At 43.0% G+C, this 234,459-nt stretch overlaps 4 protein-coding genes and 1 long non-coding RNA gene across 15 annotated transcripts; 1 reads left to right on the top strand and 4 right to left on the bottom strand.

The window, feature by feature from the left end:
* Window positions 1-7,457: 7,457 nt before the first annotated feature.
* Window positions 7,458-150,874, top strand: CYFIP1 (cytoplasmic FMR1 interacting protein 1). Of its 6 annotated transcripts, XM_030571182.1 has the most exons (32): window positions 7,460-7,683; window positions 42,234-42,324; window positions 44,562-44,685; window positions 45,915-46,004; window positions 47,115-47,192; window positions 54,562-54,663; window positions 57,072-57,253; window positions 58,684-58,780; window positions 59,487-59,615; window positions 61,580-61,684; window positions 62,004-62,095; window positions 62,746-62,863; window positions 63,463-63,585; window positions 67,507-67,632; window positions 67,749-67,915; window positions 69,288-69,435; window positions 71,474-71,627; window positions 72,791-72,947; window positions 77,833-77,929; window positions 78,326-78,402; window positions 80,567-80,675; window positions 81,608-81,727; window positions 85,751-85,950; window positions 97,829-97,916; window positions 115,065-115,208; window positions 123,821-123,911; window positions 130,736-130,866; window positions 137,734-137,806; window positions 139,100-139,194; window positions 140,833-141,071; window positions 141,941-142,088; window positions 150,468-150,874. In XM_030571182.1, the coding sequence occupies exons 3-32, from the start codon at window positions 44,569-44,571 to the stop codon at window positions 150,630-150,632; spliced, it is 3,762 nt and encodes a 1,253-aa protein (XP_030427042.1). In that variant the 5' UTR covers window positions 7,460-7,683; window positions 42,234-42,324; window positions 44,562-44,568; the 3' UTR covers window positions 150,633-150,874. The 6 variants fall into 6 exon arrangements, with proteins under 6 accessions (XP_030427069.1, XP_030427051.1, XP_030427042.1 ...); XM_030571191.1 differs by lacking the exons at window positions 42,234-42,324; window positions 71,474-71,627 and adding an exon at window positions 70,994-71,141 and having other exon boundaries at window positions 7,459-7,683; XM_030571175.1 differs by lacking the exon at window positions 42,234-42,324 and having other exon boundaries at window positions 7,460-7,679.
* LOC115655616 (fibronectin type III domain-containing protein 9-like) lies at window positions 104,379-110,238 on the bottom strand. Its single transcript, XM_030571279.1, has 2 exons — window positions 109,806-110,238; window positions 104,379-106,855 (listed from the first exon to the last, which is right to left on the bottom strand). The coding sequence occupies exon 2, from the start codon at window positions 106,718-106,720 to the stop codon at window positions 106,061-106,063; it is 660 nt and encodes a 219-aa protein (XP_030427139.1). The 5' UTR covers window positions 106,721-106,855; window positions 109,806-110,238; the 3' UTR covers window positions 104,379-106,060.
* Window positions 150,875-151,090: 216 nt separating the features above from the next.
* Window positions 151,091-155,559, bottom strand: LOC115655619. Its single transcript, XR_004001435.1, has 2 exons — window positions 155,433-155,559; window positions 151,091-154,428 (listed from the first exon to the last, which is right to left on the bottom strand). It is a non-coding gene; the product is annotated as an uncharacterized LOC115655619 (long non-coding RNA).
* Window positions 155,560-160,493: 4,934 nt separating this feature from the next.
* NIPA2 (NIPA magnesium transporter 2) lies at window positions 160,494-179,321 on the bottom strand. 6 transcript variants are annotated; one of them, XM_030571225.1, is made up of 6 exons: window positions 179,179-179,321; window positions 165,674-165,875; window positions 165,032-165,088; window positions 163,488-163,578; window positions 162,481-162,641; window positions 160,494-161,458 (listed from the first exon to the last, which is right to left on the bottom strand). In XM_030571225.1, exons 2-6 carry the CDS (start codon window positions 165,852-165,854, stop codon window positions 160,821-160,823), a joined length of 1,128 nt encoding a protein of 375 aa, XP_030427085.1. In that variant the 5' UTR covers window positions 165,855-165,875; window positions 179,179-179,321; the 3' UTR covers window positions 160,494-160,820. The 6 variants fall into 6 exon arrangements, with proteins under 6 accessions (XP_030427085.1, XP_030427092.1, XP_030427124.1 ...); XM_030571232.1 differs by having other exon boundaries at window positions 165,674-165,876; window positions 179,183-179,321; XM_030571264.1 differs by having other exon boundaries at window positions 165,674-165,876; window positions 179,186-179,321.
* Window positions 179,322-191,047: 11,726 nt separating this feature from the next.
* NIPA1 (NIPA magnesium transporter 1) lies at window positions 191,048-215,251 on the bottom strand. The gene is made up of 5 exons (XM_030571155.1): window positions 215,055-215,251; window positions 206,768-206,815; window positions 199,448-199,538; window positions 196,189-196,349; window positions 191,048-194,257 (listed from the first exon to the last, which is right to left on the bottom strand). Exons 1-5 carry the CDS (start codon window positions 215,215-215,217, stop codon window positions 193,746-193,748), a joined length of 975 nt encoding a protein of 324 aa, XP_030427015.1. The 5' UTR covers window positions 215,218-215,251; the 3' UTR covers window positions 191,048-193,745.
* Window positions 215,252-234,459: the final 19,208 nt, after the last annotated feature.

The raw sequence follows: 234,459 nt of genomic DNA, 5'->3' as shown, positions 1-234,459 counted from the left end.
CACAGCTTCCCTTTTACTACTATGTCTCAGATTCCTGGGGGGACCTCTTTTGAAAATGGGGTGTCATCAAAGGTCATTTGTACCTTCATTCCACCGTGGTCTCTTCCCATCACGATATACCATGCTCTATAGTGTACCTATATTTGATGTACTGTATCTATGAATACTTTGTTGCTTGTCCAGTTTAACAGCACTAGCCTTAGCATGCTGTACTTGGGAGCTAAGGTCCAGGAGTTGCTTGGACTGGTTTAGGTATATTTATATGCTGTTTGGCCACATACCAAGTAGTTGTATACTTTGCTTTCTGTACTTTAAAAATTTGACTGATAAGATTGGAGGTGGTTTTTTTATATACATTGGTTACTTCTAGCTCCACCAAACTTTCTTTTCTCTCAACGGGCTTTCAGTATCACATTTAGCTAAGTGGCTGAACAAAACCAAAATATCTGCCACATTTGATGCAGCATTAACTTCTTGTGAGTCCCCTCCACAGCTGCTACTGTCAGCACTAACTTCACTTGGAAATTCTGTGGGAGCAGCCTAGGAGCACATGGTGGAGAGGCTGCTTTGTGGAACCCTACCCCTGCCAAAATCTCCACTTCTTTGCAGAGTGGTGGGTGTTGTGCAGGGTCTTCTGCTCGTTATCCCTATCGGATTTACACTTGTAAGCCCCACTGTCATCATTTGTTGCCCCCTGGTTTAGTTGATTCATTGTCTCTGTGGCCTTTCTCCCTTTCGGGATGAGGACCTTTTGTTATGCTGGGTTCCTCGATGTCCCCTTCGAATAGGATTTCAGGCAGGACAGCTCTAGTCATGGAAAAACTAGAGCTGATTATTTTTTAAGGGGGAGAGTAGTTGAGCATGCGTATGTGTGTTCGCTTTCTCTCTGATAATGAAAAGGGATCTGTCTCAGGCTGGCTTCTGTTGTATTAATGTAGTTGGAATATATGGGCCCAGAGTCAACTATTTACATAGCCCTTTTATTGTCCAACGCTAAAGTTTTAAAAAAGGTTCAGGTTTGGTGTGTGACCTCAGTGTAGTACCAGGGCCCAAACACTATTAAAAATCTCTGTAACCTGTTGTTGAAGATACAGAAAAGAGGGGAAAAAAGTTAAAGCATTTGAAATGCAAGATATTAAGTAAGGCTTTCATTGTAACCATAACTCTTTTCCCCTTCCCCTTTGCTTTAGAGTTTTTAGAATGAAACCCTGCTGTCTGATGGTCTCTTAGAAGGTGTTAACTGTCCTTTCTCTTTTTCCCAAAGAAGTTAGACGAGATAGGCTGGAGCACTGGTGATTGCTGCTGTTAAAGTCCAGTCCAGTTTCCAAGAAGACAAAAAAAGATAAACAGGTATAAGAGGGGAGAGGAAAAAAAATCAGTAAAGATAGAAAATGCTGCTTCAATCTCTGCTGTTGACTCTGACTTGCAGCCTCATGCTGGAGAAACAAAGGCACAATGCACCATTTTATCGGCCACTCTGAGACCTGGCAAATTTGTACCAGCATTGGTGTGTTTAGAACATTGCTATTAACTTCCTCTTTACTTACAGGCTCGTGGCACTGTTCCAAAATATATAGTCTTTTGCCTTCTATTATTAGACAGAAGGCAAAAGGAGAGGGACAGGAAAAGGATACACAAGCGGAGGAAGATTTGTCAAAGTCTCACATCCCAGGTCGTTGGGTTTCAGCCAGAGTCAATGGAGATGGTGATGTCATGTAGGTCCCCTTTTTTTTTGGACTAATCTGCTCAGGACACCTTTTGCCATCCAGCTGATGAAGGCCCATTGGTGTCTCAGACAGCTTCTTTTAATTCTCCACCAAAAGTTGTCTTTTTAAAAACCCCAATAATGAGCTCATTATTTTGTTCACAAATAAGTCTAGTTAGTGACACACCAGTTTTGGTTCACTGGTTTCTCTCGCCCTACTCTTGTTTACCAGGCATGAGATTAATGCAGTTCTTGAGTTACATCAATAGGTCGTCTTATTTAAATTAGTCTCTCTTTTGCACCTTTTCCCACCAACAATTATTGTTTTAATAGGTTATTGAAACACTTCGTAAACTTCTTTTTAGTTTATCACCGTTAAACACAGAAATGGGATAAATGCAGAGGCCTAATTATTATGACACACCCCATCTGATAAAAGGTCTGGTTTAGAGAAGGGAAAGTTCTGCAGAACACTCCAAACTTTCACAAGGCGATGTCTGACTTGAAACTCTGTTCCAGGAAATTCCACTAGATGGAAGGATTTCAGATTTCCTGAACTTGCTATTACTGATCTGTTAATCCTCTCAGGAGTAGTCCAAGGCTATTGTTTTAATAATGCCTTGGTTATTGTTTTAAAAACACGAGAAAAGACATCTCCCTTCTGAAAAGCTTCCACTCTAAAAAGATAAACTACATACAGTTTACAGTGAAAAGATCAGTGTGTAAATGACTGAGGAAATGTAAATTGAGAAGGAGAAGAAGATTTATAGGTCCAGAGAGGTTGTTCTGAGAATTGGGAGGGGAAAGGATTATAGAGGAGAGGGAACTGGCTGAGTATAGAGTCAAAATAGTAGAATGACAGGCACCCAGAAATAAGATGTATGCACAAGTAGGACTATCTGGGGCCTGGAAAATGAGGACAAAGTATTGGACACAGGTTTAAAGAAGCATGAAGCAGTAAAGGGTCTTGTAAAGGAGGACTGCTATAGTTGGGGTGGCAGACAGATTTTGGATAGACAAGGGTTTAAGCTTGAGTTTAAGTAATTTAAATGTGAGATTGAACAGAGGGGAAGAGGTCAGCACAGAGATAACTGAAGACAGAAAAGTGGATGAGGCTACTTAGATAAGATGTAGAAAGAAAGGAGGGCCCCAAGATGGAACCCGGTGGGACACTGACCAAAGTAAAAGGAGCAAGAAGTGGAAGTAGGAAGTAAGACATTGAAGAAGCAATTCGAGAGATTAAAGAAAGGATGGTCAATTGGTGAAACGATAGAAAAGTTGAGAAAAATAGAGGCTGATGTATAGAATTTTCAGAGATGCCTGTAATTCCCCCCTGCCATTGTTACATTCCCAATATTTTAATGTCCAGAAAAAAACAGCTATTATCTAGATCTTACATCCAAATCAGATTCAGGTGGAGCAGAGAGCTCTGTGGTAGTAGATCATAAAATAAAAATATATTTGCATTTCAGTGTAAATGAAGTCAGGATGTCTAAGATCCATAATAAACCTAAATTGAGAGAATAATTGGTTGTTACCTATAAAATAAATTTAAAATGAAATAACATCAGTGTGGTGATAGTAGCTATAAAAACTTTCCAGTGCTCCTGTTTTCCTTTAAGTCTACATAGAGATTGTGCAAAAGCCCTCATGAAAAACAAGATCTAGGTCTTCTTTACCTCAGCAACTGCCTTATAAAGACTTCCATATTGGTAGCTTCTTAGGAAAAAAGCTCTTCTGAGGCAGTCCCTGACAGATTGTGGACCTGTAAATCTTATTTCAGCACCAGAAAAACAGTTTAGAAGCATATAGATATGCCTGTAATATGAGAAACAAGCATTGTTTCTGAAAGGAGATGTCTCTTTAAGCTGTTGGACATCTTTGACCCCATTAATGAAATATTTGAGAATGAGGAGAACTGGTTAATATATAGATAATTTAGACTTTCCAAAGTCTTTCACAGAAGAGTTGTTTAAGGAAACTTAGAAGAGCGGAAATCTGGTTTGGGGGGGAACAACAAACCTTGGTCAAGAATATGAATAAATGGTCAGTTCTCAGCAAAAGAGGTTAGTAGATGGTGCCTTAGGAACAGAGATACTAAAAATTGCTTGCTACAAAATATTATGCTGGCTCATAAAACCAAAGGACTAGAGCTGAGGAATTCCAGGAGGATGAGTAGAAGCAGATAAAATCTCAGATTATGCTTTACGTAGACCAATACATAACAATAGGCACTGGAAGGAATAATTAAAAATTGTGTGTACACTGATGGATTTTGAATTAAGTGTATCCTCTGAGGAAAAATGTGTAGATATGGTACATGGATCAATTAAAGCATCTGATCAATGGTGGATAAAAATAAATTAAAATAGGTTTATTTATGAAGAAACAGTAATTTCTGTTAATGTTACAATATTGCATAACTTAGTTCATTAGGTGACTTTTGAGTAGGGTGACCAGACAGCAAGTGTGAAAAATTGGGATGGGGGTGGGCGATAATAGGAGGATATATAAGAAAAAGACCCATATATCAGGACTGTCCCTGTAAAATTGGGACATCTGGTCACCCTAGTTATCAGCTTCATTATAAACACTCAAAGTATGAAAAAGTGTTGTCAGAAAAGGTTAATTATCAGAGCATTTTAAAAAGAACAGATGAATGTATTTGTGTATATTGGATTTTTAGAAAAATAAAATATTTAATATCAGTGGTTCCCAACATACATTGAATAAAGAACTTACTTTTATACCTTCCAAAGAATCAGTGATAGTTCAGAAGTAAAAAAGACACATATTAGCACTATCTAGAGGCAATGCATATTAAATGGTTTTATTTAAAGTATGATTCTTTAAAGATATTAGGCCACATCCTTGATTCTAGTCTAGCTGTACATGTGTAGAGAGGGAACAAAGATCAAGGTGGAGGATGGAGGTGCCCATTTTTTTACATTTCTGGTCTTGGTGCCAATAGGATCTGCTTGCAATTGCCCAGATTGCTGGTGCATTAACCACACCCTTTTCTCACCTTCAAATCATGAGATTCCTCTGTGCAAGGGGAATGTCCAGCTATTTAAGGCAAGTGCCCCTTTGTGCCTTTCCCTAAGTTTTTCAAGATTCTTGTCCTGCCTTTCAATAGTGACCACCAGTTTGTAGTCCTCAAAGAGGTATATCCAGACTAAGTCTGTTTGGGGGGGATCACTTTCTACTTGGACTAGAAATGTCAGGACATATTATTAGAATTTATACACAATTCAGAAAAATAGAATGGGATTGTGTGCTATTTTAGGTCCTGATCCAGCAAAGCCCTTAAGTACAGTGGAACCCTGTTTATCCAGTCTAACTGGGACCAGGGCCAGATCAGCTAATCAAAAATTTGGATAATCAAGAGAACGGGTTGACAGCCTGAGTCCTGCTGCTTGGGTCTGAAGCGTCAATTTCTCATATGCCCAATTCTGTTGATCTTTCCTCTTAGGTCATGTTTTTTAGACTGCTGGACATTTTTGTTGCTTTCTTCTGGACTCTCTCCTGCTCATTCACATCTTTTTTTAAAGTGTGGCACCCAGAACTGGACACAGGACTCCAGCTGAGTCCTCACCAGTGCCCAGTAGAGTGGAACAATTATATCTTACATCTGCCACTCCTGTTAATACACCCCCAGAATGACATTTACCTGTTTTACAACATCATTATGATCCCAGAGTGAGCAGGATGAGTTAGTTAGAAATGCAGATAATATCTAAACCGTAACAGAGAAATGGAAGTGGAAATAGAGAAATGGCTATGTTTACACTCACAAGTATGTTGCTCAGGGGTTTGAAAAAACACCCCTCTGAACAACATCACCGACAGCTTCCTGAACAAGCCAGTGTTCTGAAAGATGCGTGCATCATGCACCTTTCCGGACCAGCCTGCGTTAATGTCTGTGAAACGCTCATGGTGATTCACAAGCACCTGGAGAACCATTCAGAAATACCCCTTGCGATTAATGTACTTGGTGGCTAGGTGGTCTGTGCCAGAATTGGAATATGCATGCCATCTATCGCCCCTCCGCAGTTAAGGAAGTCCATTTGTGCAAAGCCATTCACAATACCTCACCCGTTGCCAGAGTCACGGTCTTTTGGAGCAGGATGCGATTAATGGCCCTGCACACTTACATCAACATGAGTTCAGCGGTCAACTTTTCCACTCTGAACTGGTTAGTGACTGATCAGTAGCAGTCTGGAGTAGCTAGCTTCCACAGTGCAATTGCCACACACTTCTCCAATGACAGGACAGCTCTCATTCTCATGTCCTTGGGCTGCAGGGCTGGGGCGAGCTCATCACAGTCCCATGAATATGGCTTTCCTCATCCGAAAGTTCTGCAGCCACTGCTAATCATCCCAGACGTGCATCACTATGTGATACCACCACTCACTGCTTGTTTCCTGAGCCCAAAAGCGGTGTTCCACTATGGTCAGCACCTCCCTGAATGCCACAAGCAATCTCATGTCGTAGTACGTGTGGCGAGATCAATGTTGCACTCGTCTTGTCTTTGTAGTTTAAGGAATAACTCCATTGCCACTCATGACATGTTGGTCAGAGCAAGCAGCATACTGGTCAGGAGTTTGGGATCCATTCCTGCAGCCCAAAGAGGCAGGGCATGCAGTACACAAACCATTGAAAGACGGTGCCAAATGCAGATGGAAGCACAGAGATTGCTGAGATGTGAAGCAATGCATCACGGCTCATTGGGACAGGACTCAGGATGCCCTGCAACCCCCTCTGCCTTCCCACAAGTCTTAGTGCCAGAAGAAGAAGAGATGCTCTGTGGGATAGATACCCAGAGTGCACCACTCCAAATACCACTGCATGTGTGACGTATTGCGCAGGCAGCTGACAGTATGAACACACAACAGCAGTTTCCCTTCAGCACTATCTGAGTGGTGCTGTAATTGCCAGTGGGGTAACTCTGTCAGTGTAGACATGCCCTCAGGCTATGTCTACACTCAAAATTATATTGCTCAGGGGTGTGGAAAAACACCCTTCCGTATGAAATCACCAACAGAAGCCCTGGTGTGGACAGCGCTATGTCGGTGGGAAAGACATAGGTACTGCTCCTCCTTGGGAGTGGTTAAATCATGTCAGTGGGAAAGCTATCTCCTGCGGGCATAGAGCGGCTCACACCAGAGAGCTCACAGTGGCACAACTGCATCAGTGTAGCTATGGCCCGAGATTCCGTTCCTCTATTAGGGTTTAGATACTGATTATCTGCATTTCTAACAGCAGAGGGGTAGCTGAGTTAGTGTACAGCCACAAAAACAATGAGGAGTCCGGTCGCACTTAAAGACTAACAGATTTATTTGGGCATAAGCTTTCGTGAGTTAAAAACCACACTTCTGCAGACGCAGGGAGTGGTTTTTTTTATTTTTTATTTTTTTTAACCCAGGAAAGCTTACGCCCGAATAAATCTATTAGTCTTTAAGGTGCCACCAGACTCCTCGTGTTTTTTTTTGCATTTCTAGTAAGTCCCTCTGAAGGTACTGCCAACAGCCCAGCTCAGTGGGAGAGTAAGAGCTCCATTTTTCGTATCGCCTCCTGCTCCCCCCCGTGCGGGACTTTGGCTGTAGCAAAGCAGCGAGGGCCCGTGCCCCCTCTCCCGGGAATCCAGCCCCGGGCCGGGCACATCAGTGCCATTGCCCCGCAGCAGGGGCAGCCAGTAGGAGGAGCCCTGCAGGGCGCGGGGAGGCAGGGCCGGGGGCAGCGGGAGGAGGAGGAGCCGCTGGAGCGGCAGGAAGGGTGTTTCCTTGCGCGGTTCCCTGCTGGGCGAGTGACTCAGGCAGGAAACTCCAAGCCCAGCGCGGCCCAGGGGGAGAAGGCGGCCCGGCAACAATAAACCGCGGAGCCGAGCCCCGGAGGGCGCCGAGCCCCCGGCCACACCCCGCCCGAGCAGCTGGGGAGGGAGAGAAGCGGCGACCCCGAGAGTCTCCTGCTGCAAGTGGGTGAGAGAAACTTCCCTTGTTCCTGCCCCTTCCCCGGGCTGGGGCTGTGCCTGTGCCGAGCCCGCTCCTGGCCCGCTGGGGCGCGCAGCAGGTCCTGGGGGGCTTCTCCACTTCTCCCTCCCGCCCAGCCGCGCTGGCCTCCCGCGGAGCCCGGCTTCTCCCGAGCTCACGCTTGGTTGGCCTCTGAGGGGTTGTTCTGGGGTTGGGCCCAGGTCTGGCCGCAGCCTTGGCCTGCTTCCCACCCCGCCCAGCGGCTACCCAAGCGCTGCGAGGATCTCCGTGCCGGGACTCGCTTGATTCAGCGTCTTGTGCAGCGCCCAGCACAATGTGAGGGCTAAACAAGGAACTCCGAACTAGACGTATGTGTGTGTGTGGGGGGTGCTTTGCCCAGTCGGCTGGCAAGTGGGATGGGGGGGGGGCGCATTGCTGGGTGGGATGCAGAATTGAAGCCTCTAGCACAATTTTTTTATATTATGACAGCATCTAAGGCAGTGGTTTTCAAACTTTTTTGTCTGCGGACCCAGTTGAAGAAAATTGTTGATACTCATGACCCAACGGAGCTGGGAATGAGGGGTTCAGGGGGTGGGAGGGAGGCTCTGGGATGGGGCAGGGGGTTGGGTGTAGGAGGAGGGGGGCTGGGGTGGGGGTTGAGGGATTTGGGGTATAGGAAGGGGTTCCAGGTTTGGGGGGGGCTCAGGGCTGGTGTTGGGGAACGGACTTACCTCTGGCAGCTCCTGGTCAGCAGTGTGCAGAGGCAGGCTTCCTGCCTGTCCTTGCACCATGGACTGCGCTGCGCCCTGGAAGCGGCCAGTGACAGGTCCAGCTCCTAGGTGGAGGCACGCGACTCTCGCCCACAGGCCCTTTCCCCCCAAGTGCGGAGCTGGTGCTTGGGGTGGGGGCAGTGCCCGGAGCCCCATCAATCCACTATCAAGAAGCCGGACCCGCTGCTGGCTGCTTCTGGGGTGCAGGGTGGTGTCAAGACAGGTAGGCACTAGCCTGCCTTACCTGGGCAGTAACGCCAACGGGACCTGAAGTTTGAAAAACGCTGATCTAAGGGCCTGAGTCAGAATTGGGCTCTTTTGTACTAAATGTATATTCCTGTGTCCCAGCACTGGGGAAGTGAAGGAAACAGGGATTTCCAGTGACTTCTCTGCATGCACTGCTAACCTCAACAAATTGAGAGTTGTGGTTATCACTCAATCTTGTTATCCTGAATTATTGAACATTTTAGTAGGTACCATATTGTGCTTTATTAATTATATTGCAGTAATGCCCAAAGTGCTTTAATCAAGTGCTTATGTACTGTGTAATCACGGTCCTTGCTTATAAACTGTAGTGTGAAGATAGGATAGAGGAAAAATAACAGAAGTGTTTGTTGTAGACTTGAGAGGAGATGATGAGCAATTTTAGGCACCTATCCTGCAGTTGGTAGCATACAGGCCATTACAGGATCAGGGCCTGAATATATATGAAAATACTTCTATTTTACTGCTTGAAATCGAGTCTATTCTCACGTGTGCGTGTATATTTTGTATTTAACGCTTGTCCCCATATTTCAGGGGTGGCAACCTATGGCCTGGGGGCCACGCCTGACCCTCCAGCCTGTTTAAACCGGCCCTCAAGCTCCTGCTTGTCCTGCTCCCACGTTGAACCCAGGGAGCAAGGTCTGAGGTCACTGCACATGCATGCCGAGGCTTGAAGAAGCAGCAGCTTGTTCCCACTCCGGCTCCTATGCTTAGGGGTAGCCAGGGGGCTGCCTCCACCCCAGCCGCCACCCCTGCAGTTTCCGTTGGTTGGGAACTGCGGCTAATGGGAGCTGCAGGGGCAGTACCTGCGGACAGGGCAGTACACAGAGCTGCCTGGCTGCACCTCCACATAGGAACCAGAGGGGGGACATGCTGCTGCTTCCAGGAGCTGCTTGAGGTAAGCACCGCCCACAGCCTGACCCCCTGCCCCAGGCTGGAACCCCTTTCTGCACCCTGAACTCCTCATTTCTGGCCCCACCCCAGAGCCCATGCTCTAGCCAGAGCCCTCACCACCCCTGTGCCCCAACCCCCTGCCCCAACCCTGATCCCCCTTTTGCTCTCTGAATCCCTCGGTCCCAGGCTGGAGCACTCTCCTACACCCCAAATCCCTCATCCCCAGCCTCACTCCAGAGCCCACACCTCCAGCCAGAGCCCTCACCACCCCTGTGCCCCAACCCCCTGCTCCAGCCCAGAGCCCCGTCCTGCACCTGAACTCATTTCTGGCCCCACACCAGAGCCTGCACCCCAACCCCAATTACATGAGCATTCATGGCCCACCATACAATTTTCATATCAAGATGTGGCCCTCGGGCCAAAAAGTTTGCCAACCCCTGCCATATCTAGTGCACATGCTGGTTTGTCATTGAAGCGTTGTTAGGACTGTGCTGCTTGTGTTATAGTACAATAGAAAATTAGATTAAAAATAAAAGACCCATGAAGAATTACATGGCTTTTCAGATGAAAGGGGGTAAAGGCCAGTGTGTGTTTAAATAAAAATATTATCCAGAGCTAGACCTTTGAGGAAGTTGATTCTTCTCCAATTAAAATAATGTTGCCTCTCTGTTGTAATGGAGAATATAAATAAATACATCACCCACCAGTGGACATTGTGGTGACCCGACAGCATTTAATCTATTTGTTCAGAATGACTTTCTGAAAATTTAAATGGATTTAAATATTGGAAAGTCTTTCTAGTGCTGCAACAAGTCTGTCAACAGCTGGTATGTTCTAGTAAGACACAGTGGATTTCATTGCCTTTGTTTTTAGCCCTGCAATATTTGCTCATGGGTTTAAAATGCATTCAGATATGTTTAGGGTGACCAGACAGAAAATGTGAAGAATCTGGACTGGGGATGAGGGGTAATAGGCACCTATATAAGACAAAGCCCCAAATATTGGGACTGTCCCTATAAAATCGGGACATCTGGTCACCCTACATATGTTGCACTTTATATCATAGAAGTATACTACAAGCAGTTCATGCTTTATGACAAACAGTGAACCTGTCTTAAGAGACCACCTAAAGGGCCACAAAAAAAAAAAAAGATTGCTTTGGCATTTAAATATAAAGCCAAACAAATTTTTACTAGAAGCCTTGGAAATACTCACAGTAATCTCATATAAGAAATGGAGTTGCTACTGGAGGGTCTAGTCCTTATTGCCTGTCTTGCTTTATACTAATATTTATTTGCCATAATGTATAATTGTAATGAACTATACAGGTCTGTTGTATCTTACGCTGGGGTTACGTTCCGCAGTCAGCACGTAAAGCGAAAATCGCTTATAGTCAAAATTACATTGAGTGTAATGATGGGCGGAATCGCAGTGCTACAGGTGCAGTATTAACATTATTTTTCTCTGTTTTTGGTTTTGTTTTTGCCGACAGCGTAAAGCTCAAATCGCGCATGTTAAATGCACGTAAGATGCGACAGACCGTATATTTGAAAGAGTTTATCCATGTGCCATTGTTAATTTATGTACTTCTGAAATTGGAATTTGTAATAATACTTTGTTGAAACTTCTTTATGCTTTCTGTGCCATATTATTACATATGTTTAAAAATGGTCGTGCTCAGATCGAATAGCTATGATTTATACAGTTGTTTACGCCTTACATCAGCATTCCAACTCATGGACTAGTCTAACTCAAATTTTGTCACTTTTCAAAAACTGTTTTGGCATCTAAACATGGCGTTACAGCTTGTCTCTTTTAAACAGATTCTTTAAAAAGTGTTACCCTGACTAATTTGTCTGTGAAGTTTAGCTGATGTAAAAAGACTCATATTGATACAGTTCACAGAGAGTGGGATTTGTTAAAAAAAAAAATGCAAATTGTAAAATGCTGGAGTAGGGCAGAAGGATTTTGTGTTAATCTGATCAGGTTTTTTTTCTTAGTAAGAGAGAATTCTGATATGAATACTGCAAATTAAAGTTAAAAAAAATCTGTAATGAACAATGTAGCAGGAAAGTGGTTTTAAAAAAATAAAAATAAACAGAAGTTAAAGAAGTTGCTGTAATGGGTAATATGATTTGACTTGTGGAGTCTTCTCTATTGTAGTCTAAAAATACAAAGGTTCACAAATATAGAAACACTAAATAAAAATAAATTGAAATGCAATTCAAGATAAAAACAGATATGTAAACAAACAAGTACCGAGAACTATACTGAGGGTAACTAAGACCACGGTCCTACTAGCTGTGTGGATTAACCCCTGTGCCCGTGGAGAGCCCTGCTAACTTAATTATGATTTTCCGGTATTTCCCCCATATAATTGTCTAAAGCTTCTTTGAACATTTCTATTGACCTTATTGAAATATGAGGATTTTATCTAAATATTATCTGACAGTACCTGTTAAGTTGGGCTAAACCATAACACTCTTTGAGTTGATTTTTTTTAAAGGTTGCATGGGTAATCTTAATTCTTGCATTTTCTGACTTTTGAGCGGTTGACCTTGCAACCTTAATGCCCTTCAATGTAGGTATTTGTATGTAAGTTCCTAGGTTTTATTAAAGCAAACTGAAAAAACCAAAAGTTTCTTTATGTGGAACCATGCTGACCCTGTGCATGGGTCATCATCAGGGTTTGAACCTGGGACCATGAGATCCATGGCACAACCCTTCACCACTGCATTTTTTATGTGGACCATCCACTGAAGGTCTGTGTGACAGACACATTACCTTGGGGTTATATTGTTATTTACAAAACAGCTAGGGAGTTGTGGGAATCAAGAGTCATGGGTTTTGTTCCTCATTCTGGAGGGGAGTCTAGCGGTGACAGACAGCACGGCCAAGCACATAAATTTGGAACATTCTTTCAGAAAGACAGAGTGGTTGATTGGACTTGGGTCTGCCGTAAGAGAGACTGCGTTCTATTTCCATCTCTGACTAGAACTCATAGTTTCTTCCTGGCTTCCATTCCAGCATGACAGCCTCTATGCCAAAATGGGTGCAGGTGGGAATGCTGCTGCTAGGCCTGTGTCTATATCTGATCTAAAGTTCAAATATGGTGGTGACTGGGAGCATTCCCAGTGCAGGTAGTGGGCCAGTGAGCATGGGAACGTGCTCTGTGCAGATGGAATGTTCAGAGATTTTAGCATCAAGTCTGTGACAACCTTTACAGGGCAAGTGCAAGTTGTCATTTTCAGAGGCTTATAAATGGCCAATATCTGGGTGAATTTTCACAGCAACAACCAAAGGCACCTCTCTGAATCCAGGACTTAATACATTTCAAGCCCTTGCTCCATATAACACAGAAGAATGGGCACATACTATAACTTTTTATCAATGAGCAAATTTGGGTATTGTCTGTGTATCGCCTCTGTCATTTAACTGTAGTCAAAGGTATCCTCTACATTTTAAAAAATTAACCAAATCACTCATTTTTTCCATATTCATACTACAGCTTAATTTCTACATGATGATAAATTAGGTTTCTGCCATCCTCCAATCTTTGTGTTAACCTGGATTGAATATCTAGTTTCACTCAGACTGAGGAACTGCTTTTACAACTTCCTGTAGAGTAGGGCGCAGAACATGAAACACTAGTTCTTATCATGTTTAGGCATGGCAAAGTATTGCAGTTAATTTTTGATAGTCATATCTTACATTGTTTTACTAAGCAAAAGTATTTGCTAACACAAATCTAAAAGTTTTCTCAATATCTATGGCTTTTCTGTATGCTGTTTGCTCTTTACCACTGATTTTATGTCTGTCTGTCTGTCTGTAAAAATTGAGTTTACAGAAATATTTGTAAATGGCAGAAAAGATCATGTCTCCAGATAGCTCAGTGTTTTAAAGGGAAGTCTGAACTGTCTAAAACTCAGCTTACTGGAAAAAGTGGGATGTTGGAAACTGTTGTACGCAGCGAACAAGTATGACTAATTTATGTCATTTCAGTAAAAAATGGACTAGTATTCCCCACCCCCCACTCTTGACCAGCCAGTGAGTTGAGTAACAAGTGAAGTTAATGCTGTGTGTGCAAAAGAAAAGACCATCCCAGAGAGAATGTTTAAAGATATCTGCAAAAAGATCAAGCAGATTAAATTCTTCATAGTTTTGTTTCCTCTTTCTGGACGTCCTTGGTGGTCCAGCTTATTTGGAGGAGGGTTGCTTCTGCTTGGAAGCCCCCACCACCCATAAAAAAGGATAGAGTTCATGTATCACCATCCATCATTTATCAAATTGCCACTGTTGCTTGTGTTTTCATCATGGAGTATCTTTGGGGCGAGGTTGCTTGTCTTAATTTTCCGCTGTAAATGAATGGTTTTGGGGGTGGAAAAGCTTCTTTACTCTTCCACATTCCTCAACTGCAGGCAGCCCAAGAGCAGCAGCTTCTTTTCCACTGCTCCTGGATTTGAGTTGCTTCATTCTTTCTGTCCGCTGCTGTCACCATGAGGGATCCCAGCTGGCTTCTTCTCTTATGGGATAATAGGGTTTGGGGCTGGAGAGATTTCCCCTCTCCCTGTGACATACTGAAACAGTTGAGATGAGGAAAGATGCTCAAGCTGGAGACCCCTCAGTATAGGAGTGGGCTGCTGTCCTGGGCATGGTCTGTGAGAGATCCTCTGTTTTGGAAAGTATCAGAGGGGTAGCCGTGTTAGTCTGGATCTGTAAAAGCAGCAGAGTCCTGTGGCACCTTACAGACTAACAGACGTATTGGAGCATGAGCTTTCATGGGTGAATACACACTTCGTCGGATGCATGTCTGTTTTGGAAAGTTGCTCACCCAACTTACGTGCCAGATATGGATTTGTTAATCTTCTGGGCATGCCCATAAAGCCCAGATTTTCTCTTTTCTGCAGTCCAGGAGTGACTGGACTGAGGGTTGGTATGATTATATTCATGGCTGAGGCAGTCCTTCTATATCATTGTGTGCATTTTAACTTATGGGATAAATGCCCAGGCCATAGGATGGACATCTATAGATATATTTCTGTAAATTCAGATAATGCAATTTCTGTTTGGAGGAGAGAAGGGTTTCCCTCTACAGGAAGAAGGTAATAGAAAAATGTTAGCATTTTTAATTACTTAAAAGAGGGAGTTAACAGTACATTAATAAAATTATCAGATGCTACTAAGTTGTGAGGAATTTTAAAGGAGGATGGGCCAATAATATATAGCAACCTTAAGGATACAAGTGTCCTAGTGGTTACCTGCACCTTTGACTCCTCCTGATTTCTGAGTGTTCTTCTTCAAGTGCTTGAAGAAGTCTGTTCCACTCTAGGTGGGTGCGCGCCTCGGGCACAAGTGACAGAACTTTTTCCCTCAGCGATGCCCATCACGGTGGCTCAGGCGCCCACTGTTGTCACAAGGCAGTGCACACTGTCTCTGACACACCTCAGTTCCTTCTTACCTCCAGTGATGCTTGTCAGAGCCACTTCAGGCTTATGATAAGTACTTCCCTCAATCCTTGTGTATTAGCATGACCACATTTCCCAAAGGCAAAATGGGACACTGTGTGGAGCTAGCCTGAGGGCTTCCCCCGCACCCCGGGCTGGCCCGGGCTACTTGTCTGAGTCCTGCTTCCCCTTGACACCCTGCAGGGCTGGCGGTCTCTGCTCTCCTGAACCCTGACCCCCTCCCCGCGCACGGCTGGCATCGCTGCTCGCCCGACCCCGACCTGCCCCCTGCCCGAGCCCTCCCTCTCTGCAGGGGGTGGCATCACTGCTCACCCCCCTGCATGTTCTTCCACACCCCACTTCTTTGGCAAAAGTGCTAAAAAAGCACTTTTGCTAAAAAAAATAAATAAATAAATTGGGACAGCCAGAACAGGGATTAAAAAAAGGACTGTCCTAGCCAAAATGGGATGTATGGTCACTCTATTGCTTATATATCCTGTTACTCTAAACAGTTAGTTGTAGCCATTTTAGCTAGTTTTAGTGATTGTTTTTGTTTTAGGCTGTCTTTCCCCATTTTTGTACTGGAGATCAGTACCAAAATGATGGCTTGCTTGCCAGGATTTGAGTCCTACCAGGCTTGCACTAAGCATATGCTTGACCCACGCCTAACCTGCTTAAAATGTCTAGGACAGTGGTTCTCAATCTTTAACGACCTATGAACCCCTTTCACTAAAATGTCAAGTTTCATGAACCCCCCCCTCCTAAAAATGAATATTTCCAGGGATTTTCTCCTTTACCTGAGTATAAATTATAAAAGCAGTGATCTTGGAAATATAAAATTTGTTTTTATGATATGCTTATTACACACTTTATTATTAATAAAAAGAACAGGAGTACTTGTGGCACCTTAGAGACTAACAAATTTATTTGAGCATAAGCTTTTGTGGGCTACAGCCCACTTCTTCGGATTCTGTAGCCCACGAAAGCTTATGCACAAATAAATTTGTAAGTCTCTAAGATGCCACAAGTACTTCTATTCTTTTTGCGGATACAGACTAACACGGCTGCTATTCTTAAACCTTTATTATTAATATTTATCATTACAGTATTTTTATTACATTATGAAAACGGCAACACTCTTCTAAGATCTCATTTTCATAGCTTGTATGACTTTGAATAAGCCTGTTATAAGAGAAGGCTCCTATGTTTCATCAAGGAGTATCAGATGTGAAACAGCATAAAGGTATTTAAGAAGCCAACTTAAAGAGTTCCTCCTACACAAGCATTCAGGTCTTGAGCAGTCCAGGCAAACAATGCACGTTACAACAAAGCTTAAGCTTGTTCTTCATAATAATTTAAAAAACAATACTAACTGCCTATTTAATTTTAAAAACAGCAAAAAAATATCCACCTCCCTTTCCATTTCTTATAAGGAGTCTTGAAGTTTAAATGACTCAGTGTGATAGATATGCTTGCTTTGATCTGCTTAGCTCTTGGAAGACCAGAGGCTTTGTGCTGCTGGCCCCATGCTGCCTGTGGTCCCTAGGGACAGCTCTGTCCACCATTAGGGAATTTTTTCCCATGAACCCCCTGCAACATTTTGCAACCCCCCTGTGGTTCACAAACCCCAGTTTGGGAGCCTCTGGTCTAGGAGAATCTCACATTAGTGAGAAATGTCACATATGTAACGGATTCAAGCCCTGCTTAAAAAAAGAGTGGTGAGTCTCAAGTTCTTGCTTGTGGAGGCAGCCTTTTGTCTTCCACTAGAGTTAGCACATAGGGAAAACACCCTGAGCACATGAGCTTAGGTGTGGAGTGCCCCACCAGAGATGTTTGTGGCTTCTCAGTCCCATTTGCTGGTATCAAAGAGAAGACTTAGGTCTGCCTCGTGTTTGGTACCTCAATCAAGTATATTGGTACTACTGTGTAGTAGAGGCGGAGACTCTATGAAATGTTCGAAGGGACACTCTCCCTAGAGCACGCACTCCCCAGAAGGGATCGCTGCCTCTGGAACTGTGCCAAGTCCATCGAGGCCATCCCCTGAAAGACCTTTACTGAGTCTTCAGTTGCTGCCGCTCCCAACCACTCTGGAGGCTTATGCAGCCAAAAAAGGCTTGCTTAGCCTCTTGTTACTGGTATTGCCAGTAGTATGGGAAAGTATACAGCTGGTACCGATGCCTACGGTGTCTATCTCACTGCATCAAGAGCTTGCGGGATCTTTACCCCCTAGACGGCCACAAAAACTGGTGTAATCGAGAGGCTGATGATGTCCCTGGTTCTGCCATCTCCGAGATCTGGCTAGCTCTCTTCAGTCTCAGCTGGTTCTGCCCTTCCATTTTCAGAGGCATTGGACTTCATCAGATTCGTAGGTGAGGTTGTATCCTGTCAAGGATGGGGAACATACATGCCTCAGAGTCTTGGGGACTATGGGCCATGCAGCAGCCTAAGTGCTGGCTTTCGTATAAGAGACGATGGTCCAGGCAAGGATGGATTGTAGTGGCCCATACCAGTGGCTGTTCTGGGCTCCGTGGGGTGTTCGCTGTCTGGCTAGGACCTTTCCTTACCCCTCTTGCTCGCTGTTCTGGAGAACATACCACTGCTGTCATCACCAAGAGCATCACTCACAGATCACAGTACTGGACTCCGTACTGGGTAAGTCAGAAGCCACTCAGGCACCATCTCTGCTGCAAGATATAAACGAGCCGCCACCTCAGATGCCTACTGCATCTCCTCCTTGTAACCAGACGAGGCTGTTGAGCAATCAAAAGATTCACCGCCACCAGAGGTCTACAAAACTCATCAAGATCTTTCAAAAAAAGTGGCCTCTATACTTGACATTAAGGCAGAGGAGGTGTGAGAGTTCTCGCAAGTTGGTAGACATCCTGGTATTGGCCACTCTGGCCAGGGTAGCTCTGTCAATTCATGGAGCCAGTCAAGGCCCTGGGGCTGACACTGTCCTCCTTGCCATGCACAGTGAAATGAGTTAAAAGGAGGTACTTTGCCCCTTTAAGAGGTATCAACATTTTTACTCCCCTCCCCCTCTTCTCTGGTGGTGGCAGCTGCCAGTGAGTATGAGAGGCAGGGACAACAAGTGTATATGCCAAAAGGCAGACTCAGAGGGTAGATCTGTTTGGTGGCAAGCTTTATTCTTCAAGAAGCCTGCAGTTTAGGATTGCAAACCAACAGGCACTCTTGAGTCAATATGACTTTACCCTCTGGGAGACATTATACAATTTAAAGACAAGTTACCAGAGGACTGCAGACAAACGTTTGTGGTGGTGGCTGAAGAGAGTAAGCTGGTTGTCAGGACAGCTTGTATAGTGTAGACTTGGCTGCTTGAATGATGGTGTCAGGTATTTCTATGAAGAGGTGTTCATGTTTGCAGTTGTCTGGGCTGCCCTTAGAGGTCCAACGGACTATCCAGGATCTCTCTTTTGAAGTTCCCACTCTGTTTTTACACAAGACCGTTGACAGTTCACAATCTTAAGGATTCCAGGGTGACACTCAAAAGCCTGAGTATCTATACCCCAGCAATGAAAAGAAAACAGTTTCATCTTTAGCAGCCATACAGGCACCAAGAATTACCTCCCTGATCCCAAGATCCAGCAAGGAAAAAGGGCAGGGAGGCAATTGCCACCATCTTCCTCTTCAGCATCAGTGGGCTTATCCTGTCCAGCCACTGTGTCCAAACAGACATTTTGGTGGGTTTATTGAGGACAGTGTACAGTTACTGTAGTTCCATGGGTTCCCCAGCATTTGTTTACTATTCTCTCATGCCACTTCCTAAGTGCTTGGGGCAATGTAACATCAGACTACTGGGCCTTAAGCACTGTGAAACTGGGATATGCTCTCCAGTTCAGTTCTCACCCTCCCCCCCGTCATGGTATAACCCCCCACTCTGAACATTAGCGTCCAAAAGATGGGGTACCAGCATGAATCCCCCTAAGCTTAATTACCAGTTTAGATCTCGTAGTGCTGCCACCAACCAGGGCTTGCAGTGCCTGGTACACTCTGGTCCCCCCCAAAACCTTCCCAGAGGACCCCAAGACTCAGACCCCCTGGATCTTACACAAGGACAGTAAACCCTTTCCACCACCGTTGCCTCTCCCAGGCTTTCGCTCCCTGGGTTACCCTGGAAGATCACTGTGATTCAAACTCCTTGAATCTTAAAACAGAGAGGAATGCACCTTCCCCCCTCCTCTTTTCCCCTCCCCAAGAGGTAATACAGATTCTTCTTTGAGTGATTGCTCACATCCATTCCAGGTAGGTGTGCGCGCCGCGCGTGCACGTTCGTCGGAAACTTTTTTACCCTAGCAACTCCAGTGGGCCGGCAGGTCGCCCCCTAGAGTGGCGCCGCCATGGCGCTCTATATATACCCCTGCCGGCCCGCCCGCTCCTCAGTTCCTTCTTACCGCCGTGTCGGTCGTTGGAACTGTGGAGCGCGGCTTAGCTGTCCTCCACGTCCCTAGCTCTCCTAGTTCTCTATCGTTTATCTATCGTTCATCTCTAGTTCAACATTATAGTTGTTAATTAGTTTGCTAAGTAGATAGTTTAGTTAAATAGTTGTTAAGTAGTTCTTCGCCGGGGGCTTAGCCCTTCCCGGCACCCGGCGCCAGGCTCATGCCTGTTTCGCCGGGCTTCAAGCAGTGTGCGGCCTGCAAGAAGCCCATGCCTACCAGCGATCCCCACGAAGCGTGCCTGAAGTGCCTCGGGGAATCGCACAGATCCGACAAGTGCCGCATCTGTAAGGCTTTTAAGCCGAGGACAAAGAAGGAGAGGGATCAGAGGCTCCGAACTCTCCTAATGGAGGCGGCACTTGACCCGTCGGCTTCGCAGGCCGTGGTATCGGCACCGGCACCGGATCGCTCCGGCACCGAGAAGACTCCTCGGCACCGACCCTCTCCGGCACTGGAATCAGAGCCAAGGCCGTCGAAGTCTGATACTCCGGCCAGGCAGACCCGGCTTGAGCGCCCGGCCTCGACATCGGCCACGGCGCCGCCGGCACCGTCAGCACCGTTGACTCCGGGCCCGGCGGGTCCGTTGAGTCCGGTGCCGCCGAGCTCCCCCATGAGATCTGGGGTTGAGGTAGTGGTCCCATCCACACCGGAGACCTTCGCCTCGGCTCGGGACCTTATTGCCCTGACTGAGCCCACTCAGCTGCCACCCCCGGTACCTCCGGTGCGGGTTGTGTCCAGAGGCAAGCCCATGATGTCGGCGCCGCCCAGAGACAGTCGTTCGCCATCCAGGTCCCGACGTCTTGGGCGCTCCAGATCCCGACGCCGCTCGCAGTCCCGGCACCGCTCCCCTCAGCGGTACCGGTCGCACTCGCGGCAACGGTCGGCATCGAGGCGGTCGCGGTCAGGCTCCAGTTGGCGACACCGGCACCGCGACTCCAGGAGCAGGTCCCGACGCTACTCGCCGCACCGGTCGACCTCCCGGCACCGAGCTGGTGGCAGGTCCCGGTCCCGGTCGACCTCCCGGCGCCGAGCTGGTGGTAGGTCCCGGTCGACCTCCCAGCACCGAGCTGGTGGCAGGTCCCGGTACCGAAGCGGCACCCGGTACCGATCAGGATCCCGGCACCGTGACAGATCCCGGTCCCGATCCCGGTCCCGGCACCGATATGACTCCCGGCACCGGTCCCCGGCACCGAGACGATCCTCCGTGCCGGCCCGCGCAGACCCTTACCATCCGGGGTCGGCCCCACCGTGGCCCTCGAGACAGCCGTCCGTATCCTCCCAGACGGACAGCGGGTATGCGCTGAGCACCGACCGGCAGGCGGCGCTGTTCGGGGATCCGCCGCTGCAAGACCAAGGCCCACAACAGTGGGGATTCTGGACACCCTGGGCATACCATCAGGCCCAGGGCCCCCAGCAGCTCCCTGCTAGACCGGCGACTGCGGAACGTAGGGCCCCTGAAGCCTCCTTGTCTCGCCCCCCTCCCTCCCCGGAAGGGGAGGAAGGGTCCAAACAGCAGGACTCCGCTGTGGCTCCGGAGGCAGAGGCGAGGGCTGAGGAAGACCCTCAGTTGGACACTCTCGTGCCTGGGGTCTCATCATCCTCCTCCCCGGATGAGGCGGTGGCGGGTACCTCCTCCAACAGTCCCCCCCCCGCTGGATCTCAGGGCGCACCAGGACCTCCTCAGGCGATTGGCTCAAAATCTGAGTCTGCAGGCAGAGGAGGTCTCGGAGATAGAGGATCCAATTGTCACCATCCTCTCTTCTGATGCTCCCACCAGGGTCGCCCTGCCTTTCATACGGACCATCCAGGCCAACGCCAATACTATCTGGCAGTCCCCGGCCTCCATCCCTCCGACAGCGAAAGGAGTCGAGAGAAAGTACATGGCCCCTTCTAGGGGATACGAATATCTACATGTTCACCCGACTCCCGGTTCACTGGTGGTGCAATCGGTGAACGATAGGGAGCGTCACGGCCAGGAGGCTCCGGCCCCCAAGTCCAGAGAGGCCAGGCGGATGGACCTCCTTGGCCGTAAGGTGTATTCGGCTGGGGCGCTGCAGCTCAGGGTCTCTAACCAGCAGGCCCTGCTGAGCAGATACGCCTTTAACTCCTGGGTGGCAGTGGACAAATTTAAGGAGCTGCTGCCACAGGATGCTCGCCAAGAGTTTACGGCCATCTTGGACGAAGGCAAGAAGGTCGCACGCACGGCCTTACAAGCCTCCTTGGACGCTGCGGACTCGGCTGCGCGTACCCTCGCGTCAGGAGTTACGATGCGTCGCATCTCCTGGCTGCAGGTTTCCGGCCTTCCGCCGGAGCTCCAGCACACTATACAGGACCTTCCTTTCGAAGGCCAGGGCCTGTTTTCCGATAAGACAGACCCCAGACTCAAGAGTCTAAAAGACAACAGGGTCATCATGCGGTCCCTCGGGATGCACACCCCCGTGACGCAGCGTAGACCCTTTAGGTCGCAACAACAGCAACAACGTAGGCCGTTTTCCCAGTTCCGCCAGCGGCAGGACCTTTACAGGCGCCGCGGCAGGAACGGCAGGCGCAGGCAGTCTGGGAACCAAGGGGGGCAGAACCAAGGCTCCTCAAAACCCCCGCCTGGTCCTAAGCCTTCATTTTGAAGGTGCGCCCGAGGGCGCGGTAACAGTTTCCCCTATGGATCCTCCCCCCCCGTTTTCAAACCGCCTTTCGTTTTTCCTCCCGGCGTGGTCCCAAATAACATCGGACCGCTGGGTCTTAAGCATGGTGCAGACGGGATACCGCCTGCAGTTTGTTTCGTTTCCTCCTTCCCGCCCTCCTTCCTCGTCCCTCTTCAGGGACCCCTCTCACGAATAATTCCTTCGGCAGGAGGTGCAGACGCTCCTCAGCAAAGGAGCTATAGAGGCGGTTCCGGAAAACGAGAAAGGCAAGGGGTTTTATTCCCGCTACTTTCTGATCCCCAAGGCCAAGGGGGGCCTCAGGCCTATCCTCGACCTGCGAGAACTCAACAAATACCTCGTGAAGTTGAAGTTCCGCATGGTATCCCTGGGGACCATTATTCCATCCCTGGATCCGGGAGGCTGGTACGCCGCCCTCGACATGCAGGACGCGTATTTCCACGTTGCCATTTGGCCGCGCCACAGACGCTTTCTCCGCTTCGTTGTGGGGGCTCTTCATTATCAGTTTGCAGTCCTCCCATTCGGCCTGTCCACGGCCCCAAGGGTGTTTACAAAATGCATGGCAGTTGTCGTGGCGCATCTTCGGCGCAACCGTGTCCACGTGTTCCCTTATCTGGACGACTGGTTGATTCGGGGCACGTCGGAACAGCAGGTCAACAGCCATGTCCGCATGATCACCGCCATATTTGCAAGTCTGGGCCTCTTGATAAACACAGACAAGTCCACTCTGAGGCCCACGCAGAAGGTGGAATTTATCGGGGCCGTCCTGGATGCCACTGTGGGCAGGGCCTCGCTGCCTCTGCAACGGTTCCAGACCATGGCGGCGATCGTTCAACGTTTGCGGTCAGCCCCATTGACGTCAGTGAGGACATGTCTAGCCCTGTTAGGCCACATGGCGGCGTGCACTTTTGTGACCGACTACGCTCGGCTCCACATGAGGCCTCTCCAGCTGTGGCTTATCAGTCATTACAGGCCGTCAAGGCAACCTTTAGACATGTTAGTCACAATCCCCCAGAAGGTCTTAGATTCTCTCGGCTGGTGGTTAGACCAGTCCGTATTATGTGCGGGTCTTCCCTTTCACCCCTCTCAGCTCTCGGTATCCCTGACAACGGATGCCTCAGATCTAGGCTGGGGGGCCCACCTAGGGACCCTGCGGACACAGGGCCTGTGGTCCCAGGAGGAGGTGGGGCTCCACATCAACATGCGGGAGTTGAGAGCGGTCCGCCTTGCTTGTCAAGCGTTTTGTCATCAGCTTCAGGGTCGTTGTGTCGCCGTGTTCACGGACAACACGACGACCATGTACTATATCAACAAGCAGGGAGGCACCAGGTCCTCCTCCCTCTGCCACGAGGCGATACGACTCTGGGACTTTTGCGTAGCCCACTCCATTCACCTCAGGGCTTCCTTCCTCCCTGGAGTACGGAACACTCTGGCAGATCGATTGAGCAGATCCTTCCTGTCACACGAGTGGTCCCTTCGCCCGGACGTCGCTCTCTCCATTTTCCGGAGGTGGGGTTATCCCCGGGTGGACCTCTTCGCGTCCAAAGGGAACAGGAAGTGCCAAGCGTTCTGCTCCTTTCAGGGCAGGGAGACGGGGTCGATAGCAGATGCCTTCCTCATCCAGTGGTCGACCCACCTGTACTATGCATTTCCCCCGTTCCCTCTGGTCCACAAGGTCCTCCTGAAGGTGCGCAGGGACAGGGCTCTCGTGATCATGGTGGCCCCGGCATGGCCCAGGCAGCACTGGTACACCATGCTGCTGGACTTGGCCATAGCCGACCCAGTTCCCCTGCCCCTTCATCCGGACCTGATTACCCAGGACCACGGGACCCTCTGTCACCCAGACCTGCAGTCGCTGCACCTAGCGGCGTGGCTCCTGCGTGGCTGACTGGTTCCGAGCTGCGCTGCTCCACGCCTGTAAGAGAGGTGCTCTTGAGCAGCAGGAAACCGTCCACAAGAGCCACATATTCGGCGAAATGGAAGCGCTTCTCCTGTTGGTGCGTAGAGAGAAATCTCCGCCCTATGGAAGTTTCGGTAACCGAAATCTTAGACTACGTTTGGTCCCTCAAAGGGCAAGGTCTGGCCTTATCGTCGTTGCGAGTCCACCTAGCAGCTATCTCCACCTTTCACCCGGGTGCGGACGGTCGCTCCGTTTTTTCTCACCCGACGGTGTCGAGATTCCTTAAAGGGCTGGAACGTTTATTCCCTAACGTCCGTCCCCCTGCTCCAACCTGGGATCTTAACCTGGTGTTGTCTCGGCTCATGGGGCCCCCCTTTGAGCCGTTAGCTACTTGCTCCCTGCTCTACCTCTCTTGGAAAACTGCCTTTCTAGTGGCTATCACCTCAGCTAGACGGGTGTCGGAGCTCCGAGCTCTTGTGGTAGACCCCCCATATATGGTCTTCCACAAGGACAAGGTGCAGCTGAGACCACACCCTGCTTTTCTGCCCAAGGTGGTCTCAGCCTTCCACGTCAACCAAGAGATTTTCCTTCCGGTTTTTTTCCCAAAACCTCACTCCTCAGGCAGGGAGCAGCAGCTCCACTCGCTGGATGTCCGTAGGGCTCTCGCGTTCTACATAGAGAGGACTAAGCCCTTCCGAAAATCCCCCCAGCTTTTCGTGGCGGTAGCAGATCGTATGAAAGGGCTCCCTATCTCCTCCCAGAGGGTATCCTCTTGGGTTACGTCCTGTATCAGGACCTGTTATGACTTGGCCCATGTCCCTACGGGCCGTGTGACTGCGCATTCTACCAGGGCGCAGGCGTCGTCGCTAGCTTTCCTCGCCCATGTGCCCATCCAGGAAATCTGTCAGGCAGCGACCTGGTCATCGGTCCACACCTTTGCTTCCCACTACGCCCTGGTCCAGCAGTCGAGGGAGGATGCGGCCTTCGGAACTGCAGTGCTCCGTGCCGCGACTTCTCACTCCGACCCCACCGCCTAGGTATGGCTTGGGAGTCACCTACCTGGAATGGATGTGAGCAATCACTCGAAGAAGAAAAGACGGTTACTCACCTTTGTAACTGTTGTTCTTCGAGATGTGTTGCTCACATCCATTCCACACCCGCCCTCCTTCCCCACTGTCGGAGTAGCCGGCAAGAAGGAACTGAGGAGCGGGCGGGCCGGCAGGGGTATATATAGAGCGCCATGGCGGCGCCACTCTAGGGGGCGACCTGCCGGCCCACTGGAGTTGCTAGGGTAAAAAAGTTTCCGACGAACGTGCACGCGCGGCGCGCACACCTACCTGGAATGGATGTGAGCAACACATCTCGAAGAACAACAGTTACAAAGGTGAGTAACCGTCTTTTCAAGCTCCTTGAATCTAAAACAGAGGAATTCCACCTTCCCCCCTCCCTTCTCTTTCCCTTTCTCCCACCAATTCCCTGGTGAGTAGAGACTCAATTCCCTTGAGTCTCAACAAGGGGAAAAAATCAATCAGGTCTTAAAAAAGAAAAGCTTTTAATAAAAAAAAAAGAAAAAAGTAAAAGTTGTCTCTGTAATCAAGATGGTAAATGTTACAGGGCCTTTCAGCTTATAGACACTAGAGAGAAGCCTTCCCTCCAGCACAAATACAAATTAAAATCCTTCCAACAAAATACACATTTGCAAATAAAGAAAACAATAAAAAAGACTAAACCGCCTTTCTACTTGTAGTTGCTACTTGAACAGAAAATTAGAGAGCCTGTAGGTACGTCTGGTCACTCTCAGAACCCAGAGAGAACAACAGACAAACAAACACCACAAAACAAAGACTTCCCTCCACCGAGATTTGAAAGTATCTTGTCTTCTGATTGGTCCTCTGGTCAGGTGTTCCAGGTTCACTGCTTGTAACCCTTTACAGGTAAAAGAGACATTAACCCTTAACTATCTGTTTATGACACCCCTCCCCCTGCCTTTCTCGCTCATCACTGTTCAGCGACCATTCTTGTGAGATTTTCCTCGAACAGGAAGTCCAGTCTCTTCTTCAGTTTGCCACTGTAGAGGAAATCTCATTGTGCCTTGGAGGGAATGGCTTCTATTCCATTATTTTCTCATTTCCAAAGCATAATGGAGTCTCAGGCCTATTTTAGATGTAAGAGGTTTGAACAAATTCCTGAAGAAAATAAAATTCCTCATGGTTACCTTATCTGTCCTTGGAACATGGGACTGTTATGCTGTCCTCAACATAAAGGATGCTCACGTCCATGTTGTGATTCACCACAACCATTGGAAGGTTCTCCGATTTGTGGTGAATGGGTGACATTACCCACCAGTTTGTGGTGCTTTGACTCAGTCTTTCAGCCGCTCCTTGGTGTTCACAAAATGCATGACTGTGTTGGCAGTGCATCTACAAAAATTAAGAGTCCATGTGTTCCCGTACCTGGATGACTGTTTGATCAGAGATCAGTCTGAGGCCCAAGCATTAGCCAGTGTATCGACAGTCTGGTCCACGTTTGGCAGTAGAACTTCTAGTAAATCAAGACAAATCAATCCTAAAAACAGTATAGAGAGTAGAATTCGTTAGGGCAGTCTTAGACTCTTCGAAAGCCAAGGCCTTACTATCTCAATCCAGATTCGAAACATTATGGGACATAGTGCTGCAGTTTGAAAGCAAACCCTCTCACCATGGCACGCAGCTGCCTCAGGCTTCTTGGTCACATGGCAGTGTGTTCCTGTGTAGTCTATTATGCCAAGTTGCAGCTCAGAAGGCTGCAGGCATGGCTAGCTTTGGTGTATGTCCTAAGTTGTCTTTATATGGACAGGACAGTGTGAGTGCCAGTGTTGGTTTTGTCATCTCTGGATTGGTGGATGAATCCTCTGAAAGTTTGCATGGGGGGGTCCTCTTTGTTCCTCCACTACCACCCCTCACACTCGTCACAGATGTATCATCGGCTGGATTGGGGAGCTCATTTGGGATCTCTGCAGACTCAAGATATCACGTCATCTCAAGAGCTGAAGAGCCATACAGATGTCAGGGAGTTAGCAGTGGTGCATTTCACCTGCTTGACCTCTCCCCCAAATAGTAGGAAAGAATTTATTAATTCTAACATGCAGCTCTGTGACTACGTTGTACATAGACAGGGAAGAGTGCAGTCGACTATGCCAGGTGGCAATTTGCCTCTCAGACTTTTGTATAAACAATTCATCTCAGATCTGCTTACCTTCCAGGGAAACAGAACATGTTAGCAGATCAACTGAGCAGGTTGTTCTGCTATCACCACCAGTGGTCGTTTTATGCCCAGAGCTGGCCAAATCTATCTTTCAGCTCTGGCGGACTCCCCAGGTGGATCTGTTTGCAACAAAAGCCAACTGATTTTCTGTTTTGTTCCTGGAGAGCTCTCCGCCCAGGCTTACTGACAGATGCCTTTCTCTTCTCTTGGAAGAATTCCCTTCTGTACGCCTTGACTCCAGTCCCATTGCTACTCAGGGTTTTGTTCAAGGTCAATGCTCACCTCATCCTTATAGCAGCTGCATTGCCTCGTCAACACGGTACTCGACCCCTACTAGCCTTGTCAATCAAGACCCCACTGTCTCTCCTGTTGGATCCAGATAACATCTCCCAGGGCTATGGTCGGCTGCTCCATCCCAACCTCTGAGCCCCCCTTCTGACAGCATGAATGCTTCATGGTTGTCACTATTTGAGAGATCTTGTTAGAAGGACATTAAAAAGTGCTTCCGAAGAACAGAAACCCCTCAGCTAGGAGTAGTTACTTGGATAAGTGGAAGCACTTCTCCATTTGGTCCCATTGAAAAGGGGTATCTCCGCCGTGTGCACCCCTGAGCCTTGTACTGAACTATCTCCTTTACCTAAAACAGATTTTGTTCATTAGCTCTATTAGAGTGCATCGGGCAGTTGTTTCAGCCTTTCACATTTCAGTAGATCCCTTTTTTCCCATCCCCATCGTGACCAGATTCATGAAGGGTTAGGTCAGATTATATCTTCATGTGCTTGATCTCATCCCTCCCTGGGATCTGAACTTGGTCCTAGCTAAATTGATGGGTCCACCCTTTGAACCTCTTACATCTTGTTCTCTGCTGCACCTCCCCATGAAAGGAGCATTTTTAGTGGCCATTACCTTTGCTAGAAGGGTGGGAGAGTTAAAAGCCCTACTATCAGACCCTCCCTGTACAGTTTTCCATAGGGATAAGGTTTATCTCCACCTTCACCCAAATTTCTCTCTAAGGTAGTTGCAAATTTTCACCTTGACCAGGCACTCTATTTGCTAACTTTCTTTTCAAAGCCTCATACTCATAGGGATGAGGAGAGGCTACATTCGCTGGATTTCAGAAGGGTCTCACTTTCTGTCTGGACCATTTCAAATCCTTCAGAGCTTCAACTCAGTTGTTTGTTGTGATTGTGGACAGAGGTAAAGGCAAATCAGTATCCATGCAGAGGATTTCATCACAGATCTCTCTGTGCATTCCTTTATACTACCATTTGGCTAATATAACCTCAGCAGCTGGAGGATTGGTGCATTCTACTACTGCACAGGCAATATGGGCACCATTTCTTGGTGCAAGTACCTATCATAGACATTTGTAAAGTGGCGATGGATAATACTGAGGGAAAAGGTTCTCTGCATGAGACGCACACACACACTCACAGTGGAATGGATGGATGCAGCACATCTCGAAGAACAGCAGATACAGAAAGATAGGTAACTGTTCTTCCCCCTCTCCCACCCCCCCTTTCAGATCTCAAGCTGTCACCTCTCTCAACTTAGAATCAGGTAACTCTGCCTTGGGCTGCCGTCCCCTGGTACTAACCATGATGTACCTCAGCAGGTCAGCCTTAGGTTCAGTACCTGCAGTTCTGTTTCCTCCGGATGTTAAAACAGTAAACAAGCTATACACATGTCTAGCTTCCCAGGTGTCTGTTCATCTTCTTCTATATCAGGACCTTTGGTCTAACCTTCCTGTTGAAGCTCAAACCAACTGCCCACTGTTGAAAATTAATTCAGATTAAGGTAGGGTGTGAATTCAAAGTGCAATAGCTATTCCTGTATATTCCTGAAAGTCCAAGGAGGTTTCTCTGTGCAAAGGGTAAGTTATGTAGAACAGCACCACTACAGGTGCACTGGATATTTATGTACTATTTTCTCTGTACAGAAGCAATAGCTGATAGGGAAAAAGGGGAGTAATGAAGTGCTACAATAGTCTGACTAGGGCTCAGAAAGTCCTGAAACTCCTTGAACCAGGCTCTCTGCTCATGTGTGTCTCAGACGTATCCTAGCAAGGGTTTTTTTTTTGATGTATTGCTTGGGTTTTTTGTTTTTATTTTATTAGGATTGGTTAGTTGTTTGTTCAATAAACTGGTAATTTAATTACTGAGACTTGACTGCTCAAGCATTTATCCCCAAAGATCAACACAGAAATGTCAGAGGACCATCATCTGCTCTGATGAGGCCTTGATCTGATAGGTCTTTTTCCATTTCTAACTTTTATGATTCTGTTAAATATGTGGTGGTGGGGGGTGTTATTCAGATACCATCTGTTGGGTGCTTCAATAAGGGATGGAAACTTAAAATGCGTGAACTGCATTAGAACTTTGCTCTGATTAGTCAACTGCCTTCTGCAGCAGCAAAAGATTCTCTTCCTGTCTTAATAAACTGTAAACTAGATGTTGTTGTGCTATTGTGAAGTCTTCATGAGCTAAAGCCTTTCACAGTGACTTTAGGAAGGGACCTACTTACCTGAGTTTTTCAGATATATCATCTTGTCCCTGACATGGTATTGATGATACTAAAAAAAATAAAAAGACTAAACACATTACCAATTAAAGGGATACTATCAACTTAAAACATCATTTTTCTGAATTTTTTTACTTGCTTTTGTTGATAATGACACTTATGGGACTATATTAGAAAGAGACTAGCAAAAATAATTCTTTGTTTTATACTTTGACTTGTGCATTTGACAGCACCTTTGAACGTTTCCCTATTAGTCACTTTCCTCTATTTGTTTGGCTCTTCCACACAGCAACAGGGAGAGAGGCGCTTAAAAATAGGAAAATGCATTTATTAAAACAACAAAAATTGTTCAGGGAACAATTGTAGGGAGCTAGTGTAAGACTTGGAACTACTTTTGTCTTTTGTGATTAACTGGGTTTCATGTTGCTGGGTCTCTTCGATTAAACTGCCAAGGTTTTCATAGTCAAATCAAAGAGAGCAAAACTGTCAATCGTGCATCATCATCATCATGTTCCCATTATGTCTCTGGCATTTAGGGCAGCGACAAAGCTCCTCTGCTCCTATCTGTCTCTGGCAAGTCTTTCAGTGGTTCCCCAGCTGTGCCCCAGGTTTTTCAGCTCAGTTTCCACAGCTCTTCACCATGTTTTCGCTTGCCTTCAGTGTCCATCTTATTGCTATTCTGGTGATGGAATCAGTTTCCATCCAAAGCACATGGCCAACCCATCTCCAATGCCTCCTGGCAGTGATGGCGCTCCTATCTTCTTGGCTTCACTGTGTGAATAGACAGTCTTGCAGGGTACCAAAAATATTGTAGAAAGGATGAGGAAATGTTGCATTAAATGCATTCCAACTAAGCTCTCCAATATCAAGGGGAAAAATCCTATTTGATTTAACTGAACACCTTTCTAGGACCAATTGCAATATCACCACCCTGAATATTCTTGTGAATAAAAATAATATTCAAATGATGCTGTCAGTTTTTAGTAAAAATATTTTGTGTTTTCCTGTGGTTTGCAAACCCAGTATTGCAGCATTATGCTAGTACACAGATTCAGTAACTGAATGTCACTAAATATAGATGTGTCCAAGTTAAATAAAGTGCAAAAGTTAAACTACATAAATGTTACACGGTGAGGCCCCAGTCCTTCAAATAAGTCAGTGGGATTACTCACAGTACATAAAGTTAAGCATGTGTGAGTCTTTCCAGGCTCTAGTCCTAAATATTTAATAACCTAAGACTGTGCTTATAACACCATGAAAATATTTCTTCAAAACATTTTTGTCTTGATAGTGATACTTCATGCAGTTTTTTGCATTATTGACAGTGGTATTCCCTGCTGTAAACCTACAATTGATCTATGTTTTTCCTATAATCTCTTCAAAATTTAAGGCTCTGTCTACTCTACAGACCTTACAGTGGCACAGCTGTATCGCTGCAGCTGCGCTGCTGTAAGGTCTCCCGTGTAGCTACTCTATACCGACGGGAGAGAGCTCTCCTGTCTGCATAATTAAATCGTCCCCAATGAGCGGTGGTAGCTACGTCTCCCGCTGACATAGCACTTCCATACTGGTGCTTCTGTTGGTGAAACAACATATGTTGGTCGGGTTGAGCATGAGGTTTTTTTTTACACCCCTGACTGACAGAAATTTTACAGACAAAAGTACTAGCGTAGACATAGCCTTAGTTACAATGTCTAAAAGGGTAGTAAGGGGTTTTAGCTAGACTTTTGCATGCATTAAATAATAATAAGGTAAGTATGATGAACCCAGTTTTTTAAAAACGTTATGTAAAATGCAGCCAAATTGCAGTAATGTTATGCAGCTGTACTGGGCACTATGCCTATCAGATATTACCATAAATAGAGCCACTGACTAGGAATGTTCTCTGAGTCTGTACCATTTTTTTTTTTTGGATAAAGGTAAAAGGACAAAAGATGACTACTTTCCCATTAGCTTTCTCTGCTAAGGGCCTAGCTGTGCTGCTAATATAATGCTGGCTGTATTGCTCATTTACTGGAGTCCATGTTTTAAAATATTCTCCCATATAAACTAATCATAAAAATATATGGTTAAGGGACATTGTAATAACCTAACACTGCTGCTTTATAACATATTATTAGAAGCTACACTAAAATGTTGGAAGTTAGATATTGCCCTAACCATGGCCAACAACTGTGCTAGCAGCCCCCAGTTATACCTGTTTTGATGAGCCCCAAGTGCTACTAGCATGTTGAGGTTAACTCTCCCAACTGGAGAATGTGTCAAGCTGCTTCTGGGAATTTTAATGACTTTGCTGCTGGCCTAATGCTGCATGGCCATGGCATAATTTTATAGTTTGAAATTAATGCTGACTGACTGCTCACGCTGGAGAGAAAAATGCAGCAGATTGATTGATTGATTGATTGATTGTAAAACCAAGGGGACCAGTTGGTATCCAGTAGGAGTCTTAATTTTAAATATGGCATTTTTATTTTAAAATAGAAAACAAATTTATTTCCCCTCCCTCCCTCCCCTGTGAATAAAAAACCATCTGAGTGAAATGCTGGGATCTGAACTCAGAAAAGACTGAGTGGGTCCCAAGAAATCACATGCACATGACTGAGGAAGGATAAGCCCTGTCGCTACAGCTTGGTTTTCAGAAACACAGCTCCCTTTGTGCTGGTGTTGGTGTTTTTTGTTTCAAGGTTTTATAGAGTAGCACTGATGTTCCTTATGGCTGAGACAGATTCCCTTGTGTGCATCTAAGGCTGATAGCTCAAGTGAAGTCTCATTTTTCTGATTTCGAAAAAAGGGCTGAGTAGGCTTGAGTTGGTGCCCTAGCTGTTTTTAATTCTTGGAGACCTGGGTTCATATTCTGAGATGGATCCCTAAGAGAAAACTAACATTCATTTTCCCTTGTCCTCATTGATGCACATGACAAAAGCACTACAATATTTGGCCCGTCTACAATAAAATGCACATGGTGTTAAAATGGGAGAGAGAAAAGGCCAGAACAAAGTTAATTGATACAGCTACACAGAGACTTAGCCATAAATTGTGTCATTCTAGTTTAGTTGTTCCCACATCTTATTGAGAGCCCTTTCACCTTACTACCAATACCGGCTTTTGTCGTATCCTGACACATGTTGCATCTCTCTTCTTTTTTTTCCCTATTTTCTCCCATTAGTCTCATCCTTTCTCTCTTCTTCATCCTCTTAATCTCTCTTTCTCTTTTCTCCTGCTGTGTGTCTCCCACAACTGTCCTCACAATCTGCTGGGTCTGTTTCTTCCCTACTACTTCTGTTTGAGACTGTTCTTCTTTCTGTTTGCTTTGCTCCCAGCCTGTTGCTATAGACTGGTGGTTTTCAGAGAACATAAGGATGAAGCTAGATAAGTAACGTCCCAAGGGACAAAAATGTGATCCTGTAGAGGTGGTCTGGTATCCCCTATGGGACTGCTCCCCTTAAGTTTGGAACCTTTCTTGTAGCTAATGTAGTACAGAAATTGCTGTGCAATTGTACTTAGGACAGCTTTGGCTACAGAGTATTATAAATAGTAATCCTCACAGCAGCACTTTCTGGTAGAAAAGCATTGGTATTCCCATTTCATATACTGGAAAACTGAGGCACAGAGGTCATGATTTGTCCAGGGGTTGCAGTGAAGAGTTAGTGTGAGACTGAGATTGCCTTTCTGTGAAAATTTCTTAACTGGGTAGTAAGGAAGCTTAGGATCACTGGGATTAAGACTTCTCCTAGGAGTTCTCTGAATAATATAGAATTATTTGTATAAGAATTGACTTCTGACTATATTGATTCTGGAGACAGCTGCTGATTTCAGAGTGGGTTGTGTAAAACAGCTGAGAATTTCACTATTACTGTGATTTATATTTTGGCTCATAAAGCTATATAAAGAATTTACAGGTTACACCTTTGGATTATGCAAGATAAATCTTAATCTTTGTCCCTTTATATTTTCTGCAGTGTAAGTCTGTGGTGCATACCTTCATTTTTAATTGTTAAATAGACATTTTAATTTTTTTACTCAACTTATAATGACAACTATTCTAAATAAAACCAAACCTCTTATTCTCTACCTACCAGAAAGTGTTTCCAACATGGACAAATTTACATTTTTTAGAGGACTTTACATCCTGAAGGATCCCAGAGTGTTTTATAGCGCTCACTCATCCTTTACTGAAATGCTGCCATCTGTGGGGTGGAAAATAGCTGTTCAGCAGTTGGTCACAGTTCTGGATAGGAAGTGAAGAAGAATATTATATGCAGTTGGAACTGCAAGGAGAATGATAGACAGAGTTTAATACCATTACTGTTGCAACAAGTGTTGATTGGCTCTTTGGACCACACAAGTGGTCAGTTCCATAAATTTGCCCCCTCAGCTAAGTGACATCATTTCTAGCAGCTCAGTGGCCACCTAATACCATGCTGGGTTATTGGCTCAATACTGACTGGAGAGAAAAGAGCAGTGTTGAATCGCTAACACCACTTCTGGGTCACTTAAATGGTCCTTTAGGCTCCCACCAAAATAACTGACATTGCCTTGCCCTTAGAACCAAGGCAGTATGGCTGTTCCATGTGTTGCTAATAATAAAAATGTCAACAGATGTGTGTGGTTAGTCTTGTGCAGATTTTTCTGACCCAATACGAGTTTGAAAACAAATGGGGGTTTATTGGTGGTGGTAACCACATTGTTTTCAATAGTGTAACACACACTCGTAAGAGGATATGTGGTTTTACCCACAATATATAGAAAGCTGATTGACAGCCAGGTGAAGCATTTTTTATTAAAAACAAAATCAAGTGTGATTAGGCACTCAGCACTTTCTTTTGCATGTCATTCTGGAGCGGCCACTCCTCCGGGCCCCTTCCCCCCGCCCGCCCAGTATTTTTCACAGGTGCTTCACTCTCCCCCCAGATTTGTACCTACTTGTTACATCACTTACCCAAGTTTCCTCCAGCGCTATGTCATTCTGCTCCAACCAGCAACCAGAGAGGTTGAACAGGGCACCCTCCCTAGCCTGATACCATGCTAATTATTTCCATCATGTGACAGTTCTTTTGGCTGTTGCCATGCAACCAGGCTGGCGTAATCAGTCTTTTTTTGTCTTTTTTGTTTTGATCTATGATTGTAAACGTATCTTTTTAAAAGGCTTGACAGTGTATCAAGTCTGCTGCATAAAGGCCCTGTCAGCTGCTGCTTGCTCTCCAGTTTTTTGTTTTTAATCAGCTAAACTGGTGAATGACATGAAAGCATTTTTTCCTTGCTGCTTCAATTTATGCACATCTGTTGCTCAGAAACAAAGAAGGGCTCAAATCACAAAAAGAACTCAGAAGGTTTTATTGAAAGAGGAATATTTGATGTCATCCAAGGTAGTGTGTGAGAGAGAGAATTGTATATGAAAACATAATGGCTGCAGGATTTGGCCTACAATGTCTGAACAACCAGAAAAATATTTTACTGTTCTGTGACACACTTTGGAAACCAATGAGAGAGAGGTTTTTTTTTTTTTTTATTAAATCGTATTCTTTTTAATCTCAGTTGATATGTAAGATGTTTGTTCATATTAAACTGGCTTCTTTTAAATTGAAATACAGCTATAGTAACCTCTCTCATTGGGGAAAAATTGAGAGAAATCCTAGAACAGTGGTCGGCAACCTTTCAGAAGTGGTGTGCCGAGTCTTCATTTATTCACTCTTATTTAAGGTTTTGCATGCCAGTAACACATTTTCACGTTCTTAGAAGGGCTCTTTCTCTAAGTCTATAATATATAACTAAACTATTGTTCTATGTAAAGTAAATAAGGTTTTTAAAATGTTTAAGAAGCTTAATTTAAAATTAAATAAAATGCAGAGCCCCCCAGACCATTGGCCAGGACACAGGCAGTGTGAGTGCCACTGAAAATCAGCTCATGTGCCACCTTCGGCACCCGTGCATATGTTGCCTATCCCTGTCCTAGAATCCACTGCATGGAAGAACCTTCGATGTTAATATTAGCTCCCTACTACACTTCTGCTGGAAGAAAAATTAACTTTTGGTAGCTGTTCTCTTACGAGGACCTATGTGATCAGTCAAAGCCTTATGGTTTTTAACCATTTTCTCTGATAAAGAACATCGTGTGGGATGGTGCAAAGTTCCTTTAATTCTTCATAGAAAGTACTTTAACTGGTTTGTTTCTTACAAGCCAGTAAAAAAAAAAATTGTTTTTATATATATATAACTTGTGCTGGCAGAAAATTAAAATGTATTCTTTCCTATAAACTCAAATGTCTCTGCTACCTTGACTGAGCCTGCTCCTGGGGAGTTAATGGCAACATTCCCAATGACTTCAATGAGAGCAGGGTTGGGCCCTTGGGCTTTTAGGCCCCAGAATTCAGCAGAGCATTTAAACATTGGCTTCAGTGCATATCTACTTAGCAAAAGCATAAGGAGTAAGCATCTCCTCTGTTCTGATTAAGAGCTGTATAGAGGCTATTGCCTTTTCCCTCCCAGTCTCATCAGCACCTCCCTTATTTTACATCCTACCCCGGAACTTGGTGAGCTTTGATATTACTGTTTTAAAAAATACCTTGCGGATTTACATTTGAATTAATTGAATGTTACGTCATTATAATTTTGGTATATACATTCAGTCTGAAGTTACTCTGATTCAGGTGAGATTGAGACTCTTTTCTTCAATGTCAGGAGAGAGGAAAACTGACCCTAGAGGAAACACTCTCCAAAAAGCAGAGTGACTTCCTCTTTAAATTATTTTGAACAAAAGAACACGAATAAATGCTTGCAGGCTGGTTTTAAAAATGTTGTCCAATTTGTAGCAGAATGGTGAAAGAAATGTTTCTGGACATTTAAAATTTTGATGTTATGACATTTAAACTCTCTAACACTCATTTTCCTCTTCCACAAAATAGAAAGTAATATTGTAAAGAAATTTTTTAATATATATTATTAGTTCATATTCAGGCACAGTATGTTGGATGAATATTTTGGAACTCATGTTGAAAATTTGCAGGTGACCTAATACAATAAAACTTTTGTTTGGGTTACAAAATTAATTTTTATTTTCAGATCAAAATTGTTGAGGCTCTTCTGGGTTGATGTAAAGTGTAATATGTATAAGTGGTGTTCAAGGAACTCAAAATATTTAAGTTTACTGAGACAGAGTTCACACGCATCCTTGTGCATTATCAATCCATATTTCTTCGTTCTGGGTCTCTGTCAGTTTTAAAGCCTTGTTTATAAAGAACCAGCTCATGCCCTGTCCTGTGTGGCTATGCAAAGTAGTAGATGGGTATGCTGCTATTCTTATACCATGCCACCACTTCCTGCACGTGGTAGGAAGCAAGCTTTGCAGTACTACTGTTCCCTCTTGTGCATTTTGGCAGACTGGACTCTCCCTGCCTACCCCTGCAATATGCCTAGCAATTATATTGGCATGTGGGGGAGCATACAATACATGTTGTAGTTTACGCCTTCCTCAGAACAGGAGGGGAGAGAAAGTGAGAGAGAGAGTGTGTGCAACTCAGTAAGGGTACGTCTACACTACGGGATTATTCTGATTTTAGATAAACTGGTTTTATAAAACAAATTGTATAAAGTCGAGTGCACGCGGCCACACTAAGCACATTAATTCGGCGGTGTGCGTCCATGGTCCGAGGCTAGCGTCGATTTCCGGAGCGTTGCACCGTGGGTAGCTATTCCGTAGCTATCCCATAGTTCCCGCAGTCTCCCCCGCCCCTTAGAATTCTGGGTTGAGAGCCCAGTGGCTGATGGGGCAAAAATCATTGTCGCGGGTGGTTCTGGGTAAATGTCGTCATTCCTTCCTTCCTCCGGGAAAACAACGGCAGACAATCATTTCGCGCCCTTTTTCCCTGGGTTGCCCTGGCAGACGCCATAGCACGGCAACCATGGAGCCCGTTCAGCTTTTATTTTTACGGTCACCGTATGTGTACTGGATGCCTCGGACAGAGGCAATACTCCAGCGCTACTCAGCAGCATTCATTTGCTTTTGCATGATAGCAGAGACGGTTACCAGTCATTCTGTACCGTCGGCTGCCAGTGTAATTTGGCAATGAGATGACGGTTATCTGTCCTTCTGTACCGTCTGCTGCTATCATGGGTGCCCCTGGCTGAGGTCGGCCGGGGGCGCAAAGGCAAAACTAGGAATGACTCCCCGAGTCAATCCTGGGAGCAAGAAGGCAAGGAGCTGAGAGTGAGAGAGTGTACTGCTGGAGGATTGAGGAGGACAAGGGTTATCAGACACCAGGAGGAAGGTCCTGTGGTGAGGATAAAGAAGGTGTTTGGAGGAGGCCATAGGGAAGTAGCCCAGGGAATTGTAGCTGTCATGCAGCTGTTACAGGAGGCACTATAGACAGCTGCGATCCACAGGGCTGTGGGCTGGAACCCGGAGTAGAGGGTTGGCCTGGGTTCCCCCCAAACCTCCGAACTCCTGATCAGACACAGGAGGAGCTGACCCAGGCTGTGGGTTCCACAAGAGGGGAAGATCACTGAGGTGAACAAATCCGCCAATAAGCGCAGGACCCACTAAGGTAGAGGAGGAACTTTGTCACAGATCGTGTAGTCTGACCTTCTGCACAACGCAGGCTGCAGAATCTCACCCACCCGCTCCTGGATCAAACTCCTAACCTATGCCTGAGCTACTGAAGTCCTCAAATCGTGGTTTAAAGACTTCAAGGTGCAGAGAATCCTCCATCAAGTGACCCATGCCCCATGCTGCAGAGGAAGGTGAAAAACCTCCAAGGCCTCTGCCAATCTGCCCTGGAGGAAAATTCCTTCCTGACGCCATATATGGCGATCAACCAAACCCTGAGCATGTGGGCAAGACTCACCAGCCAGACACCCAGGAAAGAATTCTCTATAGTAACTCCAATCCCACCCCATTTAACATCCCATCACAGGCCACTGGACATATTTACTGCTAATAGTCAAAGATCAATTAATTGCCAAAATTAGGCTATCCCATCATACCATCCCCTCCATAAACTTATCATGCTTTGTCTTAAAGCCAGATATGTCTTTTGCCTCCACTGCTTCCCTTGGAAGACTGTTCCAGAACTTCACTCCTCTGATGGTTAGAAACCTTTGTCTAATTTCAAGTCTAAACTTCCTGATGGCCAGTTTATATCCATTTGTTCTTGTGTCCACATTGGTACTAAGCTTAAATAATTCCTCTCCCTCCCTGGTATTTATCCCTCTGATATATTTATAGAGAGCAATCATATCTTCCTTCAGCCTTCTTTTGGTTAGGCTAAACAAGCCAATCTCTTTGAGTCTCCTTTCATAAGACAGGTTTTCCATTTCTCAGATCATCCCAGTAGCCCTTCTCTGTACCTGTTCCAGTTTGAATTCATCCTTCTTAAACATGGGAGACCAGAACTGCACACAATATTCCAGATGAGGTCTCACCAGAGCCTTATATAACGGTACTAACACCTCCTTATCTCTACTGGAAATACCTTGCCTGATGCATCCTAAGACAACATTAGCTTTTTTCACAGCCATATCACATTGGCGGCTCATAGTCATCGTATGATCAACCAATACTCCAAGGTCCTTCTCCTCCTCTGTTACTTCCAACTGATGAGTCCCCAGTTTATAACAAAAATTCTTGTTATTAATCCCTAAATGCATGACCTTGCACTTTTCACTATTAAATTTCATCCTATTACTATTACTCCAGACTATTACAAGGTCATCCAGATCTTCCTGTATGATACCCTGGTCCTTCTCTGTATTGGCAATACCTCCCAGCTTTGTGTCATCTGTAAACTTCATTAGCACATTCCCACTTTTTGTGCCAAGGTCAGTAATAAAAAGATTAAATAGGATTGGTCCCAAAACCAATCCCTGAGGAACTCCACTAGTAACCTCCCTTTAGCCTGACAGTTCGCCTTTCAGTATGACCCATTGTAGTCTCCCATTTAATCAATTCCTTATCCATCTTTCAATTTTCATATTGATCCCCATCTTTTCCAATTTAGCTAGTAATTCCCCATGTGGAACTGGATCAATGCCTTACTGAAATTGAGGTAAATTAGATCCACTATGTTTCTTTTGTCTCAGAAATCTGTTACCTTCTCAAAGAAGGAGATCAGGTTGTTTTGGCATGATCTACCTTTTGGAAAACCAACGTGTTTTAACATGATTGGGGACTTACTTTATAGAAAACAGTCTACTGATCGGGTAAGATTATTTGTGTAGATGAGCCCTGTGTCAGCTGTTTTACATGTCATACCCAGATACTGATGCTCAGTTTGCTTGTTAATTGTTGATGGGAAGGAAGTGAGAATCTTCCTTCACAAAATCTGCAGACTTGTCAGAACTAAACAGGAAGATGCCTGTTCCTCTTCCACATCTTATTCTCTTAATGAGAGTTAAAGCCTGAGACAGAATGGTGAACAAAAGTATTTAATTCATGGTAGCATTACAATCTATTAGGTATCTAGATCAGCAGAACAAAGCATTCCGATACCATTTTGCACTCTTATTTTGTCACCTCCAAAGCAGTTGAATGTTTGAAATTGCAGCAGTATGCGACAGACAGGAGAACTGAAGTCACCAGGCACAGGCTGTTGTAGAATCAGGCAATGCAGGTCTTGAAAAACATGCTTTCCTGTGTTTCTCTAGCAAAACTCTGAATGGGCAACAGGAAGCTTTTCTTTTACCTAGCATATCCCCCAAGCAGAGTTTTCTCTGTAATGCACTATTTAAGTGAATGGAAAGATGAGTGGGGGGTGGGGGGGGGGAGGAAGGGATTTTCCTTTGCTTGTGCTTTGGTGAACTTTTTTAAATGAAAGTTTGAGAACATTTCATTAAAGCAAACAGTCTAAAATATTTACTTTGAAGATTGAAGTAAAGAGGAGAGCTTCTTATAGAATTTAATCCATTAGAGCTGGAAAGAATGTGACTGTTCTATTTGAAACAGAACATCTGGGGATCAAGGGGACTTATGTGGGTTTTTTTGAGGGTTTTTTTAGAGTGCTTGGGCCACAAGTGTCAAAAGCCTGCCCTTTCTTGGTTCAGAGCTATCTGATTGTGGTTTGTACTAGGAAACTGAACTGTTACTCTCAACACTTTCCTTATTTTATTTTTCCCAGCAATGGCTTCCCCTTAAACAGATATCAAAAACAGTTTTGTTTCCTGTATAGACCTGACAAAACTGTTTTTCGTGCAGTTTCAGGAAGTATATTTTGAGACTTCATTATATTTTGATCTCCTTATGCGGCACATCTTCATTCTCACTTGCTTGAGTAATTGGCATTTTATGACTGTTCAGCTACATTAGTATACTCAGTGATAGTGTTGCTAAATGAACTGTAAGACTCTAGCCTTACCTTAGATTTTAATTCTGTGGATGAACCTAGTGCTGGTGAAATAGCTTGAGTTAAGTATAGGCAGGTGTTGTGCAAGTTTCTCAGCACAGCTCTGCCAACTGGAACACTCACCTGTTGTTCCAGTCCTACACCTTTTTTTGGGCAGGGCTCTGCAAATTGTGCAGTAAGTTTCATGTGAATAAATAAATTTGTTTTGGGGCCTAAGTTAGGGTTTGAATGTGATTCCTAAGCGGTGAAAGACCCATGTTCTCCATGCTGTAGCTTCCTAATAGTAGTAGGTATTCATGAGTTCACTGCTAAGTTCTATGCACACATGTATTCCTGGGGGAATTCTATGCCACTGCACAATGAAGAGTTTGTGCAGAATTAATGTTTCCCGCAGAATTTGTGATTTCCACCAAAACATTTCCTTTTGGCGGAAGTAACAGATTTCAGCCCTGCTCAGGGCTGAGGCTCTTTCTGACTGCAGACAACGCGGGGCTGTCAGTTGGAGCACAGCTGTGTAACATTTCCTGAATCTTTTTTTGTTGTCTGTATTGTTACAGACCTACTTGCTGACAAGTATTTTGAAATCTATTACCAAAATAATTGAAACTGATGTGATTATACTGTGTTGTTTCGACAAATAAAATATGCAAAATTTTGCAGAATTTAAAAATATTATGTGCAGAATATTTTAATTTTTTGGTACAGGAGTAACACACACTTGTTTCATTTTTCAGTCTCTCATCTGATCCTCATTCTTCCACTTCCAGACTAAAGCGGTATTTACATGTTGATTGCCAGCCAACTCTTTTTGTTTTACCTTTTCTATTTGTTTCACATCCTTTAAGCTTTCACCACAAAATTCTCACTATATTACTCTCTTTCCTGGCTTCATGTAAAGTAGAGAAAGTGGGTGGAGAGGGGAAAGAAACCTGATCCAGTCATATGAGGAATCTTTCACCAGGTGATCAGGGATCTACTGGATCAAAAGTGTAGAGCCAGGGCAATTTTTACCTGGGACAGCCCAAGGAGGAGTTTTGTTCAAGATCACTTTTGATGTTTTTCTTCTCCTGACAGAACAGTCTAAAGGTGGCTGGTGGGGGAGAGCCAGTTGCATGGTAGCTTCAGAATGCACTATTATTTTACTGCATATTTTCTTGATTAATTGGTAAGTATCTACATGGGGAACAAATATTTGATGCTGAGCTCTTCAGTCTAGCAGAGAAAGGTATAACACAATCCAGTGGCTGGAAGTTGACACTAGACAAATTCAGACTAGAAATAAGGCATAGTTTTTTTTAACAGTGAAGTTAATTAACCATTGGAACAATTTACTAAGACTTGTGGTGGCTTCTGGATCACTGACAATTTTTTAAATCAAGAATGGGCGTTTTTCTAAAAGACATGCTCTAGGAATTATTCTGGGGAAGTTCTTTGGCCTGTGTTATACATAGGGGTGCCAACTGTCCAATGGCACAAACATTCTTCCCCTACCCCCCCTTCCTTTTCCAAGGCCCCACCCCTGCTCACTCCAGCCCCCCGCCCTCTGTTGCTCGCTCTCACTCACTTTCACTGGGCTGGGCCAGGGGCTTGAGGTGCAGGCTTTGGGCTGGGGAGTGAGGCCGAGGGGTTCAGAGTATAGGCAGTGGCTCCGGGCTGAGCCTGGGGCAGAAGGTTGGGGTGCAGGAGGGGTGTGGGCTCTGGGAGGGAGTTTGGGTGTGGGAGGGGCTCTGGGCTGAGCCTGGGTCAGGGGGTTGGGGTGCAGGAGAAGGTGCAGAGTGTGGGCTTTGGGAGAGAATTTGGATGCGGGCTCTGGGAGAGGATTGGAGTGCGGGAAGGGGTGAGGGGGACGGTGCTTACCTCTGCCAACTCCCAAAAGCAATTGGCACATCCCTCTGGCAGCAGCTTCTGGCTGGAGGGAGCCAGGGAGCTCCGCACACAGACCTTGCCCACAGGCACTACCCCCTGGAGCTCCCATTGGCCGCAGTTCCCAGCCAATGGGAGCTGTGGAGTCGGCGCTTTGGGCAGGGGCAGCATGTAGAGACTCTCTGTCCCCCAAGCCCCACAGAGGCCTCAGGGACGGTGCAGGCCATTTTTGGGAGTGGCATGGAGTGAGGGCAGACACAAAGCCTGCCTTAGCCCACTGTGCGGCTGAACTGTGAGCACCCAAAATCTCCCTGTTTGGCTGCAGTAGACTCTGGGAGATAGGGCCCGATTCTAGGAGACTCCTAGAGAAACTGAGAGGGTTGACAACCCTAGTTATACAGGAAGTCAGATTAGGTGATCACAGTGGTCTTTTCTGGCCTTAGAATTTGTGAATCCATCCCCGGCTCACTGTACAGCAGCAATGGGGTGTGCACTGGTATTCTAAGGAATCACAGTGGAACAAAACCCTGGTTGCAAGATTGTTGTTCAGGACACCAGATCACTCTCAGAAAACAGAAAGCTGGTTACTCTGTAGATTAATTGTGTCACCTGAGCTAGTTATTTTCTTTTCAGGGAAGTGCTTGCTGTGATGAAAATCTCCCCATAGCTGCTGGGGGAATGTACAGTTTTATGCAAAGGAAAGTAGGGAAGCAGTTTTGTTTAGTGGTTAAAGAATTCATGAGATCTGGAAGTTATATACAGAAACGCCCAGTTAAACCAATATACTACAGTGCTGTAATGATGGAATTGTGCTACAGTTGCTCTGTCATTTTTCACCATAAAATTTCCTATTATAGCTATCGACAATTCAGATTCATTTGCAGTAGCAACTGTGGGAGGGCTAGTGTGCACGTGGCTCTATGTGGTCCTCAGGTTTTTAAATCCAACATCATTAATCCTAATCAGAGCAGCTCTAGATACCATTGTGTTTAAAATGCTAGTGGCTGCTGACACCACGTCTACGTTTAATTCTCCCACAATTGTTGAGCTGGTAGTAGCAACTGTGGAAAATCATGGAAAAGACCATAAGAGGGCTTCGTCAACTAAAAAATTTTATACCTACTCTAGTTACAAGACTCTGCCCGAATTACTATAACTGAAAGAGACTACAGGAAAAAGGATTTCCCTATTTTTCTAGTTTGCGTGCCTTGACAACGCTCTGTTCAATTAGTTTCTATTTTTCTGTTGTATTGTCAGTTAGTTTTACCTGTTGTTTGTGTGAGTCTGTCACACTGTGATGGGGAGAAAGAAATGTTTTAAAAACACAGAAATTGGCAGGAGTATGCAGGGCAGGTGTGAAACCTGAAACTCCTCTTAAGTCGTATTGAAACTAACGAGGTTTCAGTTTGATACTGTCTCTTCTAGGGTGGTCTCTAGCTAAGTGGGCCTGTGCCAGGGATGTTGTGCATTTCCCACACCAGAAATAAATTGTTCCCTTGCTCTTCATATTAGCCTTTTTTCATAATTTCCCCCCCACAGAGACAAAATGACCGCTCAGGTTACTTTAGAGGATGCCTTGTCCAATGTGGATCTCTTGGAAGAATTACCATTGCCGGATCAACAACCATGTATTGAACCCCCTCCATCATCTCTACTTTACCAGGTAAGGAGTATCTATTATGAGTCTGTAATGCTCCTCAGAGGTACTCAGGATTGTGCGGCCCCTCAGTACCATCTACCCTTCGTGTGAAAGCCTTGTCTGAACCTGCCAGAGATCAGCTCCCTGACTCCACCAATCATGGCCAACGCAAGCACTCCCCTCTCAACCTATGCAGGCTTTGCTGTTCCTCTGCAGGTTAGCGATGGGCACACGCCAACCCCCAAACTTTTTGAGCATTCCCCTGGAATATGCAGCCTCTGGACATTCACAGAATTTCTGGGTCTGCTGTTCCCAAAGGAACAGTACCTCCAGCTTACCAACTTCACCTTAGGCTACTGCTTTGCTTAACTCACAGCACTGAAATTTGTTTATAGTGAAAACAAATATGTTTATTTAACAAAGAACAGAGGTTCAAGTAATAACAAGTCGGTAGAAGTATTGCAAGCAACTATATACAAATAAATTAAAAGCATAACACACATTCTAGAGCCTCCATTTAATTAATAAGATACTTTCCTGTCTAATAAAATTTAGCACAACCCAAGTCTTTGTCACAGGGCTAAACAGCCCTGGTTAGCTGTGATTCTTCTTTCATAAAACATGCATGCTGGTATCTTGTCCCCTAGATGAAGGATCCAAGGTGAACTAGTACCCCCTACGTATATCCCAAAAATCCATGGTCTACATTCACAAACAGGATACCTTTCCTGGCTGTTTTGGTTTTGTTTTGTTTTGTTTCCCCAGCAGCTTTTTCTTTTTAGCAATTTTGATTAGCTTGGTGGATCATTATGCAAATATATTTACATTGTGAGGGACACAATACATGACCAGACAGGGAGATAACTGTTTACTAGGTCCTTTTTGGGAGGAACTTGTTTATCACCTTCTGGTGACCAGCCCCAACTCACATATTTTAAGACATAATTATCAACATGCATGCATGACTCCTGAAATATTATCCGTACATACATTTTTTAAATGGCTACTTACTTTTGGTAGAGACCTTACATGCCACCTTTTGGTGTGTATATGCATGTACTTGATCTAGGGGATCCCTGTAACCCCTTTAAACCCTTTTTGTGCCCTCTTCCTCCTGGCACCAAGAGGTCCCTGGTCACAGATTCCCATTAATTTCTGGAAAAGCATATGTCCTTTTTGTTGTTGTTGTGATAAATACCACATTTGAAATTTTTCCCCAAGGGTTACATGTTTGTTTATTTTTTTTCATGCAGCCAAACTTCAACACTAATTTTGAAGACAGGAATGCATTTGTCACAGGCATTGCAAGATACATTGAGCAAGCTACTGTTCATTCGAATATGGTAAGTAAACATTTTCAACATATACTCTTTTTATTTTTTTAATAAACTGTGAGAGAAGAGGCATATATCTTTGACAAAACTTTCTTATGGAGGGATGAACATACACGGAGAAAATAGGAAATCAAGTTAGCAACCAGATTTCAAACGGCCATAGCTGTCAGGAAAGATCTCTCATAGAAAACATATAGCTAGCTCACTTTTTTTGTGCATCTCAAATAACCTCTTGGCTGGGTTAGCCAATATTGCCTGAAGTTTCTGTCCCCAAGCCTTCCTTAAGGTATTCTATATTTTTAAGTTTTCCAAGTTAGGCTAGTACTGTATTATCAACAGCCAGGCTCTGACTGTCAGAGAATACATTTATCTTCTGTGCCAGAAATTTCTACTACTCCTCTAGCATTTTGGTCAATACCTGAGGGGTTGCTGTATGCTATTCTTTTCTTCCCTGTCCCTGAAAGTAATATTTCTCTCTTGTATTCCATATAAAACCCAATGGATCCTAATTTATTCCCAGTGTAGCATTTCTGTTGTCTGTGGTTTTTAATGTCTTAAATTTGTAAAATATTACGTACTTCATAGATTAAAAGATTACATACTTCAGGATTAATAGTTGTTTAGTTTTGTCAGTAGTGAAGTTTGACCTCTTGGACTTCATATTTTAGTGGATGTAAAGTGTTATTTAGTAATCTGATACATATTAATTGCATTAAATAGTGTTGTAAATAGTCCATATTGATTCATGGTAGAATATTATTGAAATGAATGATTAAGGACTGCTCGATTTTTAGCTTTAGGATTAATTTTTCATGTTCAGTAGCTGAACTAATTGTTTCAATAATTGATGAATCAGGTTGAGTTGTGCTTAGCCATAGAGAACTTGCTTTACTGAAAAAAACAATATGACCTGACAATTTGAACATACTATTTAAGATGATATATCAGTTAACATTCAGTGTTGTGACTGATTATGTGTACATCCTAGTAAGACAAAAAAGTTTGTTTGGCTCAGGGTGTGTGTGTAGGTGTCATATAGAGAGAGTGAAATGGCAGTTTAAATTTTTTTTTCTGTATTTACCACTCCTTCTCATATTGATACTATTTTATTTATTTTAGAATGAAATGTTGGAAGACGGTCAAGAGTATGCTGTCATGCTGTATACATGGAGGAGCTGCTCAAGAGCCATTCCTCAGGTAAAGGAGGAAAATTCAGTTGTCAGACAGTGCCTGAACTCTCATCTCACGTTCTTTCCTGATTGTGTGGATACATAGCTTTATGGATAAACCTTAAAGTTCTTCTTCGAGTGATTGCTCACATCCATTCCAGTTAGGTGTGCGCGCCGCGCGTGCACGTTCGTCGGAAACTTTTTTACCCTAGCAACTCCAGTGGGCCGGCAGGTCGCCCCCTGGAGTGGCGCCGCCATGGCGCCCAATATATATCCCTGCCGGCCCGCCCGCTCCTCAGTTCCTTCTTACCGCCGTGTCGGTCGTTGGAACTGTGGAGCGCGGCATAGCTGTCCTCCACGTCCCTAGCTCTCCTAGTTCTCTATCGTTTATCGTTCATCTCTAGTCCATTATAGTTGTTAATTAGTTGGTTAAGTAGATAGTTAAGTTAAATAGTTGTTAAGTAGTTCTTCGCCGGGGGCTTAGCCCTTCCCGGCACCCGGCGCCAGGCTCATGCCTGTTTCGCCGGGCTTCAAGCAGTGTGCGGCCTGCAAGAAGCCCATGCCTACCAGCGATCCCCACGAAGCGTGCCTGAAGTGCCTCGGGGAATCGCACAGATCCGACAAGTGCCGCATCTGTAAGGCCTTTAAGCCGAGGACAAAGAAGGAGAGGGATCAAAGGCTCCGAACTCTCCTAATGGAGGCGGCACTTGACCCGACGGCTTCGCAGGCCGTGGTATCGGCACCGGCACCGGATCGCTCCGGCACCGAGAAGACTCCTCGGCACCGACCCTCTCCGGCACTGGAGTCAGAGCCAAGGCCGTCGAAGTCTGATACTCCGGCCAGGAAGACCCGGCTAGAGCGCCCGGCCTCGACATCGGCCGTGGCGCCGCCGGCACCGTCAGCACCGTTGACTCCGGGCCCGGCGGGTCCGTTGAGTCCGGTACCGCCGAGCTCCCCCATGAGATCTGGGGTTGAGATAGTGGTCCCGTCCACACCGGAGACCTTCGCCTCGGCTCGGGACCTTATTGCCCTGACTGAGCCCACTCGGCTGCCACCCCCGGTACCTCCGGTGCGGGTCGTGTCCAGAGGCAAGCCCATGATATCGGCACCGCCCAGAGACAGTCGTTCACGATCCAGGTCCCGACGTCTTGGGCGTTCCAGATCCCGACGCCGCTCGCAGTCCCGGCACCGCTCCCCTCAGCGGTACCGGTCGCACTCGCGGCACCGGTCGGCATCGAGACAGTCGCGGTCAGGCTCCAGTCGTCCACACCGGCACCGCGATTCCAGGAGCGGGTCCCGACGCTACTCGCCGCACCGGTCGACCTCCCGGCACCGAGCTGGTGGCAGGTCCCGGTCTCGGTCGACCTCCCGGCACCGAGCTGGTGGCAGGTCCCGGTCTCGGTCGACCTCCCGGCACCGAGCTGGTGGCAGGTCCCGGCACCGAAGCGGCGCCCGGTACCGATCAGGATCCCGGCACCGTGACAGATCCCGGTCCCGATCCCGATCCCGGCACCGATATGACTCCCGGCACCGGTCCCCGGCACCGAGACGATCCCCCGTGCCGGCCCGCGCAGACCCTTACCATCCAGGGTCGGCCCCACCATGGCCCTCGAGACAGCCGTCCGTATCTTCCCAGACGGACAGCGGGTATGCGCTGGGCACCGACAGGCAGGCGGCGCTGTTCGGTGATCCGCCGCTGCAGGACCAAGGCCCACAACAGTGGGGATTCTGGACACCCTGGGCATACCATCAGGCCCAGGGCCCCCAGCAGCTCCCTGCTAGACCGGCGACTGCGGAGCGTAGGGCCCCTGAAGCCTCGTTGTCTCGCCCCCCTCCCTCCCCGGAAGGGGAGGAAGGGTCCAAGCAGCAGGACTCAGCTGCGGCTCCGGAGGCAGAGGCGAGGGCTGAGGAAGACCCTCAGTTAGACACTCTCGTGCCTGGGGTCTCATCTTCCTCCTCCCCGGATGAGGCGGTGGCGGGTACCTCCTCCAACAGTCCCCCCCCGCTGGATCTCAGGGCGCACCAAGACCTCCTCAGGCGCTTGGCTCAAAATCTGAGTCTGCAGGCAGAGGAGGTCTCGGAGATAGAGGATCCAATTGTCACCATCCTCTCTTCTGATGCTCCCACCAGGGTCGCCCTGCCCTTCATACGGACCATCCAGGCCAACGCCAATACCATCTGGCAGTCCCCGGCCTCCATCTCTCCGACAGCGAAAGGAGTCGAGAGGAAGTACATGGCCCCTTCTAGGGGATACGAATATCTCCATGTACACCCGACTCCGGGTTCACTGGTGGTGCAATCAGTGAACGATAGGGAGCGTCACGGCCAGGAGGCTCCAGCCCCCAAATCCAGAGAAGCCAGGCGGATGGACCTCCTTGGCCGTAAGGTGTATTCGGCTGGGGCGCTGCAGCTCAGGGTCTCCAACCAGCAGGCCCTGCTGAGCAGATATGCCTTTAATTCCTGGGTGGCAGTGGACAAATTTAAGGAGCTGCTGCCACAGGATGCTCGCCAAGAGTTTACGGCCATCTTGGACGAAGGCAAGAAGGTCGCACGCACGGCCTTACAAGCCTCCTTGGACGCTGCGGACTCGGCTGCGCGTACCCTCGCGTCAGGAGTTACGATGCGTCGCATCTCCTGGCTGCAGGTTTCCGGACTTCCGCCGGAGCTCCAGCATACCATACAGGACCTTCCTTTCGAAGGCCAGGGCCTGTTTTCTGATAAGACAGACCCCAGACTCAAGAGTCTAAAAGACAACCGGGTTATTATGCGGTCCCTCGGGATGCACACCCCCGTGACGCAGCGTAGACCCTTTAGGTCGCAACAACAGCAGCAACGTAGGCCGTTTTCCCAGGTCCGCCAGCGGCAGGACCTTTACAGGCGCCGCGGCAGGAACGGAAGGCGCAGACAGTCGGGGAACCAAGGGGGGCAGAACCAAGGCTCCTCAAAACCCCCGCCTGGTCCTAAGCCTTCATTTTGAAGGTGCGCCCGAGGGCGCGGTAACAGTTTCCCCTATGGATCCTTCCCCCCCGTTTTCCAACCGCCTTTCGTTTTTCCTCCCGGCGTGGTCCCAAATAACATCGGACCGCTGGGTCTTGAGCATGGTGCAGACGGGATACCGCCTGCAGTTTGTTTCATTTCCTCCTTCCCGCCCTCCTTCCTCGTCCCTCTTCAGGGACCCCTCTCACGAGCAATTCCTTCGGCAGGAGGTGCAGACGCTCCTCAGCAAAGGAGCTATAGAGGCGGTTCCGGAAAACGAGAAAGGCAAGGGGTTTTATTCCCGCTACTTTCTGATCCCCAAGGCCAAGGGGGGCCTCAGGCCTATCCTCGACCTGCGAGAACTCAACAAATACCTCGTGAAGTTGAAGTTCCGCATGGTATCCCTGGGGACCATTATTCCATCCCTGGATCCGGGAGACTGGTACGCCGCCCTCGACATGCAGGACGCGTATTTCCACATTGCCATTTGGCCACGCCACAGACGCTTTCTCCGCTTCGTTGTGGGGGCTCTTCATTATCAGTTTGCAGTCCTCCCATTCGGCCTGTCCACGGCCCCGAGGGTGTTTACAAAATGCATGGCAGTTGTCGTGGCGCATCTTCGGCGCAACCGTGTCCACGTGTTCCCTTATCTGGACGACTGGTTGATTCGGGGCACGTCGGAACAGCAAGTCAACAGCCATGTCCGCGTGATCACCGGCATGTTTGCAAGTCTGGGCCTCTTGATAAACACAGACAAGTCCACCCTGAGGCCCACGCAGAAGGTGGATTTTATCGGGGCCGTCCTGGACGCCACTGTGGGCAGGGCCTCCCTGCCTCTGCAACGGTTTCAGACCATGGCGGCGATCGTTCAACGTTTGCGGTCAGCCCCATTGACGTCAGTGAGGACATGTCTAACCCTGTTAGGCCACATGGCGGCGTGCACCTTTGTGACCGACTACGCTCGGCTCCACATGAGGCCTCTCCAGCTGTGGCTTATCAGTCATTACAGGCCGGCAAGGCAACCGTTAGACATGTTAGTCACAATCCCCCAGAAGGTCTTAGGTTCTCTCGGCTGGTGGCTAGACCAGTCCGTATTATGTGCGGGTCTTCCCTTCCACCCCTCTCAGCCCTCGGTATCCCTGACAACGGATGCCTCAGATCTAGGCTGGGGGGCCCACCTAGGGGCCCTGCGGACACAGGGCCTGTGGTCCCAGGAGGAGGTGGGGCTCCACATCAACATGCGGGAGTTGAGAGCGGTCCGCCTTGCTTGTCAAGCGTTCTGTCATCAGCTTCAGGGTTGTTGTGTCGCCGTGTTCACGGACAACACGACGACCATGTACTATATCAACAAGCAGGGCGGCACCAGGTCCTCCTCCCTGTGCCACGAGGCGTTACGACTCTGGGACTTTTGCGTAGCCCACTCCATTCACCTCAGGGCTTCCTTCCTCCCTGGAGTACGGAACACACTGGCGGATCGATTGAGCAGATCCTTCCTGTCACACGAGTGGTCCCTTCGCCCGGACGTCTCTCTCTCCATTTTCCGGAGGTGGGGTTATCCCCGGGTGGACCTCTTCGCGTCCAAGGGGAACAGGAAGTGCCAAGCGTTCTGCTCCTTTCAGGGCAGGGAGCCGGGGTCGATAGCGGATGCCTTCCTCATCCAGTGGTCGACCCACCTGTACTATGCGTTTCCCCCGTTCCCTCTGGTCCACAAGGTCCTCCTGAAGGTGCGCAGAGACAGGGCTCTCGTGATCATGGTGGCCCCGGCATGGCCCAGGCAGCACTGGTACACCATGCTGCTGGACTTGGCCATAGCCGACCCAGTTCCCCTGCCCCTTCATCCGGACCTGATTACCCAGGACCACGGGACCCTCTGTCACCCAGACCTGCAGTCGCTGCACCTAGCGGCGTGGCTCCTGCGTGGCTGACTGGTTCCGAGCTGCGCTGCTCCACGCCTGTGAGAGAGGTGCTCTTGAGCAGCAGGAAACCGTCCACAAGAGCCACATATTCGGCGAAATGGAAGCGCTTCTCCTGTTGGTGCGTAGAGAGAAATCTCCGCCCTATGGAAGTTTCGATAACCGAAATCTTAGACTACGTTTGGTCCCTCAAAGGGCAAGGTCTGGCCTTATCGTCGTTGCGAGTCCACCTAGCAGCTATCTCCACCTTTCACCCGGGTGCGGACGGTCGCTCCGTTTTTTCTCACCCGACGGTGTCGAGATTCCTTAAAGGGCTGGAACGTTTATTCCCTAACGTCCGTCCCCCTGCTCCAACCTGGGATCTTAACCTGGTGTTGTCCCGGCTCATGGGGCCCCCCTTTGAGCCGTTAGCTACTTGCTCCCTGCTCTACCTCTCTTGGAAAACTGCCTTTCTAGTGGCTATCACCTCAGCTAGACGGGTGTCGGAGCTCCGAGCTCTTGTGGTAGACCCCCCATATACGGTCTTCCACAAGGACAAGGTGCAGCTGAGACCACACCCTGCTTTTCTGCCCAAGGTGGTCTCAGCCTTCCACGTCAACCAAGAGATTTTCCTTCCGATTTTTTTCCCAAAACCTCACTCCTCAGGCAGGGAGCAGCAGCTCCACTCGCTGGATGTCCGTAGGGCTCTCGCGTTCTACATAGAGAGGACTAAGCCCTTCCGAAAATCCCCCCAGCTTTTCGTGGCGGTAGCAGAGCGTATGAAAGGGCTTCCTATCTCCTCCCAGAGGGTATCCTCTTGGGTTACGTCCTGTATCAAGACCTGTTATGACTTGGCCCATGTCCCTACGGGCCGTGTGACTGCGCATTCTACCAGGGCGCAGGCGTCGTCGCTGGCTTTCCTCGCCCGCGAGCCCATCCAGGAAATCTGTCGGGCAGCGACCTGGTCATCGGTCCACACCTTTGCTTCCCACTACGCCCTGGTCCAGCAGTCGAGGGAGGATGCGGCCTTCGGAACTGCAGTGCTCCGTGCCGCGACTTCTCACTCCGACCCCACCGCCTAGGTATGGCTTGGGAGTCACCTAACTGGAATGGATGTGAGCAATCACTCGAAGAAGAAAAGACGGTTACTCACCTTTGTAACTGTTGTTCTTCGAGATGTGTTGCTCACATCCGTTCCACACCCGCCCTCCTTCCCCACTGTCGGAGTAGCCGGCAAGAAGGAACTGAGGAGCGGGCGGGCCGGCAGGGATATATATTGGGCGCCATGGCGGCGCCACTCCAGGGGGCGACCTGCCGGCCCACTGGAGTTGCTAGGGTAAAAAAGTTTCCGACGAACGTGCACGCGCGGCGCGCACACCTAACTGGAATGGATGTGAGCAACACATCTCGAAGAACAACAGTTACAAAGGTGAGTAACCGTCTTCTCTAGAATGAGCATTTACTCCTGAATCAGCAAGACTGGGAATGTTGTTGAAGCAAAACTTTCAGCTCCTGAGGACTGGATGTTTTTTATGGTGAGGGAATTAAGGAAGCATTTCATGTCACTCTGTATGAAGCTTCCTGGCTGATTTGCAAATAGAGTAGCAATAATGTGCACTGAATGGGCAGTTTTGATAGTAGTGTTAATTTGACACCAAAATTTCCCATGTCATTTAACAGAAAACAAATGGAGATGGTGGTGCCAGCAAGCATTTAAAGCTTAAATTCAAAGTGATTGTGATCAGCAACTTAACATATTGTTACTTGATGATGTAAACTAGACATTAAACACTGCTCTGGAGATCGTCAAATAGGATATTGGGTCTGGTCACTTTTTAAAAATGTTTGAGGCAGTCCAGATTTTCTCTGTGTGCTCATGCATGCGGGTACACGTGCTTATTTATGTAATGCGCACAGGTGATGGGAATCAAAAGTTAGGACTTAAGTGCCTGAAAAACTGAAGTTTTTGAAAATAGAGTTAAGATGAGCTGGAAAAGCAAATGAAATCACAGTCCTCTTTTGACAGCTCTCTGATTTTAGGGACTTTCCAATAAATAAATAAAATAAATAAATAAAATCTGTGCTGCCATGGAAGGAAGAGGATAATCTTTTGGTTAAATTACTGGACCTCAGAAGATCTGGGTTCAGTTCTCCACTCAGTCACAGTCTTTGTGACCCTGGGAAAGTAACTTAATGTCACTGTGCCTTGATTCCCTAACTATAAAATGGGGAAGATGCTGCCCTACCTCACAGTGATGTTTATAGGCTAAATTCATTATTATCTGATGGACACAGATACTACAGTAAGGGATGCCATATAAGAACCCAGGTAGCTCTGAGAATTTTTTTTTTTTTTAGTCCCTGAAAACTGTGTTTGAGATGTTAAAAACAACAATTTAGCCGTAACTTTGGATAAACAGCACTATAATACATTTTCTTGGTTCAATGTGCCATTCTGGAGCTGTGTCTCTGCTGAAGTTGTATTTGGGAGTGACTTTCCAGTTTCACTATTTCTTTGATTCTCTTCAGGTTAAATGTAATGAACAGCCTAACCGAGTAGAAATTTATGAAAAAACTGTGGAAGTTCTGGAGCCCGAGGTTACAAAACTGATGAATTTTATGTACTTTCAGGTAAAAAGAGTTAAACCAATAGCTGTTTAATAGAGGTTTTGTTTTGTTTTCTTATGTGCTGTGGTGTTGTACGCTCTTCTTTAGCTGTCTTTATTCAAAGACTATATTACTGTAACCAAACATTGTAAAGATTTTACCTGGCCCACAGAGACAGACCATGGTCCTGACGTGACTTAAACTTAGCGTGTCTTCTAAGTGCAGTCATATTTGTGCATGTAGCTTATCGCCTGTGCTCAGCTTCTTGTTCCACACGCTGTTATTGCACAGTTTTAAATTCCTTTCTTTTTTATTTCCCATATCTATGCTCACTTTTACTTGCCCATTTGTTTTTCATGGAAGTGACTGCAACATCTCTTCTAAGCTGTAGAGTGAATCAGTTTTCTTCTTGCCCAAAGACCTTTGATTCTGTTCTGTAAACACTTGAGTAACCTTACATGTGTGAACATTCCTGTTGAAATCAATGGGACTATTTGCATGAATAAAGTTAGGTATGTATATATTACAGGACTGGGCCTATGATTGCTGCTCCATTGGACACTATGCATGCTTAATATGTTTTTATCTGGCTAGTCGCATATGGTTGCACAAGATATTTCCTTTATATCAGTTAATGATATATAAGTGAAGGGTAGCTGGGATATTTTTGTAAATTTCTATTATTTATATGAAGCTTGCAGACATGGAGAAGACCTATCAAGTCATCTAGTTCATACCCTTCTGTAAGGACCATTGCAGGATTGCTCCCTATAGTATTTTTGTGTTTTATTGCAGTGATTTTCAACTTGTGGCCTGTAGACATGGAATTGGAATTAGGATTAGATTTCCAAAGGGGTCCGCATCTCCATTGAAAAGGTTTTTTAAGGGTCTGCAAATGAAAAATTGAAAAACACTGTCTTATTGCGTTTTGTCTAGCTAGTTGTGTGAATACGCTAGTATTCAGACAACTAATTCACAGTCTTAATAGACCTATTTTACTGTTAGATACCAGAAATGTTTCCAGATAATTCCTTTGTGCAATTTTAACGCTTTCTGCTAGTTACATCTCCTTGAGTTGTCCTCACTGATTCCTCGCTTTCCTTGGTCTTTAAGGTACTCAAAACTATGTATACTGTAAACTTGCATCATCAGTCAAATCAGTGGAAGGGAAGGGGGAACCTATTTGTTCAGCATGGTTCTCTTTACTTTCCTCCCAGGACTTGGACTTGTATGGTCGTTTCTGAGGAGATATACGAACCTGTGAAAGCAGCTCCACTTATGAGACTCTGGTAGAGCTTAATGGAGTGCTTCCTGGGCTTCCTCTCTTGAATCCCTGAATCTCTCACTGCCTGGCAGAGGAACGCTTAGTGACAATCTGCTACTCTCTTTCCTTCCACCCTAGCCTGATATCTCATATGGTGGGCTGGGCTCAGAGAGGAGGCAGCTACTGGGGGAGAAGGTGAAGAGTGAGTAGAAAGGCAGCATTCCCACAACCGCCCAGTACAAATGGGCCTGATTTAAATCCAGACCAGGCTGTTCCATTCAAGGAACTTAACATGCTCTACAAATCGTGGAGAACATCCTTTTTACAGCATCCATTAGACTTCCTTGCAAAAGAATTTGAAAACTGCAAACTAGAGCAACAAAGAAAGGAAAACCAACAAAACATTTTGATCCCAGCCACTGTGCTTCATGCTCCAGCAAAATTCTATGGTAGTTGCAATGTCACCTAAGCGTACTGATTAGTAACATATGGCTGTACATGTGGGGAGCTGGAGAGGCTGTGCTAAATGCTCATCTTACCCATACATATTCTGAAGTTTTAATGGAATTGTCTCACTCCTACTTGCAGATGTCTTTTAAGTGAACTTTGGAATTTGATGATGAGTTACTTTAGTGGCATTTTACTGTTAAAGAACTTTATAGGAAGAGAGAGGGGATAACCTACATCGAGGTGTCTCAACCTTTCCAGACTACTGTACCCCTTTCTGATTTGTCTTGCATACCCCCAAGTTTCACCTCACCTAAAAACGACTTGCTTACAAAATCAGACATAAAAATACATTAGTGTCACAGCACACTAGTACTGAAAAATTGCTTACTTTCTCATTTTTACCATATCATTATAAAATAAATCAATTGGGATATAAATATTGTACTTATATTTCAGTGTATAGTATATAGGGCAGTATAAACAAGTCATTGTATAAAATTTTAGTTTGTACTATCTTTGCTAGTGCTTTTTATGTAGCCTGTTGTAAAACTAGGCAAATGTCTAGGTGAGTTGATGTACCCCCTGGAAGACCTCTGCATACCCCCAGGGGTACACATATCCCTGATTGAGAGCCATTGGCTTAGATATTGCAGTGAAAGTAAAACATTGAAACTGTTTCTTTACTAAACTATGGATTTCTGCTCCTTCCCTTCACTAGAGAAATGCAATTGAACGATTCTGTGGGGAGGTGAAGCGCTTATGCCATGCAGAGAGGAGGAAGGATTTTGTGTCTGAAGCATATCTGATCACTTTGGGCAAGTTCATCAACATGTTTGCAGTATTAGATGAGCTGAAAAATATGAAGTGCAGTGTGAAGAATGACCACTCTGCCTACAAGCGGTAAGATGTTGTTATAAGAAAGTATATGTCAAGCTTACTGTTATTGAAATACAGGAACCTGCACAAGATGGCACTAGCAGCTCTTTTTACAACACCGGTAATATTTAAATGTAATTCCATCTACATTAAAAAAAAATACCGTGAAACTAAAGGTGAACTGACAGAAAAAACTATCTGAGCAAATCTGTTTTCCTTCTGCTCTTCTACAGTAACAAAACAGATTTCCAGGTGTAGACTCTGTCAGCCTATCTTTCATTATGTTTTAAATTTAATGAGAATACATTGTTTGATAAATCTTTTAACTTAGAAATTCTTTCTTTCTAGTTACAGAATTCCCATTTTTAGCATTCATGGTTGAGCTTTTGTCAATGGCCTTTGATCTTGTTGCCCTTAAGGCCTTCTGGCTTTGCTCTGACAGGCCCCTGTGATTTACAGATGAAATGAGAGGGGGAGAAGGTTAGAATATCAGGAATGAAACCCCATTCTCATCCTGACACTGCAGCATGTAACATTGATAAAGTCTTATGCTGTGGCAGATGTAGGAAGCAAAGAGAGTGTGTGCTTCCACAACAGCATTTGCAAAGCCTTGTACAGAACAATACCAATAGATCAAGATCTATCACTCACTCAACAAAGGTCTTTGCTTTACTCATGTTTAACTGTAAAGCCTCCATTCAGGGCTGAGGTTTTCTTCCTATGAGGAATTCTTTTTTGTTCTGTGGGTGAAATCCCTTGGATTTTGATAGATCTTCTCTTCCAGAGCAGTGTCCTGAGGGGACAGACACTATTCTCTAAAGGCTCGATGTTCAGCTGGTGTAAGTCGGCACTGAATTCCGTGGAGCTATGTCAACCCATACCAGTTGAGAATCTTGTCCTAACTCTCCTTGAGTCACTCACTGGTACGTGAGATGCTGAGGGTGCTTTGATTCATAAACTGTGAATTTTATCTATGGCCATCCCAGCTAGTTAAGACCCATGGGAGCCAGTGAACCTACTGTTAGTGAAGTTTGTCACCACCTTTGTAAGAATGGGGTGCCAGTGTTCTCAAGGAGGGTCTGATGAGGCCTCTTAAGAAACCAACTTTTAACATGGACAGTTTTACAAAATTTAAACCTGTGTTTGAATCTCACGTTCTCAGAAGAGTGTAACAAACCAAGTCTAGTAGTGTCTGGTGTCCTCTCTTTTGCCTGATTGCAAGTAATTGCGATCGGATCAACATCACCGATGCAGTTACTATGATCTTGTCTGAGTAATGAATAAAGCATCTGTACTGATTCTTTAAGAGCTGTCATCTACCTTTGACCAAGAGGTAGCGTTGATGTATATGTAGTTTTGATCAGAAGTGGATGGATTTGCTCGTGAGCTGCTCTGCTATAGAGAAATGTTGTTGATTTTTTTCCTTTGACTGGGTTCTTTTTCTCTTTCCAAAGAGCTGCTCAATTTCTGCGTAAAATGGCTGATCCTCAGTCCATCCAGGAATCCCAGAACCTCTCCATGTTCCTTGCTAATCATAACAAGATTACACAAGTAAGTTTTCATAATCTTACACTAAATGGCAAATATTTTATAAGCTATTAAAAATGCACTCTGTTCTGTAGCGAGACAAGGTAGATGAGGTAATATCTTTCATTGGACCACTTCTGTTAGTGAGAGACAAGCTTCTGAGTTTACACAGAGCTCTTCTTCAGGTCTGGGAAACTTACTCAGTGTTACAGCTCAATACATGATGGAACAGATTGTTTAGTGTAAGTAGTTAACACACATTTCAAGGGACCATTCAAGGTGAAGTGGTGCGTAAACACCCCTCCAGTCATAGGGAGGAAAGAAAGTGGGAGGAAATACAACCTGGGGAGGGGGAGTTGTTAGTGAGTTATAGATTATTGTAATAAGCCATAAATCCAGTGTCTCTATCCAGTCCATGATTTTTAGTGTCTAGCAAAATTAAGATCCAAGGCTTGTCTTTTGAAAGTGTTCTGTAGGTTTCCTTTGAGGATGAGAACTGATACGTTAGATATAGAGGGATGGGTTTGTGAAAAGTGTTCACCTTCACTCACAGGAGATGTGGTGTTTTTATCTTTTTCCTGTTTCAGTTCATTTGAGAGCATAGTAATTGTCTGGTTTCACACACACAGTTGCTATTGGGGTATTTAATGCAGTTCTGTAGTAACTGCTGACATCTTGTGTGTATAAGCAGTAGACTTAATGTTTTTATTTTGTTTATTTTGTCTTCTAGTCTTTACAGCAACAGCTTGAGGTGATTTCTGGCTATGAAGAACTGCTGGCTGATATTGTGAATTTGTGCGTGGACTACTATGAAAATAAAATGTATCTAACACCCAGTGAGAAACACATGCTCTTAAAAGTAAGGTGTTTTTTTAAAGTGTTGCAAAGTTTAACCATAATGGGGAAAGACACAAATACTTGTGAATTTCACTTCAGCCAGTCCTCTGTTTGCCAGAAACAGACAGCCAAATAACTCATAATGATTAATGTGTTTATATAAAGTTTTGCCCCTTCCTTTTTCCTATATCTCCTCCTTTTCTTCTACATATATCACATACTGCAAATCTTTGATTTTAGGAAGTGTCTAGTTCTATTTTGCAGGGGTGAAAGTAGAAATAGGGACTTACTGGTACGGGGCTGGGTTGGGGCTGGCTCTGGCCCCTGGAAGGAGTGGGGCCTTGGGCGGAAGGGGCGGGGATGCGGGGTTCAGAGCCAGCCCCAGTCCATCCTGTACCAGTAAGTGCTCTCCCCCGCTAGAGTAGCAGCGGCAGTCGGGGGCTCTGGCAGCAGTTTAAAGAGTCCAAGGGTCGGCCGCCGCTATCGCCCCGGGCCCTTTAAACCACTGCCAGAGTCCCCGGCTGCCACTGCTACCCCCTGCCTCTACTGTCCTGGGCCCTTTAAATAGCCCCCGGAGCCCTGGGGTAGCAGTGGCAGGGCTCCGGCGGCTATTTAAAGGCCCAGGGCAGCGGGAGCCCCGGCACTTTAAATAACCTCCAGAGCCCCGCCACCGCTGCCCCAGGGCTCCAGCAGTGGGGCTCTGGCAGCAATTTAAAAGGCCTGGGGCTCCAGCTGCTGCTGGGAGCCCCAGGCCCTTTAAATTGCTGCCTGGGGAAGCCATGGTGTACTGGCTTACTTTCACCTCTGCTATTTTGTACATATTGGAGATGATCTAATTGAACTGAAGCCAGGTGTGGAAAAATGTTTCTATAGAGTTTTAGGGAAGGTAAAATTGAACTAATACATTTTATTTTTAGATATGTAGCATGTTTGGGCAAAAAGAGTGTTTGAAGGTGGCTCTGCATATTGAAACTTCATTTGCCAGTTGTATTACTTCCAGGGACCAGATGGCTTTAGTTATGATTAAACTGAACAGTTGGTAGATAAATGTAGTAGTTTGGAACTTGCATGTATAATACTGTGGTGGATGAGAGGAAATGTAAAATGTACTTCATTTAAGTATGGTATTTTCAGCTGAATGTCTCAATAGATGAAATTATATAAAAAAAATATGGAATAGCACTTAAAATGCTTTCAAGTAGGACAAGCTCTTCTGAGGGAATTGGGGTATTTAATCCCCAAAGAACTAGGTACAGTATTTGTCATGTAGATGAGATATGCTGGCACCCTGAAAGAACCATAGAATGTACTGGATATATTATACTTGTAAGGATCTCTAAAGAGCCCATCTGTGCTGCTGAGTAGTTAAACATGCACATATATTATGGACTGTAGTTCTGGATTTCTAGTACTAAGTAAGTCCTATTGCCTGTGTAGAATTATAACACTTTGTTATTAATTCCAGAATTTAATCACTTTTTTCTTTTGATGCACCGGAGTTCTCCCATTTATAATCTAAACAGAGGGCTATAAAAAAGAAGGAGCTTGACAATGGTTGACCTAAACTTCTGTTATATAACCAACTCTGCATCCGTCATTTTAATAAGAAATAGGAGTTTAAATTTAATATCTAAAAAGAGCCACATTCTAATTTAAATGGGATAACATTTTCGTATGTCTAATCTTTATGCATCTAAGCTGCTTTCAGTAAGTCTTGTTTATCAGGCTAATATTAATTTTAAATGCTACACACTGACATCACTGTAAATTTAAAGTACTATAGAAGAATTAAATACATACTCATGAGTCTCATATTTTGTCACTAGGAGTTTTGAAAAGTGCCTAGTATGCTTTATATGTGTGTGGTTGTGGGTGTGTTAACCAGTTGTGTATTATTATGATAAAGGAACATGGTCTTATCTTCAGCTGAATCACTACCTATGAGCTTGTCTTATGGAAAAGTTATATAGTTTATATTATTTCCAGGTAATGGGCTTTGGATTGTACCTGATGGATGGAAGTGTCAGTAATATCTATAAACTGGATGCAAAGAAAAGAATAAACTTGACCAAGATAGACAAGTTCTTTAAGGTTGGTTAAGAGAGTAATGTTTTAATTAGAATTTTTCAAGTATTATTTTAATGGTGATTTTTCTCCCATTTAAAATACATAGTATTATACTTCAACCAAATAACGTGATATTTTTTCATGAGTAGATACTCTCAGTTGTTCAAATTTGTACATAGTTTAGTTGGATGACAAAAATAATCTTTAACAAAATAACACTGTTAACTAAGCCAGATAATTTTGAACTTGAAGAGGGTGATTTGTTAGGATGACCAAATAAAATTTAAAAACACTTAAAAAATTTGCATTTAATGACTTCATCTGCTTTTTTCCTTGAGTACAGCAGCTGCAAGTGGTCCCGCTGTTTGGCGATATGCAGATTGAACTGGCAAGATACATTAAAACTAGCGCCCACTACGAGGAAAACAAATCCAGGTAGGAATGCAGCACAGAACTGGGGAGAGGGGCAGATCCTCATGGTGCAAATTGTCATTGTCCTGGTAAAATCAATGGGCCTATGGCAGTTCCCAGTTGAGGAACTGTCCCTGGATCACTGTCTTGGGCTATGGTGGGTATATGCTTGTGATAATATGGGTAATACATTTGGTGGGGAGCATTCTGAAATGCTAAAAGCATAAGGCTAGTGTTTTTTCATGGCTGTTGTTTAATTTGGCATGTTTGGTAATAGTAGCATGCCCTTTGTCCTTTTCTGAAGTTATACCATTATGAAATTTTGTAGTCAGGAACACACAGTAACTAACAGGCTTTATAGTTAAACATGAGTAAACAGAAGACCTTTTTTTAAGGTAGTTGAGTGAGGGATAGATCTTGACCTATTGGTATTGTTCTCCATTGCAACAGCAACCCTTTCATCTTATTAAAAAGGAACATTGTTTGGGCTCAGAAAAACAGCCCATCTCTAAAACGTCTAGGCCGGAGAGAGGGAAGCCATGAACACAAGGCCTACAAAAAAAGAGAAGGAAGATGTAAAAGCTGAAAACAGTGGCTCGGTTGTATCACCTATGTGATACCAATTTGTGATGTCTGTAAGGTCAGGATTTATTTTTTCTCGTGTTCTGAAATAGATGGACGTGCACCTCTTCCAGCAGCAGTCCCCAGTACAACATCTGTGAGCAAATGATCCAGATCAGAGAAGATCATATGCGCTTCATTTCAGAACTGGCTCGTTACAGCAACAGTGAGGTAGGTTAATGCTGTCTGTGTCAATTGCACTTGAGTAATGAACATTGCTATAATTAGAAGTGTGAGATGTAAGTAAACCTCAGACTATGTTAAAATGACCTTACTTAAACACATGGATCTCCTAATGATGTTTTTGCACAAGCTTATAAGAGTGAACTACGTTTGTGTTAGCGTTAATTCTGTATTTGCAGATTTCATCACACTTCTTGCATGCCAGTACATTCCAGAACAGGTGGGGTATTTTCTTGGGAATTGCATGTCAAACTCATAGTCTAAGAGCATATACATAGCTTTATGAATAAAAACAAGTTAGGAGTGCATTCTTCAAAAAAGGCACATCTTCCTCATACCGTATGAGGGCTGTCTGCTTCACTTAGTCCGCTGTAATGTTCTGATGATAAAGGATACAAGTACTTTATCTCTAGAATTTGTGAATTTTTAAGTAAGTAAATATGTGGGCTGAAAAGGCAGTAATTGGTGTACTGAATGCAAGATCTAGTGCATATTAACCAGCACCAATCTTTTATTTCCAATAAAAAATGTTTTTTAGTGCCACACACAACGCATTTAATACTTGTGTTTACTTTATTTTGTTCTAGGTAGTGACTGGGTCTGGCCGTCAAGAAGCTCAGAAAACAGACGCAGAGTATCGAAAACTCTTTGATCTCTCTCTCCAGGGACTACAGCTCCTATCTCAGTGGAGTGCACATGTTATGGAAGTGGTATGTTACCTGGGGAGCAAAACCAGAAAAGGAGGAAGTTTAGGGAGACGAGACAGCTAGATAGTGAGGCTGGGTGGTTTTTGCTTTGATGAAAAATATTTACATGTTCTATTGCCATTTGTTTAGTGGTACTTCTATTTTCAACCAGTGAAGAAAACAAAATGTTTTTTTTCTTGAGATAGTAGCAGTACAATTGTATTAATCAGCTGTCCACGATGCAATATCTCTCACATCTTCTTTCAGTAGGCTGAACTTATTAAATTTAAGATATAGTGGTCCCCTTTAAGCCAGAGCTAGCTATTTTTATTCCGCTTTTGAACATATGTTTTGTGGTTTTAAAGCTTCCTTTATTTTGCTACAATACAACTTTAAATTATCTTTCATAGACTGGATCCCAACACACTTCCCAAAGCGAAAAAGACACCAGATGATATGTGGTATAAATAACAGAAAGCAGTTGTATTTTGACATTTTCTAGTGAATAAATTAAAACATTTAGGGCCTCATCCAAAGGCGACGAAAGTAAATGGAAAGATTCCTATTGGCTTCAGATCAGGCCTTTAGTCATAAGGCTGGTGAACACAGAGAAAAAGGAGGAAAAACATTACAGAGAGCAAGAGAGGGAAATATGAGAGAGGAGGTATAGGAAAGCTCTAATGATCTGTTTTTATTTAAACAACTAATCTTGCTGAAAGTAGATGCCAGTGGGGAAAGTAATTAAAAATCTGCAAATTTGACTTAAATGTAAACAAAGTATTTGTAATGGTAACAATTAAAAAGAGGATTCTAAAGTACTCCTTTTATTTATTTATTTTTTTTAAATGTCCCTGGCTCTCTTACATTAACACTGCGTGTCCTATCTGTACCATGGTCTAAGCAAGACAACCTAACCCAAGAGCCTAGACAGTCTGCAGGTGGTGGTAGGTGGAACATGTGCTTATGCCTACTTCTATCCTGTAGTGGCAGTCAAGCTGGGTGAAATTTTTCAGTCAAATAGTTTATTAGCTGAAAAATGCAGATTCAGGGAGACTAAAACTGTTCATGAATTATGGTTGAATTTGGCCAATCGTTTCGACCGAATAAAAAAAACAAAATTTCAAAAAAGTTGAAATGAAAGGTTTCAATTTTTGTTTCAAAATGGCATGTTGTTTTAAAATTTACCTAGATTTGTCAAAAGGTAAAGAACGCCCCAAAAAAACCCTAAAAAAATTCATTTTGCGTTGAATGAAATATTTTGTTCCATCCTAAATAATTTGTTTTTCAGTTTTTCATTTTTGATCACCAAACCAAAGAATCAACTGTTAGCTCAGCTTTAATTGGCGGTGCAAGGCCAGTGGCCTGCCGTATGTAGTGCTTCCATGAATGGTACTATGATAAACACATCCTTGGTTCCTAACCACCTTTTGAGAATTAGGACAGATAAATCGTGTCATTTCTTCCTATGTAATGTATACAAAATCTATCCACCACTTTCTGTTGTGAAAACCTTTAGTTCATGCCTTGATGATCTCCCACTTAGACTACAGCAACCCCTTTTTCTCTGTCCTCCAAAATCCCTCTTGCCTCCCTGGCTTCTGTCTTTACAAATTGCTGCTTCCAAATCATCTCTTTCTCCTGCACGACATCTATGTGATATCTCTGCGATGGGACTCTTTTCTGGCTCTGCATTGTCTTCTGGATCAAATTCACACTTTCTATTCGGGTTCTGTGCAGCTCTGCTCCTGCCCATATCTTGTCACTGGTTGCTCACTGCTCTTCTGTCTGGTTATGTCCCGTGCTGTGCTTTTCTGATTTTTCAACCCCTTATTTCTTTCTTGTGCAAGCACTTCACTATTTCCTCCCATGCCTCACCCTCACCCTCTCCAATGCCGAGAATTTCTTTCTGAGCCTGTATACTATCTATCCTGCTACGCCCTTTTCAAATCCCTCCTCAGAATCTTTACCCACATTCTCAACCCCGAACCCTTATTATGTAAATAGAGTACAAATAAGTAAAAAAGTCCCAAACAGGCATATTGTGCCATCTTAACACCACAAACTAGTTTACGCGTGTTCCATCCTCTTGCCTACTATTTTCTGCTGGGATCCTCTTTGTTGTACCCAACTTAAATTGCACGACAAGAATTGTTTCTCTTAACTTGCTGTGAAAAATGTAACGTGACTCCATGGCACTTAATATGGGGCTGGAATGAGCCCACGGGGCTGGGAGTGATTCAAAACAAATTTCTTGGAAAGATTTTTTTTGTCTCCCAAATAATACCCCAGCTGTTCTGAGACAAGTATAAACTCTATTCTGTCCAAAGTGCAAAATAGCAATATTTATATTCAGCTTTGTAGTCCCAGTATGCCCGTACAGTGTTTGCCAAAGTTATGCCTAGAGGAACAGCTCACTAGGTCTTTTTCATTTCGTTGATTAGAGTTTATTCAAAACTCACTGCATTCTCTAGGCTTCTCAGAATCAGAAGTGATTAGATTTAAGTTTAAAAATGTGAAACCCACAATCAAGTTGAGAATAGAGGGTGTTAATAAGCAAATGGATATAGAAATTGTTTCTCTTTCAAATATCACCTTGATTACCCCCCTGTTAAAAAGACTTATGGGTTTGCCAGATATTTAGATAATTTATGTAAATAGCATGCTAAGGAGGGCCTTTACAGCTTTCCATTTTAAATCCAAGCAAATGGCTTACTTAGACAGCCAATATACTGGCACTGAGAAATGTAACCATCGCTGTCCCTGCAGTTTAGGGTAGCTGGAAGACCTACTCCGTGATCAGTTACATTGTAATCTGTATTGTCACTTGAGGTCAAAATGATTTTCAGTGTTTTGTCCTGGATGTCTTTTTCTATGACCTCTCAGGAAATAGAATGTTTCTTAGGAACTGACAGTGTACCTGTGATCCAAGTATTTGTTCTGTTTGCGTGGGCAGCCACTCAGATAAGGAGAAGGCAAGTGGCATGTCGATTATGTATGGTTTGATGGTATCTGGCTTTTAAAAAAAATCTTTAAGTATTTTAACATTTTATAATTTTAGGTTTAGTTTTAAGTTTTATTGTAATACTTTTTGGTGTTTGTGCGTTGGCCTACGGCTAAGTTACTATTAATAAACTTTGCTTTGGCACTTGGTATTTTAACCCATAATAATGTCTTATACAGCACTATAATCTGTCTACCACTCAAGTTGTAGTAGGTGTCGCAACTCAATTCTTGTTGCTAAAATTAAAGTTGTGGAAAACTGGATAAGTAAGTAAATGGAATTTTCCAGTTAACATAATTAATTGATATGATCAATTCCTGCTAAAACTCAGTATTGGAACATCTTGCACTATGTTAGTATGCTATTTTGATCCTGGTACCTGAACAGGACACGTTTCTCTTGAAATATTGCATTTTCAGAGTCACAGACAAAATCAATCTGTCTTTTTTTTCTCTCTTTTCTAAGTGCTAATAGAAATCAGCAAGTCTTTTTGGCTTCAAACTGACTTTAAAATCTAAACAGTCAGTCATTTCAAAATCTTCTCTTTACACTTGTTTTTGCATTTGAGGCGTTTTTCTCGGTTCTGTGTAGGTGAAATGAAGACAGGTTTTTACTTAAGTTAATCTTCGTTAAAAAGTTAGACCACATCACAAGCTGAGAATTTCTTGTATTCTTTGAATTAATGTAGTGTAGAGATATATGTCCGAAAGAGCTTTTAGAAAGTAGTGAATATGGCAAGTGATTTCTGTCAGGAGTTTTAGAAGTTACAGTACTGTTCTAAAACCATGCGGTATCATATCATCAACTATTACTAAGAATGATGGAATGTCTTATTAGAATAAAACCTGCATTACAGGTAGGATGTCCTGAAGTCTTTTTGTGTTATTTCTCAATCTTTTCTTTTCTTCCATATATCTTTCTTCACCTACCTGTGTGAATTGCAGTATTCATGGAAACTGGTACATCCAACTGACAAATACTCCAATAAAGATTGCCCTGACAATGCAGAAGAGTATGAAAGAGCAACACGATACAATTATACTAGTGAAGAGAAGTTTGCCTTGGTTGAGGTAAAAAAACTTTTCCCCTTTATAGAGATTTGACCTTTTTCATTCTTCCCCCTTCCCTTTATTTATATATTTTTTTTAAAATCTATCTATCTAATCTATCTATCTTCTCCCTACAGGTTATTGCCATGATCAAAGGTCTTCAGGTGCTGATGGGGAGAATGGAAAGTGTCTTTAACCATGCCATACGTCATACCATTTATGCTGCTCTTCAGGACTTCTCCCAGGTCACACTGAGAGAACCATTAAGACAGGCCATAAAAAAGAAGAAAAACGTAATTCAGAGGTAGTGTTAACATTTTCACACAATGTCCTATATTCCTTCTCCCGTATTTTACTAGTTAAATATTGTCTAATGCTAACATTCATATTTCAAAGGCAACCACCACCATTGCTCATAGTTTGAATGTCAAAAATTAGCTTTGCTGACTACATATTAGTCTAAAACAACCTGCTCGGTGCTGATTACTTTAAGATAAGAGAACTAGAATGGTTAACAACATGTCACCTTTAAACCTTTTAATTCTACCATTACCATTAATGGTATGTGTTGTCTTGCTTTTTATTTTAAAGAGAAACTGGGGGCAACTTTCTGATGATTCCAGTACTACTACTACTTGCTCTTCTATATTGCTCGTCCTTCTTCTCTGTCTCTTCATCCTAACCCCCACCACCACAAAAAAAGAAAAGAAAAAGAAAAAAAAGCCGTCTGTCTTTCCCCTCAACTTTTCCTGCTCTCTTCATCTCCCCCTGCTCAATCTTCTATACTGTGGTCAGAGCCATCCTTAACCTTGTTTTTGTCTCTCCAGCTGTTGCCTTTCCTCATGACATGTTGTACCTTTTTGATTTACTCCCATCCATTGCTGGGTGCCTTGCAAGATTCTTGCGGGTGAAGACCCTTAACTGGTCATGCTACTGCTAAACTCCACCTCCACAAAAATACCATCCCAAACAAATGAATGAAATGTTCAGATTATTCCAGATTTTAAGATTGCAAGTAGATTCTTACACTGTTTTTTTCTGGTGACTTTCATATTCCTTATGTAAATCTGTTGTAGTCTGAGGTTTTCTCGGTGTGGAAACAGAAGAGTGTTTCTTGAGCCATTAAAATAACATTTTTCAGAAATGTTTGAATGTGGGAGGTGAAGTTCACTTGATCACTCAGTACACTATGAGCAATGCTTAGATGGTTTTTGAGAAGTACTCATATTCCAATTCAGTACTTAGAATTGTAACTGAAGAGCATCATAATATTGGATGACCACTGCCACACCTATGCAAACCTTTAAGAGATAATTTTTTCAGAATTTTTCTTAGAATTTTAAAAAGTATTGTGCATTGCCAAAATTATTTTATAAGCAGAAGCTTTCTTCTTTGTTATCGGTGTTCTTCAGATCTGATTCGTTTGATGGTAAATTCTAATGTTATATTGAATTTGCATCTGTGCTATACATCCCAAAGTCAATAATATACATGTATATCTTGCTAAAGGTATCTATCAATGATGGAAAAAACAAATGCTGTCAGAGTATGACTCGAAAATATAAGCTTGACTGATAAAATGTCACCCCTCTAGAAAGTTTGCTTCAGCGTGCTTGTGGCTCTGAAATAAGCATTTATATTTGTTTGTGTGCTAAAGCATTTTGGATTGTGTCTAGTGTTCTTCAGGCCATCAGAAAGACAGTTTGTGACTGGGAAGCAGGACATGAACCATTTAATGACCCGGCACTAAGAGGAGAGAAAGACCCCAAAAGTGGTTTTGACATCAAAGTTCCAAGGCGAGCAGTGGGACCCTCCAGTACCCAGGTATTTTCTGTTCTTCTTGTATGATAGCCATAGTATTAGCATCACTGATTAACATAGAAATCTCTTCACTACTGAGCCCTGTTAAAAGCTGGAGTGGATTTAGGTTACTCCCAAGTTATACTTAAAAATTATATACATTTTAAAGTATAAATCCACTATAAATCTGAATTAGTTAAAATTCTCTATCTGGGATGCTTTCACTTTCATTTTGTACCCTAATGTATTCTTTTCCCAAAGGCTCCACTTCCATACTTTTCATCTTGTTCCAAGGGAATGCCACATTTTAAAGCTGTGCCTTTTTAAATGTTCAAACTTCTTCTATTTTTGAAATGACTGGACCCTTTCCTGGCTGGCTCCTCCTTCCAGACTAAATTGTTCTTGTTGTTTTTTAAACTCCTTAACTGTGTAGGTCCTTGCTATATTTTAGACTTGCATTCTTGAACTTGGTCCTGGTGGATATTTGTGCTGACCCCACCTCTCTTTCCACCACTATGTCTTAAGTCCGTAATGTCTTGTGCTTTTGCCATGGTGGTCCATAGAGTGCAGAATTCCACCTTGAAATCCATCTAATCTTTCTCTCTCTGTTGTTAAACAGCATAATTTTTTCCAAGATCTTCTTTATAATAACCACTGTTATCCCATATTTAGAAGCTTGCCCCTTCTCTGTTTTCTAGATGGGATCCCTCTTTATCTTTTCTGTTTGCTGTTTTGAGGGAAGTTTGTATAGTAGCGCGTTTATGATTGATACATTACTGCACAGTGCTCTGAGCAAACTGGGACATGAAAATGAATGGAATTATGGTATATCAGTGAAATACTGTGATTCCTAAAATCTTGGGGTGAAGTTGGGGAAGAGCCTGTCTAGGCACTGCTTTTATATTAATCATGGGTGCAGTGCTTTTATATTAATCATGGGTGACTGAGTTAGGTTTAAAAAATTGTCTGGAAAAATGTTTAAATATCTAATGAAAATTTTGTTTCAGTAAATGGAATCAGTACAATGCTTTATTCTAATAATAATTCTCTTTTTTTTAAATCACCACCAATGTTTTTTCTTACTCTTGATATGTTTAGGGGGCTTTGTTTCACTGGTTGTGGCAAACTCATTAAAATACACTGTTCTGTCTGCTGTCTGTTGTGACCTGTTTATCTTTGCTGAGGAGGGGAAACAAATTACAGCAATTCCTTGGATTGCAGTTCTGTCAGTTTTATGTAATTTCAAAATAATTCACTGGATTTACTACTTAGAAATTTTTGTGAAAAAACTGAGAAGCAGCTAGTCTCTTATGACCAGATTCAGCTCTCATTTAAATCAGTGAGAGCCTTTCCATTGACTTAAATGAGCATTGTATTGGACCCTCACAGAATAATGAGTCCAAATGAAGAAACTTGCCTACTTTAGAAGTGGATGTTTCCCTCTGCATGCTTACTGTATTGTTTTTCATCCCTTAACACACTAACACACACTTTTTCTGCTTCTGTTTCCCCTTCCTTATTTACCCACATGTTGTATTAACTGTTTCTCTCCCCCCGCTTCTCCTTGTCTGTTGGTTTTTAGCTCTACATGGTTCGCACTATGACAGAGTCCTTAAACTCTGCTGAGCTGTTGAAGCAGCTCAAGTCTCTTGGAATGGAAAAGCTATTGCATGTGATAAACAAGTTTCTGAGGCAGTCCTACATCTATCCGCCTCTTTTAAACTTTGGTGGTAAGATATTACGTATTATTTTTATTTGTGGCAAGTGAACTGTTCCACTGCAAATTATCTATTGCTTTATATTAATGCAGACTCCCTTTACGTGGAAAGCTTTCTGGCTAGGCATTTATATTGGCATTAACTTTTGGTTGGAGCATTTACCTTTTTCCCAAAGGAGAAAGGCATGGCTCTTGCTGAAATTTTACTATTTTACAATTTTACAATTTCAGTTTGAAGTGGAGCAGTCACTTTCTTGATAGTATTTTTCAGTGTTGCTCAACTAATGTACCATGTGTATTTTCCTTTTTTCCTTTCCACCACAAATGTTTCCTTTAATGATACAGCTTTACATGGTGAGAACTATGTTAGAGTCTCTCATTGCTGACAAAAGTGGTTCCAAGAAAACCTTGAGAAGTAGCCTTGAGGGGCCCACCATATTGGACATAGAAAAATTTCATCGCGAGTCTTTCTTCTACACTCATTTGATAAATTTCAGTGGTAAGATACGTAGATGATCAGTGTTCAGCTTAGCATGTCCTAACACCTTTAGCGTGCCCTGGAAAATGTTTCCGATTACCTAAGCCAGTTAGATCTGGTTTGTTTATCTAAAACATTGGCCTGTCAGAACTTTTTGAGATACAAAAGAAAGATTCACCTAAATGCTTTTCGTTTTTTTCCCTTTTATGCATTTGTTTTAATGGGCTGTATTTTTTTTATTGTTACTTTATATTTTTATATAATAAAGACACAACATCAAACCTGTTTAAATAGCAAAAATTTAAGAACTTCATTTTTTTTAGAAGACACACCAAGTCCCTAGTAGTGGTAAATCTGGTATTGATTAGCTACCCCTCTGTATTCTGTCAGTTGTAATCGGAAACATGTTATCCTAATGGATTCACCTACTGACATTAACTGTATCTAGTCTTTGTCATCACCATGTTGTGTTGTCTTTCATCTTTTTATTTTTCTGGAACCCTTAGCTCTCAAAGGAGAGGTGCCTGTTAGTTCCCGTTCTAACGCTTTCCATAAACAGCACCGTGTTTATTAGAAAATGTTGAAGTAAAAAGTTAATTCTTGTTTTGGTTCTCTAGCATTCTGAAAACATTGCCTGTGGTGTGTCTGTTACTTGGAGAGACTAAGGAATCTCTCAGCATCTCAAAATTATCTTCCCTTATTCCTGACTCTCCCTCAAGAGTTCAGATAATTCCCTGCCCTTCTAATCTGCAAGGATCATATGGGGCCAGTCAATTTTACTGCTTAATCAGATGGATGGAATAAAAATGATGGCCACAAGATGCTCCAACCTTCCTTCTCCCCAAGCTGAGGAGCTGAGAGCATTGATTTTACAGCACTTTGAGCCCCTGCTGGAGAATTAAACTTAGCTCTCCTCCAGGGTGGTATAATATACTTTTGCCACTAAACCAGTGGGCTGGCCCACTTTGGCAATATTTTCTGTAATAAAACACTTGAGCTTTTGTGTGTGTTCACAACTATTTTAAAAACCTCACAGGTTTTACATTTGAATTTGATTTACCTGTAGCTCTAGTGACTCACCTGCTTCGTAGTTTCACATTTACCATCATAATCACATTTTTTTGTTTTGTTCCTAACTTGCTTCTCATATGAGAAGAATAATGGCTTGTCATTTATTCTGAAAGAAACCTTGCAGCAATGCTGTGACCTGTCCCAGTTGTGGTTCAGAGAGTTCTTCTTAGAACTCACAATGGGAAGAAGAATCCAGTTCCCCATTGAGATGTCTATGCCTTGGATTTTGACCGACCATATTCTGGAGACAAAAGAGGCATCAATGATGGAGTAAGGTCTATGTGTGCTCTTCTTTTGCGTCATTTTAAATACCATTGTATTATAAAGTTAGTGCCTATATATATCAGACCACTGATGTTAACAAGTTGTTGCTAAGATAGTATTGCAAATGTAATTCTTTAATGATACTGTTTCCTGGATTCCTACTTTCATCTCTGCACGCTAGTGTGAGTTCCCCTGACTCTCAACGATTTTGGTTCTTTGAGGCACAGGCAGGCCAGCCTTATTCTGAGAGCCACACTCAGTGCTTCTCTGCCCCCTCTAGAACATAAAGTTTCCAGGTGAAATCCTAACCCTATCAAAGTTAATGGCAACACTTGTATTGCCTTCAGAGCAGCCAGGATTTAACTCTGTTCCTTAATGAATGGAAAGCAAATAGCTCTCCGCACTAGAAACGTAACAAGCATCAAAGAATGTTAGGACAACATCTTCGGAAAAAAATGTAATTGAAAATGTACCCTGTTCTGAGGTGGATCAGTAGGAGTCAGCCAATACAGTGTCTTCAGAGAAATAGAATGGCAGATGAACAATTATTTATTCTCAGTATTCTGAGTGTATGTGCAAGGAAAAAGAAAATGAATCTAAATTATCCTATTTGTTTCCATCTCTTTTTGAGACAAAGCTGATAGCAGTATTTTAATGCTTTTCATTTCTGTGGCTTCCTATTTGCTCCTATTCCCTGTGGGGGCCAATCGTGCAATGGCCAGAAAAGTTGATCTTATGTGGTCTGAAAGGTCTTCCTCTCCACACATTTAAATTGTCATGCTTAGTAAAAACAAAAGCTTGGGAAATGTTTTGGAGATGTGGGATACCAAGTGTTAAATTCTGAGGTTTGTATGGTAGTGGTCTCTGCTGTCTCCTGCTGCTATCTGCTTGACTGTTCAAGAGGGCCAGAGTTCTCTGGAGTCTGTCATGCAGGTCACATAAATGCCTGGATCAGGCCTCTGGACCGGATGTTTGGCACTGTTGCCCTGACTGGTCATTCCTTTCTAGAGAATTTAGTAGTCAGATTTTTTTGTGGCATGGTACATTGCAGATAATAGATCTGCTTGCCTTCTGTATTTTTAATCTTCTCAGTCTAAACTACAAATAATTTTTTCAATGATCAAGTATTTTTGTTATTATATTTACAAAGAAGCATTTCATAAACTATGAATATTTGTTCTTCGAGTACGTGTCAGTGCAGATCCCACGGTAGGCGTGCATGGGCCCAAGATCAGAATTTTCTGAGCAGCTGTGCCCCTCAAGGCAGCGTCTGCACCCTGTGCCTCCCGGGACCCCATTCAAGGGTATAAAAGAATAAAGAGGGGAGTGTCTTCAGTTCTCTCTTACTGTCCACGGAAGTGAGATGGAACCTGAGGAGTGTCCGATCTCCTACTCACTTCAAGCTCTGTTTCTAACCTAGTTTTATGAAAAAAAAATCCTTCTTCAACTCTTACCTTGTTAACTTTTTCTTTGGCCATCTCCTCCGAAAGAGAGGACACTCCCGCATAGTCCCTTATACAGCATGGCAGGTATTTGGCACTAACCACCGTGGCAGGTGCCAAAACCTTATGGTTTAATCCCTATTTGTCCAACAAAGAACTTGTCCTGCTGGTTGACTGGCATCACCAATGCCTTTTCTGTTTTGGGGAAAACCACAAATGAGTGGTGTGTAAATCCTTTTGACTGAGTGCTCCCAAGTCGAGGGATGTGCAGGTAAAACTCCACCTGCTTGAGTAATCAGTGTGCATCACCTCAGACCCAGAGGAGACATCCAACTCCAAACAACCCAAGGGGGTCATCCCTCAGTAAAAACTCCTCTGAGTAGACTTTTGAGTTTACAGACCTGAAGAAGAGCTCTCTGTAAGCTCAAAAGCTTGTCTCTCTCATCAACAGAAATTGGTCCAATCAAAGATATTACCTCATCCACCTTATCTCTCTAATATCCTAGGACCAACATGGCTCCAACTACACTTCATAGAATTTTGAATAAGGGATTGTTTGTGAGGTGGCAGCTTTTAGCGTGTTTTCAGGAGACAGACCAAAAAAACCCCAAAACTAAAATCGCTAGAGTTGGCAGTACGGCTATCTGTCCACCCACAGGAAGTACCCAAGATTCATGGTGGGATCAAATCATTACCAGTATGAAGTCTTCCATTTTGACTCTTCATGATACCAAGGGTCTTCACAGAACGTGTTGTGAATGTCTAAGGTGATGTGGCATCTACACGTAATTGGACAACTGGCTGATCAGAAGCAGGTGAGAGTAGAAGATGTCATCAGGCTGGAACAGTGCTCTATCTGTATTCACCTGGCTGGGTCTCCTAGTGACCTGTAAAAAACCTGACATTTACCTCGCTTCAGATGATAAAGTTCAAAGAAGTCCTGGTTGCCTACAGATCAGGAAAAGCCTCTACAGAGACTCAAACTCCAGCTGACATCAGAACCAGCACAGTATGAACATGCCTCACAGTGCTAGGTCACACGTTGGCTTGCATGTACAAGACGCCACTTGCCAGACTTCACCTATGCCCTCTTCAGCTCTGCTTTAGGACAGTTTTTTCTCTGGGGAAACACCCGATAGACGAGGAGGTCATAGTACCTCATGAGGTCATAGTACCTCATCATGTCACTGCTGAACTTCCTTGGTGGTTAAAATCCACAAATGTGAAAAGGGGTGTGTGTCTCCTTTTCAGTTTCCTCTCTAACAAAGACACTAATTAAACGTGTATCAGGGACAGCTAGGGGAGTTCACTTGAACCATCTATAGATCCAAGCAACTTGGACCCTAAGTGACACGTGGCTACCTGTGGAGATCCTAATGCTCAGAGCCATCAGACTAGCCCGCATGGCTTTCCTGTCGGTCCTCCAAAACTCAATAATGTTGAGCTTCAGACAGCAAGACAGCTATGCACTACATAGACAAGCAAGCAGGTGTCTGCTCCTTGCCCTTTGCCCTTGAAGCCATCAACTTCTGCAATTGGTGCCATCAGAACAGGGTAAATCTGAGAGGCCCTTAGCCTCCTGGTAGGCGGCAACAGCTCTAGCAGAATTCCTGAGGCAGTCAATGACCACCCACAAATGCTCATTGCACAGATCCACCATGGAGGTAATAATCGATCAGTGGGGATTCCCCATGGTACACATGCGCACTGCCAAGAACAGTGCAAAACTTTTGTTCTAGAGGATGCCTGAGTCCAGGTTCACTGCTGGATACCTTCCTCCTACTGAAGAACAAAGAGTTGCTGTACAATTTCCCACCCGTTCCCCAGATTTCCAGGGGGATTTCTAAGATCAAAAGAGACAAAGCCATGATTATCCTGGTGGCTATGTACTGGCCAAGGCAGTTCTGGCTGACAGATCTTCTGCAGATGTCCATTCAGCCTTCTGATATGGCTCCTAGATCATCTGGATCAGATCTTGCAGTATTACAGCCAGATACTCCACACAGATCTGAAGTCACTGAACGTGACGGTGCTGGCTGAATGCTATGGATAGGTATTGCTCCTTTCCAGTCTAGGAATTCCTGATACAAAGCAGGAAGAATTTACTGGAAAAACTTTTCAAAATGGAAGGGGTTCTTAATATGGGCAGCCCAAAAAGGCCTGGGCCCAGTACGGGCCTCTGTACTGAAGATACTTGACGACCTACTACTCTTCAGGCAAGCGGTCTTTGGCTCAGCTCTGTTGGAGTCCACCTTGGAGTGATTTCAGCTTGTCAATTATCTATACAGTCGTGCTTGGTCTTCTCTCACCCCATGTATAGAAGAGCTTTAAAGGTCTATTACACAGTTATCCAGCAGTCAGAGAACCCCCTCCTGCTTGTGACCTTGATATAGTCCTTCTGAGATGCATGGAGCCTTTCACTGAGCCTCCCTCAGAATGCTCCTTACACCTCTTTACTCTGAAGATGGTCTTCCTAGTTGTTATCACTTTGAGTGAGCTTCAGACACTATAGCTAACCCTCATCCCACAACATTTCAAAGGGAAAAGATGTTGCTAAGACCTCACCTGAAAGTCATTCTCAGAATGACATCAGAATCTCATCTGAACCAATCCATCAACTTACCTGTCGTCTTTGTCACTGGGAGAAGAGAAGTTAAACAGACTAGGTGTATCTAGAGGTCTCCTTTTATTATGTTGACAGGACCAAACAATTCAAATTGTTGCCCCATCTGTTTCTGGCTGAAACAGGATATTCAAAGGCCAACTTATCTGATCTTAAAGAATATTGGAACAGATAACGCAAGGAGATACATTGTGTTACCAGCTGGTGGTTACCTCTCCCACTCGACATCGAGGCTCAGTTCATGAGAGCTCAGGTGACTTCTGCCTGCTTTAGAAATGTACCAATATGAGAAACCTGTAAGGCACCAACATGGAGTAACCCTTTGTCAAACACTATGTCTTGGACTTGGCAGGTAGAACAGATGCCAAGTTTGGGTGACCAGTATTACAATCACTGTTTGACTTGTGCAACTGAAACACCTTATTCCCACTATCTCGAGAGGATACTGCTTGCCAGTCACGTACGTGCTGACACATACTCAGCGCAAGAACAGTTACTTCCTCTATCGTAACTGTGGTTCTTCAAGGTGTTATAGTTAGTGTAGATGTTATGACCTACGCTCTCTTTTAGAAGTCCCTACCTACCATGGGCTTTGAATTTCAAGGGGACTGAGGGAGCACCATGTCAATGCTGCCCTTTATGCCTTCGCACTGGAGCACAAGGAGGCCCAGGGTATGTACACCGCCCCAACTCTGCTATTCAAAAAAATCTGATTTCATGCCCATGTGCCATATGTGCACCTTCAGTGGGATCCAAAGTGACCACATCTCAAAGAATCAAATTTGCTGTAGGGTAAGTAACTGTTCTTTTTTTCTTTTTCATTTAGGTATGTTCTCTATTCTTTGGATCTTTACAATGATAGCGCTCATTATGCGCTTACTAAATTTAAGAAGCAGTTCCTCTACGATGAAATTGAGGCAGAGGTAAAGTAAACTCATCTATTGGAGAAAACAGTTATGTATCCTAGTAGGGAGATGGAGTCTGTTAAAGGTGAAGGAACATTATGCAGCAATATGTATATCTTCAAAGCAGATGGTGATGATATAGAATGAAAGTGGTGAGAATGCCAAAAGAAGAAACAAAGGGAGGAGGATGCAATCTTCCACAGTGATAAGCTTTGAATAAACACATATCTGCATATGTCTGGTTTCGGCATTGTTTAGATTGAAGTAACTGCTCTTCATGGGGAAGTAGAGGAGTTTGGTGCTGACTAGCACTTTTTGATTTGTTTTTGTAGGTAATGACAAGGGAGACTAGGATATGTGCCCCTTTTTATACCTGTGCAAATACTAATCAATAATGTCCCTACCATTTTCCAGGTAAACTTGTGTTTTGACCAATTCGTCTACAAGTTGGCAGACCAGATATTTGCATACTACAAGATTATGGCGGGAAGGTAACTATTCTGATAGTAACATCTTTTATACATGTATTTTTGTTTGTTTGTTTGTTCCAGTTTTCACCAAAAAGGTTAGTAGCGATTGGACAGCTAACATAGTGAATGCCACTGAAAATGAGGTAAGATCAGAGGCTAAAAGAGGGAAAGAACAAGCTAAAAATTATTTAGACAAGTTAGATGTCTTCAAGTCACCAAGGCCTGATGAAATACATCCTAGAATATTAAGGGAGCTGACTGAGGAGATATCTGAGCCATTAGTGATTATCTTCGAAAAGTCTTGGAAGACGGGAGAGATTCCAGAGGACTGGCAAAGGTCAAATTATAGTGCCAATCTTTAAAAAGGGAAATAAGGACAACCTGGGGAATTACAGACCAGTCATCTTAACTTCAGAACCCGGGAAGATAATGGAGCAAATAATTAATCAATCAGTTTGCAAACACCTAGAAGATAATAAGATAAGTAACCACATGGATTTGTCAAGAACAAATCATGTCAAATCAACCTGATAGCTTTCTTTTGAAAGGGTAACACCCTTGTGGATGGGATAAAGCTGTAGATGTGGTATATCTTGAGTTTAATAAGGCTCTTGATACTGTTTCACATGACCTCATAAACAAACTAGGGAAATAAAATCTAGATGAGCTACTACAAGGTGAGTACATAACTGGTTGGAAAACCATTCCCAGAGAGTAGTTATCAGTGGTTCACAGTCAAGTTGGAAGGGCATATCAAGTGGGGTCCCACAGGGATAAGTTCTGGGTCCAGCTCTCCTCAATATCTTCACCAATGATGTAGACAATGGCATAGAGAATGCACTTATAAAGTTTGTGGATGATACCAAGCTGGGAGGGATTGCAAGTGCTTTGGAGAATAGGATTAAAATTCAAAATGATCTGGACAAACTGGAGAAATGGCCTGAAGTAAATAGGGTGAAATTCAGTAAGAACAAATGCAAAGTACTCCACTTAGGAAGGAACAATCAGTTGCACACATACAAAATGGGAAATGACTGCCTAGGAAGGAGTACTGAAGAAAGGGATTTGGGTGTCATAGTGAATCACACAGTGTTGACTCATATTTAGTTTAACACTGTTGCAAAAAAAAGCAAACATAATTCTGGGATGTACACCTCTACCCCGATATAACGCGACCCGATATAACGTGAATTTGGATATAACACAATAAAGCAGCACTCGCGGGGGGGGGAGGGGGAGGCTGCGCGTTCTGGTGGATCATAGCAAGTTCGATATAATGCGGTTTCACCTATAACGCAGTAAGATTTTTTTGGTTCCCGAGGACAGCGTTATATCAGGGTAGAGGTATATTAGCAGGAGTGTTGTAAGCAACACACGAGAAGTAATTCTTCTGCTCTATTCCGCACTGATTAAGCCTCAAATGGAGTACTGTGTCCAGTTCTGGGCACCATATTTCAGGAAAGATGTGGACAAATTGGAAGAAAATCCAGAGAAGAGCAATAAAAATTATTAAAGGTCTAGAAAACATGACCTATGAGGGAAGACTGGAAAAAAAACCTGGGTTTGTTTAGTCTGGAGAAGAGAAGACTGAATGGGGGCATAACTGTTTTTAAGTACATAAGAGATTGTTACAAAGAAGAGGGAGAAAAATTATTCCCTTTAACCTTTGAGGATAGGATAAGAAGCAATGGGCTTAAATTGCAGCAAAGATGGGTTATATTGGACATTAGGAAAACCTTCCTAATTGTCAGGGTAGGTAAGCACTGGAATACATTGCCTACGGAATCTCTATCATTGGAGATTTTAAAGAGCAGGTTAGACAAACACCTTCCAGGGACAGTCTAGATCAGGGGTTCCCAAACTTGCTTCTCAGCTTGTTCAAAGTAATTCCCTGGCACGCCGCGAGATACTTTGTTTATCTGAGTGTCTGCAGGTACAGCTGCTTACCTGCAGACGCTCAGGTAAACAAAGCGTCTCACAGCCTGCCAGGGGCTTATCCTGAACAAGCTGTGAACCAAGTTTGGGAACCCCTGGTCTAGATAAAACTTAGTCCTGCCATGAGTGCAGGAGACTGGACTAGCTGACCTCTCAAGGTCCCTTTCAGTCCTACGATTCTATGATTCCTTGATTTCTGCAGTAGTTTGCTGTGTAATGTACAGTAGTAACCACTTTTTTTCCTCATAAGTCTGCTTCTGGATAAACGGTTGCGCTCCGAATGCAAGAATCAGGGGGCAACAATTCACTTACCACCATCCAACCGGTATGAGACACTGCTTAAACAGAGACATGTACAAGTGAGTAAAACTGATGCTACTGTATTGTATTTGAATTGCTTGCTTTTTTCCCCTCTTGTTCCACCACTTTTTTTTTTTAATAATATTGATGTACCTAGTGCTTATTCCACACCTGAGGGCATAGTATTCTGTTTCTGTTGTCATCCTATCCACAACAGCTTGACTCTGACCATCAGAGACAGAACATTATCATTTCAAGCAACAGTGGTAGATGACCTCTAAAGCTGCAAAGATCATGTTTTAATGCAAATATTTATAGTTTTTAAAAGTACAGAAATATGGCGCATGATGGAATTGTCTCTCTAAACCAGGGGTAGGCAACCTATGGCACATGTGCCGAAGGCGGCACACGAGCTGATTTTCAGTGGCACTCACACTGCGCAGGTCCTGGCCACCTGTCTGGAGGCCCTGTATTTTAATTTAATTTTAAATAAAGCTGCTTAAACATTTTAGAACCTTATTTACTTTACGTACAACAATAGTTTAGTTATATATTATAGACTTATAGAAAGAGACCTTCTAAGAACGTGAAAATGTGTTACTGGCATGCGAAACCTTAAATTAGAGTGAATAAATGAAGACTCGGCACACCACTTCTGAAAGGTTGCCGACCCCTGCTCTAAACTGAATAATTTTTCAGTCTTCTACAAGTTTATCATCGTCTTCTTTGTAAACATATTCATAATTAGCTCAGTGTTTGATTAGATTTTGATGCACCATCTATAGTATTTTTTGTGTGAGAATGTGGGATGGGGTAACGTGTACACAACATACGTGTTCATATGTATTATCTGTATATTATGTCTGAATATAATATACACATGCAGTTCTTCATTTTATCTGTTAATTAAGAAAAATTGGTTTTCTTACCTTAATCAAGATTAGTCTCATACCATTTTGTCTGATACATTTTGGGGGGTTGTTTTTTTTAGCTTCTTGGTAGGTCAATAGATCTGAACCGCTTAATCACTCAGAGGATTTCAGCAGCCATGTATAAGTCAATGGAACTGGCAATTGGTCGATTTGAAAGTGAAGACTTGACCTCCATTGTTGTAAGTATTGTTACTGAAGCTGACCAACAGGGTTTTCACTGGAAGTGTGGTAAACTAGTGACGTATCTCAGGCCTTGTCTACATTCAGAGCTGCACTCTTGTTTTTCAGCCTTATGATGTACTACAGGGGAGGGCAAACTACAGCCCGCGGGCTGGATCTGGCCCATCTGGCCCATGGGATTCCCAGCCCCATGGCGCAGCAGGGCTAAGGCAGGCTCCCTCCCTGCCCTGGCCCCGCGCCACTCCTGGAAGCGGTGGCACCATGTCCCTATGAACCCTGGGGAGGGGATGGGGCAGAGTGCTCAGTGTGCTGTTCTTGGCTGCAGGTACCATCCCCCGCAGCTCCCATTGGCTGGGAATGGGGCACCGCGGCCAATGGGGGCTTCAGAGGTGGTACCCGCAAGTGAGGACAGCGTGTGGCAGAGCTGCTTCCCACCCCCCCACCCCCCGGAGCCACTGCTGGACATGCTGGCCACTTCTGGGAGCAGCGTGGGGCCAGAGTGGGCAGGGACACACTGCTGCACACTGCTGCCATCCTGGAGTTGCTCGAGGTAAGCGGTGCCAGGCTGGAGCCCACACTCTGAACCTCTCTTTTACCCTGCACCCCAATCCCCTGCCCTGAGCCCCCTAACTCCGTGCCTTGAGCCCCCTGATGCACCCCTCCTCCACCCCAACTCCTGACCTGAGCCCCCTCCTACACTCCAACCTCCTTTCCTGAGTTCCCGCTACACCTGGCACCCCTCCTGTACCACAGCCTCCTGCCCTAGTCCCCTCCTACACCCCGCATCCCTCCTGTACCACAGCCCTTTGCCCTGAGCCCCTTCCTGCACACCGCACCCCCTCCCATACCCTGCACTCCCTCCCACACTCCTACCCCAGCCCTACATTCATGGCCATGCAGACAACTTTCCCACCCAAATGTGGCCCTTGGGCCAAAACGTTTGCCCACCCTTGATGTACAAAGAGAGCCTGAAAGATTTCTACAAAATACAAAATAAAACTCTTTTCTTTTTTACCTTAGAAATAGAAGATTTTCTTTGGTTTTGTTGGAGTATTTCTTGAGTTTCTCCTGATATGCCAGGAACTCTCACATATGTTACCGAAGGGGCGGGAGTGTTGTCGGACTAACAAAGATATCTGCTTTGTCCCAAAGATGAGTTAAATAAGTGTAAACAGAAAAGAAGTTAAGCAGACCAGCTGAAAACCTCTTCTTTCCTCCGTTGTTCAGCTTTCATTCTCTCCTCTCTCATGCTGCTTCACTAGTATTCCTGTCAAATGAGATCATGAAAGGCCTGGGCAGTCTAACATGGTGCACTGGCTTGTGTTACAGTGGTGTTTGAGACTGTCTAGTTCATTTTCCTGTGCTTGGGGGCTGGGAGCACTGAACAGGCAGCAAGCTTGGGAAGAGTGAGGGGGAGATCCCACCTTTTCCCTTCTCGAAGTTGTCCTGGTCAGCTCATGAGCAGCATTAATTGGTGTTGGAAGAAGCTGTGTTTTGCTTTGCTGGGCCAGAAGAAAATTTCTCACAGTGCAGGGCCTTGAGAGCAATGGAAGGAAAAGGCAGGCTGCATGATGTGCTTGGAAATTGAACTGGGGCAGCAGGGGGAGATAAGGTTTTCTAATTATTTAAGTTTGAAATAGCAACTTTTATATGATCAGCTGTTCTGTACTCTATACATAATTGCAGACCAAAAACAAATAATCCAGGGACTGAGTCTAGCATACAGTCTCATTAGATGCATGAAGTGGAATAGCTATCTCTTTCTCTAGACAGCCTGGTTCTGTAGAGTTGCCAATAGGAAAAACTTGTTTTCATCAGTAAAGTAATCAGATCTGACGAATGGCCATGGAGGGAACCCATATATACAATACCAAGGTGTCAGTTTAGTTAGTTTCCTGATTAAAATGTTAATGAGCAAACTTTATTTCCAAAGCTCCGCTGGTAGGCAAGAAGGCTTATGCCAGATCTCGCCATAATCTTACGCCCTTAGTTTAACCTGGGAGAGAAGGAGAAAAATACTCTGGTCATTTCAGCTCTTGCTTTGCAAGTTTAATATGCAACATCCTCACCTGGAATACTATGTTCGGTTCTGTTCACCCTATATCGAAAAAGATACAGTAGGCAGACGGGTTTCAGAGCTACACAACAATGAAAATTATGAAACATGGTGAGACTTCCATACAAAAAAAGACTAAGTTTGTTCAGTTTAAAGAAGAGGCATAAAAAGGGGGGGCAGCACAGAGACATACAGAATAACTGAATAGAGGCGCCTTGTGTATATGCATTATTAATACAGCGCCTGTCTTCATAAACAATTATTTCGTGGTAAGCTGGGAAGTAAATCTGCTCTGCACTAGCCTGCTGCCTGCTAAGTTTTCGTGTGGACCCTGCTGCTGCGCACCAAAAGTTCAAAGCAGTGTAGATTTAAGCGCACTTGGGAACTTCTAGTGCATGGGAGCAAGGTCCACACAAACGCTTAGTGGGTGGCTGGCTAGTGTAGGATAGATTTACACCCCAGCTTGCTGCGCATTAAGTATTTGTAAAAAGAGGAGTACTTGTGGCACCTTAGAGACTAACAAATTTATATCAGCGTAAGCTTTTGTGGGCTACAGCTCACTTCTTCGGATGCATGGAATGGAACACACAGACAGGAGATATTTATACATACAGAGAACATGAAAAGGTGGAAGTACGCATACCAACTGGAAGTGTCCAATCAACTGAGATGAGCTATCATCAGCTGGAGGAAAAAAAACCTTTGAAGTGATAATCGAGATGACCCATAGAAGGTGTGAGGAGAACTTAACATGGGGAAATAGATTCAGTTAGTGTCATGACCAACCATTCCCAGTCTCTGTTAAACCTAAGGCCACGTCCACACTACAGAGTAAAATCGAAATTAATAAAATCGATTTTATAAAACAGGTTTTATAAAATTGATTTTACGCGTCCACACTAGGGCACATTACTTTGGTGGTGTGCGTCCATGGTCCCAGGCTACCATCGATTTCCGGAGCAGTGCACTATGGGTAGCTCAGTAAAAGAATGGGACCAATAACTTCGATTTCCTTCCACAATAACCCTAAATCGATATAGTAATATCGATTTTAGGGTTACTCCTCTCGTTGAGCAGGAGTACAGAAATCGATTTTAAGACCCCTTAAAATTGATTTAAAGTGCCTTGTAGTGTGGACGGGTACAGCATTAAATCAATTTAACGCTGTTTAAATTGATTTAACGCTGTAGTGTGGACCAGGTCTAAGTTAATTGTATCTAATTTGCATATTAATTTGAGTTCAGCAGTCTTTCTTTGTGTAGACATGCCCACGGTCTTCAATTATATGATCACTTCCTTTCTCCTGACCCCTTTCTTCCCACTTACCTCTTTCAGTGCAGAGGATGGACCAGCTCTGGGGATGAATCAGGGTCGCAGCCTCATTTGCTGTAGGAGTCGAAAGGTGTGCAGTGAATGAGGCAGGGAATTGGAAGACAGTCCAAGGACAGTCTCATGGTTAAGGCAGTTGAATGCTGCCCTGGCAACCTGGATTCTATCCCTGTCTCTGCCACAGCATTTCCTATGTGGTGCTGGCAAGTCACTTTAATCAGACTTTTTACTGGTGGTCATTAGTGGTGTGTTCCGAAATTCAAGCCCCCTCCCCGGCTTCAGGTTGGGCACACAGAAATTGAGGAAGTGTGACTGAAGTCATTGGGTGCCTTGTCTGAATATATAAAGCATTGTGCATAGTGCTAAGTGCTCTGAAAAAACAGGTCCTGGGTGCCTGAAGTCAGGCACCCAAAATTAATATAAACTTATTACCTTAATCTCTCTGTTCCTCAGATCCCTGTTTTACTGATTGGAAAAATACGCCCCCTTCTCCTCACCGGGGTTTCTGAAGCTGGATTAATCTTTGTGAATCTCTCAGATGCCGTAATGATGAGCGCCATAGTATAGCTCATAAGGAAATTTGATAATTCTCCTCACGTTTCTCCCCCCCCCCCTTTCTTGTTTTAAATGTTCTCAGGAGCTAGATGGCTTGGTAGAGATAAATAAAATGACACACAAGCTACTGAGCAGATACATGACCTTAGACAGCTTTGATGCCATGTTCAGAGAAGCCAATCACAACGTGTCGGCTCCCTATGGAAGAATCACTCTTCATGTCTTCTGGGAGCTCAACTATGATTTCCTTCCAAACTATTGCTACAATGGGTCCACTAACAGGTTAGCATGAAGGCCTTTTAAATCATTGTCTTTGCATGTGTAGTTTGTTGTATCAGCAGGGTGAAATGTATAGTAGATTCTGTTTACCTGGTATAAGCGAGGGCTGACAACTGTCTATATTTTGGTGGTATTTTTAAAAATACAATTTCTCATTTAAAAAAAAATCAATTAATTGAGTCCCAATGGGTACATTGGTTTCCTTTTTTTAAAATTAGTTTGTACAAAACTTGAACTTTTATCATTATTTATAGTCAGAGGAAGAACTGATTACAAGTGAAGGTTGTAACAGCTTGTCTCTGCCATAACCTCTTTCATAACAAATGTTGGTGAATCCTGTCTTTGTTCGCCTCATGTTTTGCCTCTATCTCCTTTTTAAATGTTTGGAATAGTTCATGTGGCATACAAATGTACATGTGTAAGAAAGCAAAGTGATTCAGACTACTTATCCATTCATACATTTGACAGTGCTAGTATATGTCCACAATAGGAGAAAAGCCAAACTTAACCTGAGTTGCCAAATTCGGTGAAATTTTAATGTTCTATCTACAATATGCTGTAAAATAAAGAATATCTAAAAATAGTTAAAGGTACATGTTAGGAGGAAATTTTCATAAAAAAAGCATGTAGTAAAACATTTTACAACAATAAGTAATAGAAGCAAAATTATATCCCTTGATTTTGTGATAATGCAAAGAAAAGAGGATGAATTACTGGTTTGAGACAGAGTTGAGTGGTTGTGTGTAGCCACGTATCTTTGTACATGTGTCCTCACTCTCTTCTGCACTCTGGCAGTTTTGGATACACTGTTTCTATTGATTGCATTACTGACCCCCTCTTTTGTCATTGAGGGCAAGTGCCTTTTGAAGTTGACCACAGTGCAATGGATTCAAGTGTAAATGCACTTTTTTTAATCACAAAGGTTATTAATATAGCAATGTAGAATTCCCAGCCATCAAAACTGAGCGGATTTTGCAAGTAAGCCAAATTCATATAATTCAGTCTTTTTGTTTTCCCCCCACGGGAGGTTAGTGGCATTTTTGCCTACCTATGTATTCTGATCCGGGGCTTCTATTGCTTTATATAGCTGACACGTTCACAAATATATACTGTGATTTCCTGCTGCCATGGCAGATTTATTCCATGTCTTGCATTCCTGCTTTTAAGGATACAGAATGGTAGAGATGTGGGGGCGGAATTTAAAATACAGAATGCTTGAGTCAGTTGAGGACACTAACAGGACAAGAGGATTTGAGGTTTTTTTGGACTTGTGTTGCTTTACTTTCTTTTCAGTTTGTGGTTAAAGCACATTTACCTTCAGGAGCGAAATACAATGAGAGACCTGCTGGCTATGAAATGAGGTTGAGTTATTCAGGGGTGGGGAGAGGTAGATCAGCATCATTTCACCTCCCATTCTCCCCAGAGAGCTTCCTCTGTCTTCCCTTTCAATAATACTTGTATTTTGGGTCAAAGTTTCTGGCTATGCAGAAAGGCACAGTGTCCTTTTTGTTCTGGAGGCATTACTAAACAGCTTTTATTGCTTGAGTCCTCCTGTGGAGAACAGCTGGATGTATTTCTTACGAGTAACTACAAATGTTTAATTCTTGTCAAAATTCTCAAATTCAGCCCCAGACTCATTCAATATGATGAGGTTTTTTAGGAATAACTGGAATACAGTTACCTGGAATAACACTGCATAGTTAAACTTTGACTTTCCTATATTCTGAAAGCTTCACCAATCAAAGAAATTTAAACATCTACTGAATATATTTAGTCTGTGTTCAGTCATCAGATCAGAGGCTGCATTTGGTATATGCCTCTAAAAATGTTTAGGAAGTGAATGTGGAATCATTGAGGAAATCAAATTGGGTTCTGTGGTACGGCTGCTTATTTATATAAAAGTGTGTACACAAATTGGGTTAGGCTGAGCTCCAGCCTAGCAGGATAATTAATTTGAAAGATGATAAAATGAGGGAGGTCTTAGATAACATCTTTGCTAGTCATCCAGCTTGATTGATTTCATTATTGTGCACAGAATTGCTCTGATATATACAGAAAGTTTTAAGCATGTATGATCACATAGCTATGTGCTTTTTTGAATTGTGTGCACATACACACAATTGAGCCAGTTAATTTTTTCCTCCTAGGACTCTGTGGTATCTTGCAGTTTTTAACATGTCTGTATGTGTACAAACATGACTGCCATTAAAGTGCAAAGTACAGACTGAAATACATTATCAGTTTGTCACACTTTAGTCACACAAATTATTACAAGTAAGCCCAATGATTAAGTTTTCAATATATTATGTGTATTTGACGGCTCTGTGTGCGTCGGCAGTTTCATTCTTCCCCTTCCATAGACTATTCCTTGTGTGAAGGCTACACACAAACGTCAGAGGAAAGAAAAACATTGATTTTAAAAAAAAAAAGGAATTGTAAAATTACAAAAATTAGCGGGGGTACGAGGGCAGGTGTAGAACATGTAATTTTTTTCAAATTAACTTGTCACTCTCTTTTTAATCTTTAGTTATTATTTAATATAAATGCTTAAGAGTAGAACTAATTTGTGCATAGCATTTTGTGGAACTCTTCAGGCATTTACAAAGACTTCAGTCTTGGGGGCACAAACATTGAAGTTGTTTCTGCAGAAGTATTACAGCAAACTGCGCGTTGAACTACCTGATCATCTGTAATTATTTTACATTTGATAGTGCACTGAGATTAAACAATAGGATGGACTGCTATTAAAAGATTTAGAGATTTACTAATTGCAGCTGCTGGTTTTCAGAATTTTAGTCACATGAGTTTGTTAACCTCCTGTACGTTCAAGTCCAAGAAGAGGCTGCAGTCTTGGTTATTTGTGGAAACGTAGGCTGTCAAATGTGTGGCAACAGCTCAACTCCACTAGCCCTGGGTTCAAGTTAGTCATGAGATCCAGGGGATTTTTAATTCACCTCTATTAGAGTGCAAAAGAAACAGAACTGACTGTGATTAAGGCTACATTATAGTTAAAGGTATTTTTAATAAAAATCACGGACAAGTCATGGACAGTAATAAAAAATTGACAGCCTGTTACTTGTCAATGACTTTTACTATATACCCCTGACTAAAACTTGGGTGCTGGGCGAGGTAGAGGGGAAGAGGGCTGCCCGGGAGTGGTGCGGGGGCTGGGTGGCAGCGCAAGGCCTGGGACCCCCGCTGGTGCCAGGGGTGGAGGGCTGGCGGGCCAGCAGGCTTCCTAGCTGGCTCTGCATCTCCCCCCCTTCACCCCACAGTAGCAGCAGAGTTTGGATGTGGGAAGGGGCAGGGGGTTGGGGCATGGGACGGGGTGAGCTGGGCTCTGGGCAGCTCTTCCCTGGGGGGCTCCCTGGGAGTGGGCGACATCCCCCTCGCTCAGCTGCTAGGCAGAGATGTGGCCAGGCATCTCTGTGTGCTGCCTCTGCCCAGAGCACCAGGTATCATGGCCAATGGGAACTGCGGGGGTGGTGCCTGCTGAACCGTTGGGCGACAGGTGTGATCCAATGAAAAATTGCAGCTTGTACAAAATAGTTTGTCACTATTTTGTACAAGCTGCATGTAGAATTTGGCTTCCAAATTCTTTCACACGATCTGCTGCAGTAATAGTTTTTGAGGTTTTTGATTTACTTTGGATGCTCATTTTACAGTAATTGCATGTGTCTTCTGGTAGGTGGTCAATTGAGATCAGTACAGTACGTAACTTCCCTAATGTCCATATCTACCAATCGGTGAGTTCAGCCCTGAGTATGATTTGCTGCTGTAAAGTGTCAGTCAAAAAATTCTGTCAAGTACCTCACCTTTCTTTTTGTTTTTGTTGAAATAAGCTAATAATTGCACCTGGAAGTGCGGGCAGTTCCCTGTACAATGTCCCCTCCCCAGGCAGCTGCAAAGGGAGGGGGACAGGAAGCGAATGGGGAGGAGGGGTGCAGAGCTATGTGCAGCCGGAATAGATACCCAAGAGCAACCCTGCAAGGAAAGAACAGCTCCTGTCCCTCCCGAACCCAGCTGGGCGCTTCCAGCAGCACAGGGAATATTGGATCCAACTCCACAAGTCTCCTCCAGCTGCGGGAACCTCTGGGGCTGCTGCCCAGTCCCAGAGCATCCTGCAGCAGAGGGAGGCACCCGGAGGTGGGTCTGGTCTTCTCCCCCGACTTCCACCCCCACCACCAGAGAGGTTGTGCAGGGAAGGGACAGGACTTGTCCATCCCCAGCCCAGCTGGAGCTAGGAGTCTCCTTTGCTGGAGGGCTCCTAGGAACAAGTGGACATCGGTTTTCACTGGGAAATTGGTAGGGCCCTACCAATCCATGAGGTGTGTCGTATTGGCTACTTAATCTCCTTTCTTTCATGCTGGCCCACCGTCAGAAGAGGAGAGGAAGGCCACTTCTTCTCTCCTAATGTTAGTCCCTTCCACTGCTGTTCTTTTCCTGCCCTCATTCCTGGCATCAGACTTCTGCAGTTCAGTGGAAGGAGGAATTCTCTAGAAGGTTTAACATATGCCCTTATCTCCAAGGAGGCTATCTGTCATTTTGCCATGTATACTTTGAAACTACTTTGTGCCAATGTCAATAAACCTTGTTTATGTGTTATTTGTATCTTTCCCTTTACTATCTTAATCAGCTAAGTTAGCAGTGTAAATGAAAGACATGTTGAGGAAGTTCTTTGTCCTTTCTGGAGTTTATATTTTTTTAAAAATTAAACGTTTAATAAAACCCAAATATTTTCAGAACAAACTAAATTGCTAAAATGTTTTTACTATGAAAAGATTGATTAGAAGTTCAATATGGAAATACCACTGCATCTGTTTAGTCAAAAGTTGGCATGCTGTCTGCTGTGCTCCCCACACTGTGTACAGTGGCACAAGTTAACACAATTTAATAAAAAAGCTCATATTTAATTGACAGGTTTGATGAGATTTGAGGTAAGCTATTGCAGGGTTCAGTTACTAATATATCCTGCAATGATTAAATAACCAATCATGCTACTTGTGCCTATCGTTTATTGTTTCATCAACTCTCCAGCTTTGTATTTGACTTCAGAGGGGTCCTATTTTGAGTTACTCTGTATTCAGCCAAATTCTAAATATATAGTAGTAACAACACCTATTTTTATGTGGCACTTTTCATCAGTAGATCTCAAAGTGCTTCGTAGTCTTTAATGAGTGTATCCTTGTAATCCCACTGGGAGGCAGAGAAGTGCTGTTATCCCCACTTTATAGTTGGGGAAGTGAAGCACAGAGGCTTAGTGACTTGCCCAAGGTCACACGGATGTTTGTGGTGGAGCAGAGAAATTAACCCAGGTCTTCCAAGCCCTAAGTAATGCCCTAACCACTTGATCTCACACCGTAAGCATACCCCTACAGGGAACAAAATATAAGTTTCATGTAGGTCTAAAAATAAAATACACATAACTTTTGTCACTTTAAATATTTCATTCAAGGCATGATTCTTTAGCTTTCATATGCTAATTTACAGGAACAGACTAAGGCCGTGATCCTTATGTTCAGGCAATCTCACTTGTCCGAGTGGGACCTGACATAGATTTTTGCAGTGACTGTAGACTTGACTATCTTAAGGGCTTGGTCTACAACAGGGGTAGGCAACTTATGTCACGCGCGCCAAAGGCGGCACACAAGCTGATTTTCAATGGCACTCACACTGCCTGGGTCTGGCCACTGGTCCGGGGGGCTCTGCATTTTAATTTAATTTTAAGTGAAGCTTCTTAAACATTTTGAAAACCTTATTTACTTTACATACAACAATAGTTTAGTTATATATTATAGACTTATAGAAAGAGGCCTTCTAAAAACCTTAAATTAGAGTGAATAAATGAAGACTTGGCACAGCACTTCTGAAAGGTTGCCAACCCCTGCTCTACAATTAAAAGTTACATTGGTATAGCTGCAGTGGTCAGTGGCATGAAAAAAACATGGACATAGCTGAATCTATGCCAGGATTTTATTAACATAGCTATGTCGACATGAGAGGGCTTCTGTCCACATAGCTACCATTGTTCGGGGAGATGGTGTTCCCATACCGACAAAGCTTCTTCTGTCAGCTTAAACTGCATCTACACTAGAGGGCTATGTCAATATATCTATGCTAGCATAGGCTCCATAGGGTAGACATAACCTTAGTGTATAGCCTTCAGTTCAGTAAAACCCGCAAAGAGCTGGAATTGACCACTGGTTGATAGAGACTTTTTTTCTATAGAGTGTTTTTAGTTAAATTAGTATCAGTTTAGGTGGTGCCTGTTGTCCTGTGAGTTGACTGTTGCAGACTCCCTCACATTGGTCTCTTATTGGTATGAGATTATTTGAAAGTGATATGATTATTTCCAGACCAGTGTTGTATTTATCAGTCATTATTTCAAAAGCACTGGTAAACCAACCAACAGATTTTTTATCTCTGTGATCAACTTTGTTGTGATTGCTTAGAACTGTAGTGATGAAAATGGATAAATTTCTGGACAGTCATCAACACAGAATAAATCTAACAAGAACTTGTTATCTTGGAGCATGCCAAACCATACACAGAGTAGTGCAGCTCAGTTATTCACCAAAGCAACTTTTCCTCTTTATCAGAGAAAGTGAGGGGAAGAGAATCTGTCCAAGTAATTGCCAGTCTTAAAGGCCTCATTCTTCCACCTCTTTTATTCAAACTATTCAGATTTCAACATTTCTATTTGAAAAGGAAACTGAGAGCATAACACTTACAAGGAATTTTTTAAAGAAGATTTTTCTTTATATTTAAGAATTACAGATGATGTTGGTAGGTTCTAAAGAATTCAGTGCAGTCCTTGGGATTGAAGGATGGAAGTTGTAATGCATAGTCTCAAAATGGATAATATGAATCAGTCAAGGATACTGAAGATCTGTTCATCTTTGTTACCTTCTGGCTTCTTCAAATCTTCCTTTGCCAGAAGGTAACAAAGATTAACAAGGATGATCCAGTAGAATCCCCCGCACCCCACCTTCTTCCCACCCATCTCTTGGGACCATATACAACACAAGTCTCTGGCTCCAGACTTTTCACCGCAGCACCTTGCTAACGTTTCTGAAAGGGAGAAATTGAACAAGTGGGCTCAATGTCAGAGAACTTTAGGACAGTATCTAATGAACAGCTTGAACAAAGATGCATGTTAGCTCATTTCAACAACTGTGATTCATGTGAACTTCTGCTCTGACTGAATTCTAAGGCAAGTGCTGCCCTACCTGCTCTGTGCTCTGCTCCAAGTACAGTGGAAGTCTGAATGAGTCTCTTCTTTCCTCAGTCACCTGAAGACATTGTAATTACTTCTATCCCTAACACTTAAAATTAACAATAGAGATGGGTCTGAGTAAAAACCATGGATCAACATGTGAATGGGTACAACTCTGCAGCTCTGGGCCATCTCTAATTATTCACTATGACTTCTGAAGTCCATTTACAGCTGAATAGACCTTGACTGAGCATTGACTGTTTTGTGAAAAGTAATTTAAGATTCTCAAGGAAATTGTTGATAGCCCAGTAAATCTTGCACAGTATGTCCATGCACTGCAAATCCATTTTATCTTTAGTGACCGGGTATAAGTGTTACTCCTCTTCTTTCTTTCACTTGTAAAAGTTTTCACTGAGCATGAAAATGAGTGTCAGTTTAAAGGTAACAGGGGTAGGGTGAGGGGAGAAAAGAGCAATCTCAAGCACTGTCATATGTCTAGGATTACTTTGAGTGATGTCATCAAATGTTTACAACATCCCTGATGAACTCCATTAATGAAAAATCTCTGTAAAGAACAAATAATCTCAAGAGGAAGTTTCTAAATAAGTGCATTACAGTTATACAAGAGAATGGAAAAACTGATAAATCTGGGAAATCCAAATGAAAGGCTATTTTATATAAGATAATAGATATATTGTATCAAAAGCCATATACCTGAGTGATCTTTTCTTCCTCGGAAGCAGCTAAAGGCAAGCAGTTTCTGAATTTTAACAAGTGCAGATAGCTTGGAAAGATGTTAAAATCTTAACAAACAACTGAAACTTTTAGTATACTTATTTTTGTGCAGTTTTATAAAATACAAAAAAACTAAGATGTTATAAGATACACTAAGAGAGTTCAAGTTATAAAAAAATTAACCTGCTAAAGAATATACTCATTCAAAAGCCCGATTTTTTTTAGTAAAAGGAAGGACCAGAGAAGGGGGTCGGCTTATGAACAGGTATAGAGAGGGAGAGCTGGGACACAACCTCTACCCCCAACAGAGGGAGCAAGGAGAGGCAGCAGAGCCGGAAGGGAAGTCTCTCTGCTTCTGGCCATGCTGCTCTCCCTCCCAGACTCCGAAGCAGCTGCAGCTCTGGGGCTGCAGCCGTGCCTCTCGGACCCACCCCCCCAGAGCAGGCTGTAGCCACACCACCGGAGCACACTGCGGCTGTGCCACTTGGCCCAGCCTGCTGGAACATGCTGCGGCCGCGCCACCCGGTCTGGCTCACAGGACCAGGCTGCAGCCACGCTGCCGAGCCTGCCGAGCAGCTCCAGCCAGGCCAGAGACATCCTCCCCAGATAAGGTGAGAAGGGATGGATGGGGAGAGTGTGAGGGTCCCTGGGCTAGGGGTGGGGTCGTGGAGGGTGGTCACAGGGGTTACTCCCCTGACCCCCAGCTTCTCCCCCCCAAAACATTTCCCCACCAGTTGCTGTCCCGGCCTGTCAGGGCAAGCAGCCGGCGCGCCGGGACACTTTGTTTACGTAGGTTTACCTCTGTGCCTGCGAATGCTCAAGTTAAACAAACCATCTCGGCCCCCCAGTGGCTTATCTTGATGGCCTGGGAGCCAAAGTTTGCTGACCCCTGGGTTATAAAAATTTTCCATTTTTACTTATCCATCTTGGCGAGGGGTGAGGTTGGCTTATAAACGAACCGGCTTATGATCAAGTATATACGGTAATTGCAAACTGAGGTTCGTTTTCTGTATTCTACAGTTTTCATGCACATTGTTGTTGTTCTATCAGCATGGATGTTTTTATCTTTAGCTGGATAATAAATATCTTTAATGTATGCCTCATTTGTGGCTAGAAACAAATTTTGGCTAAAAGTTATTTCTTTTGCACATTCAATTTCTAACTGTATTTGTAACATCGTTCATTTTGGTTTACAATGTGTATTTTAAGGACATTCTCTTCTGAATATTTTCCTAGTTAATTTTTGTTTTAAAAAATGTTATGGGATGGAATATGCCAACTATCCAACCAGTGAATTGTTAGTATGGCCAGTATTTCTTTCCTCACATATTTAAAGGTTTGTGTGCCATTTGCCTAGTTTCTTCAAAATCCCCTTTGGTAACTTCAGAAATTTAAGCCACTTTGCTTCAAACACACACAATTGTCTCTGTACTCGTACTACGTGTTACATATATGCATTTCTATTTGCAGGATTGTTATTGCAGAGTAGTAGAAATTAATAAAATTGCAGTAGCTGCTAAAATTAAAATCTTGCAAAAGTTAAATAAAAGGTAAACTTGCAGCAAATATCAAAAGTCAAATTCTGCAAACCGTTGGTCATGAAAACAAGTCCTCTTATGCAAAATTCTATTGAGGGCTCCACCATAGATTTCTTACCAGAGTAAGGATTGCTTTTAAGCAAGTATGTACAGATTCTGGGCCTTACTCCCTCTAAATTCAACAGACTACTGTGACAAATAGCTGCTTGTGGACACTACTTCCACTGGTTTTCCTTTTGCCCATAATATATTTAAATATTTCTTTGTTCCTCTTGATTTCCTCTGCTTATTGCATTTTTCTTCTTTTTTTTTTTCTTTTAACTTTGGCCTCACAAGTTTTGATTGTGTACTGTTAATTGCTCGGTGGCTTCCCTGTTCTTCGCATAGGATTGCCACCTCTGAGGTACAGAAAACCCTGGGACATCTGGGATGATCCTGAGCCTACAAAACTGAACAGTTGGCAGTGTGTACAGAGTGCTCTTCAGATTTTCTAGGATAGCTACCTCAAAAGAGGGACCATTTTGGAAAACCTGGACAACTGACAACTCTGTCTTCACATGTGGAAACACTTTTTTCTGGTCTATATATACCTGGACCACTGTATCAGGTTCATTGAAGGAAATAGCTTCCTTTGTGTACCATTACAATTGTATATGCCTGGGAAACAAGTGGCCTGAGCACATATCAGATTCTATATCCGTCTAAAAAGCATGACTAAATGGATGTCTGCAAATCTGAATTTTCTGCCAATACTATTTTTCTGAATTCAGTACCAGCATTATATTCAGGAAAAAAATAGCATTGTAGAGAATTCAGATTTGCAGACATCCATTTAGTTATACTTTTTAGCTATGTGTAGAATTTGAGGCATGTTCAGATCATTTGTTTCCCACGCATATGCATTTTTAATGGTGTACAAAGCAAGACTTACTTCAGTGAATACTGGAATTAAAATTATGATGTTACTTGCCGTACACTGATCTTGACAGAATTAGTATTCTAATCTGTTTTAAACTCTCTGATAGCAACATACGCTGCATCTGATTGTTGCAGGCACAGAGGGTGCCGGAGGCAAGCAACAGTGGTTCGTGCCCAGAGTGCTTAGCGTCAATAAACACACCAGGGTGGAGAAGCAAGCAAAGTTTATTTGAGATCTCAAAGCAGTGCTGGGAGACTTAGCATGCCTCAGATCCAGCACCCCTACACAAGCGGCTTTTCCCTTTTTATAAGTTTTTTTTTTCTCTCCCCCCCCACCTTCCTCCCCCTGTAGCAATTACGTAAGCGCAGGTGCATTAAGTAATCTTGGCTGCGGCAGCTCATTAGTAAGCTTTCCTTCTGCAAGCTATCTTGTCCTTCTGCTAAAGGTGCACAGGCCTCATTATTTCTGCTTTAGACCAGTTAGAACTGTTGCAACTGATAATGGCTGTTACACCTGGCTTTTTAGGTCGATTATAGTTCAGACATGGAGGGACTCTTGTCTGCTGAGGCCTAAAACCAGGAAGGCTCCATACCCTGGTGGACTTCCACCCTCCTGAGTTACTTAGGGTTATGTTTAGTGACACCAACATGATGGTGAAGGTCTTAAAAAAACATTAAACAGGAGTGGCAGTATTTTAAAGAAGCAAGGTGGGTGATTTGAATATGGAGAACAAGAGTTATTTATGCACTGACACAGAATTGGTATGGCAAACATACCAAATGTGTCACTGCACTTTCTGACAGGAGTGCATCTATTATGGATACATTTTTCTTGTGCAATGAAATTGTCCACCACCAGGGTAAAGCTTGTTTGTACAGAAGGCAGCTTTCTTGGGGCTGGTCCAAGATTGTGAAATCTTCTCCTGCAGGATTTATAAAGCACCAAAAAAACTTTGCCACTTTCCATTCCAAGTGGAAGGAGCACTTTTCTATTTGGCCTTCACTAATAAAAACACAGTACCTCAGCACACTGTGCATACATTTGAAAAAAAAAGATTTTATTCCACACACAGATTTTCCCTGTGGATAAAGGAAGGTGGGTAGGAGGAAATCCCTTTCTCTCCTTTGTGGGCTACCTGTATCATTAGCACCTACGTGGAGAAAGAGGGAGAGCAGCTAACATTGGGCTGCTAATTCTTCTCCAATGCAGGTGCGAGAGAAATGTCCTTCAGTGTGCTGATGGGCACCTTGGAGCCGCACAAAATGGGAAGTAAGATGCAGCAGCAAAAAGATGTGGATTGTAATCTGGTTTCTGCCCTGTTCCTGCGGCAGTGCAACTGTGTGCTGCCCCCTGCTTGACTTGGACTGTAGGATTAGAATGGCGATTTGATTTTGTGTGTGGACAGAAGCAGCATGATTTAGTTATATTAGATGTGCCAGTGTAACTAACTATGTCTATATTTTGCTTTTGTAGATTTGTTCGTACTGTGTTACCCTTTTCTCAGGAGTTTCAAAGAGATAAGCAACCTAATGCACAGCCGCAATATCTCCATGGATCAAAGGTTAGATTTTATTACCCTATATTCATGGTTTTTATACACTTGATGACAGAACTTTTTTGAAAAATGTTACAGTACAGAAATGATTGGTTATGAAATTTACCATTAATGTGCTTAAGTATTTAGCGTATATGCTTCTTGAGAATATTTTAAATCTAATTTGCTCTTGGATTTTGACTGGAAGGTGCAGTAATATATGCAAGACAGTGTAAACTTTGTGGTTTGGTGTTTGGCCGTATCTAATGTTGTTCAAAATTAGTTCTCGTGTCAAACTTAGATTGCACAGTTCTCCACAGCAGCAGAGGAGAACTGAACAGAAAATGAGCTGTGGAATTTTTGTCAACCACAGAGAGAGGGAACATGAGCCCACACTGAGAGCAGCTGCTCCTTCATTGCAATTCCTGTGGTGGTGGTTACAGAATGAGATGAAACAAGTAGGAAAAGCTGCCCTTTGACTGTAATCAGACTTTAAAATAAACATAAGGACTCTCTCTCAAAATCTCAGATATTAAACTGTTTAAAAAAACCAGCTAATAGAAACAGGTAGATGATGATGGCTTTAAGCAAGGTTACAACAGTGAGTGTGTAGCACTCCTGACTCCTCATCCTGTGCCTTATGTGTGAGACAGCATCTGATACCCAAAATGCCCCATTCTGCAAATGCTTATGTGTATGCACATAACTTTTAAGTGAGTAGTTTTATTGACTTTAATAGAACTACGCACATGCTGATCTTTGTAATAGTGTATATTAGGGGTATAACATCCTTTCTCATCCTTGCAAGTGTGGGACTTGATTACCTGTTCTTAGCAATAAACATTTTATTACTGGTCACAAAGTTATCTTTCTTCTTTAATATCCAGCCAGAATAATTTAACCTGTCACAAGAGCAGTAAATTCCTAGGTTGACACTTCCATTATAACTCCATGAAGTCACTTTTCCTTTTGTTTTTTTGATTTTTAGGCTGACACTCCTTTTGTGTTTTGCTTATGGAATGTGTGTATAGGAATTAATAAGAGGCTTTTATTAAATGGATAGTAAGAAAGAAGTAATTCCTAAATTTAGCAGTATAAATAAATAACGGAGTCTATATTCTTATTGCAGCAGAAGCACTAGCTTTTTAAAAAACACTTTACAAAATAAACTACACTTCCTAGATCCTGACTGTGACAGATTTTCTTCTCCCCGCCCCTGCCCCCCTTTGAGATGCCGCCTGGAACTGGGGTACCATTGAGCCCACCTGACTCACCAGCCTTTTAACTGTATTGCTGTGCAGTCTGCCAAGCCTTCTCCCAGGCTTCAGACTGCACTTTACCAGCATATATACAGGTAGGGACACACCCAGCTGCAGCTGTACACACAAATGCTGAGATAAGCTCTGCATGGGAAGGCTCAGCTAAGGAACTGTCCAGTGCTCAAGTGCACACCCCGCCCTCTGGAGTGTGAACCCAAAATTTTACTGTCTTGTGCTGCACAGAGAATGGTACAGCATAAGCTCATGAAATTCTCCCCTTCCTTCATTGTGGAGGGGAATATACACAGCTTTCCATCCCAAGTTATGATTTCCACACCACTGATTTTAGACAAAGCAAACACAAGTTTACTAACTACAAAAAATAAATTTTAAGCGATTATAAGGGATAGCAAACAGATCAAAGCAGATTATCTAGCAAATAAAATAAACATACAACCTAAGCTTGATATACTAAAGAAATTGGTTATAAATAGCAAATTCTCATCCTAAATGTTTTAGGCAGCTTGCAGAGATTCTTGAAGGCAAGCTGCATTTGCTTGCAGCTTAAAACTCCAGATATTTCTTTCACAGGCTAGACAACCCTCTCACCTGGGCTCAGCCCTTTTCCCCTAGTCCAGTCTTTTTGTTCTCAAGTATTTCCAGCACTCCTTGATGATGTCACTTCCCTGCCTTAAATAGTTTTTGCATATGGTGGGAATCCTTTGTCTCCCAGTGTGATTGCCATTCCCACATCCAGTCAGTGGAAAAACACTAGTATCATCATGGAGTCCAGTACCAGGTATCTTGGACATGTGTCCCTGCAGCCATAACTCTGAGGCTTTTTGCAGTATCCCCAAGAAGGCTCCCTGGTGCGAGTTTAGCATCTTCAAAGACCTATTGTTCCCCCTAATGGCCCTTCCCACCTGGCCACGTAGACTGATTGCATTCTGTCTAGTGGGCATTTCCCAGGTGTAAACACGTGTAAAAGATGCATAGATGATATTCCTAACTTCAGATACAAAAATGATACATGCATACAAATAGGATCATCATATTCAGTAAATCATAACATTTCCAATGATATCGCAAATGACCCATCTTGCATAAAACACATCTTAGTTATATCATAATCCTATCATAACCATATCTCTGTGAAGAATATGGGGCATAGTGTCACACTGATATCCTAAAAAGTTCATGGGAAGGAATAGGTGGTAATTTTTCTGAACACCCTGTCCCAGCCCATAGCTTTGTAATAACAGTGCTTTAACAAGTCACTAGAAAGTATTTTAAATAGAGGAGATGAATTATCACTCTAATTTTGCAGCATTTTTCAAGTAAGAAGAGAGACAAAGTGCCAGCTTTATGTGAAGAATATTTCTCATTTCATGGTACAATTAGATGGGTATTAATCTAGAAGAGGTTGCAAATCTTATGTATTGTATTTAGAATTATAACTGATTCAGTGAACCACCTAGGTATGTTTCATTCTTGTATGGTTACTGTTCATTATCTAATTATACTTAGCACATCTCATTTTCAAAGTACTGTATACACATGAATTAATTATCACACCACCACTGTTAGGTGCTGTAAGTATTGTTATATCAGTTTTTACAGATTGATTTAAGTGATTTGTCCAGGCTTATATAGCTAATTATAGACAAAGAAAATACAGCTCAGAAGTGCTACACGTTCGGTCCCAAGGTAATGATTGCATTTGTAAAATGTGTGCTTCTAAAACATAAAGGAAAAATGAGAATTAGTCTTTCTTTATATGGAAAATTTAAAAGTTAAAGTGTTGCCACAAATAGTGATTTTAATTAGAATATTCACTTCCAAGCAGTTATTGAATAGTGTGTGGGGGAAAGCAGAACTGTACATCACCCTGGATTTATTCTATTCTTTACTACTACTTTGAATGATGGTCCCTATGTGTATGCCTGTGGTGTGTGTTTCCTGCAGCATTGAACTTAAAATATTTGATGTATGATGGTGGAAGGGCATTTGGGGTCCAGCAAAACAATATCTGCCATCTTTGGATTATTAGGCAAGATTCTGAATGCTCTGCTGGAGATGAACTTTCATAGATTTATAGATTCCAAGGCTAAATTTGTTTACCTGGAAGATTGACCTGTTGCAGAACCCTTTAAAAATAAAATGCTCTCTGTTTGCAAGTAATGGAGCCAACTGAGAAGTGAGGACAGATCATGCCATTGAGTTCCCCTTTTCATCATCCAGCACGCCCAACCACATTCTCTTCTTTAGCTTCTCACAGCTCTGCAATAAAACAGGTATTAACTCCCACTGTGACTTCTATTAAGATTACCAACCCATCCTTAAATCAGCAAAGTATTTTTTAAATCCATAACAAAACTCTCCACTTTTTTTGATTTGGTAGATTTTCTGATAAGTAATGAAACACACACACTCTTCAGGTTGTGTATGGTCTCCTGTCGTGCTCTTCCAGTTAACTGGTCAGTTCCTAAAGCAGGATCAGGAACATCTGATTTTATGTACCCTCAGACCTCTGTTTTCATATCAGTAATGAGATATACGTCAGTGGATATTGTAAACGGCTCCTCCTGGCTGGCACGGGGAATAGAATAGTCAGCTGGAAAAATACCTAACTGCAAAAAATGACTGACTTTATGTCAGCCAGAATGTTTGAGAGCATGCAGAATGATGTCTCTTGACTTCATTCAAGAGTCAAATAGCCATATAGGACATACTGCCATCAGGTTATGGAGAAATGGCTCTGGAGGAGGAGGAAATATTGGATGGCCATATAATATTGCATAACTCCCAAATGGGAGAATATTACCTTAAGAATCATGATTAGCTTTATCTGATTATGAAGCATAGAATTCTTATGGAGGATATGTAGATCAGCCACTACAGAGGCTACTTTTGGCTTAAAGAGCATTTACTAATACTTAAACAGTTAATATACAGTTAGGTCTTCAGAGCTCTGTGTGTATATCATCTAATTTATTCTGTAGAGGAAAAATATTCCATCATCCAAATTAAAGACATAGGCTGAAGTCTTGGCCACGTTAAAGTCAATGGCAAAACTCCCACTGACTTAATAGAGGCAGGATTTCACTCATGATGTATGCTTGTCTTTGATGAGAAACTATTAATTGACAAGTAGAGCATTCTGAGTGTCTTTTCTTCCATCTGTAACCTCGCCTCTTTGTTTTTGTTTTTTGTTAATGTCAGTTATGTGTTAAGAACATGAAGCATATTTTGGTAACAGTTTGATAGGAGGATTTGATGTCTTAGGGGAGTGGAGATAGTACACTGAGCTTTTCACCTTGAAACCACTTAACAGGGGAAAAAAAAAAAGGATTTGCTGTCTGGCAGTTCAGTGGTTTATGTTAAATCAATAGTAGTTTCAGGTCAGTTCCTAGGTCAATATTAATTTGCACTGGTTGGTTCTTATTAACAGTCTCAGTCGTCACTCTAAATGTATACCTTCTCATTTAATCAAAGAGCAAGCTGCCAAAACACAAGACCACCACAGTGAACCTGAGATTGTAGAGAGATTATCTGACTGCAGATTCTCACAGGTTAGAAAGCCAAATCAATCAATATGGCTCAAAGCAGGAGATTATTAATGTTCTAATTCTATATAGGGTGACCTAGGGTGAAACTTTCAAAAGCTCCTATGTCGCACTTTCAAAACTGACTTAAGCATTTAGGCTTAACAGTCTGTTCCATGTCATATTTAGCTGTGACACTGAGTACTTTTCCCAAATCAGAAGAGCTCTGTGTAGCTCAAAAACTTGTCTCTTTTACCAACAGAAGTTCATCCAATACCTCATCCATCTTGTCTCTTGAAGCACTTAATTGCTGTTGAAAGTTGTTGGGACTTAGGCTCTTAAGTGCCTACATTTTTGTCATTGTTGTGTACACAGGGCTGTAATAAGTAAAAGCCTGAAGTAATACAAAGATTTTATCACAGCTGAAAATTGTAAATAATATAATAGTGCTATAGCAGTTTCCATCAGGGATCTCAGTGTGGCATACTAACATCAATTAATTGACCCTCTCTAAATCTTCGGGAATTTTGTTGAGTCCCTGTCATGGGGAAGCTGCCTTTTATGGGGAATTAGGGCCTAGTCTGCTTGAGACTGTCTTATGTGAAGTCCCTACTTGGGGTCATTAACTGCCTCAGGTGGCTAATTAGCAACCCAGCAGCTGGACCTAATAAAGGTTATCCAAGCTCAGTTAGAGGGAAACTCTGAAGGGCGACAGGACGCTCCTGTGGAGAGGAACTCCCAGAAGAGGCCTGAGCCAGAGGGCTGGGCAGGGAGCCTAGAGGGTGAGCTCTCTGGGGAACCCACCAGCGTGGAGAGTCTGGGAGAGGTGTTCCTGGAGAGGAGGGCTGCAGTCAGCAGGCATATAAGAGGGTCTGGTCTCAGCCAGGGATCTCCCAAATGCTGCCCTGGCAAGGATCAGCGGCTGTCCTAGAGAAGATTGCAGTGGTTGGGCCTCCCCGCACCTCTGAATCCAGAGAAGGGTCTTACTCCAGTAGGGGCAGTAGGCCTAACAGCAGGGGCAGAGACAATCTTGGGGGAAGAGTATGGGTGGAAACAAGCCCTAGACTTAGGTGAGGAGACAGAAGGGCTCGAAATGACTTAGTCACCCAAATGAGATGCCGGAGTGAAGTTTTGTTTATATTCTGTTTTGGCTTTTCTGTTAAGAAACGAGACCCTCCCCAGGGAGGTGCTCTTTAGCATCTAATGATCTGTTTCATCTTGTTGATACCCTAGGGGATGGGAAAATCTAGTAAGGGCTCACCTGTATCCCTATGCCTACCTGCAAGGGGGCACACCAGGTCAGCCTGGAATGATGACAGTCCCCATGTCACAAATTAGGAAACTGAAATACAGAGAAGTTAGTAACTTTACAAAGTCACGCTGTAAGCCATTGGCAGAGCTGGGAACAAAGCCAGGTTTCTGGTCTCATGGACTTATGTCATAACCACAGGATAATCTTTCCTCCTTATATGAGTCTCTTTTCTTTGAATTAATTTAGCTAGGACAAATATTTCATCATAGTTGATAAAAAGAGGTATGCAGTAGTTTATTTCTCTGCATTTGTTTTGGAGGTAAAACTGCAAGGAGAACTTCAGTTTCTGAGCAGACTTTATTTCAGTTGTTCGTGTCTGTTTTGGGTAATTATCTCCATTTGAAACAACGGTAAATTTTCAACATTAGACACAGTTTATTTAAGAGACAACAGGAAAACGCAATCAACTGAAAAAAAATATGTACGTGATATTATTTAACATTTACAGACCAGGTAGAAAGGTTAATTTAGTACAGATATATAATTTTGAACATATTCCTATGAAAGGAGAGTCATCATCCATTTGGCACACAATTATGTTGTGGATCTCCCAACGGCATGCGAGTGGAGTAAATTTTGTTTTCGGGTTGTGCCAGCTGTGATTTCCGTGTGTATGACTACCTTAGCATTAAAAAAACTGAAGTATCAGTCACAGAATGGTTGAAACACTGCAGGAGTGGAGTAGCGGGAAAAGCCACACTGCCTGCTGTGAAGTGTTTAGGTGAGTGCTACATTATCAGACTTGTCTGTAATAGACCACTTTGGCTTCCAGAAAGCCATTAGAATTGATGGCAATGGCTGTGCTAACAGTTGCCCTTCTTTGGCTGCTGGAATAGATCGAGCTGGCTAAGTGAATGTTGAGTTTAAATATACATTCTTTTAATATCTGTTTAAAATAAATGCTTAAAATCACAGTATATCGTACAGCCACACACACAGCGTATTATACAATAACACTAAAATATATCAACATAAAAGGAAGAAATATGTGCTTAATAGATTTAAAACTATGGAATATGAATGTGTGAAAACAGACTGGACATATCATTCTTCCAGAGTACCTAAGTTGCCAGTTCAAGGACAGTGTTGGCAACTTGCCAAGATCTTCAGGACAGCTAAAGTTGCATGTACATTTCCATAATCTCAAAAATACATGTACTCAGTCATAGTCTAGTTGCTTTTACTCTTGGTACCTTAACAGAAATTGGTGACTGGATAAAAACCTGCCCATTGTATTTTGTTCTCCCTCTTCAGTTTAGGGACAGAGCAATCATGAGTCATAGTTTTGGGTCTCATGATCTCCCCTTTCCATGCTGTGCAATGAGCACTTCCCTCTTATAACTGCAGCATTAGGCATTAAATACCTTAACCTCTCATGGTGGTGTAGCTAGAGTGCCTCTTGCCGGTGTCACCATCCTGAGTGCATTTTTAAGTGGGGTGAAATAGGAATCCCTTTTTTCGAATATCAGTGAATTTAGCTGGTGTCCTATAACTGGAACTTGTTTTGAATGGAACTGTCAAGTACAGTGTACAGCAATGAGCTGTGCAGTTTCAGAAATAACCTGATTCTGAATGATGTGGACAAAAAATGTTACAGACCATTATAGATGTAGTCATTTAATACAGGGCATTCGAGCTGCCTGCAGCATGAGAATACCAGGTCTCAATATGCAATTTTCAGTTTGTTTTATTATTGAATAATAATTCTCCCTTTGTCCTTTTCATTCGTGTGTTTATTTTGGTTTACTGTTTTGGAATAAACCTTATTCTCTCCCTCCAAAACAAAAACCAAGAATACGCTTTGATTTCTATGCTGTATGCTTGATAATATTTTCTTAATCAAATCAAGAGACTATTTAGTTCTAAACCTTAATACTGAGAACCTTCCAGCTGTACGTGTGATGGTGGGAGGGACAATTGTGCATAAGAATGCTGATGAGAGTGCATCAGCAAGAATTAAACACTGCAAATACAAACCGTAAAAGGTATAGAATTTGGTGGGTTAAAATATTTCACACATGGTGCACTGTTAATCTGTGCAGTGGCGTTTACCAATTAAAATAGCCCATTTGTCATCGGCACTAATTCCTGGCTTTTGGAAGTTTGCGTGGTAGGCTCCTTAGAAGTTAAGGGATTTTCTATTATGGTAGCCAGTTGGATACCTTCTGCATTCTTACCCTCAACACTTTGGACTAATCTGCCTTGCCTGTTAAACAGCTCTGGGGTGTGTGACTTTATTGTCCAAGCCTCCCCCTTGTCCGGGTCTGAGGTCATGTTTTGTCCTTCTACACGTTCTCGTCTCTTGCGGTACCATATATGCAGGCAGCCATAAAGGAGGATCCCAGCAATGATGAGAAGCAGAATACTGCTAGTTAGCCAGATACCCAGGGCCACGTCTTTTATTTTGTTGCTTGCAGATGCTGGATCTTCTTCTAATGTGTGAAAAATTCTGCACTGGTCACTGGAGGGGTTTGCAGATTGGCAGGTTACGCACAATATGTAGGTGGTTAGTGGAGTTAGGTTTTCGACGACAAATGAAGATCGACTAGCAGGCACTCGCTCTTCTTTCTGAAAATTTTTTCTTGAATAACCTGACAGCATGTTGTTCCGGTTGGGATGATACATAATACTGTAAAAGCTGTCAGCACAAATGGCCATGGTTGGCCAAATTACCATTGCTGTGCTTCCTGTTACATTTTGTATTGTTACTCCCATTGTGATGCCACTCAATATTTTTTCACAACTGTCTCCTTTCAAGAAAGGGAGATTATAGTTCCAGTTCCAGAAAAATAAGGAGATGTCCCAGAAACTTCACCACAGAGGAGAATGTGGCTCTTAAATATTAGTGTTCTGTAATTTAGAAAAGTAATTTATTAGGAAACAGTGCTTTTTATTTTTCTATAGGCATTTTTAAATGAAATAATCTGAATCTATAAGCAAAGAGAATCTTTGGCACTTGCATTTGCTTGAAAAATAAATCATAGCATATTTTCAAACCTTTCCAGTTACAGAAATGTTTGGTACTATTATGTAAGTCACTGAATATTGCAATCCTAAGGAATCTGCAGTCAGACAATATACCAGTGGGAGTGAAATTACCCATCATTTAAAAACTTCTGTTTATTAAGAGGGAAACTTTCAAAAGAGGCATAATGAGCATAAAGCACTAAACTCCCATAGACTTCCAGTGGGAATTGGGTGCCTAGCTCCCCTTTGTGCCTTTTGAAAATCTTCTCCTAATTCGGTTGTAGTGTAAAAACTAAACAGCCAGAATTTTTAATGGACACATGAGGTAGTACATGTCTGTTGACATGAGATCATGGAACAATTTTTTTAACTGCATAAATTTTAAATATCTTTAACAGAAAAGGGAGCACGATATACAACATTGCTTATCACTTTGATAGTATAGAGTCACAGAGGCTTAAATATTGAGCACTATTGAAGAACTAGCGAAAACCTCATGCTTCTCTTGAATCATAGATGCTTATGTTAAGAGAATATCAGGTTTCACTTTGAAGAACCATATAGCTATAGATATCTGCATCACACAATTCCAAAAAATACATGCACAAGCAATCTATTGGCAGTTCAGTGAGCCTTTGTTTTGTTTTGGGTTTTTAAATCTGTTTTTATGTTTTTCCTCTAGGCTTATCTATTAACTGTCTAGTATTTTCCTGCATTCTAACCAATCTTAAGAAATACCAGTTTTTGAGAATGGGGGCTACTTTTATTAATTAGATGGAGGCAGGCAAAACTATCCAAATGTTTCCTCCTTTGTTCACCCATAGATTTTGATTTTAACTAGTCATCAAATTATTAAAAACCAGAACAGAGCATGAGCCTGTCAGTAGGTAATCCGTTCTCCTGATCCCCTTTTTCTAAAAATTCCCTGTCTGTTGCACTTCCCTACTCCCTGTAGTCTCTCCCCTTCCTGCTGACATGGGCTCACATTTGTGTCCATTCCTTAAGAAACGACGGTACATAAGTAACATTTGAAACACAATTAGTGGTCTTGGTTCTATACAGCCCTGCTAACTCGTTCCTAGTACTCTATTCTAAGCTTGATAGAACTATCATGACAAGCAACATTTAGGTTGCCTTTATAGTCATGCTAGAATAGCCAAACTGCCAGCCCAGAGATGGAAGCTAGCATCAAAAGGTGAAGCACAGGTTACATCATGCGTACTTGCTGGGGGCAATTAATCTTTGTATAGTAAAAATGATTAATCCTGGTAACGCTGTAAATGAAGAAGTTGTAACTAATGGAAATGTCTGTCCTGAACTGTATTTACATTATCATCTGTCAGGCTTGTTCTTTACATACTAAAAAAAAAAAAAAAATTCTAACTGTTCCATTAATAATTTAACATGACCACAGTAAAATACTGTGCAGTATAAGCACCGGCAAATACTTTTTAATAAGATATGTTAAAAAGTGTTGAGAAAATTGTGATGTTACTTTTCAAAGTTAGCTAGTTCATCCCATCTTAGCAGACCATCAGAATTTTACGTTTGTGTAAAGAAATTTAACTTTGTTTTTTTTCAGACATATATTTTCTGAGGGTAAAATTTTCAAAAGCATCTCGGCAATTTGGGAATTATTCCCATTGACTTAAGTACTTGAGTAAACTGCTCTTTCTAGCGCACTAGCTCAATTGAGCTAGCATAGGTTTGTCTACCTGGACTGAGAATCACATCTCCTGGCTGCAGTGTCGACATATACTAAGCACTTAAGTGTTTTTGAAATGTTTGTGCTAAATTACTAGCATAAATGACTATAGCGATGATTATGAAATAAATGATTAATGATTTCATTACAGTGTGAACATGTTATTTCATATTGTGGATATAATGTATTTTGTCTCCTGACTATATAACAATTTAGTATTGGAAAATTTCTGAGAATGGAAGCTTATAAAATTCTGACATAGTACATATTCTGAAGTTTATATGACTTCTTTCTTTCTTTTTCTTTTTTTATGTTGGAAAAACCACTGGAGAAATTACACATCTGAGAATCGCATTAAAATAACTGTACCTTATGCACTATTTTCAATGAAGCACTAGTCCTTTTAAAAAAAACAAAACAAAAAAACTGCCACTCATACGTGGGAGCATATTTCTCAGAATTCTCTGTTGCAGTTCGTGTATTTTGCTTATTTGGGAAGAATATAAGGCATATGCTCATCTACAATACAACAATAAACATATTTTTAAAATATAAATGCCAACACACCCATCTAAATTATACAGGCAGTTCTAAAAAATAAACAAAAACAAAACAACCCATCCCTCAAGAATGTAGGTGCTCTTCTTTCTAACCACCATAAAATATAGGCAATGAAACAGCTGCATCAATTTCAAAGAAATGAGTTTGCCATTGAATAAACTCATTGGATAAACAGACTAACGTGGTTTTCATAATACTAAACTTGACCATCCATCTAAGTCTCTTAGGTATCTATACAGTGGTCTACCTTATAATATCAGAGCATCTATTTGCTCTTGAGAGTCCCATATCAAGTTTTAGTTAAATAGATTCTAGTTAATTACATTTTAAGTAAAAAGATTTTTTTTTAAATATTGCCTGATCATATTTAGAATCCATCATCTCATCCTGAGAGCAATTTAGTAGAATTTTGGGGTTTTATTTTTTTTAATGTAATCACAATGTTTTGTTTTGTTACCAAGCATTAATTAACTTTTACTATCTAGAGGTAACATGCATAACATTGCTGGCATCTTAATGTTTGAAAAATTAAGTTGGACTTTTATTCATTATAAAATCCTTACTGACCTTCACTTCCTGAGATAAATCCTTAGAATAAGATTTTCAGATGGAGAGATTGCAAAAATGAAAAATTAGATTTTCTGTGTTCTTTTGTGTAGGTGATTTCCTTCATGAGCTGTACTTTCCAGTTTTCTCTCTGATTCTCTGGACTAAATTCTCGTTGCTTGACACTTGCAATTCTATTCTCCAGAGATGCTGGTGACACTGTTTCTTTCTCTTCTACTTAAATTCGTACATGAGAATATCTTGACTAAGTAGCCTGTTGCCTAGGTTTTCAAAGAACGTGCAGGAAAAAAGGCATTCATTCTCTCACTTGCTTCCTCTTGGACAGTATTCTGCATGAGCACTTCAGTTACATGCTGCTCGTATGTACCTACATTTGTTTCAGTGATGCTGTGAGTGAATAAGGCTAGCACTTCTGTGACATCAGCAGAGCAGGAGGTTTGTTTAGTTTTTTGATTTTTTGTTGTGGCTTTTTTTTTCCCCAGTGGAAGGAGGGGGAGGAAGCAATAGCTTTAAAAAAAAAAAAAAAAAAAAAGGCAAGCTTCTTCCAGTGATTAATGAGAACTTTGCTGTCTCAGGTTTCTGCTTTAGTCTTTTTGTATTCCTCTGCAATACTTTTTATTATTATTTTTTTAATAATCCCTTGTCACAGTTTTATAATGCGCCACTAATCCAGCATTTACCGGTGGATTATTCCAAGCTGCTTTACATGTCTGATGTAAAATGTCTAAATATTCATGGGGAAATATGGTATTTTTGTAGCCTGGCTATTTCTGATTCTTTTGCCTGGTGTTTTAGAGCCTGCTTTTCCATAACTGTTCTCTTTCTTGAAGTATGCAGCTGTACCCTTTCTCCTCACTCTAAACATTTTGTAGAGTAATAAAATACTCTATAATTGGATAAAGTAAAATAGTCTCTACACTGGGATATTCTGTAGTGCAGATATTTTTGTTCCTCAAAGTCTATGAAGTTGTAAACCCCAAGAACAAATGAATGCAACAATTAAAATCAGAGGGGTAGCTGTGTTAGTCTGGATCTGTAAAAGCCGCAAAGACATGCATCTGAGGAAGTGGGTATTCACCCACGAAAGCTCATGCTCCAAAACGTCTGTTAGTCTGTAAGGTGCCACAGGATTCTTTGTGGCTTTTACAATTAAAATCATTACTGTGAAATATAAAGCTTCTGCTTTTAGGGATAATTTTGTATAGTATCCAGTATACTGAAGCATTCAGCTGTGTTTGGTTTTTAAAGTCTGTTGTTTAATGTTTTATGAAACATTTGGGAAAATTAACTCTGTACGTCATCAGTATCAATAGGCAACAAACTTGTAGACCAAGGTTGCTCCATTACAGACCTGTCTATTATCAGTTAAAGACTGAAATAGAAAAGAGATAAAGGATATTTCATCAGCTACTCTCTTACTTCAAAGTTTGTTGAGTCATCTTCTGTCATGCATTATTTTAGCATTCATAAATAGGGTACCTATTCTTGCAAGGATGCAGCAAATTAAGAAAATAGCCCAGGAACCAAGCTGCTGCTGCAAGCCAGATACACTTGAAATAAGAGCATAAATCAGGAGTAGCACAGTTTTTTAAATTAAATATTTTTGTAAGTATTCATCCAGCTTTACCAGTACCACTCCCATTTGATTTCCCAGTCCCTACTTCTGCCTGTGTTTGTACAGTTTTGCATTTAATACTCAGTTGTAGTTTTGGGCGCTCTGCCGGTCAGTGTTAATTTAGAATTTCAATCAGCTGTGATCTAATAACAGGATTTTTAGCTTCTTCCAGAGCAATGTCCTGTATGGATTCTGATAATCTGCCAAACATCTGTTGCAGTTTGAGTTCACAAAAAGAATGGCTAAATAATTTGAGAAAATATGCCCCCCAAATCGTTATAAATATGCAATCTGTAACAGGTGTCAATAGTTGTAATTTAAAATATGATAGGAGGACATATTTCACTGTGTAGTCTGTTCACTGTAGTGGAGACGGCTCCCTGAGCAGAAGAAATGTAATAACCTTAAAAATAAGGTGAAGTGAAACTTCTGTATCTCCAGAGTACAAATATACTTAGCTGTTTGTAACTCCTTTTCTGTAATAGTTAGCTGAAATAACGTTAATTTGTTGGATATTTTCTGTGCATATTTCATACTATTAAATACAAAGCAGCTCAGTTAAAATCAGAGTCTGAAAATGGGAGGTTAAGTTAAGGTTCCAACACTGGCATTTAAATTGGCCATGTTATGTCTTGTATGTTTTATAGTGTATACATTTACAACAGCTGCAAGTTTTTAAATGCTTACAAGTAACTCCTTTTCTTTAGTAGACAGTTGTTCAAAAGTTGGTGAAATGCAGCTGCCTGCTTATTAATTTAGTTCCCAAGTGACCTCACTGTATAGCCACGGAGAGCATATTACAAAAATCTAGTTTTGACAGTCAAAGGCATGAATAACTGTGGTGGGATCCATATCGAAGAGAGGTGACGCTCTTCTCCCTAGGAGCACTGTTGGAACATGTCTGCATTATGAGGACTATATCTGCACAGCTATGGCGTTGTAGCTATGCCAACATAACCCCATAGTGTAGATGCAGCCTAGCCCAAAAGAAGGGGTTGTCTGTTGTTATAGCAAAACTACATCCCTAGGTGATAAGAGCGTCTATACTCGAGGTGGGGTCCACATAGCTACAGTGCTCATGGGCGTGTATTTTTCACACCCCGGAGCGACATAGCTATTCCAACCTAAATTATAAATGTATACCAGGCCTTGGTCACAGCTGCTTTCTGAGCAGCCCAGGATTTAATAATACAACTAGCTTGTACTCATGTCTTATCCCTGGTCTACACTGGCGGGGGGGTGTGTGTGACCTAAGATACGCGTAGCTGAAGTCGGCATATCTTAGGTCGACTTAACTGGCCGTGAGGATGGCAGCGAGTCGACTGCTGCCGCTTCCCCGTCGACTCTGCTTCCGCCTCTTGCGAGCTGGCGTTCTGGAGTTGATGGGGAGTGTGTTTAGGGATCAATTTATCTGCATCTAGACGAGATGCGATAAATCGATCCCCGATAGATCGATCCCTACCCACCGATCTGGTGGGTAATGAAGACCTGCCCTTACAAACAGTGAATACTGAGAAGAAGCAAAGGGGATCCAACAGAACCTGCAGAAACAAAAGATGGGCAAGCTCTTGTGAAAGAAGGAATCAAGATAATCTCTGCCACTTCCAGTGATTGCTTTTCCCTATGCTACAAATATTACCCCTCTCATATAGGTGGAGTTTGACAGCTAGTTCTCATCCGAACCCCAATGTGAGTTAGAAATCATCTTCCAGATTCTCAGAGGGTATAAGTCTACATAGTTCTGTTGACTGAGGTGAAAAATACACTGATAGAGAACAGCTAAGGATCTTGCCTTGTATATTAATTGACAAAATAATTTCTGTCAGCCTGTGTCACAATATCAGATTATTTTTGTCCATTTATAGATATTATGAGCTCAAATGAGAATCTTTATCAATTAGTTGTAATGATCACTAAGTTTAGAAATCTGATTTTACTTACTCGAGCCTTCAGAACATTACATAAGACACCATAAAATGGATATCGTAACAGTTTCTATTGATTTTTTCCCCAAATGTTCTGTAAGTGAAACTACAATACCTGGATATGCTCCAGTTATGTTTGGTAATCTTGATCAGTGGCTCTCAGCCTTTAGAGATTACTGTACCCCTTTCGGGAGTCTGATTTGTCTTGTTTACCCCAAGTTTCATCTCACTTAAAAACTACTTGCTTACAAAATCAAAAGTAAAATTACAGAACTTTCACAGCCACACTATTACTGAAAAATTGCTTATGTTCTCATTTTGACTAGATAATTATAAAATAAATAAATTGGAATATAAATATTGTACTTACATTTCAATGTATAGTATATGGAGCAGTGTATGTTTCAATTTGTACTGTCTTCGCTAATGCTTTTTATGTAGCCTGTTGTAAAACTGGGCAAATATCTAGATGAATTGATGTACCCCCTGGAAGATCTCCACATACCCTCACGGTTATGTGTACCCCTGGTTGAGAACCACTGAAATATTGGCTTGGGCTACTTTTGTGCCCTTTTAACATGGTGTAGTCATAAAATTGAAGGAGGAATTATTGTGGTAGTATAAATAGTAACTGGAAGATGTCCAGCCATCAACAATTAGCGTTTAATACATTCAGCATATTAAGGAACATTTTAGTTAGTCGTGTCTTCTGTTTTAAAAGGAAGCTTTGCAATTCATCTTATATATAGGCGCCAAAGAGGCAAACGTCTGTTTTAATCCTGTATAATTTAATATGCTTAAAAATAGCGCTTTAAATTGATTAAAAAATAGTTGTGATTATTTACAGTTTTAATCACACTATTAAATAATAATAGACTACCAATTTAAATTCAGCATGGAAGCACCTCCCCTGGAATGGTAACTGAAACATGATGGGGCATACGAATGTTGTTGAGAATATCTGGCATGTAAATACCTTGCAACCCCGGCTACAACTAGGGTGACCAAATGTCCCGATTTTATAGGGACAGTGCCGATCTTTGGGTGTTCCCCCATCCCGATTTTTCACATTTGCTGTCTCGTCACGCTAGCTACAATAGTGCCATGCAAACACTCACTTTTAGGTGACATTGTAAATAAGAAGCAGGCAGCATTATCTTCCGTAAATGTAAACAAGTTTGTTTGCCTTAGTGATTGACTGAACAGGATGTAGGACTGAGTAGACTTGTAGGCTCTAACGTTTTACATTGTTTTGTTTTTGAGTGCAGTTATGTAAAACAAAATAATTCTACATTTGGAGGTTGCACTTCAGTACTTGTCTGAGGTGAATTGAAAAATACTATTTTTTTTATCTTTTTTAAAGTGCAAATATTAGTATTAAAAATAACATAAAATGAGCACGGTACACTTTGTATTCTGTGTTGTAATTGAAATCCTTATATTTGAAAATATAGAAAAACATTCACAAATATTTATAATAAATATACATTGGTATTCTGTTGTTGTTGAACTGCGATTAAAACTGTGATTCATCTTGACTGTTTTTTTTAGTCTAGTTTATTTGTTTTGTGTTAGTCGCATGAATTAACTGTGATTAATTGACAGCCCTACTTAAAAATATTGCATAAAAAGTAATGTACATTGTATCCAATGAGAGATTGCTATGAAAGTGCAGTGAATTGAATTATTTTTGTTAATACTTTTTTTTTTTTTCATCAGGCTTTGAATTTGACATATTCCAGCATTTATAGCAACTACAGGAACTTTGTTGGTCCCCCTCACTTTAAAGTCATTTGCAGGCTCCTTGGGTACCAGGGCATTGCTGTAGTAATGGAGGAATTACTGAAGGTGGTCAAAAGCCTGGTATGTTAACAAACTTTCTCTCTCTCTCTCGTTCTTTCTCTCCCAGATTGCTTCTAATGGAGGGAAAATGTTTTATGTGCAATGGAAAGTACATCTAAATATACGTATGATGCATTTAGCCTATTAAAAATGTTCAGACAACTGTAAAATGTGTGAGGAAGAAATGGAAACCTTTTTAAGAAGCTGCATTAGCTAAGTTCTCCATAGACTCTAGGACTGGAAGGGACCTCGAGAGGTCATCGAGTCCAGTCCCCTGCCCTCATGGCAGGACCAAATACTATCTAGACCATCCCTAATAGACATTTATCTAACCTACTCTTAAATATCTCCAGAGATGGAGATTCCACAACTTCCCTAGGCAATCTATTCCAGTGTTTAACTACCCTGACAGTTAGGAACTTTTTCCTAATGTCCAACCTAAATCTCCCTTGCTGCAGTTTAAGCCCATTGCTTCTTGTTCTATCATTGGAGGCTAAGGTGGACAAGTTTTCTCCCTCCTCCTGATGACACCCTTTTAGATACCTGAAAACTGCTAACATGTCCCCTCTCAGTCTTCTCTTTTCCAAACTAAACAAACCCAATTCCCTTCAGCCTTCCTTCATAGGTCATGTTCTCAATACCTTGAATCATTCTCGTTGCTCTTCTCTGGACCCTCTCCAATTTGTCCGCATCTTTCTTGAAATGCGGTGCCCAGAACTGGACACACTACTCCAGTTGAGGCCTAACCAGCGCAGAGTAAAGCGGAAGAATTACTTCTCATGTCTTGTTCACAACACACCTGTTAATGCATCCCAGAATCACGTTTGCTTTTTTTGCAACAGTATCACGCTGTTGACTCATATTAAGCTTGTGGTCCACTATGACCCCTAGATCTCTTTCTGCCATACTCCTTCCTAGACAGTCTCTTCCCATTCTGTATGTGTGAAACTGATTGTTCCTTCCTAAGTGGAGCACTTCGCATTTATCTTTATTGAACTTCATCCTGTTTACCTCAGACCATTTCTCCAATTTGTGTTGGAGATCAGATGTCCAGATCATTTTGAATTTTGACCCTGTCCTCCAAAGCAGTTGCAATCCCTCTCAGTTTGGTATCGTCCGCAAACTTAGTAAGCGTAATTTCTGTGCCAACATCTAAATCGTTGATGAAGATATTGAACAGAGCCGGTCCCAAAACAGACCCCTGTGGAACCCCACTTGTTATACCTTTCCAGCAGGATTGGGAGCCATAAATAACTACTCTCGGAGTACGGTTATCCAGCCAGTTATGCACCCACCTTATAGTAGCCCCATCTAAATTGTACTTTCCTAATTTATCTATAAGAATATCATGCGAGACCGTATCAAATGCCTTACTAAAGTCTAGGTATATCACATCCACCGCTTTTTCCTTATCCACAAGGCTCGTTATCCTATCAAAGAATGCTATCAGATTAGTTTGACACGATTTGTTCTTTACAAAACCATGCTGGCTATTCCCTATCACCTTACCACGTTCCAAGTGTTTGCAGATGATTTCTTTAATTACTTGTTCCATTATCTTCCCTGGCACAGAAGTTAAACTAACTGGTCTGTAGTTTCCTGGGTTGCTTTTATTTCCCTTTTTATAGATGGGCACTATATTTGCCCTTTTCCAGTCTTCTGGAATCTCCCCCATCTCCCATGATTTCCCAAAGATAATAGCTAGAGGCTCAGATACCTCCTCTATTAACTCCTTGAGTATTCTAGGATGCATTTCATCAGGCTCTGGTGACTTTGGGGAGGCATCTAACTTTTCTAAGTGATTTTTTACTTGCTCTTTTTTTATTTTATCTTCTAAACCTACCCTCTTCCCGTAAGCATTCACTATATTGGACATTCCTTCATACTTCTCAGTGAAGACCAAAACAAAGAAGTCATTAAGCATCTCTGCCATTTCCAAGTCTCCCGTTACTGTTTCCCCCTCCTCACTGAGCAGTGTGCCTACCCTGTCCTTGGTCTTCCTCTTGCTTCTAATGTATTGATAAAAAGTCTTCTTGTTTCCCTTTATTCCCATAGCTAGCATGGAAGCATAAGCCTAAACTATTAACTTTTCCCTGACTTTCATGAGCTTCCCATTAGTTCACTAAACTAAAAATTGCTGTTAACTTTCAATTACAGTTAAGGACCTCAAAAAAAGATACTCCTGAGGGAATTTGGTGCAAAAAAAAAAATCTGTGCGCAATATTTTAAAATTCCATAAAATTCTTCATATTTTATTTGTCAATAAATAAACTTGGAGGCTCCACTATCACAGGTGGAACCCAGTTCACTGGCTGCATGGAGATGTGAGATCACCCTGCAGTACCCCCATCCCACCCATGGGACACGGACTTGATGATGAGGCTGCATCCGACCCTGACACAGTGCAAGGGCCGGGCCTGCCCCAAAAATACCCAGGGACCCTGCCCCTCCATGCCAGGCACATGAAGATAGCAAGCAAGAGGGACAGAGTCTTGCATGCATGCCCAGCTCTGGCCTCTGATCCAGGAGTGGGGCAGGCAGGCTTAGCCCAGCAGGATACTTGTGTGGGGTGAGGTGTGGGGCAATCTGAGTGTGGGGGGTCCAGATGCAGGGGAGATCTGGGTGCACAGGGGCTCATTTGAGGGTTCCAGAGGCAGGGGGAATGAGACTCTGCAGGGGGGTCCTAGCGGAGATGGTTGGGGCTCAGCAGTGAGGGGCTGGGTGTGGGGGGATGGGCTTCTGGGTGTGTGGGGGCCTAGTGGGTGGGTCTGGGTGCTGGGGGAGTGGGGCTTGGTGAGGTGGGGATCCAGGGGCAGCTGGTTGGGGCTCAGTGGTGTGAGGGTCTGGATACAGGGTGATCCAAGTGCAGGGAAGTTGGGCTTGTCATGGTGGAGGGTCAAGTGGGGGGGCTCAGCAGAAGGTGGTCTGAGTGCCGGGGTGGGGGTCCGGATGCAGGCAGGCTCCTGATGCAGAGGAATGAGGCTCAGCGGGTGAGGGGGCTCGGTGCGGGGGGGTGGGTATGGGTGGGTTTGGATATACAGGGGTTGGGTGGACAGGTGAGCAGTTCCCCATACAGTGACTCTTTCCCCTGCTGCTGAGGAACAATGGGGACAAGACACGGGTGGGAGATGTGGAGATTTCTGCAGCTAGGGGAGGTTTCTGGGGTTGGGTCTGACCCAGCCCCAGCCACTCCTTGCAGGGGAAGAGGAAGACCTGTCCTCCCCAGCCCAGCCAGGACTAACAGCTGATTTACCTCGCCGCTGGGTGCCCATAATGACTCGCCCATGCTGCTGGGGAGGGCTGCATTACCGCTCTTGCAGCTTCCCTTTGCTTCCCCGTTAGAAAATAATTTTTCTGTGAGGCACGTGAATTTTGCACACGTGCAGTGGTGCAGAATTCCCCAGGAATAAAAAAGAGGAAGGCATAGGATTTGGGATGACTAGGTTCCCAGTCCGTGTTCTGTTAGACTTCCTTTGTGAACTTGGGCAAGTCACTTCATCTCTCTGTGCCCATGTGCCTATTTCCCATCTGTAAAAGGTGGGTAATAGCACACACATTAAAGATTATGTGGCACTCTATTACTAGGATGATTAGGGCCATCTGAGTACCTCCGAAAGAATAATTCCCCAATAGAAGAAAATCACTTTTAAAGTTACTTCCAAACTGCTGTAATTGTTCATGAATAACTCTTAGAAGAGGATAGATTAGACTTCTTGTTGGTTATTGCTGCCAGCATACAAATAAACAAACGTAGATATTTAACATGTCTCTGCTTCAGTCACATGAGAGAGATTTGGGAGTAAATTTTGAAGTTAATTCTTTAGATATTTCAAACAATACAGGTTGCAGAAAGAGGCCTACCACATAGCTTTTTAGACATGCCCTGCTGATTGAGCTGGGATCACCCTCTAATGACAGTAGGGATGGAGAAGTAACAACTTTTGGAAGATAGGAGCTTCCTAAAACATCAGTGGAGATATCCATATTTCATTTTTCTGCAGTGGACCTATTTACTGTTGGTTTTTTTTAGAATACCAAGGCAATAATCTTCATTGTATGCTACATATAATTTTTACCTCATAACTTATAAAGATTTTTGTCCTTTTTTGCTTATTGGTTTGTTTTATGATGATATAGTGGAATTCTGTTTTCTTCAAATATTAAGACTTGTTATTAGTGTTCAGTTTAAAAAAATATATATATATTGTTCTACCGCTACAGAAGTGTGCCTGAGTATTGGTGATAAAACCAGGGAAGAAAAAATACAGCTCTTTAAAACTGAAGTGAAAAATTAGCCGCCCTACCCCCCCCCCCCAAAAAAAACAACATAATACAGAAATATGAGAGACAGTTCCTGTTATAAGGCCTTTGATTCAAAAGATGAAGTAAAATTGCTTTAACGTCAGCTGTATGCATACTGTAACATTTTGTTTTGGGGAAATTAGAAATTCTTGTGGAAAGATAACTCTGGTTGAGATTATCCATGTAGTCTAGGGAATTTAGACTCACATCTTGCATTAGTTTCAATGGAAGGTGTGTGTCTAAATCCCTTAGATCTTCCATTGAAATCAGTGGAAAGTATGTTTCTAAAATGCTCTAGACTGCTTCAAATATCCCAACTTCTCTCTTTAGGAGGAGTGTTTTTAGATAGTCATATGTGGAGAGAGAGTGTTAATAGGGCCTGGACAATCATGTATGAAAAATGAAGTACAGCTGTTCCAGCTAAATTCACTCAAAATTAGTTGTGTTCTGATTACTAAATTTCTTTGCATATTTGAGCAGCAGCTGAAATGTTTTTTCTGCCTTCCCTTTTTTCAGGGTTTTCAGTAATATTGTTATTGCCAGCTGACCAAGTACAGAATTAGAAAACAAGGAAGGTTTAATCTTTAAGACTGATCTAGCAGTGCCCAGTATCAGGCTTGTTTAGACTAGTCAGAACATATGTCAGAGAAGTTATCCACACAACCTTCTTTTTTATCTTTGTAGATAGCCCTTTCTGTAACTGGGAGGGGATTGCCTTCTGTTGGGCATGTAGAAGTATTTCTGTCTCTTCCTCCTGCCTCATCAAGCTTACAACCTAAAATAACCCAATGACTTTATTGCTGTCATTGGAATCAAGCAAGGTGATCGATGTAGGATGTCAAACCAAGGGAAAAGGAGGAAATGCTTTTAGGAGAAGAACTCTTATTTAGTTTATGGTTGCATTTATTTGACTAATTCTTTATTAGGATTTTTGTTCTAAAATTTTTCCCATGATGCTTGAGTGCAGTAGAAGTGATAGTAGGGGGCCACTCAAGTAGAAATGTAATGGCATTTTAAATAACAAATATTGTGGCATTTTTTTTACAGAAGTTTGTGAATGTGTGGGGGATTTTTAACCTTTTTTTTTTTTAAAAAAGTCTTGATCTCTCTCAACCTTTCTGCTCCACTGATAAATGTCAAGTCTGACCAGTCTAGTGATATTTACATGGATAACTGTATTATTAAGAATCTGTCCTCATAATCAACATTTTGTTACTATTATTTGTTGTTTATAAGATTTCCCCAAAATGTGAGACGCTTACTGGTATTTAAGCAGGGATGGCTCCTGCTTAGAGGACCTGGCAGTCAAAGGATAGACAGAAGTTAGGGCAAAGGAAGAAACCATTTTTTGACAAGTCAACTTTATTCATTGAAGGCAGCATGCTAGTGATGGATCTCTAAGAGGGACCTAAATGTGAAAAGGAGCAGGTTGGCGTGGTTGAGCTCAGACAGGTCACGCCAGTATGTAGAGGACCACATGGAAGAAGGCATGGAGGGAATGTATGAGAAGTTCACAAGCAGGCAGACAAGACTGGAAACAGGTAGAATAAAGGATGTTGGGACAATGCCAGTTTTCACCACAGGAGAAATAGAGTCAAAGTTCCCCTGAGCCACTGGCTTATTGGGCTGATGCAATTAAGGCGTGTCAGTTTCATAGCCAATGGTGATGTGGCCAGCATCATGTTGACTGCCTTTGACTATTCTAATCCAGTGTTTTTCAAGGTGTGGGTCATGACCCAGTAATGAGTCGTGGTATGTATGGCACTGGGTCGCCTTGCTCAGCACCCAGGGACCCTAACGGATCTGGTCAGCACCGCCGATCGGGCCGTTAAAAGTCCCATCAGCGGTGCCGCCCAGCTAAGGCAGGCTAGTGCCTATCTGTTCTGACAACGTGCTGCAGCTAGCAGCAGGTTTAGTTTTTAGGCCGGGGGGCCATGGGGCTCTGCGTGCTGCCCCAACCCCGAGCACTGGCTGGGGGGTGGTGCCTGCATGCGAGAGCCATGTGGAGCTGTGTGCATGCCTCTGCCTAGGAGCCAGACCTGCTTCTGGCCAGTTCTGGGGTGCAGTGCGGTCTGCGGTGCCAGGACAGGTGGGAAGCCTGCCTCTGCACCCCAGCTGCACTGCAGACCGGGAGCAGCTGGAGGTAAGTCCGTGCCCCAACCCTGTGCTCCAAGCCCCTACCCCAGCTCTAAGCCCCCCCAAACCCCTCATCCCTGACCCCACCCCAGAGCCTGAGTCCAGCTGAGAGCCCTGACCCCCCTCCCACACCCCAACTTCTGCCCCAGCCCAGAGTCCTTTCCCACACCCTGAACCCCTCATTCCTGACCCCATCCCACAGCCCTCACACCCTTACCCCTGGGCCCCTTCCACACACCAAGCCCCTCATCCCCAGCTCCGTTGGGTCACGGGTATCAACAATTTTCTTCAGCTATGTCCCCAGAAAACAAGTTTGAAAACCACTGTACTAATCCAGTGGATCAGTTACCCATTTTTCAGCTGGGTGAACCGGAGGTGGCCTTTCTGTATGAGAGTGGGTGAGACTCAAGCCCATGACTTTCACGGTGTAGGTGAGTGCCTTAACCACACAGGCACTGCACCTCTAAGTAGGGTGGGATAGGCTTTTGAAGGTGATAACAAGAAGCTTAAACTTGATGCGCTAGCAGATGGAAAGATTTGACGAGGGGAGTGACGTAATCTAGTAAGTTAAGGAAGATGATGATAGTGGCTGCATTTTGTTTGGATGACAAGGGACAAAGCTGAAAATGCTGCACTAAGCAAGGTGGGATGTAATACTTCTACACTCCTATATAGTGCTTTTCATCTCTATATCGCAAAGCATTTCACGATCTTTAATATATTTATTCTCACAAAAGCCCTCTGTGAGGTAGGGAAGCATTGTTATCCCCACTTTGTAGATGGGGGAACTGAAGCACAGAGAGGCTAAGTGACTGCTGAAGCTCACAGGGGAATTCTGTGGTGGAGCAGGGAAACGTACCCAAGTCTCCCAAGTCCTTGGCTGGTGCTGTAACTACTGGACCATCCTTCCTTTTGCTGAGATCCTGAATGAAGGATTTGGCTACAGGGATGGAAAGGAAAGAATAGATCTTGGAGATGTTGAGGACGAAGAAACAGTGGGATTTGGTTATGGCCTTGGAGGTGTTGGGCAAGGGAAAGGGAGAGGAAACTCCAGTACAACCACCAAATCAGTGATGGTGTTGACAACAATGGAGAGTGGGTAAGTGGAGAAGCTTTGGGAGGGAAGATGAGAGAATTTGGTTTTGGCCAAATTAGAAGATATCCAAGAGGAGATATTAAGAGACTGGCTGGGATATGAGATTGGATGGGAGGAGAGAGCTGTGTACTGAATGATATGTGATAATGTAATTAAAGACAGCACCACAGTACCTATGCACAAGAGAGACCTGAATTCATGTTGGGCATCCTTAATTCTGGCATTTCCTAACTCGGAAGTGCTTGATTTGCAACCTTAATAAACGAATGAATGAATAATGTATCTTTTTATGTATGTTTTGGACCCTTGTTTCCTAGATAAGATTTTTCTGTTGGCCTTGGCTATTGTGCTGTTGCCACCGTGACACACACTGAGAAGGGTTAATAATATGTAAATAATGCACATTTGTTTATAATGTGTTCAGATATGAAGTCTTCTGATCATTTGATGATAGAATCCTTAAACCAGCAACATTTTTTTTTAACTGAAGCCTTCCTAAGTAAAAAATTAGCCATACAGTGAAGGAAAAAAGTGTGTTGGGGAAGTGATATGTTTGTCTTTGATACCTGTGACCAATTCAGTTTTAACACATTTGTACAGCCCTGGACATTTAGACCCCGAACCTGCAACCCTTCACACACATGAGTAATTTAACATACCCGAGTAGTCACGTTGAAGTTAGTGGGATTACTTGCATGCGTAAAGTTATTTATGTACATAAGGATCAGGATCACTGGCAGGGTCAGGGCTCTGTACTGTCACCCAGTTCATTTGCTCTTCACGGTTTGGGCTTTTGGGTCAAAACCTGTGAAATGGTAATAGTGTTAGTCACATGAAGAGTTCATGAGATCTGCTGTGCTTCCTCACAAGCTTTTATTTATTTATTTATTTATTTTTAAGAAGATGCAACTACAATAATTGCTTTTAAAAAGCTGTTTCTTCAAGAATGCAAAAATTATAGGAAGAACTGTAGGACATAACAGAGTTAAGGAACACAAGATTTTAGAGCATATTCAGTTCGTATGTAGAATGAACTGCATAAATGTCATTTTTGTTAGTTCAACAATAATAATGGTTATGCCTGTCTGTCTTCTCTTAGTTGCAGGGCACGATTCTTCAGTATGTGAAGACCTTGATGGAAGTGATGCCTAAAATCTGTAGGTTACCTAGACACGAATATGGCTCTCCAGGTTGGTTTACCTTTGTTGTTACCACCATTGCATTAATAAGAGGATATTAATTCCTGGCTTCCAGTTTATATTTTTATAAACAATTAATGTATGTACATCTCACTGTAAATTATTTGCTCTTGAATACCCATTGGGCAATGAGTGTTGAGGCAGAATAGGAATTGTTTCCAAATTTTCTATTGCTATCTTTCATACTTACATAGGGTTCCCTGCCTGGCAATCTCAGATAGCAGTTCTGTTTAAATCTCTGTAATCTAGTTCCCAGTTCTGTGGAATAGTTTCCTGTTCATTTCTTGTTCTTGTCAGATGTAAGATACAGTGTATTAGACAATCTTTGAAGGAGTACTCAGTGCAAATTGGGGTATGGTTCTGCAGAATAATTACGCTTAAGGTTTGCTGGGGGCGTCCTTCCCATTTAATGAGTCACAGTGGTTGGAGGAGAAGACGCTACTGTGGAAGCTGGATGCCACAAAAGAGAGAATTAATTGCTAATTAGTATTTGTCATACTGTTGATTCCAATTTTGAAATGGCTTTCCTACCCCCAAACACCCCTTTTCCACAACTTCTAACAACACAAATCAATCCTTTTGTTTGCTACCCATCTTTAGAGCATTCTTTTATTTTTCCAGTGTTACTTAGGTTTCTTAAACTGGAATGAGGTTGATATTGCTCCCCATAGCATATTTGACTCTCATTGCAAAGGCTGAACCAAATCAAAGATTTGCTAAGTGTTCCTTCCTGTTTTTCTCTCTGGAGCATAGAAATGGATGAGTCATATCAATTCACCATTATAAAAAAATGAAGCTTTTAGATGTCCTTTGTGCCTGGATTTAGGAATAAGCAATAGGTGCTACCATACATAGAGCTACATAGGCCCCTATGTGGGGAAAGCCTGAATAAGGATTAGGAAACTGAATTTCACATTGGTGAGGTTCCTTCAGCAGATTCTTTTGGGGGATGGGGTCCCTCCTGCCCTGAGGAATGAGCAGCAAGGAAGAAGTTGCGTTGGCTCCTTAGAGCTGTTTCCCAAACTTGAGATGCTACTTGTGTAGGGAAAGCCCCTGGCGGGCCGGGCCGGTTTGTCCTCAGGTCCGGCAGATCGTGACTCCTACTGGCCACCACTTCCAGCAGCTTCTATTGGCCTGGAGCAGCGAACTGTGGCCAATGGGAGCCGCGATCGGCTGAACCTGCAGACGGGGCAGGTAAACAAACCGGCCAGGCCTGCCAGGGGCTTCCCTACACAAGCGGCATCCCAAGTTTGGAAACACTGCCTTAGAGAAATCTGCTCAAGACTCCTCAGAGGACTCTTTCTCCAGGAAGGATAAAACTTCAGGAAGGTTAAAACTCATTTGTGTAGGAGACAGAGATGCCTTGTTTTGGAGCTAAACTTTCTCAGACCTCGGCATTTTCCTTTCCAAGTGCCATCTGCATTTCTTCGACCTGGTGTTCACTAATAAAAAAAAAAGCATAGCATAGCATAGCATACATTTAGAAAAAATAACATGTCATCTTCCCTTTTGTGGGGAGAGAAGGCAAAACCTCACATAGCAGATGCTAGTCATGTTTCTCAGTGCACTACAGGATGGTGCTCGAAACCACAGGTGATGGATGTGGTATAAGAAACTGAATAGAAAACCTGTTTGGAGACTCAGGGTATCCACATTATTCTGTGTGACCTTCTCCTTAATAGGAGCATTGTTCCCTCTGGAACCATACTATATTTTCATGATCTCTCTTGGCTGCTTACTCCAACCCTCCCTGCTGTGAGGGCGGGGGGGAGGGAAGGGGAAAGCTTAGTGTGACAAGGGGGAACCAGTGTCATTGTCAGTGGGGAGAAAATGTTGCAGACAGTAGCCATCCCCCTCCAGCCTGTGAAACTTCACTTCTTCCTCCCTCTGGCCTACACAGCCCTAATCCGGCAGACTGAGAGGGGAGGGATGTGTGCCATACAGTCACTACTATGTCCTCGCCCTTCTGTCCCACCCTTCCCTGCACCAGTTTCTTCCATGTTTTGCTCCTCTTGGCTCATGTTAGTGGAGGGAAGCGTATAGGTCATAACTTCTATGCGCTGTCCACTCCTCCATCTCCTACAGCTCTCAGCACAAGTACCTTAAACAAATGGGTAACTATACTAGCAATACGCATGGGCATCACTGAAGATACTCAGCTGCTATTTTAGTTCTCTGGTACAAACTCATTCACACATCACTCTCATTGTCTCAGCTGCCTAGCCACTGCTCTGATCCAATGCTTTAATGCCTAAGGCTCTGGGCTGGCTTAACGTACTGCACATTTATCAGTTCAGAATCTTTTTCCCAGTTCACATCTACATATGAATAGCCATCATTCTCTGTCTAAGTATACTTAGTTAGCCCCTAATTACATTGCACAGCTCAGGGTTTTCATTTGGAATGGTTTATTGGACGCCATCAATTATATAGATCTTGAGCAATTCCAATCATGTCTGTCCTTGTGGATTTTTAATGACTGTTTATCCATGCTAAAAGGAACAGAGGATGGAGATACGGGCAGCTGAGTTCAAGAGGCCTCCTTGCCAAAGATTTTGTTTCCATAGAAACGGTCTTTAAGTGGTGTGCAACTTACTCATCCGGTATTTTAGATCAATATTTTTATGGCTACATTAAACTGAAGGGTTTTGGAGGTGAGAGGGCGACATTGCAGTAGCTCTCAAGTTCTTAAAGGAACACTGTCCTGCATATTTTATTTAATGTTTAAGTCATCTTAGAAATATAATTGTTCCATATTTATCTTTTTCTTTTCTATTACTAATCTCTTGTAGTGTTTGAATATGACTACAGTTGTTTTTGATCATCTAGCCATACTAAAATGTCCTTGGGAATCAGAAAAAACGTGCTTATGTCAGCGCTGCTGCAGTGATAAGGTTAGATTTGTGCTACTGCTGGAAAACCTGCAGAGGGAAAGATTTAAAAAGGGAGCGGGGGTGGGCGGGAGGGCCTGTTAAAGATGGAGCTTTCCAAAATATAAACTGAGAGAGGGGATAGACTTTTTAAAAATTATTATTAAATAAATTAAATTACCGCCTGAAGATTGCATTGGAGTAAACTCTTTTTTTAAAGGTGTATGTCAAATTTTGTGACTAAATTTGAAAATACATATAAAAATGGAGTCAGGGAGGCAAAAACTGGCTTAGGACAAAGTATAACCCAAAAGAATCCCTGAACCAGGCTGAAACTGTTTTTTCTATCCTTCAAAATATTTGGGAATGTTTCACTCCAGGTGAAATCTCTCCCACAGCAGTTTGGGTAGTTGCCTCTTCTGAGTGCACAAAAACTGGAGTTCCAGGACACAGCTTTGACAGTAACTGATTCTTTGGGCTTTTTTAACAAACTGGGGGCTATGAGAACAGAAGCTCATCTGTCGGGAGGTGGATGGGAGGAGGAGGTTCACTGGAAGCCTGCTGGGGTGAGACTGGAAGCAAGTATGTTGTAGGTTACTCTGAAGACTCTCCTTTGGGGAGGGAATTTGGAGGGAGGCAGGGCTCACAGAAGTGTATTGGGGAGGGGATGTATGTCAGAGGTAGGCAGGAGAAGGCAGGGACTATTGAAGAGGTAAGGAGGAGGACGAGAAGGCCCCTTTGAAAGGTCTGATAGTAGTTTACTTACCAAAATGAAACTTTACTTTCAAGTGTTTAGTATTCTGAATTTGAGATTTCATTACAGAAGGGAAAATGAAAGAATTTCACTGAGGTCATTTGAAAGCTGATTGCCTTGGAGATGGCCTTCAAATCTCTATTATGTACTGGATGGGGGAAAAAATATTTTAGCTAATTGTCAGAAAACAAGGCAGAAATTGAAAAATGCATTTTCATCAGATGAAAACAAAATGGCCTTGGCTAGACAATAAGTAATCTACTAACTATGAAAAACAGAATAACATAATTTTTGTTAAGTGAATACAATAACAAATGGGTGTAATGTGTGCAGGTCCTGATCATTCAAAAACAAATGCATGTGCGCAGAGCAGAATCCAACTGAAGTCAGTGGGACACAAAGCACTTAAAGTTAAGTGTGTGTGTATTTCTGTGCATGGTCAGGGCCAGAGTTTGTATTAAAAGTTCTATGAGAGAATGTAAAATTAAAGGTTATGCCATAGCACACTGCTTGTTAGGAGGCATTTTATAATGAACAATAGCAGAGGTTTCATTTAATAATAATAAACCCAACAGTCACTGTGCAGAAAATTATAGAGCCCAGCTCAGTTCTTTGAAAGAACAAATGTCATTAGTCCATACTTTACACATACTATAGGTAGCAAATTTTGTGTTTTTAGACCTTTGGGACATGGTTAATCAGAGCTTTTAGCTATAGTTTTATAGAAAAGGTAACCTTAAATGGAGAAACCTAACCCATTTTAAATTGCCTATGTCGACTTAATCTGTGTGCTAATTAATTTAGAAAGCCAGACCACATCACTGAAATGTGACATCTGCCATGTGGGCTCTTTTGAGGTAGGATTTAGGAAGCAGAGATGGTGCCTAATCCTTTGTTAATCCTCTGCATTTACGAAATACATTTTATATCAAACAACCTTTGTTTCTGATGAGAGTGATGTAAGAGAGCTGCAGATGTTATATGTATGAATAACATTAAATACTTCCTAGTTATACCTACCCTCCCCAGCCTTGTACAAATGAAGGGCTTTAATTAAAATTACTGTTTAGCCTGGAAAAAAACCTAAATGTATTTATCTTGGGGATATTGTGTATATTCAGATGATTCAATAACTTACAAATTTGCCTATTGCATTTATGTTCACAACTTAGTGGGGAGAAGGAATGCTGCAGACAAAGAAATAAGACTGTCGTTGCCAGGACTCTTTGGTGATTTGAGTTTTTTAAAGGCTCCTAGAAAGGTTTCCTCCTTTTTTGTTGTATATTAATTGCTTAATCTTTTCCAAAAGTGACATATGTATTTATGATGTGGTCAGATATAGATAAAGGTTGGTGTCACTGAAGCAGCAGCCAAAGCACTGGCCAAAACTTGAAGATATTTTCTGCTCTGATCTCAAGTGGATACTGCTGTTTGTACAACTGTTGTTTAGGGTTCCATAGCATCTGACTTGTATAGTTAGACCTGTAGGGGGAATTTGTTCACCTTCTGGGTAAGGTGGTGATTGCATGTGGGGAATACCAGTAGTGTCATCCCATGCTCATTCTGGCATTTATAACTTATTTCGTAAATAACTCTAATTTAAAATTGCCTCAGCCTAATTTGAATCAATCAAGGACTTGAATTTCTCCACCTCACGAGGCAGGGTGAGTCTCTGACTCAGGGCTGGGGAGGGCTGCCTCAGATATGTGTGTGGTACTTCTCTGAGAAGTCCCATGGCAGGGACTATGATGAGAGAGCAGAGTGGAAGTGTGTGACAGGAGAGTTGGAGGTAGTCCTTGCCCTCAGCCATTCTGCTGACAGTTTGACTGTCTCAGGTTGCAGGAATTTATAAAAAGAAAAAATCTGGGGCAAAACCTTTTTTGTAAAACCAGCTGGGCCAGACCCTGAAAAGCAGGACATTCCTGATGGTTGGAGACATGTTGTCACTCTAAATTGTAGATTCAGAGCATGGATTAAAACAAGCTCACTGTTTGGCAAAACATCATCATAAGCTTTCAGGGATTTCATAGAATACTAGGGTTGGAAGGGACCTCAGGAGATCATCTAGTCCAATCTGCTGTTCAAGGCAGGACCAATCCCCAGACAGATTTTTGCCCCAGATCCCTAACCCCCTCACGGATTGAGCTCACAACCCTGGGTATAGCAGACCAATGCTCAAACCACTGAGCTATCCCTCCCTCTGATATATTATTAGTTATCATGTAAAACTGAACACTAGGAATATTTTCAGCAAAACCTTTTTAGTGTCTTGTAGATTGTTTATTGGAATAAACCAAAATAGGTAATATGCAGCTCTTAAGCCATAATTTCAAGTGCAGGTGAAAGATAGCAGTATGTGAAATGGGACCCAGCTAAATTTTTGTTTATAAAGGAAGGCCTTGTTATAACCCATACTCCTTTAACAGCTTATCCTTTATGGAGACTGGGGCTATGCAAAGGAAGCAATTTTTTTTCTTTCAGGGTGACTGCAAGGAGCTCTATTACTTGGTGTGGAAATATAATACCTAGTATTTTATTTTATTTTGTTATACAAAACATAAACCTTATCAAAAGAAGATCAAAGTAACTTGATAATAGTGTGTAAGTACCTTGGTGAGGAGAAAATACCAAGTACTAAAGGGCTCTTTAACCTAGCGGAAAAAGGCATAACAAGAACCAGTAGCTGGAAGTTAAAGTCAGATAAATTCAAATTAGATATAAGGTGCATTGCACTGGGAGCTTATCTTCAGTTGTTTGACCACTGTGATCCCAAATCTTTTTCAGGGTCTCTGCCTTCCCGGATACAGTTCCATGTGTTGTCCAACCCCCATGCCCCCACCTTCTGTAGACATAGCTTGCATGAAAGATGCTACGAAAAAAAAACTTGTACAAAGCTCTACAATTATATTCATCCTCAGTGAGCCAGTGAGGGACTTGATATTTTCATCAACTTTTCCCTCTTGTTCCACTCCCCATCTCACCCCACTATCTGCTGTTTTGGTAAAGGGGAAACTGTTTCTGGTCTGTATGATTTTATCCACTTAACTAGATTTTTTTATCAGCCAATTTCAGTAAGCTAATAGATGTGTATGTGATAACTATTGAAATAATTAGCCTTGACTCCTCAAAGGTTTTCACCTTTTTTTCTTTTTTTTAAAATAAATATATATATATGTACACACACATCTCAGGTATCCTGGAATTTTTCCACCATCAGCTGAAGGACATTGTCGAATATGCAGAACTGAAGACTGTGTGTTTCCAGAATTTGCGGGAAGTGGGAAATGCTGTGCTCTTCTGTCTACTCATCGAGCAGAGTCTGGTAGGTGCTCGGGAAGTTACTCTAACACCACGTGTATCCAAAAACGTTCTTCAAAAATCGCTGTAATTGATGCCTTAACCTAAAACTACAGACATGACATTGGAAAGTTTTCTGCAATTGTAAAACAGTCTCCCTTTAGAAAAAATATCTTTTGGGTGCAGAAACATTTTTGAGTGCTCTCTTACAGCCTTGCAAAGCTCAGACTTGCTACTAATGTGTGGATGTGGTTGAAAGCTGAGGACAACCATGCCAGCTCCACTTCTTTCTCAGCTCCCCTCACTGTCCAGTTTGAGTGGTTGGGGTCAGGCTGTGCACCTGAACGTTGAGGTGGGTCGGTGCATCTTATCTTCACAAGGAAAGGTAAATTGCCACTGTGGTAGCAGATGGACACAGAGAAGGTAGGGAAAATCAGTCCTAGAATAAAAGTGTGAAATAATCAGGAGAGAGCTTTGGCTCACAGACAGGGAGTACCCTCTCTTGGTCTACACAGTATAAGCCCTCTACTTAAAATTAAAATAGAATCATGACTGTATGGTTTTTATTATCTTCTGCTAGCACTAATCACACAGGCTACTGAAGCCCAAGAGCCTAAAAGAACACACTTGGTAAAACTCTTTGCCTCATGCTTTGTTGTTAGAGCTAGTACGTCATTTTTGCTGTGAATCATGGCATAGTTTGCCTAAGAGAGTATGTAGTTCCCATAGCTTGGGACATTTACCACTTGACTGAAAAAAAAATGTAGAAAACCTACTGCGGTGCACAGTCCTTCATTAGCAGTGGGAGTGGGAGTGGACTAGGCCTGAAAGGTTTTTCCCATCTCTAACATCTGCAATTCTAGTGGACATTTTGAAATAAATTCATTTAGGGAAAGTAGAAAATTAAATCCTTGTTTCTTCATATACTGTCAATCATAGCTCAGGTGATACTGCCTTTGCTGTTCCTATGTAGGTTATTGAATATCAGTGAGATGGCACTGCACCAACCATGAATTTGTGCGTGCCCTCTTGCAACTCCATTTGATGGAACTGTGCATCTGAAAATATTTTACCAGTGAAAACAGATACAACTTCCAAATCCCATATGTGCTAAATTGGCTATTTGTAGTTGCAATATTTTCAACACGCTGTTCTCTATACCGTGGAGTAATCTTCTTATCCTGTGCTCCAGCTTTTGTTTGGTATTTTTTGGAGGAAGGTGGTAGGTAGTTCTCTCTGTGTGTGAGTACTTCTGGTCTTCTATTGTCATAAAATCTGAGTGCCTCTCAGGTAGCTAAAAAGAGGAATTACAATGCGTTGGGTTTGTATTCCGTGATTCACATATAGAAACTAATGTGGCACATAAGGTGGTCTTCAGGTTGTTGACAGCCTGAAATAGATACATCCTACTTTTTTGGGATTGTTTTAAAATTCTTGAATTTCTGTTAAATTCCTATACCCCTTGTGGACAGGTCAGATTGGTAGGGGAAAGGGGGGATCACATATGGAATATTCCATTTGTTTTTTAAACTCAGAGTTTGTGTAACAAATGACTAGATGACAAATAAAATGAGAGAGCTGTTTTTTGCTCTTTAGAAACACAAACGTTCGCATATCAAGAATTTATGTGGCTCTATATTTAACTCAGGAACAGAGTGAACTGGCACAACAGACTTCATCATTGAGCTCCTAGATGTTTTTAAGTATGCAATGTAATACAACGTCACTATTAAGTACTAGCTGAGGGCCAGGCAGTATATCTGCCAAGGCTGCAATGCAACTCAAACACTTTTTTATTTTTATACTTTAAATTGGAAGCGGATGTTGTGAACGCCATAACTATATAATAGGATTCAAAAAAGAACTAAATAAGTTCAAGGACGATAGATCCATCAATAGCTATTACTGGGATGGGCACGGATGCAACCCCATGCTCTGAGTATCCCTAGCCACTGTTTGCCAGAAGCTGGCAATGGGCGACAGGGGATGGATCACTTGATTGCCTGTTCTCTTCATTCCCTCTAAACTACCTGGCATTGGCCACAGTCGGAAGACAGGATACTGGGCTGGATGGACCAGTGGTTTGACCCAGTATGGCCTCCTTATGTTCTTAGATAATGTACAGTGGGATGTACAGAGTGGGGGCTAAGGCGATCTGGGCCAAAGACTTGTTGTGTGACGAAGTCTCTCTTTATCTATTTGCTTCAGTTTTCCCTGTCTGTAAAATAAGGATACACAGGGATGTTGTGAGGTTAAATTATGTGCTACTTTGTGACCTTCACGTGGATACAAGGCAGTATAAAGGGGAAAGTGTTTTAGGTGGCACTGGTGGCGACCCTTTTAGTTAAATTTGTCTGACACTTTCAATTATAAGATATTGTTCTTTGAGTGCTTGCTCAAGTCCATTCCACGTTAGGTGCGCGCACGCAGTGTGCACAGTCGCCATAGATTTTTCACTCAATGGGATCCGTCAGGCTTGCTCTAGCACCCTCTGGTGCCACATGCTTATGCGGCAGTAATAGGGGCCCAGCCGGCCCCGTGCCCTCTTACCGCCTGTAATGGTCACTGGAACAACTTCTCTTGCCTTGGCAAGGCATTCGTCAGTGGTTCTGTTATTCCGTCCTTTCACAAGTTTACTTACCTTCAGTTTATCTCTTTTAGTAAGAGTGTTATATACTTAAATCCCTACTTGTTTAGAAGGACATCCTCTGCCATTGGGGCCGGGCATGCCCCGATAGCTGGGCTTCAAACCCTGCGCCTCCTGTGGCACACCCATGCCAGTGAGCAACCCGCACTTCAGGTGTCTGAAGTGTCTCGGGGAGGTTCACATATGAGAGCGTTACCAGATCTCCTGCCAGTTCAAGCCTCATACGAAAAAGGACAAGGAGGCTAAGCTGAGGTCCATCCTAATGGAAGCTGCACTCAGACCTCTATGTCTGCAAGCAGCACCATTGACTCCCCTCTGCTCACAAGTGCCGTTGAGTCCAGTGAAGCACCATCCTCCGACACTAAGTGGACATTGTGGCACCAGCGGGATCGCGGTGCTGTCTGCCCCAGAGACATTTGCAATAGTCAGGGACCTGACTGATGGCTCTCCTGGTTCCGCCACCTCTGGCTGGGCAAGTTCTGGCACCGGTGAGGTCATCAAGCAGAAGGAGGCATGTTGCCCCGAGCTCCTATCCAGCACTGGTACTGACCAGAGGGAAACCGACCTGCTGATGTTAGTGAAGATTCCCTTTCTCCAGCACCATTCCCTCGGCACTGACTGACGGAAGGGAGGGGTACCATCCCTCCATGGTCCCCTCAAGCCACCTTGTCCTCAGAGTCAGAGGTGGAGTCCTGCACTCAACCAAGCGGCCAATACCAGTACACTACCTACAGTCCATCGTATCCCAGTGTGGGTGCTCCTCCAGGTGCCTGGCCCAGTGGGCAGTGGCCTTTTAGGAATCTGTTGGATTTCCCCCCGGTATTGGGACTGCCTTCCAGTCATTTGTACTCAGTGGCATCTGAGAGAAGGGCCCCTCTGTCCCACCATCTGGCACCCAACCTGGGCTCCAGTACCAAGCCTAGTACCAATACTCGGGACTTGGGGCTGCATGATGTGGTCGGTGCAGAAGAAGAGGAAGAAGGCCACTGCCAATGCAGGCCGCTCCTCCCCAGACAAAGCTGTGTTGGGGCCAAGTGGCTCAGCATTGCAGGATGATTTTAGAGCTTACCAGGAGCTATTGGAAAGGGTGGCTTCTAAGCTGCAAGTGGAGGTGCTTAAAGAGTCCTCGCACAGCCTGATCAACATCTTGGCTGCAGCGGCCCCGTCAAAGGTGGCCCTACCCCTCAATGAGGTTGTTATGGGTCCAATCAGGTCCCTATGGCAGACCCCATCCTCTCTGCTCCCCCACTTCAAAAAGAGTAGAGAAAAGTACTATGTTCCCGTCAAGTAGTATGGATACCTATATTCCTACCCCCCTCCCGGATCCCTTGTGGTTGCAGCGGCCAATGAAAGAGAAAGGAAAGGGCTGCAAGGCGTGACCCCTCCCACCCCCCAAAAAAACCTAAAGGCCTCAAAGAAACTGGACCTGTTTGGTAAAAAGATATATGCTACTGGTGGGTTACAACTCCACATCTCCAACCAGAAAGGCCGTACAACTATAACGTCTGGGACTCCATGTCAAAATTCAAGGACTTGCTGCTGCAGGAGTCCAGATAGGAATTCTCTGCTCTGGTGGAGAAAGGGAAGGTGCAGCTGACATGGCTGCTAGCACGCAAAGGTGCTCTTGGCTCCAGTCCTCAGGACTACCACCGGAGGTTCTGCAGTCCATTGAGGACCTTCTGTTTGAGGGAACTTCCCTCTTCGAGCAGACAGATGCAAATTTCTGTGGCCTGAAAGATTCTAGAGCCACCATCAGGTCCCTGGGCTTCTATGCCCCAGCACCTTAGGGAAAGCACTTAAGACCTCTGCACCTGGTCTGCTTCTTGGCTCTACCGCCTCGCCAAGGCCTGTTTAAGAAATGGGCAGAGGTTACGAGCACATGCAACTGCCATCTTCCACCTCAGCCTCGTTACCAGGCTCACACAGATATCCAGGAGGCCCCAAGCAGAATTTTTTTTGAAGGGGCACTTGAGGGTGTTCTATCAGTTCCCATACCAGATCCTGCCCTCCCCCGCCACCCCCCACCTTGTTTTCAGATGACTCTCCTATTTCAGCCTAGTGTGGTCCCTCATCAGATCAGACCATTGGGGGCTGAGAACAGTGGAAGAAGATTGCAGGTCCCCTCCACAATCTTCCTGAACGGGCCCTACACAGTTGCCTCTCAGGCAGCCCGAGTCATCAAAGCACTCATTTTGACTAGACACTCGAGATCAATATCGCAATCCCCCCTGCACTAGATGCAGCTACCCTCATTTTCCAACCACCTTTCTTATTTCCTGGATACCTGGACCCAGATCACCTAAGACTGCTGGGTTTTCAGCACAATAGAACTGGGTTACACCATCCAGTTCCTGTCCACCCCATCTTTCCATCCTCCCTCCCCGTCCCTCCTCAGAGACCCTTCTCATGAGCGCCTGTTGGAGTAAAAAGACCAATCCCTTCTTCAGGTGGGAGCTGGGAAGGAGGTTCCCTTCCATTTGAGAGGAAAGTGGTTCTGTTCCTGTTACTTCCTAATTCCAAAAGCCAAAGCAGGTCTAAAGACTCATTTGGCCTTGACTACTGCAACATTCAGATAGTCCATTTAAAATGCTACTGCTAAGATCTTCCTGGCTCTTTGTTCTGACCACAGCACCCCTCTCTTGAATCCCTCCTCTGGCTCCTTTTTCTCCTCTCCAACTCACATAAGCTTCTTGTCTACCTTTGCAATGTAGTCTCATCCTACGTAGCTGATTGACCATCCCCCTCCATTGCTCTGGCCGCGTTCCCAGCCTTTACCACCCACCAGTCAACCTTCCCCGTAAGCACCTTTATGCTACCCACATTGCCCTTTATGCATGCGGGAACAGCTCCCTGACACTATCCATACAGCCCTCCTTAGGCTAACCTTTGCCATGATGACTGTGTTATTGTCTGCCCGTCAGCAGGCAAAGATGTTACGACTGTCCCTCTCCTCCTTCTTTTTCCTGCTCCATTACTCTAATTTCCCCACTATTGCCATTCTTCTCTGCCCATTAAAAATGCAAAAACCTGTCACTAACAAAGCTGTGCCAGTTCTTCATCGAATGTCTTTGCTTGTAGGTTTTTGTGAGGGAAGGAGGGCAAGGAGAGATCCAAGGCACCCCTGGTTTGTGCAATGTACTTGACCTACGGAAGCAACAACTGTGTGTGTGACACCCTTTAGTGTCCCAGAGCCCTACCCTTCATCTGCTTGTGTCTTTCTCAGATTGTAAGACCTCTTGTCAGGAATTGCCTCTTATCTATGTGTGTACAGTGCCCAGTAGTACCATGGGGCTCCAGTCCCAATTAGGCCTTTGGGTGCTACCACAGTGTAAATGTGTACTACTGCCACCGGCATCTGATTAGATGGATTGTTAGAGAATTTTACTCACTGTGGATAAATTATTTAATTTCCTTGGAAAAGGGCCAGATCCTTGTGTTTGACTGAAATAAGTCATGGAACATGAAGTCATCTCTCCTCTCTGGGGATTGTTAAAACCATTAAAGTCAATGAAATATAAAAATGAGAACATGCTGTATCTCAAATTTTGTTCTGAAGAGGCCTCAGGTGAGTCTAGCTCTTATCTTAGCTTCTGCTCTTGTCTGTTTCATACACTGAGTACATACAGGGATTTCCAGAAGCAAACACATCCAACTTCATGAATATTTCTTAACGTTTGTGAAACAATATTTTTTTTATTCTTTATATTTTAAAGATTTGAAATGTTCCATGCTGGAGGACACACACCCCAGCCCAGCCCACCTCACCTCCTTGCCATTAGTCTTCTGCATCTGCGACTTTCTTTCTGGGAGACATGTTTCTGGGTGATAATGGGTTATGGGAACAGTGTTGGTAAAAACAAAAACATGACTTGCTGCTTTGTTCACATTTGTGTGTGTCTGCACAGGATCTGTCTGCCACTTTAACACAGAACTTCGTCATTCTGCATTCATCTTTTCAATAAATAGCCTGTCTTTTAAGAACTGCCAACTCTGGGTGTGAGTAGTGTTGCTGTGGCTCTTTGTGAATCCAAGGTAACCTGCAGAAGCCAAATTGCTGCCAAGTACTTCTATGAAGAGGGAGCCAAAAGCACCATGCGTTTGTTCTAACTGTAGGTGCTTGGTGCCCTCTGGTGTCAGCCACTATCTGTTATAGAATGTCCACATGGTTTTAGAAGCAGATTTTGGTGCCCTTGACATGCTGTTGTTTTTTAACTCCTAAACACTTCTTGTTCCTTTTTGTTCTAGTCACTAGAAGAAGTGTGTGACCTGTTGCATGCTGCACCATTCCAGAATATATTGCCAAGGGTTCATGTCAAAGGTATGGGCTGGACAAGCGTTTTTCCTCTAGCAGTATTACCCCCGATGTTGCTTCCTTGTTGGTGAATTCATCATTGTGACATTTCTTTACACAAGCGCTATTCATTTGCAACGACCGCAAATTCCTGAGTATCTGCAAGCCTGAAAATGTTACAGTACACAGAATAGCAGGAGGCCTACACCTGTTAACCAGGGCTCCCTCGGGTGAGGTGATCAAGAACGCCCTGTGCAGCACACTGGTGATATGCCCACCGCTCCCTCATCCCCACTTGGTCATGAGGTTGGAGAATGCTGGACTTGTTATGAGGTCCCATCCTTCATATCAGCCTTGGCTTGTAGGTGTTCACAATAAACTTGGGGATGGGGAGGTTTAGGGCTGGATCCTGCAAGGTGCTGAGTACTCTCTCTCTGATCCAGCAAAGCGCAACCACACGTATGGTTGCCACAGACTTTTCACATGCTTAAATGCTTTGCTGAATTGCCTTGCAGGATTTGTTCCTTCCAGTCTAACTTCTCTCCTCCCCTTCCTGACTGCTAGAAGGTGAGCTGCTTCTGTTCCCCCATTTTATCCTTCTACCACCTTTTTTTTGGTCTTCCTCTTTTCCTAATTCTGCCCCACTACTAGCAGCAGCAGATCTATCTGTGCCTCTGCTCATAGGATTCACATAAATAACAAAGTGAAAGAGCCTTATCAGATTTATTGCAGTTACTCAGATCCATGTAGACAGCCATCAGACTAACCAGATCATTGCAAATTTTATTCACTCACTCACCAGAGAACATTTCCTACTCACCAGTGGTGAGGGTTTGGAAGTTGTGTTTTTTAACCTTTCCATACCTGAAATACCTTCATTATAACCCTATCCTCTGGAGGCAAGTATTTTGCATATGATAAGGGTGATTTTAATAGTCTTAGTATGTGTGGGAGTCAAAGTATGTTAGAGACAGCGTAAGAGCCTTATTTTGAGGGCAGAAACTAGTTAATAACAAACTGAGTTTCACTACTAGTTTTTGCCTGTATAGTTAGTTTCTTTAAACTCAAATGCATAGTGTAACATTGTTAAAGGAATAAACCTGTCAATGGATACTGTGCATCAAATAAAATGCATACTGAAGAAAAAGCAAGCCATTTTGGATGAAATTACCTATCAAAGGAATAATTTACACACACAACTCCTACTGTGACAAAAATAAACTGTAATAAAAACACAAATTTCTTTACTGCAATTTTCATTGTTTATAAAGTGAAGTCACCTAACTTTAAAGGAAAATGTGGGTTTTTTTTTTCTTTCAGAGGGTGAAAGACTTGATGCTAAAATGAAAAGACTAGAATCAAAATATGCTCCACTCCATCTTGTTCCTCTGATTGAAAGATTAGGAACACCCCAGGTAATGTCTTACATTTTTTGCCCCAGACATTTTATGCAGAAATATAAGTGCATAAGAAACTTGAGACCCTGACAATATTAGTAGCCATGTCAGAATTACAAATGTCACACACACATTGTTCACACAACAGGGCCTGTAGTAAATCCATGGATTCAGTAAAGTTGGTCAGCAGCTTGTGTGCACAGGTGGCTTATTGTCTGAATGTTTGGGACAGTGCAGAAGTGACATTTTAGGTTTTGGGAGAGGATTAAAGTGTTAATTTCCATGTACACTATTGTGATATAATGTGTAAAGCAAAGGATTTGCACCCAAGGGGCTCCCAGTTCAAATTCCACCAAAAGCAACTGATTTGCTCTGTGACCTTTTAAAAAAGTCATTTGTTCTCTTGTGATTCAGTGAACAAATTGGATAAAATCAGAACCTTTTTGGAAACCAACTGTTCTATTTGCTCTGAGCTTTCCTGGAAAATGAATTACGAACAGAGAACATTCTTCCTCCTTCATGCCTTGTCAGTGAGCTGCTCTTACTGTCCAGAGGCTGTTCTCCTCTGTGTCCTTGAAGAGTGTGTTTCATTCCCCATTTGCTTCAACAGCTGATAAACTGTGCTTGAGAGAGAGGAATTTGGGGGGCCAAAAGGGAATGTTGTCAAGTATAGAGTTCAGACTACTTTTAGCACCATGGTAGAGTTAGCTGAGCTGTGCTGAGCAAGCAACCTGGTTCCTACCGCGGAGAGCTTACAGTGGGAGGGCACAAGCTGGTACAATAGAGCAAGTATTGATTATAAATCTCAGTTTACTACAGGTGTACAGATCACTTCATGCTCTCTTTGAAGCACATCAGCCTCTGATAGCAGCAGGCCAGGGAGCCAGTAGTAAGTGAGGGAGGGGCCATTATCTGGGGCTGCCAGCAGACAACTGAACACGCCAATTTTTGTCTTTTGACTCATTTCAGTTAAAAACAACCTTGCAAACCATGGCGCAGTACAGCAGCAGCTGACCTTTCCACTCAGCTAGCCTTTAAAAGCTTCTCTTCCGTTGAGTGGGTGAAAAAATCTACCCAGATATTTCATGGTGGTTATTTTCTGGCTTCTGTCTTTCACTTGACACCAAGAGAATTCATGAACGTAGTAAAACCTTAAAAGCACTGGTTCAAAAAGAAAAGTCAAAACTAGTGACCCAGCTAGTAATACTACTTTTGTTTAAACAACCCATTCTGAGTTCACTTGAATGCATCTGCTCCAAGGCGAAGTGCAGAACTGGAATCGGGGCACGCAGGTAAACTATGTCCACACAGCAAATTAAAATCCACGGCTGGCGTGTGCCAGCCGAATCGGGCTCACAGGGCTTGGGCTGCAGGGCTGTTTCACTGCTGTGTAGACTTCTGAGTGGGAGAGTCTCAGAGCTTGGGCTCCACCCTGAGCCCAGAAGTCTACACAGCTATTAAACTGCCCTACAGCCTGAGCCCCGCAAGCTGACTGGCACAGGCAAGCCACGGGTTTTTCTTTGCTATGTTTTTAGATCACCCTAATACATCTTTGTCCTGCACTAATATAAGGCTTTCAGACAGAAACCACACCTCCCCCATAACTAATCTGAAATGCTGTTTCATTCACCTTTTATTTCCTCCTCTCAATCTTAGCAAATTGCAATAGCAAGGGAAGGAGATTTGCTGACCAAGGAACGCCTCTGCTGTGGCCTATCCATGTTTGAGGTCATCTTGACCAGGATTCGGACCTTCCTAGATGACCCAATCTGGCGTGGACCCCTTCCCAGCAATGGTGTGATGCATGTGGATGAATGTGTGGAGTTTCACCGTCTCTGGAGTGCGATGCAGTTTGTGTACTGCATTCCTGTGGGAACACATGAGTTTACTGTGGAGTATGTATCGTAGGCTGCCAATTATGCACTTGTTTGCAACAGTACTTCATTGTATTTCCCAGCTAGAAGTGGGGATACAAAACATAATGCTGGTGTTCCTATTTCTGAGATAGTTCAGTGAGACAAGCATAGAACAAAGAACAAGGGACTGAGAGTGCCTGTTAGCACAGGAACACATATTAATTGTATCTTTTAAAAATCATGTCTTTTAAATACGTTGGTACATAATAAAAGGTCCCATAAGGAAGAGATCCTAGCATACACCTCTCAACACCTGTGATGCTTACCCCACTACAGTTGCTGAATTTAAGTAAAATAACTTTTATAAGTAATTTATCAGGTACTTGCTTATTTTCTGTGGGTTAGCAGCAGGAATGAGCATTCAGAAGTTAGTGTCCTGCAATCTTCAGTTCTTTAGTTTTTAGCATTATGTTTGTCAGTTTTCAGAAGGAAAGATTGAGCTATAATTTGCCTATCACTGGCCAGGTGTTGATGGGAAGTCATAGGACATTGCTTCCCTTAATCCACAAAGACCAAATAAATGTGATGGTGTGGCACTGTCAGTTTGTTCTATTGATTAATGTGACAGTAGCACTGCTGCAGAGTAATATTTTTTGGAAGAACTCAAAATTGGATAAAGATTTTTAGCATTTCTAGTGCTTGCAGTTTCTAAACATTGTTAATTAAATACAAAATGATCCTAAAAGACAGGGTTTTAAACCTCAGCCTAGAAAACACCTTACGCATAGTTTTTTAGACTCCTGTTTTTTGAAGAGAAAATGTCTAATGACTCAGTATTTCATGCTAACTGGTTCTTAGGAGTTTTAGGTGAAATACACAATTTTCATAGACTTCGTGCTCTATTTCAGACAGTGCTTTGGAGATGGGCTGCACTGGGCTGGCTGTATGATCATTGTGCTTTTGGGACAGCAGCGTCGCTTTGATGTGTTGGATTTCTGCTACCATTTACTGAAAGTACAAAAGCATGATGGCAAAGATGAGGTCATCAAGAATGTGGTATGTTGAAAACATTGGGTTTGTACACATTGCAATGACTTGTATGAAAAAACTGGAATTATTTGCCTGCGGCTGCATGGTATCTGTAACCATCACTGTTTAAAGTGGAGTCAAAGCCCAAGATTATGCCGTACAGCATTTGCTAGTAGCACCCGATGTTAGGGTTAGGATTTTAATTGAACCAACCTTTACCTTTCATTGTGACATGGGATTTTCTTACATTTAATGAAACAGATGGTGCCATCTAGATGCACATACGTAACTTTAGAACAGGCTAGTCCTACTGAAGTTCTAATCCCTATGTCCAAGGCCTATTTCTGGAATTCTGATAGGCAAAGTAGATCTTTAAAAACAAAATTTTAAGTGGACTTTTGCATCTACCACTGGTTGGGAAACATTCATAACTTATCCAGACCAGACCCCACCATTGGGGCGGACTTAAGAGAGTTGGCACTGTTTCCTCCTTCCATTACATAAGGTGGCCATACTGGGTCAGAGCACTGGTCCATCCAGCCCTATAGCGAGGCGGTGGGATATTCCACAGCCCAGCTGCAGGACAAACCTTTCCCAATCCCGCTGTGGGCGGGGCCACTGGGGCCTGCGCCTGCGCCTCAGAGGTCACGGCGCAGACCTGGAAGTAAAAAAGCTGACCCGCATAACTCAGTGGACCCCCCAGCTCCCGCAATGGCCAGAGACCTTTGGCCCCTGCTCGCTGACATTTACGCCCGGCCAGCTGAGCCTGCCCCGCGCTCGCTACCCTGAGGAGGAGTGGCCGAGCCTGCCCAGCGCCAGTTACCCCAAGGTGGCCTGGCCGGGACCACCCCGCTCCAGCTACCTGGAAGAAGAGCCGAGTCTGGCCCGTGCCAGCTACCCCGAGGACCCGCTGAGCCCACCCATGAACACTTACCCCGAGGAGCCGATGGTGGCTGACCTCTCTGCTGATACCACGATGACTCAGGTACTTGATAAGGGGGAGAGTGGAAGTGGCCCAGGGGTAGCCGACCCCAGTCTGGCTGCAGCACTGCCAGAACCAGTGTCAGCGTGTTGAGGCTTGGATCCCCACTGACAGCAGCGACTCCATGCCACTGCTAGGGCCCTGGGCCGGGACGCAGTGGAGTGAGAGGGCCTGCGTTCCTCCCCTGCCACCCAACTCTTGGGTGGTAGGCTCCCCATTTTCCCCTGCTCTGAGGAGGCCGAAAGCCACCTATTGACTTGCTGTGTTTGCTGCCCCGCCCTGACCTAAGGGCCGGGCCTAGAACTGTTACTGCTCAGCCCTGTCTAAGGGCCAGAGCCTATTGACTTACTGTGCTTGCTGCTCAGCCCTGCCTAAGGACCCGAGCGTAATGGCTCACGTTGGTTGTTGCCCTGCCCTGACCAGGGCCCAGGCTTAAGGCTACTGACAGCGAGGCAGTGGGATATCCCACAGCCCTGCTGCGGGACAAACCGTGGCCATGCCGCGTCACATGTGGTACCAGAAGTGGGGACTTCTGCCCAGAATGTGGGCACGAGCCCTCGACCCCTGTGAGAAAGGGGCTGGGGGGAAGCGAACGCCTCCTCCCCCCCCGAGACTTGGATCTGTCCCAGCTCTTCGCCTTTTTGACAGAGAGCCAGGAGCGACAGCAGGCGGCCAAGCTGCAGCAGCAGCAGGAGCAGCAGGCCGCCCAGCTCCGGCAGCAACAACAGCTGGTCGAACAGCTAGAAGCCCAGCAGCAACAGCTGGTTCAGGATTTGACCACCCAGCACCAGGACTTCCAGTGAAAATGCTTACAGCAGTTCGCGATGGCGCTGTCCCGACCCGCAGACCCCCAGCCAGGAGGCCCGGAGGAGACCCATCAGCTAAACCTGCCTGTAAGGCTAACCAAGATGGGCCCACTAGACGACTCTGAGGCCTTCCTCGTGAAATTCGAAAGGGTGGCCCAGGTCACCAGGTGGGCCCCTGACCAGTGGGCCACCCTCCTGGCCTCTTACTTGACCGGAACGGCACAATCCGCATATCAGGGTTTATCGATAGAGGAGGCCAGGAACTATACCCGGGTGAAGGTGGCAATTTTGGACGCTCTGGACGTCAGCCCCAAAACCTTTCACCAGCTGTTCCGGAGTCTCACCTACAACGCTGGCACCTGGCCCCGGCTGGTGGCGCAGCAGCTGAGAGACCTATGCAAGAGATGGCTACAGCTGGACTGGCGGAGCCCCGAAGAGCTCCTGAACCAGGTTATTTTGGAGCAGTTCCTCCACATCCTCCCGCTGCGGGGAAGGGCCTGTGTCCTCCGACACCAGCCCCCCAACAGTGGCCACTGCCGTCGCCCTCATGGAAAACTTCCTTGCGAGGGAAAACCCACCCGGACCGGGGACCCGAGACCATCCTCCAGGGCTCGAGCGCCCCAACTCCGAGCGACGGGCGAACACCAGCACCGACCCGCGGACACCCCCGTGGAGTCAGGAACCCCGGGCTCGGCGGCCCGATGGGCCCCCCTCGGCAAACTCCTGCAGGCACCGGACCCGGGACTGGCCGCACCCCGCGGAGCCCTGCTGCGAGCCCGAAAAGTGGTGCGAACTGACCGGGACGACCCGAAATTGGGCCCTGTTTCTCCTGCGGGAGGCAGGGGCACCTTCAGCGGGACTGTCCAGAGATGGATTGCAGCTTTGGGCATGTCTGCACTGGCAAGAACCGCGCCCGAGGGCCGCAGGCCACTAAAATCACCGTGCCCGTAACCGTTGGGGACTGCCAGACGCGAGCCCTGATTGACTCGGGCTGCAGACAGACACTTGTCCGCCAGAACCTTGGCGTCCCTGAAGAACCCCGCCTGCGAACTGTACGTTTGCAGTGTATTCATGGCGACGTCTGAGTGTACGCGAGCGCCCGGGTTCCCCTTACGGTGGGGGGACTCACATGAACCCTCATGGTCGGTCTGGCCCCACGGCTCGCTTACCCCGTGATCCTCAGGCGGGACTGGCCGGAATTTGTGGGCATCCTGCGGGCCCACACCCGGAAGAACCCTGAGGTCATCCCCGTCTTCGAAGGGGACCGCCCCGAGGATCCGGCTGAGGAGGCAAGGCCAGAGCGCCAGGACATCTCGTCAGGGGATCCCCTGCCAAAGCCCATTGATAACCCTGCGATTGACACAGATTTTTGCCAGGACCAGTGGGAGGATCCCACCCTGGGCCGGGTATATGAGCAGCTCGCAGCAGTCGACGGCACCCTACTTGATCCCGCCCAGGCCAGAAGCTGGCCGCACTTCGAGCTGCGGCACGACCATCTCTATCGGGTGGATCAGGACTCCTGCACTGGGGAACTACAAACTCAACTGTTGGTGCCCTGGTGCCACCAACGGGTGGTAATGAGGCTTGCCCACAACGTCCCAGCAGCCGGGCACCTAGGCCAGGAAAAGACCCTTGCCCAGATCTTGTCCCGGTTTTTCTGAGCCGGGGTGCATCAGGAGGTGCAGAACTATTGCAACTCCTGTCCGGCGTGCCAGCTGGCGGCCCGCTCCCGGACGGCCCGAGCCCCCCTTCATACCCATGCCCATTGTGGAGACGCCATTTGAGCGGGTGGCGATAGATGGACTTGGTAGGACCCCTCCCGAGAAGCCGGGCTGGGTTTCTCTACATCTTAGTCATCGCGGACTATGCCACCCGCTTCCCCGAAGCTGTCCCGCTCCGGAGCATCACAGCGAGGGCCATTGCCGACAAACTGGTAAAGGTCTTTGCCCGTATTGGCCTACCCCGGGAAATCCTTACCGACCAGGGTACCAACTTTACTTCCCAGCTGCTGCGGCAGATCTGTGGACTCCTCGGGATCAATCAGCTACGCACCTCAGTGTACCACCCACCAACCGACGGCCTGGTGGAGCAGTTTAACCGCACCCTGAAAGACATGCTGCGCAAGTTCTCACCCGAGGACCTGCGCCAGTGGGACCAGTTAATCCCACTGCTGCTCCTGGCTGTCCGGGAGGTTCCCCAAGTCTCCACCAAATTCTTCCCCTTTGAGTTTTTGTATGTTCGGCGACCGAGGGGGCTCCTGGACCTCATGAGGGAGACCTGGGAGCAGACCCCATCACCCACGCAAGGCCTTCTCCAATATGTCCTTCAGCTTCAGGGCCACCTGGACCGAGCCGTAACCCTCGCTCAGGAAAACTTGGAGGCGGCGCAGGAAGCCCAGGCCTTGGCCTATAACCGAGGGGCCCAGGCTCGCGAGTTTCAACCGGGGGACCGGGTGTTGCTCCTCCTGCCCTCCAACGAGTACAAGCTACTGGCCCAGTGGCAGGGGCTGTACGAGGTAGTTCGGGCTACCTATGAACATAATCACCTATGAGATTAACCAGCCCGACCCTCGGATGAAGACCCAGAGGTATCATATTAACCTCTTGAAACCCTGGCCTCCTGATCGACCCCTGCCCACCCGAGCCGGAATTAGGACCCCAGGCTGCCCTGCCCGAGGACCCCACAACATCGCAGCTCGGGGAGTCACTCACGGACGAGCAACGAAAACAGACCGGATGCCTCCTACACGCCTTCCGTAAAACATTTACCGCCTAGCCGGACTACACGAACCTGGAACATCATACCATCTAGACTGAACCGGGAGTCGTAATCTGAGGGGCGGCTAGACCCTTACCTTATCGGATGCGCCAGGTCATCGAGGAGGAAGTTCGGGTGATGCTAGAGCTGGGCGTTATTGAGCCATCACAGAGTGAGTGGCGCAGCCCCGTAGTCCTAGTTCCTAAACCAGACAGCATCCAGTGCTTCTGCATCAACTTCCGCCGCATCAACTCTATCTCGAAGTTGGACACGTAGACGAGCTGCTAGATCGCTTAGGCAAGGCCCGCTTCCTTACGACCCTCGGCCTAAGCAAGGGATACTGGCAAATCCCCCTTGAGCCCACGTCGTGGGAGAAGACTGCCTTTGCCACAGCCTCAGGCCTCTATCAGTTCACTCGGATGCCCTTCGCCCTCCATGGGGCCCTGGCCACGTTTCAGCGACTCATGGATTGCCTCCTTCGCCCCCATCACAAGTACGCAGCCGCGTATCTGGACGATGTTGTCATCTACAGCAACCGCTCGGAGAACCACCTGGAGCGAGTGGCGGCAGTCCTGCGGGGTTGACTGCCAACCCGAAGAAGTGCCGTATCGAGTGGCAGGAGACGACCTACCTAGGATATACTATTGGGAACGGACAGGTGAGGCTGCTTGTGGGGAAGGTCCAAGCCTTAGCCGCTGCCCACCCCCCACTATGAAGCGTCAGGTGTGCCAATTACTAGGACTGGCGGGCTACTACTGGAGGTTTATCCCCGCCTTTGCCTCCATCACGGCCCCATTAACAGGACTCCTGACTAAGAACAGCCCCCAACGGGTGGAGTGGACCCTGGAGTGTGACCAAGTCTTCCGGGCCATCAAGGATTGCCTTTGCCGTGAACCCATCTTATACAGCCCGGACTTTTCCCGAGGGTTCGTCCTCCAAATGGAGGCCTCAGAAGTAGGCCTGGGAGCGGTCCTGTCCCAGGAGGTGGATGGGGAGGAGCACCCTGTTTTATACCTTAGCTGCAAATTGTTTCCGCCTGAATGACACTACGCCGTGATCAAGGAAGCCCTGGCAGTAAAGTGGGCCTGCGACGCTGGGTTATTACTTACTAGGGGCCCCCTTCGTACTTGTCTCACACCACGCCACACCACGCTTCGATGGTTGGCTCAAATGAAGAACAATTATATGCGGGTCACATGATGGACCTACAGCTGTATGTGTTTACCGTCCACCACAGGGCTGGAAAGGACCATGCTAACACGGACTTCCTGTCCTGCCTGGGGGACATGGATGGGGCTGGCCCCGACGACCAGGAGCCAGTCTTGAGGAGGAGGGTGTGTAGCAAGGTGGTGGGATATCCCACAGCCCCACTGCAGGACAAACCTTTCCCAACCCCACTGTGGGCGGGGCCACCGGGGCCTGCGCCCGCCCCTCAGAGGTCACGGTGCAGACCCAGAAGTACAAAAGCTGACCTGCAGAACTCAGTGGACCCCCAGCTCCTGCAGCGGCCAGAAGCCTGCGGCCCCTGCTCACTGATGCTCACGCCCAGCCAGCTGAGCCTGCCCCACGCTCACTACTCTGAGAAGGAGTGGCCGAGCCTGCTCTGCACCAGTTACCCCAAGGCGGCCTGGCCGGGACCACCCCGCTCCAGCTACCCGGAGGAAGAGCTGAGTCTGGCCCGTGCCAGCTACCCCGAGGACCCGCTGAGCCCACCCATGAACACTTACCCCGAGGAGCCGATGGTGGCTGACCTCTCTGCTGATACCACGATGACTCAGGTACTCGATAAGGGGGAGAGTGGAAGTGGCCCAGGGGTAGCCGACCCCAGTCTGGCTGCAACACTGCCAGAACCAGTGTCAGCGTGTTGAGGCTTGGATCCCCACTGACAGCAGCGACTCCATGCCACTGCTAGGGCCCCGGGCCGGGACGCAGTGGAGTGGGAGGGCCTGCATTCCTCCCCTGCCACCCAACTCTTGGGTGGCAGGCTCCCCATTTTCCCCTGCTCTGAGGAGGCCGAAAGCCACCTATTGACTTGCTGTGTTTGCTGCCCCGGCCTGACCTAAGGGCCGGGCCTAGAACTGTTACTGCTCAGCCCTGCCTAAGGGCCTGAGCCTATTGACTTACTGTGCTTGCTGCTCAGCCCTAACCAGGGCCTGGGCTTAAGGCTACTGACAGCAAGGCAGTAGGATATCCCACAGCCCCGCTGCAGGACAAACCGCAGCCGCATCGTGTCACAAGCCCCCAGTATCCTTCTTTTGGCAGTGGCGAATGCCAGGTGTCCCAGAGGGGATGAACAGAACAGGTAATCATTGAGTGATACATCCCATCACCCATTTCAAGCTTCTGGCAAACAGAGACTAGGGCCACTATCCCTGCCCATCCTGGCTAATAACCATTGATGGACCTATTCTCCAGGAACTTTAGTTCTTTTTTGAACCCTGTTATAATCTTGGTCTTCACAACATCCTCTGGCAAAGAGTTTCAGATGTTGACTGTACATTGTGTGAAGAAATACTTCTGTTTGTTTGTTTGAAATCTGCTGCCTATTAGTTTAGTGATCCCTAGTTTTTATTATGAGTAAATAACACTTTATTCACTTTCTCCACATCAGTCATGGTTTCATGGACCTCTATCATATCCACCCCCCACCCCAGTCGTCTCTTTTCCAAGCTGTAAAGTCCCAGTCTTATTAATCTCTCCTTATATGGAAGCTGTCTCTTTTCTGTGCGTTTTCCAGTTCCAATACATCATTTTTGACACAGGGCAACCCAATCTGCATGCAGTATAGAAGATGTGGGCATACCATGGATTTATATAGAGGCAATATGATAGTTTCTGTCTTATTATCTATCCCTTTCTTAATGATTCCCAACATTCTGCTTGCTTTTTTGCTGCCGCTGCACATTGCTTGGATGTTTTCGGAGAACTATCCACAATGACTCCAAGATCTCTTTCTTGTGTGGTAACAGCTAATTTAGACCCCATTGTTTTTAGAGAGAGAGAGTTGGGATTATGTTTTCCAATGTGCATTACTTTGCATTTATCAACATAGAATTTCATTTGCCATTTTGTTGCCCAGTCACCTAGTTTTGTGAGATCCCTTTGTAATTCTTCGCAGTCTACAGTGGACTTACCTATCTTGAATAGTTTTGAATCATCAATGAATTTCGCCACCTCACTGTTTGCCCCTTTTTCCAGATCATTTATGACTTTGTTGAATAGCACTGGTCCCAGTACAGACCCCTGGGAGACACCACTATTTACCTCTCCCCATTCTGAAACTGACCATTTATTCCTACCCTTTGTTTTCTACCTTTTAACCAGTTACTGATCCAGGAGAGGACCTTCCCTCTTATCCCATGACAGCTTACTTTGCTTAGGAGCCTTTGGTGACGGACCTTATCAAAGGCTTCCTGAAAATCTAAGTACATTATGTCCACTGGATTCCCCCTTGTCCACCTGCTTGTTGATCCCCTCAAAGAATTCTAGTAGATTGGTGAGACCTGATTTCCCTTTACAAAAACCATGTTGACTCTTTCTCAACAACTTGTATTCATCTCTGTGTGACAATTCTGTTCTTTACTCTAGTTTCAACCAATTTGCCCGGTACTGAAGTTAGGGTGATTGGCCTGTAAATGTCAGGCTCGCCTGTGGAGCCTTTAATTAAAATTGGCATTCATTTAAGGTGTCAAGAAACTTTGTCTCATACTTATAGCCAGAGTCAACCTGACTGGTTCATGAGGTGCTGAATTGGCAGAAGACTACTGGGTTGAGGCAGTTGCTCTCATTGATTTTATCAAAGGCTGGTTCTGATTTTAATCTCAAAACTTCTTTTCTGAATGTATGTTTTTGACATTGCAGCCTTTGAAGAAAATGGTTGAGAGAATTCGCAAATTCCAGTTCCTGAACAATGAGATAATTACTATTTTGGACAAGTACATGAAGTCTGGTGATGGAGAAGGTACACCAGTGGAACATGTGCGCTGCTTCCAGCCTCCTATCCATCAGTCTCTGGCCAGCAACTGAGTGTGGAGATAGACCCTTGCTTTTTACTTTAGTGGCAGTACTTTTGCACCTAAACTATAAACTTAAGAGGAGAAAAACCCTTGTAAGGAATATACCTAATCTGTATTTCCTGTGCCTTTTGAATGGTGGTGCTTTGACATTTTCAGTCTCCAAGCACAATAACTGTATACAGTCCATACTTATTTTTCTAGACTAAACTTTTATATACTTTGATAAAAAGCTTGCAATGTAAAAAAAAAAAAGCTTGTCGTCTTACAAACCCCTCTGCATCCCTTGCCTGATGTGATCATTTTAGACTGGATTGATTCAAACTGTTTTTCCCTCATCTGTCAAAATATTAGGGTGGTTAAAAAAACATTTTTTTTTGTAGAAACATTTTTAAAAATGATTATGTATTAGAAAAGCATTAATTGCTTGCTTACTCTTTATAAAAAGAAGGTTCCTGCTGGTGCTTTGTGAATGATTTTTTTTCCTAGCAAAATTAATTGCATTGTGTGATTAGTGATTATGAAAATAAAGGCTAATTAATTAAAATTCTCACTTTTTAAGCAGTGATTCTTTGGAGGTGGTTGATACTCAGAACTCTTACAAGAATCAGTTTAATGCAGTAGCACGGTGGGGGGGGGGGTCTGTTCACTCTTCCTTTTGAACACTTGTATCATACAGAACTCACTTTCTTGTGTGAGGTTACTAAAAATCAAAAAGTCGTCTTTCCAAATTGATAAGCAATCCCTGTTTAAAATGATCTTTTGAAAGGGATCCTTGCATACAGTGAACTGTTGTAGCCTATATCACCACGCTTAGATTTAAAGATGATAATCAGTACTGTCGGGGAGAAAAATTATATTGTGACCCCTGCCTTAGTAAACGTTTGTAAAACTTCTTTGGCAATTGTACAATCTGAATTAAAGCAACATGATTAGGCACACCTGGAAAGTGGTTAAGACCTGTTGCCATCTGACTGGTGAACAATACAAGACTTAAGGGTGTTATGTCTTTGTCACATTTTATGGTCTCCACAAATACTCTTCCAACAACTGTAACAGCATGTAAGATGTTCCTAGAGTGGCATGAATGGCTAATGATCTATGTCTTGGACAGAGGTTACATCTGCAGTACGTACCCAGCATGCTATAAGAACATCTTCTGAGGATACAACCCTTTACACCAATGATGGAGGAGAGCAAAACAAAGGGACAAAGTCAAATGCTAGTGCATCCTCTCCCTGGACTGCCTGCACAGCATGACCTATGCCCCTGCTTTCAAGTCCTGACTTCTTTGAAAAGCTGGGAGCCAGCAGGAATGAGTCCAGAAATGGTGTGGAAGCGATAGTGAGCTAGGCAGGGGGATAAGGCTAGTGGTTAAGAAGACATTGAGACACTCTTAAGTAGCTGTAGGAGAAATTTTTTCTTGGGGGAACAGAAACTGGAAAGAGAGAAGAATATGCTAGTTTTTAGTAATTCTGTGTAGGAAAGAGGAGGGGAGCAGTTTAAGAGCTGGTTACTCACAAACGTGCATCAGAATAACTAAATTGGATTTAATCAGCCCCTTTTTTTCAGTGCATCTATTCACATGAGATGTTGCTTTAACTTTTCTGAGGAAACAGGGGAGGGTAATTCACCTGCAGTAGTACTCTTATTTTGCATACCTTCTCTATGCAATAACACTCTACCTTGGTACTATGGCAACAAAAATCCTTATCTAGAGACTAACTCTCTCTCTGTGCTGTGCTTTGCACCTCAAAATTCTACTGGACTTTCTACCCGTTCTTTAGCTCTTCAAAGTACTGTACCAACCCCATTCCTGATCGCTCAAAGATGGAGAGGAGGCAATGTTCCATTTCACCAATACTTAAACTGGCAAGTTAAGTGACTTGCCTGAAATGCACTATAGTTCAAGCAGCCCCCTACTCAGAGAACAGTTTTAATCCTGGTTCTGGCTCTGACTTGCTCTGTGACACCTTAAGTAGGCTTAGACACACACAAAAATTCTTAGGAAAGTCAGTTAAAATCTTTGTGTGGACAAGACAAAATGCAATTCCTACATGTTAACTGGCAATGGTAAGTCCTAGGAGGGACCCTCTAGTTTCCTTCAACCAACTACTGTTAAAACTGCATCTTGCCTTGTCCACACTAAGATTTGAATAGGTTTTAAAAACACACACGGTGTAGGCACAAGTAAAACGTCAAGAGCACCTTAAGCTCAATCTTCAAAATTGACAAACTTTTAAGGGTCTAAGTCCCAGTGAAACTAGCGTTTGCACACACAATAGCACTGTAACTATACTGGTACAGCTAAAACAGTACAACCCACTTATGGGCTGACTAGGGCTAATAGGTGCTACAAATAATAAAAAAGTGCTTAAAGCTTACTCCCCTTCCTATACAGGAATAAGCTATACCAATATAAGGCATCTTTTTAACTGGTAAAACTGCATCTACACTAGGGTTTGTACCAATTTAACTATCCCAAACCAAAACCGTTGTGTTCATGGACCAGGTCTTTTGACAATAGAATTTAAGCTCTTAAGTCACGTGTGCTTTTGGGACTTCTACCTTCAACCTCTAAATGTCTGTCTTTCTCCATCTGCAAAATGAGAGTAAGTGGGAAAGTTCAAGTGGATCTGCATATTCCCACATCTGGGTATTGTGGTGCCTCATGGTAGAACCTTGTGCAACCAGTTCTTACCATTAGAGCACTCCTTCCCTCTCCTGCAGCTCCCCTCAGCACCCCTAAACATTGAGTGTGAGGTTCTAGGTGAGTCTCACCCCCGCTACTACTACAGTTTATTCCCAACTGCTGTGACACAATAAAATGAACCGCTCTGGTCCATTCAGATCTAGGCTTTTCTTCATTCTTAGTATCTTGATAGCTGTAGTTTATAGTTCACTGACAGAGTTCTATAGCTGGTACCTCAGTTCTGGGTTATGGTGGAACTGAAGGAGCTGGTATTCAAGAGGTGCGCTTCATGTCTCGCTGTCTTTCTGGCATTGGATGACCACATTACCTGAATAAGGAACACTCTCCTGCATGTTCTATCTGTTGGATTTTCATGTCCAGACCTCACCAGGAGAGGCAGAAGAGATTGTAAGTGCTTCTTCCTAAAGAGGTATGAGGCTCCAGGCACTCATCTGATCCAAGGCCTGAGACCCCTGCTTTGGCTCCTGTGACTTCTTCCAGCAAGTCAAAAGCACCTCAAAGTTTCCAGAAAACTGAAACTTTCTTGGGTACTACTCCAGATCCTGTGGCTCAGGCAGTCAGTTTTGAAGGCACAGTTGGTGGAGAAAGGCCAAACTACCTGCCTTTGAACTTGAGTCATGTTTACTCCAGCTGTGTCAGTTCCAAAAAAGGCAACAAGATGACCGACATTGTTAGATGTGACAAGGTGAGGGATATGATATCTTTTGTTGGACCATCTTCTATTGGTGAGAGAGAGAGAGAGAGAGAGAGACAAGCTTTCAAGCTATACAGAGCTCTTTTTCAGGGTTATGCTACTAGAATCCTAGATCACACGTCAGATTTGTTGGATCTGTCTAACTCTGTCATGGGCCCTCTGGCTCAGCTCCAAAACCCGAGCCCGTTTCAGCTTCAACTTTGAGAACCAGTGGTATTTCATTGGATTTTGCACTATCCTGCTCTTCAGCTCCAACCTCTTCTCTGGTTCTGGGTCCCTCTTCAGATCTTATGTAGACCTTTACGTTAGTGGCAGATGTTCACTGTTTGGTTTCTAAGCAGTCTTCTGATCTGAGTAAGAAATCGAGGATCTTGAGGAAAAGAGGCTAATGTTTGTCTTCACCTGAAAAAAAGAAGAGCAAGAGATTATTAGTCTCTCCTCTGATCTGTCTAGACTTTGTCCTCCAAAGTCTCCATGAAAAGTTTTCTATTTATTTCTCTCCACCCTCCAGGACCATTGCTCTCATCTGTGTGGTCCAGCGCAGAGCTGAGACTGGATCCATGTTTAGAGGAGGATAAAAGAAGAAGAGAACTATTTTCTCCTGGTTTATGCCTCCTTTTGCTCCTCCTCCTCCTCCTGTGGATTTGTTCCCAGATCCAAGTTGCTGGGGAGTATCAGTCCTGAGCTCTATGATGGGGTGCTGCTACAGGAATTTTTAAGTTGTCATCCTTGTAGATGGAGAGGGGATGTTTCAGCTGTACTGACTCTGGCAGCTGAGAAATCCTTGGACCCAGTTCCACTAGATCCATTTGCATCTCAGGCAGTGGCACTTGATACTCTATCGGAAGAGGAAGATGAGGAGATTGTATGGTATTGTTCAAAAACACCTGAGAGACTACAAACCTGATTTAATCACCAGATGAGCGTCTGCCACTTCCCATTCTGAGGACACTCTACAGTTCCATGATCTGATGGGTGTCACAGCATCCATATTGAATTTACCTTCAGGAGCTGTGGAGGAGACTTCCCATCCTGTGTTTGACATTCTTGGGGATACCTTTAAGAGCAGGATATCCTTACCAATTCTCGATGGCCTGCTGCAGCCTGCTAGGCTGTTAAAAGGAAGGGGTTGACCAACTTTCAACACAGACAAATTCTATCAGACACAAACCTGAGTGTTTTTTATATTTTCACACATCCTGAGCCTCACGCTCAATCTATTCAGAGATGCTGAGGGAAGGAATCAAAGGGGACATCAAGTGCAATACTAATACCCATAATATGCAGTCTCATCTTGAAGTCCTGTTACAAGTAATCCACCGTCATTTACTCATCTATAATTCCTCTTGTAGTTTTTCCATGCCTTACAGCCAAAAACATTTGAGGCCTTTCATGGTTTCACCTACCCAGAGAAAAAGCAAGGCTCTGTCACCCATAGCTTAAGTATAAGGCCCTTCAGCTGTTGCTCTCCTTTTATCTTGGCTTTATCCTATGATTTCCCACCTTTTACTTCATTTTTAGTTGTGCTTTAGATCTGGAAAGAGAAGAAAAAAATCATTAAAAGACATATGATACAAGAAGTGAGGCACAGGTTAAGCACTTCCAGAAAAAAGGAGCCAATGAATTAGAGGAAAGGACTAGTGTCTTTAATTCAGCACTTGACTGACATGGAGCCATCAGATCTATAAAGGGAGCCTACTGTGTAGCCTTCCATTTGTCAAGCAGAAGAAGAATGTACAATGTTTACATTTCACAGAGACTGGGGTAAGTTACTAACTGCACGCTCTATGTGCAAATTACAAGAATAGAATTTGGTTCATTCCTCTGTGCCCCAATGAGAATTCAGCCCTGCTCTAAACTACAAAATTACTTTGGTGTAACTAATCCACGCTGCCTGAGCGACACAGCATTGTCTACAGCAGTGCTTAGGTCAGTACAACTATATTAGCAAGACAGCTTCTCCTGCTGACAGCTACTGCCTCTCTCAGAGGTGGAGTTATTACGCCAACAGGAGAGTGCTCTCCTGTTGGCTTAAAGCATCTTCATCAGAAGTGCTACAGTGGCAAAGCTTCGCTGCTGTAAATTTGTATGGTAGACATGCCTTGAGACTTACAAACAAGGCACTTAATATCTGTAAAGTGTAGTACACATTCTTGAGTTATAGCAAGTGAGGGTTGTAAGGCTTCAAACTGCACATTAAACTGTAAGTAGGAAACAAAGGGATACAGTCAATAACTAAAACCCTACCCAGCCACGGTGCTGTCAAAGTGCATTTTGGTGGGTATTTTAATTAACTGAATGTACCCCATTTATTAATACTTCTTATGTAAATAAATATTTCAAACATTTCAATTCAGCTACAATTGGTGAAAATATTATCTTGGTTAATTGCTTGTCCAGTAATGCTCAAACTTTAAAGGGGCTACTACAGGCATTTGATTATCTTACTTTTTTTCCATGAATGTAATAGGCTCCAAACAAACAACCTACTTTTCAACTGTCATACTTGTAGACCCAGTTTGGTCTGTAAAGTAAGTTTCCATTTAAGCTACTTTGAATAAGAGTTATTCAGCAGTACTTGATCTTGTTTTCCTCCTAATCAGGAGTGTCCCACTTGATAGCAGTTTGAGCATTGGCCTGCTAAAGCCAGGGTTGTGAGTTCAATCCTTGAGGAGGTCATTTAGGGATCTGGGACAAATCTGTCTGGGGATTGGTCCTGCTTGGAGCAGGGGGTTGGACTAGATGATGACCTGAGGTCCCTTCCAATCCTGATATTCTATAGCACTATTAATATTTAAGTGATTGGCAAGTTATTTCCAAGGGAACAAGAGCTCCAATAGGGAAAATAGGGACAGGCTGCATTCCAGAGTTAAAGATATGGAATAACTTTATATAAAAAAATTCCATAACAAAATATACACAGAATCAAATATTGATATTGCCTATGATGGGAAATGTGTTCCTTGTAGCAAGCAGCTTTGTGTCTTATCAGAAGACAACTTTTTATTTCAGAAAGTTGAAAAAGCTACTACGGGGGAAGCTGTTCTAGACTTGATTTTAACCAATAGGGAGGAACTTGTTGAGAATTTAAAAGTAGAAGGAAGCTTGGGTGAAAGTGATCATGAAATCATAGAATTTGCAATTCTAAGGAAGGGTAGAAAGGAGTACAGCAGAATAGAGACAATGGATTTCAGGAAGGCGGATTTTGGTAAGCTCAGAGAGCTGATAGGCAAGGTCCCATGGGAATTAAGACTGAGGGGAAAAACAACTGAGGAAAGTTGGCAGTTTTTCAAAGGGACGCTATTAAGGGCCCAAAAGCAAGTTATTCCGATGGTTAGGAAAGATAGAAAATGTGGCAAAAGACCACCTTGGCTTACCCTTGAGATCTTGCGTGACCTACAAAATAAAAAGGCGTCATATAAAAAATGGAAACTAGGTCAGATCACAAAGGATGAATATAGGCAAATAACACAGGAATGCAGAGGCAAGATTAGAAAAGCAAAGGCACAAAATGAACTCAAACTAGCTACGGGAATAAAGGGAAACAAGAAGACTTTTTATCAATACATTAGAAGCAAGAGGAAGACTAAGGACAGGGTAGGCCCACTGCTCAGTGAGGAGGGGGTAACAGTAATGGGAGACTTGGAAATGGCAGAGATGCTTAATGACTTCTTTGTCTCAGTCTTCACTGAGAAGTCTGAAGGAATGTCTAATATAGTGAATGCTTATGGGAAGAGGGTAGGTTTAGAAGAGAAAATAAGGAAAGAGCAAGTAAAAAATCACTTAGAAAAGTTAGATGCCTGCAAGTCACCAGGGCCTGATGAAATGCATCCTAGAATACTCAAGGAGTTAATAGAGGAGGTATCTGAGCCTCTAGCTATTATCTTTGGGAAATCATGGGAGACGGGGAGATTCCAGAAGACTGGAAGGGGGCAAATATAGTGCCCATCTATAAAAAGGGAAATAAAAACAACCCGGGAAATAAAAACAACCCAGGAAACTACAGACCAGTTAGTTTAACTTCTGTGCCAGGGAAGATAATGGAGCAGGTAATCAAAGAAATCATCTGCAAACACTTGGAAGGTGGTAAGGTGATAGGGAATAGCCAGCATGGATTTGTAAAGAACAAATCATGTCAAACTAATCTGATAGCATTCTTTGATAGGATAACGAGCCTTGTGGATAAGGGAGAAGCGGTGGATGTGATATACCTAGACTTTAGTAAGGCATTTGATACAGTTTCGCATGATATTCTTATAGATAAGTACAATTTAGATGGGGCTACTATAAGGTGGGTGCATAACTGGCTGGATAACCGTACTCAGAGAGTAGTTGTTAATGGCTCCCAATCCTGCTGGAAAGGTATAACAAGTGGGGTTCCGCAGGGGTCTGTTTTGGGACCGGTTCTGTTCAATATCTTCATCAACGATTTAGATGTTGGCATAGAAAGTACGCTTATTAAGTTTGCGGACGATACCAAACTGGGAGGGATTGCAACTGCTCTGGAGGACAGGGTCAAAATTCAAAATGATCTGGACAAATTGGAGAAATGGTCTGAGGTAAACAGGATGAAGTTCAATAAAGATAAATGCAAAGTGCTCCACTTAGGAAGGAACAATCAGTTTCACACATACAGAATAGGAAGAGACTGTCTAGGAAGGAGTATGGCAGAAAGATATCTAGGGGTCATAGTGGACCACAAGCTTAATATGAGTGAACAGTGTGATACTGTTGCAAAAAAAGCAAACATGATTCTGGGATGCATTAACAGGTGTGTTGTAAACAAGACACGAGAAGTCATTCTTCCGCTTTACTCTGCGCTGGTTAGGCCTCAACTGGAGTATTGTGTCCAATTCTGGGCACCGCATTTCAAGAAAGATGTGGAGAAATTGGAGAGGGTCCAGAGAAGAGCAACAAGAATGATTAAAGGTCTTGAGAACATGACCTATGAAGGAAGGCTGAAGGAATTGGGTTTGTTTAGTTTGGAAAAGAGAAGACTGAGAGGGGACCTGATAGCAGTTTTCAGGTATCTAAAAAGGTGTCATCAGGAGGAGGGAGAAAACTTGTTCACCTTGGCCTCCAATGGTAGAACAAGAAGCAATGGACTTAAACTGCAGCAAGGGAGATTTAGGTTGAACATTAGGAAAAAGTTCCTAACTGTCAGGGTAGTTAAACACTGGAATAGATTGCCTAGGGAAGTTGTGGAATCTCCATCGCTGGAGATATTTAAGAGTAGGTTAGATAAATGTCTATCAGGGATGGTCTAGACAGTATTTGGTCCTGCCATGAGGGCAGGGGACTGGACTCGATGACCTCTCGAGGTCCCTTCCAGTCCTAGAGTCTATGAGTCTATGAGAACCATCCCTGAATTCTCAGGAAGTCCATGGTGTTTCCCCAAGAGGTTGGCACTATTTTTTAACAAAGTTTGTTCATCTTTATTACCTGCCCACTAAAACTACAGTAATGCACTCTCCTTGGAGAAGGTCTCGAAAGTGGCTATCACTAAAATCAGTGAATGATCTGGGCACCAGTTACCTGAGAGAGGACCACATCTTAACTAGTGCAGTGACTTACAGGTAAGATTATCTGATATCCTTGCTCATTGTTGGCAATGACCTTTCCAAGGTTGCAGCAGGACTTTTGAATTGGATGGTTCTCACTTTTGGGAACTGATTCCGAAATGATATCAAGTGCATTCAAACACTAATTAACCCTTTATAAATTCGTCCCCCCTACACTACATCCATTTAACCTAATACTACTAGTGCTAGCTTTCATTTCCACAAATAAAATACACTTCTGTGTAGAATTGCAGCTATGGTAAGCTTTAACATAGCAGTAGTTCAAGCCTGCAAATGGTCTTGGCAGGACAACTCCTAACTGTCTAGGGTTTTATTTGTTTCTCAAGAAAATGACATCCAGCAAGTGTTCAGTTGTTGCTGACAGAGTAAAAACCCACTACAAGACAGAGAGTTTGATTTGTCTGGGGGGAGAGAATACACATCTGACAAATAAGAAAAATTAGATTATCAGTGTATAAGTGATGGATATCCTTTTTCGTTAGTACTTACCTTTTACATTCTACTTAACTTTTGATATTCAATTGATCTTGAAGATTTGCTAGGTTATACAATTTCCTTTCCCTCTGAAGTATAATCAAAATTTAAAAACTCTTTAAAAAAATCAGTTTAAATAAAAACAAACCATTCTGAATGTATACTTCCTGAGTCTTTACTGTTTCAAGTTTACTAATGCCTCAGTAGTAGTCATCAGTGTAACTAGTTTAGTTATATGCTTTCCCGAAGTGCTGTAATTAGCCAGTTTAGTGACATCCACTGTAAATTGCTCCCTACACCTTTCAGTGCATTCCAGATTAATAGTCTTACTCTTCCATATGCTGAAACAGACATGGTGAATATTCATTATGCAAAAGATTCAGGTTCATGTCAATGTGCTTACCACCAATGCAAAATTAAAGCAATTTATTTTTGATATAGTTAAAATTGTTATTAGTGCAATAAGTTTTTAAAATGGAAAATTCAAATTAAAAATATTTACAAGTTTACACAGATAACTTAAGAGCAACAAAACCAAACCATGTACTGAGGTCACTGCAGTGTGTCTTTTTAAAGTAAAAATAAGGCAAATTAAAACTCCATCACTATTCTTGGTCCAAACTAATCAAACCTAAAAATTTACGATTGTCTTTACATATTGTTCAAGTACATCATCTGCTTCCAAATTCAAACATTTTACAGCAAAACAAAAGTTACAGAATTGTTCTTAACACATTTTCAGAATGCTGCCAGACTTCCATTTCTCCTAGACGGGACATTCTCACTGGATTGTATTTCACCTACGCAGGTTGAGCTTTCTTCATCATGATTAAAGCATTCATATGTGGTTGGCAGAGTGCCATTGACTGCTCTGTCATCTTTCCGCAAGGAGACAGGCAGATTTGCTAGAGTGAAATTTACATCTTTAAAGGCATGCAATAAAAAGATCCCCACAATGATTGTGAGAAAACCACTGAAGGTGCCAATAATGTCAGCGGCAGACATATGTTGCCACTCCTTGAAAAGAATAGCAGAACAAGTTAAAACAGATGTTGTAAAGAATACATAATATATTGGAGTCACTATGGAAGTGTTGAATATATCCAGAGCTCTGTTTAAATAGTTGATCTGTGTGCTCACACAAACGATAAGACTTAGCAGCAGAATCCAGGACAAAGGATGTTTTAGCACAGGTTTTCCTGCAATAAGTTCTTTGATAGTGATGCCCAAGCCTTTCACACAGGAGACTGACAATGCTCCAATGACAGAGCAGATTGTTATGTACACAAGAATGTTGCTCTGTCCATGGCGAGGTCCTACCACAAATATCAGTATTAAGGACACAATGAAGACAAGTGTTGCAAAAACCACAAAACCTGCAGTAGGGGGAAAAAAAAAAATCACTTATTTATATACAGTACACAAGAGCATCCAGTTAGGTACCAAGAAACACTGTGCATATTTTAAGGGCCACAAGTCAAGGTTGAGAGGCTTTTTTGCTCCCCTTCATTTTATTATTTACGTTCAAATGATTTTTCTTCTACCAGTCATTCAAAATGGAGGCTACAACAACTCTTATGACCCCAGACCCCTCCCTTTTTACTGCAATCCTTGGCTTATTACAAAAGCACAGAACCAGGGGTACAACGAGACCATCAGGTGTATGCATGTATCTAAATGCTGTCTGTGATTTGTTTTGATTTGGGTGCTTCACTCAGCAACAGGAATTTTAAGTCACCAATCGGACATGCTCATAATGCCCTCGAATAAGTCATTTCACTCCTCAGTTTCATCTGTAAAATGGAGCTTTACCTTCCTTGTAAAGTGCTTTGAGATCTACAGATATCAACTGCTATATAAGAAGCAGGTCTTATTTTTATTATAATATAATGTGAAACAAAGATGACACTCTGACCTAAATTTTAGCTACTAGTCCTAATGGAAATCTTTGATATTGTACATTTTCCCCACAGTCTATGCTTCATTATTTAATATCGGCTCAAAATTGACTTACAGATGACATTTCTTTGCAGAAAATGTAACAAGGGGAAAATAGCTGTCTGCTTCTTAGGTTAACATATTAAACTGCTAATTTATTATTCTTTCAGAACATGCTTTTACTTGGACAAAAATTGACCTCAGTTTAATCCTGGCATTCTGTACAAAATAAATTCACTGGTATCCTTCAAAGCTTCCGCTAAGTCTATTGTAGAATTCAAACTCATTTTATTTACAGATGTAGAAAAAAGAGAGGTGGTCTAACTTTTTGGTACTAGAAATTTGCAACAGTTGCAACTATAAATGAACCACAGTCCTTCTAGCAAAGTAGGATAAACATACTTATCTTCCTTCATTAGCTACCCTGCTACTTACAGATGAACTTGACATTTTCTCTCACCTGGATCTCCTAGCTTGTGGGACATTTCATTCAAAGTTTCTACCTCCTCTTCTTGTGGAGCATGAATGACCATCACAGTTGACCCCAATATACTTAACAAACATCCAATTTTTCCATGCAGATTAAGTTTTTCATTTAAAAAATAAGATGAAAGAATGGCACTGAAAGGAAAAAATACATTGACAGATTAGGAATCAGGAGATTAATTTGCCCATAGCAGACATCAAAAAATATTAGTGTCTTAAACTTCAGAAAACACTTTTCTCTAAGTAATTAAGAGCTGTTAATTGTTATTCTAAGTTAAGGCTCCAAATAAACAAAGAGGGAAAACAATCTGAATACAGAATCAAGTACATACTGCCTCACTATGCAGATAAAAGCTCTACTGCTCCCTTGTTTCAATATCTAATATAGTGCACCACCTCTAGTCATCTGCAACGTTACTCATGTCCATACATTTCTGTTAGACTAAATCCACTAAGCATAATTACAATTGTCTATATTAACATGTCTGCTATGCACTAGACTATCTGTAAATGTCTGGAGGCCCAGAAGTTGTTCTAAATTATGCTGCCTCCTCAAAATTGTGAGGGAGAATGTTATCCATCATCCTCTCTATGAAATCCCTCTCCAAGACAATGTGGAGTACTGGTGCAAAATCCTTGACTCTCTAAAGACGAATAAGATCCTGACTTTGGTCAGGAATAAAAATTAATTTATTAGTCTTTTCTTCCTTTTGTTTGTGCACATCATAACTGGCTTCCACCCTCAAGAGATGCAGAAGACAGGAATAGCAGGATGTTGCAAGTCAAGGTAAAGGTACACTGCTAGAGCTGTGCAAGGAAGCTTGTAAAGCGCCAACTCATCTTATGCCTGGGTTAAGTCAGTGCTACTCCTTCCATTTTTATGAGTACAAAGTTTAGTCACAGTTAAGCAGAAAGACATTTCTAAATACATACTTTGCTTCTACTTCTCTGAAATAGTGCTTCTTTCTAAACAGTTCTTACCTTACAAGAACACTGAGAGCTCCCAATGGAGTCACTAATGTAGCTGGTGCAAATGCATAAGCAGCAAAGTTAGCTACTTCACCAGCTCCCACTGCAGAATAAAAAAAGAATGAGGAAGTCTTAACACATGTAAGAGAAACCTCTGAAACTGAACAAGTGTTCCCACAGAGAAGAAATTCAACTAATATGTTCAGCTGACATGGCAGTTTAATATCAGCAGAACTCAAAGCTAGCAGATAGATATTCCATAAAACAAAACTACATCTCACCTCTAATTTAGGCTAACCTATTTTTATGCAACAGCCTCTGCATTTCCCCGTCCTACTAACTCAGGTCATTTAATTCTCACATAAGCAAAATCATCTGCAATTGTATCTTCTATGAAGCAGTACATAAACTACAATGAGTCAAGCTAAATGCGCATAGTTACACTATTTAAGTCCAAAGTTTAGGAGACATGTAAAAAGATAAAACAAAACCAAAGAGAAGGAGAGAGAGAAGGTTTCAAAATATTTTAAAAGTAACTTTTTTCAATGAATAGTTTTGTATTTTGTATTGGCTGGGGCTCCTGCAGAAGGGCCACGTACACCCAGGAGGCAGGGATAAAGGAGACAGCCAAAACTCCACCACCTAGGGTTTGGGGCTGTTCCCCCCCCGTAGTCCCTCACAGGGAAGCAGCCCAGGCTCATGCCCCTCCACCCCCATGGGCGCGCACACAATCCCTCACCTGGAGGCAGCAGGGCTCCAGCTGTCAGCCCTGAGTTGCTGCAATGCAGAAGTAAGGGTAACAATGGAGTGCTAGGTCTGCTGTGAAAAGTGATATTGACAAATATCACTTTTCACATCGCCACCCTTACTTCTGTCTGTGCTGCTGGTGGTGCAATGTTGCGTTCAGAGCTGGGCACCTGGCCAGCAGCTGCTACTCTCCACTCTGCATTCAGAGCTGGGTGGTGGTATATGTCCCAGGGAAGACACATAGAAAGGGGAGCCAGATCAAACAAGTTTAAGAACCACTGGTCTAGTTTAAACTGCCCAAGCTTAGTGAAGTGAAAAAGTAAAATAAATAAATGGCAAAAATTAAAAAGGGGTGAAATTCTCTGCTGATCAAGAAAAACTATTGAAAACATCCACTGGAGATATATCCTTTTACACTCAAGAATGTTCTTTTTAATTTGATTTTAATTACAAAGATATTACTACTAATACAATTTATTTTTTAAATACGGATTTTTATCTCAGTGTACAGAGGTATGCACCATTTCTAGCTTTGGTTATTGTGTATTCAACAATTTTTTTTGAATATTTTGATATTTAAAATCTTAACACTGGTTATTCTTTTTGATACACCTCTACCTCGACATAACGCACGCTGTCCTCAGGAGCCGAAAAATCTTACCATGTTATAAATGCAACCACATTATATCAAACTTGCTTTGATCCATCTGAGTGCTCAGCCCCCCCTCCTCCCGAGCACTGCTTTACCAAGTTATACCCGAATTCGTGTTATATCAGGTTGCATTATAGTGAGGTAGAGGTGCACTTACTTGACAGAAGTCCAGCCCACCACAGCCACTCTTTAAGATATGCATGACCACCTTGACCTGGAATTGGAAGAACGAGCAATTAATCAGCAACACATAGGGGCGAGCATCAATCACTATGATTGAGTTATAGTCCAAAAAAAAGAATTATTTTCAACCCATGTTATAATCATATATGCAACCACTCATTAAAGTGAGAATTTGATGCATAATCAGAGGCCAAAGTCAAAATATTTTCAACTTTTAAAATGTGCGGATATTCCTGTGCAATTTGCTTTAAAGATTAGCAGCGTATATATATTTCTTTGGGACAAGAAATGGCATTACAGACTGCATGATATTTGCCTATTCTGAGGTAATGTTCTAGACTCATAACAATGTTAAAAAAAATTAAATAAAAAGGGGATTTAACAGAGTCCCTATTCTTACAGTTGACCTAAATAGTTCCACAGTTTGTAACCCCAGTTGACTACACACGTTCTTCCTTTTATACAGTAAATTAGGAGGATATCCATAGTTTCATCTCTCAACAAGGAAACAAAGTAAATCAATACTCAAAAAAATCAGAGTGAAAATTCAGTAGCCATTCACTAAGCATTCAAATAAAATTAAAATCAGGCAAAAGTTCTCAAGTGCATAGCATACCTGCTCTCATGGAGCCCTTCCTGGCCAGTCGGAGGAGACCCTTCTTTTTTAGGATGAAACTCCCTCCAATGAAAATGCTGGAGCTCATAGCCAACACGAGACCAATATAGAAATCATATTTTCCTCCACTCTGGGTCATTTCGTAAACTACTGAAGTGTTCAAAACCACCACATCGATCATGGAACAGAAGAGCTGCGGTTACTGGAAACAGGACAGATAACGGATTAAAGATTTTGAAGAAGTGCAGAAGAGCATCTAGCACTCCAGATGAGAGTTCACAGTACAAGCAGCAACAAGAAATGACGCTTGAAGACAAACATAAGCAGAGCCACGTATTTTCAAACATATAGTGTGTGTGTTTTTTCTTCATATTCACATACACACCTCTACCCCAATATAACGCTGTCCTCGAGCCAAAAAAATCTTACTGCGTTATTGGTGAAACCACGTTATATTGAACTTGCTTTGATCCGCTGGAGTGCGCAGCCCCACCCCCCTGGAGCACTGCTTTACCGCGTTATATCCGAACATGTGTTATATTGGGTCACGTTATATCGAGGTAGAGGTTTAGTTCCACTCCATAAAACACACACAAAGTATTGCTATTTATGTTAAAATTAATTTACAATCCAGGTTTGAGTTAAAACAGCCACACCATCCCAACAGCCACATAAGATTATGGGAACAATGGAAGAAAAAAGGTTACAAAGGACTGTTCAAATCATTGTAGTTCAGTTAGCACAGACCCTTTTTCAGGATGCATAAAAATAGTGCCTTTAAGGAACTGCATTAACAACAAGCAATCCTCTGTTTACCAATAGATTTTGCACGGTTGTTTTTCTCAGTACAAGTTTAACAAAGCATCCCTGATGCTTATCTATAATGGCGATGGAAGAATTTACTATGGAAAAGCCTTTACTCAGACTATTGGAGTCTCAAGCCTAGTCATGGGGAGAACTGCAGCAAGGGCCTGGGGAAAGTGTTAAAAAAGAACTTTTAGAACAGGAGTCAAAATCTTCACTAATGATCTCCTGTTTCTGGCATGATATGACAACTGTCTATTTGCTCTAAATTATACTATTTTTCTGATACATGGTGCAATAAAGATTTACAGTTTCTTTCTGAGACATCAGATTTTGGATTTTTAAGATATGCACATAAGCTGTCTTAAAACACTGAAATGTTCTGCTTAATTATATTTCAAGGTGGTTTACTAATTTCTGTCAAATATGAAAAGGAATGAGCATTTCTCTCATTTCCACTTTTAAGTTGCATAGAATTTTTTTTAAACAGCTGACCAGTAGAGAACACTACCCTGATATATTGCCACAAAAAAACCCAACTCTGGATAAAAACAGCATCAAGTTTCTATATACTGGAACTGCAGAGGGAAGAGGTCAACAAAAATGTGTTGAAACTTACAGGAATATATGAAATTTTCATAATATTCCTGGTTCACCTATGTAATACATGTTCCAGGTATAAAAGAAACTAGCATATAGTGCAAGTCAATTTAGCATATATATATATGATCTAAAGGACAGTAATAAAATATTTCTACTTCAATGTTTATTGCCAAGATGAATTCAGAGTCTGTGCAAACACTGTAAACCCATACCACTACCTACTGCTATTTCCCAAATATTGCAGGCAGTCTGAGGGGGCTAAGGCATTGGTGCATCGAGGCCCCAACACTGTTTCCTTGGCTGAGGACACCATGCTGTGAGGAGCCCCTGATCCACTAGTGTCTTGGCACTCACACCAAGCTCTTATCCACAGCAGGTTATATGGACAGCCCTAGACCCCCCATTAAAATAGTATCACCCCACACTCCTGACTGCCCCCATGATTCACCTGACACACCTTAAAGGATATAAGGAGGGATATGAATGAGTAAGCAAGACTATGGTTCTCCCTCCCCTGCTATGCTCCCTTGACTCCTCTATTGTATTAGGTTTTTAAACATTGATATATATCAGTGTTTCAAGGTTGAATATGGTAGGGCAGTAGGTGGGCATGGTCAGAGAATGTTCTGAGATGGAAAAATGAGTGGGGAAGGGGCTGACAGAAGCAGAGCTGTGTAGGATAGTGAAACATGGGGGCAATGCAGTTTGTGCATGGAAAAGTGGAATGAAGGGAAAATAGGACTCAGTCAGGGAGTATGATGAAGTGCAGCTCTGTGGTAGGCCAGGATGGGAAGTCAGTCACTCACAAGAGACATTCAATCTCTGCAGGGAAAGCATGCAAGAAAATACACAGTAATGATTGATTTTCAGTGTTTCTACTCATTAAAAAAGAATGGGAAAATCCCACACAAGACCTCTCTGACTTTGCTAGACTGTCTAGCCCATTAATGCAAAACTGTAAAAGAAATCAGCAGTTTAGCCTGGCATAGCACCCCAATCCTCCATCCCTACCCTAATCCCCTCCCCCCACAAAAAATATCACCCCCACTGAGCTAATATTCCTATCCTTGTCTACCTACTGGCAACTTTTGAGAGGAGGTTGGGGTAATACTTCTGAAAGCAGGGTCCCTTCCATTTCCTGTTGGGAGAATTATGTTTGGTCAATGTTTTCCATTTTAGAAATCTGACATATTCATACTGAGCAGCAGGTGGTTTCCAATTCAGCAATCTCTACAAAGTGGATGTGACAAACTGACAGAGCTCATGTTATCCTACTATACCCAAAATAAACTTAATTTCATACAGTTAAACCTTACTGAATTAGTGTAAATACCTTTTGGGGCACATTGTATAAAAAGTGCAATTGTGTGTGTGTTATTTGGGCACCGTATGTACCTTTTCAGTAGGGAGGAGGATGCTCATATACTTCCTCCTTTATAAGCCCTTTGAAACGACTCCCCCAAGAAGTTCACATACCCCTTCAAACTGGATTTTCCAGGAAACAACAAAGAAAGAGGTTTTGGATAAATAGCCCGTTCTTAAACTGGCTTGGGGCCTTCTTCCTGATCCAACAAACAGATAGGACCCAGGGTTCACGGAGGGCCTCAAACGTTAGTGAAAGATTAGAAGGAGTGGCCCCATAGGACTGTGTGTTTGTTCTGAGCTGAAACTATGATAAACTTGTCACCACAAAGGAAACCCTGTGGATGGGGTACTGAAGGGCTGCTCTTGCCAGAGCTTATGCTAGTGTTGGGGGATTCTTTGGTAAGCTTATTTGCACACGTAGGTTCTTTTATTGTTTTAGTATGTTTTCTCTGTAATGCCTTTTACCTTAAGAATAAAATAGGGTTGCATAGGAAGTGCTGGGTGGTATCTTATAACTGTAGTAATTATACCTGGTAACCATCTCTGAAGAGAAAGCAAGCAGGTGTCACTGTGCAATCTGTCTATGGTGGGAACAGCACAGTGAAGGCAGGGAACTGTACCTAAAATACTCTGATTAGAAGAGAGAAATAGGGTCTCCACCAGAAATGCAACAGCAGGGGAGCTGCAAGGTGAGAGTGGGTGCCCTGCTGGACCACTAAAGGGGGAAATACAGATGCAGTCACTCTGAACTGTGACAGTGAGTATGAGTAATGACTACGCTCCCTAAAACTTGATTATGTCATTCATCTCATGTGTCTCTGGTAAAACAATTCACAAATTATAGATTTTAAATAAAGCTATAGCCCCAACCCTCCAAACATAATCAGAACACAAATATTTTTGACTCCTCAATCAAGTGCTTAGTTGTGGAAGGCTTAATTTTTGATAGAACAGACCAAGGAAAGATAAAAGTTATTCAAATAATTTTAACTAGAGTAGGTTCTCTTATATGATTCAATCTAAAAATTGATTAACAGAGCAACTGAAAAGTGAGTTTATTTGCTTCAAGTCTATTCTGATGCAAAAAAATTTTTTTTATTGGAAATAACCTAATGCACTGTCTAATCTTCATGGATGCACCTGCATAGTTCAAGCGCCACTCTGTTTTCTTAACATGCAATAGTGCTTCAGCAAATACCAGCATACAAGAATTTTCAACACAGCTCTTTCCTGATCAAATAGCTGCTGGATTGGGAAAACGGCAGGAATAACTGTTCCATTCACAAAACACACACATGGTACTGGCATTGCTCAGAATAATGTCAGGTGAGCAGTTTACAAAATACAAAAGAAATAAACACTTTCCTTGGAAAAAAATAGTTTTACTGCATACAAAAATAGATTTTATAATGAGAAACCCAATCCCAGTGACTTGTACTAGGGGTATTGCTTGTTTATTGAGTTGTTGACTTACCTGTTTATAGCATAACAGAGCCTTTGTCATACTCTTGACAGAGCTCAGAATCGGTTTTGACTTTCTTCTAAATGAATATGCGTTCTTCCATCTTTTATAAATAAATATCAAAATGAATAACTTTAAAGACTAGCATTTATGCAAATCCTTGATGCTGTAAACAAAGGACAGTACAAGTCTTTAATAGCAAAATGAGACTCAGTCCCTTGCAGAAGAAAGGCTCATTTCATGTAGTGAAGCAAGATAATCCTAAATGGCTGTCTCCCACTCCTCAATATCAGCTGAGTGAGGAATAAGGTCAGAACAATCCATATCATATACCCCTTAAAAGCAAAGGTCAGGACTACATTAGAAACTTGCCAGCATAGCAACATCAGGTAGGAGTGTTATTTTTTATGGTATTTTATGCCAGGAAAACCCTCCTAGCACAGATTAAGTTATACTGGCGTAAAAGAGCTTTTGCTAGCTTAGCTATTGGTCAAATGGTATATAAACTATATCAGCAAAGGCACTTTTTTGCCAGTATAAGCTTAATTGATACTAGGGGCAAGTTTACACTTTAAACACTGTGCCGCTGTAGTGCTTTAATGAAGATGCTCTAAGCCAATAGGAGAGCGCTTTCCCTTTGGCACAGTTAATCCACCTCCTCGAGAAGTGGCAGCTATGTTGGCAGGAGAAACTCTCCTCCTCATAGCACTGTCTTCACACGGGATTAGGTGGGTATAACTACGTTGCTCATGGATGTGGATTTTTCACACCCGAGTGACAGAGTTATGCCGATATAGGTCTGTAGTGTAGACCTGACCTAGTAGGGTTTTGCTAGTACAGCTACAGCAGCAAAGCTTTTAAATACAGACTATGCCGAACTCTCATTTTCTCCACCCCTTCTTTTTTAGGAGACAAGGAGATGAGGAGATAGGAGAAGTCAGGCTCTAAGATTTCTCTGCTCTGGGAGAGGGAAAAAAAGATATCTTATCATGATACTGCATCATGTACCGCTTGAAAACTGATGTTATGACTCACTGCCGCTGAGTTGCATATAGTAGGCAATTCTCTGAATTTAGACTAGCAATACCCATGGGCAAGTTCAGCTTGAGTCCACGGTTTCTTTCAAATTCCATCAATAAGAATAATGATCCACTTTAGATTTTCTCTCTCAATTCAAGATTGCATAAATGGTTAGCAAACAACGCTCAGTTCCTGTTTTCTTTTGAACATTTTCACGACCCATTTCTAGCTCTTACTATGAAACCTTCACAGTTTGTCTAAGGCTAATTCCAATTTTAAAGTGGTATCTGTAATTTCTGGTCAAACTCTAATTGCTAGCAGATTTGAAGAAAAGCTTAGTTTGGAAAGGAAACAAGGCAAAATCCCTTTAGATTTTTCATCACCATGTAGGTGATGGCCAGTACTTTCTGTGAATGGGATAGTAATATTTTGTGACAGTTCTGTGGAGCTGAGATACAAATTGCAGATTACAATTACAGAATTTTCAAGGTAGTGACTGTCTTTTACTGTATATCTGTACAGTGCCCTGAACAATGGGGACCCTGACCATGATAAGCGTATTGAGAACTGTAATACAAATAATAATTTGTGACAAATATTTATTCCTAGAGTAACCTTCCTTTTAGTTTGTCTATTAACTGATGTGACCTATATGACTAAATTACATTGTGCAATACATTTTAAATGTTATTTCATAATACTAAGGCTGTTTTTAAAACACTGGCATGGCAGTCCTCTGTCCATGGTTTATAGTTTATGGAAAAGGGGGAAAAAACACTTAGAGGTTTAAGCAAGAGGCCTGGTATGTTGGCTTGTCTTCACTGCAAAGTTAACTTGAGTTACAACTTAAGTCCTGTGCACCACCTTAACCTCAAGTATGACGGTCCTTTTCTCTCAAGTTTTCTGGCCCATCATGTTTTAAAGGTTAAAACTTGAGTTAGCAGCTGCTGAGTTTTGCTAAAGACCACTCCGTACTGTGGATGCAAGTGAACGCCACTTGAGTGCCAACAGTCCTCCAGTGCCTTCCCCAATTGTCCACCACCACATGCCGAGAAAGGACAGACAGGTTTTCCCACAGTCCACTGGGAAAATATTCATAGAGCAGTTCAGCTTATTCCAGTGCAAAGAATTATGGTATATACCCCAACAGTGTTAGCTGCATACGAGTGAGTGCAGTATCACTGTGGACACAGAAGCTGGAGTGTTATTTCACACTGTGACTGGTTCTCACTTGAGCTAGGCTAACTTGTGAGAAGTACCTGACTGTAGGTAACTTTAATTAACTCTGCAGTGAAGACATAAGATATGAAAGGCAATATCTGAGCTAGGCAGTTAAATTTCTGAAAAACTCTGACCATCATGAAGGGTTTTTCTTTTCCAATGGACCATCTCCCAGAAGTTGCCAACTCCTCTTTGTATATTTGTCTTAAAAAAAAAAAACTTGGAAAGTTGGGGAGGGGATTTAATAAATATGTCTAGGTGGACAAAGAAGAAGTTGCCCTGTAGACTGCAATACGATGCTGGCAGGTTGAGCAGTCAGAAAGAGGGGACTGCTTTCAAGGGATGTAAGCTATTCAATTTTCCTTTTTCCTCTATAACTACGAATAGTTTAGCTTATTCAAAATGAGAGTCTAGATACATTAAGCAAACCAATATTTTTGTTTCAACTTCATTTTCATTCTGTTTTTAATAAATCTTGGTTTTACTAAGATTACTGTTTATGGGTAATTTCATGCAGCATCCCCAGAAAAAACAGATCCCCATAACCTCAAAGGAGAAGAGTAAAGAGCTTCTGGAAACTACACCTCTCTCAGCCTTGGTTAAAGGGGCATGGACAAAGCTGTCTTCTCCCAGTGACTTGTACTGTCATTATGCTAAACACAAGGGGAAAAGCCTGAAGACCATGGAGAAGATACTGTTTTGGTCACAAATCCTGTAAATTTGCTAAGTGTTCTCTTACTAAGTGTATGGCCCAATTCAACATGAAATTAACTCACTCTCACAAAGTTGGCCGTTGCTCAACTGTGGAAAATCAGCTTGCCACTGAACTCAAAGTTGTGACTCAGGGATCAGTTTACTTTTGTAGAATAAAGAGCTTGGAACCACAGCCACCCACACATAACAGTATACTGCCCTTTAGGAGGCATCTACTCATAGTCTGTCCTAGTCAACTGATGTCAAAGAAACAGCTTTCAGAAGGCAACTAATCACATCAATTTAAAGAATGGAGCTATGCTCTCCCTCATAAAAATAAGAGCCTTGACAGGCAAGACAATAAGATATTGCTTTTGGGTGCAAGGGGACAGAGGGAAAACAATGTTGTGGAAAACTTCTGTGAAGTAGGAAAGAGCACCAATCAGCCACTTGACAGGAAACTCATTTGTCTTCAAAATCTAATACAGGAATAGGCCACACCTGACAACATGCACCGTGAGGAAGCTCTCTGCCTTACAAGTTGTTCTCAACATGCCTACAGAGTAGCAAAGTAATATTTCCAAATTCCAATTTCACTTTCCTGTTTCAACATGAGCAAAGTGACTAAGTAACATTTACAGTAATGGTTCAATTTCACATTCCCACTCCATTAGGCCATAGCAGCAAGCATCCAAATAGCAAAAAAAAAAAAAAAAAAAAAAGTTATTTTCAAACTAAACAATATTGATTAAAATACATAAGTTTGTGAGAACGATACTGATTGTTAAGTGGAGACAATATTGATTAAAATACATAAGTTCGTGAGAACGATGTGCACAGCGTAGCACTTGAAATATATGCAAAGAAGGTGGAAACAATAAAAAACAATGTAACCTTTCACCTTGTGCACGTTTACCTACAGATATCACCATAAAAGTTTCCTTTGTTAAGCAATGAGAAGAGGAAGTGGCCTTACCTGGTAAAAGCTTACCTGTTCAGAAAGAGATGAAGGGGCTGGTCTACACTGAAAAGTTACATCAGCCTAGCTTTAGTTCTCAGGGGTGTAAAAAATCCACACTCCTGAGAGATGTAGTTAAGCCGACGTTAAGTGCAGGCAGTCCTAGACTGACAGAAGAATTCTTCCGTCGACCTAGCTACCACCTGTTGGGGAGGTGGATTACTTATGCCAACGGCAGAAGTCCTCCCATCATCAGAGGCAATGCCTAAGCTGAAGCACCGCAGCAGCAATGCTGTACTGTTTTAAATATAGAAATACCAGCTAAAAATCAATTGTGACTAAAACTTTCTACACATTCAACACTAAATGAAGGTGGTATTTCATGAAGCACATTAGAGAGCTAGTCTTTTTTACATTTAAAATTAGGCAGTTGTAAGTCAATACCAAGAGGATCCTTACTTAGCCAAAATGAAAAGTTTTATATCCTGTTTGCAAATGGAACATTGCTCATGGAGATGACTGTACTCTTTTCATTTGTGAGCAGAATGAATTGTTCCAACTTACCCAGTTTTGCCACTGAATGTAAACAAAGCCACATTAATTATTAGACAGGGTCTCCTTTATTCTAAAATAATCTATGCTGAAAATACTAAATGTTATAAGAGTTGTGATATAGCTCTAGCATACAAAGAAGCTATTAAACTGTCAAATATTACTACTTTTGAAGCCACATCTACACCGGAGAACTTTACAGTATAGGAATACCGGTATACTATAGATTAATAGATTCTAGGGTCAGAAGGGACCAATGTGATCATCTAGTCCGACCCCCTGCACAAAGCAGGCCACAGAACCCTACCCATCCACTTCTATAACAAACCCCTAACCTATGTCTGAGTTATTGAAATCTTCAAATTGTGGTTTGAAGACCTCAAGCTGCAGAGAATCCACCAGCAAGTGACCCATGCCCCACGCTGCAGGGGAAGGCGAAAAACCTCCAGGGCCTCTGCCAATCTGACCTGGAGGAAAATTCCTTCCCGACCCCAAATATGGCGATCAGCTAAACCCTGAGCATGTGGGCAACACTCACCAGCCAGCACTCAGAAAAGAATTTTCTGCAGTAACTCAGATCCTATCCCATCCAACATCCCATCACCAACCACTGGGCATACTTATCTGCCGATAATCAAAGATCAATTGCCAAAATTAGGCACTCCCATCATACCATCCCTTCCATAAACTTACTATACCGACAAAGCCAAAGCACTCTTAGTATATATGCAGCTATGCTGGCAACGCTGTGCTTTGCACCGATATAGTAAAACCACCCCCCATAAGTGAAACAAGCCACACACCTGCAAAAGCAGAGTTTTGCCCATATAACTAGGTCTACACTGGGGCTTCTGCTGGCATAGCTATGTCTGTCAAGGATTCCATCTCACTGACCCAGCTATGCCAGCATAAGTCTATAGTGTAGACTTGGCCTGAGCTACGCCGCTGTAGCGTAGATACTTACTACAACAATGGAAAGAGTTTTTCTGTTGCTGTAGTAAATCCACGCCCTGAAGAAGTTGTAGCGAAGTTGATGGAAAAATTCTTCCGGCAACCTAGCAGCATTTACATTGTGGGGTGGGATGACCTAACTACATTGCACAGGACATGAAATTTTTCACAGCCCTGACCAACATAGGCAGGTGGACCAAACTTTTAGGTATAGATCAGTCCTGAAAATGAACAGAATTAAGTCCTCATAATATTAAATGAGCATGTGGCTGTTACCATTCTGATTCATTTGAAAAAGATATACTGACTTTTGTTTTCACAAATTTAGCAGAAATAAAACAAAACTTAAAAAATGCAAAGATATTTGATTCTTAAAAGATTTCAATTTTAAGTTTCTGAAGTATTAATATATTTAAAATTATTTTAAATGTATTTTAGGTGGCTCTACTTAAGAAAATAGTCATAAAAATTGTGACATTGCATGAACCCCACTCAATAAATGAGTGGCCAGTACAAGACTTATGGACCCACATGTCCCACTTTAGCCTTTGAAAGAGACTGAGATTTAAGCAGTGAATATGCTTAACTCTCTGCACAAAAACAAATTTCATTCTTTCTACCTATTGCATCATATTCAATTTTTAATTTCAAAATTGGATTGTTTTCTTACAGATCTCTTATCTTTCTGGCATCCTATAGATACTTCTTCACATGCCATATACTCTCCATTTTGCTAATCAAATAGACCACACTGAAAGAAAAAGGAAGCTAACCCAAGATCTACGCTGACACTATTCTTTAAAAAAAAGTACCACGCTGAAATGTCATTTTATTGAACAATAAAATGTCTTGAATTTTTCTTCTAGTGCTGAACTCCTTATATAAAAACTCTTAACTTAATCATATTAACATATTGCTAAAATAACTATTATGGTTAAGGAGGCCAAGATTTAAGCAGTGTGTGTAAATGGATCCTCCACAACTCCAAAATCAAGGAATGCCTTCAGAATCAAGACCCTTTTAAAATGAATTAAGAAAGTTCACACACACCTGTTTCAGCCTGACTACAGATTTCAGGAAGAACCAAAGCACCAGCTTTAAAACAACAGGAGTACTTGTGGCACCTTAGAGACTAACACATTTATTTCAGCATAAGCTTTTGTGGGCTACAGCTCACTTCTTCGGATGCATAGAATAGAACACACAGACAGGAGATATTTATACATACAGAGAACATGAAAAGGCCGAAGTACGCATACCTACTGGAAGAGTCCAATCAATTGAGATGAGCTATCATTGGAATGAAGCAAACCTACCACACTGCAACATCTGGGGAGTAAAGGAGTAACAGGCCAAAAAGGCCAACTATACTATACTCTGTGTGTGTTATATCACACACACACACACACACACACACACACACAAAATAGGTACTACTTCATCCTATTTAGCAAGTCTGTCAGTCTACATATTTGCATTTTTTAAATACTTTGCAGTAGTAATAAGAAATATACTCCTCTTTACTATGTCATGTTACATGGTAAATTAAGCGTTTCAGTGATAATATAGTTTTGATACTGGAAGCCTTTACTTGAATTTATACAATAAACATTTATACAACATATAAATGAAATCTCTATGAAAATAACCAAAAAAACCACCATAAACAAATATTCTCAATACATTGTATATTAGGCTGTTAACAGTAAAAGTACTATAAAGTTAAAGCCTCCCCTTAGCTCAAGCATCTTTTGTCTTCTTTAGTGTGAGGTACAGATGCCTCTAAAGGAGGACAGCTGCAGTATAGCATGAAACCAACAAAAACTACAAACAGCAGTTGATACAAGAGTGAATGAACTTAAAAATCAAGTGCTGTTTTCAAGGTGGCGAGATGTATACAGAATGGTATGTATAAAGAGAATATGTAAAAACTATTCTGGAAAAAAGTAATGCCACCTTAAATTTTCTGGTTAAAATACAATTCTTCACATTTATCAAAGCAATTATATAGTCACAAGAGATCTATAAAAAAGATGTTAGACATAAAATTCAATAGTGCACATAATATCCACCTATTATGTCCGGAAACTAAACTAAAAACTATTAAACTATAACAATGATGTAATGAAGCACTAGTAGAGAGACACTGAAAGCAACAGCTGTGTTAAAGTTGGATTTTAAAATCTACCTGTTAGTGTAAACACCTTTAAGTAGATTTTTTTCACTTCTTAAAATAATTGACTAGCAGTTTAAGTTTTTATTAACAAAAACTTGAGGCTGCAACTGACATGCTTTTGAAAGCCCCCATGTCCCAAATGGAGCAGGAAACCAGGTTTTTACAGCAGCAGTCTATCACAGCTGCACACTCTACTCCTGAGGGAACTGTGCAAAAATAAATAAATACTACAGTAGCTTTAAAAATATTCAACATCACAGGAAGTTATGAAAAAATCAGAGAACACTACATTTTACATGGTAACTATTTAAAAAAAAACTAAGAATATGTTATAGCAGTATTTTAATGAGAAAAAGTATAAGTTCAAGTGACTAGTTTAAGGATGTCCTTTTTTCTACCTATAAAATTAAGTTAGTCAGGGCAGGTCTCATCAGCCTATATATTTGTGTAGTGCCTAGCACACTGGCTGCACTGTCTCTAGGAAAAAAAGGTGTGTTCTTAACTTGGGCGAGTTAACACGCACAATGTAAGGCCTTTATGCACAGCTAAGACATTTGGATAAATGGTTTTAGATAAAGAGGAAAAATGACGAAGTATAAACCAAGGGTTCTCAAACTGGGGATCTGCACCCCTCAGAGAGTAGTGAAGTTATTACATTGGGGGGGGGTCACGAGTTGTCAGCCTCCATCCACCACAAGCCCCATTTTGCATCCAGCATTTATAATGGTGTTAAATACATTAAAAAGTGTTTTTAATTTATAAGGGAGGGTTGCACTCAGAGGCTTGCTACGTGAAAGGGGTCCCCAGTACAAAAATTTGAGACCCACAGGTATAAACGGGCCTGGAAAAGGTTTTAGGATAATGTCTGGGGAGCAATGGGGTCACACGGACAGGGAGAAGAGTAAATGGAGGCAGAAGTTGCAGCACTAAAAAGCGCAATCCGGCAGTAAATAGTGAGGATTCAGCGCACACTGAAGTTTAGGAAACTGCTTCCCGAAGTGGTGAGAAAAGGGCTCGGGCAGAACGACCGGCCCGGAACGTGCTAATTCGGCTGCTGCCACCACCAGCAGCCGGACAGAGCAGCAAGGGCCGCTGCCGGCGCTCCCCGAGAACGACCTCCAGCGCCACAACTTCGGACCGACGGGAACCAGCGCGGACGGCGGCGGCACAGACGCGCCCCCCCCCCGTGGCCCCCCCTGCGCTGGCGGCTTGTCGCCTACAAGAGTCCCACAGCTGCCGCCCTGGGCTCCGCGGCACCAGCGCCGCTGCGGGCGGGTTGCGGTGACCACGGGCGCTCTCGCCAAGGCCCGGCCGGAGAAGGGGCTCTCGGCTGGGCCGGTTACGCGCCAGCAGCCCGACTGCATTAGCGCGCTCGCGGGGGGGGCGGGGGGGGGGGCGGGCGGCCCAGCAAGGGGGCGGGGGAGACGCGCGGAGCGGCACCTCCCCCGCGTGTCACCTGAACAGCGGCTCCGGGTCGCTCGTACCAGCCGTGAGCGCGCGCGCGAGGGGAGGTTGGTCTGGGAGGCCCCAGGCCGGGGCTCCCTACGCCACTCGGCGCGTGCCCCCGCCCCGCCTCCTCCGATAATAACCGATGTGCGGGGCGGGTTCGGGGACCAGGCGAGGACATTAACTACCCGCGGCCCCGCCCAGGGGCTGAGAGAAGAGCGCGGCCCCCACCCCGGTCGCGAGTGCCCCCTCACCGGCGGCGGCGGCGGCGGCTCCTCACATCCCCGCCGAGGGGCGGCCCTGGCCCGGCGCGGGAGAAGGGACGGTGGGGCTGGTCCCTGCCCGCTCCGCCGCCATGGAGAACCCGCCGCCCAATCGCTACTTGCTCTTCCAGCCCTCGCCACAGGCGGCGGAAGGGGTGGGGCCAGCACGGGGACGAGGCAGCAGCGGCCCCTCCCTAGGAGCCCCGCCACGTGACCACTCCGTGAACGCGGGGGGCGGGGGCTGTGGCCGCGCGCCCCCTGCAGCAGCCCCCCGGCCTCGTCTCGGGCCAGTGGGGGGAAATTTTCCAAAATCTGGGAATTTTTGAGTAAAATGTTTCAAATTGGGAATTTTCATTCAAACCCTAAATAATCCCGGGAAAATTTCATAAAAAGTAAAAGACTTTCCAAATCTCACACATCCTGGGAACTGTTCATAACAAGTAAAATATTTGCCCTCTTTTAAATTGCTATCAAAATGCTTCTTCAATTGGTGAGTATTTGTCACATGGTTTTGGGCGGTGCTGCTCTCTTATTGATAGAGCTTCAACATAGGGATAGCTCAGTGGTTTGAGCATTGGCCTGCTAAACTCAGGGTTGTGAGGTTGAGGGGGCCACTGAGAGAACGGGGGTAAAAAAGTCTGTCTAGGAATTGGTCCCACTTTGAGCAGGGGGTTGGACTAGGTGACCTCCTGAGGTCTCTTCCAACTGTAATGGTCTGTGAAAAGAAAAAAAGAAAAAAGAGACAATAGTGCCAAGTACGCACATGCACTCACAACAAACCAATCTGAGCAACAGCTGGCTGGCAGGTAGTGAGGAGATGGTTATCAAATTTATCTTCTAGGTAAGGTTTCTTCCAATAATTAAATATATTTCAATACTTACTGATTATGATTAGTTTCTTGATCTGTCATTCAGTCTCTAAAATTTTGTATTTTGTGCTTGCAAATGCACAGGGAATGTGGATCAGAGGATTTGGCTGTTTATCAACTTGTAACAGCACCTTCCTTCAGGCAAATATTGAATATCTTCACCTACTGTGTTAGGTAATATATAATATGTTCCCTTCTTTGATTTAAATATAAACTGAAATATACATTATACTAATTATCACATTCCATTATTTCAGAAATCTCTTCACATTTTTTATCTAACATAAAAAATGAATAAAGAGACTGCTAAGGCTGGTGAGAAGAGGACTGCAGGAGTAGATAGAGATCCATCCACACTGAAAGGAAAACAATGGGATAGACCCCCAACAGTATTGAAGATTCAGGGTGTATTTCTGTCATAGTATAATTCCCAACTCTGGACTTTACCATCCAGGTTATGGGTACTAGCCTAAAGTCCTCTAAACTTAATTACCAGCTTAGATTCTGTAGCGCTGCCACCAATCAGGAATTCCAGGGCCTGCTTACCCTCTGGTCCCCCCAAACCCTTCCCTGGGGACCCCCCCAAGACCCAAATTCCTTGAGTCTCACCACAAAGGGGAATAAACCATTTCCCTTCCCCCTCCTTTCTTCCTCCCAGCTCTTTCCCGCCCTGGGTACACTAGGAGACCCTCCCCCGCCGAGAGGAATGTTACCTTCCCCCTCCCTTCTTCCCCGGAGAGAGATACAGAGATAAACGCAGAGAGCAGGTTTTTCTTCCTTTCTCCCACCAATTCCCTGGTGAGTGCAGACTCCCTTCCCTGGAGTCTTATAAAAGATAACCAAAAAATCAATTAGATTCTTAAAAAAAAAAAAAAAAAAAAAAAAAGGAAAACTTTAATAAAGAAGGAAAAACATAAAAATTGTCTCTAATCAAGATGGTAAATATACAGGGTTTTTAGCTTATAGACAACAGAAAGAAGCTTTCTCCAGCAGAAAGACAATTTAAGCTGCTTCCAGCAAGTACACATCTGCAAATAAAGAAAAACAAGTTAAAAGACTATAACTGCCTTAGTACTTACTCACTATTCTGAATAGATAAGAGACTGTAGCAGGGAGATTGGCAGAAACCTGGTTGCACCTCTAGTCCCGTCCAGGACCCAGAGAGAACAACGCACAAACCCAAAACCCACAAACAAAGGCTTCCCTCCACCTAGATTTGAAAGTACCTTGTTTCTTGATTGGTCCTCTGGTCAGGTGTTTGGGTCCCTGTTTGTTAACCCTTTACAGGTAAAAGAGACATTAACCCTTAACTATCTGTTTATGACAACTTCCACCAAAAGAGAAGCCATCTACTTTCAAAAAAGCCTTTCAAGACTCATGGCTTCAAGAAGGTAAATACAAAGACTAGCTGCAGAAAGTAGAAAACAATTGTTTAGCTTATTGCAAATGTTGTGATGTAAAAATCCAGGAAGGTACTAGTGAGTTAGATAAGCACGCAAATGGTAAAAAAACAAACAAAAGTTTGAGACAGTATCTAATACAAAGAAAATTGATATGTTTAATAAAGATTGTAAAATTATAAAAGCACAAACATTTGAAGAGCAAGTTAAAAATGCAGAGATTAGAATGGTTTGTCACTTTGCTGAACATGTCAGTATTCAATCTGTAGAACACTTAACTGAAGTAGTTAAAAAATGTTTCCCTGATTCCAAAATTGCTGAGGCTGTAACATTAAAGAAGGATAAATGTACTGCTATAATTAGCAATGTTTTGGTGCAAACTGAGACTGAGGAACTTGTAGAAAAATTCAAAGTTAATGAATTTAGATTATACAGGTCAATTCATGTTTGCAAATATATCTGAACTGGCTAAAAATGTTTTCACATTACCACATTCAAATGCAGCTTGTGAAAGAATTTTCTCCATGGTAACTGACATAAAAACCATAAAAAGAAACTGTATGACAACCAAAACACTCAATTCTAGTGTAGTTATAAGGTCAACTTTGAAAGCAAAGCAAGAGAAATGTTACAAATTTGTAGTTACTATTAAGCACTTGTATGTACATTGTAAAAATATGCACAGTAAAAATGAGTGATAAAACTAGTAAAAATATTGATGGTAACGATGTTTCTAGTGACGACTCAGACCATGAGTTAGAAAATGGATAAAACTCAGAGATTAAGGAAAATTATATGAAAAGTGTTATTTGTTCTTTGTTTGCTTTTTTACCTTTTTTTATTTTTTCAAAGTAACTTTGTATAGTACACTGCAGGGCACATGCTGTATTTATTAATACTTATGTTTTTAAAATAGTGAAATTTGTGTAAAACACTGTCCTGTCATTTCAGTCCAACTCCTCATGTGTTAAATATTTTATTTACTGTATAAGTAACAAGTTTAAAATTGAAAAACGTCTATACGTATAAAAAATAAATGTGAAATATCTTGAATGAATAAGAATAATTTTGATATAATATATAGTTTTTACAAACACAGTACCTTCCTCTGAGATTCTGAAATAAAAAAAAAAAAACTATCTGGGAATTTTTCACCAGATTTGGGAAATTTTTTGCGCTAGGCTGGGAAAAGTTGGCATCACGATATAGAAGCACTGTCTGAGGCCAAGCCCGTCTGCAGGCTGGGAGACCAGGGTTAACCCTGTGTGGGGCCCAGGCTGCGAGGCGGGAGAGACGAGGTTGGGAAGGGAATAGCGCTTAGGGGACCCACTGCGGCAGGTGAGAGCCAGACGCACTTTCCAGCCACACCAGGGATGGAAGATAGGGTGACCAGGGTGACCAGACAGCTAGTGTGAAAAATCAGGATGGGGGTAGGGTGTAATAGGAGCCTATATAAGAAAAAGACCCAAAAATCAGGACTGTCCCTATAAAATCAGGACATCTGGTCACCCTAGTGGAAGAATTGCTCTGTGCAACCTTGTCTCTGTTCCCGATTGCGGTGGGGATGATAAACAATACTACCTGCCTCTAGGGTGACTGGATGTCCTGATTTTATAGGCACAGTCCTGATTTTTGGGTCTTTCTTATATAGGCTCCTATTACCTCCCACCTCCTCCCGATTTTTTCCACAACTTGCTGTCTGGTCACCCTTCCTGACTCCCTCACCTTGTCGCCCCCAGCTGCAAGGGAGGGCCTGGTCCTGATCTCCTGCCACCAGCTGAGCTAGATCGCCAGTCTGTGCCAGGAACCAGAGCTGGGGCATGACCTCGCCTCCTCCAAGAACCAGTTAGTGCTATCATGAACTGGAAAGAAAGGAGCACAAGGTGGGGAGGCCAGTTATTGTATTGAAGCTACCTGTTCCTTTCCTGACCAGCTCACACCCACTTTCCCGAGCCAACCTTCGTTTTTGTTTGTTTAAAACAGGCAGACAGGCAAACTATTTATCCCAAAACCCCCTCCAGTCCAGGCACAGTCCCAAGTAGTTATTCATGTCAGCCCCAGCCTCCCTTTTCTTAAATTTAACATAAAAATCTGACAAACAACAAAGAAAGATTTTCAAACTTCAAGGGAAAAAATGTGTTGGACAATGCAATTTATCCCATAGTATTTTACTTTTCAAATAATAGATAGGAGGTTAAATATTTTCTGTAACTTATCTTCCCTTTTCCCACTTCTTTCCTTATTACTTTATACTTTCCTGTGGTCAAAATATATTTTCCCGTACACACTACAAGTACTATTTTTGACTAAAGTCTCGAGTATATTTTATACTCTGACTAGTTAAGCTGATTTCTCAACCTGACACAAGAGTGATATACCCAACTTTAAACAGCTCAGTCTTAGGACCCAGGGGTGCTTTTGTTTTTTTTTTTGGACAAGACTACAATATTCCTCCTGAGATGCTCTAAAACTTGCACATTCAGAGGCTGTCCTGCAATTTAAGGGGACAGTGTGCATATTGGAGAAAACAGGGTGCATGATTGTTACCTTTTCAGATGGGGGTAGATTCTTTTTAGCCTCTGCCTTGCTGCCAGTCTTGTCTTTCCAACCTCTCTCATAGGTCAACTTGGCTCCTTGTTGCTCTTCTTCAAGAATGGTTGCATCTGGCTTGCTTTTTTATTTTTCAAACAACAGAGAATCTCTCTTAGGCAGCTCACTGTATTTCCTCACCAAGTGACTGCTCATTTAATTCGATCTTAACATTACTAGACAAAAATGGCCCCTCCCTGTACCAGATAGTCTCTATAGCATACTGAGGATCAAAGGGTGTTTTTAAATTCTAGGCCTATTTTACTCCCGATTGCATTTTATCTTGTGGATACAAGATTAAAACTGATGTAAAAATCATAACATTAAAATGTACGTGCTTGTAAGAACTATCGCCCAAGTAAGTAAATATGTAGAGGCCTGAATTTTGTGCAACTTTGTTTTAAAGGGGTACTTTCATGCCTCAATAGTCTTGCATCCAATGCTAAAATAGATTAAACAAAAATATACTGTGCAAAATGGTGCAATATGAATGATGTGTATAAATGCATAACATCTGAGAAAGCTCAGAGTTTTAAGTGTTAAAGAAAGAAATTTGGAGCATGCTGGAGCCTAAAACTGATTGAGCTAGTCTAATCTTGGGCACATCTTTCTTTGACCCTCAAACAGTTCAGCAGAGAAACTAGATAGACATGGGGAAATAAGTACAAAACCAGAAGTTGCATCCCCAGCCTCAAAAATGTATGATTTAAAACTTACTATTATTTGAACAAAGGTTTGTGATTCCTGTTCATTATCATGCCCTTTGGAAATACTGAATATATTATATATTTTAAAAATTAAATATAGTTTAATACGATAGTAAAATCGGTATAATTTAAGACTGATTGATTAAATGCATATAGTGTACTTAGCACTAGATTTCAGCTCTAGAGGTGCCCATTATAGCAACCTTTTCCCCACACTCCACAAAAATACAAGCCCCCCCTGCCAAAAAAAGCCTTTTAAGAAACCTCTACGAACATTATTAAAGGGAACAATGAGTAAATACATGTAAAATATTAAATAGATTACTTCAAGTATTGTAATTTCTTCAAGGAACTTTGAGTTTTTAGCTGCTCCTTTTGTTCATGTAATCTTGATTGCTGCCTCTGTCCAAAAAAAATTTAACCTTTTTTCAGACAAAAACATGAAAGTTTAGCCTAGCCCACGTTTCATCATGAATCATTATCTCAAAGCCCAATACTTTGCTCTGTTACATGAAGTGTTCAAAGTATCTCTGAATAATTCATAACCGATTTAGTTACATAACGTTTCAACCACGTTTCAGAAATACTAGCTGCCACAGGGAGTGAATCCCAAATGTTAGGATGATGGTGACCCATCTAATCTAATCCATTTTTGCAGTGTAACTTCTCATTTAGACCCAGTCAGCAAAGTGATTCAAGTCTCTCATTGAATTTCACATTGAAGGTCTGCAGGGGCCAACTCCTTTACAGGACTGGGGCCAAAATCCTTACGAATTCTGAGGTTCGATTCTCTGGCCTATTTTGGTCCCTTTGCACAGTTCAGGCAGTGCAAAAGAGGTAGAAGCAGTTCACATCTGTGCAGCTGGGTACTCTCCTTAAGCTGAAAGTCCCATTCACACAGTTGTATAAGCTGTTTCATTAAGTCATACTTCCCACTCAGAGAGAACCTGGGAAAGGGATTGTACTGTGGTGAGGAGAGGGCAGATATCCTCAGGTGGTGCATAATCTCTTGGGTGACTTACCAGCTGAAACAGTTTTAAAACAATCTAAAATATTCTAAATTCAGTAAGGGCTCTAGCTGGCAAAAAAAAATGGAACCTGGAATCAGGGAGCCTCCCTCTACAGCACTTAGTAAACGGAGCACAGCAAAGAATCTGGATTTCTGAGTTCACTAAGACAATAATAACCTGTCTTACCCAGGTTATTTGACGTTACCAAATTCCTGATTCTGTTCTGTTGATATTAGTGAAGATAAAGTAAATTATCTTGCTGTCTCTATATTCTTTCAATTTCTTGCTAACACTCACATCCTACTTTATTCATGTAAATATGGACATTTTATCATAATGTTGCCATTCAGCTAAGAGTTAAAGGGACATTGTTAAGGTTGACAGCCTTAAAATTCTCAAGCAGAAAGTGAAAGAGATATTAGCACCGACAAATACCATTCTCTCGCCCAGAGCAGGAATTTCACTTTAAAATTGTTGTAGCTCTCATTTTGGAATGTTTTTGGTAAGAGGAGTTGACTGTCAATTTTTTGGGCTTGTTAACTCTGTCCCCCTCTAAACCTTGTAGATAGAAGTCCTAGGAACTTGTCTAAAAGCTGAGGTAATTTGCCTCCAGTGCAACTCAGCTAGTCTTAGCAATCATGAAAGCAAAGCTGTAATGTAGACAGGACACAGCTGGTTTTAACACAGTGCTACATAAAATACGTGTTCTCCTTTCTATATTAAAGCTTCCACTACTGGTGCACTGGTGGAGCTGCTTCAGGTCTAAATTTTCCTAATATCAACATCCCTAAAGTACATATCCTGCATCTTACTTCCTATTCAAAAGGTTCAGTGACCTTGCATGTGGGAAGAGAAGTGTCAGCCTGTATAATTTTTTAGACTTTACATCTGATCACATTTGAATTATCACTGCTACCTTTGAATATAAAATAGAGCCTGGGTGTATTGACGCTAATTGTAATTCACAACCCACAAAATATCTTTGACAGACACCTTTTTCCTTTTTAAAATTAATCCAACTCCAATTTGCAGAAGCAATGGCATTACCCCTTCAACACAGGTAAAGAAGCTAACACAACATTAATCATTCCTGCTCATAAATCCTGCAGTCAGAAAGACATTCTTAATATTCACACTGTTAGCCTACACTGTTAGACATGATAGCATAATGGCTTCTCTCAAAATGTTGCCAATTTCACTATAGCACTGGGTCCAACTGAAGGCAGAATTTGATGGGCAACCTGCATAATTTTCCAAGTGGTTTCTACTCTCACTTGTTGAGACTCATTTAGCGATGGGGTTAGAGGTGTACTCTGTGTGACAAAGTTCCTCCTCTACCTTGGTGGGTCCTGCACTTATTGGCAGATTTGCTCACCTCAGTGTTCTTCCCCTCTGGTGGAACCCACAGTCTGGGTCACCTCCTATGTCAGATCAGGAGTTGCGAGGTTTGGGGGGAACCCGGGCCCGCCCCCTACTCCGGGTTCTAGTCCAGGGCCCTGTGGATTGCAGCTGTCTATAGTGCCTCCTGTAACAGCTGCATGACAGCTACAACTCCCTGGGCTACTTCCCCATGGCCTCCTCCAAACACCTTCTTTATCCTCACCACAGGACCTTCCTCCTGGTGTCTGATAATGCTTGATTGTCTGATAATTCCTCAATCCTCCAGTAGCTCTCAGTCTCAGCTCCTTGTGCCTCTTGCTCCCAGCTCCTCACACATGCTTCCTCTCCTCTGGCTCCTCCCTGCCTGACTGGAGTGAGCTCCTTTTTAAACCCAGGTGCCCTGATTAGCCTGCCTTGATTTGCTGCAGGTGTTCCAATCAATGTAGCTATCTCCACTGCCTTCTAGAAAGATCTTAATTGGCCCCAGGTGCCTTGATTAACCTGGAGCAACTGCCATTTGGCTACCATGGTCCTAGGGATTTGTTTAGCCTGGAGCTAACATACCTGTTCCTCAATACTTTACTGGCCTTGCCCCATCACATCTGCTAAACAACTACCCAAAATATAGAAATGTATGGACAGAGTAAGTAATGACATTTGAGATACAGAGTTTGCAAAGGACTTCAAGCTCTGACAGGTATTTATAGCTTAAGAAAAATGCTCAGTTCATCTGTAAACAAACTGCAGTGGTATTAACATATAAAGCTTTGACCCCTTGTTGTCACTGTGTGCTTAATTCAGTCATCATTCGCATGACTCTTCTTCTATATATGTACATGGGAACAGCACATCTACCACTATTCAAGGAAGGACTCCACGTTCTGTGGATGAGCAAACGAAATAATTTTGGTTCATGCATCAGGACTAGGTCCTGTGGTGGCTAAACCTGTGTGAAACACAGAATATTTTCTTTATGATAAAAAGCAGAGCAGGAAAAAGTCACAAACAAGCACTGAGCTAGAAATAAGTCATTTATTTTAAAATATTACAGATTAATAAATAGGTTAGTTATCAGAAACCTTAATAAATAGCCTTTTATAATTTACACAAGGTAAATACAACATGCCTATATCTATTTTTAAAAAGCAAAGATAATAAGCTAAACTTGTAAGCCATTAACAAATCTATATACATGTTATTTGGAAGCTAAAATAGTCCATTTTCATTTCACCTGTAGTAACTATATTGCAGTAGTATTTAAGTAACCAAACCTCTGACAATGTATATTTGTTCCCATCCCTATTTTCCACATTCCACTAAAATGAAACACACACAAAGAAAAACAAAAAACAAAAAAAAAGTTTCCCTTATTTAAAAAATAGCTCAAGATTATCCCTTCTGTATAACATTTTTTCCCCTGCAAAGTGCAAACCATCTGAACAGAAAAAAAAACAAAACCTTAATTCTTTAAAAACATTTCCCCAACTTTGAAAAGTATTCTGGACTTTCCATTTCCTAATTTTCACTCTTTGCAATCTTTCAATATCAACACTGCTGTATGAAATACTTTGGCACTAAGAGTTCTGGAGCTCCTAACATTATTAGTGCAAATGCTACATGCACTAACATGTTCTGTAGCACTTAAACCCCATATTCCCTGGCCCCAAAGAGTTAATTACAAAGACTAATCTCCTAGAAGGCAAGAAGTTAAGTATAACTAGATATAAATTTGTTTCAATAATAAACTTCAGCAGTTCTGTAGATTACACTCTCTCAGGACAGTATAGGAAGTATTACAATGTCCTATGTTTAAGTAAGAAGGTGAGAGTGGTACATTTCTACTTTCAGTGCATTGCAGTTTGAGGTCCCTGTATTTATTTTCTTTAAATCATTCTTGTAATAAAAAAGCCTCTTTATTTTAAAATAAAAAGGAAAAGTAAAGCTTACAGCTTCCATTATTTTAACAAACAAAATCCAGTGCTTTCACTGTCAGTGCTAGTTACTTCAGAAAAATACCTATACAGTCAGTATAAACCCAAATTATTATTAGGAAGCATCACTTGTCAAGATGTATATGACATTCTTATTCATATTAGTTTCAGGTGACTAATTAATAGGCTTTATTTACACATACAGTATCCTGGATAATTAGTAGAACAGCTATCTTCTTTAGACATTTTGCTTTTTATACAGATATTTGGGATTTAAGAAAAAACATTTTTTGGTTGTATCAAAAACGGTTCTATTCTTCTGTTGGATGTTTGGGGGATTTATGGATAACACCTACTAATGATAATGGTGCCTACACATGTCAATCCTCCATATTTTGAATGGCTAATAGTTCTCAAAATCTATCTACTTCAACAGATTAAGAGCATTGTATATGTACATATGTCTGATAAATTTAACAGAAGCCACAGAAACTATTAAACTCCTTTCAGCGTGGGAATAAATATATTTTAATGCATCCCATCAATATAATCAGTCCACTTTACGACACTTTTTATGTATAGCCTCTGTCATTTCTGCTTTGGAATCAGAATTTAAGTAAGCTGGCTTTTGGCTATTGATATAAATAATTTATGAAGCAATGTGAAAAGGGTGGACCCGGTGGGCAGAAGACCAAAGCTCAGGAGACAATTATTTTCTCCCTGAGACGATGGAACTCAGAAGTATTATTCAAAGGTGCTCCCCTGCCTGCGGGAGGAAGAGAGAAGAATAGACAGTTCACTTCAACAGTGCAATTTTTTTTAAACCAGAGAAGCAACATGAAAAGACCTACAAAAGATAAGAGGTCTGGGATGAGGGGAAGGGGAGAAAGAATCCCATCAACAGTGACAATACACACAATGTCAATACACTTTTAAAGTTAGAATTGAGCCAGATCCAGTTAGAGACAGGAAATAAAAAAACACTGCTATTTTCTGAACAAAGAGTAACAAATATTTTTTTTCATTATTTATCATTCATGATGTAAACGGCTGTAGGTATACATGACGTGCAAGGCCACTTGAAAAGCTTTTCTCCATATGTGCTGGCTTTTGGCATCTCTGTTTCAAGAGGTTCAGAAGATGGATGAGGAGGAGCTGGAGAGAAGAGGAGAATTCCTGCAGAAATGTATCAGCTCCAAGGATGATAGGAAGACCAAAGAATACATCTGCTATTTCAGTCTTCCCCTGCATAAAGACTGCATATCATAACTTGGTTTTGAGATGTGGAAAGAGATTGCTTCGGGACAGGGTAATCTTGTTGGTTTGGGATTGCATAATTTTAAAATTTGCATATGCACCTAACATACAAGGATAGGGACTTTTTAATCAATAAAAACTTAAATAAGCAAACATACTTGGTCAAATAAGGACTAGGATGAGATATGACAGTCATGTTCACTTTGAACTGAGAAAGAATTTGGAGGAGTCTGCAGAGATTAATGGCTAATATAACAAACCAATGTGCAACCCTTAAACCCTGAATTTATACTTTGAAAAGATGGCTTGGCTACTTCAGAGAACAGCTATCATTTTAAGAAGTGAATTACAAGCTTACTTGTTTATTTTTATTTACTTAGGATTCAGTTTTCAAACAGACAAAAGGACACTACTACCGTTTACAAAGTCACCCTTTAGAGCAGTGTTTCTCAAATTGGGGTCGCTGCTTGTGTAGGGAAATGGGCCAGCCCAGTTTGTTTACCTGCCCCGTCCGCAGGTCCGGCCGATCGCGGCTCCCGCTTGCTGCAGTTTGCTGCTCCAGGCGAATGGGAACTGCTGGAAGTGGTGCAGGCCAAGGGACTTACTAGCTGCTGCTTCTAGCAGCCCCCATTGGCCTGCAGCGGTGAACTGTAACCAGTGGGAGCCGTGATCGACCAGACCTGTGACGGGGCAGGTAAACAAACTGGCCCAGCCTGCCAGGGCTTTCTCTACACAAGCGGCGACCTCAGTTTGAGAAACACTGCTTTAGAGTAATCAAGATACCTTCTTCAAATCAATACAATATAAAAAAGAGAACTCAGTCAAATCTTATTTAAAATTCAACATCTGATTCCCTCATCTAGAAAAATCCTACCTAGAAAAAGTGACATAACCCCATAAAGTGTTTTTAAAATGCACAAAAATTTCCTGTTTGCTAGTTCTTTTTTCTCTTTTCCTGGCCTAATATCATAAGATATCTTTCCATCATTTATCAGGTCTAAATCACAACAGCTGAGATTTTTGGATGTAAAATTCTGTCTGTTCTTTCCTCCATATATCAAATAAAATACTTTGATTTGATAACCCCAATGTTGTCAATAGGGTGACCGGACAGCAAATGTGAAAAACTGGGAGAGGGGGTGCGGGTAATAGGAGTCTATATAAGAAAAAGACCCAAAAATCAGGACTGTCCCTATAAAATTGGGACATCTGGCCACCCTAGTTGTCAACCCTGTATGTTCAAAAGTCATGTCAGGCCTCCAAAAAACATGACACTGGCTTAAAAATAATATATTTGAGGTTCTTTTTATTTGTCTTCCGGTTATTGAGCCTTTAGTGTTCCCTGAGGTTGCATTTTCACGATTTTCTCTGTAACTATGAGGGGTAGCAACTTACTTTCCTTTTAAATCAAAAGCTGAGAGTCTCAAGTAGTCACATGACTTCAGTGAGCTGGGGTTTTAAAACACAACACCAATTACTGAGAGTTAGCAACATCTCTAAATAACCAAGGTTTGCATTACCTACAGCTAGCCCACAAACTTAACTACATGATACTGTTCTTGACCTCTTGTTATAGACTGACATTTGTAACCTTCTCAAATGGTGTCTGATGATCCCCCGTTTTGCCTCATGAGACATTCTGGACTGCCAGGTGTTCCGTAGTCATATGCTATGCAAATCTACTTTTATCTCCAAACTTAAAACAAAAGAATTTCTCTCACTTATTTTCAAGCCTTTGGTACACTCTTCCAATGACGTTCTGTTTATAATGATCACTGATTACATTATACCATGAAAATTATTTTCACTCCAAAGACAAGATCAAGCCAGCCTTCTAAATATTAGTGAATACCAGTAATTTTTCATATTCTTTGACACATTAATATACTGTAATCCGGGTAATCGAAACCAATCAGTTCAGAATCATTCGTACCATGGCTTGAGCCACTTGCACAAGCCTTTAAAATACTGCTGCTGAACTACAACACACTGTTAAATACTGGATCTGAATGCATGTATACTGGGTTACTCAACTCCACTTTTCTAAAGACCATAATCTTACCCATCCTCCTTCTGAGTTAATCAAGAAATCTCACACCCTGTGCATCTCACAACCTTTTTGCTCATACCAGTGCCAGTTCATAGCCTGATTTCATAATCGGCAATCTCGTGACATTAAGTCCATTTACTCATTATCCTGTTCTGAAGAACAATTTTGTCAATTAGCTACTTTATTAAATAAATTCCTATATTCTGTTGCATAATTGGATTCTACATATACTGGATTGTTTTAAGTAGACCTCTTACCAGTTACTTCTCATTATGATTATAGATGTTCGCAGAAGCCACCAAAGCATCTCAGCATTGACTTCAGGCTTGTAAAACTTTCCAAAAAATTTTGACCGTTCAGTCTCCTTTACATGCTTATAATTTGAGTACAGTCAAATATTACAGACAACAAAACTGGATTTTTCTAACCTGTTACAAGCTCTCAGAAACAAACATTCAAATTAAATGATATTTTTAGATTACAAAGGCACTGGATAACCCACCATATATACAGCAAGACTGTGCATCACTTCCACGTCCTTCACGCTCTTCCTGTCCATTAACCGTGAAAAGCTCTTGGATTAATGCTGTATGTCTTAATGCACTTAAAAGAGTTATGAATAAAATGTATACCTGTAATCTGGATGCTAGTTCCAGCTGGATCTGTGAGCTAGTTTCAGTTGGTAAGTAAGTAGTGAAAGATTTTAAGGGTTAGATGCACTACTCTATACCAATGACTTAATTTAGAACCCCCCAGTACATTCACCTGTGTCAGTCCAAATTGCGGAGGCAGTTACTGTACAAAGGACAAATCTGTAGACCACAATTCAAATCAACATTTGTTTCACAATTCACAGCCTGGACTGTGAACATATTGCTGTTTTAAGGAAATGAATAGAATTGTTCCATTTGCTTACAATTTTTTTTTTTAGGGCATAAACTATTCATGAAAGGTGCCAGACTGAGTGCATTGGAAACCGATGTTCTCTGTCCACAGAACAAGTACATCATAAGCAGTCTAATGTAAAGATTTCCTACATTGGCCTGCCAGAATGTCATCAAACCTTTTCTGGATGGACCACCTTTTAGGGGCAAGGAGATACATCAGTTTCTATGCTGATTCATTCCTTAGCCTTCCTGTTGAGACAGTCAGCAATGATACCAATTAATGTCAACTTATTATGGTGATTTTGGGTATGTGGGCAACTGTCCATTAAAACTGGATGAAGGCCACCAAATCATTTCACGCAAGCAAGCACTCTCTGAGGGTACCGTCTACCACTCTCAGTCATATTGGAATCAGTGACCTAGAAATGGAAGGCTCTGTATCATTCCCTGAGCCATCCAGTTCCCCTCAAATATGTTTTTAATCTATTTTCACATTAGGTTTATTCAAATCCCCAATATTGAAGTTGAACTCCTTGAAGACTTGTATAAGAACAATTCCAATAGATACAGTGATGAATCCACAAGCCATCCCCAAGAAATCTACCACTCCCACATTACTCCACTCCCTAAAAAGGATGGCTGAGGCCAGCAGGACTAAAGTGGTGAACACGACGTAGTAGATGGCACCAAACACAGATGAGTCAAAACATTCCAGTGCCTTATTGATATACTTGAACTGAATGATGATGCTACATCCTAACACTGCTAGAAGAACCAAACAGAGGTACAAGGCTCTTTGACTTGATGGATTATTGTGGAAGATATCTTGAGCAGCCAGCCCAATGCCTTTTGTGCTGGGCACAGTGAAACTGCCCAACAGTGAGCAAATACTGATGTAAACCATAATATTAGTGGGTCCATGAGCTGGTGCTATCCAGAAGATAAGCAGGAGAAGCATGAGAAGTACTATGCAGAGGTAGCCCACAAACACTGAAAAAAACAAAGAAAACAAGGCAATGGCTTGTTAATGGCAAGGTAGAAACTTTTGCCCCAGGTAATTTATTAGAGATATTTAAAGGCTCAGTCATGAACCCCTAAACATAGTAACATATAAGGATATGTACACAAAGCTGAGGATTTCCTATCAACTAAAGAACAAAAGCTTTTGAAATTGGTTAAATCAATGTACAACAATGACAGTTGCTGTTTTTACCCTCTTTGTGCAAATCAAATAATAATGTGTGAATACCAACTGTTTCACACTGTAACTCGATTTAAAGGTTTTTTTAAAAGCTGACATTATATTCCTATTAAAGTCCCCTATGAAGAATGGTTGCGATATAACCACATTCATAACTCTGACCTGAATTTTGCGAAGTACCTAAGCACATACTTAAGTCCCATTAAAGTCAATGGGACGAATAGGACACACTTAATTAGTTAATTCTGGTCTGGTAGGACTATTAAAGGCACAAAAATATTTCCTTTACTAACAATTTTAGGTACACTTTAGGTTTGAGTTTTAGTGAAACTGAAAATGTTAAATAATTCCCAGTTTAGCATCTATGAAGCACAGAGAATATGCCAAACAACTAGCAGGTAAGGAAGGGTTTACAAGCAAGTCAGTCCAGTGAATAGCAGTAAAGAAAAGGAACTTCACAACGTATTTTATTTGCGCATTCATATATGCCTCCAGTGTGCAAAAGCAAACATCCACTTGATACAAAAGTAATGTATATGCGCACCATCAAACAGATCCTATTAGATCTTAAAGCTATTGGGCAAGAAGAAGTGCAAGGATTTTACCCACAAAGATTCAATTTTTGTTTAGAACCCCTTAAAGTGAGCTCCTGGAATTACAGTTTTGATTCTTTCCTTAAGAGGAAACTACATAAAAACACCTCATCATCTTTTTAGGAAACAGGTTACAAGTCTAACTTACAGCCAAGTTGGTTTCTTCACTTTAAAAAAAAAAAAAAAAAAGTATTTGCAGTTCTTGATTTACCATGCAAAAATGCAATGATTTTCATTGTAAGGAAAAACTGAAATGGAGAATTATTTCAAAGCACTAAAAAAAAAGAAAAAAAAAGAAAAAAACCCACACTTTTGCAAAGTTGCAAACTTGAAAACTGAGGCTTTATTTCTTCTTTAGATCAGATCCTAGTCCTTGTTACGGCTACTCTGCACCTCCTTGGTGACACTAAGCAACTGCAACATCACTTTAACCAGTTAATAGAGGATTCCGCCTGCATGGGAGAATCCTTAGGTGGTGCAGAAACTACTGTAGCTCCTATACCACCGCTCCCTGTGTTCTCAACCCCTTGGCATAGGGGGGCATAACTAGCATGTCTCTATACTCCATTTAGTCCCAGTTTATAGAATGGTCCTTTGTGGCCAAAGGTAGTTGAATACATTAGAGCAGACTAACTTATGCCAATAACTGGCTGGCTCCTGGACAGCACGAGAAGCAGGAAACTACAAGCTCAGACAACCCAGGATCAGAGCCTTTGAATTTGTCTGCTGGCCAGTTTCTAACTCAGGACAGTTTACCACTTAATCCATGTCTATTTAGTTTTTTTTAATAAACAGCTTCATGACAGAGGCTGTCAAAAGGTAATTTTCAGAAGTGCCTAAATCAAAGGGAGTTAGGAGCCTAATTCACTCAGGCCCTTTTTGAAAAAATCATATCTATAATTTCTCCTTTATCCATTATGTTGTTGGCACACTCAGGGAATTCTAGTACAATGAAGAGATGGTTTTCATGTAAGGAAACCATGGTGGTTTGTCTCCTTTATACCATATTTGCCTAGGAATGCAGAAGCCTTAATACCACTAATATTGCTGCTTTGAGGAAACAACTGTTCCCTTCAAATAGGTGTTCCTGGACAGTGCTATCATAATTTTGTAAGAGAATGAAGTACCTGGATTTGTGAGCTTCTCTTCAAGCTCAGCCTGAGTCGTTACACTCTCAGATTTTGGGGAATGGATTATGAGAACAACAGACCCAGCACAGCTCAGCAGACATCCCAACTTGCCGAGAATGTTGAGTTTTTCTTTCAGTAAGTAAGAAGCTAAAATGGACCTTTCATAAAGTGGAAGAAAATTAAAATTAATTTAAATTATTCATTCTCTTAATACATATCTCTCAGCTAGGGTATTACTTGCCAGCCCTTCGTTTATTCCAAAAATAGTCTTCATGTAGCCCATTTATACGCTTCAGACCTGTCCCAAGAAAGGGGAGGAAAGTAGAAAATAAATTCAGTCTTTATGTCCACTGAACCCTCCCCCTCTTAGCTGAGGGTACAAAGGGGCCAGGCCAACTGTGAGGCAGACGCCTATCCAGTGCAATCTGGTGGGAGATTACCAATCCATTTCACATGGGCCACAAGCAGTAAAGAGGTAGCAATGATTTTTGGTCACTAACACCACAGGCTGGATTCAAACACTCCTCCCCCATCAAGCATCCAAGCCATGCACACCTGTGCCCCCGTGCAGTACCCGCAGCTACATCTCCAGGCTGTACATGTCTCTTCTCCCCCACCCAGCTACTACGGCAGCACACCCCCAAGTAAATGGCCCAAACATACAAAATATACTGCTTGTTTAACTCCGTGTGATCATAACTGTTCAAGGCAAAGGAAGACATGATACCAACCCCAAACATTTTGCAGCTTGAAGTAGATGATCAATGCAGTTCAGATGCATAATTAAGGCTAGGTTTTAGTCACAGGTATTTTTAGTAAAACTCATGGACACGTCATGGGCAGTAAACAAAAATTCACATCCCGTGACCTATCCATGACTTTTACTATATACCCCTGACTAAATGACTAAAACTTGGGGGCAGGCAGGGCTGAGTGGGGTGGCCCAAGGAATGCCGTGGGTGTTCAGGGGGACAGGATGTGTGGGGCCCGGGAGGGCGGGGGGGAGGAGTGTGGTGCCGTGGTAGCTGCGGGGGGCGGGGGAGAAGAGATGTGTGCAGCCTGGAGGTATAACTACAAGTACTGCGGGGGGGGGGACAGAGCTATGCATGGCTTGGATGCTTGGAGGGGGAAAGGGTGTTGCGCACCATCGGCGCTTGGGTGGGGCGGGGGGCAGCTTCCCTACCTGGTTCCTGGGAAGCAGCAACCTCCAGCTCCTAGCTTCACATGCTGCCTCTGCTCTGCCTCAAGGCCCAGTTCTGCAGCTCCCATTGGCTGGGAACTGCAGCCAATAGGAGCTGCGAGGGCAGTGCATGCGGGTGGAGGCATCATGTGAAGCTAGGAGCTGAGGGAGGGGAGTGCCTGTCACCGTTCCGGGGAGCCACCTCCCCCCCCCCCAGGTAAGCACCACCCCAGACCCCAATCCCCAGCTCTGAGCCCCCACCCAAACTCAAACTCCTGCTGCTGGGGAGCAGCAGGGTCTGAGACAGCTCCAGCAGCAGCTGATGTGACTGCTCCCAGGCTGCTGCAGAAGTCACAGAGGTCCTGGAAAGTCACAGAATCTGTGACTTCTGTGACAAACACAGTGCCTTTTGAATAATACACCAATTAACACCACCTGGTGGGAAAAACTCCAGGGAGTGCACAATTTTGTTTATTTTTAAATACTATTATTCTTTTATGGTGGTTTAACAGTTACACATTGGATACTCTCAAAATATTTAGCTGCATATATTATATTATTTTTATGAATCTTTCTCCACACACACATGCACTGATGCTAATGAAAGGTGTGGCAAGGGAAAAATCTTTGTTTAGAAAATTGGATCAAATTCAACAGGATGCAATACAATGTGTATTTGAGGTGGGGGCAGTAAAGGAGAGAAAGAATATGAAATAAACAAAAATAGAGGAAATCCAAGCAGCAGCAAAAAGGAAAGGGATCTATGAATGATAAGAGATTAAGCGTGTAGAAACATAAGAACTGCCATACTGGGTCAGACCAAAGGTCCATCTAGCCCAGTATCCTGTCTTCCAACAGTGGCCAATGCCAGGTGCCCCAGAGGGAATGAACAGAACAGGTAATCAAGTGATCCATCCCCAGCTCCTGGCAAACAGAGGCTAGGGATACCATCCCTGCCCACCCTGGCTAATAGCCCTTGATGGACCTATCCTCCATCAATTTATCTAGTTCTTTTTTGAACTTGTTATAGTCTTGGCGTTTACAACATCCTCTGGCAAAGAGTTCCACAGGTTGATTGTGCATTGTGTGAAAAAATACTACCTTTTGTTTGTTTTAAACCTACTGCCTATTCATTTTATTTGTTCTTGTTATGAGAAGGAGTAAATAACACTTCCTTATTTACTTTCTCCACAGGAGTCATGATTTTGTAGACCGCAATCATATCTCCCGTAGTCATCTCTTTTCCAAGCTGAAAAGTCCCAGTCTTATTAATCTCTCCTCCTATGGCAGTCATTCCATACCCTAATCATTTTTTTTGCCCTTTTCTGAACCTTTTCCAAGTCCAATATATTTTTTGTGAGATGGGGCGACCACATCTGCATGCAGTTTTCAAGATGTGGGAGCACCATGGGTTTATATAGAGGCAACATGATATTTTCTGCCTTATTATCTATCCCTTTCTTGATAATTCCCAACATTCTGTTCACTTTTTTGACATCCACTGCATATTGAGTTGATGTTTTCAGAGAACTATACACAATGGCTCCAAGATCTCTTTCTTGAGTGATTATAGCTAATTTAGACCCCATCATTTTATATGTATAGTTGGGATTATGTTTTCCAATGTCCATTACTGTGCATTTATCAACATAGAATTTCATCTGCCATTTTGTTGCCCAGTCACCCAGTTCTGAGAGATCCTTTTGTAGCTCTTCGCAATCTGCCTGGGAGTTAACTCTCTTGAATAGCTTTGTATCATCTGCAAATTTTGCCACCTCACTGTTTACCCCTTTTTCTAGATCATTTATGAATATGTTGAATGGGACATGTGGTGCAATTTTGATAATCTGTTTAAGTTGTTGATAATAGCTGACATTTAAACACTATTAATCTTTCTGGGCAAAGAATCAATCAACTATGTTTATTACGCTTCATTAAAATGTGAGAAGGGAAACTAATGTCCACAAGCATTATGTTTTCCTGATGGAACACAAATGGTCACTGATTTTATTTAGAATCTACATTTTGCTAGTAAGTAATGCAGCATTCAAATAAATAAATAAATACAATTCTTACCCAAATGGAACGCCAAGAGCTCCTAGAGGAGTCACTAACACAGTTGGAACTGCAGTGTAGGCCAAGAAATTCCCAATTTGACCAAGTGCCACTGTTAAGAGAACCACAGAAGAGTTTTTTAAACCCCTTAGTAAATAGGAATAAAGAAAAGCTACTCAATGCTGGCTCATAACTACTGACCTGACTGGAAGATGAACATTACTGAACTGTTTAGTTCTGCCCATAACTTTTCAGTTATACAAAAACTAAATTTTCCAGCTGATTTTTTATTTTTTTTTAAATAAAGGCTTTCTGTTTGCAAAAGACAAGGCACCAAGAGAGCATCATCAATAATTCTGCTTATTAATGTTCTCTTCAAAAAAATTTCATAATTAAATAGGGGAGAGAGTCAAGAGACTGAGAATTTGAAACCCTGTCATGGGTTGCACTCAAATTTCCTGATGTAGGGAGGTCTGAATTTAGGCATTCCATGTTCTATATTAGGAGCCAGCAACCTTTGGCACACGGCCGATCAGGGTAATCCACTGGCGGGTCAAGAGACTCATAGACTCAGACTCATAGACTCTAGGACTGGAAGGGACCTCGAGAGGTCATCAAGTCCAGTCCCCTGCCCTCATGGCAGGACCAAATACTGTCTAGACCATCCCTGATAGACATTTATCTAACCTACTCTTAAATATCTCCAGAGACGGAGATTCCACAACCTCCCTAGGCAATTTATTCTAGTGTTTAACTACCTTGACAGTTAGGAACTTTTTCCTAATGTCCAACCTAAATCTCCCTTGCTGCAGTTTAAGCCCATTGCTTCTTGTTCTATCATTAGAGGCTAAGGTGAACAAGTTTTCTCCCTCCTCCTGATGACACCCTTTTAGATACCTGAAAACTGCTATCATGTCCCCTCTCAGTCTTCTCTTTTCCAAACTAAATAAACCCAATTCTTTCAGCCTTCCTTCATAGGTCATGTTCTCAAGACCTTTAATCATTCTTGTTGCTCTTCTCTGGACCCTCTCCAATTTCTCCACATCTTTCTTGAAATGCGGTGCCCAGAACTGGACACAATACTCCAGTTGAGGCCTAACCAGCACAGAGTGGAGCGGAAGAATGACTTCTCGTGTCTTGTTTACAACACACCTGTTAATGCATCCCAGAATCATGTTTGCTTTTTTTGCAACAGTATCACACTGTTCACTCATATTTAGCTTGTAGTCCACTATGACCTCTAGATCTCTTTCTGCCATACCCCTTCCTAGACAGTCTCTTCCCATTCTGTATGTGTGAAACTGATTGTTCCTTCCTAAATGGAGCACTTTGCATTTGTCTTTATTGAACTTCATCCAGTTTACCTCAGATCATTTCTCCAATTTGTCCAGATCATTTTGAATTTTGACCCTGTCCTCCAAAGCAGTTGCAATCCTTTCCAGTTTGGTATCGTCCGCAAACTTAATAAGCGTACTTTCTACGCCAACATCTAAGTCGTTGATGAAGATATTGAACAGAGCCAGTCCCCAAACAGACCCCTGCGGAACCCAACTTGTTTACCTTTCCAGCAGGATTGGGAGCCATTAACAACTGCTTTCTCTGAGTATGGTTATCCAGCCAGTTATGCACCTACCTTATAGTAGCCCCATCTAAATTGTATTTGCCTAGTTTATCAATAAGGATATCATGCAAGATCGTATCAAATGCTTTACTAAAGTCTAGGTATACCGCATCCACCGCTTCTCCCTTATCCACATGACTCGTTAGCCTATCAAAAAGCTATCAGATTGGTTTGACACAATTTGTTCTTTACAAATCCATGCTGGCTATTCCCTATCACCTTCCAAGTGTTTGCAGATGATTTCTTTAATTACTTGCTCCATTATCTTCCCTGGCACAGAAGTTAAACTAACTGGTCTGTAGTTTCCTGGGTTGTTTTTATTTCCCTTTTTATAGATGGGCACTATATTTGCCCTTTTCCAGTCTTCTGGAATCTCTCCCGTCTCCCATGACTTTCCAAAGATAATAGCAGGAGGCTCAGATACCTCTTTAACTCCTTGACTATTCTAGGTTGCATTTCATCAGGCCCTGGTGACTTGCAGGCATCTAACTTTTCTAAGTGATTTTTAACTTGCTCTTTTTTTATTTTATCTTCTAAACCTACCCCCTTCCCATAAGCATTCACTATGTCAGACATTCCTTCAGACTTCTCAGTGAAGACCGAAAAAAAGAAGTCATTAAGCATCTCTGCCATTTCCAAGTTTCCTGTTACTGTTTCTCCCTCCTCACAAAGCAGTGGGCCTACCCTGTCCTTAGTCTTCCTCTTGCTTATAATGTATGATAAAAAGTCTTCTTGTTTCCCTTTATTCCCATAGCTAGTTTCCAAATTGACCACATAACTACATAAAATAACTGTGCTGCGTTCTAAAAATATTGGCTAGTTTTAGAAATGCCAGCCCACCTTACAATAAGCCAGCTTTCATATTAGTTATTATCAATAATAATAAACAAAAGACATTTGGTTTATGTTGACCATCTGCAGGCACAGTTGCCTACAGCTCCCAGTGGCCACAGTTTGCTGTTCCCAGCCAATGGAAGCTGTGGGAAGTGGCTACCAGCACATCCCTGCGACCTGCTGCTTCCCACAGCTCTCATTGGCCGGGAACAGTGAACCACAACTACTAGGAGCTGGGGGGGGGGGGCCATGCCTGCGGACTGTCAACGTAAACAAAATGTCTCGTGGCCCCACCAGATGATTATCCTGATGGGTCACGTGCTGAAGGTTGATGACCCCTGATCTAGATTCTAGAACAGGGGTGGGCAAACTTTTTGGGCTGAGGGCCACATCTAGATGGGGAAATTGTATGCAAGGCCAGGGCAGGGGGTTGGAGTGCGTGAGGGAGTGCTGGGTGTGGGAGGGGGTGCGGTGTGCAGGAAGGGCTCAGGGCAAGGGATTAGGGCAGAGTGAGGTACAGGGTGTATGAGGGGGCTCAGGGCAGGGAGTTGGGATGCAGGAGGGCTGCAAGGTGCAGCCAGGGGGCTCAGGGCAGGGAGTTGAGGCAGGGTGCAGGAGGGTTTCGGGCTCTGGCCCAGCAACGCTTACCTAAAGAAGCTCCAGGGTGGCAGCAGTGCGCACCATGGCCAGTGCAGGCTTCCTGCACACCTGCCCTGTCCCCGGCCCCACTCCGCTCCTGGAAGTGCTGTGGCTCCTGAGGAAAGGGGGAGGCAGAGGGTTCTGCACGTGCTGCCCTTGCCGCACCTTCAGGTACCTCCCCCGAAGCTCCCATTGGCTGCGGTTCCCTGTTCCCGGCCAATGGGAGCACAGAGCCCTCTGCCCCCCTGCCTGGAGGCCGCAGGGACATGGTCCCAGCGGCACCATTGGACAGATCCAAAGCCCTGAGGGGTCGGATCCAGCCCACAGGCCATAGTTTGCCCATCCCTGTTCTAAAGCAGGAGATATTTGGAATCCCATATAGGTAGCTATAGTGCCCCACAACAGCCCTCACCCTCACCGAGGGATGTGAGGAAACCACTGAGTGGGTACAGAGAGAGAAGAATATTCAAATATTAAATACTTTGTTAAAAGCTGTTGGGTACTAAATTAACACACAGATAACAGGACACGTGACAATCTGTGCACTATACAATATTCAGGGGGCAGATCCTCAACTAGCGTAACACACCATGGAGCTATGAAGCTAGCTGAGAATCTGCACCTGACAGTCTGATACTAAAAAATGGAATTCAAAATTGACCACATAACTACATAAAATAACTGTGCTGCGTTCTAAAAATATTGGCTAATTTAGAAATGCCAGCCCACCTTACAATAAGCCAACTTTCATATTAGTTATTATCAATAATAATAAACAAAATCTTTGAGACTGAATGTGCAGTACAATATAGTAGAAAAAAATGGAATTTCAAGTTGTGGCCATTACTAGCACTTAAAATCAAATCATTTCAAGAAACCAAGCCTTTCTGCACTATACTGTCAAATACCATCCTCATTATACTACTTCTTTATACTTAACTAATGTTTTACATCTGCAAAGCACTATACAAACATTTATTCATTCACCAAATAAGTTCACAGCTCAGTAAAGCAGAGGTACCTCATAAGGAACACTGAAGAAAGAAAACAAGTTTACAAGATATGGAGTATGGTGGCATTATGCTGACTCAGTTCACTGGTGTTTCCTGTGCATGTAATACTGAATCTAGTGAGGTAGCCAGCAGTCAGTCAGCCACATCTGTAAAACCCAAGAGTCTGTCATGATTTTTGCATGCTGTCTTTACCTAGGACTGGATTATAGTCCCTCTAAGATCTGCTCTTTATTGAGCTCTCTCGTTTGTGTGCATGTTTTTTAAGCAAGCACATATGGCAGCTCTGGCTTGGAGATATTCAGAGTTGAAGGGTAAGACCTTGAACTGAAGAGAGAGTATGCTGGGTACACAATATTCTCCTTTGGACTCCCCACTGCTCAGTTGCTCAAATTAAAATTTGCTTTTTCATGTCTCAGATCCCCTGACTTCATGGTTGAGGTGGACTGCCAGAGCCATACTAGCTGTACAAAGACAAATACCTAAGTATCTCTGAAATGCTACTCAAGTTAGTATTCTTCTGTATTGTAGTGAGTCCTAGTCATGGAGTTGGAAACCACTGTTAGTCACTGTACAAATACAGAACAAAGAGATGGTCTCTGCCCCGAAGAGTTTATAATCTATGTTGAATTAACTCCTCAAACAGCCCAAGAAAATCAGTAATAATCTTGGCCATGTTTCAGTATGCCTGAGCCAACGCCTTTGCTTCCTCTGAGCAGAAAATGATGAGTCAGCTAATTTTCTACATATGATTCAAGGAGCAGCACTTTGTGACTGTGGGCTGGGCTTCACTACAGTGCTGCAATCAATGCAGAAGGGGTCAATTTAGCAGGACTAGTGAAGGCCCATTAAATCAACTGCAGAGTCATCTCCAGTCGACCCCAGTACTCCACTTCTCCAAGAAGAGTAAAGTAAGTCAACTGGAGAGCATCTCCCATCGACGCAGCGCAGCGAAGACACTGCAGTAAGACAACCTAAGCTATGTCAACTCCAACTATGTTATTCACGTAGCTGGAATAGCGTAACATAGGTTGACATACCCCCATCCTGAAGACAAGCCCTATGTCCCACTACAGCCAATCTGCTTGTAGTATGCTTCTTACTTTGGAAACAGCAGCATCATGTTTAGAATAGTGGACCATCTTCTGGCAGAACACATACAGAAGTCTCATCAAGGCTATTTTTAATAAGGTTTCTTTTACTGGGGAAAGCACTCTGAAACATTCACATTGCAAACACTGGGAATGTGTGCAACGCTTTCAGTGTTATCTTGGAAAACCACGTTTTCTTGGAAAACTCTCAGTGGCAGGTGCCATTTATTGAACACACTCAAAGGCATCTTTTTATAGCTGTTACTACTTGCCTGCTGTTAAGAGCCTTGCACTGCAGAACTATCCGTTCTTCTATTTATATGGATCCATCTCAGTAGTATTTGAGCTCTTCTTCTTTGAAGTCTGCAGTAATCCTGTAGGTTCCACCACCAAAAAACTCACCAGTGGTGTTTTTCTGGGTTTAGATATTTGCACTGAAATAGCAGCTGTAGTTTCCACAAGGCACTGTGGATATTTACTAGATTCCAAAGAATCCACCCTTCCTTGCGTTCCACAATTCTCTACCTGGCTCTTGCTGTTTGTGACTGGATTGAAATTCTGAATCCACAGCATTCTAGTTCAGTGATTCTCAGCCAGGGGTACACATACCCCTGGGAGTACTTAGAGGTTTTCCAGGGTGTACATAAACTCAGACATATTTGCCTAGTTTTACAACAGGCTACATAAAAAGCACTAGCAAAAGATGTACAAACTAAAATTTCATACAGATAATGACTTGTTTATACTGTTCTATATACTATACATTGAAACGCAAGCACAATATTTAGATTCCAATTGGTTTATTTTATAATTATCTGGTGAAAATGAGAACATAAGCAATTTTTCAGTAATAGTGTGCTGTGACACTTTTGTATTTTTATGTCTGATTCTGTAAGCAAGTCGTTTAAGTGAGGTGAAACTTTGGGGTACACAAGAAAAATCAGACTGCTGAAAGGTGAACAGTAGTCTGGAAAGGCTGAGAGCCACCATTCTAGTTAACTCTTTCCATGGTGCTTTTATAAGCTGCTAGATGCTTAGTTTTGACATGTTAGCTAATGGATAGTAGCCAACACACCATTCTCTTGAGCAATTTTGGCTTCACAAAACTCAGTCAGTTGGCTTACTCAGGGTTATGCTGGCTCATTGAAAAAAACCCTCTCTCTTTTTCTCACTCCTTCTGTCCAGATATTCAAAACAGAGGTCTCAAAACAAATGAGGAGATAGGCTCATTTTGAACACTATAGAACAGAACTGCTACTGCACCCAGCTTCCAGTGGTCTGAGCAGAGTAGCAGGGCTGTCAGGGAGCAGATTACAGACTCCCAAATTCCATCCCAACCCAGGTTCAAGAAGTATGGGTGGTACTCTGGAGACAGAGGAGCACTCTGCTGGCTTTATACTTGCTGCAGAAGACTTTCCCACATGAAGAGAATTCTCATCGAGGAACCTGGTGGTTTCCATTTCCTTTGCACCACTTGAATTGTGCAAGGAACACTACTGCGAAAGTCTAATGACTATTTGCGATTTACATACACCGAAGGAACCAGTATCATAGCAATACTAATTATCCAACAGATTAGATTAGAGTACAAAGGTAGGACGCCATCTTTCCCACTAACAGAACTGAGAATTGAAAATGCTAGCTACTCTGTATCTTTTCTTGGACTCCACATCAGCAATCCATTCAGTGTAATCAATGAGACTATTTGTGCGAGTAAGATCTGTATCCATCTCATACCCAGCACTGCCCAAGGATTCAGCAGCCTACTTTTTGCAGTAGAGTGACAAAAATTTACTATAGCTAGAAATGACAAAATACTAAAGGTGAAAGTTGGCTAAGTGTTTTCTGATCTAAAAATTAACATATAATAAGCAAGCCTCATGGTATGGAATTACAATTTCTTATTAAACTGCCTTTAAAAAAAATTGACCTTACTATCACAATTCACAAATGCATCACAGGCAGAGTTATTGTGTGAGTGCTAATAATTTCCATATCAAAGGTTTCTTACATTTTGGTAGAAAGACAACTCTGAAGGCTAATGAGATGTGCTAAAATCAACACTACAATACATGATAGGCTATTTAAAATCCAATCATCTATGCTATTCCATTCTTTACATTATCTTACAACATTAGATACTTACTTGCAATAGTACCAGACCACCATACTATATCTGTTAAATATGAAGTACCTAGAAGAGGCAACATGGGAAGAGAGTGGATGAGTGCTACTGGAAAAAATATAAAAGAGCAACATTAAAGCTACGCTAATAAATTATTTCCACACACACTTGCACACAGTTGTAAGGACATTAGACAAAAACTATGATGGTAGCTCAATGGTTTTAGCATTGACCTGATAAACCCAGGGTTGTGAATTTAATCCTTGAGAGGGCCATTTAGGGATCTGGGGCACAAATCTGTCTGGGGATTGGTCCTGCTTTGAGCAGGGGGTTGGACTGGATGACCTCCTGAGGTCCCGTCCAACCCTGATAGTCTATGAATCTGGCCTAACTAATCCTGGTATGCATTCTTGAACATCTGATCATTAGAAATTCAGTTTCAGGTGCTTATGAAATATCTTCATCTTATATTAAAGGAAGCCTTGAAATATCCACAAATGTTTCTGAAGATTCTATTCACCATACATGCCATTACCAGGAAACAGGGTTATCTTTCAGAAAATCTGGCCTAAGAGGCAAAGAATAATTTCTACAAGCCAATTTCACTGGGACAAATTTAAGATACTTACAGAGAAATCTGTGAGAGAAGATGTTTGGGTGTGGACATTTGGCAAGCTCTTAGTCTCCTGTGGCTACGTGATCTAGGCCTTCTCTGGGATTTGAACATGTTACATTTCAAAAGACATGGATGAAAACTCCAGACTGTTCCTTAACTGCCTGCCTACCAATCTTGAAACTGTATATTTTCATTATATCATCAGACAATTGTTATGGATTTTTCATCTACTATTTTACCTTAGACTTTTAACGTGGAATTTACTAGGGAGCTGTGATATTCTTAAAACTTGACTAAAAGAAAGGTATGATTTTTCAGGACACACTTTACAAATCATGAGTTTTATTCTCCTACTGGAGAATCCTAAAGAAAATCAATATTAAAAAAAAAGTTACAAGAGTCCAAGGTCCATTATGAGTTACAATAAGTCCTGGACCAGAGCAAAAAAATAGAAAACCATGTTAAAATAAATTAATGCCTGTCCAAATACTACTAAATATTTTAAGGTCTAATATCTTGCAGACCATCAAGGCTAGACCACCAGGAAAACTCTCAAGGAGCATAACATTTGTGTTTATCTGGGGTAGTCTGCAAGGTGTCAGACATTAACATCACATTATTCTGGTTATTATTTCCTGCCCATATGCCCACACTTTAGTTCTGCTCTTACTTTAGCAGATGCTCTCTTACAAATTGGTTCGATTTCTAGCAATGTTGTACTCATCAGCTGAAAGTTCAGAATCCCAAATGGCATAAAGCAATAACCTTTAACTCTAGGGGCTCCTAAAATGATGGCTGCTAAAACCACATCAGAATTGAAATGGGAGAAAAAAATATGACAGGAAGCACTAGGATCAGCTTTTGAGTGGGTGTCTAATTTATCAAATGTTTTACATTTCTGTTACTATATAAAATAAAAATGTCTCAGTAGTTGTACAAATTACACAAAATATCAACACTAGTAAATTAACTTCTCAAAACGTGTCCCCCTACTGCTGTTCCTCTCCAAGCACAGTTTGATAGTATCTCACTGATTCAGTTCACTAGTGAAGCAAAAACTCAAAGAGGCAAGTACCATGCTGTCAATTATGGACTTAGTGCAAAGCCTACTGAAATCAGTGGAAAGACACCTTCTGACTTCAATGAGCTTTGAATCATGCCCTACGTTAGTTCTGAGGTCCACATTCAAGCTATACTGGCCCAATATATTAAAATGGAGAAAACACTGGCCTCCAATCTTTTAGGATTCCACACTTCATACTTCACACTTTTGCTACTTAATTTTGCTGGGCTTTTGTAGCTCCCTCTTGTATACAGAAATTAGGAAATGCTGTCCTCAGTAGGTTGGCACTCAAATTTTGCCAAGAAAAAAAAACAGTGGAGATACAAGTAACTTTTCAATATATGTTGTGACAATGTTATTTTATATATTTGACATTCAACTACCAATACTGAAAAAAAGTTAAATTATGTGAATTTGAGAGTTCACGACTTTAGCATAATTCTTTAAATATGGTTAGGTTCCAGCTACACAGCAAAATGGAAATTTGATTTACTTATGTGGAGAACGACAATGTTGTAACCAGATTACTCCCAAAATGTGATTGTTGTGTAAATATCACTTGTGAATGAAAAAACACAAAAATAAAACACAAACAATCAAACAAAAAATAAAACTTGTGTCTACAAAGCATATTCCTGGGGGAATTCTGCACCACTGCACATGTGTAGAATTCATGTCCCCCACAGATTTCTTTACTTCCCCACAGAAAAATGACTTTCTGACAGAGAAGCAAAGGAAAGCTGCAAGAGCAGTAACACATCACTCCCTAGCAGTGCAGGTACATTTTTTCAGGCACCAAGAACACCTGGCAGAAAGGTGAATCACCGCAGGGCTGGGGACACACCAGCCAATGGCTCCTACCCTGAGCCGGGATCAGCTGCTAGCCCCAGCTGGGCTAGAAGCAGGAGAGGATAGGACTTCCACTTCCCCTGTAAGGAGCGGCTGGGACTGTGTCAGACCCAGCCCCAGAAACCTACCCCAGCTGCAGGAAGTTCAGCATCCTCCCCTGCTACCTGCCCTCATTGCTCCTCAGCTACAGTGGGAGGGGTCACTGTACAGGGAGCTGCTCCCCCATCTGCCCAACCCCCATTCATCCGGACCTCCCATACCCAGACATCCCTGCCAAGCCTCACCCTGTACGCCCAGAACCCCACTAGCCCTCCATACCTGAACCCCACCCCACTGAATCTCATCCCTTGCATCTGGAGCCCCCTGCACTCAGACCCCCACCTCTGCATCCAGACCACCCCACCAGAGCTCCCTGCACTCCCTGACAAGCCTGAGCCCCCACATCCAGACTCCCACACCACTGACCCAATTAGCTGCACCCAGACCCCCACCCCACCATGTCCTACTCCTCCAGCACTGAGATGCCCCTGCTGAGACCCACACCCAGGCCTCTCCACTGAGCCCCAATCACTTTCACCTGGAAGCCCCTGCAGAATCCAATTGCCCCTGCACCTGGAACCCCCCAATGAGCCTCTGTGCATCCAGATTCCCCCACACCTAGACCCCCACTGAGTTGCCTGCACTCAAACTGTCCCACACAGAATCCTCTCCCCCTCACTGAGCCACTCCACACTTGGATCCTGCCTGGTTGAGCCTGCCAGCCCCACACCTGGTGTGCCTACCACAGAGGGGCAGGACCCCAGGGTGTTTCTGTGGCACGCCCAGGCCTTGTGCTATGTCAGGGTTGGGTGTAGCCTCACCACTGAATCCATGTCAGGGTTGGGGAAGCTGTAGTGTGATCTACACCTTCATATAGCCAGTGGCCTGTGCTCCCAACTGCCATGCTGGAGCCTCTGCATTTATTTATTGACAAATAAAACTTGCAGAATTGTAAAATATTAGGTGCAGAATTTTTCATTTTTTGGCACAGAATGTCCTCAGGAGTAAAAGCAGCAGTGTGTTCAGGGCCTTAAAATGTCACACAATGCTGCAGTTGTGGAAAATGCAAAATAAACTTGTTAGAGCGTGCTGTCGGCTAGTAGTAATGCAGTTGCAAGTTGCTTGTTACGCTTGAATGAGTCCATCACAAATATATCAGACACAGCCTGATCTTGAAATGTGAGCTGGTCCTAGACCAGTAATATAAAAAAAAATTCTGGAGGTCATATCTAACATGTTCTGGTAATTTGAATAGATATTCCATAAGAGTTCCCTATATTTATTTATTTATTTATATACACACATATATATATATAAATACAAACAGAATGACTGCTACAAGCAACATGTAATTGATTACAGTGCAACACACAGTCTATGAGTTTCCTCTTATAATCATTCCAAAGCAAGGATCTGGGGGCATGGACAGACGAATGTTGCTATTTCTTACAGACACATTCAAAGCATAAAAATTCTGTTAGGAAATAATTTCATGCTTTAGAAAACTGTGACTTCAGAACAAACAAAAAACTGACAAATTGTGAATTTGTAATAATCATGTTGATTTTTCAGAAACATTTAACTGGGCAGCACAATGAGCTATTGCTCTACATTTTTCCCTTAGGAGCCCAACTTCACATTAAGGCTTACAGTTATATAATAAAGAAAAAAAAGTCTGGTGGTTTTATAATACTTGGTGGGCATTTCTCCACAAGACAAGATAATCACATAATTCAGCATAACTGGCAGTGTGCGCTTATGAGAGAACCAGAACAAAGAGGGGGTGCAAATAAGAAAGTTAGCTGGAAGTTGAAGCTAGACAAATTAAGACTGAAAATATAACAAATTTTTAATGGTGAGAGTTATTAACCATCTAGGGTCCTGGTGGATTCTCCCTCCCTGACAATTTTTAGAAAACATCCCATCTTGATTTAAGAGATCTGCTGTAGGAATTATTTTAGGGACATTCTATGGCCTGTGTTACACAGAAGGTGAGACTAGATGATCACATGGTCCCTTCTGGTCCTGGAATCTATGAAAGAACAAAATGGAGATTCATTGGTACAACTCTTTGGAAAGAGTTTTTACATCTTTCTCTAGCCAGCAACAAACAGGGCTTTGGAGCTGTGCTCCAGTTCCACTCCAGCTCCAGGCAAAAACCTGCAGGTCCACTGCTCCGGAGCTGCTCCACGCTCCAGCTCCGGGCTCCGCTACAAAGCCCTGTTATCAAATGTAAATAAAATATTAAAAGACAAATATTTGTTTTTAAATCAAAGATCATCAGTGGTGCCGCAGTATTTCATGAAGTGAGCAACTGATCCATAGACTTAGAAGTACATTGATGACTATGCTTAGCTCATCTTCACCGTTTCAGTTTGACTTCATATCTGGGTTTTGTTATTATTACATCTCTACCTCAATATAATGCTATCCTTGGGAGCCAAAAAATCCGCCACGTTATAGGTGAAACTGTTATATTGAACTTGCTTTGATCCACCGGAGTGCACAGGCCCCCCACCTGGAGTACGGCTTTACCGTGTTATATCCAAATTCGTGTTCTATCTGGTGGCATTATATCAAGGTAGAGGTGTATTTCTTGCTATTCACTCCAACCATTGACTTCGGATATCAAAATATTTTAACTTTATCGGTGAACATTGAAACCAACTCATGTGACTATCCATAATCAGAGAAGTTTCATGTGCTGTATTTTACAATCAAGTTTGCTCAGGCAGCAGGACTGAATAAATTTCCATAACTGGACATCCAAATCAAAGATGTCAGTTCCCTAATATTAGAGCATGGATTTTTTCCATGTAGAGTACCTTCTCCATCCACCCTAATTGCTCCTAAAGGAAGAGCATGAAAGCCCTTGCTGGTTCTTTCTGCTTTGAATAGCTGATATGAGATGAAAAATCTCAGTAATTTAATGTTCAGGGGAAAGTTAAAGTCATGACAGAGAGGAATGGATTCCCTAATTACTTTCAGTAAAAGGCTGAGGGTTTATATTTCTTCCCCTATCTAGAGTCAGAAGGTGGACGAGGGTCCAATAAAACACATTACAGTACAACTTCTGTTGGTGAAAGAGACAAGCTTTCAAGCTACACAGAGCTCTTCTTCAGGTCTGGGAAATGTACTCCCAGAGCATCACAGCTAAATATGGTGGAATGGACTGTTTAGCATGAGTAATTAGAATATGTGCTAAGCAGTGGTTTTCAAACTGCAGGTCTCAACCCAGTAACGAATGTAAGACACTGAGTCGCGATGGCTCTGGTCAGCACAGCTGACTGGGCCATTAGAAGTCTCGTTGGCAGTGCTGCCTGGCTATGGCAGACTAGTCTCTACCTGTTCTAATACCGCCCCGGAAGTGGCCAGCAGCAGGTCCGGCTCCTAGGCAGGGGAGGGGCATGGGGCTCTGCGTGCCGCCCCTGCCCCGAGTACCATTAGCCAATGGAAGTTGAGGGGAGGCGGTGCCTGTGGGTAAGAGCCATGCAGAGCTGCTTGCACACCTCCACCTAGGAGCCAGACCTGCTGCTGGCTGCACCACGTGGTCCACGGTGCCAGGACAGGCAGGAAGCCTGCCTTAGCACTCCCACTGCGCCGCTGACCAGGAGCCGTCCGAGGTAAGCCTGCACCCCAACCCTGTTCCCCAATTCCCTGCCCCAGCTCTGAGCCCAAACTAGGAGCCCCATCCTGAACCCCTAACCCCTCATCCCTGGCCCCACCCCAGATCCTGCACCCCCTGCCCCAACCCTGGGCCCCCCCAACTGAGCCCTCTCTTGCACCCCAAACCCCTCATCCCTGGCCACACCCCAGATCCTGCACCCCCTGCCCCAAGCCCCCCCAAACTGAGCCTTGCACTCCTGTATCCCAAACCCTTCATCCCTGGACCCACCCCAGAGCCTGCACCCCCAGCCCATAGCCCTGACCCCTCCCCGCACCTTAACCTCCATCCCCAGCGTTGAGCCCTCCTCACACCTGAAGTCTCCTCCTGCCCCCAAACCCCTCATTCCCAGCCCCCCCCCAGCCCTCATGCCTGCACTCCAACCCTCTGCCCCAGCCCTGAGCCCCTCCCACACCCCAAACCCCTCATCCCCAGCTCCGTTGGGTCACAGGCATCAACAATTTTCTTCAACTGGATCGCCAGAAAAAAAAAGTTTGAAAACCACTGTTCTAAGGGACCATTCAAGGTACATAGTGTCTGTGAGGACCGATACAGAGCCATTGCTTTGTGAAAAGTGTTCATCTTAAGGTCATAGGGTGTTTTTGTCTTTTATTGTTTTCCTGTGTAAGTTCATTTGAGAGCATAGTCTGGTTTCACTAACATAGTTGTTATTGGGGCATTTAGTGCACAGGATGAGTATACCACGTTGTGACAGACATACAGAAAATCCATGGTTCTTGAAAGGTGTGTTGTGCGGAGGGGGCTGTTCATTACAGCAGTGGAGTTCATAACTGCACAAAGCAATCACTCTATGTCTGACCTATCAGTCTTCATCATCAAAGGAAACCTATACAACACATTCAAAAGATGAGCGTAGGAGCTTAAATTCCAAACTCTTCTAGACACTCAAAATTACAGACTGAATAGAGACACTGGATTTGTGGCTTGTTACAGAAGTCTGTAACCCACTCACCCTCTCTTTTTGTTTTATGACTGCAGAGGTGTTAATGGGCCACTCTCCCTTAAAAGGGATACTAACTACTTACGCTAAACAATCTGTTCCACTTGCATTTAGCCACAGGAGTACCTTTCCAGACCTGAAGAGGAGCTTTATAGGGGGCTCAAAAAGTTGTAGAAGTTGGTCCAATAAAAGATATTACTTCACCCACCGTGTTTCTGTAGTACCCACCGTGTCTCTGTAATATCCAAAGACCGAGGTGACTACAGCTACACTGCATGTACCAACAGAACCTAACTAGAATCTACAGATTTGGTTTTGGCAGACTAGAAAAGAACCCAAACTTCTCTTTCTCTCCCACACCATTGCCATGATTTTACTATCATTCTGTAGGTATAGTATAGCCAAGGTACTCAGCAGATCTATTCCGCCTTTTCAGCCAGCAATAACTCAGATCATAGGACCTGCACTCCAACTAATATATATACACACACACACACACATATATTAAGTTTCTTACTAATTCACTGGAGGAATCAGTAAGAGGAGTGCAGAGACGAGGGAAACGGCCAGGGAAGGTTGAAAGGAAAGAACATGAAGTTCAAGGACCCTGGTGAAGAGTTTAAGTAACAGTGAGGCCAGACATGTTCTGCAGTAGCCACACGGGTTGAAACTGTCTTGCTCTCCTCTCTAAAGCAGTGCGGCAGCATTAGACAGAGCATCCTTCCCCCCGACCCCATGCGCTGAACACCTCAGCCCGCCCCCCAAGCTATTCGAAGGGGCTGAGGGCCTCCCCCCACAGGTTATCTAGAGGGAAGGAGCAGAAAAGGACCCCTCCCTCTGAGGGAGCAAAGGCTGCCTCTGGCGGCGGGAGATGCTCTAGAAAGGGGAAATGCATGAGGCTGCAAGGGCTACCGTGTACGCCACGGGTGGGTGGTGGGTGCTAGAGCCACCCCATTTGCAGTGGGGTGGTCACCAACCGGGCAGGGGCTGATCCTCACCCCGGGCTGTGAAGGAGGCATCGGGGGGTGGGGGGGAAATGGAAAGCGTTAAGACTGGGGCTGGCTTTTTGGGGGAAGAGGCCAAGGGGGGAGCCGGGCGGCGCCGCAGCCCCGGTACCTCGTCCTCTCGCCCGCACGATCCCTTTCTTCTGCAGCACGAAGGTGGAACCGTTCACCAGGCTGGAGACCACGGCCACGCTCAAGCCCAAGGAGACGGCGGCGGGGCCAGGACTCTGCGCGGCCCCTTCTTCCCCCGCGGCTGCACCCACCGGCATCCTCATGCCCGGCAGCACCGCACTACTCCCGTCCCTGCAGCCAGCCGCCCCTCTGCGGGACCCGCCCCGAGCCGCACAGGCCCCACCCCCGGCCGCCGCTGCCGGGGGCGGAGCTCAGCAGCCTCTGGCAGCCGAGCCGCCGCAGTAGCGGCAGCGCCTTACGCCATCTTCCTTGGCCGCGGCGGCGAGATGCCCCCGCCCGCCGGTAGCAGCTGTCCTTGAGGCGGCGGGCGCCGCAAGTCCTGGCTGCACAAGCGCTGGTACCCTGGCGCCGCATTGCGCCGCGGCCTCACGGCGGAGTAGCATTATGACATCATGGTTGCATCCTATTGTCATGTCATGGCGTCACAGAGCACTGGAATGCGGCACGACGTCATGCAGCCGCTAATCCTCATGACATAGCGTTGAAGGAGACAGACAAGGTGTGTGGGCTGGTAATTAGGTGTATTGGACCCACTTTTGTTGGTGCCAGAGACCAGCTTTGGAGCTCCGTGGAGCTTTTCAGGTCTGAAAGAAGAGATCTGTGTCGCTCCAACATTTCTCTCTCACCACCTCAAGTTGGTCCAACATAAGCTCTTACCTCAACCACCTTGTGTCTCTCATATCCTGGGACCATCAGGGCTGTGACAACACTGTTAATGACATAATATTGTCAGCAAGTTGAATCTGCATCTATCATCTTATGCTGGTGCTAATCACCTTAGCACCTGAACACTTCTCCCTCAAAAAAAGGCAGCTGTGTCCCTCTCCTCCTTCCCAGAGGGTTGGCATAACATGCTTGACTAGAATTAAGGATGTTAAAGTTTTGTTTGCACAGTGTAATTTTGAGGTAGTTTCACAACACATTGATGCACCTGAGAAGCCTGATTTATGCAGTGGGAATCTCAGAATTATGTTGTGCCACTCTAATAAACCCTCTTCCTCACTTCCACCCAGGTCCTTTCTAATGTAAGCGGTGCAGAGTCATTTGCTTATTTCAGTGTGCTGCAGCTTTTTGAAAGGAAGGGAATCTATATAGAAAATAACTCCCTGTAATATTGTTGAAGTGCTCCTTCTGTTCAGGCCTATCCCTGGCTTTACCAAATTGACAATCTTGTGGCAGGCTCAAGTCTGGCATTTCCTTGTATTGGAAGGTATTACAGTAATACAAATAATAGTAACTTCTGACACCATCTCATCTGACCCTGGTAAAGAATCATAGAAATCCCTTTAGAGGTCAACTCACTGGCAGTTACAACAGTTGTTGGCCACTGATTGCTTAGCTGGGGTTACTGTTCAGTGTATACAATGCTTTTGTTTCAGTGCAGTTGTCTGATGTTTTATGTTTCATCATTCATATAATAGCACTGTACATTTTAATAAACCAACAGCATTTTTTCAATGAATGTGACATTTATTTTAAAAGAGATTGTCACACTGCAAGAAATCACGTCACAAAATGCAAAGCTGTATAAGAGTTGAATGAAATGGCTAAACTTCAAGGTTAAATTTTTCTTAGTAGTCAGGATGTTTACTACACTATGGCTTATATGTTATTCATCAGTCTTGATCAAATTTCTTGTAAATAAATGCCCCTTTTGTGTGCCGTGGATTTCAACATTACAGATATATTTTAGTAACATGACTGAGACTGTCAGATTAAATTTGGCTTTATTTTGTGCAATGTATCAAATGTCTAATTAACATTCCTTGGCTTTAATTGGAATTTTCTGGTCATAGTATTCCAGGTAGACCCAATATTGTGAGTGATAATGGGCTGAATCCTCAGGTTTCTTCCTCAGGTCTGGTCTTGTTTTGGCTACTCCATTTCCTAGGTCAGGTTTTGTGTTTCTCACACCTGGGCTACAGTTCATAAAGAACCAACTATTACATTTACTTGACAAGAGGACTGGACATAGTAACAGACAAACAAGTACCTCAAAAGAAAGCTGCATCTGACAGAACCAAACACAAATTGCTAGAAGTATTTTAAAATCCTTTTTGTCTCAAGACAATTTCTTCTCAGATAAGATTTAATACATAATAGCTATATTTCACTATGCTATAACAATTATTTCAGCCTGTCTAGAAACAGAACTTTAAGAAAGCTTCGTAAAGCCTCCTTCTTTATGAGACTCATTCTCTATAAATCACAGAAATAATAATTTGCTATTTTAACTTTTCTTTTGGACTTTCTGTGCCTAATTTCAGTCTTGCCAACTCCACAACTTTGAAAATTATGAGTCAGGCCACTGCAACCATGAGATAGGTCAAAACATATTATTTAATCTCATGATTTTGGGGGCCAATCATCTGCTTTTTCTTAATTCTCTCTGCTCACCCCAATATGTTCTTTATAATGACAGTGTCCTTCAATTTCGTAGAAAGTAAGGTGATTTTGGCTGACACCCCAGGAGCTCTCACTAGAGGACCTGTACCAGAATGTACCCCTGTACTCACACCCTACTGTTGAAATAATCATTGTACAAAATATGCCTTCTAAGATATCATTTGAAAACTCATAATTTGATGATCTGTATGATCCTGATAAAATGTGTGGCAACATTGTATGTGAAGTTACAAGATTCCACTGCATGGTGTTATTGTTCCAAACTGAGGTTGGGTAACAGGTCTGTCTCAAACAAAGAAATGTGTGCTCTTTTTAATTTGCATTTAAGCAATAAACAGAATCATTAAGCAGGAAGGGAAACAAAGGAATCTGAAAAAGGTGAGAAGAAAGCAATAGAGTACATCTTTCCACATAGACCTTTCGTCTCCTGATAGCCATCTGGAAATGTTTTTTCAAGAGTGGAACTGAAACAATAAAAAAACAAGGAACAAACACTCTAAGGCACCCCCCTCCTCTCTGCCCATCAATTCGCTGCACCTGAAGGGACAAAAGAAGTAGCCATTGGACTGGACCTAAGAAGTTTGGTCATTAAGACTGCAGAAAGCATGTGGTGAGAAAACTTTGCTTTGAATTTAACACTTTGTTAAATTAGGCTCCATTTTATCTTATTTTTCTTGTAATCATTTCTGACTTTTATGCCTCATTACTTGTACTCAAAATCTATCTCTGTCAAGGTTCCTTCCCCACTCTGAACTTTAGGGTACAGATGTGGGGACCTGCATGAGCACTTCTGTGCTTAATTACTAGCTTAGATCTGGTATCACTGCCACCATCCAGAATTTTCAGTGTCTGGATCACTCCCTTTCCCCCCAAAACCTTCCCCTCCCTGGGTAGCCTTGAGACACTCCACCAATTCCCTGGTGAATCCAGATCCAATCCCTTGGATCTTAAAACAAGGAGAAATTAACCATCCCCCCTCCTTTCTCCCACCAATCTCTGGTGAGTCCAGATCCAATCTCCTTGGATCTAAAACCAAGGAAAAATCAATCAAGTGTTAAGAAAAAGGCTTTTAATTAAAGAAAAGAAAGGTAAAAGAAAACCTTCTGGGAGAGATTAGCATACCAGCTACTCTCACAGACAACAGATTCAAAACACAGAGGATGATCCCCTGGGCACAAATTTAGTTACACAAAATACCCAATTTGATTCTACCTCTAATTGCATAAGACAGGTTACAAAGAAATAAACATAAACCTATTTATTCCTTTCTAAAACTTACTACTCTGATAAGAGGCTGGTTCCTTGATCTTGTTCACTCCAGCTGAAACTGAAACTCTAAACAAAGGAAAAACTTCCCTCCTTCCTTTTGAAACATCTTGTTCCCCCCATTGGTTCCTCTGGTCAGGTGTTAGCTAGGCTAGGTGAACTTCTTAACCCTTTACAGGTAAAAGAGGCATTAACCCTTAACCATCTGTTTATGACAATCTCCTTATAAATAATTAACTTGTTTAATCCAGTGTGTTTAAACTGAAGTGTCAGGGAAACTCCATTTGGTGTGACAAGTTGTCTGCATATCTTTTCCATTAAAGAAATAATGGACTTTATATAATCTGTACTGTCCAGGAGAGGGCTGGGCAGTACAGGACATACATTTCTGGGGGGAAATCTAAGACTGGGTGTGCGTTGGGGGTCACCCTGCAGTATAACCAAGGCTGGTGAGAGGCAGAATGTAATCCAGCTGTGACTGGCAGGCTGCAGTTACTGACAAACACTTGTATGCTGGAATGCTGTTTGTGAGTGGTCAGGTGGGACCTGCTTCAACCAAAGAAGGGATCCCCAATGCAGTGCCTGCAGGTGCCATGGCGCCCACAGGGGCTTCTAAATGCGCCTGCGTCTTGGCTGGTGGTCAAGCATCCACTGAAATGCCGCCGAAATTTGGCAGCATTTCGGCAGCGACACCTCTGGATGATGCCGTTTGCCGCCGACAAGCGACGTCATCCAGAGACATTGCCGCAGAAATGCCGCCGAATTTCAGTGGCATTTCGTCGAATGCTCGACCACCGCCATGGTCCTTCGTGTGGCGCCTGCCAGACAAAAAAGGTTGGAGACCACTGAACCAAGTAATAGTAAGGCACCCCAGGCTACTGAGCAGGGATGAAACAGCTGCTCATTAATCTGGATTGTACTCTGGTATTTCACAGGACCCAACTGAGATTAGGTCTCCATTGGGCTAGTCATTCTACATACACAGTAAGAGACAGCCCCTGCCCTGAAGAGTTTATTGTCGATTGCAAAGCATAGTGGGGAATTTGTGACACAGGAGCTAGAACTTGGACACACCCAATTTCCATTAGATGAGAACCAGCTTTAACTCCTGTGGAACTGGGCAGGATTCAGACTGGTAACCTATAAGTGAAAAGCATGCGCTGTCATTCACAACACCCTGAAGCATCCAGTCCACATAAGTACTAATATTACGCTGTTGAGAATCAGGCTTGCTTTCTAGAAAGATATGTTTGCAGTGCATGAGTGGTGCCAGAACACTCCAGAATGGTGTTCTGGGACTTTTGGGGGGGAGCTGTAACAGTATTCTGGTACTTCTGGTCACCGAACCACCATCATTCCTTCCAGGAGTACACCTCAAACCAGGGGAGCCCCACGGACCAGCTCCCTGCTCCAGAAGGAGAGATGGGTCCTGACTTAACAAGCCACCATCTCTCCTTCTGGAGTGGAAGCTGGGTTTGGACTCTCAGGGGTCCTGTTGGGTCAGGGGGCATGGGCCAGTGAGACACCTACTTTGGAAGGAGAGATAGTGGCTTGGTAGCCCAATTACCAAGCTACCAATCTTTCCTTCCAGAGTGGGCCCAGAAGCAGAAGAGGTGTACATGGTGAGAAGAGATGGCGCACCAGCCTTCCAGTATGCATGGCTGACACATCCGTGGGAGCTGGTCAATGATTTAAAATTGATGATGACCTGTCAGTTCAAGCCCTTCTCAGAAGCAAACCATCATTTCAATCCCCTTCGCTCCAGGCAGCTCCCCTATCATAATTCCTTCCTTTCTCAGCCAGCCATCCTCCACACTCCCTCCTCAGACAATTACACATCCCATTATGTGCCATAAGTAGACAACCTGTAACTCCTAACCCCTACCCCACAGATCTCCCGTCCCTTCCATCCACTTCCCCCAAGTCCCCACTCCTGCCCCACCTCTACTCCACCTCCTCTCCTGAGCACACCAGGTCCCCACTCCTCCCCACTCCCTCCTGGAAAGTGATAAGTGCCACCTAATAGCTGTTTAGTGGCAGGAAGTACTGGGAGGTAGGAAGAGGAGTGGGGAAGCAGCATGCTGAGTGGGGAGGAGATGAGGTGAGGTGGGGCAGGGGGTATGGGGAGCTTGGCTACCAGTGGGTGCAAAGCACCCACTAATTTTTCCCCATGTGTGCTCCAGTCCCAGAGCACCCACAGAGTCAGCACCTATGAGTTTGGCTGGCCTCTGTGTCCTAGAGTGTCAGCAGTCCCACTGCAGAAACCAGCAGCACACCTCCATTCCATTCAGCAGTCTACCTCAACTGAAGTGAGTTGCTCCCTTTTATATATGGGTTCCAGCTGAAGCATGTCCAGCAGAGAGGAGGGAGCATGGCCTCTTAGGCCCACAGAGTGTGATTAACCCCTACTGAACCAGTGCAGGGCTGGTACACCCCATCACAACACCCTACACACTATTGTAATAATCTTTGTACAAGGTATGTGTAGTGAGGCGGTGGGATACCCCACAGCCCCGCTGAGGGACAAACCTCCCCCAACCCCGCTGTGGGCAGCACTGCTGGGTCCTGCGCCCACCCCTCAGAGGTCACGGCGCAGACCCGAAAGTATAAAAGCTGACCTGCAGAGCTCAGTAGGAGCCCAGCCACCGCCGGGACCAGACACCTGTGGCCGCTGCCAGCTGGAGTTCACACCCGGCCCGCCGAGCCTGCCCCGTGCTCGCTACCCCGAGGAGGACTGGCCGAGACTCCCCCGCGCCCGTTACCCCAAGGAGGACTGGCCGAGCCTGCCTCTTGCCCGCTACTCCCAGGAAGGGCCGAGCCTGCCTCTCACCAGCTACCCCGAGGAGCCGCTGAGCCCACCCTTGAACACTTACCCAGAGGAGCCGATGGTAGTTGAGACCGCTGGTGATGCCACGACGGCTCAGGTACCCGACGAGGGGGAGAGTGGAAGTAGCCCAGGGGCAGCTGACCCCAGTCTGGCTGCAGCACTGCCACAGCCAATGTCAGTGTGTTGTGGCCAGGATCCCCACTGACAGCAGCGAGTTTCTGCCGCTGCTAGGGCCCTGGTCTGGGACGCAGTGGAGTGGGAGGCCCTGCGTCCCCCCTGCCACCCCTCCAGCGGTGGCAGACTCCCCCTTGCCCTGGCCTGAGGAGGCTGAAACCTACTATTGCTGCTCAGCCCTGCCTGAGGGCCTGAGCATATTGACTCAGTGTTTGTTGCCTCACCCTAACCTAGGGCTGGGCTTAAGACTATTGCTGCTCAGCCCTGCCTGGGGAACTGAGCATATTGACGCAGTGTTTGTTGCCCCGCCCTGACCTAAGGCTGGGCTTGGGACTATTGCCGCCCTCCCTGGCTGAGGGCCTGAGCATTTGGACTCAGTGTTTGCTGCCCTGCCCTGCCCTAGGGCCAGGTTTAAGACTATTGGTAGCGAGGCGGTGGTATACCCCACAGCCCTGCTGAGGGACAAACCGCGGCCGAAGGCGCTCTGCAGTATGCCTTGTGAGGTGTCATTTGAAAACTCATAACTTGCTGATCAGTAATGTGTGTGTAGCAGCATTATGGTATAAATTATAAATCCCCCCCGTATGATGTTAAAAATACATGTTCAGCCTCACATAGCACCAAGCTAGTCAAACAGACCTGTCCAGAACAAAGAAGGGTGTGTTTGCCTTAATTTGAATTTAAGCAAACAGAGTCATCAAGCAGAAAAGGGGAAGGGAGGAAACAAAAGGAAACCTGTATGTGAAAAAAGAACCATCAGGGAACATCCTTCCACACAGTTTCTTTGTCTTCTGGTTCTCAGATGGAAATGTTTTTCAAGAGGGGGACTGAAACTATAAAAAGGAGGAGCAAGCACCCCTAAGAGACCCTTCCTCTCTCTCCCTGTTCATCTCACTCTTTGCACTTGAGAAGGCAAAAGAAGCAGCCACTGGACTCTAGGGGAGGAGTGCTGACCTAAAGAATTTGGTCAGTAATACTGTTGGAAGCATGTGGTTAGAAACTTTGCTTTAAATCTAAATAGTGTGTTAGGCACTAGAAAGCATCTCATCTTTATTTTTCTTGTAACCATTTCTGACTCTTATGCCTCACTGAGTGTGTTCATTTAAAATCTCTCTTTGTCGTTAATAAACTTGTGTTATTGTTTTATCTAATCCAGTGTGTTTAAGTTAAGTGTCCAGAAAATTCTATTTAAGGTAATAAGCTGCTGAATATTAGTACCTTAAAGGAATAACAATATATTTGGGACTGTCCAGGAAAGAGCTGGACAGCACAAGACATACATTTCTGGCGGAAAATCTGGGACTTGGAATGTTTTGGGGATACCCTGCAGTATAACCAAGGCTAGTAAAAACCAGAGTGTAACCCAAGTATGGCTGTCAGGCTGTAGTTGCACACAGACAGTCAGGGTATGGCTTGCATGCTGGAAGGCTGTTTGGAAGCTACTGCAAAAAGGAATTGTAAGGCACCCAAGGTTTCAGGGCAGGGGTAACACAGCCTCTCACTGGTCTGGATGGCTAGCACCCCCGTGTGTCATACATCTCCATAAGAGACTCCCCCCAATACCCTCTCCATCAAACACACACCCACTGTACCCCCTCACCAGAGTGATGCCCATCCACTACAAACATTCTTACATCACCATATCTCCAGTTCACCCTACCTGCCACACCTCCCCAATCACGCTGCCATCCATTTACAACCCCGATTTACACACGCATTCACAACTCACACACATTCTACCCACCTCCTTCCAGCACACGGTCAGCCTACCTCCTTTAATCAGAACCAGCATGCATGAGCCATCAATGTTTTGTTTCTGTGGGCAAAGGAGACATTATGAATGATAAAAAACACACAGGGATTTTGTCATATTTTGTCTGTCACTTACAAGAAACCGGAAAGCGACCTTCAAAGCTAAGTTTGATATTTTTAGGTGGTAGAAACCATCTTTTGATTTTGGTCATTTTTTATTTAGTGTAAATTTTCCTCTTAACAGCTTATTCTCATAAACAGTTTGTTGGATTAAAATGAAAGGTGTATAGACCTCTACCAGAAGTTCAGAAATAAGTGTTAACAAGGGGTGGATAGGGAAGAGTTGGAGGCAAGAGAGAAAGTCCTGGGGAGTCAAAAGGGAGAACATTTTGATTAATCTCGTTAGAGCTGGTATGGCAACACTCATTTTTTCATGTTCTCTGTGTGTGTATATATATATATATATATCTTCCTACTGTATTTTCCACTGCATGCATCTGATGAAGTGGGCTTTAGCCCACGAAAGCTTATGCCCAAATAAAGTTGTTAGTTTCTAAGGTGCCACAAGTACTCCTCGTTCATTTTGAAAGTGGTTCCAGAGTTGAGAGCCATATTACTTATTAAATTTGTCTAATCACCAGATTTTGAACAAAAAATAATGTGAATTCTTGCTCGGCTTGGAAGCTTCAGTGGTGACATCATCCCCATTTTGTTTGGCATCACCAGAAATACTATCTGCAACGTCATCTCTGACTCAACACCTGCAGCTTTGGCCATGGCCTCACCATCTTCACCAACTTCCAACCCTGCCTCTTGTTTGCATTCCAATAAATCAACAGAAGAAGGAAATGTGGAATGGATTTATATTTATCTCCATATGAACTCTTATCACTACAAAAAGCAGAATTTCCCTCTTGCTGGAACAAAAAGCAGGCCACTTACTCTGCAAAGGTTAATCTGTGGCTGCTTCTTTCTACTGGGAAACTGCATTGCCAAGAAGTTAAACACTTAGGAGCAAGCACAAGACAAGGAGTATCTCAGACATCAGAGGAGTGGAGCACTGATAGTGTTGGATTTTATGGTGCCACAAAAAAAATTACAGCACTCCTCACTGAGGAAGAAAATATTTGAATATATGACAATTGCGATACACTTTGTAACTGCTTTGTTTGTAGATGATACACAGAAAAACGTTCTGGAGAATGCTGTTGCCAAACCAAAAAGACATCTGTGCGAATTTACAACTAGTGTTTACTTTTTTGTGGAAAAAAATGACAATTTGACTGATTTGCAGTGAAGCAACATTTTAGATATAGGTGTTATTTTGCATGCTGAGTCAGCCTATGAAATCATAGACCTTATTTGACAGGAAACGAGAAAAAAAAATTTGTGATGAAATTATTGCTTCAGTAACCAAAATATCTGTATTCATAGACAAATCAACAATAGTAGCTTTGAACAAGAAGAGGGTTATATAAATATGATAAAGAGACTCAACTCTATACAGGGATATTTGATTTAGGGAGTGTTCAGGGTGAATTCGCTGTCATTGTTCTAAAGCAAGGATGAGGCCCTTCCCCTGAGAGGGAGGGGAAATGACAGCTGGAGAAGAAGAGGGGGATGGCTGTGGGACAGAAGAAGGTTGTGGGAGATGGGGAGAGAGATGGAAAGAAACAGAGGGTCTGTTACTAAACAGAGAAACAGGGCGAGGGGAGGAGGCAGCCTGGAAACCAGTATGGTGAGAAACCAGGATTGAGTGGCGAGAAGTTGAGCAGGACAGACAGATAGACATCAGTCTAAAGCTGTGCCATCAAGTCAGTCCGTGTTTGATGGTGTGTTTCTGGGCACCTCCTTTTGTTTGTTCCTGAGCATCAGTTCCAGTCATCTCCGGTCATTGATTTATATTGGCCTGAAGATCTGGAACCATGGAACCAAAGATCCTTCAGACATGGTCTGGTCTAATGTGCACCACTGGAGTCAAGTACATCTCTTCAGAAAGTCACAAGATGTGCCCGAGGCTCAAAAACTGACATGGGTCTTAGACAGTACCCAGTGAGTGATCTGAGGAAAGGGGAACCTTGACCTAAAACAATTAATAAATAATAACCTATCAGATAATAAATAGCCTATGCATACAAAGAGAGAAATCCACTTCTTTCATTTAGAGAGTTCTGTTTAGTTAAGTATGCTTAGTACTAATTTATAGTGTGTATATTTGAACCATTTTTATTATATATATTCTTTGTCTGTTTAATGATATTTTAGGTAGATGGAAACCAGTTTTGTTTGTGCCTGTTTAAATAAAATCCCCATTCTCACCCACACACACCCACACACCCCCCTACCTACTAGCCAGCCAGATTGGTCACAGAGGGGAGCCGGGCTCTGTCAGTCGTGATCTGATGCTCCCGGAGTTGTGGGAGAACAAACCCAAACTTAGTTTTTTGCTGATTTTGCTGTGTCAGTTTGTGACCAGTTACTCTTTAATTGGTGTTATCTTTTGATGTCAACATTCCAAAACACCTCTGAGAGGGTCGTTCTGTCCTGGTTTCGATGTAATCAATTGTCCTGTCTTTAGCGGTGGCAGCCTCCACTTCAGGGTCATCAGTCTGCCTTTCCTTCATTATGGATGCGTGTTGATGGTTCTCTGGTGTTGTTAAGTCTCTTCACTCCTTCTTCCCTGACCATATCACTATAACAATGGCCAGATGACACAAATAGAACCTAAACCAACACACCTGGTTTGTAAAACTCCTGTTTTGTAGGTTTAAGATAAATTGGTTTTGTTTTGAATAATGTCATCTGTGGGGACTAGACCTCTGGATGTAAAAGCATGAATTTCTACCATTGAACTAAAGTACCAGATAAGGAAATATTAGCAGAATAATAAACCTCTATATGTGGTCTAGCTGCTAGAGGGTGGCATAGAGTCACATGATGGATTACTGGAGCACCTAGTTTGTGGCAAAGTGGATGAGAGTTGGCTCTGTTAAGTTAGAAACCTGGATTTTGTTTCCAGCTCTGCCTTACATGACTTTGTACAATCACTGTTACCTTAACTGTGAAATGGGTGAATTACAGTTAACCCCTAAATATGGTGTATTAATCCTTATTTAATAATCAGGTTTAAGCATATAGAAGGATTAACAATAGCCAGTGTAAGAGCTAGACTAGAATTGATGTCTCTAGACTTGCAGAATAGTGCAACTTGCTCTACATAACAGTGCATTGGGGGGGCTCATGAACTTGTATTTTGCATCCCAAATTTGCAGGATAATTCTTGTCATCCCAGTACTGTACGCAGCAGGAGCCAAAATTGTGTCACTTGCAATACAATTGTCAGAGTTCGAAAAACTGTCATTTTGAATGCTGATTGTTATTTGTTGCCTACTTGGCTGTTGTTATAGTCTCTCTTGGTGCTGGTGTTCTAGAATTGCGTAGGCTTCTTTATTCTTGTTCTTCATTTCCTTTGAAAAAAAACAAAACCAAAACACTTTTCTGAGTCTTTAATGATTTGCTTACATTTTTCTGACTGTTTACATTTGCTTACTACTGTTGTTTTGATGAATTAAAACTATATGTTCTTGCTAATCTTTTTTTTATTGATTCTCGAATTACTGACATGCTCTATGCCACCCTCCTTTGTCTTGTCCAAATAGCCTGTTTCATAATGGTTTGGACTAGAACAATTAAAGAATTGTAAACAGGGCCACGTGACCGTTCAGTACTTTTGCCAAGAATTAAATTAAACTGAAAATTTGTAATTTTCTAGCCTTCCTCCTGGAGATGAACCAAAACCAGAATCTCAAATCCAAACATCATAAAATTTCAGGCTGAAAGGGGTGAAATTTGAATCCACAAATCCAAACAATGTTAGTTCAGGATTTGGAGATCTCTTTTCCAGTTATGGTTCAGATATAACGTGAGAACAGCCATTCTTAACAAGAGAACAAGCCTTTTAACAGATCATGGACCCAGGGGTGCTAGAACAATGTGTATAGTGTGGGTGTTGAGAGCCACTGAACCAAGTTGTAACGCCTGTATATAATGGAAACCATTTCAAGGCAGAAGGTGTGACAGCACCCCTAGTTCCAGCACCTATGACAAGACCAGCTGAGTCACCACCATATTTTCCAGCATCTGGGGCCTAAGTCTTGAAAGAAAGAGACTTTTCAATACCACTGAATCTGAAATCATACTCTAGTCCTTGTTCAGGCTCATATACATATCTTAGCCTAAACCTAATCCAGATTAAAACATTTACCTCTGTTTCCCTGTAATTATCGTTTGTTATAATATGATAATACGCTCTTAGTTCTACAAGACACATTTTTGCTACAAGGTTGCCTGCTGAAAACTCTTAGGCAATGCAAATTAATTTTAACTCCTGACATTTCAGAAGGTTGGCAATTGTGCTAACATTGTCAAAATAAATGAACAGGTACATATGATGAAACAGTATTTGTGTTAGTTCAGTAATCTGGTACAGATTGTCTACTGTATATTACTAAATAAATTTAATCTGTGACTGTTTAGTCTGTGGGGATTGCAATTAAATATATATTCTATATTATTTCATTTCTCTTGTCAATGCCAGTCTGAATAAGTGTGTAAAGCAGCCCCTTCCTGGGAGCCCTCCTGTGACAGGCTACAACACACCTACCTCGGTTTCCCTTTCATCCATCCATATAAAGGGATAGTGTCTCTCGGTGGAAAATTCAAACCCTTTTATTAATATAAAGGCCACGGTCCACAGCAAATTCCCAAAATAAAACAAGGTTACAAAACTCTTGAATCCCTGTCAAAGGTCACCATTCCCAGCTCACCTACCTGAGAGACATTAGCAACTCTGTCTCGGTCCCTTTAGCCTCTGTTCCCGGGCCCCAATCTCAAGCCTCCCACCTGAGAAAAAAATAGCATGTGATCCTGTATTCAAAGACTGTCTCATAATATGTATGCACAAGAAGGGCAAAATTAAACTGCACAGTGAATTCTGGCATTTCCTAACTTTTGAGCGCTTGATTCTGCAACCTTAATGATCTATTAATTCAGTTTTATAGTATGTCATGAAAACATAGGTTACATTACGAATAACACTATGCCAAGATACCCATAGCTAAAGGGATGTTGTCAGATTTATTTGTATATATTTTTCTTGGTTAGAAAAAGCATCCAAAGCATAACTTGTAGATTCTCTTATTTTATATTCTCAAGAGATTCCAGAAGAGATTGTATTTTGAAAGTGACTAATCTTTAGAAAGCAAAGCTATTGCAGGAACATCTATTTCCACCCCAGAGAATCTTCTATAATGCACCAAATGTAATTGTTCTATTGCAATGTCTATTATTACTGCATCCATGAAAGCATCGGTGATGAGATTTTCTCACATGATGAAACAGGTGATGAGGTTTCTTCCGAGAAGAGAGAAGAATGCGTTAATGGCTTAAAGTGTTGATATCCAGCAAGTGCTCTCAGGAGCTGCTCGAACACAGAAGTACTAACATCAGCAGTAATGCAAGTGAAATTCCCATCTAGTGATCTAGCAGATAGCAGGATGTCAATTTTCTTCGAGAAAGATTTGTCGCACAAAAAAGAGAGGTTTTAATCTTTTAGGGTACAAAGGATTTTACTGGCTACAGTACAAGTCTGTTTAGAACAGGGATCGGCAACCTTTGGCACATGACCCATCAGGGAAATCTGCTGGTGGGCTGGGATGGTTTGTTTACATGCAACATCCGCAGGTTTGGCTGATCGCAGCTTCCACTGGCCATGGGTCACCATTCCAGGTCAATGGGGCCTGCAGGAAGTGGTGCAGGCTGAGGGATAGCTCAGTGGTTTGAGCATTGGCTTGCTAAACCCAGGGTTGTGAGCTCAATCCTTGAGGGGACCATTTGGGGATGGTTCTGCTTTGAGCAGGGGGTTGGACTAAATGATCTCCTGAGGTCCCTTCCAATCCTGATATTTTATGATTCTATGTTCTGGCCGCCACTTCCCGCAGCCCCCATTGGCCTGGAATGGCAAACCGTGGCCAGTGGGATCTGTGATTGGCCAAACCTGTAGACGCTGCGGGTAAACAAACCATCCTGGCCTGCCAGCAGATTTCCCTGACAGGCCGCATGCCAAAGGTTGCCAATCCCTGGTTTAGAATGTGGAGGTTTCATCCAAGTGACCAATGAAGTTCTGATTAAGCAGTCACACAGAGGCATTTTACAGATCAAACAGGAAAAGAAGCATGCAATGTTAGCCCTCTGAGACACCAATGGCTGGAAACCAGTACCACAGTATGAAGCTAATGGGCCAAATTCTGATTCTATTGAAGTCAGTGTAGTGAGTCTGATTATTCATTGGTGTAATTGAGAATAGAATTTGGCCCAGTGAATCTAAATCCATGAGCCAAGGGTACAAGAGAGATTTTCTGGAGGATAACACTTATTAAGTATATTTATTATTTTTAGGCCTTGCTAATAGGAAGTCTTAGTAAGAATAACAGTGAAATGGCTGCTACAGAATGTGTGTCACTCTAAGTAACTTCCCCCACCACCCTGAAAATCAGAGGAAATGCTGCACATGCTTGGAAATGGTTCAAACAGCGTTTCAAGCTGTATATGAAAGCCACAGGGACAAACAAACTGGAGGCTGAGGAAAAGATTGTTCTGCTCTCAACAATGGCAGGCACAGATGCACTGGACATCTGCAATGCACTCCATACAGATAGGGAAAGAGAGGAAAGCATTGCAGAAATAATGAAAATGTTTGAGGATTATTGTGTCCTTAGAAAATGTGTTATTTTTGAAAGATATGTTCAGGGTTAGAACACAGAATGAAGGGGAAACAATAGAGGAGTTAAGCACAGACTTAAAACTAAAAAGTCATTCCTGGGAATATGGAATATTTAGACTCTCTCATTAAAGACCAGATTGTCCTGAGGTATAAAAAAAGGTCTGTGTGTAATTACTAACGGAGATGGATCTGGCAATATAAAGGACAATATGTATATGCCAAGCAGCAGGACAAACAAACACAAATAAAAAGTCTAGAGAAAGGCACAGGGCTCATGACTGTGAGTACTAAAGCTAAACCATCAAAAGAAAAGTTCACAGAAATTAAATTGGCTAAAGACACAAACATGGAAAGCAGGAAACAATGCCAGTGATGTGGCAACCAGAATGAGTATAGAAAATGCCCAGCATTCAGGCAAATATGTAGAAACTGTAACAAACCCAATTATTATGCTAAAATGTGCAGAGAAAGCAGAACAGTAGATGGATTACGTGCAGAAAGGGAACCTCAAGTGAAGAGGAAGAGCTGTTCTTAAGCACAATAATGGAGGAAGCTGAAAGACTCAAAAGATCAGCTAATGAAAATGTGCACATATATGTCATACATGAGAGACACTGGGCCACCGGTAAATGTAATAACAGAAACTGAAATAGAGAGAAGTAAGGAACACATAAAAGTGGAAGAGTCAGAAGTGTCTGTGAAAGACTACAATGCAGGAATAATTCCTGAGTTCGGAAAGTACGCGCGCACACTTAAATACAAAGGGAAAACAATAACATTCGTTTGTGGTGGTACACAGAGGGAAGCAATCAGTTTTGTGCCTCCACGTCTGTAAAGTGCTTGGTCTCATTAAGAGGATGTATGTCATAGTGAGACAGAAAGACAGAGAACCACACATGAAAATATTAATTAGCATCTTATGAAGATATATTCACAGAAAATGGTTGCCGGCCAACAACACACAAGATAAGCTTAACAGAAGATGTGGAACCACAAAAAGTTCCACAAGCCTTAAGAAAGAGGCTAGAAGAAGAGTTGCAAAACATAACTGCAAATGGTATCATTTACAGAACAGAAGAATTAACAGATTGGGTTCACTCCTTAGTAATTGTATAGAAAAAAGGAGGGGGACTAAGGCTCTGTATGGACCCAAAGGAGCTGAACAAAATCATAAAGAGAACATGCCCACTTGTCAACAAGAAGTGAACTACTGTCAGTGATGGCGGAAGCCAAATTCTTCAGCAAATTACCTGCATTGGCAGGATTTCTGACAGTTCCCCTTGGACAATGAGAGCTCGAAGAGATGCACTTTCAACACACCATTTGTCAGATACTGCTTCCTACACTGCCTTTAGTTGTCTGCCTTCATGCGATATGGTTGAATGGGACTCTTGTTCGACTGTTTCTCTTCCTTTTCTACCTGTACTTTATCAACTTCTATCCTCTCCTCTTTATTAGGATATATAGAATCCCCATTAATAGAGCCTCCCCTAAGAGATCTCTGTCCGAACCATGTGCTCCTCTGCACTTGTCGGCTTTCCCATAGCCCTGAATTTAAAAACTCATTTACAACCTTTTTAATATTACATGCCAGCAGTCTGGTTCCATTTTGGTTTAGGTGGAGACCATCCTTCCTGTGTAGGCTTCTCCTTTCCCAAAAGGCTCCCCCATTCCTAAATTCCTTCTCTGAACACCATCATCTCAGCCATACATTAAGACCCTGCAATTCTGCCTGTCTAACTGGCTCTGTGCTTAGAACTGGAACTGGAAGCATTTCATAGAATGCCAACATAGAGTTCCTGGACTTTAATCTCTTACCTAGCAGCCTAAATTTGGCCTCCATTTGGTCTCCTAACTTTCCTAAAGTCATTTGTATCCACATCTACCATAACCATCAGCTCCTCCCCAGCACTGTGCATATGTCTATCTAGATGTCTTGAGATGTCCGCAACCTTCGCACCAGGCAGGCAATTCACCATGTGGTTTTCTTGGTCATCACAAACCCAACTATCTCTATTTTTATTATCGAATCCACCTCTACTATTATCTGTCTCTTCGTAATGGAATCATAGGACCGGAAGGGACTTTGAGAGGTCATCTAGTCCAGTCCCCTGCATTCCTGGAAGGACTAAGTATTATCTAGACCATCCCTGACAGGTGTTTGTCTAACCTGCTCTTAAAAATCTCCAATGATGGAGATTCCACAACTTCCCTAGGCAATTTATTCTAGTGCCTAATCACCCTGATAGTTAGGAAGTTTTTCCTAATGTCCAACCTAAACCTCCCTTGCTGCAATTTAAACTCATTGCTTCTTGTCCTATCCTCAAAGGTTAAAATAAAATATAAAAATATATGGAGATATACCTATCTCATAGAACTGGAAGGGACCTTGAAAGGTCATCAGGTCCAGTCCAGTACCCTGCCTTCACTAGCAGGACCAAGTACTGATTTTGCCCCAGATCCTTAAATGGCCCCCTCAAGAATTGAACTCATAATCCTGGGTTTACCTCAAACCACTGAGCTATCCCTCCCCCCAAGGGGAGGGGAACAATTTTTCACCCTCCTACTTGTAACAACCTTTTATGTACTTGAAAATGGTTATCATGCCCCTCCCCTCAGTTGTCTCTTCTCCAGAAGATCAAACCCAATTTTTTCAACCTTTTTGTTGCTCTTCTCTGGACTTTCTCCAGTTTGTCCACATCTTTCTGGAAATGTTACACTCAGAACGGGACACAATACTCTAGGTGAGACCTTACCAGTGTAGAGCAGTAGAATTACTTCTTGTGTCTTGCTTACAACATTCCTGCTAATACATTCAAGAATGATGTTTGCTATTTTTGCAACAGCATTTCCCTGTTGACTCATATTTAGCTTGTGATCCACTATGACCCCCCAATCCCTTTCCTCAGTACTCCTTCCTAGGCAGCTGTTTCCCATTTTGCATGTGTGCAACTGATTGTGTCTTCCCAAGTGAAAATTTTGCATTTGTCCTTATTGAATTTAATTCTATTTACTTCAGATGATTTCTCCAGTTGTCCAGATTATTTTGATTTAAATCCTATCATCCAAAGCACTTGCAACCCCTCCCAGCCTGGTATCATCCACAAACTTTATAAGTGTATTCTATGCCATTATCTAAATCACATAACTGGGGTTCCACCACTGGAAGGACCCTTCTTCCAGCTGATTTCATGGTATTCTCTTGCACTCCATACTTGATCTCTGAGAGCCATGAGTTTCTTGTACCAAATGCATACATATGCCACCTGCCCACAAGACAGGTAATACATGCTGCATTCAAGTTTATTGAACTAATAGAGCCTTCTCTGCTGCTGGACTGCTAGTATTTTACTTTTGCAAGGTTTTGTGTGTGCGTGCACTTGATTGCCTTTAGGGGCAGTTATTGGCCTAAGTTTAGAAAATGTTTATTGGGTGTGTCTCACTGTCACATGCCTCTCTAATCTCCCTGGAAAAACTCCCATTTGCTGCTCTTGATGTTGCCTATGAGCTGACTTTTTAAACTTCTGATTTCTCCAAGGGATCAAAGGGATCAAAGGGATTAGGGGTCAAACGATGAAACTCTCAGCCTCGCCTAGCAGGCCACTAAACTTAGCACACAGCCCCCCCCAAAAACAGACCACCTATAAACTTCAATCCAGCAGGCATACAGCAAGCAAGCACACAACAACAAACTGACAGCTAATTCACTCAAAGGGTCACAGTCACTCCTCCTTCACCCGGAGAACTTTCCGTTTAATAGCTCCTGTTTGCTAGCTTTTCTCCCCAGAGAAGTGATTAAGGCCATGTCCACACTATTACTTATGTCAGCTAAACTGCCATCAGTCAGGGGTGTGGAAAAAACACCCCCATGAATGACAAATTTCTCCAGCATAAGTGGTGATGTGCACAGCGCTATGTCGGTGGGAGAGCTTCTCCCGCCAACATAGCTGCCGCCACTCGTTGGGGTGGTTTAATTATGTTGATGGGACAGCTGGCTTATAAGAGATCTTAAAGAGGTGCAGCTGCATCCATATAGCGGTGCCACTGTAAGCTCTCTAGTGTAGCTTAAAGAGTGTGACAATAGGTAGATAGGAAAGAGGAACTGAAGGAAGATATAAG

The sequence above is a fragment of the Gopherus evgoodei genome, chromosome 1, assembly GCF_007399415.2.
Source record: "Gopherus evgoodei ecotype Sinaloan lineage chromosome 1, rGopEvg1_v1.p, whole genome shotgun sequence".
In the NCBI taxonomy this organism is placed as follows: domain Eukaryota; kingdom Metazoa; phylum Chordata; order Testudines; family Testudinidae; genus Gopherus; species Gopherus evgoodei.
This window is presented reverse-complemented; position numbering and strand designations above follow the sequence as displayed.

What these genes read in the sequence shown, in the direction of transcription:
- LOC115655616 (XM_030571279.1), bottom strand. Translation starts at nt 106,720, where the DNA reads ATGGGAGTAACAATACAAAATGTAACAGGAAGCACAGCAATGGTAATT.
- NIPA2 (XM_030571225.1), bottom strand. Translation starts at nt 165,854, where the DNA reads ATGATCGATGTGGTGGTTTTGAACACTTCAGTAGTTTACGAAATGACC. An exon ending in GAAGGGCTCCATGAGAGCAG is followed by an intron (nt 165,089 to 165,673) that starts GTATGCTATGCA and finishes TTCCAATTCCAG; the next exon opens with GTCAAGGTGGTCATGCATAT. An exon ending in GCTCTCAGTGTTCTTGTAAG is followed by an intron (nt 162,642 to 163,487) that starts GTAAGAACTGTT and finishes TTTTCCTTTCAG; the next exon opens with TGCCATTCTTTCATCTTATT.
- CYFIP1 (XM_030571175.1), top strand. Translation starts at nt 44,569, where the DNA reads ATGACCGCTCAGGTTACTTTAGAGGATGCCTTGTCCAATGTGGATCTC. An exon ending in AAAGATTAGGAACACCCCAG is followed by an intron (nt 139,195 to 140,832) that starts GTAATGTCTTAC and finishes TCTCAATCTTAG; the next exon opens with CAAATTGCAATAGCAAGGGA. An exon ending in ATGAGGTCATCAAGAATGTG is followed by an intron (nt 142,089 to 150,467) that starts GTATGTTGAAAA and finishes TTGACATTGCAG; the next exon opens with CCTTTGAAGAAAATGGTTGA.
- NIPA1 (XM_030571155.1), bottom strand. Translation starts at nt 215,217, where the DNA reads ATGAGGATGCCGGTGGGTGCAGCCGCGGGGGAAGAAGGGGCCGCGCAG. An exon ending in CGTGCGGGCGAGAGGACGAG is followed by an intron (nt 206,816 to 215,054) that starts GTACCGGGGCTG and finishes TGCCTCTTCTAG; the next exon opens with GTACTTCATATTTAACAGAT. An exon ending in GCTCTTGGCGTTCCATTTGG is followed by an intron (nt 196,350 to 199,447) that starts GTAAGAATTGTA and finishes ACTTTATGAAAG; the next exon opens with GTCCATTTTAGCTTCTTACT.